The sequence below is a fragment of the Callospermophilus lateralis genome, chromosome 7, assembly GCF_048772815.1.
Source record: "Callospermophilus lateralis isolate mCalLat2 chromosome 7, mCalLat2.hap1, whole genome shotgun sequence".
NCBI lineage: Eukaryota > Metazoa > Chordata > Mammalia > Rodentia > Sciuridae > Callospermophilus > Callospermophilus lateralis.
In genome coordinates, this window is record NC_135311.1 from 84,195,201 (window position 1) to 84,483,558 (window position 288,358).

Here is a 288,358-nt window from a genome sequence, read left to right on the forward strand (position 1 = left end):
GAAAACTTCCCAGACTTAAAGAATGAAAAAGAAATCCAAATACTAGAAGCCTACAGGACACCGAATATACAAAATCATAAGAGATCCACACCAAGACATATAATAATGAAGATGCCCAACATACAGAATAAGGAGAGAATCTTAAAAGCCACAAGAGAGAGGAAGCAGATTACATTTACGGGTAAACCAATCAGGATAACTGCTGATCTTTCAACACAGACTCTGAAAGCTAGAAGATCCTGGAACAACATATTTCAAACGCTGAAAGAAAAAGGGTTCCAACCAAGAATCATGTATCCAGCAAAATTAAGCTTCAGGATTGAAGATGAAATAAAAATCTTCCACGATAAGCAAAAGTTAAAAGAATTTGCAGCTAGAAAGCCAGCTCTTCAAAACATCCTTGGCAAAACATTACAGGAAGAGGAAATGAAAAATAACAATGAAAACCAACAACGGGAGGTAGTACAATAAAGGAAAAACTAAGCATAGAGGAAAAACTAATCATGTTAAGTATCATACATAACCAAATATGGCTGGAAATACAAACCATATCTCAATAGTAACCCTAAATGTTAATGGCTTAAATGCACCAATCAAAAGACATAGGCTAGTAGAATGGATTAAAAAAAAAGATCCAACAATATGCTGCCTACAGGAGACTCATCTGATAGGAAAAGACATACACAGACTGAAGGTGAAAGGTTGGGAAAAATCATATCACTCATACGGACCCCGGAAGCAAGCAGGGGTGTCCATACTTGTATCAAATAAAATAGACTTCAAGCCAAAGTTAATCAAAAGAGATAAACAAGGACAATACATACTGCTCAAGGGAACCATACACCAACAAGACTTGACGATCATTAATATATATGCCCCAAACAATGGTGCAGCTACGTTCATCAAACAAACTCTTCTCAAGTTCAAGAGTCTAATAGACCACAACACAATAATCATGGGAGATTTTAACACACCTCTCTCACCAATGGACAGATCTTCCAAACAAAAATTGAATAAAGAAACCATAGAGCTCAATAATACAATAAATAACTTAGACTTAATTGATATATACAGAATATACCACCCAACATCAAGCGGATACACTTTCTTCTCAGCAGCACATGGATCCTTCTCAAAAATAGACCATATATTATGTCACAGGGCAAAGCTTAGCAATTACAAAGGAGTTGAGATACTACCATGCATTTTATCTGATCATAATGGAATGAAATTGGAAATCAATAATAAAATGAGAAAGGAAAAACCCTACATCACATGGAGATTAAACAATATGCTACTGAATGAACAAAGGGTTACAGAAGACATCAAAGAGGAAATTAAAAAATTCTTAGAGGTAAACGAAAACTCAGAAACAACATATCGAAATCTTTGGGACACTATGAAAGCAGTACTAAGAGGAAAATTCATTTCATGGAGTTCATTCCTTAAAAGAAGGAAAAGCCAACAAATAAATGACCTCATACTACACCTCAAAGCCTTAGAAAAAGAAGAACAAATCAGCAGCAAATACAGTAGAAGGCAAGAAATAATTAAAATTAGAGCAGAAATCAATGAAATCGAAACAAAAGAAACAATCGAAAAAATTGACAAAACTAAAAGTTGGTTCTTTGAAAAAATAAATAAGATTGATAGACCACTAGCCACACTAACAAAGAGAAGAAGAGAGAGAACCCAAATTACTAGCTTACGGGATGAAAAAGGCAACATCACAACAGACAATTCAGAAATACAGACGATAATTAGAAATTATTTTGAAACCCTATACTCTAATAAAATAGAAGATAGTGAAGGCATAGATAAATTCCTTGAGACATATGAACTACCCAGATTGAATCAGGAAGATATAAACAACCTAAACAGATCAATATCAAGGGAGGAAATAGAAGAAGCCATCAAAAGACTACCAACCAAGAAAAGCCCAGGACCGGATGGATATACAGCAGAGTTTTACAAAACATTTAAAGAGGAACTAATACCAATACTCCATAATCTATTTCAGGAGATAGAAAAAGAGGGAGAACTCCCAAATTCATTCTATGAGGCCAATATCACCCTGATTCCCAAACCAGAGAAGGACACCTCAAAGAAAGAAAACTACAGACCAATATCCCTAATGAATTTAGATGCAAAAATCCTCAATAAAATTCTGGCAAATCGTATACAAAAACATATCAAAAAGATTGTACACCATGATCAAGTAGGATTCATCCCTGGGATGCAAGGCTGGTTCAATATATGGAAATCAATAAACGTTATTCACCACATCAATAGACTTAAAGATAAGAACCATGTGATCATCTCGGTGGACGCAGAAAAAGCATTCGACAAAGTACACCATCCCTTTATGTTCAAAACATTAGAAAAACTAGGGATAACAGGAACTTACCTCAAAATTATAAAAGCTATATATGCTAAGCCTCAGGTTAGCATCATTCTAAATGGAAAAAAACTGAAGGCATTCCCTCTAAAATCTGGAACAAGACAGGGATGCCCTCTCTCACCACTTCTATTCAATATAGTTCTCGAAACACTGGCCAGAGCAATTAGACAAACGAAAGAAATTAAAGGCATAAAAATAGGAAAAGAAGAACTTAAATTATCACTATTTGCGGATGATATGATCCTATACCTAGAAGACACAAAAGGGTCTACAAAGAAACTACTAGAGCTAATAAATGAATTCAGCAAAGTGGCTGGATATAAAATCAACACGCATAAATCAAAGGCATTCCTGTATATCAGCGACAAATCTTCTGAACTGGAAATGAGGACATCTACCCCATTCACAATATCCTCAAAAAAAATAAAATACTTGGGAATCAACCTAACAAAAGAGGTGAAAGATTTATACAATGAAAACTACAGAACCCTAAAGAGAGAAATAGAAGAAGATATCAGAAGATGGAAAAATATACCCTGTTCATGGATAGGCAGAACTAACATCATCAAAATGGCAATATTACCAAAAGTTCTCTATAGGTTCAATGCAATGCCAATCAAAATCCCAACGGCATTTCTTGTAGAAATAGATAAAGCAATCATGAAATTCATATGGAAAAATAAAAGACCCAGAATAGCAAAAGCAATTCTAAGCAGGAAGTGTGAATCAGGAGGTGTAGCGATACCAGATTTCAAACTGTACTACAAAGCAATAGTAACAAAAACAGCATGGTACTGGTACCAAAACAGGCGGGTGGACCAGTGGTATAGAATAGAGGACACAGAAACCAATCCACAAAATTACAACTATCTTATATTTGATAAAGGGGCTAAAAGCATGCAATGGAGGAAGGATAGCATCTTCAACAAATGGTGCTGGGAAAACTGGAAATCCATATGCAATAAAATGAAACTGAATCCCCTCCTCTCGCCATGCACAAAAGTTAACTCAAAATGGATCAAGGGCCTTGATATCAAATCAGAGACTATGCGTCTGATAGATGAAAAGGTTGACTCCGATCTACATATTGTGGGGTCGGGCTCCAAATTCCTTAATAGGACACCCATAGCACAAGAGTTAAAAACAAGAATCAACAAATGGGACTTACTTAAACTAAAAAGTTTTTTCTCAGCAAGAGAAACAATAAGAGAGGTAAATAGGGAGCCTACATCATGGGAACAAATTTTTACTCCTCACACTTCAGATAGAGCCCTAATATCCAGAGTATACAAAGAACTCAAAAAATTAAACAATAAGAAAACAAATAACCCAATCAACAAATGGGCCAAAGACTTGAACAGACACTTCGCAGAGGAGGACATACAATCAATCAACAAGTACATGAAAAAATGCTCACCATCTCTAGCAGTCAGAGAAATGCAAATCAAAACCACACTAAGATACCATCTCACTCCAGTAAGATTGGCAGCCATTATGAAGTCGAACAATAACAAGTGCTGGTGAGGATGTGGGGAAAAGGGTACTCTTATACATTGCTGGTGGGACTGCAAAATGGTGAGGCCAATATGGAAAGCAGTATGGAGATTCCTGGGAAAGCTGGGAATGGAACCACCATTTGACCCAGCTATTGCCCTTCTCGGACTCTTCCCTGAAGACCTCAAAAGAGCGTACTACAGGGATACTGCCACATCGATGTTCATAGCAGCACAATTCACAATAGCTAGACTGTGGAACCAACCCCGATGCCCCTCAATAGATGAATGGATAAAAAAAATGTGGCATTTATACACAATGGAGTACTACGCAGCACTAAGAAATGACAAAATCATGGAATTTGCAGGGAAATGGATGGCACTAGAGCAGATTATGCTAAGTGAAGTTAGCCAATCCCTAAAAAACAAATGCCAAATGTCTTCTTTGATATAATGAGAGCAACCAAGGACAGAGCAGGGAGGAAGAGCAGGAAGAAAAGATTAACATTAAGCAGAGTCATGAAGTGGGAGGGAAAGGGAGAGAAAAGGGAAATTGCTTGGAAATGGAAGGAGACCCTCATTGTTATACAAAATTACATATAAGAGTTTGTGAGGGGAATGGGAAAAAAATAAGGAGAGAAATGAATTACAGTAGATGGGGTAGAGAGAAAAGATGGGAGGGGAGGGGAGGGGGGGATAGTAGAGGATAGGAAAGGTAGCAGCAGTTACTATTATGGTATTATGTAAAAATGTGGATGTGTAACCGATGTGATTCTGCAATCTTTGTAATGTTTTGAATAACCAATAAAAAAATAAAATTAAAAAAAATGCCTTCTGCTGAGTGTACTAATGACATTCTCTACTTTCTTTATTGTAGCTCTGGTCAGAATTATATTTTTTTTCCTTATTGTCTAAACTGGAAGAACTCTGAAATACATTTAATTCCTATCAAAGTCTCTGGCACATAATTAATACTTGGTATATGTTTGATCACTTGAAGTTAGAAAGGGTAGTGTATCTGATTTATCTATTTTAAATGATGTCCTTACTTTTGAAGAAATTATGTAGATTTTCTATTTCAATATATACACATTAAACAAACATTTGGACAGCTTATGTTTAATCTGACTTTCTCTATAAAATATTTAAAGTGATTTATCAGCTCTATATGAGGCATTATGCTAGGTTCTGTGTTGTCTACCCTCATCATGTAGTTTATTTGACATGGACTTAAAGGATTGAGAATAGAGACATTTACCTTATTCCCTTTTTTTCTTTCATTATCTTTACATTCCATGATCATAACATCACTGGAAAAATACATCGTTTACTACCACTATCCCCTTCAGTAATATACCACCTCTTCTACTAACAAAAATATACCATCAATAGGAAGAATAAATAGAAAGTCAATAAATAATAGAATTATAGTTGATTTTTCATATAAATGAGGATGAACTAATTTTTATATATTAGCTAAATAAAATTATAAAATTATAATCAGAGACATAAAAGAACTAAAAACAATAAGGCTATGTATACATACGAAAAAACTTGAATTCAGACATATAAGTGGAATATGGGGTAAGTTTTTGTACTAAGGCATTTGCCAAAAGCATATAGGACTTATGTTCTGAGAAATCAGAGGTTGGCCCAGGGCTCTCTCAGGTTTAGAATTCTCAAAGGGGAACTTTCACATATTCAGCTGGAACTCTCTAAAAAATATGCCTTCAGGTAAGGATCAACTAGACATAAACCTGCCATCCATTATTCTGAACTGAGGGGATTATGGATCAGGCCGCCTAAGTGCTGAGCACAGCAGAAGAAAGAAAAAAGAAAGTAAAACCAGGTTCTTGAGAAATTACAGCCATAAGTATGCTCATTTTGGATTTGCTCCTGGGTATGCAGAGTCTGATAAGCCAAATAACCTCAGACTTGAATTTATTCTAAGATTGCTTTCAAATGACAACATCTCCCTGGTTTCCTAATAGAAGCAAATACAGTGATCTTATGTCATGGGGAACATCTAGAAGATGCTTTCTTATGGACAATGACCAATAAACAAATCAATGAAACATACAGAGCATGCAACATGAGCTGAAAAATAAGCATAAGAAATAGTCTCTTAGCCTGTCTTGGTGGATCATGCCTGTAACCCAAGGGGCTCAGGAATCTGAGGCAGGAGGATCTCGGGTTAAAGCCAGCCTCAGCAAAAGCCAGGCACTAAGCAACTCAGTGAGACGCTGTCTCTAAATAAAATACAAAATAGGGCTGGGGATGTGGCTCAGTGGATGCCTGAGTTTAATCCTGAGTACCCCCCCCCCCCCAAAGAAAAGTGGTCCCTTACTGACTTCAGATATTTGGATGTGGAATGTCCACAGAGGCTCATTTGTTGAAAGATTGGGCCCCAGTTCAGTGATGTTCAGAGGTGAGGCTTTTGGGAAGTGACTGGATTCAGAACTCTGACCTCACCAGTGAATTAATGCACTGATAGCTGAGTGGACTATCGAGGTGATGGAAAGTATAGGCAGTGGGGCAAGACTGGAGCAAGTAGGTCACTGAAGGTATGCCCTGGAGGGAACATTCTTATCTCTGGCTTCTTCTGCTCTTGTTCTGTTTTCCAATTACCATGAACTGAGAGCTTTCTTCTCCCCTGCCCTTCCACTATGATTTTTTTCCTTACCTCAGGTCCAGAGCAATGGAGTCAGCCAACCATGGACTTTTAAAGAATCTTTACTTCTTTAAATTGTTTATGTCAGATATTTTTGACATAGTGATGAAAAAAATTAACATAGTAGAATTATCAGATATAGTTTACAAAACCACCATCTTAGGTACCACATTTAAAGGTGTAAAAAAATGAAATAGGTATCAGTATAAATATATATCCAGAGGAGAAACTCTATAAAGCACAAAACAGACACAGAAAAACTATGAATTGAAAAAAAAATTTAAATCAGAAATTATCATTTCATACCTTCCAAAATATGTTGATGAAAATTTTAAATGACTTAGTTATTTATTTTAAATGTGTATATACAATTTTAAACTGATATGAAAATATTAGAGCTTCAAAAATATTGATCAACTTAATAAAAATGGTTAAGACTTTGTTATACATTTGAAATTTTAGAAAACTAAACAAATTATTAAAAAAAAAAAACTATGTCTGCAAATTTAAACTCTTCTTTCCAAAACTGCAGTTTTTGTTGCTGAAATCTCCTTATTTCAGATTTCTGATATTTCATAAACTAATAAAAACAACTATATTGATTTTGCTATAATCCTCAAATATACATAGAATCAAGGTTCAGTGCAAAATACAGTTAGCATTGGACACCTGTTATTCCTTTATTCTTAAATAAACTTATTAGGAGTCTGTGCTATGATGATGGTATATTTTGTGCACTTCTTGGAATAAATAATGTACATAAATCATTCAAATGCATATTCAGTGGGAAGCCATCTGGCTTCATGTGAATTTATGAATATTTTAGCTTGTTCAGCTAGTCAAAAGTAAAATCTGGCACTAGGGATTATCATGTAGATTTGTGAAAGTATTATAAAAATTTTGCTTCCATAAATCAATGATTGACACATCTACTACATTTTCTTTCTTTCATTATAGATTGAGTCCACTTAAAATATGTACAATATTGCATGATTAGTTTGAAAGTCATCATAATTCATCTTGAATTAGAACATGCATATTTCATTAAAATAGTTTTATGTAAAAAGGGAATCTTGGCATTGATTTGGACTTCATAAGTTATAGTGGTGGACACTGTGATGTGGCACCCAGATCCTTTTTCAATGACAGACCGGATGCTTGAGCTACTGGGAATGCTGTTAGTAGAGGGCCTTCAGATGTTAGCCCCATTCACAGAAATGAAAAATATTAGAAGTGCCTCACACTTGCCTCAGTGACAAAGAACTACCTTTTCAAAGGTACCTATGGGTACCTACATGATGTGTCATATAAATCCTGGGCACACACATTAAATTTGGGATGATATTGAAATGTCTTCTACCACCAAAGTTCCTTTTTGGATCAGCCAATTGAGACTGTTGCACACTAGTTTGACTTCTCTCTTTTGTTCAATCTTGATCAATGTTATTTTCAAGGATATTCCTTAAAAAATCTATGCTGTATTCTGAACTCTATCTCAAATTCCACTCTAAAAAATCTGACCTGTAGCAATTATATAATCCTACTTCTTATTTGAAACAAGAACTGCCTAGAAAAACTCTTGGTAATTGTCTTCCAGAACTTTGTATTTGTGTTATTGGATAAAATTCTTATAAAAATATATAGAATCTTTCTTCCTTGTATAAAACCCACTTCCTTATGCTACTGGTTTCCTAATTAACTAAGTAAAAATCTGAAACATGCTCACAACTTATAGAATTATACTTTTACCCTTTGCAAGAATTATAGTTTAATAATGAGGAATGAAGATTTGAGAAATCATGGCACATATGAGCTATGAGAATGGATCTCTGAGAAGTGAATATGTATATAGAAATCCAAACACAAAGACCTGCTTTCTAGTGATAGGAGACATAAGGATCATGATAAGGAAACAGTTTAAAGAGACTTAAAAGAGTGGCCAATGACTTTGGAAAAGAACCAGGAGTTGTGGGGGATCTTGAAGTCAATTAAAGAATATAGGAAGGAGTAGTCAGTTGAGATAATGCTGATGAAAGGGCATGAAGATGTGAATGAGAATGACCATTGCATTCAGCAAATGGGGGTCTTAGAATGTTTAGAACAAGCCCAGGAGAGCTGTGGTGGTGGAAAAGTGGGGCTAAAAGTCTACTTTGGGCTGAAGAATAAATGGCACAATTTATTCCATAGATTTTAGTGTAAAGGGAGCAGAAACTAATCACTGAAGGAAGTAGAATTAAGAAAGAGGTGTTTTTTGCTGTTATTTAACTGGAAAAATACAAGAATATTTGTGTACTGATAAGAATGATTCAGTAGAGAGGGGAAAATGATGATATAAGAGAACAAAGGGAGGCTGAGGCAGGAGGATCTTGAGTTCAAAGCAAGCATCAACATCTTAGTGAAGCACTAAGCAACTCAGTGAGATGCGCTCTCTAAATAAAATACAAAAAAGGGTTGGGGATATGGCTCAGTGGTTAGGTGTCGGGGTTCAACCCCAATCCCCCGCCCCCCGCCCCCCAAAAAAAGAATCACTAGAGTGGTGTCCTCATAAAAATGTTACAAATAAATTATCCCATTTTATTGGATATTATTGTTAAATTACAGTGCTTCAGAACACTCAAAATATATGCTTCACATTTGAGGATATGTAAACTCGGGAATTATCAAGTATATTTCTAGATTTCATTTCAGAAATTGTAGCCTGGGTGAAGTCACTGGTTTACTATAACGAAGACAGAGATAAGATTACACAGCATTATGGAATATTCTTTTATCACAGGAATAGGCAATGAAGTGCCTCACACTTAGATGATATCAGTAAGCTTTTATAGTTTTTATAAACTAAAATTATCCTTACATAACTATTCATAGTATTTGTGAAGTTTATTCTAAGGTCCTTCCATCTCTATAAAAATTGTCATTCAATATTAAGCAGCAGAGGTTAATATCTAGAAAAGGATTGTAATAATATGTGGTCAACCACTAATAACAAGAGCACTTTCTCATTGTTGTAGAATCACTTATACTCAACTTTCAAATTAAAGAAAGCACTGTATAACAAGGGTGCTAAAACCTTCTATGGAAAGTGGATCTTGGTAATGAAAAGTTCTTTTAGTTCTGTTGAGTATCTGATATGTCTGAATATGTGAAGATCAGCCTAGTGTTTGGAAGAGGGTTGTCAGCAAAACTGGGAAACCTATTAGAATGAAAACTTAATATTCAAGTTCCTAGAGATAATGTGGACACAGTTGGTATTCTAATAAGGGATTGGTCAAGGAAAGAGAAAAAAAGTTGTCAAAGAGGTAATTTTGAATTACAATAAAATAGCAAGTGAAGAAATTCTTGGTGATGAGGATGGCAAAGAATTTCTAAGAACAGTTATTTTTTTACATTGTTGTGTTTTCATTGCTCTGATATATCCTTTTTTCTCCTACCACCTTTTTTTCTAGCCACAATTATTTAGAGACATCTACTACACACAATATTGTGAGAAGGGATTTTTTTTTTTCCTGAAGAGGACGTGGATACAGTTGTACAGAAAAGAGGAAAAGTTTAAGGTTCATATAATGAAAAATACGGCTAGATTTTTAGGTTATTAATTATGGTACGTTTATAGTCTAGAGATGTATAGATAAATGATGATATAAGAAACATGAACAACTTCACAAATTGTTATCTTTTCTTATTGAACTCATGGCAAATATTTTTCTATTTAAGTATCATCAATTGTAACAAGTACAAAAGAATTTCACTAAAACTTCACTTTCTCCCTTTCTCACCCAGGCTAGTTTCCATAAACAACTCTTGATTTGACTGGATAATAGTTAATTAGGAATTCTATTAACTTTAATTTCAGTGAGTGATTTTTTTAAAGTTAAATTTCATTAAAAATTGGTGTCAATGATATATAATTAGTGAGTTTTATAAGCTGATATCCTTGTCAGTGTTCCTGTACATTTAATATTTGCACTTAAGAGTAGTTATGATCATAATTATTTTTTGTGTAAATTTTTTCTAGGTTTAGGTTTTACTAAAAATATTTGAAACTTCTCGGAGGAACTGCATATTGGTGAATATAATTTACTTCCTCAAAGCCCAAGGCTAAAAATAATAGGAAAGAAACCAATCATGTAAAACTTCATTGAACAGTGCAACATTTCTCAACCTGCAAATGAAATGAACACTTACTCGATTTCAACAGAGTTGTATTTTAAAAGATTTTTGCCTCAAGTGTAAATGCTTTAATTCTTGCCGGGGTAAATGCAACACTTTTTTACAAGGTAGTGGTAAATTAAAACTAACTTGAACCGTCTGACTCTTTTGCATAGAGAAAAGAGTGAATACAGATGAATAATAATAATAATAATAAAATCACTCACATGTGCAGTTTACTTAGCCACAAAGTGTTGGCTTTTAAGAAGGCTGGAGATTCAACAAGCAGATCTGTAACACATCATAAAATAGTGCCCTCAAAAAACAGAGTTTAGATTGTTTCAGCAATGCATTGAAAAATAATAAGTATGGCACAGATATCTGGGATATGACACTAGTAGATGGACTGCACCAGTCTGCAATAATCACAAATGAATTGCTGTTTGAATGGTTGAAATTTATAAAGTTGGATGGGTAAGAGATCCTTGCAGCCAGAGGCTTCAGAAGGACAGACTACTTGCCTAACTACCCAGAAGGAAACATTAACTTTGTTTCAATTGCTTACTTGCATAGGGAATAAGGCCCTTAGGGTGAATATCTTTAGAAACAAATATCAACAGTCAAATTGCTTTACATGGATAATAAAAGCTATTCCTCACAGATATCTTTCTCTAATTCTATAATGCAGTAGGTAATCATCATTTTTTATTATTCCTTCATACCAAATTTTAGCATAACCAAAAATGGTGGTCTACTAAACTACAGCCAAATTGTTAAGTTTGAATTCTATGGTAAGTTTGGTTTATCATGGCTCATACAGGTAACCCTGACAAGCACAGAACTATTAACTTTCCAAGCTGTAAATTGCCTTTTCTTATATACAAAAAAATCTACTCAGAAATTCCTGTGTAAATAAAGACAAATGGGAATATGAAGAACACAGTAAATGATAGAGTTGAGCACATAGATATCAGAGGGAAGGAGAATATGCAATGTGAAATAATCCCTGATGAAGTTAAACGAGTCAATTATGATAGTATAATTTCATTAAGTATAAACAATAAAAATTGTTCTTTAATCTCAAAGGAACTTGGCTTTGCCTAAAGAAAATTTTTAAAAAACAGAAATTCAAGTTAATTTAAGTAGATAATAGTTGCTCTAATTATTACTTACCCTAAATAAATTCAAGATTTTTCTTTTATAATTCTTGCCAGAATGAAGACTTGGTTATTCAACTGAACAACATCAAGAAGAGAATTTGAAATTATTTAGCATATTAATAATATTTTGTTCTTTTTTTTCCTCCATCTTAATTCTGCTTGACTAAAGTTCCTTTTTTAAATTTTAAAAATTTGTTCTAATTAGTTATACATGACAGTAGAATGCATTTTGACATATCATACATTAACGGAGTATAGCTTCTCATTCTTCTGGTTGTACATGTTGTACAATCACACTGGTCATGTAATCACCTATGTACACAGGATAATTACGTTCAATTTGTTCTACTATTCTTCCTACCCTCATACCCCCTCCCCTCCCTTATTTCTGTATCTACAAGTTATTCAAGTCCAGAGGGCATCATGGTATGTGAATGGTGTCTCTGATTTTGCTGTATAATAACGCACACATTTTGCCATTGGTAAAGTTTGATTTTGATTCTATTGTTGAATTTGGTAGTCCTTATGTAACATTGGAAGATCTCAGTTGATGGTCAGCCAACTCTATCACTCTGGGCTTGAGGTGAGGCAGAACATTGTAGCAGAAGGGTGTGGAGGAGGAAAGCTCCTAAACCCATGGCAGCCAGGAAGCAGAGTGAGGAGCCAGGGACAAAATATAATTCCCAAGGGCATGTCCCCAATGACCTAATTCCTACAGTCATACCCCATCTGCTGTTCACACAATAGTCCATTCAAATTATTAAACCAATGGATTAATCCTTGATGAGGTTACAGCTCTCATAATATAATCATTGCACTTTTGAAACTTGACCTATCTATCTCCAAATCATAAGTCATTATTCAACATTAGCTCGTCAACAAGTTTATAGAATACAATTAGTTACAAGCAATAGCATTCCCTCAGAGTATATGATTTAAGTGCTGTGCTTTTATAAAATTAAAATTATAAATCAAGAGGAAATGTACAATTTACATGCAGGCCTTGCTTTTTTATTGCTGATAAAATTCAGAAACAAAAACTATGAATCTTTTTTGAAAGGATAAATAGAAAGTAAAAAAAAAAAAAAGTGACTGTCATAAAATTGAGCCACTTATCCAAAAAAAGGTCCCTCCTTATCATCACAGGGGTTTAAGAGTAACTTACTTTCTGAAGTCTTTTAGACAAAATACAGACTAAAGTTCCTAATTTCCTAATTCATCTTTTTTTTCTCCACATTTCAACATATAGTGTATATCACAGAATTGGTATGTTTTAGAACAACTATTAGACAGGTAGCAATATTAATGGAGTTACTTGTCATGTGAACTTAGTCATCAGTTGTAGATGTGACTGTTACTTCATTTGAGTTAGGTACAGTGTTGATACATGTGTGATTCTGATACTACACACAAAGCAATACATCCCTAGGCAAGAGACAGGCATAACTTTTGAACAGATAACATTTTAAATAGAATGCATGTGTTGTGCAGGATTACGATAAAATTAAGATTAGGTAAACTATATATTAAGCATTTAATGAATGATAAACATTAATTTCTGAAAGCTCTGAAAGTTAACCAATACATGTTTAACAATAGTTACCACATTTTCTCCATGGGAAGAACTTTAGAAACAAACACACACACACACACACACACACACACACACACACACACACTATACTTTAGATAGACAAGTCATTTATGGTTACCAATTATTTTCATAACTAACATCAATTTGTCAGACACCTCCTGCTGACTTTGAATTGAGGCCACCTATTTTTTAGGGACATGATTAAACTTTAGCAGAAATGAAACTTCATTTGTCAAGCAGTAAAGCATCAGCATCAAAACTTGCAGAACAGGTGCCTGGTATCTGCAACTTGGTGTAAAATCTAGACAAAAGCATACTAGGGCATTGTTAGAATTATGTAGCCTTACTAATCACTTTGATGACACAGAAGATAGTTCTTGGTGGAAATATGGGTATCAACAGTTGTGAATTGAAAGCATTTCAGAAGAGTTTGGCTCTGTCAAACTGCAGAAATATCTTCGTGAAATCTCCATATTTTACTTTTTGTTCTTTTATATTACATTCAAAAGATTAAATTATGAAAGTCTATGCTTAAATGAATAGAAGAGATCTCCAATAAACATAAAAATTATTCAATAAAGCAATATGTCATACTTTATTGGTAGTGTTTTCTCTCAGTAAAACAGTAAAACTCTCAGTAAAACTAATAACAATTCTCATAATTAATAGCATTTTAAATTAGGTAAAATTATAGTCTTGAGCCTTTAATAAACAACACACACATAAAATTCTCTGCAAGCTCTAAATCAATAAATGTTAAAATAACCTCTATACATTTTATTTTCTCCTTGGAAAGAACCTTGAAAAAATAAAAATATGTCCATACATAAATAATTAAGGGTTTTAAGTAAGTCATTTCTAGTTTACCAATTTTTATATTGACATTAATATATAAATAAAACTGGCACAGACTAGTTCTTATTCCAATTTAATTTAGAACACAAAACTCTGACACATCATTCTGTAATTATTTATTAGAATTTGATATGAAGACATTTCACTTATGTGCTTAAAACAAAATAGGAATATATAGACTGGAATTCTAGCCAATTTTAGTTACTTGAAGCTATTTATCATTTGTGTACTATCACAGTTTTTTTTTTTTTTTTTTTTTATACCTTTGCCTTGCTCCTTTTGTCCACCTTTTGGCCAATTATTGCTTCTCAGCATTGCCACTAATATGTGGACAGAAAATAAAAATGGAAAGTAAAATCAGTCCACCTGGTACTTTAACAATTTTGTTAAAGTGAGTGTTAGGAGAAGATGAATGTAATGTCCATGGTAAAACTGTATAATTGTCAGTGAACCTCAATTATTCCTACTACCTTCCCCACAGATAACTGATTTTATTTATGTATGTATACGTGTGTGTGAGCATGCATGTGTTTTCCTGCAGAATATAACGTCAGATAAAAGGTATAAGTTTTAGCAATACATGTTCAAGTATAAAAGGATAAAATAATATTTAGTTTTGTTTCATTTTGATAAGATCAATGAGACACAATTTGTTATTATCAGAAAAATCTGTATCTAGTTATTTATCAATTAAAATAATCTCAAATATTAAGCATTGATTTAATCTGAATTTGTCAGCTATGAATTTGTTTTTAGAAAAGTATTCCTATAGTATTTGGAAGACCCTGTAAGATGTCATTTTTATTAGTTTATAAAAATAAAACTATATTTGGGGAGAGAATTGCCAATAACACTTAGACTTTATTTGAACCAAAGTCCAAAAGAAGATGAATAAGTTCTACAGACTAGTGTTTAAAATTTCCTTTAAAACTAGTATTCATGATGTAAACAAAAGTGCTCCACATATACATCCTTATAAAAAGAAAATTACAATAAAAAACATCTAAAATGTATTTCTTTTCTGAAGTCAGTTTTGAAATATTCAATTAAAAATGGTTTATCTGTATTTTTGTGTTAAAATACTACAGCAAATAATACAATTTTCACTAATTTGCTTTACTAAATCCTCCCCAAAATATCTAGACAATGCCTGTATTTTTAATCATGTTCATAGAAGGGCAAAGTATACAATATTTATGGTATCTCTAAATCAGACTGCTTTTTATTTATACTTATTTCTAGAAAAATTTGTTCCCTATATGCTATCATATCTTCTACATCTTTGTAGGCAAGCATTTCTTCAATTGAAAACAACTTATAGCAATTCAGGCTGAATGGTGAATTGTTCTTTATAGCATCTAACATTTTTATCGATGTTATGACTGATTCACTCAAAGAAGAACAAACTGGGAAAATTCGAGCAGTCCACAAACTCAGATGTGTCTTATTTCCTGAGAACAATTCTTCTGTAATTTTAAGATTCCAAATATCTAAGCATGATAGAAAAGAGACTCCAAAGAACTGAAGTAACTTTACATCTAACAATGTTTTAACATTATTTTTCAAGTTGTCTTGCACTCCAAATGCCATGGTTGAATATGCTAGGTGTCCATTTACTTTCAAGCTTAAGGAACACACAAAAGAGTATGCAGGCACCACAGCTTTTGTTATGATATAAGAATTGCTAATAAAACAGTTTTCCCCAACAAATACATCAGGCCCCAATCTGGAATACTCTACAATTGAGCCAGGTGCCACAGAACATCTTAAATCCAATATACTTTGAATGATACAGGATGCTTTACGTGAGCATTCTGAAATATCTGGAAGGATGCTAAAAGCTATGGACTGGAAGTCAAGCTCTGACTTTAAACTGCTCTCTGAAGTAAAATGAAACAAATATTCTTCAGTCGTTCCAATGTGATAAAATTTGGAGTTATTAAGAACAACAACATTTAGTGATGTTCCTTTAAGAAGATGAAATATTCTCTGCCTCATATCTACCAATTCTGATTCTTCTTTAGTGACATTTGATGTGTTTCTGGTGTATTCTATAGTTGCTCCAGGTCCTAAAGCCTGCAGAAAGTCACCATAGGCATCTATTTCACAGTTCAGTGTGCCTATTTCTTCATAAAAAGCAAGTAACTTTTTTGCTGATTTATGATCCATATAAAATACACTATCTGTATAGACGTACTCACTGTCTAATTGGAGATAGGCAGTGTCACCCCTAGCAAACTCCTGTTGACAAAAATTTCCAGGTCTACACACAGCAGTAAACTGATGCATCTCTTCTATGCTGGGCTTATGAAGAAAACGATGGCAACATCTGTATTCAAGGTCCCTATGTTTTAAAGAATTTAAAGGATCTAAGACGAATACTCCATGTGTTGTACCTACCTTCACACTAGAAGGATGAGCTAAAGCAGTAAAGCCAGGTTTATCAAACTTAATATACTCAAATTCTCCAATACTATAAAGTTCAATATCATCTGCACAGGTAACAAGAATTCCAGGATTCATATGTGGGGGAAAGTCAATGTACATGGCTAGTTTTAATTCCAACATCTGGTAAATGGGATTACCAAGTGGTAAGGCAGTAAAAATTTTCCCCAGAGCACTTGCACTTGGAAGGCGTTGACTGTAGCCACCTATAAAATTTAAAAAGAATAAACGTTTAAAAATGTACTAATATTTATAACATTTTCAAAACCCAGGGACATCCATTATAACTCAAATATCTCTAAATATATTTAATATATTCTATGTGTTACTATAATTCTAGAAAGGATAATGAAATCCAGATTAAAAATGAAACAGCAATTCTCCTGTAGCCATTTGATATAATACAATTTTAAAGATTTTAGTTTAGTACAGAAGTCTAATATATTATAGAGCCTGTAAATTGTTTTGAACAACTGTATAATAAGTAAAAAGAACTGTGGGCTAAAACTTGATTTTATCTGCATTTAAACAATAAATTTCAATCGCTCTTAAATTCACACATTAAAATTTTATTTCATAGAAAAAATTACAAAAATAACAATGTAACAATTCCAAAATATAATTTTCTATTAAACTCTTATTTTCAGGTGCGTCATCTTCCTTCAAATTATATACACTTAAAAAATTTAAAAATTTATACTTATTTTTCATTTAAACAGGCTTTTTCCTTATAAGTTGAGCATCATAACTTCTTAATTCATTGAAAAGTGTTTTTATGCAAATAATTACAGTGAGAGGTAGCTTACCTTAGTAGAAAGTGTGATAAAAATTGAGTTCAAACCTGGTTCACCACTTTTAAGCTTTTTATCTTTGGACTTACTCCAAATCAGCACAAGTGAAATAACACTTGCCTTGTCATGTTTTGTGAGATCAATAATACAGATAAAGCACTTGGCACTTAGTACACTGTTCAACAAATGACAGCTAATTATAACTTTCTATTTTTCCTTTTTCCAAGACTAGACAATAGTAAAATTTAGCACTAATGAATTATCTACAGCTGTCCCTCAGCATTCACAGAGACTGGATCAAGACCCAGGAGGATATCAACATCCAATGACACAGTATTTGCATGCAGTATTCTCTTGTGTACTTTAAATCATCTCTAGTAAATTGTAATATAATGTAATGTTATTAAAATAATGTATTAAATAGTTGCTATATTGTATTGTTTAGAGAATAATGATAAGAAAAATGTGGGCAAATGTTTAGTACAGCCTCAATTATTCTTTCTCAAATATTTTCTATTCATGGTTGGTTGAGTTTACAGATGTGGAACCTATGGATACAGAGGGCTCACTATATTTCTAACTATGTATTATTTTTTGGTGTCTAATTAAAATTTCCACTAAGTTGGTAAGAGTTATAGTTACTTTTATAGACTAAAACTATAAAGTAAATTGTTTTACATTTAATTAGTCTAGAAACCAGAACTTGGTTGTACATTGTTCACATCATCTTTACAAAGAATCATGATCCTATATGTGAATCATAAGAAATGAAAAAAGCCTTAGAGACTATGTAGATGAATGCTTTTAAAATATATATATCCCTGGACCAGTGACAATCCACAACAGTTTTCATTAGTCTTCTAGCATATAATAAAAAATAACAGAGGTTTTCATGCAACCACAATTTTCACACAATAAAGTGTATTCAAACTATTCTTTGTATAAATGCAAAAACAAAACAAAACAAACAAACAAAAACCAAAACCAAAACCCCCCCCAAAACTACCCTTTATTCTGAAATTATGTTCTTTCAATTTTCTGTTTTAAAATTTCCTTATCTCTGTGTGTTTCCCCCTTGGTATACATACTTGAGGACTCCATGTCTTGTCATTTTTTCTTTATGTTTTTAAAACTCTAAGGATTATAGCCTTTACTTAACAATAATCAGACAAAAGTGCTAGGCTGAAAGGTTTATCAGAAGTCTAGCAATAATAGTGCTAAATTGGCCTCTTCCCCACAGCAAGAATCTCCTCCAAAGAACTCTTGAGAAATGATCATACTTCGATGAGTTCCATTTAAGGAAGAATAATTTTCTACATGCACATGAAAGACAAAACAATATCCATGAAAAGATGATGATGTATGAGATGAATAACTTTTACAATAAACTTTGTGAAAATCATTGTACACTTATTACCTAAAATAGCAAGAAAAGTATGATAATTTTTTTTCAAAGTAAAATAATTTCAAAGAATAAATAAGAGTAAAGGGAGAAACAGTCCCCAAGGTAACAAAGGTAGAATAATTCAAAAGAAAATAAAATTAATAAAGTTATAACTTTACCAGAGTGAATTAACAGGATAGTAAAAGAATTCCATTTATCTCCATATAGCTTTTCCAAACATCGAAGAGCACAAAGCGTCGATCCTCCATTTCCTTTAAAATAAATAAAAAAGAAGACTTGCTTAATAGAAACCTACTAAAATCAAGGTTATAATTTTAAGGATATGCTTATTTTAAAGATAAGGATAAGAATATGGCTTTGGCTAAAATTGACAGCAAAGTACTGGTAAAAAATAAAATAAATACATGCCATAGCAAATAAAACAAATGAATATCAGTAAAGAAACCTAGAAAGCAGCCCTCAGTAACAAAAGATTTGCTAATATTCTCCTTAAAAATAGTAATTAAAAAATGCTAAATTACACAATGTTTAACACATGAAGACTGTGACATATAAACACATGGAGTTACAAATCATAAAATTTATTCTATTGATTTGTATTTTAATAATCCTATGTGACATAATAAAATTCACAAAAATCTAAAAAGATTTTTAGGACTAAAAACCATCCCAAACATAACAACCACACTAGTTATAACTACCAACTAGGCAAGATCTGTACCTTAGATTCTTATCTATACAATAGAATAATACAAGTACTGACCTCATTGTTGATGGAATTAGGACAACACTGGCTAATAAGAACAAAGCTAGAATTATATACATACATGCTGGTTTCTAGGGACTTCAGCTTTAAGTATCATATGGAAAACAGCCTTCAGAGAAACAGCATTTAATTTTATTTGCAAAGGAAAGAAGGAAGGTCAAAGAACAAAGCTGACTTAAACTGGAATTTTCAAGGAATTATTCTATGATACTTAAACCACTAGACTTGTGTTCTTTACATTCTGTGGAGTGTTCTAAAGTGACCATCTATATATGATGAATGTATGTTGTGCATTGTATTTTGTGTTCAGCATTGTGTTCCCAAGTGGCCATCTATATATGATGTATGTATGTATCTATTTAATTTTTTTTCTGATTTGCTTTCTTTATGTAAATTTCTGAAGAACAGTAGGTTTGGGAGGCACCGTAAAAAGTCTACTGATAATGTCCAAAGGAATACTTACTAAATTTCATTAAAACTAATAAAATTCTCTTTCAAATACATTCTGGAAATTTTCCACTATAAATCACAATGGATTAAGAACAGTTGCTATGCCTTTTATCTTTCTTTAGAAAGGTCAATTTATATTCAAATTTTAAAGTTTGTAAAGGCTATAGGTGGAGCTTATGAACTATAAACCCAGAAAAGCTTTTCTTCAATTATTATTCTGCCCAGAATCTTGTATTATAAACCTGTTCATAAAATGCGTACCAATTTTGGCTCCAGCAGGATCAACAAAAACATGATATTGAACTCCAAGGGGTAATTCCTTTCTTTTCAGCTTTTTTGACAGCTGTTGCCTATAAGCAAGTTCCTGCTTTTCATCAGCTGCTGTTATTGCAACTATGTCCCAGAATTCTCCAGCTGCCACAGGTTTGCCTATTTGGAAAAAGCAAGAAAATGATAACAAATATTATCAGAATTCTCTAGCTGTTACAAGTTTGCCTCTCTTAAGGGAAAAGAAAAGATAACTTCCATAATTCTCTTCAAAAATGCATCTTCTGCATTTGAAAAAAAGGGAATAATTAGTGTCCTGTTTTTATGATTAAAATAGTTCTAATGAGGACTGCTCAAATTTTTTCCCCTTTCAGGGTTTACAGTTTATTTTTTAAGAAATTCTAAAATATTTAATGTTTCTTGATTAAGTGAGGTTCTTTTTATTTTCCAAAGACTATTATTTCAATTCTTAAATAAGAATAATACACAAAGAACCAAATAATTGAGTATCCTGCTTTAAAAATCAGTTCTCATCTACCAGAGTCACTTAGAGCTTCTTGGCTAAGAAACATTCAATCAAAGGATCTATTCCTTCAATGTTGCTGTTTATTACTTCATTTTTTATTCCGTTAATATGAGTCATGGAAGTTTACATAGGCTATTAGACTATGACACCAGGTACTGCATAACATAAAAGGTCCCAATTTTCTGATGAACTCCTTAAAATACAGACTGCACTTTTGGTAAACAGTTTGAGTCATTTCTTTATCAATAAAAAGGGTTTTTATTAGCTAACAAACAAGACCTGTAAGCTAGGGTTTAACAGCGGATAATATTTACTGTTATCCAAATATTAGTAGTTTTTAGGCAATCATTGGAAATAAAAACACTTTTATTAGAAAATTGTACAAGGAATGATAAGTGGCACAGGTAGTTTTTAAATACCAAACTTCCACTTAAAAACTTAAGCCATAATTCCTCCATGTTCTATTGCTGCCCTTCTCAGTAAGCATTTGCATTAGAGAACAAATAAGTGAGGGGTAGCCGGTAGGGAGTAAGGGCAAAATCAAATTCACTTATAAGGGTCAAAACAGCTTGCTCCAGATCTCTTATAATGAACTAAGCAATGCATAACTTCGATTTAGAGCTTCAGTAGTAAGATTAAATTTTTTCTCCTTCCTCCTCCTTTATTTTGATGTCTACACCACCAGGAATAAAGTTTTAAAAAGGCACTAAGCATTACGTAAAGAGAGGACGGTGACAAACACTCAAAAGAAGTATTTGCCATTCCTGGGTCAGCAACTTAAAGACTGCAGGTGAGAGGCGGAAAGGAAGTGACAGTCCTCGGAAGACACCCTCCCTCTTCATTGCCCAGGAGATCTCGGTTCCTCCTTTGGTACCTCTCAGTTTTGAAAATCTCCGCAATTTTCGTTGGGTGGCTTCTCTCAGAGCTACGTCAAGAGGCACCCTGGAGCTGGCCATGGCCCCACCTTCCCAGAGCCCGCGCAGCACAGCACACATGCGCGGTGGGACGCCACGCATTCCCTGATCCGGTTACCGCTGCCCCGCCCCCTCCGTGCGTCCCCACGTAACTACGCCAGGAGTGCTTTCGTCTCCACCCGGAAGGCGTTGATGGGCTGAGCTGGGTCTTTGCCGGTTTCCTTAGCAACGGTCTCTGTAGCAGATGGCCGGCTAGCAATTTGTTGGACTGTGCAGGATCTGGGCCACTTTTCCCCAGCTCATAAGTTCTTACGGCCCAGTTGACCCGGTGAGTAGTTCAGGTTGGATGACACAGTTGTTGGAACCAACCCGCTAAAGAGAAAACGAAGTGCAGCCCAGATTCCCACACTCTCGCCCGTGTGATTAGTCCTACCTGGAGGTTTGTTTTAGTCTGAAGCAGTTCCCTAACATCTTGTCAGATAAATTCAACCCCCGAGTCATCTGGAGCCATCTGTCCCCTACTCCGGGGCGATACAATAGCTGAGTAAAGTCAGTATTCTTCAGGAACTGTAGGTTTGTGGCTTCTTTGCATTTGCAGCTCCTAAAAGAGTGAGCCACACACACCACCGCTGTTTTTTGAGTTGGCTTCCTGGGTACACATGCCTGTCTCCCAGATGTGGTCTTTGAAGTTGTATAAAATTCAGGCCTCTGATATTTGTTATTTATTTCTTTATTCTGCGCTTCGGTGTTGTTTTGTATGTGTAAATTAATTTAGAACATTTGGTAACATTACTGGGGATAAGTCAGCCTTAGATGTATTTTTGTTGATTATATATTTCTTTTGTGAAACACCAAGTTTATGGTGAGCTCTACAGATTAAGCTCTTCATCTTTATACATAAGAAATCTGAATCAGGGAGTAATGACTTCGTCAAGGTATGAAAATTAGTAAATAACAAGATTTGAGAACTATATTTCAATCCCAAACCCAGAATTTGTGGCACTCCACCATATGTTTTGATTTATTTGAGAAGCCTCTCTACTAAAGTCTTCATTAGGAGCTTAGGCAACCAAGGCCCTTGAAACTTACATAGATTGTAAGGTAACTTAGTTTTTCTTCTAAAGGTGGTGGACCTTGATATATAATTCTGTACTTAATAGTGAAAGCATTTGGGTAAAAGGGCATGTTACTGTTTTGTTGTTTCTGTTTTGTTTTGTGATGCTGGAGATTGAATGCAGAGCCTTGCTTATATTAAGCAAGCGCACTAACACTGAGCTACAATCCCAGTCGCTCTTTCAGTTTTGTCTTTTAAAACTTTTCTTTTTGTTTATAAAAACTACATTCTTTTTGAAGGACATTTAGAAAATACAGATTGACTGAATTGAGAATGAGCAATACAGAAAGTAGCAAGAGATAGGTCAAAAAGAGAAAGGCTATAGAAAGGATTTTGTTTTTTACTCCTGAGTAAAACAAACTATTCCAGAGTTTTTATGTGATTTGCCTTATGTTTAAAATGATCACTCAGAACTGTGAAAATAGATTATAGTGGGGGATCAATAAAGATAGAAGCAGGAAGATTTGTTTGGAGGTAACTGGAATAATGCATAAAAGTGATAGTTAGCCAAGATGGTAAAAGTGACAGTGGTGAGAAATTGGTCAGATTCTGGATAAATTTTGAAGGCAAAACCAATAAAATTTATTGATAGAATGAGTGAGGAGTATTAGAGTGTGAAGTAAAAAATGGCTGCCTGAGATTGGAGTGGTCATCAGTTGAGATGGAAAAGTTAAGGATGGAGAAGCTTGGTTGGGTAGAGAACATAATTTGATTTTGGACATGCGGAATAAACATGTATGCCTATGTAGTAGAAGTTTGTTTATGTCTGTGTGCACCGTAAATGTGAGCATGGAATTGAGGAGAGAGGTTTGCACTGGAGTTACAGTTTATGAGTTGTCAACATATAGATGGAATTAATTTTCAACTATGATACTAGATTGAGCTCCTAAGAAAATTAATAGGTCCTACATATTCAGGTACTGTACATTTTAATAAGGTGAAGTGAACAATAAAAGAGTAACCAAAAAAAAATTCAGAGTGTAAAGAACTATAATGATAATACTTTGTCAGAGTATAAATTGAGCATTTCTTGGATCTATGAAGGGTGCCATAGAAATAGATATTATTTATTCCAAATATGACTACATTGTTCACATAAAATAGAAGTGAATATGCCACATTATCAGCTATGGTTTTTCTGCTCCTGTTTTTTTTTTTTAAATTTTTATCACATTTCATTAAATTTTAAGTAATTTTTTAAAAAATTCAGTATACTGAGTGGGAGTAAATGTCTTTGGCTGTAATTATAGTAAGTAAAAAGTTTTAAGTCTATATTCAATATAATCACACAGTGTGATATAACTGTTTAAGCAGTTAAACTATCAGAGCATTATTATTTTACCTGAGCATTTACCACAAAGAATGAACCAGGTATTTGCCAGAGTGTTATTTTACCAGAGTACATTATACCAATCCAGCTAAATAGTAAGCTTATTAATTATGCCAAATCAAACACTGGAAACAATCTTGGTCTTAGATCCCATATTTTAATAAAGACAATGAGCAAATTAGAGTATAATCAATTGAAAAATAATGTTCTGTGAAGGCATTTGTGCCTCTCTTGGAGGAGGTTATCTGAAGAGTTGCTACAGAGAGTGAGATACATAAAAACAACAACAACACAGCTTTCTTAAGTTATACTTTTTGCCATTAATTTAATCTGATTTAAGTGGAACAATTTAATATTTTTTTATTTATAGCTAATGCTAGTTAGATTTTTTAAAATTACTATGGGCATAAATATGACTGTTGAATGGGAGTTTCAGAGAAGCACATTTTAATCCCCCTTTCCTATTCATATGAAGAAGTTGAAACCAAATGAAGAGGGTCATGGCTCCTGAGCCATGGAGTTCATGGTGCATGACATAGTCAGGCCATGGTACAGCTCTGCTTGCTACCAGTACTTTTACTTATCTAACTATTGCTTCCTTCTACTTTTCATGAAATGCAGCAATAGCAACTCTTTTTATAGTTATTTTTACTTGAATTTGTTTACTCAGCTATCCTTTTTGAACTTTATTTCTTAAATATTTTTCCCCAATGAACCCTCTTGAAGGAACTCTCATTCCCTCTTACCTTGTGAAGAGGAGAAAGAAAAATTCTTTCAGAGAAGAGTTCTCTACCTTCCTCCTGCTTCCAAACTTCTATTTTTACTTTCTTCCTTAGTTTTTTTGTAGACTTCAAATGAAATGTCCAGGTATTATCCAGATATTACAGTGTGAAGATATTAGCATGAGGTTTGGGGTTTCTTTTTTTTTATTGATTGTTCAAAACATTACAGAGCTCATGATATATCATCTTTCATACATTTGACTCGATGTATGAATTTCCATTTTTTCCCCAAATACAAATTGCAGAATCACATTGGTTACATACTCACATTTTTACATAATGGCATATTAGTGACTGTTGTGTTCTGCTACCATTCCTATCCCCTATTATCCCCCCTCCCCTCCCCTCCCCTTCCATCTTCCCTCTCTACCTCCTCTGCTGTTGTTTAATTCTCTCCCTTTTTTCCCTCCTCCTTTCCTGGGGTTTCTTTTTTGATGAGGAGATAGAATTAAACTAGTAAAGAAATAGATTTCAATTAGTTTAGTACAATGTTTATTGCTTTTAATAGAAACATACTAGTGATCCAACTTTAGGAGATAAAAATATGTTTTATGAATGTTAATCAACTACTTTTGTTTTGTAGTCTTGCAAGAGTGGAATAAAAACAAAATCTTCAGAGATAATAAAGTCGTTTTGTTATAAGTCCATAGATTTTGGAGTGATTTGTTACACTGCATAAATAACTGAAAAGTACATGTTTTTAAAAATTTTTGCAAGAGATTGAATATTGTTTGTGAATTCAAAATAAAGAATTCAAGGAATTAACATAGATTTCTACCTAAATGAGAGTTTATTCTTTGTACTTAGTAGTCTCTCACACATTCTCACCTGAAAGTTTTCTTTTTCTCTGAGGGAAAGAAAAGACAGCCAGATATATCTATGTATACTAATAGTATTGAAGTCTGACTTAGAACTTTAGGTCTTATATTAAAAACTTTTACATGTTACCTTAACAGAACAAGTTTGCTGTTCTCAGAGTACATATAATTTAATGGGAAAGAGGACATTTAAATATCTTAAATTGGAGATGTGGGAATGGAACAGAGATTTACATCATATAAAAGTAAATCTTCATCATATAAAAGACAATGATTTTTCACAGAAACATAATAAAAATTGAAATGGCTGCATAATTATAAAAAAGGGCAAAAATTTTATTCTGACCTTAAGAGATCTTACTAACAATAGTAACTTGCCCTATAGACTCTTGGGAGGAACTGAATCCACCATAGGGAGGAACTATTTGCCAGAATCTAACACTGTCTTGCAAAGTTTGAGCAACACCAGCTTGGCCAGTTTACTTTTGACCCGACATTCAGTAGACTTAGAAAATTTAAACATTTCCCTTACTTGCCTCATTTTCCAAACGTTGGACCTGATAAAAGCTGAAGTCCATTTTCCTTCAAAAGCATACTGAGCCTATGATCCCAATTAACAAATTTTTCCATACCAGGCTAAAACTGTCCTCTCTTTTATCTTAATCTTTTTTATGATTTCTCAGTTTGTAAGAGGATTGCATCAAGGCAGAGAGGTGTGACATCCTGTAATGACAAGAGTTCAACTATTTCAATAGCTAAGATTCAGTGTTGTTAAGTGTTTAGAATTTTAACAATTGGAAAAATAGATAAAAACTAATATTTAAATAGTGCTTATTTTTGTTTACCATGTAGATAATTCAGTATTTTCCCCAGTGTATTATTTTAAAACTTTTTTTAAGAATTAAGAAAATTAGTTTTCTTTTCATAAAAAAACCTTTTAAGCTGTGAACCTGAGTCTGCTTAATCATACTAGTATTTAGTTCTTACTTTTTTTGATTATACTAGAAATATTTTTGATTAAAGCTAAAAGTAGACAGTTATACAAAATGGAAAGAAAGGGCACTGAATTAAGGAATATGCTGATTATCTCAAATTTAGATTGAATAGCCCCTTAATCACGCTGGTTTTTAATTCTTACAGATTTTATTTTTACTTACAGTAGACATCTTTTTGATGAAAGGTTAAAAAAAAGTTGTATGAATGAAAATAAAGGAATTGTATTACATAATATAAAAATTACCTGAAATTCAGATTTAACTCAATAATTCTTGTCTTTGTCAGACTATATGTTTTATTGGCAAGAAGTTTTCAAGTGAGTGAAGAATGCCAATCAAATTAGTTCCCTCACCATACATTCATTCTAATGTAGAAAATGTGAACATATTTAACATTTTGGTGGGGAGGGTACAACATTTTGAGGAGTATTATAATTGTATCAGTAAACTTCCCAAAGCTAGTGAGTTTATTCATCTAATAGATACATTTGAATGCTTCACATAATTGCAGGAACCTCTCATTTCATAAAATTATCTAGAATGTCTGAAATCAGTATAGAAAACAGAAAAGAATTCAGCTTTTAAATAATGCTAGTAGTAGATCATTGACATATTCAGATGACATACAGACAGCATTCATTCAGAAAATTTAGTGAAGTGAATCAATGAAAATTGTATTAACATAATTGCTGTAGTATAATATTAATAAAACAAGATACAGATAAACCATTTTTGATAGAAGACAACTTAAAATAAAAAATTTCATTGCTAAGTAATGAGCCTACAGACATTAATAACTATCCTTAGTTGATATCACTGTTTAGAATGTCTGGAAATAAATGTCAGGGTAAATATTATACCTTGTAGAAATAAGCATCAAAATAGAGTATGAGAGATGTAATGATCTGTGTGAGAAATAAACATTAACTATATGATTTTGTGTATGTGTATATATTGTTGGGATGCAGTAATGAAAAGTATAAAATCACTTTCATCCTTATGGGAGGAAATAGGATCTCTAATACTTCATGGTAGATGGGTGTTAATTGTCCAAAAGTTTTTTTAAATGAATTTTGGAGGTGAAATATAAAAGAACAATTAAGAAAATGAAAGGGAAAAATGTAGTCTGGGAAAAAATTTTTGCAAAATACGTGTTTGATAAGGGGCTGGCTTCCTAAATAATGCAAGAAATTTAAACTCAAGTATAAAAAATCAATACAGTCAAAAAATGGACAAAATATATTGATATCTCACAGAAAATGCAGATAGCAAATAAGCATATAGAAAGATGTTCAAGATCATATGTCCATAGTAATTGCAAATTATAACAGTGAGATACCAGTACACCTATTAGAATGAACAGAATAGAAAATACTGACACCAAATATTGGTGAAGATGTGGGGCAATCAATTCCTCTTATTCCTTGCATAGGGAGATGCAAACTAGGGCAATGACTTTGAGAAACAGAGACACTTTCTCATAAAATAAAACGTACTATATGATCTAATATGTAAACTGCTGATATTAACCCAAATGATTTGAAAACTAATGATCACACAAAAAACCTAAACACAAATCCTTATAGAAACTTATTCATCATTATTCAAACTTGGAACCCAACAAAGTATCTTCAGTAGGTGAATGGATTAATAAACCATTATATATTCAGTGCTTTAAGAATGAACATTTAGAAAAAAAGATATTTAGGAAACTTAAATGCACATTACTAAGTGAAAGAGGCCCTACTGTATATCTACAACCATATGACATTCTGGAAGGTCAGAACTATCGAGACATTAAAAAGATCAGTGGTTGTAAGGGGCTTGAGAGGAGACAAGGAGGTGAAGTCCAGGGGACTTCTAGGGTATGAAATAATAACGATTCTATATGATACAATAATGATGGACACATGTTACTATACATTTGTTGATACCCATAGACAGGTAGTAACGAACAGTAAAGTCCAAAATATGGACTTTAGTTAATAATAATGTACTAACATTGGCTCATTCATTTTAAGAAATGTGTCACACTAATGCAATATGTTAATAATAGAGAACTACAGAGGTTTGGGGTTAACGAGAGCATATATAGGAACTCCGTACTTCTTACTTATTTTTTCTGTTGACATAAAATAGGTCCCACCTTCAAAAAAAAAAGTTTTTTTAAGTCACACATGATCATAAAATAAACAACACACTTCTTTGGTATGTGATTCTTACTTTGCAGATTTCTTGGAGAATAGATATTGCTTTCAAAAAGTGGATGCTATAGATGAAATTTTTGAGCACCCCATTGTCTTATTTTGAAACATGCTGATATGTCCCTTATATAGTCTCTCTTAAGCTCTTGTCATAAACTGTTCTGGAGCTAGCATATTTTCACATGACAATAGAAAAGTAGTACTTTGAAAGGAGACTTTGAGGAAGGACTTCCTAACAGTATTTTCTGTTTAGAAAAAGAATGTAAATGATAAAGATGCATTGTATATATTGCCTTACATTTCAGTGCCTCTAGAGCTTGTGTCTATTTGTGCTGTTTTGCTCTTTGATTTTGAAAGAGCTTGTGTCTATGTGTGCTGTTTTGCTCTTTAATTTTGGAAGGCTGGTTAACTTTTCGTTTAGATGGAACTTTCTCAAGATATCCATGAATTGCCTGCTTAAAAGCATTGCTGCACCCTTAACTCAGAGATTCTGATACATAGATATAAAGGTGGGGCTCAGAAATTTCTCATCCTTTTAATTAATTACATAGATGATGCTTGAGAATTGCAGGGTTATAGGTTTAGGCCTTAGGAGATTAAAAAAATAGCCAATGTCTTGTTATAATATGAGTTTATCTGGAATTTCACATTCTCATTTGAATTTTTGTTAACTTGAGTTTACCTGCACAGCATAAAAACTGATTCCTTTAGTAGGGAAGGTGGTTTATTGTGTGAGAAGCCCAGATAGACCACTTGTGCTTATACATTCTCTTCTAAACTATCGCTAATTGACTACCTTTTATGAAAACTAAAATTACTCATACTAAAGGTAAATTCATATGTATGAGATATATCATATAAGATTATACAATAAAGTATTGATTCAAAAGTTTCAGATAGATTTAATTAGTCAAATTTTAAACCTTTTAGAATTCTGAATCCTAATTGTCTAATTGAATTGAACATAAAAATCTATAATGTGATGGTAAGTTTTTTCTTTAAAATATAAATATTGTTGATACCAGTTGAAAATTGTTGTTACACTTTATTTTCTTCTGACTGCATTTTTCAGCCACTGTACAGATTATCATTCTCCTAACTTGTTAACTATTTAGTGATTTTATTTTTATTTAACATTGTTAAACCAAAATAATTATACTAGCTATGTTAAGACACAATTTTGTTTTTTGTTATTTGTCTGGTCTAGAAGTGACATCTTTATTAATTCTACGTTCCCCATTCTATGAAAAAGAATATTTTTCTTCCTTTCACTGACTTGTTTTTGATAAGTACAATTATATATTTTTCAGTAGTAATTAGATATTTAAAATACTTCAGGATCAAATATTCTATGGGAAATAGACACTCCTTTTAAAAATTTTTATCTTTTATACTCATATTAATTCTCATTATATCTTAGCAAATATTCTATTTTGTTTTCAGGTAGATTTTTAAAAGTTGAAAAATTTTCCATCTTTTCTAGATGTTTCATGGAACAATCACAAAAGAGCTAACCAGTCATGAAGAATGGAGTCACTATAATGAAAATATAATCGAAGATCAAAAAGATTTTGTTTTTGTGAAGTTCAGTGGACTTTATTTAAAATCTATGGAATATTTGCAATCTTATATCTCTCTTAAAGTATGCATTTTCTCAAATAATTTTATTACAGATATTCATCCACTTCAAAATTGTATAAAATTAATTAAACTTGACCTTCATGGAAATCAGGTAAGCAATAGTCATTTAAGATGTTTCGATATAAATGAAATTTATATGTAATGAACTTATGTTATCTACCCACAATATTATTTTTAGATAATCTGTTATCTAAAATATATTTATAAAAATTGAAAATAAATTTTAAAAATGTGTATTAATACAAAATTAAAAGTACAATATTTTTAAAAATAAAGCACATAAACAATGCATGATTTGGTATATTTTATTTCTTAAATTTATAGTCCAGATTAAGAATACTTCTTGACTCCAATTCTTTATAGAAGAAAAGTATTTTTGAAAATTTAGAGTCAGCTATTACCAAGTAATTTTCATTAGAATCAAATATATATGCTTATGCATTTAATTATAACAATAACAATAGTTTATTACAAATACTCAGTGTATTATGTTGTTTTCCCAGAAATCATTTAGATAGTTGGACATATTTATCTTATTATTAATTAGAAACTTGCAAGATATTTAATTTTATAAGATGTTTAATATTTTGGTATTTTTTCATGTTATGTTTAGAAAAGTAGTATTTGAGCTAAATTTACTCATGATAATATTTCAGATCAAGAATCTACCAGATACGAAATTTTGGAGTGGATTAAAGTACCTAAAACTCCTCTATCTTCATGACAATGCATTTGCAAAGTTAAAGAATTTATGTGTATTGTCTGCCTGTCCAAGCCTCATTGCTCTCACTCTGTTTGATTGTCCGGTAAGCCTTAAGAAAGGATATAGACATGTTCTTGTTAACAGTATATGGCCTCTCAAAGCACTGGATCATCATGTGATTTCTGATGAAGAAATAATTCAGAATTGGCAACTTCCTGAAAGATTCAAAGCATATAACCAGCGACTTTTCTTCAATTTCTGCGCTGCTTTGAAAAAGGTAATTGGCTTCATTAGGATTTCATTAGAAATGATTTTTTATTTTTTAAAGAAGTAGAATTTTAGCTTCTAAATTCTACACTTGAATTTTATAAACTTTTTAGTAGTTTTATCATTTTTATATAATAAATCAATGAATGTATTAGTAATGGCTTTCTATCTGAGCATTCATAAAGACTCATATGCTTCGTGTATAAAGACATTGATCTTAAAATCATGAAGTTGTAGAAAAATATATTTTTGCTTTTTAATTGAAAATAGAGCTCTGATTCATTTTCGTTTGGTATATAAATGACTCCTTTGAGAAATATTTGGTATTTTTAGAATGCTATAAAGTACAATTTAAATTATTTTTTGGAAAAGCAAAAATATTCATTCTTAAACAGTTAATTTGGTGACATTAGCATAATCAAACCATCATTATATGTTGATTTATAAAATATTGAAGAAATGATTAGAAAAACTTGATTCCTAGAATCTTTATGATTCTGGATATACAAAAAATAAAATGTTCTTCATAGAATATCAATGTTAGAGCAAATAAGTAAAAGTTCAAAAGAAGGGATTAACTCTGTAGCTATTAGAAAAAAATCTGAAATACAGTAAGTAAACAAGTATGTTTCAAAGCAGTGTTTAATTCTTAGTGCCTTACATCAGAATTAATCATATATATAGTCATGCATCATTTAACAATGGGAGTATGTTTTGAGTAATGTTACAATGCCTATATGTTATTAGACAATTTTGTTACTGTCTAAACATCATAGGTGTACTTCTGTGAACTAAGATAGCTATGACATCATTAAGTGATATAATCTTATGATACCATGACTGCATATGTAGTCTGTCATTTATGAAATGTCATTATGTGGTACATGATTGAATATGCACAGACATTTTGAGGAAGGATAGAAAATTATTTTGAACAATGATTAAAAGTAAAAAGGTATGTATAAATATTAAACAGTAATTATGTATAAGTAGATACAATTCTTTAAAAATTATGAATATAATAATGATTTTGTAATATTAGTTTTAAAAACTGGGTTTTTCATAATAATTTTCTTAGTCTTTTTTTTTTTTTTTTTGGTTCTGGGGATTGAACTCAGGGGTACTCAACCACTGAACCACCTCCCTAGCCCTATTTTGTATTTTATTTAGACACAGGGTCTCACTGAGTTGCTTAGTGCCTTACTGTTGCTGAGGCTGGCTTTGAACTCTCAAATCTCCTATCTCAGGTTCTCAAGCTGCTGGGATTACAGGTGTGCAACACCCCGACTGTCATAATAATTTTGTAATAATGATTAAAAATATAAAAAAATGAGGGAATATTTAAGTTTGGTATATTAATCTGGACTCTTAAGGAAGAATTTTATTTAGGTATTTCATTTCTGATATAATCAAAGATAGAACCATACAATCAAAATAAATGAGGACCATGTGACATTTAAGGAAGTGATGAAAAGTTTGGTAAGTTGGATAACATACAGAAGAGTTTATATTTCTTAGTGAATATAATGAAGATCAATTGAAGTTATTTGAGTAAGAAAATAGAGTGGTTCTCTCATAGTATATGCTAATAAACCAATGATATTACCAAAGTTAAAAGGCAATTATTCAATATTTTGGTAGCAGATTAAAGAAGATGAGGGTGAAAAACAAATGACAGCTGAGAGATTAGTTATTCTGACAGGAAGGGATGTTACAGGGTTTATAGAGCAGACTACAATGTCAACAAAAATAATATAAAAGTAAAGGACAGATGCTTTCATAAATGATATCACAATTTGATGAGATATTTTTAATAAATTGATGTGGGAGGAGAAGAAGAAGAAGAAATAAGGAAATATACCTCTAAAATTTTGAAACTTTATAACTGTGACAAAAAATAATTTAGTGGATTGGACAGCATTTTAAAAGTTATAGTAGAAAGATGAGTTTGTTCTAGGGTTTTTTTTTTGTGTGTGTGTGTGTGAAGGTATATATACTAGGTATTAGAAAAAACGAAGAACTAAAATTTAGAAATAGTGTTCTGTGCTTGGTGTAAGTTCAGTAGTCATTTGCTTGAAGGCAAAGTTGAAAACAAGCTCTTTCAGGAAAATATAGGGATCAATGAAGACTGAGAACTAAGGGCAAGCCTTCAGGCTCAATTTGTGTATAGAAAGCAGAGGAACCAATAAAAGGGAGTAAAAGGAGAGATATGGGTATTATTATCACTTAAGCTAAGGGGAAAAAAAGTGGGTAAAAACTGAAGAAAGTTTCTAAAGGGCCAAAGAAATTTAGCACTGAAAGAAATGTATGTTGATGGTGAAGAATTTTTTTTTTAATCATTGGAATTTCAGTAGTTTTCAGATGCAAGTATGAAATTGTAATGAGTAACTGATTGCCAATTATAAAATATTTTCTCTAAAAATTTTGGGCAAAGGAAATATAAAGCCTTAATTGCAGGAAATAGAATAAATAGAAGATGTTTTTTAAAAATGAGGTGATACTAAGTTCAACTTATATTTAATCTGCTGAAAATATTTTAAGAAGATAAAGAGTGAAAATTTTATAATGAGGGGAAAATGAAGAAAACCACTACAAAAAGTATGAATGCAAAACAACACATACACAACAAACCGTAAAGTTCTGTCAGAATTTTTTTGAGTTATAGAGATTTAAAAAACTATTTTAATAACATTTTGTTACTTTATGAATCAGTTTGTTGATTCTGCTGTAAGCAGTGTTCTTTTGGTTATTCTTTGATAACTGAAAAATTTATAGCACTATTCATAAATTTTGAGAGGGAACAAATGTAAATCTATTAGGATAGATATTTATTCAGCAATATTTTAAATATATATCTTATAAGATTTCATTGTACTTATTAATGAACACAGAATATTATGAAAACTGAAAATAATCATCCTATAAGTGTTCACATAATGATTTCCCTAAGAATTACCACTCTTTTTTTTAGTAAAGCATGGATGTAGAAATTCAAGAAGAATGTTTATTTTGAAAGAAACCAATTTAATAATGTAATTATTGCTTATACCTTATAAAACATTAAAAACTATTGAGAAGGGTCTTGTTTATCCCTAATTGTGAGGTAAAATGATTTCTTGTCCTTTTTTTGTGGGTATAGTTGGATAATACTTTTGTTTTAAAGATAAGAATATAGATGATTATATGAAATAAAAGTAATTTTAGAAATTTGAAGTGCTTATTTATCTAAAAACTTATGATAGAGAAATATATATTTATATATTAATCTATATAATATTTTAAAAATATGGAGTGATCTGGGAAATAGCCAATTTTATCAATTGGGATCACATTTTTTCTGCATGTAATAAAAGAACAACTAATCAAGGATTATATTTTGAATCATATAATATGTTCAAGGATTATATTTTTAATCATATAATATGTATTTCAAAGACAGGCAGTCCTCTGTGTAGTTAATTGTTTAAGAAATCATAAAGAAACATAGCTTAGTCTAGCCTCCTCCTCTGCTATCTTAGCTAGTGGACATTTACTCTGATGGGCAAGAGATTCTTCACAACCTGCCTGGCATGTGGCAGAAAGAAGGGGAAGGGTGAGATCAAAAAGCACATATCAGCCAAGTTTGTCACTTTGTATCAGGGAAACAATAACTCCTGTGTTTTTTCTGATAAAATTCCACTACTGAAAGTGACTCTCATGGCTACAACTTGATTGAAAGGAATTTGTTACAATGAGTATTTTTAAATACAAACCTTCACTTTAAAAAAAACTGATATTCTATTAATGAGGAAATAAAGGATAATAGATTCTTGGAAGGCAGCTAACAATTCCCATCATGTAGAGAAATAGAAATTTATAATGATTTTTAGAAATGGTAATTTAAGGTAGAATGATAATTTAAGCAGTTGGTATTCATTTGCTTTTATTTTCAATGAAAATATCAACATAAAGATGCATATGTATGAAGTTACAAAATAAATATTTAAATGCCAATTCATAATTCATTTTTTTACAGTGAGATATTAAATAATATTTTTAAAATTTTAAATGTTTTTAATTTCTAAAAAATTAGTGAAGATCAAAAAATAGTCTGTATGAAAATATGTCAAAAGTAAGACTATTTTTACAAAATTACATCTTTACATATATGGATGGAACCTGAATTACCAAAAAGTAAATGAATTATAAATTTTATAAATCAATGTAAAAGACTTAATCAAGATGATTATTAACAAGATTGAGTTTGAAAACAAAAGTAATATATAAACGATAAATGTAAAATTCTATAAACAAAACAAAGGACTTAACAGTGGTCTCAAACCATGTAGAATTTAACACACAAAATACGAGATTGCAGGGCTGGGGATGTGGCTCAAGCGGTAGCGCGCTCGCCTGGCATGTGTGTGGCCCGGATTAGATCCTTAGCATCACATACAAAAAAAACAGAGATGTTGTGTCCGCCGAAAACTGAAAAATAAATATTGAAATTCTCTCTCTCTTTAAAAAAAAATTAAAAAAATACGAGATTGCCTAAAGAGGATCTCTTTCAACTGACATAAAAAGAGTAACAGCCACAATAAAGCTATTTTCATTCTGAGTAATGTACAAAATGGAATTATGCAAATACATATATATCATAAATGACAATAGAGGGAATACATAATACTTTATCTCAGCATTGCTAATCATAAGGAAATGCAGATAAAACAACTATATCACCTCATATCTCTAATTATAACTACTATTAAATATATAAATGTTTGAGAAATTAGATTTTGTACATTGTTTGTGGAAATATGAAAAAGTAAGAGTTATTATAGAAAACATCATGGAAGTTTCTTAGCAAAGGAAAACTATTGGCACCACATCATCCCTTTTATGAGTATATATCCAAAAATGTTTAAATCAGGATCTCAAAGGAATATTTTTACTTTTATGTTTATACAGTATTATTTTTAAAACTATAATATGGAAACCACCAAAATGTCCATGGAAAGACAATTGCATAAAGAAAGACTTGTCACACAATTATTATTCAGCCTTTAAAAGGAAATGCTTTCGTTTTTCATGACAAGAGTAGATCTGAAAGACATCATATTACATGAAATAATTCAGTCACAGAAGATCAAGTACCGTATAATACTCTTATTTGAAGCATTTGACTTAGTTGTACATATAGAAATAGATAATAGAATATATTAGAAGTAGATAATAAATGTGTACTAGGGATTGACGTGGGCGGGTTTGGGAGCTTTAATTAATGTTATAAATTTTTAATTATATAGCATGAGTAAATTCTTGAGAACTCTTGTATAACATAGTGCCTATAGATTCCAATAATGTGTTGTGTACTTAAGAGGATAAATCTCATGTTAAGGGTTTTTAACACAAGCAAACAAAAGCAAAGAGAACAACAAAACAAAAGCAAAGCATAGTAACACAAAGGGAATTTGGGTGATGGAGAATGGGTTTATTCTTTTTATTGAGATTGTAACACAAATTTATACATATGTGCAAACTCACCAAATTGTAAACCTTATTTATGTTCACTTTTTGGGGTTACCAGTTATGCCTCAAAAACCCACCAAGAGAAAACAGTATGTATATATTAATATAAATGAAATTTTAAAATTGTTTAAGGGGCAGCGAAAATCAGGACTAAGAAAACAAAGAAAAATGTAGAACAATCAAGGGAAAACAAGTCAGGCTTAAGCACTAATTTGTCAGTAACTATGTTGCAGATTAAATTAATGGTCTAAAAAACAGTAATTATAAGATTGGCAGAGTGAAATTAAAAATATGACTCAATTATATGCTGTCTACAAGAAATATAATCACAAAGGCAGGTGGAAAATAAAATGATGGTGAAATACATATTACTAAAAATTAAAGAAAAGTAGAAATGAATGGTATCTTAATATCTAATGATCTAGACTTTAGAGCAAAGAAAATTACCAGAGATATGGAGGAACATTATATAATGATCAGAATTTCAACCCACAAAGACCTCCATTCTAAATATAAATGTATTATTCAACTAGGCTACAAAATATGTGAACAAAAAACTTACAAAATTGAAATGAGAAATTAATTTTTACAGTTGGAGCTATCAACACTCCTTTTTCAAGAATCAGTGAAATTGGTCAGGACAACTAGACATCAGATATATAAAAGCTGGGCGAGCAATCCCATTAGCCAACAGGATCTAATTGATATATTGTGCTACCTCTAACAATGGCAAAATATACATTTTTCTTCAAGTGCTCAAGTTATTCCATGTTTCTATAAAACAGATTTTAACAAGCTTAGAAGAATTTAAATCATACAAAGTGTGTGCACTGGTGACAGAGATGAAAGGAAAATCTTCAAACACTTGGAAACAAAACAACACACTTGTAAATATATTGATTAAAGAAAAAGTCTTAAAGAATTAAAGCATAACTGGAAGAAAATATAAATATTAAATATTATAAAATTTGTGGGACATAGCTAAAGCAATTCTGAGATGAAAATTTATAACACTAAAATAGAAAAGAAGGACTACTTCAAATCTTCAAATCAATGATCTACCCCACTAAAGAACTAGAAAAACAAGGGAGAAATAGATAGCAATAAAACAATCATGGTAGATTTCAATATCTCATGTTCATCAATGGACAGATAAATCAGTCAGAAAATTTGTAGGTAAATAATGATATTGAAAAGTACTTAAGAAAAGAATGGACCCAACAGACATACAGATCTTTACATCTAACAGCAGTAGAATACACATTCTTCTTTTCCTGCACATGGAACATTCCCTGTGATAGAATATATGAGGCCACAAAACTAATCTTAACATAGCTTAGAAGTTCTAAATCATATCACGTATAATTTTTGTCACAGTAAAACTAGAAATCAATAATAGAAGAAATTTTTAGAAATTCACAAATATATAAATTAAACATTTTTGAATAACCAATTGATCAAAAAAGAAGTCAAAATAAAATTTAAAACTGTCTTGAGACAAATGACAATAGAAACACAATATACACAACATAAGATACAGCAAAAGCAGTTCAAAGAGAAAATTTATAGCAGTAAATACCTACATTGGAAAAGAAGACAGATGCTGGGTGTGGTGGTGCACTCCTGTAATCCCAGCAGTCTGGGAGGCTGAGTTCAAAGCCTCAGTAATGACAAGGCGATAAGCAACCCAGTGAGATCTAGTCTCTAAATACAAAGTAGGGCTGGGAATGTGGCTTAGTGTTCGAGTGCCCCCGAATTGAATTCCCAGTACAGAAGGAGAAGGAGAAGGGGAAGAAGAAAGACTACCAATAAGAGAATAGTAATAAATCAGAGAACAAAAAGCCACAGGAAAAAAAAAATCAATGACATTAAGAGTTGCTTTGAAAAATACAAAGAGATCAACAAAACTACCTAGATAAAGAAAAAATTAGAATATTCAAACATAAAAAAGGGAATCAAAATGGAGGCATTACAAAGAAGCTCCAGAAACAAAAAGGATTGTACAGGACTATTATGAATGATTGTTTGCCAACTAACTTGCTAATCCAATGGGTTGTGTGTATATTTTTAGAAAATTGATTGAATCTGGAAGAAATAGCCTGAATAGGCCAATAATGAACAAAGAGATTCAAGAATGTTTTAGTCAGTTTTCTTCACACTGTATACAAAAGATCTGACAAGAACAATTTTAAAGGGAGAAAAGTTTTATTTGGTGCTCACAGTTTCAGAGGTCTCAGTCCACAGATAGCTGACTCCATTCCTCAGGGTTAGAGGTGAGGCAGGACATCATAGTGGAAGAGTGTGGTGGAGGAAACTGGCTCAGAACATCACACCAAATGAGGGAGAGGGAGAGGAAGAAGGGTGGGGAGAAGTATGAGCTCATGCTCTCTCCTTTCCACGGACAAAATATAAATTCCAAAGGCATGCCCCAATGACCCACCTCCTCCATCCACACCCTACCTGCCTACAGTTACCACCCAGTTAATCCCTATCAGGACATCAATGCATTTATTAGGTTAAGGCTATCATACCCTGATTGATTTACTTCTAAACTTTTTTATGTTGTCTTAAACATGAACTTTTGGGAGACATCTAGTATCTAACCATATTAAAGAGGTACTGAAAAACCTCCCAACAAAGAATATAGTTCAGGACCAAATGCTTCAATCCTGAATTCTACCAAGTTTTCAAAGAAGAATTAAAATACCTCTTACACTCTTAAAAAAAAAAAAAAGCAGGAGGATATATCTGATAACAGGCCATCATTACCATGATGCCTAAACCATACAGATACCACATGAAAAGAAAATTATAATATCTGTAACATTTATGGTAAAATCCCAAGTAAAATATTAGCAAACCGAATTCAACAACGCATCAAAAAGATTATACCTAAGGATCAAGTGGGAAGAGAGAGGAAGATGGCAGAATATAAAGTTTGCTTCCCTGGTTGCTATATGGTTTGAAACCAAGAAGAGCAGACAGGCAGCTTTTCAGCAAGCTTGGTGAATGAATAAAAATTAGGGGGGACATTAATGGAATTTAATACTGCACTCTCAGAATAGATTGGGGACTCAGGAGATCAAATATAATAAAGTGAGGAAGAAATCTCCAGTGCTACAACCACAGCAGTAACTGGAGGTACAAGCCAGAATACTTCTTCTGTGAATGCAGTTAGCCAATAAGGGAATTAAAGGAACTCCCTTTCTCAGGAACACTGAGACATGTCAGGATACAGAGAATTTAGAGATCAAAGTCACTGACGTTTTAAAAGAGTAAGGTGTGCTGCACAAAATTCTTGTATGGGAAAGAAACCACCATCTCTCAGCTTTTGGTAGATGTGGAAAGAATTGTTCTGCAGTTGTGTTGCAGGGGCTGGTAGCTAGGGGAGACTATTTCTGGCAGACCCAAGTCTGGCTTGAAAAACAAGCTGGACAAACCCACAGTGCATGAGAGATAGTATGCCTAAGTGACCAGGAGAAAAATCAAGTGTGGAGAAAGGTTTACACAGGGAACTGCTGGTCATGGAAACCCACTTGGTTTCCCTTACCCTCCAGTCTGGCTGTCTGCTGGATTGGCTGGGAGAGAAACACCTGACTAGGAATTCAAAAGGGTTTGTGGGGGAGAAATTGAGTTTGGAGACTGAATCAGAGACCAGAAATCATGGGGTCTTCAGGTGACATAGTGGGTTAACAACAAGCACCTATACCACATGAGTGGAAACCATAGTGGCTTCCTGTGGCATACTCTTCTTGGAGGTGAGCTGATTTAAAATCACCAGACCAATTGGCATTCAGCGAAGAGACTGGAGCATACCTAAGCCTAAAATCCACCTCTAGGAGTTCTGCCTTCAGGATTAACTTCTCACCCTAGCAATCCCATTAACTGCTGAGGGTAGAGAATGCATCATATTACAAACAAACCCACCTAAATACTGAGAAAGGAAGCCAGGTATCTTTTGAACTTCAGTGGAAACAATTGTTTAATTTTTCTCTCTCACATTTCTACTGTTTATGAAACCAATTATTTTTCATGTATAAATTATTGATTTATTGAGGACTAGGATATCTGATTGGTATATTTCAGTATTCTTTTAATTTTACTTCTTCCTTTCTATTTTTAATTTTTTTTTAACTTTTTACTTTATATATATATATATTTTCAATCAATTATCTGTTTTCCTTGATCCTCTTTTCTCCTGCTAACAACCAAGCTCTATTATTCCCTCTTTCATTCTTTATTTTTTTTTACTGCCGCAGTCCGGCTGCAGCAGAATAACCAGGGGGGCGACGAATGACTTGTGTACGTTGATGCAGCAGGAATAGGAGCCGTTTATTGTAGGATCTGAGCGATATTTATACATTTTACACAGCTTATCTAATTAGCATAAAATAGATACAGCAGTCAACCAATAAGGAATCTCCACACTTAATGGCTCGCTTTTGTTACTTCACAAACCACTCCCTCTGGCATTTGGCCAGGCACCATCCAGACTTGTTTACAGACTTTAACATTTCTCAGGCAAAACAACAGGTGCCAATCTGACTTGTTTACAGACTCTAACATTTTACTTCTGTCTTTTCTCTTACTTCTTCATAAATATCACATCCTACACCACTTCTGGTCTCTGTTTGTCCAACATTTGAAATTGTAAACACTTTTGTAAACTAACTGTTTTTATTGTAGACAATAAACTGAACATATCATTTCTACATAAAACTGTAGACACCTTAGTAGGAGCTACTTGATTTAAGTCTGTATATTGTTTGCATTGGTTGCTGTTATTACTTTTTCCCCCATAACACTGAGTTACTGGAAACCTTGGTATCAATGGATTCTATTATTAGAGCATTTTGGTTTGTCTGACGTGATTTGTTACCTTGTTTTTTCATGTTGTTTGTATGTCTACCCATTTAGAAGTGTAGATTACGAGGCAGTACAGTGTATACATTGTAGAGTTACTCTACATTGATACCGCAATGGAAGAGATGTCAGAGAAGGACTTTAGACTGTACATAGTTAAACTGATACATGAGGTAAAGGAAGATATAAGAAGTGAAATCAGAAAATTTAGGAGATGAAAGATCATTTCAATAAAGAGATACAGATTTTGAAAAGAAATCAGTAGAAACCCTTGAAATGAAAGAATCAGTAAACCAAATTAAAAATTCAATGGAAAGCATGACCAACAGACTAGAACATTTGTAGGACAGAGTTTCAGGCAATGAAGACAAAATATATGATTTTTTTGGGGGGGAGGGCTGGGGATCAAACCCAGGGCCTTGTGCATTTGAGGCAAGTACTTTACCAACTGAGCAACCCAGCCCAAAATATGATCTTGAAAAGAAACCATGAACAAAACTTCCAACAAATATGGGATAACATGAAAAGGCCAAATATAAGACTTATTAGGATAGATAAGGCATGGAGATAACAAATCAGAGGAAAGCACAAATTTTTCAATGAAATAATATCAGAAAATTTCCCAAACCTAAAGAATGAAATGGAAAATCATATCAGGAGGCACACTGGACCCTAAATATACAAAATTTCAACAGACCCACATCAAGGCACATTGTTATGAAAATGGCTACCATAAGAATAAGGATAGAATTTTAAAGGCTACAGAGAAAAGTGTCAGATTACATTTAGAGGGAAAACAATCAGAATGTAGCTGATTTCTCAATCCAGACCCTCCAAGCTAGGAGGTCTTAGAGTAACATATATCAAGCTATGAAAAAAAATGGATACCAACCAAGAATACTGTAACCAGAAAAATTAAGCGTCAGATATGAAGGTGAAATTAAAATCTTCCACAAAAAGAAAAAAAAAAAGAATTCACAACAGGAAAACCTGCATTACAGAATATTCTCAGCAAAATAATCCATGAAGATGAAGTGTGAGGAAAAAAAAAAAGTGAAGTCCAGCAAAGGGAGGAAATACACCAAAGAAATAGTCAATAAAATGAGAAAATAATTCAAACTAAGAACTAGAAATAAACCAAAATGACAGGGAATACAAATCATTTCTCAGTAATAACATGGAAGGTAAACAGCCTAAACTCATAAATCAAAATATATGGACTGGCAGATTGGATTAAAAATAAAACCCAACCATGATGTTGCCATTAGACTTACCTCATAGACAAAGACATCCATAGACTGAAGGAGAAAGAATGGGAAAAAACATCATTCAGATGGATCTCCTATACAAGTAGGGTGTTCTATACTCAGATAAAATGGACATCAAACCAAAGTTAATTAGAAGGGACAAAGATGGCCATTTCACACTGCTTAAAGGAATTATACATTTTCAAGACATAACCATTGTAAATGTTTATGCCTCAAGCAATGGAATATTTATATATATCAAACAGACCTTTCTCAATTTCATGAATCAAATAGACCACAACACAATAATGCCGAGTAAATTTAACAACACTGGATAGATACTCCAAAGAAAAACTAAGCAATGAAAGTATAGAACTAAATAATACAATCAATAATTTAAGCTTAACAGACACATATTTTACCCATCAATGACTGAATACACTTTGTTCTCATCAGCACACAGATCCTTCTCTAAAATGGACTTATGCTACAAAGCAATTCTTAGTAAATACAAAAAAAAAAAAAAACAAAAAACAAAAAACAGAGGTAATACCTTGCATTCTATCAGATCATAATGGGAAGAAATTAGAAATCAACAATAAAATAAAAAATAGAAGCTACTCTAACACCTGGAGAATAAATAATACACTATTCAATGACCAATAGATAGCAGAAGAAATCAGGGGTGAAATGAAAAAAAATACTTAGAAGTATATGAGAATAGCAACACAACATATTGAAATCTTTGAGACACTGTTAAGTCAGAGCTAAGAAGAAAGTTTGTTGTATTGAGCTTATTCATTACAAGAATAGAAAATAGTTAAATAAATAGCCTGACATTACATCTCTAAGCTCTAGAGAAAGAAGAACAAATCAACACTGAGAACAATATAAGACAGGAAATAATTAAAGTCAGGGCTTAAATGAAGTTGAAACAAAAGAAACAATTCAAAAAATTGACAAAACAATTTTTTGGTTCTTCGAAAAAATAAATAAACCCTTAGCCATGCTAATGAACAGAATGAGAAAATTCAAATTACTAAAATTCATGATGAAATAGGAAATATGACAGATACTACTGATGAAATTTTGAAAATTTAACTCCAATGAAATAGAAAATCTTAAAGACATTGACAAATTTCTAAAGACATATGACCTACCCAAACCAAATAGGAGGACAGTTGCAATTTAAACAGATCAATTTCAAGCAGTACAATAGAAGATGACATCAAAAACCTAATACAAAGAAAACCCCAGGACCAGATGAATTCTCAGCCAAGTTCTATAAGACCTTCAAAAAAGAATTAACACCAGTACTCCTCAAATTATTCCATGAAATAGAAAAGGAGGGAACCCTTTCAAATGAAGCAAGTATCACCCTGATACCAAAACCAGAAAAAGACACATCAAGGAAAAACTTCCGACCAGTATCCCTGATGAACAAAGATGCAACAATTCTCAATAAAATTCTGGCAAATTGCATATAAAAACATATTAAAAGGATAGTGCACCATGATAAAGTGGGGTTGATTCCAGGGATGTAAGGTTGTTTCAACATATGGAAATCAATATATGTAATTTATTACATCAATAGACTTAAAGATAAGAATCATATGATCATCTCAATAAATGCAGAAAAAGCATTTAACATAATATAGCACCCTGCCATATTCAAAACACTAGAAAAACTAGGAATAGTAGGAATGTACCTTAAAATTTTAAAAGCTATGTATGTTAAGCTCCAGGCCAACATCATTCTAAATGGAGAAAAATTGAAAGCATTCTCTCTAAAAACAAGAGCAAGACAGGGATGCCCCTTTTCACCATTTTTATTCAAAATCATCTTTGAAACTCTAACCAGAGCAATTAGACAGAAGAAAGAAATTAAAGGGATACAAATAAGAAAAGTTGAACTCAAACTATTCCCACTTGCTGATGACATGATTCTATTTTAAGAATACTTAAGACATTTTATCAGAAAACTTTTGGAGATCATAAAGGAATTCAGCAAGGTAGAAGAATATAAAATTAACAACACCTTCATTCCTATACATGATTGATGAATTCACTGAAAAAGACATTAGGAAAACTAACCCATTCACAATAGCCTCAAAAAATAAAATACTTAGGAATCAAAATAACAAAGACAAAGGGGCCTAAAATGTACATTGGAGAAAAGATAACCTCTTCACAAATGGTTCTGGTGAAACTGGAAATCCATATATAGTGGAATGAAATTGAACTCCTATCTCTCTTCCTCCACAAAACTCAACTCACGGTGGATCAAGAATCTAGGCATTAGACCAGAGACCCTGCATCTAATAAAAGAAAAATTAGGCCTAAATTTATATCATGTTGGCTTAGAAACCACCTTCCTTAACAAGACTCTAAATGCACAAGAAATAAAATCAAGAACCAACAAATGGGATGGGTTCAAACTAAAAAGCTTAATCACAGGAAAAAAAAATCAATAATGTGAAGAGAAAGCCTAGAGAATGGGAGAAAATTTTTGCCATGTGAACCTCAGATAGAGCACTAATTTCCAAGATATATAATTAACTCAAAAAACTTAACACACACACACACACACACACACATACACACACACACACACACAAAGAAATAAATGGGCTAAGGATCTGAACAAACACTTCACAGAAGAAGAAATACAAATGGTCAAAAAATTTTCAAGAAAATATTCAACATCTCTAGCAATTAGAGAAATGCAAATTAAAACTACACTGAACTTTCATCTCACTACAGTCAGAATAGCAATTATCAAGAATACAAGCAGCAATAAATGGTGGTGAGGATGTGGGAGGAAAGCTTTCATTCATCCATTGTTGGTGGGACTGCAAATTTCTGCAAACATTATGGATAGCAGTGTGGAGATTCCTCAGAATGTTTGGAATGGAACCACCATTTGAGACAGTTATCCCACTCCTCAGTGTGTACCCAAAAGAATTAAAATCAGAATACTACAGTGACACAGTCACTTCAGTGTTTATCCAACTGAACTATGGAACCAACCTACATGCCCTTCAATAGATGAATGAACAATGAAACCAGTATATACACACAATGGAATACTACTGAGTCATAAAGAAAAATGATATTATAATGTTTGCTAGCAAATTGATGTAACTGGAGAATGACATGCTAAGTGAAATAAGCCAACTAGAATAAGAAAAGGCTGAAAGTTTTCTGTTATGTGTAGATGCTAATTCACAATAAGGGTGTGGGGATAGGGAAGAATAGAAGTACTTTGGATTATACATATGGGAATGAAGTGATGGGAGGGGGAATGGAAATAGGAAAGACAGTAGAATGAATTGAACATTACTATCCTATGCATGTTCATGATTATGTGACTAATGTAATTCTATATCATGTATAACTAGAAGTATGAAAATTATGCTCCATATATGTCAAACTACAGAATTTTATACTCCATATATGTCAAAATACATTCTACTATCTTATACAACTAATTATAGTGATACAGCCACATCAATGTCTATAGCAGCACTATTCACAATAGCTAAATTGTAGAACCAACCTAGATGCCCTTCAGTAGATGAACGGATAAAGAAAATGTATATATACACAATGAAGTATTACTCAGCATTAAAAAAAAATAAAATCATGCCCTTTGCAGGTAAATGGATGGAGTTGGAGAATATTATGTTAAGTGAAGTAAGCCAGTCCCCCCAAAATTCCAAATGTTTTCTCTGATATGAAGATGCTGATCCATAATTGGGATGGGGGTGCAGAGCATGGGAGGAATGGAGGAATTTTAGATAGGGTAAAGGGGAAGGAGGGTGTGGGAGGGAGCAAAGGGGTAGGAAAGCTTGTTGAATGAGATGGACATTACCCTAAGTACATGTTTGAAGACATGAATGGTGTGACTACTTCGTGTAAAACCAGAGACATTAAAAATTGTGTTCTATATGTGTACTATAAATTGACATGCATCCTGCTGTCGTATATAACAAATTAGAATAAATAAATTAATTAAAAAATAAAAATTTCTTAAAAAGGGGGATCAAGTGGGATTTATCCCTGATATTTGAGGTTGGATTATTAAATGCTAATCAATCAATGTGATGCATCACATTGATAAGTATAACATTAAAAAACTAATAAACAAGAACCATATGATCATGTCAGTTGACCCAGAAAAGCATTCAAAATAGTTCAACATCCATACTTAATAAAAATTCAACAATTTCATTATAGAAGGACAGTTTGTGCACATAACAAAGGCCGTTTCTGAAAAAACAAACACAGCTAATATCATAATCAATTGGAAGAAAATGGAAGCTATTCCTCTAACATTTGGTACAAGGTAAGAATTCCCACATTTACTAATTTTATTCAACATAATAATGGAAGTCCTAGGCAGAGCAATAAGGCAAGAGAAAGAAATAATTTATATCTCAATTGTAAAGGAGGAAATCAAATTGTCACTGTTTATAGATGACATGATCTTGCATTAAGAAAAATCCCAAAGATTCTACCAAAAAGCTGTTAGAATTAATAAATAAACTTAAATTTGTATAATACATAGTTAACATGCAAAAATGTATGGCATTTCTATACACATAAAATGAATGAGCTGGATGAAAAATAAATCAATATAACAATCACATTTATATTAGCTACAAAAATTAATCTCCTTAGTAATAAATTTAGCTAAAAAGGCAAGTGATCTGTATATTGAAAAATCTAAAATAATGATGAAAGAAATTGATAATGACACAAATAAATGAAAAGTCATGGTCATGGATCAGAAGAATTAATATTGTTAAAATACACATAACAACTCAAGGCAATAATCCCTGTGCATTCTATCAAAATACCAATGGCATTCACGGAAACAGGAAAAAAAAACAAACCTAAAATTCATACATAACCACAAAAGACCCCAAACAGAGTAATTTTGAGAAAGAAAACAGACTTGGAAGCATCATACATTCTGATTTAAAATTTTATTACAAACCTCTAGCAATCAAAATTGCTTGATACTAGCATAAAAATAGCCATACAGACCAGTGACCAAAATAAAGATTCCAAACATATAGAGTCAAATAATTGATCAAATATAAAGTCAACTAATTTTCAACAAAGAATCCAAGATGACACAATGAGAAAGAATATTCTCTTTGATAAATAGTGTTAGAAAAACTGAATTTCTACATTCAGGAATGAAATTGGACTTCTATCGTATGCCATAAATAAAAGTCAAATGAAAATGGACAAAGGATCACAACTTAAGCCAAAACCATAAATCTCATAGAAGTAAACATAGAAGAAAAGCTCCTTGATATTGGTTTTGGCAGTGAGGATTTTTTTTGTGAGTGTGTGTGTTTGTGTGTGTGTGTGTGTACATGAGTGTGTATCAGGCAACAAAAACAATGAACAAATAAATAAATGAATATATGACATTACATCAAACTAAAAACTTCTGAAAAAGTAATTATGAACGAAGTGAAAAATCTAGAAACAGATTAGAAAAATTATTTGCAAACCATTGGTTAATGCTCCATATTTATGTAGAAATCATACCACCCTGTTTGATTTCCATCCAATTATTTGAGTATAGATATATCATTACTATCACTTATTGTATTGATTATTGATAATTCCTGGCTAAACATATTGTTTTCCAAAATTACAACAGTTTTTTTTTTGTTGAATTGAAAACTTTAGTACTAATTGTTCTTTTTTTTTTTTTTCCAGAAGTAACAGCCTTTAATATTATAGGATTTGGTCCTCTAAAGTAAATTACAAAGTTATTTTTCTACCCTAACCAAGTGTTGTAATCAATACACCCCTCCCAGATACTCACTAGGTACTTGAAGATCCTTCACAGTTTCCCTTCTTAACTAAATTCCCAACCAGAAAACTTAATCATTCTTATAAAGTTAACAGATTCTCAACACCACAAATAGATGGTGGTGTTGAGAATCTGTTGGTTGCCTAACATTTGTATAAGTTCATGTTGACCAAAAAAGACACAGGTTTCTCATTAAAGTTTTGTTTTATTGGGTCTCAAAATTCTGTGACAGATTTTTGGTCAAGTTGTTTCCATTAAAAGTACTGATTTTAAAAACTAATAACTTAAAACTGCCACAGACAAAATAACCCAAAATGGTCCACAAAACATTTTCCTTTCCTTCTGATGCTGCATTGTTATCATTAACCAGTCTTTTACTAATTGTTTTTATAATTAATTTATTGATTTTATAATCTTATGTTAGTTTCTGTAAATTGTTTTCAAGATACCTCCCTTTATGTTAATTTTTGAATATCAAAATGGTAAGTTATATGGAAGTCCTTTGAAAAATCTAAAACACTGTATAGTTTTAAGTAATTCTATGCAACTGCTGATAGATAACATGTTTGGATGCTTGAAATGTTCCAGCTAGTATTGTGAATGCTTTGTAAATATTATTTCATAACAAACAAATGAGATGGTACCTGTTTTATCTGCATTTTGCAGGTGATGAAAATAAGGGATAGATGGGCTATTTATGCTAGATTGCACAACTGACAAGTGGTAGAATTAGAATTTAACCTGGTCATATTTTACATGGTGCCATTACTTCTATAGTGGAGGAAATGCAATACTTTTCCTTGGAAATAGTGTATTTTCACTTGTCTTTAGATATCAAATGGTTTGTGGCATTTGTACAAGTTTACAGTGATATCTTAATTGGCATTTTACAATATAATTGTTTCAGGACATTGGAAAACTGTCTGGAGTTTACTTTTTCCCTAGAAGGCATTAACACTGCCCCTAACTGATGATTATTCTGCATATCTCTTTAAAGAGAAGGGATTATTTATGAGTCATTGGCAAGTAGAGCTCTGCTATAAACAATGTGAGTTCAATAGTTCTTTGCTGATGTGAATTGCATCTGACCAGGACTACTTGAGCTTAGCCATCAAAATCTCCTCCTGTGTTCTTTCCCCTCACTTCTTTCACTTTCTCAGCTATGCACTTTTATATACTTACCTGTCACCACCCCTTTCCCTAAGCTACACGTAAACACCATAAGCTCAAATACAAAGAAACTTGAAGATTTGTGGAAATAACCTCTATACTAGTCAAGGATTATATATATATATATATATATATATATATATATATATATTTTAAAAAGATTAATTCTGAGAGGTATTTTCTAGATATAGTGTAAGATTTTTTGGGAAGACATAATAAAGATGAGACTTGCAATGTTCTGAAATGTTTAGCCCTCCCTCAAAATCAAACTTCCCAGTGTGGTAGCTTTTGGAGATAGGAACTTGAGAGATGATTAGACCATGAAGGTAAGATTAATACTTTTATACAAAAGGTCTTGGAGAGATCACTTCCTTCTTCTACCATATGAAAACACAGTGGGAGGACATCATCTATAAACCAGGAAGTAAGCCTTCATCAGACAGATACTGAATCTGTCAGTGCCTTTGTCTTGGACTTCTCAGCCTCAAGAACTGCAAGGAATATTTTCTGTTGCTTATTAGCTAGGAAGTTTATGATATTTTGTTTAATAGCTGAATGGACTAAAAAGAGGATTAAATTAAAGGAAGAAATTAGGGCAATTCAACTTTAAGCTATTTTTCCTGATAAACATAGTAAAATGCCAGGAACTAGAGGAAACTGCAAATTACACTGGAGGCAAATAATAATGGGCCAAGTGATAAGATCCATTGCTATGGATTATGGAGTGTATTTCATGGATAGGCCCAACTATAGGCACAATTACAATAAATCACAAAAACACTAGTATGTGACAGGACTCATCTGTGACAGAGCAGTTGGGAACCCCAGAAATGAGCATAAACTCAGCCATAAACTGGAGTAGTAGACAAGTTCAGTAAAAAACTTAATATAAGAAGTTCAGAAGACTGAAGCAGGAGGTTAACAAGAACTCAATATAAGAAGGTTAGAAGTTTGAGGTCAACATCATCAAACTGTGAAATTCTGTGAGACCCTTTCTCAAAAAAAATATATATATAAAGGATTGGGGAAGTAGTTTAGTTGAAAAACACCCTTGGTTTAATACCTACTACTGCAAAATAAATGGATGAATGAATAAATTAAAGTTAAATAGAAGTCATAATGGGGAAAATTAAAGCAAGCAAAGGTGAAGAAATATTTAAAAATTATGAAAAAATATTATGGACCTGAGTACTAGCAAAAAAATCTTCAAAGTTTATATCTCTAATCAAAAAGAAAATGAAAAATAAAGCATAAGTATTTATATTTCAGATTAGTTTTTTGAATATAAGAAAATCTCTAAGCAAATTGAAGTATTGGCATGACTGTTGAGCAAGTGAAGCAGCATGGAAAGCATTTGAAAGGGTTGACAAATTCAAGTGACAAAAAGTGGTTTATTGTTCTTGGAGTTCAGAGGACAAACTTGTGCATGTCAAGTAATATTGGAAACAAAAACAGGATTAAAATAGTGTTTTAGTCAGATTTTTTGCTGCTGTGACTAAATGACCAGACCAGCTCAATTGCAGAGAAGGAAAAGTTTGAGAGCACACGGTTTCAGAGGTCTCAGTCCATAGACAGTTGGCTCCATTCCTCAGGGCTCAAGGTAAAGCAGGACATCATGTCAGAAGAGTGTGTTTAGGGAGGCAGCTTTGTGGTGATCATAAAGCAGAGAGAGAGAGAGGTCCCCACTTGCCAGGTACAAATATATAACCCAAAGCCACCTTCTCCACCCACACCCTACCACTTCAGTCACCATTCAGTTACTCTCTATCAGGGGATTAATTCACTCTTTGGGTTAAGGCTCTTATATTCAAATCATTTTTTTCTCTGAAGCTTCTTGCATTGTCTTGCACATGAGCTTTTGGGAACACCTCACATCCAAACCATAGCATGGGGTTTTAGTGAGTAGTCTATTATAACACTTTGGGCCTACATTATAAGGAATGACTTAATAAATTGGTACAGGGTATATGGAGTACAGAAGACGGATTGAAGAGATATTAATCTGATAGAATTAAGTAATTTGTTGGATAGAAAGGTAGAGAAAGAGGAGTGTGGGTTTAACAACAGTTGTAAGATGAATAATTTTAATGACTACATAGTTAATACTATATTGATTTAAATAAGGGAAATAATTATTTCAGTCTTTATAGCCAGGTAGAGTAATGGAAGTAGGAATTTATTTTGTAGGTCTGTAATTTAAGAGATAATTTCTGATAGAAAATTATGATTTGTGGCTAATATGCAAATATGAGGCAGTAAGATGTAGTTTGGAAAGTGATCATTTGAAAAATATTAGCAAATAGAGATAAAAAAATAAAAAAGCATCTAAGTTATAACACTGTTTAAATGGCTTGAGGAAAAGTAAGAAGCAATACAGATGGATAAATAAAAATTTAAAAGGTAGAAGCATTAAAAATGTTATGTAATTGCAACTCAATAAAAGAATTGAGTTATAAGAATTGATTGCCAAATCTAGATTGAAGATCAATAATGCTGATTACTTAGTGATTTAATAATCAACTTATGACCAAATACCAATTATAAAACAAAAACTAACTTAGTCCTAGATACATAGAATAAAAATTTGTTGAACTTGCTGAGGTTATGTGGTAAAGATAAACCAATAATTGATTTATGGCATAAACTTGTCAAGTTAAACAAAGCAGAACTTGGTGAGGAGAAGTAAGGGACAGGGACTTTTGCCAAAGGCAGAGGGAGATTATTGTAGTAGAATTCTGTTACTGCAAGATCTGCAAAGGACTTAAGGGTTAGCCAAAAAAAATTTTTTTTCTTTAAAAGGGAGGAGCAAGCAAGGCTGGAAAGAGTTTGGTGAAAGGAATTGAGATAAAGGGAAATGATTTTATCTGAGAGTAAGATCAGAGAATATTTGATTCTGATTCTAGTCCATAATCAAGATGGGTATAAGCAGATACAGTATATTGGCTTGGGCTGAAGGAGGACCAAAATTCACAGACCTAGGAAGGGGAAGAATCATAACCAATATTTGGCACATAAGTATTTTATTCCAATAGATCAGTGGAGACAAAATAGTTCACCTAATCATTAAAAGGTAGAGAATGAGAGTTTGGAAGATTTGTGTCAGACCTTACATAGGTAGAGAAGGGGAGAATCCATGGGTATTATTCAAATCAGTTATAAGAGGAAGAGTGCCTCTTTGCACTAAACTGAAACAAAGGGATGAGGAAATCTCTTAGCTTTCACTGTTTCCAGGATTATAGGATTCAGTGAAAATTCAACAGTGTCAAGTGTGAGAGATGAGTTATCGCACAGGATAATGTTGTAGAAGGATGTCATTTACAGATCAATACCAATAATAACTTCTTAGAGGAAGAAACTGAGTCTCAAAAAAAAAAAAAACTAAGATATTAAGACAAACTGTTGAGAGAGCAATTCAAGAAAGTGGAATGGAATGTGTAAAAAATCATTGAAGTTTGATCAACAAATGATTTACAGTGGTGTAAGTAGTTAGATATTACAAGAGTAGAAGTTATTATATATAAGACAAAGGGAGATGAGAGGGAAAATATTAGGTCCTGAAGGTCCTTTGCTACAAAATTAAGAAATTTGGAATTGATCTTCCACAGTTGTCAAAGAAATATATTAAGCTTAGATGTCATATGATTAGATTTGCACTTTGGAATATTTACTCTAGCAATAATGCATATTCATATTATTATTGGAGAAAATAGGAAATAGAATTAATTTGGATATTATTTAGGAGGATTTTACTACTGTTGGAAATGGAAGCAAGCCAAGGTCAAGTGAATAACTTGCTAATCAGTAATGAATGTTTGCTAGAATAAATCTGAAGTAACACCAATCTACAATGCTTTGTGATGTTTTTGTCAAGCAGCCCATAGATAATTGGATGTACATGAGGAGAAAATGTATATTTTAAACATTATATGGTCTATAATCTTCATGATAGGTGATTTAAAACAAGAGAAATATTAATGTCATCTTTTAAATGTATTCTTCTATACTGAAAATGCAAAGTGACTTCATTACTAACCAATCAAGTGATCAGTGAGATACAGTGAGCATGTAATCCCAAATCTAAATACTTGTAGGAAATATCTTCCTTAAAAGTGATATAGGACATTGGATCACCCACCATCTGCCAGCATATTGCCTGTCATGAGTGCAGATCACTTGCTGACCACCACCTATCAGCCATCATTTGCCCATTTGCCCAGATTGCCTGTTCATCACCATCCTTTCACATACCCATCACCTGCCACCTGTTGTCTACCTGCTAATTTCTCATTATTAGCTCGCAGACCACCAGCAGATCTCCTGCTGCCCACTACTGCCTGGAAATCCATTGTCAGTGTTCCATCGGGTTTGGTTACATGTGGCCATTGCCATCTTGGGACATCAGACAGGGTCTGGGAGTCCAGGGACAAGGGGCCTGCAGGTTTGCAGCCACCACCATTGGGGCAAATTTGCCTCCATCTGGGGACACCTGCCAGGACCTGGATATATATTATCAGGGTACTTGCAGGTCTGGTTGTACCTGAGGTCTTCCTGCTGAGTGTGCTGGTGGCCATTATCTGGCTACCCCTTTGCAGGGTCTCTCTGTTCTGTGAGCACATCCATGGTGGTATCTCTGCAAGTTGAAATGGCATTGAGAGCCTGGGGCTATAGCAAGGAAGAGCCTGGGGAATATGAAGCCCAGGTCTTTCAGATTGCAGCTGGGTCTGTTTGGGCCAATGTGGGCCTGAAAAGCCTGTGGAAAGCTGGAGACTGAGGGGCGTCTTCCCTGGGGGGAAAACAGGTTGGAGAAACTGGAGAAAACTAGGCTTTCTCCAGCTAAGTGTGTTGTGAATTGCATGGGGATGGAAGGAGCCCGCGGTAATAAGTGGGAAGACTGGAAGAGGGTGTAAGGTCATCTTGCTATTGGCTCACCCAGCCAACTGGTCCAGCACCCATGGGACTGGAGCTACCATCGAATTCCAGACCACCCTACCTATCAGCAGAAAAAGGAAGTTAAGAAAATATTTGAAAGCCAACAGGAGCAATCATTCAGTTTTCCACTGAGACTTTCCTTTTCTCTTTTGCCTCTCTCTCACATCTATACCATCTTTGAATCCAAATATTGTTCATGCATCAATTTGTTGAGGAATGGGATGTCTGAATAGTTTGTTACAGTTTCATTGTATATTCTTATGTTTTTATTTATATATATTTTTTTCTTACCTATTTGTCTATCTGGATTATGTTTTTCACTTCTCTCATGTAAAAGTCAACCTCTATTAATTCCTCCTTTGCTCTTATTATAAATTTTTACCTCTATCTTTTCTCCTCCTCCCTCATAAACATCACATCTTACACTACTTCAGTTTCCTCATTGTCCATCATTTGAAATGGTAAACCCATTTAGCAAACTTACTCATTATATTGTAGATAATAATTGAATACATTATTTCTGTTTATTGTGACAAAACTGCAAACAGGAGCTATTTGGTTTAAGGTTCTGTATTGTTTACATTGGGGGGTGTTAATATTGTTCTCCCCTTAAAGGAGATGTATTGGAACCCTGTAAGGACACTATAAAAGTACAAGGTAGAAACTGTACTGCCTCAGATTTATACTACTAGATGGGAAAATACACAGACAATGTTTAAAAACATGGGAACAAAGCACCTCAAACAAATCTAGATGTTCTGAAAATAGAATCCATAGACAACACAGTAGAATAAATGTCAGATAAGGAGTTTAGAAGGTACATGATTAGAGTAATCTTCAATATAAAGTTGGTATCAGAGAGAAAATACAGGAAGTGAAAGATCACTTCAATAACGAGGCAGATATAATAAAATGAATCAACCAGAAATCCTCAAAATGAAGGAAACTGAACCAAATTAAAAATTCAATGGAAAATATCACCAACAGACTACACCACTTAAAAGACAGAACCTCAGATGATGAAGAGAAAATATATACTCTTGAAAATAAAGTTGACTGTACAGAGAAGATGACAAGAAACCATGCACAGAACTTCCAAAAAATATGGGATAACATGAAAATACCAAATTTAAGATTCATTGGAATAGGTGAAGGTGTGGAGATACAAACCAGAGGAATGCACAGTCTTTGCAATGACATAATATTAGAAAATTCCCCAAAGCTAAAGAATGAAATGGAAAATCAACTACAAGAGATTAAAAGACCCCAAATTACAGCAGATTGCCATCAAGGCACATTATAATGAGAATGACTAACATACAGAATAAGGATAGAATTTTAAAGGCTGTGACGGGGGGGGGGGGGAAGCAAATTACATATGCCAGGAGGTCCTGAATAACATATCAAGCTCTGAAAGCAAATGGATGCAAACTGAGTATTTTTTATCCAGAAAAATTAAGTTTCAGATTTGAATCTTAAATAAAAAGCTTCCATGGTAAACAAAAGTTAAAAGAATTAACAACTAGAAAGCTTGTACTGCAAAATGTTCTCAACAAAATATTTCGTGAGGAGGAAAAGAAAAAAAAAAGAGATAATCAGCAAAGTGAGGAACTACACTAAAGGAAAGGTCTATCAAAGGATAAACTAAGTCAGGTTAAAAAGATAAACCAAAATTACCAGGGAAAAAACCCATATCTCAATAATAACTCTGCATGTTAATGACCTAAACTCATAAATCAAAAGACGTAGACTGGCAGATTGGATTTAAAAATAAGACCCAACAATATACTGCCTCCAAGAGACTCAGGTCATAGGCAAAGATATCCATAGACCGAAGCTGAAAAGATGGGGAAAACCATCATTCACGTGGATCTCATAAACAAGCAGGGGTTTCTACACTCATATCAAACAAAGAGACATCAAGCCAAAGTTAATCAGAAGGGACAAAGAAGACTATTTCATACTGCTTAAAGGAATTATACATTTTCAAGACATAGAAATCATAAATATTTATGCCTCAAACAATGGAACATCTATATACCTCCAACAAACCTTTCTCAATTTTATGAATCAAATAGACCACAACACAATAATACTGGGTGGCTTTAACACACCTCTCTCACTACTGGATAGATTTTCCAAACAAAAACTAAACAAAAAAACTATAGAACTAAATAATAAAATCAATAATTTAGACTTATTCATCAATGACTGAATACACTTTCTTTTGGCAGAAAATGGATTTTTATCTGTAATAGACCATATATTATGCCACAAAGCAACTCTTAGCAAATACAAAAAAAAAAAAAAAAAAGGAAACAAGAAAGAAAAAAAGAAAAAAAAAACCCCTTGCATTCTCTCAGATATTAACGAAATAAAACTAGAAATCAATGTTAAAATAAAAATAGAAGCTACTCTAACACCTAGAGACAAAATAATACACTATTCAATGACAGTGGGTAGCAGAAGAAATCAGGAAGGAAATAAAAAAATACTTAGAGGTAAATGACAACACTAATACAAAATATCAGAATCTCTGGGACACTATGGGGAAGGCAGTGCTAAGAGGAAACTTAATTGCATTGAGCTCATTTATTAAAAGAATAAAAAGTTAACAAATAAGTGACCTAACATTACATCTCAATGCGCTAGAAAAATCACAAATCAACCAAAAGCAGTGGAAGACAGGAAATAATTAAAATCAGAGCTAAAATCAATGAAATAGAAACAATTCAAAAAATTGATAAAATGAAAGTTATTTCTTTGAAAAAATAAATAAAATTGGTAAAACCTTAGCTTCAGTAACAAAGAGAAAGAGATAAAAATTACTAAAATTCACGATGAAAATTAAATGTTATGATGGACACTACTGAAATACAGAAGATAATTAGAAACTATTTAGAAAATTTATACTCAAATAAGATAGAAAATCTCAAAGATATTGACAAATTTCTAGTGACATATTACCTACCTAAACTGAATCAGGAAGACATACATAAATTAAACAGATCAGTTTCAAGCAATAAAATAGAAGACACCGTCAAAAGCCTACTAACTAAGAAAAGCCCAGGCTCAAATGGATTCTCAGCTGAGTTTTACCTGACCTTCAAAGAAGAATTAACACCCAAAGTCTTTAAATTATTCCAGGAAATAGAGAAGAGGGAACCCTTTCAAACTCATTCTATGAAGCTAGTATCACCCTCACCCTCCTACCAAAACCAGAAAAAGATGTAGCAAGGAAAGAAAACTTCAGACTGATATTCCTGATGAACATAGATGCAAAAATTCTTAATAAAATTCTGGCAAATTGCACATGAAAACATAGTAAAAGCATAGTGCATCGTAATCAAGTGGGGTTCATTTCAGGGATGCAAGGATGATTCAACTTATGGAAATAAGTGTAAGACATCACATCTACATACTTAAAGACAAAAATCATATCATCATCTCAATAGATGCAGGAAAAGTATTTGACAAAATACCACCCCTTCATGTTCAAAACACTAGAAAAACTAGAACAGGAATACCAGGAACATATCTCAACATTGTAAAAGCTATCTATGCTAAGCCCCAGGCCAACATCATTCTAAATGGAGACAGGTTGGAAGCATTCCCTCTAAAAATTGGAACAAGATAGGGATGCCCTCTTTCACCACTTCTATTTAACATACTTCTTTAAATAGTAGCCAGAGCAATTATTCAGACAAAAAAAAATTAAAGGGGTATGGATAGAAAAAGAAGAACTCAGATTTGTACTATTTGCTGATGATATGATTCTATACCTAGAAGGCCCAAAAAATTCTACCAGAAAACATCTAGAACTCATAAATGAATTAAGCAAATTAGCAGGATATGAAATCAATACCTTCAAATCAAATGGATTTGTATATATCACTGATGAATCCCCTGAAAGAGAAATTAGGAATATTACCCCATTCACAATAGCCTCAACAAGTGAGGTAATAGACCCCTGCAATGAAAACTATAAAACACTAAAGAAAGAAACTGAAGAAGACCTTACAAGATGGAAAGACCTCCCATGCTCTTGGATAGGAAGAATTAATATTGTCAAAATGGCCATACTACCAAAAGTTTTATGCAGATTTATTGTAATTTCTATTGAAATCCCAATGACATTTTTCACAGAAATAGAAAAAGCAATCATGAAATTCATTTGGAAAAATATGAGACCCAGAATAGTCAAAACAATCCTTAGCAAGAGGAGTGAAGCAGGAGGCAACACAGTACCAGATATTAAACTATACTAGAGAGCAATGGTAACAAAAAAAGGCATGGTATTGGCACCAAATAGACATGTAGACCAATGGTACAAAATACAAGACACAGAGACAACCCACATACATACAGTTATCTCATACTAGACAAAGGCACCAAAAAAATAAATTAGAGAAAAGATAGCATATTCAACCAAATGTAGCAAAATGAATTCTATCTCTTTTCCTGTACAAAACTCAACTCAAAGTGGATCAAGAACCTAGGAATTAGACCAGAGACCTTGTGCTTAATGGAAGAGAAAGTAGGCTTAAATCCTTACCGTGTTGGCTTAGGAATTGACTTCCTTTACAAGACTTCTAATGTGCAAGAGGTAAAAGTAAGAATCAATAAATGTTATGGATTCAAACTAAAAAGTTTACTAAGAACAAAGGAGGTTTTGGAAGATGGCGGCGAAGGGAGTGCATCAACTCCGTGTACCGCGTCACTGTGAGGGAAAATGACGAGTTAGAACAGCTAAAAGCTATCTTGTTAGGAATTTCCAGCAAAATTGGGGTGCTCCAAAACCTAGTGGAAGGATTTTCATCACATGAGGATCAGACTCAGGGGCTGAAACGCGACCGATCTGTCCACACGGAGGGTCACACTGCTTATTCAGCAATCGCCCTGCGGCTAGAGTCTGCGGTGCGCACTGGGAAACGACGAGCTAGCGGCGGAGAGTGCAACGCTGCCGATTCTGTGGGCTCCTGCCAGCAGTGCATTTGCTGTGCTCGGAGCTGAATTCTGGGTTTGAGACGGGGGAAGGAAACGGTTCAGTTCGGTTCTCCACACCAGTCAGACCACAGAGGAAGCCAGTGGCCACCATCTTGGAGAGCTGACGTCACCATCCGTGTTTTCGACTGAACGCAGCTCTTTCAGCTATAGAACAGGTAATTTCAGGCTGACATTTGTCTACATCTTGCAGAGAAATTGCTCAGACTTAGTGCTAAAATAACCCGAGGAAACTGCTTCTTGGAGCCTGCTCCTATTGGAACACGCACCGAGCCCGGAGCGGCCGAGTTCCGGCTCCCGGAGCTGCTCTGGCCCAGGGCTATAGAACCCACGAAAACTGCTTCTTGGAGCCTGCTCCTGTCAGAGCATGCACCAAGCCCGGAGAGGCCGAATTCTGGCTCCCGGAACTGCTCTGGCCCAGGGATAAAGAACCCGTGGAAACTGCTTCTTGGGCCGGGTCCTGCTGAATACTGTGGAGGCCAGAGGGGCGGAGCAGAGCCGCCGCCCGCGCCTGGAACAGGCCCAGCGACCCGCCAGCCTGGTATCACGTCACACCAATTGAGGAGGGGCAGAGCAGAGCCGCCTCCCAAGCCCGGAACAGGCCCAGCGACCCGCTGGCGTGGTAGCCACATCATCCCAATTGGAGTAGGGTCAGAGCAGAGCCGCCACCCGCGCCTGCAAGGTAGGCAGACCTGCGACCGACCGGCGGATCAGGCCCAGCGGCCTGCTGGTGTGGTAGACACGTACCCCAATTGGAGTAGGGGCAGAGCAGAGCCTTCGCCCGCGCTGGAGCAGGCCCAGCGGCCTGACAGCGTGGTAGTCATGTCACCCCAATTGGAGTAGGGACAGAGCAGAGCCGCCGCCCATGCACGGAACAGGTCCAGCGACCTGCTGGCATGGTAGTCACGACACCCCAATTGGGAAAAATCATATCACTCATATGGACTTCGGAAACAAGCAGGAGTGTCCATTCTCATATCAAATAAAATAGATTTCAAGCCAAAGTTAATCAAAAGGGATAAAGACATAACAATCATAAATATATATGCCCCAAACAATGGTGCAGCTATGTTCATCAAGCAAACTCTTCTCAAGTTTAAGAGTCTAATAGACCACCATACAATAATCATGGGAGACTTCAACACACCTCTCTCACCACTGGACAGATCTTTCAAACAAAAGTTGAATAAGGAAACTATAGAACTCAATAACACAATTAATAACCTAGACTTAATTGATATATATAGAATATACCACCCAACATCAAGCAGTTACACTTTTTTCTCAGCAGCACATGGATCCTTCTCAAAAATAGATCATATATTATGTCACAGGGCAACTCTTAGACAATATAAAGGAGTGGAGATAATTCCATGCATCTTATCTGATCATAATGGAAGGAAACTGAAAATCAACGATAAAAGAAGGAAGGAAAAAACATGCATCACTTGGAGAATGAACAATAGGTTACTAAATGATCAATGGGTTATAGAAGACATCAAGGAGGAAATTAAAAAATTCTTAGAGATAAATGAAAGCACAGATACAACATATCGGAATCTATGGGACACATTGAAAGCAGTTCTAAGAGGAACATTCATTGCTTGGAGTTCATGCCTTAAAAAAAGAAAAAACCATCAAATAAATGATCTCATACTTCATCTCAAAATCCTAGAAAAAGAAGAGCAAAACAACAGCAAAAGAAGTAGAAGGCAAGAAATAATTAAAATCAGAGCTGAAATTAATGAAACCGAAACAAAAGAAACAATTGAAAAGATTGACAAAACTAAAAGTTGGTTCTTTGAAAAAAGAAATAAAATCGACAGACCCTTAGCCATGCTAACGAAGAGAAGAAGAGAGAGAAATCAAATTACTAGCATACAGGATGAAAAAGGCAATATCACAACAGACACTTCAGAAATACAGAAGATAATCAGAAACTATTTTGAATCCTTATACTCCAATAAAATAGAAGATAGTGAAGGCATCGATAAATTTCTTAAGTCATATGACCTGCCCAGATTGAGGGAGGAGGATATAGACAACCTAAACAGACCAATATCAATTGAGAAAATAGAAGAAACCATCAAAAGACTACCAACTAAGAAAAGCCCAGGACCGGATGGGTATACAGCAGAGTTTTACAAAACCTTTAAAGAGGAACTAATACCAATACTTTTCAAGCTATTTCAGGAAATAGAAAAAGAGGGAGAACTTCCAAATTCATTCTACGAGGCCAACATCACCCTGATTCCGAAACCAGACAAAGACACTTCAAAGAAAGAAAACTACAGACCAATATCTCTAATGAACCTAGATGCAAAAATCCTCAATAAAATTCTGGTGAATCGGATTAAAAAACATATCAAAAAAATTGTGCACCATGATCAAGTAGGATTCATCCCTGGGATGCAAGGCTGGTTCAATATACGGAAATCAATAAGTGTTATTCACCACATCAATAGACTTAAAAATAAGAACCATATGATCATCTCGATAGCTGCAGAAAAAGCATTTGACAAAGTACAGCATCCCTTTATGTTCAAAACGTTAGAAAAACTAGGGATAACAGGAACTTACCTCAACATTGTAAAGCAATCTATGCTAAGCCTCAGGCTAGCATCATTCTGAATGGAGAAAAATTGAAGGCATTCCCTCTAAAATCTGGAACAAGACAGGGATGCCCTCTCTCATCACTTCTGTTCAACATAGTTCTCAAAACACTGGCCAGAGCAATTAGACAGACAAAAGAAATTAAAGGCATAAAAATAGGAAAAGAAGAACTTAAATTATCACTATTTGCAGATGACATGATTCTATTCCTAGCAGACCCAAAAGGGTCTACAAAGAAACTATTAGAGCTAATAAATGAATTCAACAAAGTGGCAGGATATAAAATCAACACGTATAAATCAAAGGCATTCCTGTATATCAGCGACAAATCCTCTGAAATCAAATGAGGACAACCACTCCATTCACAATATCTCCCCCAAAAATAAAATACTTAGGAATCAACCTAATAAAAGAGGTGAAAGACTTATACAATAAAAACTACAGAACCCTAAAGAGAGAAATAGAAGAAGATCTTAGAAGATGGAAAAATATACCCTGTTCATGGATAGGCAGAACTAAAATCATCAAAATGGCGATATTACCAAAAGTTCTCTATAGGTTTAATGCAATGCCAATCAAAATCCCAATGGCATTTCTTATAGAAATAGAGAAAGCAATCATGAAATTCATATGGAAAAATAAAAGACCCAGAATAGCAAAAACAATGCTAAACAGGAAGGGTGAATCAGGCAGTATATCGATACCAGACTTCAAACTATACTACAGAGCAATAGTAACAAAAACAGCATGGTACTGGTACCAAAACAGGCGGGTGGACCAATGGTACAGAATAGAGGACACAGAAAACAATCCACAAAACTACAACTATCTTATATTTGATAAAGGGGCTAAAAGCATGCAATGGAGGAAGGATAGCATCTTCAACAAATGGTGCTGGGAAAACTGGAAATCCATATGCAACAAAATGAAACTGAATCCCTTTCTCTCGCCATGCACAAAAGTTAACTCAAAATGGATCAAGGAGCTTGATATCAAATCAGAGACACGGCGTCTGATAGAAGAAAAAGTTGGCTACAATCTACATACTGTGGGGTCGGGCTCCAAATTCCTCAATAGGACACCCATAGCACAAGAGTTAATAACTAGAATCAACAAATGGGACATACTCAAACTAAAAAGTTTTTTCTCAGCAAAAGAAACAATAAGAGAGGTAAATAGGGAGCCTACATCCTGGGAACAAATCTTCACTCCTCACACTTCAGATAGAGCCCTAATTTCCAGAGTATACAAAGAACTCAAAAAATTAGACAACAAGATAACAAATAACCCAATCAACAAATGGGCCAAAGACCTGAACAGACACTTCTCAGAGGAGGACATACAATCAATCAACAAGTACATGAAAAAATGCTCACCATCCCTAGCAGTCAGAGAAATGCAAATCAAAACCACCCTATGATACCGTCTCACTCCAGTAAGATTGGCAGCCATTATAAAGTCAAACAACAACAAGTGCTGGCGAGGATGTGGGGAAAAGGGTACACTTGTTCATTGTTGGTGGGACTGCAAATTGGTGCAGCCAATCTGGAAAGCAGTATGGAGATTTCTTGGAAAGCTGGGAATGGAACCACCATTTGACCCAGCTATTCCCCTTCTCGGTCTATTCCCTAAAAACCTAAAAAGAGCATGCTACAGGGACACTGCTACATCGATGTTCATAGCAGCACAATTCACAATAGCAAGACTGTGGAACCAACCTAGATGCCCTGCAATAGACGAATTGATAAAAAAAATGTGGCATTTATACATAATGGAGTATTACTCTGCATTAAAAAATGACAAAATCATAGAATTTGGAGGGAAATGGATGGCATTAGAGCAGATTATGCTACATGAAGCCAGCCAATCCCTAAAAAACAAATGCCAAATGTCTTCTTTGATATAAGGAGAGTAACTAAGAACAGAGTAGAGATGAAGAGCATGAGAAGTAGATTAACATTAAACAGGGATGTGGGGTGGGAGGGAAAGGGAGGGAGAAGGGAAATTGCACGGAAATGGAAGGAGACCCTCAGGGTTATACAAAATTACATACAAGAGGAAGCGAGGGGAAAGGGAAAAATAATACAAGGTGGAGATATGAACTGCAGTAGAGGGGGTAGAGATAGAAGAGGGGAGGGGAGGGGAGGGGAGGGGAGGGGGGATAGGAAAGGCAGCAGAATACAACAGACACTAGTATGACAATGTATAAATCAATGGAAGTGTAACTGATGTGATTCTGCAATCTGTATACGGGGTAAAAATGGGAGTTTATAACCCACTTGAATCAAAGTGTGAAATATGATATATCAAGAACTATGTAATATTTTGAACAACCAACAATTAAAAAAAAAAAGAACAAAGGAAACAATAACATGAAGAGTGTGGGGCTGAAAACTAAGATGGTGCCTGGCTAAATGCCAGTAGGAGGACACTGAAGTTGTTTTGAAACCTCCCTGATTGGCTTACTTCAGTTCCGTGCTCCTGCAGAGCTCGTGCTCTTCATTAGAAACTATGGTATGAGTATACATGTGGATTTCTTCTGCTGATTTGACCTTTATGTTGATTGGTTCCGGCTTTTCCGTGTTTTAAAATGATTGGCTTTTACTCCTTATGTATGTTGTGTGGGTTTCCTCATTAAATGAGATCCTGCATTGACTAGTCTCCCAGTACATCTGATTGTCCTCCAGTGGGGAGGGCTGGGTGGGCGGCTGGCCGACCCTCACCTTTCTTGATCCATCCGGGTTGTGGCATGCTCTCCTAAGCCTCTCTGCAGGGACAGAGTGGATAGAAGAAGCTAAAAACCCCAACAGAAGAGAGAGCCTACAGAATGCGAGAAAAATTTTTGTACCTGCACCTCAGATAGTGCACTAATCTCCAGGATATATAAAAAACTCAAAAACTTAACACCAAGAGAAACAAGTATCTCAATTAATAAATGAACTAAGGAACTGAACAGACACTTCATAGATGAAGAAGTACAATTGATTGTTCAACATTTTCATATCTAGCAATTAGAGAAATGCAAATTAAAACTACTCTAAGATTTCATCTCACTCTAATCAGGGTGGGAAATATCAAGGTTACAAGCAACAATAAGTGTTGGTGAGCATGTGGGTAAAAAGATTCACTTACACATTTCTGGTGAGACTGCAAATTGTGTAAACACCATGGAAAGCAGTATGGAGATTCCTCAGAAGACTTGGAATGGAACCAACATTTGAGCTAGTTATCCCATTCCTTGGCATATATCCAAACGACTTAAAATCAGCATGCTACAGTGGACCAGCCACAACAATGTTTATAGCAGCTCAATTCACAATAGCTCAACTATGGAACCAATCTAGATACCCTTCAAGAGATGAATGGATAAAATGTGGTACATGTACATACTGGATATTACTCAGGTTAAAGAAGGATGAAATTATGACTTTTGCAGGAAAATGGAAGGAACTAGAGGATACCATGCTAAGTGAAATAAGCCAATCCCCCCAAAAAACAAAGGCTGAATGTTTTCTCTATCATTGGATGCTGATCCATATTGGAAGTTGTGGTAGGGAAGAATGAAGGAACTTTGGATTTGCACAGAGGAGTGACGGGAGGGGAGGAGCTCAGGGATGGGAAAAACGGTGGAATGAGAGTAACATTATTACCCTATATACATGTATGATTACACTATTGGTGTGACTCTGAAAAATGTACATCCATAGGAATGAGAAGTTGTGCTTCATTTGTGTTCAGTATGTCAAATTCATTGTACTATCATGTATAAGTAATTAGGACAAAATTTTAAAAGTTATATAGGATATCTTTCTCAAAGGAGTGTGCTATGTTCCAAAAAAAAAAAAGCATCTAACATCCTAGTTAAGTATAACAAAAATTTTAACTACTATAAATTCTTGTATGAATTCAACACATATTAGTTTTCTTTATGGTGATTCACAAACTAAGAGTTTCATTGGACACAGTTTATAACACTATTTTTCAGAAAACAAGGTGACTATAGTCAAACTTTTACCTATGTTAGCACATTGAAAGAAAAATCTTGAATGAAGAAACTTATCAAGAATCTTGCATGCTATACACAGTATTGAAATTATTTGATGCTTCTAATTTTTTATACTTTTTAAATAAAATATGATTTTTAATTATTTTTTGGTGCTTTGTATTTGTACATATTGATGGGATTTATTGTTATGTATTCGTACATGCACACAATATAACAATATAATTTGACCCATATCACACTCCAGCATTTCCCTCCTCTCTCCCTACCTCTTGCCCCTTAATCCCTTTCCTCTACTGATCTCTCTTTCATTTTTAGGAGATCCACTCCCACTGTTATTTTCCCTTTTTCTCTCTAATTTCCACATATGAGAGAAAATACACAGGACCTTAACCTTCTGAGTTTGACTTATTGATGGTCTCTAGTTCCATTTATTTTTCTGCAAATGGCATAATTTTATTTTTCTTTATGGTTGAATAAAACTCCATTGTGTTTAAAAATTACTTTTTAAATATTATGCCTATAAGATACCTATGAATATTTTATGGGTTTATTTATATCACTAGATTACCAAGTATAAAATACCTTGTGGAAAAAGTTTTATGAAAGATAAAATTATTGAATTCTTTTCTTTATACAGGGAACCACCTATGAGGATGAGCTTAATAATATTAAATATGTTATTTCAAGTATTAATAAAATTCTGGCTCATAATTCACCAGTTTTGATTGTTCAAAGATGGATACGTGGCTTTTTAATTAGAAAAAAATTAAGGTATGTTTTATTTTCTTTCCCATTTGAATATTCAAATAATTAGAAAATTTGTGATAAAAATTCTCTAATAATTCACATTTTTGTATTCTCTCTCCTTAAAATGATATTTATATACCATTTGACCTAAGTTAAAGAAAATAACAGACTTTGTAGTGATGTATTAGAATATTTATAATTATCAAGTTTTGATATTTTATTTTTTGTTTAAATAAACTATAAAGTAACTAATCAATACTTTTTAATAAGCATTGTTTGAATAATTCTGATAGTGTTTAAAGTTTATACTTAAAAGTATAAATCAAAACCACATTGAAATTCTGTAATGTAATGAGATATAATAGAAATAGAAGTCACGAACTATATAATGTAATATAATAAAAATATAAACATTAAGATATGTTTGAGGATTTTAAGTTTTGGATAAATCTAAAGATAATTTTGCTGAGATATCTGCTAATACATCAATGTGTTTTATCTTTAATTAGTTGCTCTTTCCTCTCTGGAACTGATCTTTGCAAATAAAGGAAAATCTTTCTTGCTAGAATCTTTTCACATTGTACTTGGAGAAGTAAAGTAGGATACTGTGTCATTAATATATGTGTAATTTCCAAATATCAAACTTGTGAAAAATAAATGAACATTTTCATATAGCTTATTTTTAGTTGTGTAATGATAATATTCAGAAAATAGAAATGCAATTTGTATATAAGTAGAATTAAAATAGGTACAGATTAGAACAGTGAATGTTTTCTGAGAACGAAAGATTAGGAAGTTTCACCAAAATGAGATTCAGCATTCTGTGGTAAGGTAGAATGTCTTCCTTTCTCAGCCTACATGTGTTAAATCATATTTGTTGATAGTCCTGATAAAGAGAGACAGGTATAGGGACAGGTAGCAAAGTTGACAGTAATACAGTGTCTGAAAGTTCTGAGGAATGATTCCATATACTTTTCAAATCAAGGTCAAATTATAAGGAAGAATGTGTTCAGAAAATGGGAATATGTGAAAACATTGGAATAAAGGATATGGAAAAGGATCAGGTGGTTGCTGACAGGTGCATCTTTATTTAAATATTATTTCAGTTTCATATGTTCTATTTAAATTTAGTATATACTTTAAATGAAATAAACATCTAATTCAACGAAATTGGCTTTAGTTTATTCCCCAGGATTGAGTTTTCTCTCTTATAATCAAGGCACCTTCTGATACTCAGTAATGTGAGTGAGATAAAAATCTTTCTTCATGGAAACAATCTCTGAAAACTCTGCATGTATGACTAGTTTGAATGAGTTTTGTGGGGAGAGAAATCAGTAATAATAATACATCACAGTGGTTCAAGACAGACTGGTTGGAAATTCTTTCTTTCTTTAAAGTTTTGTTCTATTAAGAGCACATTACTTAACTACTGTGAGCATAAATTTCCTCATCTGTAAAATTGTAAAGAGCAGGGGCTAATAGTACTTATTTCTTTGTTTGCTTGTGGGAATGGAGATCATGAATATAATGCATATAGCACCTAAAAAAGGTGGATATTACATTCTCATTAGCTGCTGTTTTTTTGTGTTTTTTTTTTTTAAATCATCATTGTTGTTGCTATATTTGGTGTTGTCTGCATTATTTGACTCTGAGGGATAAGTTCCATAGATTTCTTGCTCCCTTTCAATTATATTTTCCACAGCATGCATAAATTGATCTTTCAAAAATAGATGTCCGATCATTTTATTCACCTAATTAAAATCCTACAAGTGGCATCACACGGTTTTGTTATCACAAACACTTACCATACATGCTGCAGTTGTCTATGTAATTATCTATATCACCAGATATAATGTAAGCTCTGTGAGGTGCAGAGACTCCATTTCTACTTGTTTTCTTTATCTGTAGCATATAACAGTACTTGACACATGTTGAGTGCTCAAAAATGTTTGTGGAGTTGATTAATACATCAATAAATGAAAAGAGTATGGGAGCTGTAATCAGAAAAGTATTTCTTAATTCATCTACGGGAAAGTGAAATCCAGAACTGGGGACACAAAATGCTGCCCTGAGAGGCTCCTCTGAGTATAGATTCCAAGTGATTAGTCATCTTATATCTATTTCTAGCTTCAGAAATGCCTTTCCACACTCAAAACATTTTTTAATCTTGCTTGAAAATTTTTGCTTAAACTACTTGAAATATTGTATACAGACTAAACTTAACATTATGATTAATGCTACTACATTTTAGAATGGAAGTATTTTTAATATGGATGATAGGATATACTACGGGGAGTACATTTTCATTCTTAGAATAAAATACTATAATCAAATTGGCAGCCTCCTAAACATAGTTGACAATTATGTTGAGGTCATAGAGAAATTATTGATTGGGTTGATGAGCTGTGAAAGAAGTATAACATGGAAAATAGGGAAAAAAACATTTATTACAGGTACCGTTTATGTAAAGAATTGTTAATCCACTTTATATCATTTAGTCCATTTGTCTTGTATTTTCTGTTGATAAGTAAAACATTAAGGATTTAAACTTGGTGGAGAGTTTAAGATTTATTGATTGTCAGCAACTATTTCGTGTTGGTCATTTGTTGTTAGTTACAAGGAGATGAAATTGTGTAAATTAAGTCTGTAAATATTGGGTTTTATTTCTTGAATTCCAATTCTGGGCTCCTTTTACTTTTTGAAGCCCTGAAATTAACTATTTCCAGAGAGCTCTGGTCTTTTTAGTGGGGACTGATATTTGGAAACTCATCTGGGAGTTCATGTGTTAATTGCTCTTAGGGTGTCATGGTTCCTGGGCCATTTCAGCAAATGGAATCTAAATTGATTATTTTTTACATTATGATTTCATATTGATTCCTTAAATACTAATTCAACACAGAAGGTTCTTAATTGGTTTCCTTCAACATTATACTTTCTTTCTACTATGAGAATTAGGATTATCAACATTATCTGTATTTTCACATGTTAACTCCATAATACAAAATAGATTTAGAATTATTGTATATTTACTACTATCAATACATATTTAATAAAACTTGAGATTTGTTAGGTTATTCTTTTTGTCATTAGAATGGATATATATAATTTAAATTCTCTGTTGAATAGTTATTTGTTTTATTTAGCAAAATGATATTAGTTATTTAATGATTTTGTTTCATTTTAATTTAAATATATTTCATATTTTAATAATCAACTTTTCTAGAGCATTTTATTTCATTTTTATTTGTAATTATGCTTCTTCTAGTTCATTCTTTCTAAAATGGGTTTTTAAAGTATTGATTCTTTTTCTGTCCTATCACTATTTCTATTTTTTTTAATTCTAGCTTATGTTACTTTTATAAGTTTTATATGATTTTCTTGCTTTTACTTCATTTTGAAATAATAAGTCATAGTTTTTTTTTAAGATAGGCTTCACTTTCTGTCTTTCTTTCATGTCTATAGTGATGTTATTATTTTCTTTTTTCTGTCTTATAACAACTATACTTGATTACATAGAAATACTATTATATTGCTCTTGTTATGAGAAATTATTTTTTTCTGAACTTTAAAAAGCTTTTTTACTTTTGGTTCTAACACTGCTTCTTTGTTGTTTTTGAATAATATTAAAAATATCATGATTTGCTTTCTGATTTCTATGGCTCTCTTCCTTACTACCCCCCTTTTTAATGTCGACTCTCTCTCTGTCTCTTTCTCTGCTACTACGCAGCTGTTCCTGCTCAATTTGGATTCTGTCTTCAGGACCATCTCCATAGTTATGAAATTCGACCTAGGGTACAGCTTTGGCTGCTTAGTTTTGGGGGTTCATTGTCCCACTGCTCCAGACCTTTACTGGAGATTCCATTTACATACTGTTGAAATATGTAACTCCCCCCCCACACCAAGATTTGCAATTTACTATTTAGTTTCTGTCCTTAAATTAACTCTACAAGCTTTCCAAGTAGTGTCTAACTTTTTTTGTTTTATTTCTACTCTTCAGATACCTAAATGCTTCCATCAATTCCTCCTGCATAGTTGCTAACACCAGAGTGCCTTATAATATTAATGGATTTCCCCAATTGATTCATATTTCGATTTCCAAAGGATAATTTTCTGTAATGAATTATTCTATAGTCATATTATGAGATGAATGGTTAGGTAAATAGCTATTTAAGAATCAAGAAAGTTAAATAGTATAATTCAAATAATTGACTACTTCTTGTATATTAAACAAAGAAAAAATTAGAGATAGTGTATGTAGGTTAAAAAAAATCAGTGATAGTGGATGTAAATGGCAGGAAGATAGATTTCATCTCATTTTCCAAGAAAAATTGCTAATTATGTTTATCTGAATGATATAGTAGTGAATTTCTTTTAATAAGTAATATTAAATAGGAGTCCTTTGAACATTGGAATTTAATATAGAATACTTTAGCACAGTTCAGAGTTTATTAGTTATAATGCTGAAGATATTTTAGACTGTATTTCCAAGTAAATATGACTAAATATGTTTGTACATGCATCAGAATACAGGAAGAAAACAATATACGATTATATTTAGATTAGGAACAAGGAAACTTAAAATTATCACTATTATAACTTCCTGAAACCTTTGGTGAATGTGATAAAATTTCTTTCTAGAAGAAGAAACAATATGTTTGTTTGTTTTAGTTATTTATTTGATTTGGTTTTATGTAACAGATTCCCCAGCCTGTGGTTTAAGCCAGGCTAAAGTTTTCTTTTTACAACAGAAGAGTCCATACTTCAAGAAGTCTAAGCCTGTGACTGCACAAACATAGGAACCCAAGCTTCCTTTAATTTCCTACTTTATCTTTCTATGCTTTGTGTTCTATCCCAAACACACTTGTGGTCCAAAATGGCCACCCAGTTCAAATCATTTTGCATTTGGAAAACTCAGAAAGAACTTGTCACTTTACTAAAACAGCAACTATAATAAGCCTTAGTAGAAATACCATATTTCTTTTTTCCTACACTTTCTTTGCCAGAATTTAGTCATCTATGTACATTGGCAGCAAGGGTTGCTAGAAATACGGTCTTTTGTCTGGCTATTTTGTCACATGTTGAAATTTGATTTCTATTACTAAAGCTAAAAGGGAGAATGGGAATTGAACAATGTCTAGCATTTCTACCACAAAATATCTGAAAGCAAATGACAAAATAATCATATTTACTGCCCAGCAGCACTAAATGTGTATATGAAAAAAGGTGCATATTATTGATTAAATATCTGTCTTGTGAAGAGAAAAAAACAGAAATAATGCTCAGGTATAATTATAAAAAGCTTATAAGAAAAATTCTATAAGAAATTCATAAAATAAAATACAAATATGCATTGAGCATGAGAAAATGTACATAAAAATAAATAAAACTGGAATTAGTTTTTATCAAAAGGCAAGAAATTGAGAAGTAAAGAGAGAAGAAAAAAATACATATTACCAAAATAAAGAATAAATAATAAAATACATATTACCAAGAAAAAGAAGGGTTGGGCATGGTGGTGCATGCATGTAATGCCAGCGGCTTGGAAGTCTGAGACAAGAGGAACTTGAATTTGAAGGCAGCCTCAGCAACAGTGAGGCTCTAAGAAACTCTGTGAGACTCTGTCACTAAATAAAATATGAAATAGGGTTGGGCTGGAGATGTGGCTCAGTAGTTGAGTGCCCCTGAGTTCAACCCCTAGTATCCCCCCACCAAAAAGAAGAAAAGAAAAAAATGATATTATTGCAAGTTTTACATATAGTAAAGGTAATATAATGAACAACTTTATAGCCAATAATTTAATAATTTTTATGTGAATTGGACAAATTTTTTGAAGGAACACAATTTTCAAGTTAACAAAAGAAGAAAGGAAAATGCTGAATTATACTGGATATATATTAAAGAAATTGAATCTGTCTTTGAAATCAAGTCTACAAGCGGACATAAGTCCTCAATAACTTTAATAGTAAATTATTCTGTATGGATAAGGAAGATATAGCACCATCATATACTCATGCATAAATTTTCCAGAGAACAAAAGAAGTACTTTCAAAGTTGTTTATTTATTTTTTCATTTTGAAAGCTCAGCAGACTGTGGATATCAAAACCTGATAAGAACATTTCAAGAAAGAAACTTCTCATGCACATAGATGTAAAAATCTTGAATAACATTAGAAAATCAGATTCAGTGATATGTAAGAAAGAATAACACCCTATCAACAATGTTTATTCCAAAAACACAAGGTTAATTTAATATTAGAAATCACATCAATAGACTAAAAAGGAAGAAAAAAAGAACTATCACTAGTTTTCTTCCGTTTACTCATTAGGATGTTAACTCAAACTTGTGCAAGCTCTGTGAATTTTTGTGTAATTGATATTTGATCATCTTTCACATGGGCTAGGCAGAATTCCAAGGTGATCCACATGACCTTTACTTCCAGGTGTTTTTCCCATAATTATATTTTGATGAAGGAAAATGAAGTTTTGAAGCTACTTATTAATCAGTTGAGCTTCAAGTGGAATAACTGAATGGTTCTAACCTATGCATGTGAGATCTTAAAACACAGAGTTTTACTGGCATTGATAGAACAGAACATCAGAATTACACTTGAATTACAAAAGGAATTTGGCTTGCTGCTGCTTTTCTGATCATGTAGGAAGAAAGATTTGAGTGTGATCTTTACAAGCTGGGGGTGACTCACTACAAATAGCCAACAAGAAGACAGGAACCTTGGCCCTGCACAAATAACAGGATTCTGCTAACAACCTGAAAAAGGTTGGAAATGAATTTTTTCTTCAATCTCCAGATAAGAGCAAAAAGTAATATACTTGATTTTATTTCTTGCACTTTAGGAGTCTTGTTAAGGAAATTGGGGCCTAATCTGACATGATGAAGATTTGGACCTACTTTTTCCTCTATTAGGCACAGGGTCTCTAGACTTATTCTTAGGTCCTTGATCCACTTTGAGTTGAGTTTTGTCCATAGTGAGAGATAGGGGTTTATTTTCATTTTGCTGCATATGGATTCCCAGTTCTCCCAGCACCATTTGTTGAAAAGTCTATCTTTTCTCCGCTGTATGTTTTTGGCACCTTTTATTAGTATGAGATAACTGTATTTATGTGGGTTCATCTCTGTGTCTTCTATTCTATACCATTGATCTACTTGTCTATTTTGGTGCCAATGCTATGCTATTTTTGTTACTGTAGTTTTGTAGTATAGTTTAAGATTTGGTATTATAATGCATCTTGCTTCACTTTTCTTGCTAAGGATTGCTTTGGCTATTCTGGGTCTGTTATTTTTCCAAATGAATTTTATGATTACTTTTTCTGTTTCTATAAGGAATGACATTGGGATTTTAATTGGAATCACATTGAAACTGTATAGCGCTTTGGGTAGTATGGCCGTTTTGACAATATTAATTTTGCCTATCCAAGAGCATGGGAGATCTTTTCATTTCTAAGGTGTTCTTCAATTTGTTTCTTTAGTGTTCTGTAGTTTTCATTGTAGAGGTCTTTCACCTCTTTTGTTGATTCCAAAGTATTCTTTTTAAGGTTATCGTGCATGGGGTAGTTTTCTTAATTTCTCTTTCAGAGGATTCATCACTGATGTAAAGAAATGTAATACATTTATTCGTATTGATTTTATATCCTGTTACTTTGCTGAGTTCATTAATTAATTCTAGAAGTTTTCTGGTGGAATTTTTTGGATTCTCTAAGTATAGAATCATGGCATCATCAAATAATGATACTTTGAGTTCTTCTTTTCCTACCCATATCTCTTTAATTTCTTTCATCTAATTGCTCTGGCTATAATTTTAAGGACTGTGTTGAATAGAAGTGATGAAAGAGGGTATCCCTGTCTTGTTCCAGTTTTTAGAGGGAAAACAAACAACCCAATCAATAAATGGGCTAAGGATATGAACAGACACTTCTCAGAAGAACAAATATATGAAAAATGTTCAACATCTCTAGTAATTAGAGAAATGCAAATCAAAACTACTCTAAGACTTTATCTCACACCAGTCAGAATGGCAGCTATCAAGAATACATACAACAATAAATGTTTGCAAAGATGAGGTGGAAAAAGCACAGTCAAACATTACTGGTAGGACTACAAATTGATGCAACCAATCTGAAAAGCAGTATGGAGATTCCTTAGAAAACTTGGAATGGAACCATCATTTGACCCAGCTATCCCACTACTTGGTCTAAACCCAAAGGACCTAAAATCAGCATACTATAGTAAAACAGCCATGTCAATGTTCGTAGCAGCTCAGTTCACAACAGCTAAACTGTGGAATCAACCTAGATGCCCTTCAATAGATGAATGGATAAATACTGTGGTATATATACACAATAGAATGTTACACAGCATTAAGAGAGAATAAAATTATGGCATTTGCAGGTAAATGGATGGAGCTGTAGAATATCATGCTAAGTGAAGTAAGCCAATCCCAAGAAACTAAAGGCTGAATGTTCTTTCTGATAAGTGGATGCTGATCCATAACTGGGGAGGATGGGGGGGGGCATGAGAAAAATGGAGGAAATTTGATTGGGCAAAGGGGAGGGAGGGAGGGTGGGGTTTGTGGGGGCAGGAAAGATGATGGAATGAGATGGACATCATTACCCTGGGTACATGTATGACTGCACATATGGTGTGATGCTACATCATGTACAACCATAGAAACGTAAAGTGGTGCTGCAATTGTGTACAATGAATCAAAATGCGTTCTGCTGTTATATATATCTAATTAAAGTAAATAAATAAATAAAAATACTGCCAAACTATGTAAAATGATGAATAGTTTTGGTATATATAAGGACTCTCATGAACATAGTGTCTTCTAAATTGAGATCTATATGTATCTAATTATTTCACTGTTTGTACAACAAATCAATTGATAAGATTTAAGACCTTTTTAAGATTAAGATAAAATTTAGCAAATAGAATTTAAAATAATTTAAAATTAAATATTAGATATCTTCTAGTATGTTTATTAACACTTAAAGATGAAACGTTGAAATTGTTCTCTGTGAGATCAGGAAACAAACACATATGTCAATTATTAATACTCTGTCTTAACATTGTGATGGAGAAGAATATAACTAAGTGAGAAAAATAAAAACATAGCCAAAGGATTAGAAAGGAAGAAATAAAACTTTAATTACTTACCAATGTCATGATTCTGTGTGTAGGGTAGGAAAGTCTTAGTGGAAAAATAAATTCCATTAAAATGCTGTTTAAATAAACATTAAAATGACAATTAGAGAATTAGAAGTTACTTTTGATAATGATATGAAAAACACCATTTGTTGATTTAATCTTTGAGATGCAGGAAACAAGATTAGATGTGCAAATGATATATTGAGGAAATGCCTTTGATGAACCAAAGGGAAAGTACAGGAATAGGCAGGGAGAGTATTTGGTATCATATGAATCTGATATTTATGAAGGCAAAGAGAAAAAAGGATTGGACAGCAAGAGCCTCAGAGAGTGACATAATTAAAAAAAATCTTAATCAAGCCAATTGGGAATTCCTACACAAATTTGTACTTTGGAGAAATTCAGTATCAGGCATAAATGGGCCAGCATGATTACTTTTGATGTGCTCAGTCATTGGTTGGGAAAAGTATTGGTGCAAACATAGTGGTAAGTTTCAAAGTAGCAGTAGCTGGGCAGAAGTCAGTCAGCTATGCACCCCATAGTGGGTTCTAAAAGAATATGTAAGCATCACACTTTTGGACACCATATACCATAAGTTAGGACACATGTTAGGAAAGATATGAATTTCTTTTTTAAAAAAAACTATCAAGCTTTCCTGATATAGCAAAACCACAATGAATATAGGATATATTACTTTTGTAGTAGTACATGAATTAATATAGTAAAATGAATTAATTAAATGACAGTAATGTAGTAAATTATATCAATTTTTCCCAATTGATCTTTAATCAAAACGTATTCCTTATCAAAACTGTAGGAATTTTTCTTCATTTGAAAAATAATATTATGTTGGAAATTCAGGTTGTTCTGTACTCATTCTCAAATTCCCACTAAAGAGATAGCAACACCCCCTGCACAAAAAACAAGCAAAAAATCCCCCAAAATCCAACAACAACAACATAGAAAGATGGAGGACAAGAAAAGGACAAAGATAAAGAGATAAAAAAAAATTTAGAAATAGAAAGCAGATGGATGTTTGTAGGTACTTTGCAGATCTTGGAAACTATAACCTAGGTGTTAAAAGGTTTAGATATGAAATGTCCCCCAAAAGCTGATGTGTGAGACAATGCAAGAATTTTCAGAGGTGTAACCTAATAAGTGGATTAATCAACTGATATATTAATTAACTGGGCCCTAACTCTGGGCAATTAGGGTGTAGCTGGAGGAAGTAGGTATTTGAGGGTGTGCTTTTCGGGGTTTATATTTTGTCCCTGGTAAGTGGAGTGCTCTTTTTGTCTCTCTACTTTCTGATAGCCATGTCCTGAGTTGCTTTCCTCTGCCATGCCCTTTTACCATTATGTTTTGTCTTATCTTGGATCCAGAGTTATTGAGTTAGCTGCCTCTGGACTAAAACTCTGAAAATATGGGCCAAAATAAACATTTCTCTTCTAAGTTGTCCTCTTTCGGTCTTTTAGTCACAGCAAAACAAAGCCAACTAAAATAGTTGATCTATAATCAAAATGTATTCCTTATCAAAACTGTAGGAATTTTTGGAAATTCAGGTTGGTCTGTACTCATTCTCAAATTACCACTAAAGAGATAGTAACCCCCCCACCCACCCCCCAATCTACCCCCCCCCCCCCGCAAAAAACAAGCAAAAAAAAAATAAGAGTGGTCATAGCTGATAGCTGTAACTAATCTGACCATATGGTTCAGAAGGTTTCTGAAATTAAGGGGAAAGATTTTGAAAAAAAAAAATTAGATACGCAAGCTGAAAACATTTTAGATCATTGTAAGCAGAGCTTAATGAGAGATTGGTGAGAGCTCAGGAGACCAGAATGCTGATCGGACAGTAGATAGTAAAAACTGTGCTTATGAGGTTTTTACTCATAAAAAGAGGACTCTATTGGAAATTGGACTAAAGGCCATTTGCATTATGTTCTGCAAAGAAGTTGTCTAAATATTTCCATGTCCTTAGACTTTCTGTGAAACTGAATTTAAAGGTAATGGATTAATTAATCTGGCAGAAGAAATTTAAATGCAGTATAGCCTTCAAAGAGTGACATAGGTGGTGGATTTTAGCCAAGTTTATTATGCTAATGAAAAACAAAACAAAGCAGAAAGATTTGTAAAACTTGCAGGTTGGCCAGAAAACTGCTAATAAAATCATGGCTAAAGAATGTGAGGTTGTTAAATACATTACAGCCTCTAGATAAATGCTAAATAATTTACCCAGAGACAATAAGAAAGAGGCTTGAAGGAATCTCCAGAATTGGGCAAGCTCACACCTATCTCAGACTCAAAGATATAAAAGCAGAAATTCCTTTGAGAAAAGGGGGTGTGGGGGCCACACACACCTGGCTTACACAGCAGGGGATAGGAAGTTGTTTTACAAAATTTAGCCACACAGGCATTCAAAATTGCTGCAGCCATTGTCCCTGGAAACCTGGCTAGTGATTAAGGTGCTGGCAGACAGCAATTTCAAGTTGCTGATTCTGCAGATATACAATGTGCTTAAATTAGGTGGTCATGGAGATTTCCATAAAGATTTCAAAGGGAGACCTGGAAGACCAGGCAAAATGCAGTGGGGTTGGTGTACCTGTAAACTGCCCCTGATATGGTGATCCACGGTGATAGGAGAAAGAAGCCAAAGCTGCATTGGAGACCCTGGAGATTAAGAAATGCCAAAAGTGTCAATGCCTCCCTAGCAAAGTTGCAGGAATCTAGCAGAGACAATCCAAGGAAGCTGCCAAGTGGACTGCAACCAGTAAGGCCATAGGGGCAGAGCTATATAAGCACTCTGGAGAGAACATCACATTGCCATGTGCCCCAAATGCTAGACAAGAAGATACAGAACTTGTTTGCCCAGCTATATTTTGGTCTTTCTTTGGTCTCATGCCTTCCTTCTCTTTCCCTTTATCTTTCTTTTGGAATGGAAATCTTTACTATATACCTTTATAAATTGGTCATATATAACTATCTTTTGATTTTTAGAGGGGCTAGTGCTGATAGTTTGCCTTGAGTCTTAGAGGAAACTTTGAATTTGTTGTGTAGCAGTGCTAAAACTGTTAAGACTATGGGGATTTGTAGAAATGAACTAAATATATTTTACATTGTGAGCTGGGCATGAGGTTTGGAGGACCAAGGGTAAAATGTTTTAGATATGAGGTATTTCCCAAAATCTTGATACTGATTTTAGAAATCAGGAATGGATTCTTGTTCCCCAGTGTTGATGATTAAACACCCAAGAAATGCCCAGGTAAGTATAGAAAGCAAGTTTTATTTACGAAAGTGACAAAGTCAGACTTTTCTGAAGTGAAGGAGCCTTTGGAACCCACTGGAGTGGATACATCTTGCTCTTTTATAGACCCTAGAACTCCCCACTTTAATTATTGTCTTCTCTTTCTTCCCTGTATCTGTGACCAAGGGCAGGGACACAGAGGTTGATTGTTAGCAACCCAGCATGCCCAGGAGCATTATGGTGGAGGTTAACAATCCACTGTACTCTCTTTGATAAACAGTTGTCATTGATTACCTACACAGCCTGCCTGAACTTTGCCCCTGCCTCAGTTTGCTGAGGAATGTGACATAACCTGTTCACTTAGGCCAGGCAGGGCTGCAGGTGGATTGCTTTTTGGCAAAGAAAGCATATTGGGGACAGCAAAGTGGGTCCATTTTTATAGAATTATTCTCTTAACCTTATGTTTCCACCATTCTTATCTACCTGTCCCTTTATACACTCATGTGTGAAGAAATGCAAGAAAGTTTAGAAGTGAAATAATTGGGTTATGACATCCTTAACCTAATTATTGTATTAATTCACTTGAATGGATTAAGGAGGTGGTAACTACAGATAGGTAGTGTGTGACTGGAGGAGGTAGGTCTTTGTGATATAACTTTGTGATATATATTTTGTCCCTGGTGAGCAGAACTCGCTCTGCTTTCTGGTTGCCATATCCTAAGCTGGTTTCTTCCTTCTTTCTCTTCTGTCATGATGTTCTGCCTCACCTTGGGCCAAGACCAATGGAGCTAGCAGTCTATGCACTGACACCTCTGAAACTGTAAACTTTTTCTCCCAAACTTGTTTTTGTTAGGTTTTTTGGTCACAGTAACCCAAAAGATGATTAAGCCACAAGCAATTTTTTTAAATCAATAATGCATGCATTTTTAAAAGATTTTTACCTCATTTTCTAGATAATATGTTAGGTACTTGAAAATTCTTCTGAAGTGATTAGCATTTTTGACAAAATCATTAATCTTTATTATCATTGTCATATTAGCATCACATGTTATTATTAAATCTCAAATTATCTGGATTTGTGTAGTACTTTCAAATGTTTTTATCATCATTGACTATAATCTTTGATGACTGATCAAAGAAATTAATATCTCAATATATTAAAAATTTTTTTCAAATGAATTTTTTAGAATTTTCTTGTTATCTTACAGTGAGAAGCATGGATAACTAGAGTTTGAATGTATAAAATAAAATTTCCTTATTTTTAATTTTTTTATAAGTAACTTTTGTAAAGAACTATTCACCTTCTTTTTCATTTATTAGAAAATAAAATTCTCAAAATTTTGGTATAATCAAGTATCCTTAACTATTGTGAATTTTTTGGTGTTATCCAAAGTTGGCAGTGGATTTAAATCAGAAGATTTATATCAAGTTCTGGCTTTGCATAGGATGCCAGACATTTTATTTTATCCTTCTCATTTAATCTTATAAGTAATCTTACAAATAACTTTTCTGAGGTTAAAAAGCTCATAATTTATAGAACAGAACATAGGGTTACATCTTATGGATTCTAACCAATTAAAACATTCTTCTCATTCTGCTAACATTTATGTTGTCCTGGGAAAATATTGTGCCCTTATGAATTAGTTTTGGTGAAATTATGAAATTATGCAAAAGTGTCCTCCCTCTCTCATAGTCATAATATAATGCAGGATATTCAATTTCTAATTTTCATTGTTACATTCTAGACACAATTATTGAATGCCTACTATAAGGTAGGCACTTTCTAGGTCCTGAACATATAACAATAAATAGAATATTCAAAGCCATTGCCTTCATGAAATTTACATTTAATGGAAGCATTATTTTCACATAATGGTATATAATTGAATACATATAACAGTACACTAACTTTATATATTACTTTATATTATATAAATAACTTACAAGTACTTGATTACTACTAAATTATTCTTACTAAAATTTCTTATGTTTAAACTTATAAATACAGTTATATTTATTATCTCACTCAGTTCTTAGAACAACTCTCTATAAGATAAATAATTACTTCATGTAAAATAGAGAAAAATTGAGGACTCATAAAAAATACATTCTAAAAGTAAGAGAAATAGGGAATTTTGGTAATAGCTTAGTAGTAGAGCAACTCTTTAGTATGTTTAAGGCTCTGGGTTCAATTCCTTATCCTCTGCACCAAAAGGAAAAAAAAAGGAAAAGTACTACACTTAGCTACTTAATATCAATATAATTAAGGAAAATCTAAGTAACTTATTATGTTTTAATAGTGGAATATCTCCAAATTCTTTTCAAATTCATAGTAGGTCTAGAAAAGAGCATCAAACTCAGAGGACTTGTGTTTCTGGTAGTTTTCTAATAGTGTGATGATGAATAGTTTATGAGTTGTTACTTTCATAAAATTATTAAAACATGTATTTTTCTTATCCATCCTACATAAGTTTGGAAAATTAGTACTGCTATGGTTTGAATATATTTTCCATGCGCTGGGAATTTAATCCCTAGTGCACAGTGTTGGTAAGTGGCACAGAGTGGGATATATTTATGTCACAAGGACTCTGCTCTCATGCATGAATTAAACTCTATTTAGAAAAAGGGCTTGAGGCTGCAAGTTGAATCTCTAGTATCATTTTTGGTCATTTGACAACGTCTACCAACCTATGATGCAGTAAGAAGGCCCTCATCAAATGCATCCCTCCAATCTTAGACTTCCCAGACTTCAGAACTAAATATTTGTTTTTCATAAAGTATCCAATTCGTGTTATTCTGTTATAGCAGCATAAAGTAAGAAAATAATAAAATAGAACAATTATAACAATAAAGTGTAATAAAATTTCCCAACATCACTACTTTTGTACTTTAGGACACTATGAAGTAAAATTAGGGGTAGTTGAACACAAACTTTGCCAAACCTTGATAGTTGATATGATCAATAAGATGGCTATAAAGTGACTAAGAGGTAGGCAGCATAAGGTCATCTCTTAGTATCAGTAGATTTGTTTCAGTAGCTACTAAAATCCATGGATGCACAAGTTCCTTATAAGAAGTGGTATGGTATAGTTCTGTCACTAAAACAAATCAACTTACAAAGAGAAAAAGGTTTAGTTTGAATCACAATTTTGGAAGTTTCAGTCTGAGATTGGTTGACCCCACTGCTGATAGATTCCAGTGAGGGAGCAGCATATAATGATAGGAACATGTGACAGAGCAAAACCATTCATGTCATGACTGAGATACAAAAGATAGCACAGAAGGGTGACACAATTTCTTTAAGGGCATTCAGCATGAGTGAATAGTTTGAATGAGTTTTGTGGGGAGAGAAATCAGTAATAATAATACATCACAGCGTTTCAAGACAGACTGATTGGAAATTCTTGCTTTCTTTAAAGTTCTGTTCTATTAAGAGCACATTACTTAACTACTCTGAACATGAATTTCCTCATCTGTAAAATTGTAAAGAGCAGGGGCTAATAGTAGTACTTATTTCTCTATTTGCTTGTGGGAATTGAAATCATGAATATAATGCACATAGCACCTAGCAAAGGTGGATATTACATTCTCATTAGCTGCTATTTAAAAAATATTATCATCATTGTTGCTGTGTTTGGTTTTGTCTGCATTATTTGACTCTGGGGGATAAGTTCCTTGGATTTCTTGCTCCTTTTCAATTATATTTTCTATAGGAAGCGTAGAGTGATCTTTCAAAAATAGATGTCTGGTCATTTTATTCGCTTACTTAAAATCCTGCAAGTGATAACATACAGTTTGGTTATCACAAACACTTACCATAGAATCCTGCAGTTGTCTATGTAATTATCTGTATCACCAGATATAATGTAAGCTCTGTGAGGTGGAGCGACTCTATTTCTACTTGTTTTCCCTTCTGGGCCTCAACTTTTTAAAGTTTTCACCACTACCAAATAGCGATAGTCTGGGGACTAAGTCTTTAGTCTACATGGACCTTTGATGGACATTTAAGATCACACTATAGCAACATGTATTGTTATTTATCTCTGAGTCATGAAAGACACTGGTATTCTTATTTTTATGCAATCAACTGTCAAATCAAGAAATATTTCTGTTTTTTAAAGAAAATGAAAGTAAAAAGGGGACTATTAGAGAAGAAGAGGTTCAGGGGGAGAGTGGGGGTATGATGAAAGCCAGTTATATACATGTATGGAAATGTCACAATGCAATTCATTCATTTTGCAATTAATATTCACTAATAATTATAACACAATGTTAAAAAATGTCCATTCTCATGGATATTGGCAAGCCATTATAAGAGTTTAAGCAAACACAAGATAATCATCAGATGTCACTCTATAAGTTATCTAGAGTGAAAATTGTAACAAAGGAAGACTATAAGCAGCAAGATTAGGTTACTAAAAGAGTTTAGATGAGTCATAAGAGCCTGGATTGCATGCTAATCCACAATAAGGGGGTGGCTAGGGAAGAATAGAGGTACTTTGGATTAGACAGAGGGGACTGAAGGGAGGGAAACGGGAATGTGGAAGTAAGGAGGATAGTAGAATGAATAAGACATTATTACCCTATGTGCATATATGATTAAATGACTGGTGTAATTCTACATCTTGTACAACCAGAAGAATGAGAAGTTATACTCCATTTATATATGATGTGTCAAAATGCATTCTACTGTCATGTATAACTAATTAGAACAAATAAAAAATTATATAAAAAATGAGTAGGTGAATGAATGTATCTGAGAAGCTCGAATGTAAGCCTACATAAGTGGGACTCCATGGTCAGATGTTACATTCTTCCTGTTACCTGCCTATAGTACAGTGGGGCCCTCTATATCCATGGGTTCTGTATCCCCAAATTCAACAACAACCACAGGCCAAAATTTAGAAAAATATGCATCTGTATTGAACATTTACAGACTTTTTCTTGTCATTATTCTTCAAGCAACAGTATAAAATCTATTTACAGAGAAAAAAAATTGAATAAAATGTATTTAGTGTACAAATAGGGAGAAATTGATGAGAAATTCAGTAGCAGTGATTGTGACAGGAATAAAGGACTACTTTGTGGATGACAGTAATGATTTTGATTTTTAAAACTGCATGGAGAGTGGCCACTCTGACTTCTCTTCACCTTTAATTTCTTCCCCTTTGCCTTCCCATTCTTCTTCCTTCCTTCATTTACATATAAAATTTTATAGTCCAAACAAAGTTACTGGTTTTGTATGGTAGCTGCTGTAGTAATTTAGTAAGTAAGCTACTTTGTTCGGTTGATAATTTAACTACAAAAAGTGTCATGAATAGGATGGCAAAGAATACAAAATTTTAAACAAAAGATATTTTTCCTTATAGTTATACTAGATGTATGTTCTATTACATATATGTGATATATTTCCAGATATTTGAAAACAGATATCTCCTATTCTATAGGAGCTGTTGTTTCGAAATAAAAGCAAACATGAATGTAAAACAAACATAAATATTACATTAAAATAATTTTGGGGGGCAATGGGGGCATTCCAAGGATTAAACTCAGGGGTATTCAAGCACTAAGCCACATTCCCAGTTCTATTTTGTATTTTATTTAGAGACAGGGTCTCATTGAGATGCTTAGTGCCTCACTTTTGCTGAGGTTGGCGTTGAACTTTCTATCCTCCTGCTTCAGTCTCCCAAGCTGGATTACAGGCGTGCACCACTGTACCCGGCCTTAATAATTCTTAATATATTTTAATAAGAAGGGAAACAAACTTTATTATTGCTTAAAGAGAAAGTAAATGAGGAATCAGATTGAGAATCAAAAATAAGACTCTAAATATTTCTTATTCCAACAGTTTTTGGTTTGCGTTACAGTATGAAAATGAACAAAGTATTTTCCCCCTTCATCTTTGACATTTTCTGCTGAAGGATTTTAAAGAGAGGAAATAGAAGGAAGGATATTAGAGTTTTGTTTTTACAGTCAGGAAAAATAATGACTAAGAACACTTTTCCCAGTATGCCTTTCAGAAATTGGAATAATAAAAGTAAAATGATATTGTGAGAAATGGGTAGAAGGTATTTATGACTCATTATTGCTCAAAATAAGGAATAATACCAACCACATAACCAGAAATCCTGAGGAATATTTGCTATTTCTAAAATATGTATATATTATTAGATCTATTTATGCTTCACAGATGCCTGTAGGATTATTTTTTCTTGAGATTACTAATAAGAGGCCCACTACAATGCCAGAAAGTTCCTCTGGGAAGGTGCTCACTGCTGTGCTACCAAAAGTGAAGCCAGCATCTAGGAGGGTGGCAAAAAACTTTGGCCTTACAAAATGAATTGGGAAATAGTGTATCCTACATTTATGGAAAGGAATATAAAGAATTTGTATTTTTTCTTCTTTAAATATTTGGTAAATCTCATCAGTGAAGTTATCTTGGTTGCAGCTTTCCTTTATAGTAATTTAAATTATAAATTTATTTCCTCTTTTTATTACAGAAGTAGTTGACTCTCTTCTTATGTTAATTTTGTTTATTTCTGACTTTTGAGTAATTTGTCTTTTCCAATTTATTGGGATAATACTATTTTTTAAAATTTTCTCAGGATACTTTCTCAAGATATTAAAGGTATCCTGAGAAAATAAATGACTAATTAATGATTAATTAAATCATTAATAATGTAGTTTTTTAGTAATTTATGACTTCTCTTTTTTTTCTTGATGAGCCTATCTAGAGATTTGACACTTTTGTTTATATTTTTAAGGAATCAATTATTTCACTATTTTTTGAATTATTTCTTTGGTTTTCTATGTCACTATTTTTCTCTCTTTATTTCTTTCATTTTGCTTGATATTTAATTTACTCTTTTGTTTTTCCTTACAAAAATCTCAAATAGAAGTGTAGACAGTTGACTTGAGATCTTTCTTCTAACATGACCAATTCCAGCTATAAGTTCCATCCAGGCATTTTGGGGGGTACCTCTCACAAATTCTGATGTGTTTTCTTTTCATTCATCTCAAAAATATTCTACCTTTATGATTTCTTCTTTGACTCATGAATTATTGAAAAGTAATTATTTATTTCCACTATTTTTGATTTTCTGAAATTCCCCTCATTTTTAATTTCCAGTATAATTTCATCATGATCATAGAACATATTTTACTGATATAGTTTTTTTCTTAAATTTGTTGATACTTATTTTATAGCATTATTTATGTGATATATCCTAAAGAATGTCTCATGTGTTTGAGAAGAAATTTTATTCTGTGATTGGATGGACTAATTCTATAAATATCAATTACATAAAGTTGATTGATAGTGTTCTCATAATCTTCTATGTTTGTTTATTTACTCTGGAGTTATTCCACCTACTATTGAAAGTGTAACATTTAAGTCTACAACTTTTATTGTTGAATTTTGTCTACTTTTTTCTTCAGTTGTATTAGCTTTTACATCATGTGCTTTGGATCCTTGTTGTTAGGTAGGTGTTTTGATTTGTTAAGTATAACTGAAAAATTGATCGTTTCATCAATATAACACTTTCCTTTTTATTTCCAATAACATTTTTAACTAAATGTCTGTTTTGTCTGATGTTAGTATAGTATACAGTTACTCTTTTTATGGAATATTTTTCTCCATTCTTTTACTTTAAAGTGTCAGGTTAGATATGTAACTCAGTGGAATAGTGCTTGTATGGCATGCAACAAATAAAACAAAAGTTTAAACTTTCTCTTGTATATTTCTCATAGTTAGAACTTATCTTTTATTATTTTTAATTTAGTATGAAAGTGTCTGCATTTTCATTGGAATAAGTGCTTATTGCCTGAAAGGACTAATAAAATAGATAGGCCCAGTCCAGTAAAAATATATAAGGAAACCAATAAGAACTGACCTATATCCACAGTTAAAAATAAGTTTAAAATCATGTAACTCACTAGACATGAAATCATCAACATTTAAAATCTAGAGTAAAACATTTAACCACTTTGGTGTGCCATATTGATAACTTCCATAAATGGTAATGAGTAAGCAGCCAGGGTAGACCTGAGGTAGCCATAATTCCCTGAGCCTTTGCCATATCACTTCCAGATACAACTACCTTTGTTTTCAATAGTAAACAAGAAAATCATTTTCTTTGTTTTCCATAACATTGAAATTTTTGATGGCACCTATTTACCAGAATGACTATAATATCTAAGCAAATACAACTATTAAATTGATCCAAAAAGAATTTAATAGTTCTATAGACCAATGAACAAACAATAGAATTAAAAGCTACCATTGAATAAAAGCATACTTTCTAGATTATTTTATTGCTAAATTCTATCTAGTCTTTAATACACAAATTTATAATAGTGTTTAGACTAGTCTTATCTATTGGAAAAGGTTTTAAAACACCATTTTATAAGGTTTATATAATTTTAATTCTAACATGTTGTAAAGAAAATGAACATTTTTGTCCTGTATCAGGAACAGGTATAGACTCAAAATTGAACATTAATAAATCATAATGCCATGTGCATAAATAGATTTCAAAGTAATCAAGTAGTATTTGAACTTTATATGGAAATTATGGTTTGTTTAATAATTGGTGTTGGCAAAATTGGTTATCTTTATGAACAAAATTTGGGTTTTTTTGCTGCTTGTATATCATGTACCATGAAAGACATTTCAAATAGGTTCAAGCATTAGATATAAAATTTTAGAAAATAATTCTGCTAAATATTTTTGTAACCTTATTGTGAGAGAGACATTTCATAGTTTTTATAAGCTATAAAGGAGATATTTAACTATGTTAGAAAGAATATGACAATAGAAATTAAAGAATGTTAACATATAAAAAGCTTATATAAATTCATCAAGCAAAACAAATTAAATAGAAAAACAAATTATATGAACAGATACCTCAGAGAAGGAGAAATAAAATATACCCACATGCCTATGAAAAGATTTTTAACTAGATCAATAGTCAAGGTATGCAAATTAAAGCACTAATGAGATTCAACTTTTCCTTAAGAAATTGAAAAATATTTTAAAGTGTGATTATAATTCTTAGGAAGATTTAAGGAAAGGGGAATTATACTACCAGTGAAAATTGCTACAGATATTTTAAGAAGCAAAATGGCAGATTTTTTAAAAATTTAAAATAATAAAAATGTTATACTATTTGGGATAATTTATTTTATGTGTCATCTTAGCTAAGTGATGTTGCTAAACTGTTTGGTCAAATCCCAGTCTAGATATTTCTGTGAAGGTATTTTTTAGGTGTGATTAACATTTAAATCCATAGGCTTTGAGTGAAGCAAATTACATTGCATAATGTGAGTGGGCTACATCAAATCAGTAGCAAATACTAAGGTTTTCTGAAGATGTATTTCTGCCAAAATACTGCAACATAGAATCCCTGCTTGAGTTCTAAAACTGCAGATTTTGTACTAAGACTGCAACATCAATTCTTCCCTGCTGGCCTGCTTTGTGGATTTCAGACTTGCTAGCTTCCACAATGGTGTGAGCCAATTCCTTAAAATAAATCTCCCTTTCTATGTATATCTACTTCATTTTGATTTTGTTCCTCTGGAGAATCTTGACTAATATTCTTACACCATCAATAACACTTCTTGAAATTTATACTACAAAGTTAAAGTGTGTGTGTGTGTGTGTGTGTGTGTGTGTGCGCGCGCACGCGCGCGCATAAGTGCATGTGTGTGTGTGGGGGAGTGGGCAAAGGGAGAGAGAAATAAAAATATATATATACTGTTATTTTTAGTTTTGAAAACATTCTGTGTCCATCATTGAAAATTTGTTATGAAAAGACAGTAAGAAATATTTTGCAGTTAAAAATAATGAGTTATTTCTAAAATCTGTTTAATTTAAAACATTTCAGTAATGTAGTAAGTTAAAATAGTTATAAAGAAATGAATGTAACAAAATTCCATGTGTATACCAGCAAAAGCAAAAATTTATATACATTTGAGCAAGATAAAAATATGGAACAAATGTAAGAGTGGGCAATTTGGCAGTATTCATAAAAAGAATGAATAGTAATGATTGATAATTGTGTATAAATACACATTTTTAAATAAGTGCATATATACATGTATATATTTAGTTTTTTACAAAACAAGATTTGTTTTGAATGTCTCCCATCTTTTTGAATAATAATATTGTTTCTGTTTTCTCGAAATTATAAAAAAGATGGAGATACCTCTTCAGTTAATATATTTATGCATAATATTTTTGGAACAATTTCTAGAATTTGAATTGCCATGTCAATTGGTATATAGAATTATGTTTTTTATAATTGTATTACTAGTAAAAGTAATTGACAATTACATTGTATATTAATATTATAAAGATAATGTTTTCTATTATTTCTACTAGTAATAATGCTACTATTAAAATATCTTGTAAAATAAGATTTTATGAAAATTTGCTTACATTTTTTTTTAAAGTTTCTGGAAGAGACAGTTGTCATTAAGTTTTTAGTGGGATGAGACACATGGGTAAATGCATTTGAAGGTAGTATTTAAAGGCAATGTTGAAAACTAATATTTCCAATTGTATTGTATCTGTCTTCACTTTTACTTTCAACTACTGTGAAAGTTACCCTTAAAATTATAATCTTTTAAGCTGGGGATATGGCTCAAGTGGTAGCACGCTTACCTGGCATGCATGCGGCCACGGTTTGGTCCTCAGCACCACATACAAACAAAGGTGTTGTGTCTGCCGAGAACTAAAAAATAAATATTAAAAAATTCTCTCTCTGTCTCTCTCTTTCTCTTTAAAAAAATTATAATCTTTTATGTGTTCCTGGGTTAAACTCTCTTTAAAATCTTTTGAAGTACATATGTACTAAAGATGATAATTTTTATTTTGCTGATTGTAATTTTAATTTTTTCATTATTTTGTTTTTCTTCATTTTACAGTAGAAAAGTACTGAAAGTATGAAAACTAATAATTTTTTACGGACAAATAGAACTACTATCTAAGTCTATAATAGGGCAACTATATTTCCTTAAAATAATAACTATTTGAATTATAGTTCTTTTGTTTTCCATGTATATGAAGTTTATTATTTATTAAGGGAACATTACATATTATCATAAAATCTTAATACTTACACAGTGACTTCAAATTTTCATTACTATCCAAATTTTAACACTCTTTGCAGCTAATATTTTGTAGATATTTTGAAAGTATGCTAAATGTATGTTCTTTCTCACTGAAAACTTATTGTGATCAGTACTTCCTTTGAATTTTTATGCTCATCTCCCAGTAGTTTTCCATTGAACTTAGATAATTAACTATGAACTTGAGATTGCAAGCTTTTAAAAATATTCAATATTATTAATAATATCTGTGTATTCAATTATAAATAATAGTTAAATCAATAATTTATTGTGACATTTAATTGGTCAGAGAAGACTTTTATTTTTCTTTCCTAAATTGCCTAAGTTATTACCTGGCCCTTGTTGACTAGTTCATGTCTTTATTTTAGAGGACTATTTCTGATCCATTATAATCTCATTTATATGTCTTTCTAGTCTCAAATTTCAAGCTATGATAGTATTCTTTAATATATAATATCACTTTTTCAGAGTAATATAGACTGAATGAAACCTTATTTAATTTCAGTGAAGCAAGGGTAAGAGCTCCAGGTAAAGGGCAGTGTTATGTGGGTGGTTTTTTTTTTTTTTTTTTTTTTTTTTTTTGTTATCTCTGTACTTCCAAATTTCTCTAATATTGAGTACCACCTACAGTGAAACAAATTCCTATCTTGGAGAATTCATCTGTTTTATTGTTTCAAGTTATACAGTTTCTTGAGTTTATTATCATTCTTTTTATTTTAATATCTGTTTCAAAGTTTAATTTTTTAAGGTGATCACAGATTCCTTTAAGAATAATAAAATCTATTTTGGTGTCAATCCCATGCTGTTTTTGTTGCTATTGCTCTGTAGTATAATTTAAGATCTGGTATGGTGATGCCACTTACTTCACTCTTCTTGCTAAGGATTGCTTTGGCTATGCTGGGTCTCTTATTTTTCCAGATGAATTTCATGACTGCTTTTTCTATTTCTATAAGGAATGTCATTGGGATTTCAATAGAAATTGCATTAAATCTGCATAGTGCTTTTGTTAGTATGATTATTTTGACGATACTAATTCTGCCTATCCAAGAACAAGAGATGTCTTTCCATAATCAAAGGAAATTTTTTTCTTTAGTATTCTGTGGTTTTTACTGTAGAGGTTTTTTACCTCTTTCCTTGATTCCCAAGGTTTTTTTATTTTTTTGAGGCTATTGTAAATGGGGAAGGTTTTGTTTCCCTTTCAGAAGATTTGTCACTGATATATAGAAATGCTTTTAATTTAGGGGTGTTGATTTTATATTATGCTACTTTGCTTAATTTTTTTACTAGCTCTAGAAGTTTTCTGGTGAATTTTTTTGTGTCTTCTAGGTATAGAATCATGTCATTGGCAAATAGTAATAATCTGCGTTCTTCTTTTCCTGTCCATATCCCATTAATTTCTTTTTTTGTCTGTTTAATTGCTCTGGCTAGTGTTTGAAGAAGTATATTAAATAAAAGTGGTGAAAGAGGACATCCTGTCCTGTTCCAGGTTTTAGAGGGAATGCTTTCAATTTGTCTCCATTTAGAATGATGTTGGCCTGGGGCTTAGCATAGATATTTTTTACAATGTTGAGTTATGTTCCTATTATCCCCTGTTTTTTCTAGTGTTTTGAACATGAAGGGGTGCTGTATTTTGTCAAAATATTTTTCTGCATTTAGTGACATGATCATATGATTCTTTAAGTCTAGATGTGATGAATTACATTTATTGATTTCTGTATGTTGAACCAAGCCTGCATCCCTGGTATGAATCCCACTTGATCGTGGGGTATATATATATCTCAAAAAGTTAGTACACCATAACTAAAAAACAACTTATACATATATAAATTGTTTTTTAGTTATGGTTGAATATAATGCCTTTATTTTATTTATTTATTTTTTTTATGTGGTGGTGATGTTCAAACCCAGGGCCTCTCATGTGCTAGGCAAGCACTCTATTGCTGAGCCAAAACCCTAGCCCTATTTTATTTATTTTTATGTGGTGCTGAGGATTGAACCCAGGGCCTGGCACTTGATAGGTGAGCGCTCTACTTCTGAGCCACTGTATGTTTTTGTATTTGATTTGCCAGATTTTATTAAGTAGTTTTGCACTTATATTCATTAGAGATATTGGTCTGAAGTTTTCTTTTTTTGATGTGTCTTTGCCTTTTTTGGAATAAGAGTGATATTGGCCTAGAGTTTAGAAGTTCTCCCTCTTTTTCTATTTCATGAAATAATTTGAGGAATATTGGTATTACTTTTTCTTTAAAGGTCAGTTGTATATCCTTCCAGTCCTGGGATTTTCGTAGGCTTCTGATGGCATCTTCTATTTCATCACTTGAAATTGATCTCTTTAAATTGTATATATATTATCCTGATACAATTTGGGCAATTCATATGACTATAGAAATTTGTCAATGCCTTTGATATTTTTTATTTTATTGGAGTACAAGTTTTCAAAAATAATTTCTAATTATCTTCTGTATTTCTGTAGTGATTGTTGTGATATTTCCTTTTTTTGTCATGTGTGTTAGTAATTTGAGTATTCTCTCTTCTTCTCTTCATTAGCATGGCTAAGGGTTCGTATATTGCATATAAACAATGGAATACTATTTAGCATTAAAAGAGAACAAAATCATGGCATTTTCGGGAAAATGGATGGAGTTGGAGAATATAATGCTAAGTGAAGTTATCCAATCCCCAAAACCAAATGCTGAATGTTTTCTCTGATTTAAGGATGCTAATTCATAATGGGATTGGGAGGAGCATAGGAAGATTAGAGGAACTCTAGAGTAAAGGAGAGGAGTGAAAGAAAGGGGACATGGGATAGGAAAGATGGTGGAATGCGATGGACATAATTACCCTAAGTACATGTATGAAGACACAAATTGTGTGACTCTTATTTGTGTACAACCAGAGATATTAAAAAGTGTGTTCTGTTTGCATATTATGAATTGTAATGCATTTTGCAGTTACATATAACAAATTAGAATAAAAATAATAAAATCTATAGGTATTATTTTTGTATAACCTATACATGTGCATTCAAATAAAAGTTTACAAATTCATTGAGTTTATTATCCCCAAGTTAATCTCTGATATGTGCCATAGCTTTTAAATTTTTTTCTTTTATAGTCTATATTCTTGGAATATTAGAAGCAATCTAAATAATTCCATGGAAGATCCAAGACTCCCTTTTCTCACTCTCATTTCTTTGGTCTTGTGATCTCTAGGCTGACTTATGTTGTTCAGAAAGAATATTAAAAGATATTTTTCATTTGTTTCTATATTTGTCAAAGACTGAACAAACTTGTACAACTATCCATTTTTTTCAAATTCATGAGCTATGTACAGTTTTATAAATAGAATTGTAATTGTTAAGGCAACCAGAAAACTCGGATTTTTTGGCTAGTAGTATATTAAAAAGCCAATTTATAATATTGCTTGAGCAGCCTCAATAAAATGAGATGAAAATATAAAGAAAATATTTGAGGGCTAGGGTCATGGTTCAGTGGTAGAGCGCATGCCTAGCATGTGTGAGGCCCTGGGTTCGATCCTCAGCACCACGTAAAAAGAAATAAATAAAGGCATGTGTCTAACTACAACTAAAAAATAAATATATTTTAAAAAAGAAAATATTTTGATATAAAATAATTTATTTCTTTAAAACTTTATTTTTAAAAATAATTCATATTAATAAAAGAAAAAAAACTCCCATGAGTAGTTCATCCAATGTTAAGACCACTAACCTTAGATTTTTAATCAACATATCCCCAGAGTCTAATACAATGTTATTTGAATGAAAGAATGTTGGAACAATGAATAGAAAAGCAAGTGAATAAATAATTTCACTAAAAGTAAAATTAAATTTTAACATTTACAGATTGAGGAATGGTTAGGACTTATTTTTATGGTTTGGCTTTACTTTCTATCAGCCATTATAAAAATAAATTATTATGCAAATCATTATCTTTTAAAAAGAAAATTAAAATTAAATAAACAAGTAAAAAATTGACAGAACAAAAAGCTGGTTCTTTGAAAAAAATAAATAAAATTTACAGAGCCTTAGCCATGCTAACAAAGAGACGGAGAGAGAAAACTCAAATCACTAAATACGTGATGAAAAAGTAAATGTCCCAACAGACCTACAGAAATACAGACTTGTACTACATAAAATAGAAAATATCAAAGGCATCATCAAATTTCTAGAGTCATATAATTTACCCAAATTGAATCAGGATGATATACACAATTTAAACAGATCAATTTCAAGTGGCGAAATAGAAGACGCCATCACAAGTCTACCAACCAAGAAAAGCCTTCTATTTCTGTAGTGTCTGTTGTGATATTTCCTTTTTCAGACTTATTTGCATTATTTCTTTGCCCTGTTTTGTACTACTAATATTATAACATTAATATGTTAATGTTATATATTACATTTATATATGTTTTAAACTCAATAGTTCATTATTATGACTATCACTTTATAAAATTTTATGTCCTTTTGAAGAGAGAAAATAAAATATATATACTCATAGAATTTGTTATGTTAATGATCCTATTTATCATTCTAGGGTTTTTTTTTTCATTTATTTCTATAAATTTGAGTTAGCTTTGCCATCACCTGTCTCTCATACTGTTACTGTCAAATATATTTATATGATATTAGAGATACAAGTATATAAATTTTTTAAATTAGTAGAAGAAAGTAAATATGAATTTATAGTATTTTGAAATTATATAATTATGTTTATCAAGTATTTTCACATCAATTCAAATTAATGTCCAATGTGATTTCTTTCAGCTTTTAAAAGAACGTCCTTTAACATTTCTTATAAGGCTTCTCTGATAGAAGTGAATTTCTCAATATTTATTGATTTCGAAAAACTTTTATTTTGTGTTCAGTTTTTAAAGAGTTTTACCAGATTGAAGATTCTGGTTGAAGTTGTTGTTGTTGGTTTTGGCTTTGATTTTTTTCTATGCAGCCCTTTCCCTATGTCATATTATTGTCTCCTGGACTCTTTGTGCCTTATCAAAAGTCAGTAATCTCATGGCAACTCCTATGTATATGACTAGTAATTTTTCCTTTGCTGTTTTCAATGTTTTTTTTGTTTCTTTTCATATTTCAATAGTTTTATTATGATGTGTTGAATGTGACTTTAAAAAAATTCTGAGTTCACTGGTTTCTTGGATATGCACATACATTTTTTTTCATCAAGTTTTTGAAATTTTATCATTATTTCCTCTGATATTTTCTCTACCTTTTTCCATCATTTCTGTCCTCTGTATTCCCATTGCTCTTTGTTGTGAACTTAATAGTGTCCAACAATTGTTTGTGGGTTGGTTCATATGTCTTAATGTTTTTTTTTTGTTCTTTCAAATTTCATAACCTCCATCAGACTTTTCAAGTTTTCCAATACTTTCTTCTTCCAATTTATATCTACTATTGAGCTACTTTAGTTAGGATTTTCATTTGTTTTTGTTTTTGTTTTCAGTTGTAGAATTTCTGTTTGACTCTTATTTTAATATTTGTTTTTAATGAGAGTCTGTATTCGAAAAAGGCTTTGTCACCACAACTTAAAGCTTCATTTTCTTTAAACATAATATCTGCTTTGCAGTCTTTGTTAAGTTTGTCATCTGGATTCTTTCATAGGCAGTTTTGGTTGCCTACTCTTGTCTATATTTACATTTTTTGTTTCTTTGCCTGTCTCATAACTTTTGGTTGAAAACTGAACATTTTAGATTATAAATTAAACAAACCAGTATACTGCACCTCCACCCAGGATTTTTGTTGCTCATTTATTTATTAATTTAATAATTTGGCTCATTTATTTTAGTGAAATCTGTATTTCCCGAATTGTGCAGCTTCTGAGAGTGCTCATTAGAGGGTTCATGTTTGGCCATGTGCATTTACTCCAGGGATTAGCAGGGCCTTCTTTGTCTCTTTTTTTTTTTTCCCCCTGATTTCTCTGTTAAATTCTCTGTACTCCTCTGTTACCATACCCAGAGTAGGCCTCCACTAACTGCCACTCTATTGCACAATTGTTACTGACATTGCTGTGGGACATAAATTGCTCTATAGTTTGGTACATTCTAAATTGGGCCCCATTACTAAGTAACTTTGAAGCCAGTCTTTGCAGTTTGTTCTGACCCTGGAAGTGCTCTTCTTAGCTATCTCTTTCCCTGATTCTTTTTGGTAAACTTCAAACTAGTCAACTGTTTTCTTTCTCTTCTAATAGAGCCACCAGCCTCCTCTTAATTGCACAATTTCATTGTTTTAATAATGCTCTTAGGCTTGAACTTCCCCTGATACTCTGTTCCATAAAGTCAGTTCTCTTTGTAAGGTCAGAGTGGCTCCAGATATGCTGTATTTATTCCTGAGTAGAACCCCTGTGCCACTTGTGTAGAGCAGGGGGAGGGTCAGTGGCATAGTTCTCAGTAACACCTTTCTTTCATAAGCAAAGTGCTGAACTGTGACAATTCCACGTGAGTCTCCACCCCACAAGTGAGTTGTGGTAAGAGCAATCAAAGTTTCTGAATTCTTTTTTTTTCTTTTAAATGTATTTATTTATTTATTTGCATTACAATTATTAATACACCATTATACAATAATTTATCATATCTCTGATTATACATAAGGTATGTTGACACCAAATTCACATCTTCATACATGTATTTTGTATAATGATGAGGGTCTCCTTTCACCATCCATGCTATTCCCCTTTTCTCTCCCTTTCCCTCCCACCCCTATTCCTTATCTAGAGGTAATCTGCCTCCCTTGCTCTCCCTCCCAACTCCATTTTGAGTCACCACCCTTATATCAGAGAAGACATTCAGCATTTGTTTTTTTTTGGGGGGATTGGCTAAGTTCACTTAGCATAATCTTCTCTAATGCCATCCATTTCCCTGCAAATGCCATGATCTTACTCTTTTTTATTGCTGAGTAATATTCCATTGTGTATATCTGCCACATTTTTTTTTTTTTTTTTGTCCATTTATCCACTAACGGACATCTAGGTTGGCTCCACAGTTTAGCTATTGTAAATTGTGCTGCTATAAACATTGATGTGGCTGTGTCCCTGTAATATGCTGTTTTTAAGTCCTTTGGGTATATTCGGAAAAGAGGAATAGCTGGGTCAAATGGTGGTTCCATTCCCAGTTTTCCAAGGAATTTCCATACTGCTTTCAAATTGGCTGCACCAATTTGCAGTCCCACCAGCAGTGTATGAGTGTACCTTTTTCCCCACATCCTCGCCAGCACTTGTTGTTGTTTGTCTTCATAATGGCTGCCACTCTTACTGGAGTGAGATGGTATCTTAGAGTAGTTTTAATTTGCATTTCTCTGATTGCTAGAGATGATGAACATTTTTTTGTATATTTGTTGATTGATTCTATATCCTCTTCTGAGAAGTGTCTGCTCAGGTCCTTGGCCCATTTATTGATTGGATTATTTGTTTTTGTGGTGCTTATCTTGTTGAGCTCTTTATATACCCTAGAGATTAGAGCTCTATCTGATGTGTGAGGGATAAAAATTTATTCCCAGGATGTAGGCTCCCTGTTCACCTCACATATTATTTCTTTTGCTGAGAAAAAACTTTTTAGTTTGAATCCATACCATGTGTTGATTCTTGATTTTAATTCTTGTTCTATAGGTGTCTTATTAAGGAAGTTGGTGCCTAGCCCCATGTGATGGAGATTAGGGCCTACTTTTTCTTTTATTAGACGCAGAGTCTCTGGTTTAATCCCTAGATCCTTGATCCATTTTGAGTTAATTTTTGTGCATGGTGAGAGATAGGGATTCAATTTCATTTTGTTGCATATGGATTTCCAGTTTCTGTGTTCTGTAGATATTGCACCTAGGTTAGAGCTTTTGTCCTGAGTGGGAACTGAAGTGGGAAAGAAAGTTTCAGACATTAGCCATTCTTGCCTGGGATAATACCTCTGAAATATGGAACTAGGGCAAAGATGTGATAAATGTGGTGCCTTTCTCTTTTAGGTGAGATACTTGAGCTTCCTGAGGGAAGAGGGATTCTGTGTTCTAGCATGTACATATTCACAGTAGAACTTCTGTTATGCTGAACTGGGATGAAAAGAAAGGTAGGGAAGAATAAAGAGCAAGTTGTGGTTTAAATTGTACAGATTCTCATTGTTATGAGACTTGATATATTTTTTGAATATATTAAGAAAATGAAAATATTAAGTTAATGGGAATAGATTTTCTTGAATAAATATTTATTCATTTTGCAGCACTTTCTTTGGAGAATTTCCAGACATCTTTAAATTTAAAAAAATAATAATAGTAATTTGCACTGGTTATGGTTGTTTCATCAAGGACAGTTTCCACAGAATTATTTATATCTACATTCCAGAACTCCTTTTCCCAGTGTGATCTTTTTCAAAGCCACTTTTCTATTTAAAGTTCTGCAATGATTTCCCATCTCAGTGACTTTCCTTCTGTTCTTCAAACATGCATGTGCAGTCTTGCCTCACCAAAGATACTCCTTCCAGGACTTTTGCACTAGATGTTTGCTCTAGATAGAATGTTTCCCTGAGATGCTATTGTCTCTTTTTAGCAATATTATCTCAGATTAGCCTATGTAAAAAGTAATTCACTTAATATATATTTAATGTTTTATTTCTTCATGATCTGTCTCTACTTATTAGTTTTCTTTACAAAGTACATTTTGGACATTTGCAGGATACTGGAGCTCCAGTGGCACAATCAGTTAGTACGCAGTACTTATAGGACATTTGCAGGATACTATTTTTTGCTTGAAAATCCATTCTTTTCTTTCTTTTTTTTTTTGTCAGCTGAATGAACTGTAGATATTATCTTAAAAGTTTCTCTAGTGTTACATGTGTTATCTGATTACATTTTTTAAAATATTTATTTATTTTTTTAGTTATTGGCAGACACACCATCTTTGTTGGTATGTGGTGCTGAGGATCCAACCCGGGCGGCACGCATGCCAGAGGAGCGCACTACTGCTTGAGCCACATCCCCAGCCCTATCTGATTACATTTTTGTTACATTTGCAAGTGATCAGGAGTAGAGTACAATTTCTGCTTTACTTGCTTAAATGGTTATTATGTTTCACTTGTTTTTATGTGTTCTCTTTGTATTGCGCTGGAATACCAATGACAGTGTCCTTATATGAGTTTATGAGATTGAGTTTTTGAGACTGGGCTACCCATAAACCTATATAGTTCATGAGAGAAGTAAACTTCTGTTTTGTTTAAATCATTAAAAATTTTATTCTCTTAATACATCTTACCTTATTTTTCTGGGTCACCAATGAAAGTAGTTTGAATTAAGAAATGGTTCCCACTTAAAACATATGAGAAGTAGGACTTGCTTCCCTTAGATAATTTTTGTTGTACTTCTGCTATTAAGGAATAATGGTAAATTAATTTAAAAAAGGAATAATGGTAACAATAAATTTACCTGGTTCATCATTTGAATTTACATAACTTTGCTGTTTTGTCACATTGAGTGAATGTTATTGATATTTGGTAATCTGTTTCTATGGTATGGGTGTGGTTTAATTTGATCCTTTCTTACAAAGACTGTTAAATAAAGATTCCTGAAAAAAATTTTGTCTAATGCTTTTTCTGCATCTATTTATATAACCTTACCTTTTTCTTTTCTCCATCAATCTGTTGATACAATGAGTTCTGCAATGCATGAGCACAGTGTTCTTATACTTTGCTTACTTTCATGGATTCTTTTTTCTAATATTCAAAAATTTTGCACCTGTATTCAAAGATGAGTCATTCTGTGTGTTTCTTTCTGTTGCCTTACTTGACTAGGCACTAGTTCTAGTGAAATATTCATTATGATGAGAGGGAATATCCCTCCTTTGTTTTTGATCTTAGAGGGTAAAACATTCAGTTTTTTACCATTAAGTATGGTGTTAGTTTGTAAATTTTATTCATTGGGTAATATTTTGGACACATTGTGGTAGAGTATAGTATCAAAATTAACCTCACTTATTTATTTTTATCGTTTTTTAGGCTGTACAGCAGTAAATTTAGAATTACATTGTGTTGGCTAGTACTGATCAAGAGTACTAGTATGTATAATGTAGTACAAATATAATTTTTGTGATGTAGTAAGTACTTACAGCACTTCTTTACTGGAGAAGAAAAATCCAACTTCACACTTAGTGTCTTATATTCCTATTGATAGTTTAGTTGTGTTCTTCCTGCCATTATATTTTAAAAATCATAGACATATATAAGTACAAAATCATTTGTACATTCATAGTAGCAGAAATTTCTCATACACATCCATCCCTTGATGAATATTGACAAACACATCCTCAGTCCCTACATAGAATGATATAGTATTAAGGAAAAACAAATATTTCATTGAATTTATCAGCGTACTATCTAAGATGTAGTAAATTTATGAGTAATTTTTACCTTTTTTCTGGCAAAAACCTAATGGATGTTTTTTTCTTCCCTTATAATAAGTCCTTTCTTCTTGTGTAAAAGACACCGAGAAAAAAATTTTAGAGACTATGAGGCAAAATGGGTTTACATAACCAAAGGATCTGAGGACGGGTTTCCAAAGGCTATCATTTTCAAGGATGAAACTAATATAAAAGAAGAATTTACCCATTGGAAACATGTAAGTATAGTTAGTTTATTATTTTGAGATATTTTTCCTTATGATAGTAGAGTCCTAAATTATGAAGCATTAGTAAGAATTTCTTGAATCTTAAATATCTTCCATTATATTGTTAATATTATTATTTATACTATGAGGAAATTCATATAATTAATTACTACATCATAATTTACTACATTAATAACATCATAATTATTTAATAATATGTGCTTTAATATATTAATCTATTTAATTATTGAAATAATAATAGTGACATAAAACTCAGATGAAAGCAAAAAAGAAATGTTTAGGTTATTAAAGTATAGTATATTCATTTAATGTTTTATAATAAATCACAACTTGCTTTGAGGATAAATGGAAATAGAAATTTATTTACATTAGTTGAATGCCTACTATGTACAAGGAACTGTGCTAAAAGGTATTGTGCATGTGGTATGCAGTTTATTATCCACAACAATGTGATATAGCTATTTTTATCTAATCTTATGATTAAAGAAACTAAAGCTCAGCAATGTCAATTGACTTTTAAAAAGTCATAGTTAAGTGATATAGCTTGCTTTTGACTACAAGTCTTGGACACCAAAGTTTGTGCTTGTTTCTCTTTAGGACTTCGTTTTGATTTGGACTTTAGGTAATGGTAGAAATGAAGACTCAACATTATAGTGGAATTAACTAGAGTAAAATTTTTTTATACTTTCTTTTTTTTTTTTTTGGTACTGGGGATTGAACCCAGGGTACTTAACTAATGATCCATATTAACAACCCTTTTTATTTTTTATTTTGAGACAGGATCTTGATAAGTTGCTTAGGCCTCACTAAATTGCTGAGGCTGGCTTAGAACTTGTGATCCTCCTGCATCAGCCTCCTGAACCACGGGTATTATAGGTGTGGGCCACCACACCCAGCTAATTTTTAAATTTCTAGTGTGTTTGTGATAAAGTACTTCATACATGGACTTATTCCTGAATAGAGGGAGATTACAAATATTTCCATTACATTACCATCATAAAAAGTGACTGCAAAATGTCCAGAATACCAATACTTTAATTTCAAATAAATAAGAACTTGTATTTTAGATGTATAGCACAGGAATGTTCATAAATCCTTAAATCTCTTAAAAGTTATTCTTCCATTAATAACACAAGTTCAAAAGGCAAATATATTTCACTAAAACCCTTTTTCACATTGGTACTCAGTGGCAACGGTATTACTTTACTCCAGTTGATAGTGTACTCTGTGAAATTGTAAAGTTCATATTAAGTTTCTTATGCCCCTCCCTGTAAAATAGAAGCTCATTATTTCAGAGCATGCTACTTGATTTTTTTGCATGCTTTATACACAGGAGTGTTCTCTCCTTGAAAATATTATTGATATTTCATAACTGATTTTGAGCTATGTTTCACACAGAACACTTACATATCTGCATTCCTTGATTTCTGGAACTTGTTAGGAAACACTGGCAGAATAGTCCTAGACCTTTGATAAGCATGCAGCTTGAAAGTAATCATTTGTTCTGTGTGTAAAAGCACTGTGTCCATGAACTGTAACAACATTCTTGTCTGAATTCAGCATGGAGAGGGTAGAAATCTACCTGATCCTCTTTAACTTAGTTCCTGTCAGTATTCAATGGTTTTCTCTTTTTTGGTGCAACTAACTGGAAGGGGATGGCTAATTTTATATCAAGTAAACAAATGGCTCACATAAATACATTTTTATTCTTATTTACCTCATTTTCCAGACTTCATACCCTAAACTCACTCTTTCTTATTTAAAGACAGATTTTCTGGCATTCTGATGGTCTTCATTCTATACTTCTGAAACCATATACTTATTACATATTTCCAGATATTTCTCATTTTTATTCTCCTTATGAATCAATAGAAATGAACTAAATTTGTTATAGGCTCTTTTTCTAATAAACCCTTTCCTATTACTATATCATTTCCTTCCACTATTACCCAACAATTAATTGTCCATTTAAAATCTCAGGGGTCATTTTCTTTTCCCTCTTTTTTCACAGTTCAATTTTTAAATAGTTCTAAGATTTAAATAAGTACTTCTAAAACTTAAATATATTTGACTATATACTTCCTTTGGAAATGACTAAACTAACAAACCAAATGATTTTTATCAGGAGCATGAAGATTAAACTCATAGCATACTTAACACTAGTGAAGGTAATTTTTTATATTGTTCATTTTTATTTCTTCCTTTGTGATTAGTCTTTGTTTCTTCATTCATTTATAAACTTTTTCATTGGTCTATTAATGTGGAGTTGCTATGTAGGGTTTTATTCCACTTAATTTGGAAAGGATAATTTCAGCTAAATTTGTTTTCATCATAGGTGTCTTTTGCTATTCAGAAAATTTTAATTTTAATAAGATCAAGTCACTGAGTATGTTGGTTTCTTTATTTTATATAATGATTTTAAAAGTCCTTCTCAGCCTTAGGATTAGTAAAAGATGAAGTCTTTTATTCCAACATTTTTCTGTTTTTATTTTTTAATTTTAAATCCTTATTCTATTTGAAAATTATTTTAATTTTGGATTGTGCTAAGGATAAAACTGTATATTTTGTATACAGTAATTACATTATGCCAACATCATTTGTTCTTCCATGTATTTTAAATAATACCTTTATCACTTAAGATATTCTTATATTTAGTTGAAAACAGCATCATTTTAATATTCTAGTTTTATGATGTTAATTTTTGATAAGGCTAGTCACTTCATTATTATTGGCTACTCTTGTACTCTATATCTTCAAATAAAATTTAAAATCAATTAGTATAATAAATATTTGAATTTTAGTGGCATTATGTTTAAAAATTTCATGTAATAATAATGACAAATTGGGTCATCTAAATAAGAATAATGATATATATTTACTTCCATTCACTGATTTATTCTTTGGATTTCACTATGATGTCTAGTATGATTGACATAGTGTCTGTGTATATAGTATTACTACAAATGATTTTGATCTTTGTTGAAAATTTAAAATATTTTGAATTAAAATTTCAGGCTAGTTTTTTAATGAAAAAGTGTATCAGTTTTTCTAATTGGTAACTTATGAATAAAATTATTTTCAGTTGATTCTGCTCTATTTTCAAAGTATGTATTAGAAAGTGAATATTTTTCTCTTCCTTTTCCAAAATCAGACTTTCTTTTTTAAAAAATTGGGTTTTTTAGAAGTCCATGACAGTAGAGTATATTTTGACATATTTTACATACAACGAATATAACTTACACTAATTAGGATCCCATTCTGGTGGTTGTACATGATGTGAAGTTTCATTGCTTGTGTATCCATACAGAAACAAAGGAAAATTAAGTCTGATTCATTCTACTGTCTTTCCTATTCCCATCCTATCTTCCTTGTCTTCATTCCCCTTTGTCTAATACAGTAAACTTCTATTCTTCCCTCCCCCACCCTTATTATGTGTTAGCATCCACATATCACAGAGAACATGGGGCCTTGGGTTTTTTGAAACGGGCTCATTTCACTTAGCATTTTGGTACCGAATATCTCCGGTACCATCCGTTTACAAATAAATGTCATAGTTTTATTCTTTATGGCTAAGTAATATTTCATTGTGTGTATGTACCACATTTTCTTTATCCATTCGTCTGTTGAAGGGAACTTAGGCTGGTTCCCTAGAGAGCTATTGTGAATGGAGCTACTATAAATATTGATGTGGCTGAGGCACTGTAGTATGCTGATTTTAAGTCCTTTGGGTGGAGTGGGATAACTGGCCAAGGAGTGGGATAACTGGCTCAAATGGTGGTTTCATTCCAAGTTCTCTAAGTAATCTCCATACTGCTTTCCAGAGTGGTTGCAACAATTGGTAGTCCCATCAGCAATGTATGAGTGAATCTTTTCCCCTACATCCTCACTAACATTTATTATTACTTGTATTCTTGATAATTGCCATTCTCATTTTCTCATGAGCATATCATGAAGTTTTTCTAGAGACTACATGATATGTGATATAAGAGATTGAGCACATATACAGATATGAAAATATCTGTCATTTATTAAGCTAGACACTAAATAGATTCTGAAAAATGTAGAATAATCCCACCACTCTTCTCATTGTTTTTGAAATGTTGTTATAAAGATGCAATTTATGTGAATATCGAATGCATTTATTATTGTTATTTAAAATATATTAATAAATATTTAAAGCATTTTATATTTTAAATTTCCAATATGATTCATATTGAAATAATAAAATACATAAACACACAATGTTTTGTAGCCTTTCAACTTTTGAGAGTATAGAGGAGTCTGGTAACCAAAAAATTTGAGAACTTCTACTAAACCTCTACTCCACTAGATACTATCTTTTTAAATGTAACTCTATAATGATAAAGTAACAATTAAATTAGGTATAGTTTGTACAAATATATCAGTTAAAGATAATGACCTAAATGTACTTGTATATTTTTTATTTGCTGTGCCTCATGTAACTCTGGTGTATTTATACATGGCTACATTTTACTGTACAAAAATATTCAATGTTGAATATGCTGTCTACACAAAGAAGAGTCCTTTTTCATTGGCTAGAAGACCTGTGTTTGGTGTCAGTTGCTCATGAGATGTATATGACCATCATGCATTTAACAAGTATCTTCTATTTCTCTTAGTTAAAATACTTCACAACACATACACCTTTAAATAATTGCACCAATGTTATATTTTAAAGACAGAACTCTGTTATACATGTCATGGATATGTATCTAAAAACAACTGAAAATAAAAATGAATAGTTCTATTAGAAATACAAAAGAAATGGGAGTGCATTGATTAGGACTGGGAATTATTACCCTGATTGGTATTGATTTACACAAAACAGATTGTTTTTCTCTCTTTTATAAAAGGAGATAAATAATGCTTACCAGTATAGCAACTATTCATCATAATGTTGTCAGAGTTCTTCACTCTTTCTGCTATTGAATCAAGATGTTGAGAAGGCTGTCCTTCCAGAGGCTCCAGGAGAGAACTCTGTTTTCTTGCCTATTTAGCTTCTGGAAGTTCCCTGCCTTCTGTGTCTTATGATCCCTCTACTTGATATCACTCCACTTCTCATTTCTATTATCCCATTTTCTACTTCTTTTTAAATGACCTCTTTCCCTTTTATAAGGACTTCTGTTATTATATCTGACCCATCCCAATAATTAACCCATCTCAAGGACCACAGGTGTTTTAGTGAGAGATTTTAATTTATATTTTATATATTTCATTTAAAAACTTAGTAGATCATTAATCACAGTCTCAAAGTTATTTGTGCCATACAAGGTGCTAGGGCTTGAATATTTGTATTCCCATGCATTTCATATATTAAGCCCCAACTTCCAGTGTAGATATATTTGGAGATCAGTTATCTAAAGAAGTAATTAAGATACAGTTTAATAATTTTATGTCATCTGATCTTGCAAAATCCTTTTACTAGTATGACCTCTGTGTCTAATAGAGAAACCTTTAATTCTGTTACTTAGGGCTGCATAATCATACTAGCAAAAACAAAGCCTACCTGTATAGGTTAGGAATATCTGTAGGCCTTAAACTAAAATTACCCTGGCAGTTCCTCTTGATAGTTTCTTTTGATAGTTATCAGGCATTCCTGCCTAAGAATCTCTTTTATAGCCTCCAGTCTTACTTATTCTTGTGGGCTAACACAAGGTGTATACCTTAAGTTACATTTAACTATTATTATTATTATTTAAAATGCCCAGAAATAACTGTGTTTTGGTTTTAACTCTCTTTGCTAAGATGAATTAGTCAAACTGACTTTCATTTCTATCTATTGTTAATAATTAGCTGAGTTTCCATAGGAATCCTGGGGGAACTTTGGAGAAGCTTCTCAGTTCGGCTAGTGCCATTTGCGCTAGGATGGGTTCAGGTCTTGCTTGACCGTGTGGCTTCCCTTGGAAGCATCAGGGATGTCTCCCTTCTCCGATGACCCTCCTCTTCATAGCAAATGCACTGATTGGCTTTCTGTTCTCCAGTGGTCTCATTAATCTCCCTTATGGGGAGGTTATGTGGCCCAGAGTTGCAAAGCTCTTTAGAGAAGTCCCCTGTTTCCTGGATTCAGACTGACTCAGAGGGCAAGAGCCAAATATTGGTTTTCTTGGTCCTTTTAATTTAACTTTAATTTTAATTCTTAATCTTAAACATCCAGCACAAATGTATTTCAACAGCCTTATATTAAGAGTACTGGGCTTTAATGTCTATCTCTCTATCCTGTAGGTGATAACTCATTATCTTAAATTAACCCAGGTTGTGTATTCTTAAAGCAGTACTTCTGCAAAACATTAACAGGCAATCTTTAGACCATTTATAAGAAAACTACAAAATAAAATTAATAAGAGTAAAAACATATTTAGTTCGTGTAATAGCTACCTTGAACTTTGGCAGAGTTATACATTATATCCCCTGTTTGAGATCCTAGTAATCTTGACAAAAACCAACTTTTGGACACAACTGTATCCTATGGGAAAGGACATCTGTAACACTAAAAGTTAAATGTTATGTTTACAATCCTGATAACTGGGGATGTTAAATCCTGGTGAGGAAACGTTTATTATACAGTGACATGTTCTAGATGCTGCATCATTTATTTAGTACTTTTGTTTATTTTAAACTTTTGTTTCTCTCAAAGAAGCACCCATCCCCAGATGACTTTTCAACCTGTTCTTCCCCAACCAGACTTCAAACTGAACTGACTTCTAAAAGGGAACTCATGTCCGCCACGTCATCCCCCACATCATCCTCAATGTCATCCCCCATGTTGTCCTTGTCGAGCCCCCTCACATTCAATGCCCCCTCTCAGCTCCGAAGCAGCCAGAATGAGCCATCGCCCCTTTTCCTTACAGCAATAAGGAGTTCCTATAGAGGAGGAATGAAGCCAGAAATAGATAGACAGTGTAGTAGGTAAATCATGTCAGGTTGGATCTTGGAGGCCAATTTTTAGTGAGTCTGGGAAGTTGAAGACTATCCCCTAAGGGTTACTGTTTACTCTACCAAGATGTAGAGCCCAAATAGACCCCCAACTGAGGGAACCATGATTGGTTCCCAAGTTTTCAGACAAAGGGGGGAATGAGAAACCAGTCTCTACCTCAGAGCAAAGCCTGTCCAAAGAAGGGGGCATGACCCTTGTCCTTGGAAAGACACACAGAGCACTCCTAGGCACATACCCACCCTGCTGAGTTGTTTATCTACAAATAACAGGAGAAATCTTTGGCACTAAGCGTCCCTGACTCAGTCAGGGTAGGTGGGGACCCATAGCAACTGCCTAGCAACCCACCAATCAGCATGAGATAGGGAAAATACCTTGGATGCCAAATCACCCTCCCAGTAGTTCATGGTGGTTGATAACATGTTGGGAAACCATGTAGTTCAGCACGTACTCCCCTTGTGGCTTAAACCAATCTGTTCAAAAGAATCCCCCTCTTGTACTAGCCAATCACACTTACCCAACTTGTTCCCACCAGTGAATGTGCTAATCATGTGTTAGAGTTGTTTTATTATTTTTGTGTGGTGTGTGATGATTTGCTAAGAGATGCTATGATGTATGTGAAGTCCCTGCCTTCCCCAAAGAGTGTATGAAATTGCTGCAAACCCTGGGCTTGGGGCCTCTCAGCGTCACCAGTTGCTGTGTGCACGAGGACTGAGCTAGCTCATGATAATCACCTCTTTGCTGCTTAAAAAAAAAAAATAAAAAAGGAGTAATTAAGGTTAAATTAGGTCATAAGATTGGGGTTCTGATATGATGATATTAGCATTCTTACAAAAACTGACACTAGGGAATCCCCACTATCCTGCTCTATGTGTACACAATAATAAGGTTGCCATCTACAAGCCAGTAACAACCTTCACCAAAGTTCTATTAGCCATAATCTTAATGTTAAACCTAACTTCCATATATGTAAGAAAATATTTTGTGTTTCAGTCACTAATTAATGGTACCTTCTGAAACCACCCTGCCCCTCCCCCAAAAATCTTAACATGTGACATTTCACAAGTTTCTAGATTTTATGATATAGACATCACAGTAGCCTTTATTATTGCATACCATATCATGTCATCAACGAACGTATTGTTTTGCAGACTTGGGGAAGTTTTCCTAAAAGACAATTGGTAAAGCCTTTTCTCTCTTCTTTTGCTTTCCTCCATCCTGTTGCTGGCATGCCATGGCCAGAACTTTACACTATAATAGAATGAAAGCCACACTTAGGGTGGTGAACAGCTGGAAATACCCTGATTAAAGATGATTGTGAGATTGTCCTACTAGTCCTAGAATTCTTACAATTGGATGTTTATGTGAAACAGAAATGGACTTCTATCTTGGTGTTTTACTCAGTTGGTTATTTTTTTATTTTTTATTTTTTTACTTTTTTTTTTGTGTGTGTGTGTGTGTGTGTGTGTGTGTGTGTGTGTGTGTGACCAAGAGACTTGACAATAACAATGTACAAGGGGAAAAATTTATTTGAGTCTCATGGTTTCAGAGCTCTCATTTCACATATGGCCAACTCCCTTCTCTGGGCCAGAGGTGAGGCAGAACATCAGGGTGTGTTAGAGGAAAGCAGCTTGAACATGATAAAAATGAAGCAGAAGGAGAACTCTGTTCATCAGCAACAAAATATAAACCTCAAAGGCATATTTCCAGTGCCCTACTTCCTTCAGCCGTAACCTACCTGCCTAATTACACTCCAAGTTAATCCATATCAGTGCATTAATCCACTGATTAGGTTAAAGTTCTCATGAAGTAATCATTTTACCTCTAAACCTTCTTTCATTATCATACACATGAACTTTTGGGGGATACTTCCTGCCTAAACCATAACATTTGAATATGTCACTACATATAGCCAAACTTAAATTTGAATAGGTATACTAATAGATCTTACTCACTAAAGTGAGATGTAATACCTTATGGTCTAGCAATCTACAAGTTAAAGTATCAAGTGTCCACCTTCTATATACCCAGCATATAAGATGACATAGAAACTGGATAACCACAATAAAAACTCCCCTTTGAAAAGGAAGATAGTGGGAATAACTACCACTCTTCCATAGTAGTTACCAAATCTATCTGATAGGAATGATGAACACTTCTTTCTTTTAAATAGAATCATTGTAACATTTGGACCATCTCCTCCTACATCTTCCATTTGAAACATTTTACCTATTATTATTTATCTCCACATTAGAATTAAACATTAGCAAATTTGTTCTTGGGTGTTGCACAGTTTCATAGCCTTAAGAGGTTTTGGGACTTCTGGATTGCTTTAGAAAAATATAGGAAACACCTAATGGCTTGGGAGTCTGAGGCACAAGGACAGTGAATTTGAAGCCAGTCTCAGCTAGAGAGGTGCTAAGCAACTTAGGGAGACCCTGTCTCTAAATAAAATATAAAAAGGACTGGGGATGTGGCTCAGTGGTTAAGCACCCCTGGGGTCAATCCTTAGTACCAAAACAATAACAACAACAACAAACAAAACAAACCAGGAAACATAGCTATTTTTGGAATGGACTTTAGTTTATTTGGTAATACATTTTCTTAAAAAACATGGTAGTCTCCAAATTTATTTGATCTACCTGGGTTCTGTGATTAAATAACTATAAAGATCTTGTCTAGGCATAGTTTATAATCCTGAAAACCTTGATCTTTTACTTCCTGGCTTTTGTTCTCCACCAAAATTCCTATATTTCAATTTAATAGTAGCTCCAAAAGTAAATTCTCTAAATCAATGGACCATAGAGGGAAGGCAAAATTCTTATGTCTATTAATTTCACTAGTTTGGTTCTTGTGTACTCTTCCCTATATTTTAAATATGTGTGGAAATCCTGGACTCTAAAATGAAGATACTTTCCTCCAAATAATATTTTAATTTCCTACTGCTAGGAATTAGGGATCACCCGCCAATATTGAACCACAAAAAATTTTCAAAGCTTGAAGTTTATTGTAGACATTTCATTTTACATTTGATGTTATGGTTGTTTTTACTCTGTGTTACATGTATTGTTAGACTCTTGGAATTTCCAGTTGAATGAGCACAGGGTGCTCTCTGGGTGATTGTGGGCTTTGATTTTTGACTCCTGAGATTTTGAGTCACCAGTGCTATAGTCCAGTTTTTAAAATGTTTCTTTCTGATCTGCAAATTTTTTTAGAACAAAAGCATCTGATTACTTACTTCTCTGGGACTTTGCCTTCTAATAAATTTTAACCTGAAAAATCCTGTCTTGATATTGTTCCCTGATTTTCAACAGATTTTAAAAACATGTTTTACACAGCATTTTATGAGATTTTAGTGCACAATTGCATTTTATCAATCCTAGATGTGGATGCCTCTACTATCCAAATTTTATTTCTCTTATTCAATGATTTTCTTTCTGTTACAAAATATAAAAAGGGCTGGGGATGTCGCTCAGTAGTTAATAATACAAATTTTTTACCTTATAGATTTTCTCTTCTTTTAAGAGTGTATTGGAGACTAAAATTAGATTTATTTTGTGTTGATAATAAGGTCAAATGTTAGTATTACTTCACGATTGTCTCTTATTCTTACTACTACCATTGTGTATATATTGTACATTATTTCTTGAGATCTGAAGAAGTAACCAAACTGATTTTTGAAAAACATGATCCTAATAATTGTATTCTTCTCTTCCAGATAAACCATAAAAGAATTTTAACTTAGTTTTATTTTTTAATGAGTTTGTAGATACTTACTTATATGTAATCTAGCTTGAAACCTGATTTATTATGACTCCGTAGGTGTCACAAAAATTATATTTGTATTCAAAAAGAGCGATGGAACTTACAAAAATACTATTAATAAGTTCAAATGAAAGTTATGGGAGTACTATAATTAATACTGATGTGTTTTTTTCTTTGTTTTAGATAATTTCAGTTTTATCAAATGGTAAAATAATAGAAAAATGAATATCTACTTTTCATTCATTGTTGAATTTTCATGAAAAACACTAAAGAATGTTATAGTTTTAATTACTTGAATTCTGGATTACATAAAAATTTTAATTATTTTTCTCTAATCTCTATTATATTAAGTATTTTTGATATCTTATTTTTGACATTCCATTATAATTCTAACTTACTGAGACAATGTTGTCAACTTCACGTTTTTTAAAAAAAATATCTACAATGAGATACAACATATAGAAATAGACACTAAGTATACATACTGTCTAAGAAGAAAACTGGAGCTAAAAGACTGGATGGATTGATGGCAAGTTGGGAAATGTCAAAGCACAAGAGAACGGGAAATATTGCAAAGGCAGAAAAATATGAAACTCAAATTGAGTCAGAAATCTAAATATCAGCATGATTATTTAGGTTATGAGCAAAGGGAAATTAATAGGGAGTTCTAAGTATTTGGAAGTTTAGTTGTCTCTTGTTGCAGGTTCTATAATTAGAAGAGGAGGCTTTGCTATGTTGAAGATTTAGTAACTCCAAAGGAATAAAAGAATAAAACAGAAAAAGAAAATATTTATATCAGAATCTTTTCCCTCAAAAGAGATCCATACCTGCATATCATGAGAGATTCCAGTATAAGAATTTAAATTTACTAACCTAACCCTAACCCTAACTCCTGTGAATCAGATGGTCATTTATTGAGAGCAAGTTTCTTCATTGTCATATAACCTAATGTAGAAAAGCATCACTTTTTGTTCTCTTACCCTTCACCTCCATTCTGCCACATTGCCTTTATTCTACAGTTATGATTATGAATAAGTTGTCATCTCACAGTAGGCACTAACCTGCTTTCACTTGTTCTTGGCTCCAAGGTCTGGCACCTATTCTTCCTTCCATTTATTTAGGAATCTGAGTATTTCCAGAATGCATCCATTTATCTGTTTTCCTTTTCAGTTTAGCTCACAAAATTATATAAAAGGATGCATTTCCTGATGTAAACTGGAACAAAGGTTTGATTTTTTTTTATAAAGTTCTCTTTTACTACTAGGGGAAATTTGTTTCTCTGACTTACCTGTGATATTGCGATTCATATCTATCTTTGCATGTGACTTTTAAAGTTCATTTATACCCTACTTTCTTCAAAGATGACTATTTTATGTCAATATCTTTAAGAATACAAAGCACTTTATAGCAGATTGTATTTTATTTGTTTTTAATCACCCTTTACCTACCACAGTGATAGGCACATAGGAGGCAATCAACAAATATTTATTTGAAATACTCTCTTTTTATTTAAAAGAAGCATAATCCAAATTCTATGTAAATTATTTTGGGTTATAACTTATAACACAGAGTTTTATGAGAATATTAATTCGATGTGCTATGATGGAAATAGTATTTAACAGCAACTCATCACTGATGTCTTTATGTCAGTAGGAAGAATAAAGTCCATCATTGAAAGAAGATAGTTTAAAATAAGATGAAAGTCAAAACAATGATATAAAGTTATAAATTATGGAAACAAAACCAATTTTCTTGCTGATTCTCTTATACTAGAACTTAGATACCCTTTAAAGACAAAAAAGATAAAGCATTTAATGCATTCTGGAGTCTTTACAGTAAAGCTTATCATTCTAGAAATTCTATAGTCTGATGATATTAACAGACTGAAATTAAATGGTATAGTTACATTAATGAGTAGTAGTAGATCCTTAAAGATTACTAGAGAAAACAAAAATGTTTTGGTAGATAATCTTAACTCATCATATGATGTATCTTTTACTACTAGTAGAGGTAAGAAACTTGGGATTGGAGCAATTGATCTGAATCAGCATTCTGTCATTTTCCTACAATAGGATTCTGGTATATTCTTGAAAATACTGGTGTGAGATATATATATAGGAAAGGTAGCAGAATATATATATTTATATATATATATATATATATATATATATATATATATATATATATATCTCGACTATGCAAGATCCACACCTTTAGTTGAATAGTCATCTTGTGGGAAATAAGTATTTATTTTCAATTACTAAATATTTACAGGAAAGATATACATTTATTTCACATGAAAAATCTTAAGGGACAATGGAGATGGAATAATGTAAAACCATGCTTTCCTTTTGACCTTTAGCTTTTGATCTCATTGAAATGTTAAATTTCAATTTTAGATATTTTGCTATCATTTAGAGAGCCATAATATTTTGAATTAATGAATACCTAAAAACAAAGCTTGAGCTCACTCTCCTAAGACAAAGTATAATGTTTGTGAACTGTTGTTAACTAATGGTTCACCTGAAGAGTTAAACATTTTTTTCTATCTTTAAACTTTATTACTGTATTTTTCTTCAGGATAAAACAAAATTATGGGTCAATTTTCACTGAAGTGGGCTGGATGTGTGTATTCACCTTTCATCAATGTCAAAAGGAATTGTGCACATCATTGCCTGGACAACAGGATGAAAATCTGTCTCTGACTCGATACTAGGGATATCAGCAGTACACACAAGATAAGTGTAAAGTTGAAAAGAGAAATACACGTAGTTATACATCCATTTCAGCATATTTTAAGAAACTAAAACTTACATACAGATGTTCATGAAATCATTTTCTTCCTCAAACACCTGATCACAATTTTTAAATTGAATGAAATATATGATCATACAAATATTGTGTTGCAATGACTGCTAATGCACAACTTTTAAGCTGTCCATTGTATTCTAATAAACAAGATTACAAAATCAATAAAAGAGCCATTCTTTACCATTTACTTAGAATTGATTTTGATTTATTCAAACTAAACTTTTTTACTATTTCACTGTATTTCAATATTGAGCTAAGCTTTGAATGGGATTATTCCTGTTTCATGATAACTCTATACATCAACATCACTACATTTTCATAAAAGGGGCTGGGATTGTGGCTCAGCGGTAGAGAACTGTCCTAGCACATGCAAGGCCCTCCGTTCCATCCTTGGTACCACATAGAAATAAATAAATAAAATAAAGGTATTGTGTCCAACTACAACTAGAAAATAAATATTTAAAAAATCAAAACCACCCTAAGATATCATTTCACTCCAGTAAGATTGGCAGCCATTATGAAGTCAAACAACAACAAGTACTGGCGAAGATGTGGGGAAAAGGGTACTCTTGTACATTGCTGGTGGGACTGCAAATTGGTGTGGCCAATTTGGAAAGCAGTATGGAGATTCCTGGGAAAGCTGGGAATGGAACCACCATTTGACCCAGCTATTGCCCTTCTCGGGCTATTCCTTGAAGACCTTAAAAGAGCGTACTACAGGGATACTGCCACATTGATGTTCATAGCAGCACAATTCACAATAACTAGACTATGGAACCAACCTAGATGCCCTTCAATAGATGAATGGATAAAAAAAAATGTGGCATTTATACACCATCAAGTATTACACAGCACTAAAAAATGACAAAATCATGGAATTTGCAGGGAAATGGATGGCACTAGAGCAGATTAGGCTTAGTGAAGCTAGCCAATCCCTAAAAAACAAATACCAAATGTCTTCTTTGATATAATGAGAGCAACTAAGAACAGAGCAGGGAGGAAGAGCAGGAAGAAAAGATTAACATTAAACAGAGACATGAGTTGGGAGGGAAAGGGAGAGAAAAGGGAAATTGCATGGAAATGGAGGGAGACCCTCATTGTTATACAAAATTACATATAAGAGGTTGTGAGGGGAATGGGAAAATAAACAAGGAGAGAAATGAATTATAGTAGATGGGGTAGAGATAGAAGATGGGAGGGGAGGGGAGAAGGGATAGTAGAGGATAGGAAAGGTAGCAGAATACAACAGTTACTAATAGGGCATTATGTAAAAATGTGGATGTGTAACCGATGTGATTCTGCAATCTGTATTTGGGGTAAAAATGGGAGTTTATAACCACTTGAATCTAATGTATGGAATATGGTATGTCAAGAGCTTTGTAATGGTTTGAACAACCAATAAAAAAAAAAGAACACAGTTTATGCAAAGTTAAAAATTCATAAAATAGACTCAGCCAGCATGATTTAGGAAGAAAATATTAACTATTAAATCACATTGATGCTTCTTTGAAGTTAAAGTAATTTGTAAAATATTCCATCTAAACAGGGGTTTTGATGACAGTATTCACCTAGAAAGCCTGTAGAGACTCATAGTAAACAGTTGGGATTCATTTATATTTAAATATTGATTAATAAAATATACATGACTCTGATAATCCTGATTTCAATAGTTTACAAAACCCTAAGTAGACCTTGTTTGTGTCTTTGGAAATTTTTTCAATTACAGCTTGGTTTTAATTATTTTATTTTATAGTGGTATATAAAAATTGCACATGTTGTTGGGAAACATATGATGCTTCAATACATATATACACTGAGTAATTTTTAAAACATATTAATTATTCCTATCTTCTCAAACAATTTATCATGCCTTTATAGTGAAAAGTTCTTGTTCTTATCTAACTACAACTTAGGACCCATTTATCAATCTTTCCCCTATCCTTTGACCTACCCCACTCTCCCTGCTCTTTGGTAATCCCCATTTTACTCTTAACTTCTGAGACAAACTATTTTAGATGCAACATCTGAGTGAGATCATACAGTATTTGTCTTTCTCTTATTTCATTTAACATAATGATCTCTACTTTCCACTAATGTTATAAAAATGGATGAATAATATTAATGGCTGAATAGTATTTCATTCTTTATATATACCACTTTTCTTTATCCATTTATCATTTGATGGGCACTTATACTGGTTCTGTATCTTGGGAATTGTGAATTGTACTGCAATGAATGTATGTAGATATCTCTGACACATGGACATCATTTCCAGTGAATATGTACCCAAGAGTCTGATTGCTGCCTCATATGGTAGTTCTAATTTTAATTTTTGAGAAATCTCCATACAGTTTTTCATGATAGCTATTTATACTTTTTCATGATACTCATTTATACCAGTGGGGTGGGAAGCTTTCCTTTTCTTTACATCCCCACCAGCACTTGTTATCTTTGGTCTTTTTGAAAATAACTTATTTTACTGGGGTGAGGTGATATCTCATTGTGGTTTTGATTTGCATTTACTTGGTGATTAGTGATGCTCAGCATTCTTTCATATACCGGTGCCCATTTATTTGTTGTCTTTTGAGAAATATTCACTCAGGTTTATTACCCATTTTAAAAACAGATTCTTTTTTATTTTATTTATTCTAATTTGTTGTATATGACAACAGAATGCAATTCGATTCATATTACACAGAGGACAATTTTTCATGTCTCTGGTTGTATACAAAGTAGAGTCACATCATTTGTGTTGTCATACATGTACCCAGGATAGTGATATCTGTCTCATTCCACCATCTTTCCTATCCCTGAACGCCCTCCCTTCCTTTCCCTCCCCTTTGCCCTATCTAAAGTTCTTCTATTCCTCACATGTTCCCCCCACCCCACCCTCCATACTCATTATGGATCAGCATGCTTATATCAGAGAAAACATTCAGCATTTGTTTTTTGAGGATTGGCTAACTTCACTTAACATTATATTCTCCAGCTCCATCCATTTACCTGCAAAAGCCTGATTTTATTCTCTTTTAATGCTGAGTAATATTCCGTTGTGTATATATCCCACATTTTCTTTATCCATTCATCTACTGAAGGGCGTCTAGGTTGGTTCCACAATTTAGCTTTGTGAATTGTGCTGCTATAAACATTGAGGTGGTTGTTGATTGATTGTATATCGTCTTCTGAGAAGTGTCTGTTCAGTTCTTTGGCCCATTTATTGATTGGGTTATTTGTTTTTTGGTGTTAAGGTTTTTGAGTTCTTTATATATCCTAGAGATTAGTGCTCTATCTGATGTTTGTGTGGTAAAAATTTGCTCCCATTCTGTAGGGTCTCTATTCACTTCAATGATTGTTTCATTTGCTGCAAAGAAGCTTTTTAGTTTGAATCCATCCCATTTATTGATTCTTTATTTTAATTCTTGTGCTATAGGAGTCTTATTAAGGAAGTCAGGGCCTAATCCAGTGTGATGAATATTTGGGCCTACTTTTTGTTGTAGTAGGAGCAGGTTCTTTAGTGTAATTTCTAGGTCCTTGATCCACTTTGAGTTGAGTTTTATGCATGATGAGAAATATAAGCTTAATTTCATTTTGTTGTGTATGGATTTCCAGTTTTCACAGCACCATTTGTTGAAGAGGCTATCTTTTCTCCAATGTATGTTTTTGGCGCCCTTGTCTAATATGAGATAACTGTATTTGTGTGAGTTTTTCTCTGTGTCCTCTATTCTGTACCATTGGTTTACAAGTCTATTTTGGTGCCAATTCCATGCCATTTTTGTTACTATTGCAATCGTAATACATCTTCTGAGAAGTGTCAGAAGCAATGTAGTATATAGTTTAATGTCTGGTATAGTGATGCCATGTGCTTCACTCTTCTTGCTAAGAATTGCTTTAGTTTTTCTGGATCTCTTATTTTTTTCAGATGAATTTCATGACTGCTTTCTATTTCTATGAGAAATGTCATTGGAAGTTTGATTGGATGTATTAATTCTGTATAGTGATTTTGGTAGTATGATCATTTTGACAATATTAATTCTGCCTATCCAAGAACAAGGGAGATCTTTCCATCTTCCAAGGTCTTCTCTAATTTCTTTCTTTAGCATTCTGTAGTTTTCATCGTAGAGGTCTTCTACCTCTTTCATTATGTTGATTCCCAAGTGTTTTATTTATTTATTTTTCTGGGGCTATTGTAAATGGGGTAGTTTTCCTCGTTTCTCTTTCAGAGGATTTGTTACTGATATACAGAAATGCTTTTGATTTATGGGTGTTGATTTTATATCCTGCTATTTTGCTTGCTTTGGATAATATGGATATTTTAACTGTATTGATTCTTACAATGTGTGAACATGAGGTAGCTTTCTTTCATTCTCCTTAATTAATTAATATTTTATAATTTTCATTAAAAATAGCTTTAAATTCCTCAGTTAAATTTATTCTTAGGCATTTTATTTGTTTTTGTTATTATTCTAAATTGTTTCTATCTAACTTCAGAGAATTTGATATTGGCCTATAACAGTGCTACTGATTTTTGGATGTTTATTTTGTAATCTGCAAATTTATTTAGTAATTCTAATATTTTTTTGTTGTAGTCTTTATCAACTTATTAGATGAGGTTTTATACAAACAGTGACAGTTTAAACCATTCTTTTCCAATTTAGATACATTTTATTTCTTTTTTCTGCTTGATTACCTGATTGCTCTGGTTAGAACTTTCAGCCCTATATTGAAGGGCTGAAAGTTGGCCTCCTTGACTTGTTCTAGATCTTAGAAATCTTTCAGCTTTTGCCCATTTTATATAATTTTAGCCATTGGCTTTTCATAAATAGCCTTTACTATGTTGAGATACAATTCTTCTATACCACTTTGCTTAGCATTTTTATAAAGGATGCATGTTGAATTTTAAATGCCTTTTCTGCATCTATTGAGATGATTATACGATATTTGTCTGGCCTGTAGATATAGTAAATCTTGTTAATTGATTTTGTATGTTGAACCATCCTTGCATTCTTCAGATGAATTTCACTTGATCAAGGTATATGATCTTTCTAATATGCTATTGGATTTTGCTTGCTCCTGGTTTTTGAGGAATTTTGCATGTACATCAAATTGGCTTATAATTCTCTATTTTGGATTATATCCTTATCAGGGTAATTATTTGGAAAAGTTCCTTCCTATTCTCCTTTTATGAATGTCCCAAGGAGACATGATATTAGTTCTTTAACTGTTCCGTAGAGTTCTGCAGTACATTTATCTGGTCCTGTTCTTTTCTTTGATTGGGATACTTTCTACTATTGATTGAATCCACTAAGTGTTATTGATTGGTTTATTCAGCTTTTCTATTTATTCATAGTTTATTCTTGGCTATTAGTATGTGTCTAGAAATTTGTGAAATTATTCTAGGTTATCCAATCTGTTGGCATGTATTTGTTCATAAAAACCTCTAATGATTTTATTTCTGTTGTGTCATTTGTAATGTCTTCATTTTTATCTCTGATTTTATATAAGACTTCTAGAAGTTTTTTTTTAATTTGTTTAGGTAAAAGTTTTTCTATTTTGCTTAGATTTTCAAGGAACCAGCACTGTTTCATGGATATTTTGCATTGCTTTTTAGGGGTGATGAAGGCAACTCCTTCTCTGCTGATTACTTTGTTATGTCTTTTCTTTTTGTTATACTAAAAGCAGGCACCAGGATCTCTCACCTGGTATCCAAACCTCTTGTGAAAGTAGTTTGGTATGGGTATAGCTGTTCAATTTGGTGTGTCTGTTGAAGATGGTTGCTAGAGGATATTACTCAGCTGACATTTAATTCTGCTACTGACTATAGTTTTGAGTCATTTTATACAGTTACAGGAATATTGGACTGCATGTAACTTACTTACATATTGGCATTTGCTGAAATATTTCTTATGTGAATTGCGTGCCTGAGGCTGTTAAAGAAATTGTGGTGAATAAACTATGATATTGGACAGATTGAGATTTGCACAGAAACTGAAAAACTTGCAAATGTATATCTGGGGTCACTGAACACTTTACTGAGCCTCAGGGATTTAAGACACACACACACACACACACAAATACACACACACATTTGTGTGTCTCTGTTTCACATTTTTATGTAATCTACCTTTAGATCAAAAGAGTTCCTGCAGTTCCTGGGATATATGTGATATTTAGTGGGAAGAATCATAATTATACTACATTTGAAGCAATCTTTTAAAAATAGTCTTTTTAAGCCTTAATATTGTAATAAAAGCAATGTGAAGAAGCATTTGCATATATTTCAAACTTTCAAAATGAGTATATTATTCCAAGTTGCAGGATTATAAAACCTCAATTTTAGAAAATATGAGTCAACTTGGTAGTTTATCAATAATGCAGTTCTAAAGCATATTCAAGGATCTTGTATCATGCTTTACTTTGGAAACATAATTATGAATATGGATACCATGTTAATTCATTGATATGTTTTCCTTATGGATAATATAAACCCCTCCTGAGATTCAAACTCCAGTTTAAAGCCTATAAGCTCTAAAGTACTGGATTTGCTTAAAGTGTTTGGGTTAAAGAAAAACAACCTAAACATCATAAAAATGTTGGCAGCCCCAAACTACTGTTCTTTTCTTCTGTTTTCATAAATAAAAATATTTTTCAAATATACCTTAAGATATAGTCTCTCAAGCTACATATTTTGTTTTTAAAGAATTTTTTTTTCTTCAACTGAAAATTCTGTTTTATTGTTCATCATTAAATTTTACATCACCCTATGAACTGGTCTTATTTGAAGATTCCTTAGCAGTATTAACATATTTTTTCATTTCACTTCAAAATTATTAGACTTACCAATTGAAAAGTATTATTCTAACCAAGTGTGCTAAGATATGAGGTTAATAAAATGCCTGCTTTTATCAGGAGTTTTGTTACTGTTTAGTCCACTTTCTACTGTTTTTCTCAATTTCAATACTCTTTTCATTTCATGCTTTTAACATTTACATTAAGAGAAGAATTGAATTTAAATCTTCCAACTAGCTTCATACCTAGGCCTTAGCATTGTGCCATGTAGATAGTTGGCACTTGATACACCTTTTGTGAATAAATAATCCGATTTTTCATTCTCTTGTTATTTTTGAGTTTATATTATGACAGAAGTTAAAGAATCCAATCAAACTGTTAAAGGGATATTGAGATAATTAAGTCACAGACTGAGTCCTCAAAAAAAAATTCTCCTGTAGATGAAAAATATATATGGTTGACATAAGGCCGGATGCAATAAAAACTTTGAAAGATGCAATAAATACTCTGCAGTAAGTATTTTGAATAAGTCTCAGTTATTTCAGAGGTTTGAGTATCCTTGATCTGAAATACAATTCCAAAATATACCAAAGTTCAAGACTTTTTGAGCATCTGAAGGATGCCACAAGTATAATTACACACCTGAACTCTTGTGATGAATTATAGTCAAAATTCAATTGCATTAAAAATATTGTATAAAATTAACTTTAGGGTAAGTATATGAGGTATTATGAAAAATACTTGTATTCAGACTTAATAAGATAGCTTTTTACATTTACACAAATATTCCAAAATGTGTAACACTTCTAGCCCCCGACATTTCAGACAAGGTTGCATCCTGTACAAAGAATATAAGCTATTAGACAATGTGATGAATGTATCAGAAAAAAGTAAGGCAGGATTGTAAATGGAATTGCATTCCATATAGATAAATATAATTCAATGCCTTTCTGGAGAGATTTTCCAAAAAAAATTGAGTTTTCAATAAAGCTCTAACACTCTGAAATTTCCTCGTATCTTTTTTTAAACTTATTCTATGTGATATCAATTATTGTACATTCACAAACTAGCATTAATTGTTCTGAACTTGAAATTATATTCTAAAATCTCATGGAAATATTAGTGCCTTTTACCGGGTTCTACATCTGCTACCATAAGTATGTACCATAGAAAAGAGTGGCTACAGTGATGTACATATTGGTATCTCTAATATTGGTAATGCTGGACCTTAGATTTTTTGAACTGAGGAGCCATAAGCTTTCTTATTCTTTTTTCCTCCATGTGTTATTAAACCAGACATTTATGGAAAACATATTTGGGAAACCTCATTTCTCTTGATTACTTTTTGTATAGAAATAAACTGTCACATTTTTCTTTATATCTAGGTCTTCCTTTGTGAAGTCTCTTCCTCATACATTGAGAGTGTTATAATTTCTAGTCTACTTTGTTAAGATAAATTTAGTTTAGGGTCACATGCAAGGTAGTAAAAATTTTTCAAGTCAGTTAAACCTTCCAAATTACTTAAAGAGTAATATCTTCAAAAGTAATTATTCTCATAAAACATTATTTTTAAACCATGTCCCTTTCTTTATGTTTTTTCCTGTTAACCAGCATTGACTCTTGAAAGTAGGATCCAAATGCCACCCTACAAATTAACCACTTGGAGGAAAATTCTATCTTCTTGTCATAAGTTTATTACTTACTATACATTAGCCTCCTTTATGTTGAAAGCTTTGCTTTCCAATTTCATTAGAGACTGATGCCAAACAGTAGAGCTAAAAATTCCACTGAGATAAATAAAACAAACAGTTTAATTTGTGTTTTACTCCCAGAGTTATCCCTTTGAGTATTATCTGGAAAACCTAAGATCTGGATTAGCACTTAAAAAAAAAAAAGGATATATTGTCTGAAAATAGGAAAAAGAAATTTTTAAAAAAGCAGGAGATAGGATACCCAATGACTGTGAGTTACTGTGTTTTTTTTAGCTTATTTTTTTTAATGGTTTACTTTGTATTTGTTATTTTTAGATATACATGATAGTAGAGTATATTTTGACATTTTAAATATACATGGAATATAACTTATTCTAATTAGGAAAGACAATTGAATTGCACATAACTTTCCTATGTTCACATATGAATGTATCACCAGTGAAACTCCACATCATGTACAACCAAAAGAATGGGATCCTAATTAGAATTACTGTGATTCTAAAGAGGTTTCTGAGATGATCTCTGAAATACAGCCTATTTGTAATGAGAAATGTATAATGTTTGTTTAGGCATAGAATAGTATAGATAGTACAGGAATAGTATAACAGTGGTTCTTTGTTGAACTGCTTTGATCAAAAAGTGAAAGCGTTGTGATTTGCGTAACACACAATGAAATAAAAAACTACAATGTTAGGGAATACTAATGTTAGGGTCATTTCATACAGTAGATTTCTCATTAGGATAAGTTGGTAAACAAAGCATGAAGAGTTGAAATATAACTTGAGTTTGGGAGATAGAAGAGTTCAGTATAAAATAATACTCTTGGTCTAGAAAGAAGATAGAGGGAATTATTACCACTGTCATCCACTCTCAGATTTTAAATAATAAATCATCATCTTTCTTAGGGGAAAAATATCTAGTACAAGTGTCCATTGGATTTTTTTTTTTTTTTAACAACTGGGTACATATGTAGTTTGTCAGTTAATGGGACATCATTAATCCTCAGTTAATCTATTCCAATTTTCAGCAATGTCTTAAATTTTTTTCTTATTACAATTGGATGAGATATATTAATATATGCATGTCTCTCCCACTTCCAAACCTTTTATAGATGATTTTTTTTTCCTTAGCTTCTCCACTCTAAACCATGAAAGAGCTCTTCATTACTATTTTGGTTCTTTGTCTTATTATGATATAGAATCAACAGAATGGGTAGAGATATGTGTCTGAAAAAGATAAAATTATTCTTACCAGATGCTTGTGTTTATGCTTTTGTGTGCATGTGACAAATTCAGGAATTGGTAAAGTAGAAGAGATCCTAGAAAATTCTGGCGAGTCTAAGTTGATGTACATGATAAAGAGCTTAGGAGAAAAATGTGAGAGTTGTGAAGAATTGCTAAGTGAAAAGCTTTGGAGTAAATGTAAGGTGTGAAATAATTCAGAAATAAAAGAATGCTGAAAGTATCATAGGGATAAAGTCATATAAAAATAAAAGCTATAAATTTATTTTAAAATTATTTCTGGTTATTGGTTTTTCTCCAAAACATGGAGGTACATTTCATATCATATTGAAATAAAGTTCCTAAACTTTCACTTTTCTTGTTTATATTTCTCTTTGGCACTATTCATTCAGAATTTGACAAATAATTTTATTTTTTAAATTTAATTGATTTTATTTTTTAATACACAACAACGGATTGAATTACAATTCTTATTACACATATAGAGCACAATTTTTCATATCTTTGTATATAAAGTATGTTCATGCCAATTCATGTCTTTATACATGTACTTTGGGGTTTTTTTGCATTACAATTTTTATTACACATATATACCACAATTTTTCATATCTCTGTTTGTATATAAAGTAGATTAACACCCAATTCATGTCTTCATACATGTACTTTGGATAATGAGGTTCATCATATTTCACTGCCCTTGCTAATCCCCTGCCCCCTCCCTTTTCTTTCCACCCTTCTTTCCTATCTAGAATTCATCTATTTGATGAATGCCATAGACCATTTTCAATAATGAGTAAACAGTACATCCTTGTGAACTAGATTCTAGGCGGGGAAATGTAACCCAAGCAAACAAGCAAATAAAATTGTGATAAATCTTATAATCAAAACAAATAGGGTGCTGGGCACGGTGGCACATGCCTGCAATCCCAACAGCTCAGGAGTCTGAAACAAGAGGATGGCGAGTTCAAAGCTAGCCTCAGCAAAAAGTGAGGCACTAAAAAACTCAGTGAGACCCTGTCTCAAAATAAAATTTAAAAATAGGACTGGTGATGTGGCTCAGTGGTCTAGTGCCCCTGAGTTCAACCCCTGATACCCTCCCCTGCAAAAAATAAAATAAAGAAAAAACCAAGTAGAGGAGGGAGATTATTTTTCACAAGGTTGTTATAGGATTTTCTGAGGAGATAATATTTTAAGTTCAGACCAGAAGAGTAGGAGCTAATCATGTGAAGTATGGGAAGGAGAGTGTTCCAGGCAGGGGGAAGAGTTTGCATAAAGATTAGAGGCAGGCAATAGCTTCTTTTAAAAAAAAAAATATTATTAGTTGTTCAAAACATTACATAGTTCTTGACATATTTCATACATCTGATTCAAGTGGGTTATGAACTCCCATTTTAACCCCTTATACAGATTGCAGAATCACATCGGTTACACATCCACTTTTTTACATAGTGCCATACTTGTTATACAAAATTACATATAAGAGGAGGTGAGGGGAAAGGAAAAAAAAAACAAGGGGGAGAAATGAATTACAGTAGATGGGGAAGAGAGAGAAGAGGGGAGGGGAGGGAAGGGGAGGGGGGATAGTAGAGGATAGGATAGTCAGCAGAACACAGCAATAGCTTCTTTTGTTTGAGATTCCTTCAGGAAACTGAATGATGTCTAGAGTGACAGAAGTATAATGAACTATGTCAAGAGTAGCATGAGATAGATGAGCTAGCTATATAGTCAGAGGCCTCATTTTACTGAGATTTTGTACCTCATAGTAAAGACTTAGCATTCTTAAATCACATTTAAAGCCAAAAAGAAATATGATCAGTTTTACAACTTGAACCATGTAAATATATCTTATATATACTAAAAGAAGATATTTGTGATTGACCTTGACTGGGAAGAGATAATTATAACTTTAAAGAAATAACAGTAGAAATGCAAAAAGTTGAACAGACCTATTTTGGAGGTTGAATTTGCCATGAATGCTCATGACTTATGTGTACAGTTTCATAAAAGGGTTACAGAACAAAGTTCTTCTGATTTGAACAGGAGAATGGTATTTTCCAAGAAGAGGAAGATGTACGTCATAAGAAAGTGGAGCCCGAATCTCTGTTACGTTTTCTCTACTGAAACATGACTTATACTGTGAACGTCTAGTGCGTTCGGGTCCCTGGGTAAGGGTCACGAAATAACCGGGACACAGGGGATGCAGAGCAAAGGCAGCAATTGCAACTGCATGCTGAGGTTTATTTGCAAGTTCCTTTTATATTCTTCTTCTAACAAAGCAAGCAATTCTTCAATAACACTTTGCCCACATTGCCCAAATATCATGCCTCAGCGGGTACACAGAGCTAAATTCAGATTGTTCCTGTTTATTTGATAAGTACCCTCCTAAAGTTCTTTGTAGACATTATCTACTCCCCTGAGCATGCATTTATCTATTCAGAATGTACTGTTCCCAGGACAAGTATGAAGGAAGCTTCTTCCTCTTGGCCAAACCATGCAGAACTTGTGACTTGTGATAAGGGGAAGAGAACGTTTCCTCCTCCTAACTGAGGTTTGCCTCAGCTGACCTAAATCACAGCCACAGCTCTTGCACACTGTCAGGCCTGAGGGAGCTAAACTCTGCACACTCGAACCCCAACATTATACACTGCTTAATTTCACAGTAATTTAGTGGGTAAACTTCTATCTTTTCATGTTCCTGGTTTTCTATAACTTTTAAACATGTTTTTCTGTCCTGACACAATATACCAACTATTGTTCTGATCAGAAATGATAGGATAAGAGTGCCATTTTTTCCCTTTCTAAAGTAAATATTAATATAAGTTAGGGTCACATTGTACAAAGGGGTTCTAATTAGTTTACTCTTAAATATCTTGGGTCTCATCATTCATCCTTTAAATCATATGATGTATTCAAGTAATTAAGTATTTTTGCCCAAATGTAATATCTCTTCCTATTTAACTTCATCTTTTTAATTTGACCCACTGCTCCAGTCTGTGGATATGCCATGTTTTAGACTGCTGTCTGGTGTTCAAAGATTTTGTTCCTTTACCATTTCCTCTGAAAATGTGATAAACATTTCTTTTATATTTTGAGTCAAATCATACATATACATATTGATCAAGATATGATTGAGAACAGATCTGTTTATAATGAAATTATAGATGTTCTTTCAGAGTGGTATCATTTTATTAATTCTCACTTTTTTCCATGTTATCACTCGAGTGCTTTACCTAATCATATTGTTATTTTATAAGTAAAGAAAGATATATCAAACATACTACTGATTTTAGATTTACCATACACAAATATTTGAACTGAATTACCTTGAGCCTGTTAAAAATTAAATTATATCTAATGAAATTAATTTGTTGTCAACTTATAATGTCAAATGTTATAAAATATTCTTAAAATAGTTTCTAAAATTATTGAAGACCAGTGTGAGGATTAGAGTGCTACAGAGAATAGAATATGCTTTTGCTATTGAAAACAAAATGTTCAGTAGATCATTCTTAGTCTTCTGATAACTTTTCCTTCTCTATGGTCTCAGAGATCAATCAATAAATGGTCACATTGTTTCTTTTTCTTTTTGGAATATATAGAACAGAAAAGTACATTTTCATTATGTTGGTATCTTGTGTGAGCTTTAATTTAGAGACTTTTCTTACTCTGGTAGCTTATATAAATAGGTTTATTTAGAGATCTAGACAGATTATCTTACTACAGATTTATTCCACTATAAAGTATGAAATCTTGGTAATAAATTTTTCTTTTCTAAAAGTAAACAAGGAAAACTATTTTAAATTATGACAAACAATGACGTTTGGATACATGATAAAAGGTAAATGGGGGGAACTAAAGAAATGATATTTTGAAAAGAAATTTGCTAGCTACTTATTTAATTTCTGGCCTTTTAAATTTCATGATTCTATGAATTAACTTATGATAGAGATAATGCATCTCAGATTTGACATAGTGTTTTCTTCTTTATCATTCTGAGGCAACATAAGGAATAAATACTTGTGAAAACCGAATTATTGAGAACATGCATTATTTTCTTATGGGTAGGATAAAAATGTGACATCTAAAAGACTATTTCTATGATTCAAATTGAGTTTGAAGTGATTTTTTCGCATGTGATGAATTGTATTGTCAGCAAGAAAAGATAGGGAAGTTATCAAAATAGAGTAAAATTCTCAGAAGTAGGAAGATACAAGAATCACACTGTAACTTGATAAGGATTTATAGAAAATTTGAGGTGGAAAAGCATTTGATATTTTTTTTTACAGATTTAATTGCAACATAGTGTTCTATGCTATTTTTGTCATATTTAATATAAAAATAGATTTAAATGAAAACAGACTCAACATTACCTAAAAATCACATCACATTTTGATATTATGAACTATAATCATTCTTGGTAACCTTAAGAAAAGTTTGTAAATATATAAAGTACAAAGACCATTATTGAGGTCTAAAGTACCCTGCTTATTTGTATCCTAGCAAAAACTAGTGATATTGTCATGTAAAGACTTAAAAGAAATTATCTTAGAGTTGATGAGTGAAAGCTATTTCATTGAAGAATAAATTCATGAACAGATAATACTTAGTACCTGCAATGAACAATAAAACATCCTAGCAATTTGAGTCATTGCAGAGACTTGTTTTCAATATGATAAATTAGAGAATACCATGTATTAATAATATAGATTTCTAATAATAATAATATAGATTTCATTAAATATATCTATATTGTGTGGTGTAGAGAGAAAACATATCCAAGTGGCTTTTATTAAAAGGTAGAATAAAAGAATAAAGGAGGTTTGAATCAGTGGACAAGTAAAAATACTGATGAAAATATGAGAATGATTTCTCTATTTTGAAATCCTTTTCTATGACTTTAATTCTCTTTAATTCTCATAGACATAAAGATCTTTATGAGAGCTTGCAGGGTGAAAAAGCTCACCTCCTGTTTTTTTTATGTATTAAATGAGCTAATATCTGTAAAGAGCTTAAAATAGTGGCAGGTGATAAACTCTATGTAAATTGTATATATACAAATATGCAAAAGCAAACATCTCAGAAAGATCTAGCTTCAAGTGAATATTTGCTAAGCTTTTAGAATTTAGATCAGTGTTTATTATCAAGGAAAGCACATTATCCTGCAAAAGTTGTAATGTACAAACATATATATCCTTTTATGGTCTTGGTTTTTCTACCTGTAACAGAGATAATTATTTGCCCATTGTTATCTGTCCTTTGTTCCCCCTTCTCCTCTTCTTCTTAGTAAGAGGCCTTCAATTTTATTCCAGTACCCCCTCCTTTTTTTCCTAGTTTAAAGACCATATTCCTTACCCTCTCCTTTGTAACTGTGAGTGGTCAATGAGATCTTAGTAGAAGTTATTAGTAGAATCTCTGAGAAGAGATAAGAAATATGATTGGGCCCTTTTTAAATTTTCTCCTCTTCCATCTTCCAGACTGAAATGTAGACAAGGTGTTTGGAGCTCTAGAATCTCTCTGGAATGATGAGAGAACTCTGAGGATAGAAGCAATGCATGCAATAAAATAGAGATGATTCCCTCATGACCTGATAAAACCTCTGGAATAGTCCTGGCTGGACTCAAAGAGAAAAAGAGAGAACAGTGTTAATAAAACATTACAATACAGACATACAGTTTACATTGACAATGCCCCCATTTTTTGATGAAGCTCCTCTTCAACTTGTTATTCCTCCCAGTCATATTTGATCCACTTGTATTTTTCAGATTTGTAATTATGCTGACCACCCCCACCACATTCTTCTTGTGTCACTGTTCCTCCTTTTCCAGCTTATGTTGCTGTCATCATTGTTCTGTGAAATAAACTTTCTTTCTCTGAATCTTCTTTTAGACTTTCTGGGCAAACACTATAGTGTGTTTCTTTGTTGTCTCCTTATGGCATTCTCCTGACAAGTCTCCTTTATCCTCCATCTCTTTTGTAGCTTTATCTAAGGTATATTATTAACTCTTAATAGAAGGACAGTTTATCAAAATATTACAGAAAGGGAGATTTTTAAATTTTTTTCTTAACTCTGCCTATTTTCCAGATTTCTTTTTAATTGATGTCAATTATAATATTATATATTGCATATGAAAGCTCTTTGGGAACTCTAAAACATATGAGATGCTATCAGTGCTTTTATTTTATTTTCACAGGATATTTATTCTTCTGTTTATCTTAAAAAAGCTAATGAACAGAGAAAAAATGTTTCTCCCATTATATATGGATTAAAAACAAAAGATATTGGCAGGAAATCAAAAAAATCAAGTCATCTCTTTCAAGAAGGTAAGTTATATAAATTTTAATTATATTTTGAGAATATATTTTGATGATTAAATAAAGCACTGCCCATTGGGAATAATGATTTGAACTCTAAATAAATACAAGAGTCAATGAAATATACAAATTTAGAAATTCCATGAATTTCAAGAACCTAATTTTGTGTAGATATTTGGAAGTGGGTAAATTGGATAGCAAGAATTACACTGATTGTTTTGTTATTGTATGGTTTTGTCAGTATTACACCTTCTTTGAGAACTACATGAAATATCAGATTAATCACAAATTTTGAAATTAAAAAGTGATATTAAATTTGCTTCAACTTTGTAATTATTTTTGTTATATAAATGAATATTATTAAATTTTGGTTGTTAATATGCATTCTTTTATTTTTAAAGATTTTTTAAATGAGAAAATGTTATAAGAGACATTCTTTTTTCTATCATCTTTCACAGAAATATTATAAAGCCCTTAATTTGAAAATCAGTTATCTCAAGGGATCCTCTTTAATTCTCAAATGCTTAATTCTTTCTATTTTATAAAATTTCATGTTGGTATCTTTATCTTGATTATTTTCTTTTCTTGCATGTAAAACTGGTCACTTTGCTAGATCCACATTTGTCAGTGACTTGTTGCTTATTTTATCTGTACATCATTATTTTCATGTACTTCATAAAGCTCTATGTCTTTTATTTAAATGTAATTTTATTTTTATATGACATTTTAAACCTTTAGGCTTATAAACCAAACTGGAATTAAAGGAAAAATCGGAGTCCCATGCCACATACCCTTCCACTCATTCCTTTACTACTCCAAGGCCATTTAATTCAATAATTTTATTATATTAAAATTAAAAGTAAATAATTTGAGCTTAATCAGAAAATCTCTTTTTCAAATTTAGATTTAATCTATAGGTTTCTACTATGAAAGATTGAGATTTTATTCTCTTATAATTCTCCTTAACACATACACTTACCTATAACCTTCTCTCTTCTCCTAATAGAATTATAACATCACTATTTGGAGTTAACTAATATTTCATTTGTATTTATTTTGACTAAGTAAATACTGCTCACAGCTGGGCCACATTATTTTAGGAATAAATTTGTTTTTTTATGCAGCTTTTTGTTGAAAATGTGTTTTCAAATCTCTTAGACCGTTCAAACTACTGCCAATTCAAATATACCCACATTTTTAAAAAAGATAATCCTTCTGGATCCCATCTTTTTACTCTTTTAGTTTTATTGCTGTACTTCCTATGACAGCTGTTATCTTGGCACTTCCCTTCCACCATAATCTTGAGAGTTTATCTGTCTCTCTAATCTATTGAAACCCTTGTTTCCAGGATTCTATATCATGTTCTTTCTTGGTTTGTTTTCTTCTTTTAATGAGAGGCCTTCTCTATTTCTGAGAATTTATGCATAGAGGTTAAATTTTTTAAAATTTAAAAGCCTAAGCTTGTCTTTATGCCACACTTAATTTGGTCAATTATGAGATTAAGTGCAATTAAATACAGAATGTTTTTCAATTTTCTTTCTTTTTTTAGAATTACTTCCTTGCTTTCTGGATACCAGTGTTACTTTTGGCATCCATTGCCATTTAGTTCTAGATCTGATGTGTGTGAACTTCTGTTTGTTGTTGATTTTCACCTTTCACTGTAAATAAGCAGTTTTTATGTCAGGTATTCAAGTATTTCATAAGTGATTTGTCTCAGTTTTAGTTTGATTAGCTGGGTTTTCTCTCTATTCAGTTTATTGTGCTTTTTCAATCTGAAAAATTTTGTCCTTCAGGTCTGGATATTTTTCTTATATCATTTTTCTGTTAAACATCCATAACATAATCTTAATTCTACAGTTTTGTAATATTAAGCACTTTTATATTTATTGTACAACAATCATCATCCCCCATCTATCTCCAGAACTTTTCCATTTTCCTCAACTGAAGCTCCATACTCATTATACATTTACTTTGATCATCCTTGGCATTCCACCTCCTGGAACCACCATCTATTTTCTTGTCTGGAATTTGATTACTCTAGTTATCTCATACAAGAGACTTCATACACTATCTGTTCTTGCGTAATTGATTTTTGTCACTTAAGGATTAAGTTTTTAACCTTCATCTGTGCTTTATCATGTATCAGGATTTCTCTCTTTTTTAAGGCTGAATAAAATTCTTATGTATGTATATAGCCTATTCTGCTTATCCACTCATTCACCAATAGACACTTGAGTTTCTTCCATGTTTTAGCTATTGTGAATAATATTGCTGTGAACACAAGTGTGGAATATGTCTTTGAACCCCTGCTTTGGGAGGATCTTGCTTAGTGTCTCTTCTTTCTTTCCTTCCTTCCTTTTTCTTTCTTTTTTTGATATGGGGATCATTATGGTGTCCATGTTCTAAAATTCCTAGGCTCAAATGATCCTCCAACCTCAGCTTCCCAAGTAACTGGGACTGTAGGTGCATGCCACTGCATCCAGCTTTGATGATTCTATTTTTAATTTTTTCAGGAACTATTTTCCGTAGCAGCTTTACCATTTTATGTTCCCACAAACCAGTGTATAATTGTACAAATTGGTCCACATCTTGGTCAAAACTTGTAACTAACTAATTTCTCATTCATTTATTTATTTTTTATTTTGATAAGAGTTCTCACTAAGTTGCAAAACCTGGCCTCCAACTTGCAATTCTCCTGTCTCAATATCCTGAGTTGTCTGTAGTACAGGCATGTGCCAACACAGCAAGTAACAATCTTCTTATTTGATTGTTTATTTTAAATGTGGTTAATAGTAGGATTTCTTATATATTTTGGATACCAATCTGTTATCAAATAAATGATTTGAAAATGATTTCCTTCCACTGTGTGAATTGGCTTTTCATTCTATTAGTAGTGTCTGTAACATACAAAAGCATTCTAAGTCCAAATTATTTACTTTTAATTTTATTGCCTATGCTTTTTGTATCATATCTAAGAAATCACTGAGAACACCAATCTCTTGGAGCTTTTTCTCTATTCTATGAGTTTTATGATCTTTTTTGGTGGTAGGGGAGTCAGGGATTGAACCCAGGGGAACTAAACCACTGAGCAACATTCTCAGACCTTTTTAAATATTTTATTTATTGGTAGGGTCTTGCTGAGTTGCTTAGGGCCTCGCTAAGTTGCTGAGGATGGCTTTAAACTCAAATCCTGCCTCAGCCTCCCCAGCCTCTGAGATTATAGACATGAGTCATTGTACCCAGCGAGTTTTATAATTTTAACTCAATGTTTACGTTCTTCATTCACTTTGGATTGATTTTTTATAAAAACTATGATTTGAAACTCACTTATTTTCATGTGGATATTCAGTTTCCAAAGCCCTAATTGTGAAAAAAGACTTCCTACCCACTGAATGTTCTTGAAACTTTTATTGGAAGTCATTTGACCATATATGAAATAGTTTATATCTAGGCAGTCTATTCTATTCTATTGGTATAAGTGTCTTTTGTTATTCCATATGTTGTTTTAAAAATATATTCATTTTAAATTTATGTATAAACATAAAATTGTACATATAAAAGGGACACCGTGATATATTTTAACAAATATGTATAGTGTAATATTTAAAAAAACATATATATCTTCTCAAACATTAATTATTTCTTTATGGTGAAAACTTTCAATATCCTTTCTTCTAGCTTTTTGAAATGCACAGTACATTATTGTTATCGTTGTACAATAACCCCAGAATTTCTTATTTCTATCTAACTGGGATTTAGTAACCATAGATCAATCCTTCTCCTTCCCTTCTCCTACCACACTCTCCCTGCATCTTGTACCCCCCAGGCTAGATTTTTTTAGATTCCACCTCTGAGTGAGATCATGTAGTACTTGTTTTTCTGCACCTGCTTTATTTTACTTAATATAATGATCTTCATTTCCATCCATGTTATTGTAAATGACAGGACTTAATTCTTTTTATGACTGAATAGTATTCCATCATATAAATGTACCAAGTTGTCCTTATCCATTTATCAGGTGATGGACACATAAATTATTTCTGTTTCCTGGGTATTATGATTAATGATGCAATGAATATGGAAGTATAGATATCTCTTTAGAATACTAATTAATTTCCATTGGATATATATCCATGAGTGGGATTGATAAATCTTTTGTTGTTGTTGTTGTTGGACACCATACCTTTATTTTACTTTTTAAATTTTTTTATGTAGTGCTGAGGATCGAACCCAGGGCATTGCACATGCCAGGCGAGTGCTCTACTGCTGAGCCATAACCCCAGTCCTGAGAGTGCTAAATCTTAATAGTTCTATTTTTAATTACTTGAAGAAACCTTCTTACTGTTTCCCATAATGGCTATACTAACTTACATTCCCAACAACAGTTGTGTAATGATTCCCTTTTTTCCTCATACTTGCCAGATTTTGTTATGTGTAAACTTTTTGAAAAATAGCTATTATTATTGGGGTAGAAATATATCTCATTGTAGTTTTGATTTGCTTTTCTCTGATGATTAATAATGTTGAGCGATTTTTGTATACGTGTATATAGATGCTGTGATAGTGGGTATATACATATTGAAAATTGTTATTTTCTCTTGCTGAATGGACTCCTGTATCATTACATAATAATGTACATCTCTTTTTACTGATTGCTGTTTAAAGTTAATTCTATACAAGTATGGTTACTCTTGTTTTCCTTAGGATTCAATTTGCATGGAATATCTTATTTCATCCATTCATTTTTCATCTATGTGTCATTAGAGGTGCAGTGTTTTTTTTGTTGTTGTTTGTTTGTTTTCTGTTTTGTTTTTTTGTAAGCAACATAAAGTTGTGTCTTATTTTTTAATCTATTCAATTACTCAATTTTTTAAAATTTTAGAACATAATCCATTATTCTCAAGATGATTAAGTATTAATACCACTGCTTTGTAACTTGTTTTCTAGTTTTTGTAGTTTATTTTTCTTTCTCTGTTTTATAGATCTCCTTTGCATTAAAATGATCTGCTCTCCTGGTTTTCTTTAATTATGTACTTATTTTTAGTTTGCCTGTTATAGATTTTTGCTTTTTAGTTATCATGAGGCTTACAAAAAAACATTTTTGATTACAGAAAACTATTTTGAAATGATACCAGCTTAACATTATCTTAAAGATAAGAACAGAAACAAACAAGAATAAGAGAAAATATATGAGAAAACTACACCTTCATTTCATTTCTCTCCATATTTAAAATTTTGGCATCCAATTTTACATCTTTCTTTTAACATGTTAATTGCATTTATTAATATAGTTATTATTTTTAATTATTTTATTTTTAGACTTCATACTAGAGAAATGAATGATTAATGCACCAGTTTTAAAATATTAGAACATTATGAATTTGTGTAATTAATTTGCTAGAGAATTTTATGTCTTCTATTTTTTTTTTTCTTATTTCTTAGTATCTCTTTCTGTTTGAAGCACTGCCTTTTATTTTCTTGTAGAACAGATTTGCCAGAGGTTCTTATTCTTAGCTTTTTTTTTTTTTTTTTTTTTTCATCTGGGAACATCTTTATCTGGTTTTCATTTCTGAAGGATAGCTTTGCTGGGTACATTGTTCTCAGCTGACAGAGTTCTTTTTTCCTTCAGTACTAAGAAAATCTTGCCATACTTTTTCCTGGCCTGCCAGGTTTCTGTGGAGAAGTCAGCTACAGGGTGAATTGGGATACTATTCTGTGTTGTTTCTTTTCTCTTGTAGCCTTGAGAATCTTTTATATCTTTCACCTTTGAGATCAATATTGTAAGATGTCATGGGATAGATTTGGCTGAGTTAAAATGATGACCTTTGACCTTCCAATTCTGTTTATATGTTATCCTTCTCTAGATTTGGGAAGTTTTTTATTACTTCTTTGAATAAACTTTCTACCTTTTTGACATTCGCAAGTCCTTTTTGTACCTCAAGAAGCCAAATATTTGTTCTTTTAGCATGCTTTCTTTATTTCTTATCATTCTTTTTCCATTTTCTCATCCAACTCTGTATTTTCATTAGCCTGTCATCAAGTACACTAATTCTTCTTTTTCATCTACTGTTATTGATAACTTCTATTATATTTTTAATTTTCTTGAGTGTATTTTCCAGCTCAAGAATTTCTGTTTGATTTTTAAAATTGCTTCCATCTCTTTATAAAATTTCCTTACTAGTGTATTGAACTGTTTCTCTGTCTTTCATTCGAGCTCATTGAATTTCTTTTTAAACAACTGTTTTAAATCCTCTGAGCATTTTGTCATACTGATTACTTTCTGGTCATTTTCTTGCACACTGTTTTACTGGGTGAGATCATGGTTTCCTGAATGCTTCTGATGGGAGCTGGGGATATAGCTCAGTTGGTAGAGTGTTTGCCTCACAAGCACAAGGCCTGGGTTCAGTCCCCAGCATCTCAAGAAAAAGAAGATCTGAATGCTTCTGATGCTTGCTGGCATGCAATATCATTTGGATGTTGAAGGATTTTAATCTTCTTATTGTATGTGTTTGTTTGTGTGTGTGTGTGTGCGTGTGTGTGTATGTTCTCCAGAAATTCTAACCATGCCGCTGATTCTCTCTGAACTCCTTATCCTTTCTGCTGCTTCAGCACTGGAAAATATCTATGTGCATGCTCTTGGTGTATTGTCATTATTTCAGTACTCGAGACAAACTTAAGCCTACTTCTATCTCCAATACACTTTTTGGCGTGTTGTCCATAATGCACTAGGAAAGCACATAAAAAGAGTAGTCTGTTCTCACAAGCTTTCTCCCTAGGACTTGGTTAGGCCTCCACTATAACCAGCCTGAGGTCAGACATTGGGGATTCTGACCAACTCTGTCTGGGAAGAGTCATCATAAATGACCAGCTTCAGCTCCTATATAATACCTGTGGTCACCATTGCCAACAAACTGTGCTATACCCTTATCCCATAGCATATGAAGACCAGAACAAAACTGAGCTAGGTTCAAGGCTCACATTGCTATCTATGGGCTGCCTATTTCTCAGACTCATGTATGACTCAAAATTACTGCATTCAGCCTCAGATGATGCTAACTGAAATGCAAATCTCATAGATTGGGGTCATGCATATGTCTTACCCTGGCACTGGATATGTGTCAGGGGAAACTTTAGATGGTCCATTAGGATTCTCCCAGTGTTAAGTTTTACCAAACTACCACTAAGTTCCTTAACTGAATCTTGTGCTTTCTATCATATCCTGTACCCAGTGAATGGGGTCTTTCACCACACTGTTCTGCTCAAGGTTGAGGGATGGGTGGTAGAGACATTCCCTTAGCTACCAAGTCTCATGTTAAACTGGGTTACTTACAAGTCTCACAGCTATAGAAAAATGCAGTCTTGGAAGGAGGGAACATATGCCTAAGGATTAGCAATGATTCAAGCAAAAACTTGATTCTATCCTAGTGGTGCACAAGTCACCGGGTGACCTGTTCTAGCTCTGATTGTAGGCTTTGGCCTACATACAGATCTTCACTTTATAGTGAGTGCTGGTTCTCACCTAGTGCTGGTCTTCACTTTAGAGTGAGTGCTGGTCCTAACCCCACTGAGCTCTAAAACAAAGCCCTGTGTTTCTTTTTGTGCACTTGCTCAAGAGCAGGTGGAGTCTTATTTCCTGTTCTGCCTCCGGAGGTTAGAGGTTGGAGAATGGAAGGAGGAAGCAGTCAGTCCTTGGTCTGTAGTAATTCCAGCTCAGACCATGGGAAATGGCCTGGCAGCAAGGCTAATGAAATTTATCTGGCATGTCTGGCATTGGGATCACCACAGCAAACCTGGCACTGGGTGTCAAATCTAAGGCCTGGACTTAATGCTCTCTCCCTTCCTGAAGCAGAGATGTGCCTCTCTCCATGCTGGGATTATTAGAACTGGGGGAGGGATGACTCTGGCAATTCTCCTGTCTGCCTTCTTCAAGACCTCTCTTCATTTTGTTATACTACAAGTAGGCACTGTGGTCTCTCACCTAATTTTCTTAGCTCTTGTGAAGGTAGTTTAGTGTGTAGTTAACTGTTCATCTTGTTAGCTTGTGTGGAAGCTATCAGAGAATTTTACTTCCATCCTATTTTGCCTGTATCATAATTGTTTTAATTACCATAGTTTTGAAGAAAGTTTTGAAACCAGATTCTGTGAGACCAGTAACTTTAAGTTACTGGTCTCACAGTATGTGTATACACACACACACACACACACACACACACACACACACACATATACATAAAACTCTGTTGTTGCTTGACATTTGGTTTGATTTTATAATGTTTTTTTATTTCTACTAAAAATGCCATTGGGAGTTTGTTAAGGATTGCATTGGGTTTGTTGATCCATTGGGTAGTATTTAATAATTTCAGGTTTTCCAATTCATGGACATGAGATATCTTTTCATTTATTTCTGTCTCTTTAATTCTTTTAATAAAGTATTGTAGGTTTTAGTGTATAACTCTTTCACCTTTTTGGTTAAATTATTGCCAAGCTTTTATTTCTATTTTTGACACTAAATCAAATTTGTTTCTTAATTTTGATTTTTTGAATTGTTTATATAGAACTAGTTGATATTTGTGGTTTGGTCTTATATCCTGCAACTTCATTAATTCAAGCTTATTTATTCAGTGTGTTTTTATGAATGTGTGTGTGTGTGTGTGTGTGTGTGTGTGTGTGTGTCTGTGAATGTGAAAATCATTATGAGTTTTCAATAAAGATCATGTTCTTTGTGGACAGATGATTTTTACTTCTTCACCTTTCCAGTTTGTATGTTTTATTTCTTTTTATATTGCTCTGACTAGGACTTCTATTACTACATTACAAAAAAGTGGTAAAAATGGACATCCTTGACCTAGTCCTACTCTTAAAGAAAAAAGGCAAGTAGATATTTTATTATTGAATATAATGTTAGCTGTGGGTTTTTCTTATTTGGCATTTATTATGTTGAAGTAATTCCCTTCCATTTCTACATTTTTGAGTGATTTTGTCATAAATAGTTATTGAATTTTTATTGATGGCTCTTCTACATATTGTATTTTCATTCCAAGTTACTTTTTAACTAGAGTATTTTTAATAATGCTGATGATACTTATTTGTTCACCCATATTTAAGTATAAGTTCCTGAAATAATTTTTGGAAACTCTGTTTATATATGTATGGTTTCCTTAAAATCTTTTGATCTTTTTTTAAAAAAATATGTTTTAGTTGTTGATAGACCTTTATTTTATTTATTTATATGCATTGCTAAGAATTGAAACCCAGTGCCTCACACTTGCCTGGCAAGTACACTACCACTGAGCAAAAGCCCCAGCCCCTCAACTTTTGACTTTTAATGTATGAGAATGAGGTGGTGTCTAGACTTTCGATTCTGTGAGCAAAAATATCAGTGTTTTTTCCAGAAGAAGAATTCTCTGATATTCTGCCTATGACATAAGAAGAATCACCCAGTTCTTAGAAATTTAGTGTAGGATTTTCATTTTTTCTATTTTTTCAGACACCTTATTCCCTATCCTTACAATTTAACTGTAAGTTTTCTGCTTATTTGATTTTACCTTTAAAAACACTTCAAAGCAAATATAAACCTTTTTAATTCAAGTTTTTAAAATAATTTGCAACATTTCAGAGATTTTTTTTCAACTGTTTTTAATGTGAGGTTGTAGTAGGAAACCTTCTCATTGAACAGTTTTTGTTCTCCCCAAACTATTTTTGTTCATTCTCAAATTTGGACAATTATTTGGCTAAATTTTTGAAGCCTATGGGCAAAGCATTTTCCTTTAATACTTAAAAATATTATTGTACCTTTTTTTTGTTAAAACTCGCAGTAAGTATTGCTATTGAAAAATCTAATACTATTTGATTCATCTTTCTTTAGGATCTTTTAAAGTTATCTTTCAAAATTTCAGTATGCATGCATGTCAGTGTCTGTATGCATATTTGATCTTACTCTCTTTTATTTGTCAAATATTCAATTATTTTCTCACATACTTAATATTTATTTATTTTTATCCTTCTGGGATATGTACTATGTACTCTTACTTCTATCTTCCGTGTCTTTCAACATTTTTCTTATATTTTGAATCTCTATCTTTCCCAGGATTATTCTGGGATAGTTCCTCAATTTGAACTTCAGACTCATGCAAAATTCTGTTACAGAATTCGGTTTCCTGTTTGCATTCTCTGCCTACCTAAGATTGATTTTTTTAAAAAATTGACTATCACTTTTTGTTCTTAGTTCATATTGTTTTCTCTTCCCTTTCCTTTCTCTGTACATTCAATATAATTATTTTAAATTCTTATTCTATCTAATATTGATTCCAATAGATTTTTTGTTATGAAAGTTGTTTGATTTTAGCTTATGAGGTCATATTCTTGGAGTTCTTGGTTTCTGTTTTTGATAATGTGTATTGGGAAATTGCAAGTAACCACTCTAATCTATGCCTGTCCAATAAATTCATAAAGAGGAAAAGAAATATACTTTAAGGCAAAGGACATACTCTACAAATAACTCATTCCCATTTGGTATTATCATACCAAACATTTTTTTGGATCAGGTATATTCCAAAACCTTAGAAAGATATCTACCTGGATTATGGTCTACCATCGATCAATAGATTATATCCTCATCCTAATAATTTTTTCTTGCCTACAGTTACTACCAACTAAGCATCTAATTACCAATAAATTAAATATATATATATATATAAATATAATTATATATATATAATTAAATATATATATGATTGTATTATTTTCTTGCTTTGAAACTTTAAAAAAATAACCAATGTTTACAAAACAATTTTTTTTCCTGTGGCACAGAATATTTCCTCCTAACAGGGACTACCTCAAATGGGCAGTTTTCTTGTCACTTTCGTACCAGAAATTCCCAATGAAGGTGTCACTACTATCCAGAACAGTTCAAAACAATGGTTCATTCATTCACTGTTCCTGACACTTGTAATTACAAGAATATACAACTATTTCTATATGCTTGATGTTCCTCTCTATGTGGAATATGTGGAAGTGCATTCATTGTTGTCTGTTGAAAATTATTTCATACTAGAATTATATTCATATTCTCCATTTTACTTAGTTTCCTCCATAATCCAAATAAATGCCTGTTTTTTATTCATCCCATAAGACCTTATTTGTTCCTTTTGTTATGATTATTTTTTGACAAATTTTCCTGTGCCAAAATGTGAATTTCTGGAAAACAGTCATTGTTTTTTTTTTCTCTTTTGTCATGTAATATTTGAGAGTGCATTGTGTCCTGAGTTTTTGTAAATGATCTTCAATAAATCAATCCTAAATTATATCTTGAAAAGGTACATTGCCTGGCAATAAGTAAGCATGTGGTTTGTAGTAATTTCTTATTCCTTGTTCTGAAACAAAACTTTTGTGGATTTGTTAATTTTTTCAATAAGTAATTTTTGAGTACCTATGTGTACTCAAGACACAGTCATGTCCAAGGCATATACCCATACAGCAAGCCTATATAGCTGTGTGTTCTGAACATTTCTAAAATAAGAACATATGCTAAAAATAATAAAATCTGTATGGCACACTAAGGCAAACTGAACAATTTTGGAGAGTATTTGTATGAGGCGTGGTAAGAAAATTATTTGTTACATTAATTGTGACAAGGAAAGTAAAGTATAGTATATTAGAAAATATGTATGTGGAATAAATATACATCTGAATACATACATATGTGTATATGTATTTTATTTCTTATAGATAAATTTTTCCAATATTTTTAATGAAAAACTGGATTATTTTCTATGAATGCAAGAGCTTCTATATTTTTTTTTTATTGTGTTTGTTTTTATATGACACAGGGGATCAAACCTATGTCCTTGTATATATTATGCATGTATTTTATCACTGAACTCATCCCCTGCCCCTATGTCAAATTTGATGCTAAAAAAATATATACCATTTCTGATAAAGGCTTCTGAATTTTGATTTTTTAATTTCGATCTTGTTTTGAAAAGATTTATTTTTAATTTTGTGATTTATGATACTTATAAGAATACATACATGTAATAATTTAATAAAGTTAAATTAATTAAAAAAGAACATACTATTCACTTCAATTGAAAAAAAACTGAAAAGTCTTAGAATATGACAAAATAGTGTTTTTTGAATTTGAAACATTGAAACCAATGGTGACCTTTATAAGAGGAAATTCAATAGTGATAAGCAGAAACCATGTTGGAGAAGGTTAAGTATGAATTGAAGTAAGTAGTAAAAACATTGTCAATATTTACTTTCTTGGGTTTTAAAATCTATAGCCTTCATCTTCTTAGTAACCTAATGCACTTAAAGAAAAAAAGAAATCCTTTTGAATAAAAGATATGCTTAATTATGATCCAAAGTTATTATGAATATTTTACTATATTTATACTTTGAAAATTTATTGTATATAAAGCACGAAAGAACATTATGATTAGAATATTTTAACAATAAAAAACTTAGTTATCTAAGTTAATTCTGAATATCTTATGAGATATAGATTGGTAAATAAGCCAGGGAGGGAGTGTCTTGTAAAGATGGTTGGTCAGGCAATTACTATTCCCTTCTTCATAGGTTATGGTAATTTGAGTGGATGGTTATGGGTTAATATTTTACAAAATAGTATATTTGTTAATAGGGAGCTTGTTTCAAGTAGAGCAGAAATCTGTATGTTAATCAGAGCATGAGTGTGAGCAATTATTGCCTCACAATATAGGTCATGTCTTATAGGAGCTAGCTATCTTCTAGATACTATTTCTCTTGAGCACTGATTCTTTTTTTTTTTTTTTGCTTCTTTGGTCACATATACATAACTGAAGAAATTGAAGAATTTGATAAAAATTTCAACTTCTTCCCACTGCTAAAAATGCACATATGACCACAAAGTAATTTCATTTATGGTTGTGAGGGGTTCATTGACTCTTCAAAGTCCTATCTGAGGTGCTTAAATCAGTTGACAAAAACAGGAATTACATATAGAAGATTCTGTGCTCCTTTACAAACCTGTAAGATGTATAGTTAATGTTTGTGTATCATCAATTAAACATATTGTTTTTATGTCTTCGTGCTTTGAGCAACTTCTAAACATCAGACATTATATAAAATTCACTTAAGACATTTGAGGTGTTCAGTGTTTCTAATAAGCTATGAATTAGTCTAAATGCTATTCATATCACCTGTTACTGTCATTCCAACTTTAAGATAGTATTATTAAATACTTACATTTCTGCAGATATATGTAATCAATAGCAGTAATATGTTATTTTGTAATATTTAATTAGAAATAAAATACTATATTGTATATTTGTTCTGACCCTTATATTGTTAATATAAGATCATTCATAATAATTCATATATCACTGAATACTGCAGTTCCTGCATGAAGTTATATTTTATCATTCATTTTCTCCCTTGAACATTCAAATTTGGCAGAAATATTTAAACCTTTACCATATAAGTAAATAAACAAATGAGTGAAAGACTCATGGCTATTTGTAGCATGACTACTGTGCCCCAGTTTTGCCCTGGGAAGTCTGTTACTATCTGTTGTCCTGGTGTGTAAAAGTATCTTTCAATCTTGAATACGTCCCATTTTGAATAATGTATGGTAATACAAGTGTGAGACATCTTCATTATCTCTCATTCATAGGTCATTTTAACATGATTGAATTATAAAATTAGATTCAGACAATTGGAAATCTTACTCTAGTGTCAAACTTTACTACTGATTTTAAGGATACAATCAAGAGACTTAAATGAAGCAGATAGAGAACTGGGACATAGTGTCTGGTTCTGTAGGTTTTCTCTTTCCTTGAAGAATGTACACATATGGCCCCCAAAAATACAAAGTTCTAGTGAATTTTATATGTTAATTCACAAAGAGGTAATGTTTATGTTATAAAATTTATTTCTATTACATATTCCAGAAAGTTCAATGTATATAACATTGTCCAGGAAGTGTACCTCACAGACTCTAGTTTTATTTTTATTATTATTGTTATTATTAATATTTAACTGTTTATCTTTTGTTGATTTTATTATTTTTTTAAATACACGAAAGCAGTGGAATGCATTACAATTCTTTTTTTTTAAAGGGAGAGAGAGAGAATTATTTTTAATATTTATTTTTTAGTTTTCAGTGGACACAACATCTTTATTTGTATGTGGAGCTGAGGATCGAGCGCTCCAGGCAAGCATACTAGCACTTGAGCCACATCCCCAACCCTACAATTCTTATTAAACACATAGAGCACAATTTTTCATATCTCTGTATATAAAGTATGTTCACGCCAATTTATGCCTTTATACATGTACTTTGTTTTTTTTGCATTACAATTCTTAATACACGTATACACCACAATTTTTCATATCTGTGTATATAAAGTATGTTGACATCCAATTCAAGTCTTCATATTGTACTTTGTATAATGATGTCCATCACATTCCACCATCCTTGCTAATCCCTTGCCCCCTCACTTACCCTCCCACCCCTCTTCCCTGTCTAGAATTAATCTAATCCTCCCATGCTCTTCCTCCCTACCCCACTGAGTCAACCTCCTTATATCAGTGAAAACATTCGGCATTTGGTTTTTTTGGGGGGGATTGGCTAACTTCACTTAGCATTATCTTCTCCAATGCCATTCATTTACCTGAAAGTGCAATATTTTGTTTAGTTGTTGATAGACCTTTATTTTTTATTTATTTATATACAATGCTGAGAATTTAACTCAGTTCCTCACATGTGCCAGGCAAGTGTGCTACCACTGAGCCACAGCTCCAGCTGCCTGGTTTTATTTAATTATGAGCAATTCTTTAGCCAGGAACATTCTGCTACAAGCGTTCAATAGAAAAATTTGATTTTCCTCATAGGAAATGTAATTTGTCTAATTTTTTTCTGGAGTTCCAGTTGATATGGATATTGGGTAAGATCACTTGCCTTTTTTGCTTTTTCCTAGGTATATTTTATAAATAAAATCAGTACATTACTGTCCAGACAGTTTAACTCTTTCTTTCCACACATCCAATATATTTTTTACATTTGAGAATATTCATTACACTTAGTTTTACCTTTACATTTAAGTTATTATTATATAAATATTTTTTATCAGTGTTAGGCATTTAAAATTCACAGTAAAATTGACCGAAATATCCCTACCTTCATGGTGCTATTATGTTTGAATAAGGATGATATTATACGTTTTAGTAAAAATGCATGAGAATATGAGGTAAAAAAATCTGCATGTACCTATATGTAGTTTGCAAATAAGGGTAGGTATTATAATATTTATATTAAAAAACAAATAGTTGTATTAAATATGACATTTTAGATGCTAATCACTTTTGTTGTAAATAGTATCCAACATTCCTGTTTTATTAATTACCTAGTAATCAATAGGTTCACTTTTATCTTCTTTATCTTAAGCCAAAACTATTATTACTTCTAGTTTTTATTTTATATTACCCAAGAAAATAAATTAGCTTTTTTAGTAAAAATGATATATCACTGTGGGTCAGAGTTTCTAAAGTAATATTGTATTTCATGAAGGCCTATTTTACCTTATAAACAAGAGATCTTTAGTATTAGAAATTAAATGTAAAATTTCTTGATTTATACTGAAAAAAACATGGCATACCAGACTGATACTAGAACCCTGACAGTGTATGCTATGTTAATTTTTTGATCCTTTATTGTAAATATAGATAGAGAATAGGCCAAAATTCTACAGTTATTTCAGAACACCATTTATGTTTCAAATATAGTTATAAATAAGTAAATTCAAATCTTTTACAGAAAGTGCCAGCTGCTGCTACAAAAAAAATACATTTCTGAGAACATTTTCTAGTCTGAATATAAGGTCAAAGGGTTAATTATTTGAGGGTCATTATATCAAAGTGTCTGTGATTAGATTTACACAATCTTCAGTTATTTTCCTCCATTACATACTTTGTCTTGCTCCCAATCCACTTTCAAATCTGAAATGAAGACTCTAAAGGAGATTTTATGGTTTCCAGTGAAACACATTACATTTTCTGCCTCCAACATTTTTCTTCCAAATTCATCCAATTTATCATATCTTGCTGAATTCAACCCACTTGTCTCTATGCGATTTTAACAGAGCTTTTTCTTTTTCTATTCTTCTAAATTGCTTGCTGAAATGACTTGAATTTTAGTTCAGCATAAAAACAGCATCAACTAAGTTACTTCAGATGAATAATTAGAGTATACTTATGCATTGAAAATGACATCTTGGATATAAGATTTAAAATTAAAAACAATACATATGTGTATATATATTGTGTTTATACAATTGTTCAAATTGCTTTAACTTTAATTTTAATATCTTTACTACCAAGAAGAAAAAGAGGAAGGCAAAATTCAAATTTTATATATATATATATATTTATATATATATATATATATATATATATGGATTTATTTGGTAATTTTAAGCACTAATGCCACATATTGCATATGTTTCCCTGTGTTACCCAACTTCTTGTATAGTTAAGTAGGAATTATGTGATCAGTCTCTCCAATTGACTCTGAGCAAAACTGAAACTTATCACTTCAGATTAAAAGCAATTAAGAGACTCACTCTATTTCCCTGCTTTTTAGAACTTGAAGGATATGTGTTCCATTAACATAGCTGCAAGGTCCTCCTAACCAAAATTGGTTTTTAGATGAAAAGTAGATAAATGTTCACTATGCTAAACTAGTTAGATTTCAGGTTTCATCTATGATGGAAGATAAAATAAATTATGCTAATAAATATAGAAATTAATACCATAACAACAACAATAGCAGCAATAAAACCTTTGAATATGGTCACATCTATGTAATCAGTTATACTAGGTGAGAAAAATATACCAGACTGAAAAGATGGCAATTCAGTCCTTTTTAGTAGCAAAGCATTTTTTTCTATGATAACTTGGAAGGTAACCTATGTGTGTAAAAATTTATGGCTCTAAAGGAAGAAGTTGGAAGATGGAGTAGTGATTCTGTATGTTAGTTGGATTTGATTATATTTGGCAAGTTACCTTATGGAATAAAGAATAGATCAGGAAAGTAACTGGTGTGCAAGGTAAACTAAAAGAGAATGAAATGTTCCAAAATCAAGGTCTTGCACATTTGAAAAAGTGGTCTCTTTCTCAATCCTAAATAATAAATAAGTCATTAAATTTAACAAAACTTGAGACAAAAGCCTAACCTCTTAGTTGAAAATAATGACTCAAATTGGAATTTAGATTAGGTATGTGGACTTACCACATATTGTTCTAGATAGCTTTGTGATAATTTTCATTAAGTTGTTAGTAAGTTATGGGAAGAAAAATAAAAGTCCCAGGTGCTAGTATGATTTCAAAAGAATTTGTTTTGTGGCTAATGGAATATGGAATTGACAAGAAAATAGACCAAATATCTATAATTATAAGGGAAGAGCATTAGCAGAGCATCTTAAGTGTAAAATACCTTTGACAATTCAAAACTTGCATATACACTTGAGTTTGTATTCTTCAGCATTAAGAAGTACAGAGAGAGAAAGCTTTTGAAGCTTCCAAAGTAGTCAATTTCCTAGTCTCCCACCTGAGAAAGCAAGAATCTTCAGAAGAAAGAAGAATTACTCAGAATAGTCAGGGATTCAACCATAAGTCATTTCTGTTTAAAGGTAGGTATAGCCTATTCATCTACTGTTCTTTCCATTTGTAGTTAGGTTTTCATTACTCTTCCTTTACATATTTAATATGCATATGGTAGGTAGGGCAGGAGGCAGATGACTTGTCTTTTAATTTATGTCTGTATACTAAAATTTTATTCAGACTATTGAGCAATATTGCAGACATCTAGGGATTCTGGCCTTGGTGGGATTTCAGAGGATTTTTTTTGAGGACCTTTGGTGCTGACTTTGTGTGTAGATAACTCACTTGTTTCTCTACATTTCCCAGCTATCCTCAAGTTTGGTTGGGTTCAAATTTTTATTTTTAATTTTTATTTTTTGGTACTGGGGATTGAACTCAGGGGCATTCAACCACTGAGCCACATCCCAAGCTCTATTTTGTATTTTATTTAGAGACAGAGTCTCAATGAGTTGCTTGGTGCTTCACTTTTGCTGAGACTTGCATTGAACCCATGATCCTCTTTGAACTCATGCCTGCCTCAGCCTCCTGAGCTGCTGGAATTGCAGGCGTGCACCACTGTGTCTGGTCAAATAATTTATTTCTGGTCAATAGATTATGATTCAAAATAAGTGTGTCACTTCTGGGCTAAGGTCATTTACACTCTCATTCTCACAGGCATAAAACAGAGCATTGTAGGTGCTACATAATATGTGATGATGGCATTGCTGTTTATAGCATGTATTAATTATTTTATTCTAATTGACTAATATTTACAAATATTTATAATTTATAATATGGTATATATCATAGATATCTTTACACACAAAAATTGTTCTTTGAGGTTTTTGATAATTGTTAAAGGTTACACAGGGTTCTTACACCCAAGAATTTGAGAATTACTGATCTAGGTGCTTTGAATACATAATCAGACTCCCTGCTTTCATGAGATTTACATTCCTAAACACAGCAAGACCACAAAAAATGAACAAACTAATTTTGAATGGTAGTAAGTGCTATAAAAAACCATAGAAATAAAAAGTATAGGGAAGTATAATGTGGTATTTTAGCTAACATAATCTTTATAACTGGCTTTTTACTTTAAATACGTATATCCATATATGAATAAATAGTATTTATTCTATAATGAAAAGGAATGATTCACATAAAGATGGTAGGGAAGAGTATCCTAGGCAAAGGAAACTACAAAAGTCACAATTTGAGAAAAAGCTTCAGAGACTTGAGAAGAAATATGAAGTCTTTCATAACTAGAACATAGTAAGTTAAGGAGGACAAATTTGAAAAAAAACAGGAAGAAACTTTTAAACAAAAGCAATCCAACATATCAGTGTACACTGTGGTACTCCTTTTTATTCATAAATATTTGTAATTTAAGTATAATGCTTTCATTCATATTCAAATATGAAGAAATGTTATTCATAGCTCCTAAAGTAAAGATAATATTATTAAAATCAGTATGATAAAAATAATTCATCATGTACAACAGAAACTTAATGAGATTAACAACTTCCCCAGAAATAATGGGGGTTTAATATATAGACTATATAGAGACAAAAATTTACTGTTTGGTTTTTAATTTCTAGAATTTTTAAACATAGATATGCATAGACATTACTTAGTATATAGATATTTAAATATACAGACAATATAGACTTTAAAATTTTTCTTTGTTTTAATTAGTTCTACATGGCATTAAAATGCATTTGTACACTTTGATGTATCATACACATATGGGATATAATTTCTCATTTTTCTAAGTACACGTGTTGTACAATAATATCGGTCATGCAATCATATATATACACAAAACAATAATGTCTGTTTCATTCTACTATCTTTCCTATCCCTCCTCTCCCTTTGCATCACTTCCCTCTACCTAATCTAAGGTAACCCTATTCTCTACTGCCCCCCCACCTTATTGTGAATTAGCATCTGCATATTAGAGAAAACATTAGGCCTTTGGTTTGGCATGATAATCTCCAACTTCATCCATTTACTGGCAAATGTCATAATTTCACTCTTCTTTAAAGCTGAGTAATATTCCATTGAGTATATATCCCACATTTTCTTTATCCATTCATCTATTGAAGGACACGTAGGTTGGTTCCATAGTTTAGCTATAGTGAATTGAGCTTCTTTAAACATTGATGTGACTGTATTACTATAGTATGCTGATTTTAAGTCCTTTGGGTTTATATTGAGGAGTGGAATAGCTGGGTCAAATGGTGGTTCCATTTCAAGTTTTCTCAACAATCTCCATATTGCTTTCCATAGTGGTTGCACTAATTTGCAGTCCCACCAGCAATGTATGAGTGTACATTTCCCCCACATCCTCACCAACATTTATAGTTGCCTGTATTCTTCATGATTGCCATTCAGACAGGAGTGAGATGAAATCTTAGAGTAGTTTTGATTTGCATTTCTCTAATTGCTAGAGATGTTGAAAATTTTTTCATATATTTGTTGATTGATTGTATATCACCTTCTGAGAAGTGTCTGTTCAGTTCCTTGGCCCATTTATTGATTGGATTATTATATATTTTTTTGGTGTTAAGATTTTTGAGTTCTTTACATATCCTAGAGATTAATGCTTTATCAGAGCATTAAATTTCAGAGTAAAAATATCAGAGTAAAAATTTTCTCCCAATCTGTAGGCTCTCTCTTCATGTTATCGATTGTTTCCTTTGTTGATAAGAAACTTTTAAATTTATTTGTTAGCTTTTTATTCTTTTAATGAATGTGGTTAAAGCAATAAACTTTCCTCTTAGTACTGCCTTAATAGTGTCCCAGAAATTTTAATATGTTGTATCAGTGTTCTCATTTACTTCTAAGATTTTTTTTTATCTCATTCTTGACTTCTTCTACTGTCCAATCATCCTTCAATAGTGTATTATTTAGGCTCCATTTGTTACAGTAGCTTGTATTTTTTATTTTATTGTTGATATCTAATTTTATTCCATTGTGATCTAATAGAATGCAGGGTATTTGTTTTTACTTAATATGTATATATTTAAATATATAGAAAATATATTATATATTAAACATATAGACAATCTAGACATTTTTTGACACATGATATAAACACTATTGTTTGGCTGTTAGTATGCAAACATTATAATATCTAACTATATACACATTATAAACATACTATTTATTATACATATACAAAATGGGGAATAGCGTACGGTTTTTACATTTCACTAGAATTAATGTTAGTATAAATCTGTAGTTGATTTTGACAAGTTAACATGTATTTATTGCAAGCCCTAGAATAACCACAGAGAAAATATTAAGCATATAATTAAAAGTTATTAAATGGATTAAAATGTCATCAAAGAAAAATATTTAACGGAAAACAAAGGTAATAAAAAATCAAAGGAGAGGGACTAGGCCAAGAGACTTACAAGAAGCAAAAGTAAAATAACAGATTAAATCCAACCATATCAAAATAAAATTAAATATGTATTGATATACAGTCTAATCAAAAAGTAAAAAATGCTAAGTTGGAGTTAAAAACTCAATATCTACCTATATATTTTGTGAAACAAACATATTTTAGATTTTAAGTTTTATATAAATCAAAAATAAAATGATAGAAAAAGATACCATGTAAACAGTAACCATGCAAAACTGAAATGAGTATAATAACATCAGTTAAAAATAAATTTTATAATAAAAATGTTGCTAGAAATAAAAAAATACAATTCTTAATAGTAAACGTCCCAATATTTTAAGAATATAAACATATATTCACCTAAGTGTAGAAAATCCTAAATGGCAGAAAGCAAAATATGACCAAACTGAAAAGAAAAGTAGACAATACAACCATAATAATTGGAAACTTCCATACTCCAATTTCAATAACTGATAGAATAATTAAGCAGAATATCTATATGAAACAAGAAGGATTGAGCAACACTCAGAAACAACAAGAGCTAATAAACCATTGAACAACAGGACAATACATATAATTTTCAAATGAACATAGAACATCTTTTAGAACAGACCATAGGGTTAGAATGAAACAAAATTTAACTATTTTTAAAAGAATTTTATATAAAACCTGTTTTTTATACCACAGTGCATTTATATTAGAAATCAATAACAAAAGGAAATTTATGAAATTCAAAAACATGAGGAAATTAACTAACAACAAATATGTAAAAGAAATAAACTACCAAAACTGACTTAAGAAGAAATAGAAAATCTAAGGAAACATATAAAAAATAAATAAATGGAATTAATTATTTAGAATTTTTTTTCCACAGAGAAAAATCCAGGCACACATGTCTCATTAATTTTCCATAGCTTCTATAATAATTATCACAAATTTGGTGGTGGCTTAAAATAACAGAATATTATTCTCTCACTGACATGGTGAAGCACTAATTTGACATAACTTTCATTAGGATGGTACAAAGTTGTCTTTGTGATCACATTCTTTCTAAAGCATCTGAAGAATCTTTTTGTTGACTTGTTCAGCTTGAAAGCTGCCACCATTCCTGTGCTTGAGAATGCCTCAGTGCTTTCTCTACTTACATCTTCACACTACTTTCTCATTTTTATAAGAACATTTATGGCTGGTCGAGGTGGTGCATACCTGTAATCCCAGTGGCTTGAAAGGCCAAGACAGGAGGATTGTGAATTCAAAGCCAGCTCAGCAAAAACAAAATGCTAAGCAACTCAGTGAGATCTTATCTCTAAATAAAATACAAATAGAGCTGGGGATATGGTTCAGTATTTGAGTACCTGTAAGTTCAATTCCCAGTTGCCCCTTAGCCCCTGAAAAAGAACATTTATGATGGATTTTAGGACCCTTCCGGGTAATTCAGAATTATGTTATGTCAAGGTCATTAATTTAAAGAACGTATTTTCAAATAAGATAATATTAACAGGTCCCAGTAATGAGAACCTGGTGTTTTTAATGGTAAGTCATTACAGAAGTCTTTACTGGTGAATTTACATTTAAAAATTACACCAATTCTTTGAAATTTTTCATAAAAAATGAGAAGGAAAAGATGGAATGCTATCTAATTAATTCTATGATACTGGTATAATTTCAATATGAAAATTATGCAACCAACCTAAAGATTAATATCTATGAATATAGACACAAAAATCATCAAAAACAATACGAGGGGCTGGGATTGTAGCTGGGGTTATAGTAATTGCCTTGCACATGTGAGGTTCTGGGTTTGATCCTCAACACCACATAAATAAATAAAATAAAGCTATTGTGTCCATCTACAACTAAAAATAATTTTAAAAAATACTAGTGAGCTAAATCCAACAATATAATAAAGTATGAAAGGTTAATTTAACATCCAAAATTAATTAATGTAATATGCCATATTTAATGAATAAGGGACAACATTTCATGAATATCTTAATAGATGAAGAAAAGAAACAGGTGAGAAATTTCAAAACCTTTTCTTGATCAGCAAACCCAGAATAGGAGAAGGTGCTTCAATCACATAGAGAGTATCCACAGAAGAACTAACTTTATACTTAATATTGAACAACCAATTGTCTTCTCTCAAAGTTACTTGACAGGAGTATTCATTCATGCCTTTTATTCAATATTACTGGAGAGTGTAACTAGGAAATTTAAGCAAAAAAAAAAAAAAGAAAGAAAACATAACTTAATTTTTAGGAAAGAAATAAAATTCTATTTGCAGATGTCATGATGTTCTATACATAAAATATAAGGAAACTAAAACTAATGATTATTAGAACTAATAAACAAATTTAGAAAACTTTAAGGATCAATATTTAAAAATCAATTGCATTTCTATATATTAGTATCCACCGACTAAAAATAATTTAGGAATATAATTTTATTTATAATAGTACCAAACAGCAAAATACTTAGAAATTAATTTAACAAAGAATTGAAAAATTATACAATATATATTTTTTTAAATTGCTGTACGAATTTAAAGAGGATCTAAGTAAATGGAAAGACATTCATTTTCTTGAGCTGGTTGACTTAAAATTGCTAAGATGTTAATATTACTCAAAACAATCTAGAGAGTCAAAAATCCCTATCAAATTTCTAGTGATTTATTTTCAAAGATGGAAAAGCATATCCTAAAATACATAATATATAGAATGCAATGGTCTCCAAATAATCAAAACAAATAAACAAAAACATTGTATTGAACACTAAAATTGTAGGACTCAAACTTCCTGGTACATAAACTTACTAAAAGTAATAGTCATTGTTAAGGCAATGTGAAATTGGCATAAGGATAGACATTTAGATTAATATAGTAGTATTTATTTTTTTGACAGGAATGTCAAAACAATTCAATGAAGAAAGAAGCGTCTTTAACAAAAAAGGTGCCAGGGTAGTGAATTCTTATAATTTTATAAGAATTCAATTGCTTTGGCATCCATTTTAATACAGTTTTAACTTACTTATACAAAAAATAGAGCTCAATCACCTTGACATATGTTCTGGTTCTATACCACATCCATGTAGCTCAAGTCATTAGCCAAAGATAAGTTGTTAGAGACTTCTTTCCTGCCTAACAAACTGGGCTACCTGATTTCCTGCTACTTCCTTTAAAAGATCATTTCAGCATTTACCTATCAACTTAGAGCAACCTCAAACTATTTTCCTATATACACACTGTTCACTGAATACATTCTCTCTCTCTGACTTGTCATTCCTTCCTTGCTTGAACCAGGAAGACAGGCTTGCTCTCAACTCACTGTATCCTCCCTGCCTGGGATCTGTAGGTTAAAATATTTGAATTTGTTTTATATAGTGGTGGCTTATTGAACTTATACCTTCTATCCAAAGAATCAGGGCTTCTCCAGCCTGGGTTTTCCCTGGGACACAGAAGAGAAAACAAGGATCAGTTTCCAGCATTAGAGTGATGGTCAGGCACAGATAAAGTGGACATGGGCACAGATAAAGGTCCACAATTGCATTTTCTGCTAAAATCAAGTTTCCTATCAAGTGAGAGATTCTCTTGTTCATGAGTTGGACAATGAAGTATTAGGCCGCATTCTGGGTAAAAGAATTATTCCATGAAAGCCTCAGTAAAAACACTGACATCCAGTTCCCCTTAATTTTCTGTTAGGGCAGGATTGATAAACTCTCTGATACTGAAACCACAAGTTATAGCTGGGGATTCTTAAAGCATCCAGAATAATGTAATGTCTACATTCAAAAGAATGATGTTCAATCCCTACTCACAGCACACTGTATGCCAAAATTAATTTTAAAACATCATAATCCTAAACACAGGCATTAAATTGTAAATCCTTTAGAGTAAAACATACAATTAATTCTTTCTAAAATTGACTTAAGCAGCGCTTCTTAGAACACCAAAAGCACATGTCAATAAAAATAAGAAAAGGTAGAGAGAAAAGGAAGAAAAGGAATGCATATATATGTGTATATGTATATACATATATATCTACATATATATGTATATGTGTGTGTGTGTGTATATATATATATATATATATATATATATAATGTATTTATATATGAGAGAGAAGGGAAGGAGGAGAAAATTTGAGAAAGATTAAAGTATATCATGACTTAAAAAAAACTTTTGAACTTCAAAGTATACATTAAGAAAATGAAAAGACAACTCACAGAATGGGAGAAAACATTTTCTTGCAAATCACATATCTGCTAAGGGAATTCTATTCATAATATGTAAAAATTTTCTATATCTCAAGAATACAAAGGAAAATATTCAAGTTACAAGATAGGCAAAGTATTTGAGTATAAGTTTATCCTAAGAATATATAACTATTCAATAAGCACATAGAAAGATGCTCAAATTTTTTGACCACCTAGGGAATGCAAATAAAAACCTCAATGAGATTCCATTTTATACTTCCTATGATGGTTAATTTTAGAGAAATTGAGAAATACCAAGAGAACTGACAAAATATGATAGTAGGTGTGTCTGTGAGGTTGTTTTCAGAGAAGATTAGTTTATGAGTTGGTAGACTGAGTAGGGAAAGATCTATAATCTATTTGGGTGGGCACCATTTAATCTGCTGGGGGTCAGATAGAACAAAAACATCAAAGAAAGCCCTCACCAGATGTGACTTCTCAATGTTATCTTGGAATTTCTAGCCTCCATATAATAAGTAAATTTACACTCATTATTAAATATGCAGTTTGTAGTATTTTGTTTGGGAGAATAAAACATACTAAGACACTTATTCAGATTACTATAATAATCAAAAAGACAGTACAAAGTATTAGTGAGGTTGAGGATAAATTAGAATCTTCATGCATTGCTGATGGATTTTCATACATTGCTGGCTGTAAAATGAAATAACCACTCTAAAATATTTTAGAAGTTCTTCAAAATGTTAAGCATAGAATTTTTATCATGTCAATAATTGCACTCCTACCTGTCTATCTAAGAGAACTGTCAACATGCATGCACATAAAAACTTACATTTGAGCTGGGCACAGTGGTGTGTGCCTGTAATCCTGGCCTCTCCGGAGGCTGAGACAGGAGGATTTTGTGTTCAAAGCCAACCTCAGTAACTCATTGAGACCCTGTCTCTAAATAAAATACAAAAAGAGCTGAGGATATGGCTCAGTGGTTAAGTACCCCTGGATTCAATCCCCGGTACCAAACAAACAACAACAAAAAACCTTGCATTTGAAGAAGCATTTTAATACAGCCCCAAAGAAGAAGCAAATAAAATATCCATCAGTTGATGATGACAAAGTGTTATGTCTACATAATGAATTTAATTTAGTAATGAACAGAAATGAAATATTGATGCTGCTACAACATAGTTGATCCTTGCAAACATAGTTTAAAAAAAGAATATGGAAACAAATGTCATACATTTTATTATTCCACTTATGTGCAATATACAGACCAAGAAAATGCATGGAGAAAAAGAAGGGTTGTTATTGTCAAAGACTGGGAATAAGCAGTAACAATAAGTGACTGCTAATGAGTACCTACTTTCTTTTGAAGGGGGATGATGAAAATGTTCTTAAATTAGTCATGATGACCACATTATTGTGTGATGAAAAGCCACTGAATTTATTGTTTTTATATTTTTGTTTCCTTTTTTGCAATTAATTTATATTTTTGAGCAATTTTTTGTTCATGGCAAAATCGAAGAGAAAGTACAGAGTTCCCTTATACCCCATCCCACTCATATATAACCTCCCTTTCACTGTGTATATCCGACAACAAAGTGCTACATAAGACAGTGGTATATGTGTTACAGTAGGTGAACTTATACTGACAATCATCACTAGAACCTATATTTACATTTGGGTTCACTGTTTTTGTACACTTTATGGGTTTTGACAAATGTGTACTGACCTATATCCATCATTACATCATTATTACAGAATCATTTCAGTATCATTAAAATCCTTTGTGAGCCAAGCATGGTGGCACATGTTGATAGTTCCAGCTACTCTGGAGACTGAAGCCAGGGGATCACTTGAGCCCAAAAGTCTGAGGCCAGCCTGGGCAACCAAGACCACATCTTGGGGAAAAACAAACAAAACAGAAAGCCAACCTCTGTGCTATGCCTATTCATCCATCCTTCCTCCTTAACTCTCAGCAAACATTGATCTAATGTCTCCAGAATTTTACCTTTTCTAAAATGTCTTGTATTTGTCCTTATATCCTAAGTAGCATTTTAAGATTGGCCTCTTTCACTTAGTAATCCGATTTTAAGTTTCCTTCATGCCTTGTCATGATGTGCTAGCTCCTTTCTTCTATATTGAATAATATACCATGCTCTGGACATACACAAGCTTATCTGTTCACCTACTGAAGTAAATATTTTTTCAAGTTTTGGAAATTTTGAATGAAGCTGTTATAGATATCTATATTTGAGTTTTTGTATAGATATTGGTTTTTAATTTATTTGGATAAATACCAAGAAGCACAATTAGTTGGTGGATATTATGATGAGAATAATTTGTAAAAACTACCCAATAACCTTCCAAAGTGGATTTATCTTTTCATGTGCTTACTTGACATCAGTACATCTTTTTTGTAAGGTAACTGTTCAGATCTTTTGCCCATGTAATAAGGTTGCTTATTTTCTTATTGTTGAGTTTTTTGTTTGTTTTATTGGTGAATTATACATAGTAGTAGGCTACACTGTGATACATTCATACCAGCACATAGTATCATTTGATCTAATTCATTTCCCAATAACCCCCTATCCTTTGCTGATCTCCATTCTATTTTCATCAGATCTTCTTTCATCAGATCTTCTTTCTCCCCTTTTACTCTCTAGATCTGTATGTAAAAGAAAACATGTAACCCTTGATCTTCTTAGTCTGGCTTATTTCACTCAGCATCATGTTCTTTCTTTCCTCTATTTTCCTGAAAGTAATATAATTTTGTTTTTTAGAATCGGGTAAAACTCCATCATGTATATATACAGTATTTTTTTATCCATTCATCTATGGAACACCTATATGAATTGTGCTGCCATGAACACAGGTACACATGTATCACTATATTATGCTACTTTAATTCTTTTTGATAAATACCAAATAATGGTAAAGCTGGGTCACCATGAAGGTTCAATTCCTACTCATTTGAGAAACTGATTTCCATAGTGGTTGAATAATTTGTACTCCCATCAACAATAGATAAGCTTTCCTTTTTGCCACATACACACCAGTATTTATTAATACTTGAGTATTTGATGATTGCCATTTTTACTGGAGTGGGATGAAATCTCGGTATAATTTTACTTTCTATTTTCCTGTTGCTAAAGATGTGGAACATTTTTTCTGTACATTAGTTGGACATTTAAACTTCTTTTGAGAGATAAATGATTACTTAATTTGTCCATTTATTAATTATTTATTGTTCTTCTGATGTTAATAGTTGGTTTGTTTTTGCAGTACTGGGGATGAAACCCAGGGCCCCATACATACTAAGTAAATGTTCTATCACTGAGTTACATCCCCAGCCTGTTAAGTTTTTTGCATTCTTTATATATTCTGGATTTTAATCTTCTGTCAGAAGAGTAGCTGGCAAAGATTTTCTTTCAATCTGTAGGCTCTCTCTTCACACTTTAAACTGTTTCCTTTGCTCTGCAGAAACCTTAAAGTTCACTTTCATCTCATTTATTAAATTTTGGTTTCATTTCCCAAAATTCTTCAAGTTGATACCAGTGCCAATATGCTGGAGTGTTGGCCCTGTTTTCTTTTAGAAGTTGCAACATTTCTTGTCTAATTCCTAGTCTTTGATCCACTTTCATTTGACTTTTATGTAAGAGAGAGATATGGATCTTGTCTCATTCTTTTACACATGGATATATAGTTTTCCCAGCAACGTTTCTTTAAAAGACTTTCCTTTCGCCAATGTGTTTTTTACATCTTTGTCAAGGATCAGATGGCTGTATCTGTATGTGTTTGTATCTGGGTGTTCTATTCCATTGGTCTCTGTGTGTTTTTATATTGGTGCCATATTGTCTTTGTTAGCATTTTGTTAATCTGTGGTATAATTTGAAGTTGAATATTGTGATAACTCATGCATTGCTCTTGTTGCTTAGAATTGCTTTGACTATTCTGGATCTCCTATTCTGCCGTATAAATTTTAGACTATTGTTTTTATTTCTGTGAGGAGTGTCATTGGTATTTTGATGAAGATTACATTAAATCTGTAGAATGATTTTGGCAATATGTCTATTTAAAAAATAATTCTGCCTATCCAAGAGCATGGAATGTCTTTCCATCTTCTGATGTCTTCTTCAGTTTATTTCTTCAGTTTTCTGTAATTTTTACTGTAGAGGTCTTTCCCCTCCTTGGTTAGATTTATTACCAGGTATTTATTTAATTCTGTTTTGAGGTATTGTGAATGGAATTATTTTCTTGGTCACTTTTTCAGCATATTCATTATAGGTTTACAGAAAAGCTATTGATTTTTCATGTTGGTTTTGAATCTTTGCTATTTTGCTGAATTTGTTTATCAGTTCTAGAAGTCTTCTGGTGGAATTTTTGGGTCTTATAATTATAGGTTCATATCGGCAAATAGTGATAGTTTGATTTCTCCCTTTCCTATTTGAATTCTTTTTTATTTCCTTCTCTTGCTTAATTGCTTTGGCTAATATTTCAAGTACTATATTTAATAGAAATGGTGAAGGTGGATATCTTGTCTGGTTTCTGATTTTAGAGGAAACTATTAGTTTTTCCCATTCAGTAAGATGTTGGCTTTGAGTTTGTTACATGCATTTATGATGTTGAGATAAGTTCCTTCTATCCCTAATTTCTTCAGTGTTTTAAAAATGAATTGGTACTGTTTTTTTTCAAAGTCTTTTCTGCATCTATTGAAATGATAATGTGATTTTTGTCCTTTATTCTATCTATGCGTTGAATTGTGTTTATTATTTTTCATATGTTTAAGTATCCTTGTGTCACTGGAATGCACCCACCTTGATCATGATTTTAATGTGGTTTTGAATATAAAATGCTAATATTTTAAGGATTTTTGCATCTATATTCATTGGGAATATTGGCCTGAAGTTTTCTTTCCTTGATTTGTCCCTATCTGGTTTTGATGTCAGGGTAGTACTGCCTTCATACTGTGAATTTTGGAGATCCACTCCTTGACCCTTTCTGATTCATGGACCACCTTGAGGAATATTGGAATTATTTCTTCTTTAATTATCTGGTAGGATTCATCCAGGAATCTACTTGGTTCTAGGCTTTTCTGTGTTGGGAGCCTTTTTATTATTGCCTTAAAACTTAATAAGACTCATTGCTTGTTATTGATCTGCTTACATTTGTTATATCATGATGGTTCAATTTTGGTTAGTCATATGCATCTATAAATTTGTCAATTTAGTCTGTATTTTTCACTTTATTGCCATGTAAGTTTTCAAAAATTTTCCTCTGAAATTCAGATATATCTGTAGCAAAATCTCCCTTTTCATCTCTTGATTAATTTTTTTTTTTTTGGTTAGTTTGGCTAAAGTTCTAACAAACTTGCTTGTCTTTTCAAAGAACCCATATTTTGTTTTATTGATTATTTTTACTTTTTTATTGTCCATTTCATTGATTTTGACATTAATCTTAATTAGGTACTTCTTTCTATAAATTTTAGAGTTGTATTGTTCTTGCTTGCCTAAGATCTTTAGATACACATTAACATATTCATTTGGAATAGTTCTAATTTTTTAAGTATATATACTCATAGGTATAAGTTTCCTCAGAAAACCACCTTTATAGTATTCCAGAGACTGTGATATGTTTTATCTATATTCTCAATTAACTATAGGAATTTTAAAATTTCTCTCCATTTTTTTTTCAATTATTGCTCCTTGATCATTCAAAACTGTATTGTTCAGTCACCATGTGTTTATGAATTTTCTGTATGTTTTCTTCTTGTTAATTTCTAGTTGTATTCTATTATGCTCCAATAAGATATAACAGATTATATTGATTTTTTTGTATTTGCTAAGAATTGCTTTGTAACTGGATGTATGATCTGTATACCTAAGACAAAAGTGAATTTGGCTCTTGGATAAGCTATTCTCTAGGTGTCCTTAAGTCCATTTTATTTATCGTAGCTTTTAAATCTGAAGAGTCTTTAACTAATTTATGTCTGAATGACCTATCAGTGAGAGAGGTATGTTGAAATTATCCAGTAATATTATACTGGGGTCTGAGTTTTTATGTTGAATAGTGTTGGAGTTGTCTTTCATCATTAAGGAAATGAGATTAAATAAATTCAAAATGAAATTGACAGCTGATATATTTTAAAATGCTAACATTTAAAAATTATTCTTATGAACCAAATCTTTCTCATTCTGTCTTCATTTTTATAGGACATGTATAACATATGCATTCCCCTATTTTATAGACAAATACATGGTGGCAAGTTAAATAACTTCTTAATGACACTTTTCTGAAATGCTAGAATGTGGTATTTCATAGATCAATGTAAGTTAGCTCCTGGTATTTTGTACCTAATCACTATCCAACAGTCCCTGATTAATTTTCAGAAATAGATTAATGATATTGAGTAGGGGAGATAATTTTTCTGCATTTCTGTAACTTCATATCCTATTTAATCAACATAGCTGTCACATGTAAAGTGTGATTTTTGGTAAACTTTCTTATGATAACTTTGGATCATGCCTTAGATTACCCACTTATACCACAGTATGAATTTATATGCAATGGACTTGAGAGAAGAATTCACTCAAACACTTTTAGATTGTCACTAATAAAATAGGAAGAAAATGGGAACTGTGTCATTATAATGTCAATGACATTTTTGTGTCTAACAAATCAAAGAAAACTCCCTACATGATAGAAGTTGATGGTACTGCTTCTGAGAACATGTACATATGTTACCAATTTTCCATTATGATTATAAATCCCTACTATGGTCTTTCAGCCTACTGTAACTCAAAACTATTTTAAAATCTTATTTTCATACAATGTTAGAACTACTTTAAGTCATTGGCCAAGTATTTATTCTTTATAAGCTTACAATTCAAAAAACTAATTTTATTTATTTTTTGAAAATTGAAAAATGCTATATAGAGGAATGTTAACTATCATTATTTACATCTTTGTCTCACATGACTCAGAAAGTTAGGTAAAGGACTATTACCATAGCAGTGTTGAGAATTTGTTTTGAAAACATGCATTATTGTAGAAAAACATTTTTCTACAGTAATCTTAGGTCAGGGATGCAGAACCAAAATGACCTCACGTCACTTTTTTCCTTTTCTATTTGCCATGACATGACAGTTTGCATTACTTTATGTCACTGCCTTTCTTATACAAAGGTGATACCACTGATAGTATTGCTTTGTATACATAGACAGGTGACCTTTCACCCATTTAACTTGAATTACATTTATTGTCAATTTTTTAATTCAAAATATGGAAAACAGTATGCAGATTCCTTGGAAAACTGGGAATGGAACCACCATTTGACCCAGCTATTCCACTCCTCGATTTATACCCAAAGGACTTAAAAACAGCATACATACTACAGGAACACAGCCACATCAATGTTTATAGCGGCACAATTCACATTAGATAAATTGTAGAGCCAATCCAATTGCCCTTCAGTAGATGAATGCAAAGGGAAACTTTGCTATATATACACAATGGAACATCACTTAGCATTAAAAGAGAGTAAAATCATGGCATTTGCAGGTAAATGGATGGAGTTGGAGAATATAATGCTAAGTGAAGTAAGCCAATCCCCAAAAAACCAAAGTCCCGGTGTTTTCTTTGATGTGAGGATGCTGGCTTATAATGGTGATGGGAGGGGAGCATGAGAGGAATGGAGGAACTTTAGATAGGGCAATGGGGAGGGAGGGGAAGGGAAGGGGAAAGGGAGTAGGAATGATGGTGGAATGAGTTAGACATCATTACTCTAAGTACATATATGAAGACATGAATGGTGTGAAAACATTTTGTGTACAATCAGTGACTTGAAAATTGTGCTCTATATGTGAAATATGAAATGAATTGCATTCTGCTATTGTGTATAACCAATTATACTAATAATTTAATTGAAAAAACATAAATAGACTTTGTGACTTGTTATTGAAAAAAATGTTAGTTATTGAGTTATTGAGCCGTTCTAGACCATAAAAAAGCTGCTTATATATAAGATCAAGGTCTACCTTGAAGATTTGTATTTGTTTATGGGGGCTGTGGTGATGATAATGATCATGATGATGACTGACTTGTATATAATGTAGAAGAAATATGGTAAATATCACCTCACAAAGCTGTTATACCTGTAGACATTGTAATTATTGTATTAGAAGTTCACTTTGCAACCTACTAATATAGTTGCTGTTTTTGCCTTTAATGTTCTGAGCAGGAACAGATTCAGAACATTAAAGAGTTAAGAGACTCTTGATGCCATTGACAGTGAGGCAAAGCAAAAGGCCATGGGAAAAACAGGTGAAAGTTGTCAGATGGGGAAAAATAGAAAGAACAAGTAATAAGATGAGGAAAGAAGTACATAGAAAATATTTTCAATTATTTTCATCAACATTTTACAATTTTAATTGTATATATCTTCTACTTCTGGCTAAATTTATTTCTAGGTGTGTGTTTGGTTGATTGATTGATTTTGTCAAAGTGCTCAACAGTCTTTTACATCTAAATATTGCTGTGGGATTATTTTGACCCCGCTTTTAAAATACATAGTGTCTTTGAGAAAAAAGTAGTTCATGTGCAGCACAACACACATTTTCAAAACTTTTCTGTCATAAAAAAAGAAACAAACCAATGGGACAGAATAGAGTACCCAGAAATAAAGCCCCACACATATATGGTCAACTCATAACAGCACCAAATATATAATAGGGAAGGAATAAATTTAATAAATGGCATTGGGGAAATTGGATAGTCATTTGCAAAAGGAGAGAAGAAGAAAAAAAGAGGAAAGGACAACTACCTTATGCCATGCACAAAAATCAATTCAAAATGAATTAAAGACCTGAAACTACAAAACTCTTAGAAAAGACACGGGAAATCTTGAAATTGATCTTAGCAATCTTTTTCTTTTTTAAACTGACACAAAAAAATCTCAGGCAACAAAAACAAAGATAAACAAATGAGACTACCTCAATGTTAAAGGTGTATGCATAGCAAAAGAAAATATCAGCAAAACAAAAAGGCATCCTACAGCATAATAGAAAACACTTGTAAACCACATACAGAACAAATCCTTAATACCCAAAACATATAATGAACTCATAGTTCTATAACAGAAAATCAAATAACCCAACTAAAAAGTGGAGAAAAGACCTGAATAGTTTTGGGGTTTTTTTTCCAAAAGAAAAAAAAAATGGTCAACAGGTATATGAAAAAATATGTTAAACACCAATAATTGCTAGAAAAGTGAAAATTAAAGCTGGAACAAAACACTATCTCACATCGATTTAAATAACAATTATCAAAAAGAATAGAAGTAGCAAGTCTGAGCCTGTGGAGAAAACAGAATCCTTGGGGCTGGGGCTGGGGCTCAGCGGTAGAGCACTCCTCTAGCATGTGTGAGGCCCTGGGTTGGATCCTCAGCACCACATAAATGAAATAGAAAGGTATTGTGTTTACCTACAACTAAAAATATATTTAAAAAGAAAAGAAAACAGAACTCTATACACTATTGTGGACAATGTAAATTGGTATAGCTACTATGGAAAACAGTGAGGATGTTTCTTAGAAATTAAAAATAGAATTATCATATGACCCATAAATTCCTCATCTAGGTATGTAGCTAAAGGAAGTGAATTAGCATCTTGTGAGATATCTGTCTGAACTCCTATGTTCATTGGATCATTGTTCATTCACAATAGCTAAGATATGGAAACAGCCGAAGTATCTGTCAACATAGGAGGTTATAAAAACATACGAAATACACACAGATATTATTCAGCTTTGATAAAAGGAGATTCTGCCTTTTCTGATGACCTGGATGAATCTGGAGGCTATTATAGTAAGTGAAGTAAGTCAGATATAGAAAGTACTGCATAATCTCACTTGCATGTGGATTAAAAAAAAAAAAAAAACTAAACTAAAACTAAATATGTGGAAACTAAAAATAGAATGGTGTGGTTGCCAGAAAAGAAGACAAGGGTGAAATGGTGCTGTCATGATGTATTAAAATGTACTATTGAGCTTAAGGAAACTGAGCATAAATTGGTTAAGAAAGGAAGTTTGTTTAGGCTGATCAGAATTGCAAATCAGGATACACAATTCCAGGGTCTTATGAATTTAAAACAAGTTCTTTTTTAAAAAAAGTATTTTCAGTTGAAGGTGAACAAAATACCTTTATATTATTTGTTTATTTTATTATGTGGTGCTGAGGATCAAATCAAACTTCTCAAATGTTCTAAGCATGTCTTTACCACTGAACTACAACCCCGTAAAATAAGTTCTAAAAGCAAATGCCACAGATTTGAAGGGAATTACATCAGTAGTTTGTCAAGAATTTGAATTGGTGCAGGCAGGGTGAAAAGGTGTCTTATAAGAAAGGGATTGGTTAATTATATATTAAAATATCATATTGTATAAAATATACACATTAAAATAAATAATATTGTAATTTTGAGTATAAGTATTCACATTTAATAAATAGTTGAAACTTTAAATTAAATACCAAAAAATACAAAACATTGTTCTGATTGTAGAGGATAAAAATATATAAGACATATTTTTTATCTTTCCAAACCTGAAATTTATTCAGGGAGTTAAGATGAGCACCCACAATATAAACAGAGTTCTCTACAAACACTGAGTGTTTTTTTTTTCTCCCTACTATGATATAGTGTTTTCAAACTTACTCATTCATGGCACATATTAATAATATTATTTTCAGAATATCCAGAATGGAAATTTGAGGAAGTTTTTAATTAGTGTATATGTATGTTTTCATATAGATAGATATCTATAAATAGATATAAACACACTAATATTCTAACTATATTATTCACTAATAGTAATAAAAATAGAATATAAATTTTAGATAAAATAGAAAATATGAATTTACATAAAACTCCTAAATAAAGTACAATTATTTTATTGACAAACTTGAACTTGGTTTCCATTAATGTAAATGTTTCATATCAGGTATAGTAATGTAAAATATCTCCATACAACCTTCAACATTTCACTTTAAAAGGTGGAGTCCAATTCTTCTTTCTGAGTATGAGATAGACATACTGACTTACATATAACAGAAAATAATAAAAGAAATGATTTGTAACTCATAAGACTAGGTCATGAAAAGCATTGATTGTGTCCTGCTCAGGGCTTGTCTTGGAGGAAGTGAGCTGCCATCTTATGAGGACACTCAAGAAATCCTTTTGAAAGGGTCATGTGGCAGGGAACTGAAGCCACCTATCAACAGCCAATAAGAAACTTAAAGTTTCTGTAAATAGTCATGTGACTAAACCGTCTTGGTATGGGATCCTTCAGCTCTGGTCTTGCCTTCAGATGACTGTGACTGTGACTGACATCTTGATTGCAAAATCATAGAAAACTACCCAGATAAGCTACTCCTGAATTCTGGCCAAAAAATGAACTATTAAATAATAATTTTTTACTATTTTAAAGCCTTTTTGGTTTAGAGTAATTTATTAATTAGCAATAAAAATATCTGGTGCTTCAGGTTTGAATGCTAATTTTATAAACTCTTCATTGTCTACAATAATAAATTACATACAAAAGAACTTCTCTCTCTTCTGAACTTCTAAGCGATTTTTTGATCATTTAGAAATTTTTAACAGTTGATAATCTTTTTCTATAAGTGTAATATTGATCTTGTATATGTGTGAAAATATGAAGGGACTTCATATCTAATTGAATATTTATATCATTCTATATTTCAAAAGAATGATAATGATAAAATGCAAATGGATCAAAAACAGTTATCCCACAGCTAGATACAATAAAAAATTTTATCAAACAAAAATGGATATAAACATTACACACACACACACACACACACACACACATATATATATATATATATAGTGGATTTTGGAGTACCCACCCAAAATTAGCTATATTTTGGAAAGTATGCCATGCTTTTGAAACACCTTCTTTATGAGTCTCTTGTCTATAGTAGGCAACACCCACTGTAACTTACTGCTTAACTACATTTTCAAGTGATAGAGTCCCCATCCTCTTCTGTTGTCTTGAATGCAAGACAGTGTACTGGACTCCACTTGAGGTTCAAAGATAAAGCTTAAAGCAAATAGGATCTTAGATGCTACAACAATCCTATTTCTTTCTTTTTTTTTCCAAAGAGAATTTTTTTAAAATATTTATTTATTTATTTATTATTTTTCAGTGGATACAACATCTTTATTTTATTTTTATGTGGTGCTGAGGATCGAACCCAGTGTGGTGCATGCCAGGCGAGTGTGCTACTGCTTGAGCCACATCCCCAGCCAAACAATCCTATTTCTTACCAGGGTGTTCAAAGTCTTTGGGCATTCTTCTTCTTTAATATAATACTAGTGTGCCATGGTACACAAGTCTCCAAACTGCTTAGAAGGTTAGAAGAGAGAGAAGTTCTTTTGTATCTGTACTCAAACTGCCATAAGAAAACAACACAGACTGGGTGGTTTAAGCAACAGAAATTTATTTTGTCCCAGTTCTGGAGTCTGGAAGTCTGAGATAAGGATACCAGCATGGTCAGTTTCCCTTGAGTGTTATCTGTTTTATAGAATACCACCATCTATTTACACAGAAACAGAAAATGAATTATGTATTTTCTTCTTATAAGAACACTAATTCTACTGGACCAATGGCATACCCTAAGGTTATATCACTTAACCTTATTTACTTTTTAGCCACTCTGGAGGTTGGAACTTTTAATTCATTCAATCAGCTATAACATAATACTATAAATTAATACTATATATAAACAACAGATTTATTTCTTATAGTACTATAAGCTCAAGATTAAGGAAACACAGATTTGGTGATTGCAGTGAATCCACTTTTATAGTCTGTACCTTCTGGGTTAGGGTCACACAGTGATAGGGGCAAGGGATCTCTCTCGGGCCTCTTTTATAAGAGCATTATTCTCATTTATAAGACCTCAATTTTCATGACATAGTCATCTCTCAAAAGCCCCACCTCCTAATACCATCAGCTTGGAGGTTAAGATGTGAATATATGAATTTGAGAGGGGCACATAGATATTCAGTTTCTAATATCTTAAGTGACAGAAAGATGTTTGTGAAAAGAGAAAATATTAATTTAGGATTATCGAAACAAAAAAGTATAACTAATAGTAAGTTCAAATGAAGTAGGATATGAATTGTAACTTTTCCTTCTATTCCCTGTTAGAATTTGGAAATTTGATTTCTATAAGAATTTAAAGCTGCAAGTACTACTGAGCATCATCCCTCCAATTTCAGTGTTTTTTATTTTTTTATTATTTAATTTTAAATTTCCTTGTGTTTTTTTCTTTCTTTAAATTTCCTTTTGTAACTCATGGATTACTTAGAATTTTTGTTTAATATCCAAATATTTGAAATTTTCTTAGCTATCTTAGATTTCTGATAAAATTCTTTAACTCTTTAAAATCCATTCTGATAATCTTTGCTTTTTAAATTAAGAGTATTTAGGCTACTAACATTTAGTTATTGATTAATTATATTGATTATTGTAGCATAGGTATATCATTGTATTGTTTTCTTCTTTGTTAAATGCCTTGTGTTTTATTTATTTTTCTCTCTATGTTTTAAAGTTCATTCAAATATTTTTTTTAAAAAATGCACCTTGATTTATCTGTTGGATTTTTAACTGAAGCTCTTTGTATCATATATTTTGTTTCTCTAGGATATACAATATAAATCCTTCACTTTCTTCAACCTACTTACTGTTAGTTTTATATATTTCAAATAAAATATGGAAATCAGATAACATGTAGGCCAATTAGCCACCTACACTTACCTTTCTTTATAATGTAATTTCATTAATATTATATTTTTTGGATTATATTTGGACACCATAAATATTATGTTGTGATACTTTGAATTCTGTTATAAGAGTGTAGATATTTTGTTTTAGCAGACCACTAACATGTACTTGTTCTTGTGCATTCTTCACTATCCTCAAATATTTGTTTGGATTTTGTTTAATTTTTTTACCATGTTAGCCAAATATTAGTATTTTATCCCAGTGTGACAGCCCTTTTGACTTAGGTAAACCTATTTTTTTTCTGAAAATGGTCAATAATATCTAATTTTATAAGTTACTAGTATTTAAATAAATGGTAATATTAATGTGAAGGATTTATCTCAGTGCTTACCAAGTGGTAAGGGCTAAGTAAATGACAACATTTATATTTTTTAAGATAAATAATTTTATTTTAGATGGTGATGCAAATGAGACTTTTTTAATGAATGTGAAAAGCCTGAGTCAAGGATAAGAAGTAAAAGTATCTAATTACAATTCAGAACTAGTGACTATTACATTTGAATTTGTCTAGCTGCCTTTATAAAAAAAAGTTACTTAAGTTCATATTTATTGAGAGGCTACCATGTACCACATGTACTTGACATGCAATGGTGAGCAAGCAGACACAATCTCAACTTTCATAAAGACTTTGAGAACCAACCTTAAATTGAAAAAAAATGCACTTATTAAGTAACTACCAAGTCTTGGAAATTCTATTAGGATCTTTAACTTAAAATAATACAAATAACATGATATTACTCTTCTATTTTTATTCTATTTATTCATCTGTGTTCCTGTAGCTAAGGTGACTATATGATTTGTCTTCCAAACTTAGCCCCTTCTAAGACTGATAGCAGTTGCTATTAATAAAGTCACCAGTGTCATAGGTATAAGTTAAGACTTCCCATGGCAAAATGAAGTGTGTACATATATCAATTTCCACTGCAAATAGTAACTTATTTAGAAACTTACACATTAAGGCAATGATTCTACATATTTTTTTCTTTTTCATATTTTATTTATCTAGCATATTACATTGACTATTGATTTACCCCAAATTTTCATCTTTTGCTAACAGAGTCTACTGTCCTAATCCACTGACTGGATTATCTTATCACATTGGCCTGTGTGTATTAAGAGTTTTCTGGGCAGGAATCCTTCTAGACTTAATGATTTCTCTTAGTAATTTGTCATCTATTGATTCCTCTCTGATTAATGGATAAATCATTATTTGTCCTTGTTATATTCAGAGGTAAACCTAATCTCTCTCCCCTTCTGTATGATATCTCTGTACACAGCCCTACCAATAACAGGGATATGCAGTAGGTTTTTTGTTTGTTTGTTGTTGTTAGAATGATTCCACAGAATTCATGCTGAAGACAGTCCAGGGTGATAAGATATAGTTTGGAGGATAAGGAATTTTATGAGAATAAGCTGAATCAGTAGAATTCTTGCTAAAACTAGACTGAACAGACCCAGCTCAGAGCCCAGGATGAGGAATTAGTCAGGAAAACTCAGAGGGGCCTGATTCAGATTTAGTAAAATAATCTTTGTCAACATTCCTGGAATATTTTTGTCCCAAATCACTTATTGTGACTGAAATTGAAATAGTCTTTCTTCTATGCCTCCAAGGTTTCTGTGTTTGTATTTTTAAAAATTTCCACAATACTTTGAAGTTACGAGCTTTTTCTCCTTCATTAGACTGTAATATTCCAGACAAACAGTACCATTTTCATTGTTTGAAGACTTTGAGTGAAATTAGATAAATTTTTTTAAGCTATGTCAAATTTTCACTTTTAAAACTTTAGTCAAAGGAATTGACTTTTTTTTTTGGTTATTTATAGCCCTGAAACTCAGTAATTTTGCCTGGTAATTACCCCCAGAACTAATTCATGTCTTGGGCATAGAATAATAAATGTGATCATAAGTAGTTGGAAGTTTATATTTGCTCGTTAAACCAATGCAAAAGCATATGAACTTTATAGACAATAGCAAGGAGTTTGAATTATAAGAGCATTTAAGGATAATTTAAAGGGATCACTATGGCTTGATCACTGTGTAAACAATAAAATTTTTATGTGTTGGGAAATTGTGATAGATAAAATAAGAACTGGCAAAGACCTGAAGTAGAGTAGGGGATAGGAGATGGGAAAAAATCAATTAATTTGAGTTACATTTGGAGGGAAACATCTACAGGACTTATTGATAAAACTTATGTAGGGAACTAAATTATTAGATATCATTTACTGAGGTAAGGAAGACAGGTTTTAGAGGGAATAGATTTCTGGAAGCAAACAAAAGCTTGTTTTGTAATATAGCATGTTTAAAAGATACCTAAAAGAAATGCAAGTGGAAAAGATGAATTTGAGAGTTTATCAGTAAAGTTATGAGGATTATTCAGATAAGGAAAGAGAGTAGATAGAAATGGGAAGGATGCCTAGTCCTCAAGAAGTCCAACATAAAGAGATTTGGCAGAAAAGAAAGTTTCTGCAAACAAAACTAGGAAGGAACAATCAGAAAAAAAATAGGAGAGATTATTATTATAGAATCTTGAAAAAAGGAAGGAGAAAGCACAAGTGTGTTTTATTGCCATTGAGATTTCATATAATATTAGAACAAAATGATACCCTTTGCAGTTATTTTTATAAAAGCCTTTGATAGGAGACTTTCAAGAATTTGATGGACAGAATAGAGGTGAAATACGTATCTGAATTAAATTGTTAGTACTGGTGAATAAAATGATAATTGTCTCTGTATCTTATCCATATTTTTACTATAATGTTTAATGAAAAAATTGAATGGTAATAAGAACAGAGGGGACATGGTTGTGCTTGCAATGGTGGTCCTGCTGGATATGCAGATTTAAACATGGATATGACTGGTCTGATACAGAAGGGGTGGTAAAGGAGAAAGGCAGGACAGTGGTAGTAATAAAGGGGATGAAGATCAAACATATATAAAGAATTTGGTCTCTGTTGAAAGAGATCATTTTATCAGAGAACACACAGACATGTTTGTTAGTTTGGTATAGTAAGATGAAAGTATTTTCATTGGTGGGTTCACATTTAACAAGAAAGAATAAAAAATATTATCAAGTCTTGGAACAAAATATGGTTAACAAGAATGCTCTTCTGTATATTTTGTTCTTCATTTTCTATTGGAGGTTGAGGAGTATGACAAAAGTGCTTTTCATTATTTTCTCTACTTATTACTAAATTCTGTGACTCTTTTAACACCATGCTATTGATGGAATTAAGAGATAAAATAAGCCCTTTATTTTCCATACAAAATATAAAGGTAAAGATAATAACAATTAACCCATATATCTTTTTCTTTGTCAGAAACTATTCTAATACTTAGGTAGCATACTTTGTTGACATTTTATATTTTATTAACTCATTTAACTCTATAATAACCCTTTAATCAGGTATTGTAATATCTGTCTTACAGTGAGGAAACAGACACAAAGAATAAAATAACTTTCCTAGACCACATAGTGGTAAAAGTAGGATTTGAGCTCAGGTTAAATTGGCTCCAAATTCAAAGCTTTTAACCATTTTGAGTGATATTACTCTTGAGCAACAGATTTACTCTTCTATTTGTTTAATTGTCTATCCAACAAATATACTTATCAGGCATATACTGTTTAATTAACTCATTGTCCCATAAAACAAATCCTGTGCAAAGTAGTAGGTTGGAGGCCTACATTTATAGGATCAAAGAGGATTCCTACTCTTAAGGAGTTTTATATCTAGCTTAGTATTATAGCTAAGGACTGCTACATAGAGCTTTAATATAAGTGGAATTTGATAAAGTATATAAGGAAGTAATTGATATGAAAGTTCTAAAAAAATCAATTTTTATTTCAATAATATAAAAGATAATGTACAAAGGCCTTAAGAGTGAATAGGATTTGAGCATATAATAGGGAAAACAATGTAAGGGACAACATGTAAAATAACACATGTAAAGACCCAAACATTGGAAGATGTGGTGTGTGTATAAGGAAAATTTTTTAAAAAGGGAACAACTGAGGTTTTTTTACCTATATACATGACCCAGTCTAAAACATGACACTATCTTATGTCTTATAGATAGGAACTGAACATTTTGTTTTCCTTTGTGTAGATATAAGTCATGATATAACTTCCCATTTTAGGAAGATGCATATTACAGCAATTAGTGATTTTTTAAAACAGAGATTTTGGAATGTAGAGAAAAAAATAGAATTTCAAAACTGATCGTGGGATTATATTCAAACAACTAATGAGAGACTGGCTTTTGTCCTTTGTTTTCCAGTGTCTTGCTTCAGATCCAAATTTTTAATATCTATTTTTGGACACTTTGCTTTTTGTATTCTGGTAAACTGTCACTTTTACTTTCTAGACTTTATTTCCTGCTTTACTATAGACTGCTTATTTTTCTAATGCAGATTCCCCTTTGGCCTTTATAAAAACTTCAGATATTCACTTCCTTCCTACTACTTGTCTATACCACAGATCCTTCCCTTCTTCATGGCCATCTTCAGTTCCATCTTCACCACTATCAGCTTTGTCATTTTGAAATAGAATGATATTATGTGAATCTTCTATTAGAGAATAAAAAATCCTTATAGAATTGGCAGGTATGTAATTTCAATAGGTAGAGAAAATCAGTCAAATGTGAATCATTTAAGCTTGACTTCTATGCTTCTTTTTGCCATTAGATTCTAAATTCATCAATGCTTATCAAAAAATAGATATGTGAGCAACAATGTGATTAAAGTTGTATTAATTAAATTGGTATAGTAACAAATAGACCCAGACATATATCTTATTTTAAGCATAATTATTAATTATTTCAGGTTCCATAACAGTCCAAATTAGCTAATCTTCTTTTGGAATTATTTTTTAAATACATGATTTAGGACCAATGTTTCTTCAGTCTTGTGGTTCCACCATCTCTCATGTCTGCAGTGGTCAGAAGTAAAAAAGAAAAGAAAGGAAACTTATTTATTTCTTAAAGGACTTGGATAAGAAATGATGCATCACACTTCTGTTCACATTCCACTGGAAGAGACTTAGCTGATAGTCACACAAAATAGCAAAGCAAGATGAGAAATTTAGTTTCTTTGTCTATCCAAAGAGGGGAAAAAAAACAGTTTAAATGGTAGCTATTGGTTTTCCCCAGAGTTAAGAAAAATAAAGTAAAACCAATTACAGTGTGTATCATTGGAAAATATGAGACGATAGTAGTTTGTTAAATGCAATTAAGTTTAACCTTAAACTGCTTCCATACCTTGATCCCTTATATTAAAACAACAACAACAACAAAAAAAAACATGCAAGTTAACTTGATATGTGAAAAAACTAAAAGCCTAACTTTGGAGAATATTTTTGTAACAAATAGCTAAATCACAGAAAATCATAGTAACTGAACTTCAGTTAATCATAGGTAACCAACTCATCAGACTATTTCCAAATAAGGCAAAGCATTGAGCTATAAGCCATCAAATTGTTTCTGTGTATGTCACTTCCACGTTGTGTCTATAATAATCCTTGCGCATGTTTTGGAATGGTGCTGTCAGAACCTCCACTCTTCTAGACCCTTCCCAATTCATAAACTGTTTTTGCTCATTTAAATTCTGTTTAATTTGTCTAAGGTTTGTCTTTCAGCAAACTAAATGAAAAAATACTATTTATAAGTGCTAAGGATAAGATGCTGTCCAAGTTAAATAATTGTGAGAAATAAGAATGAAAACAGGAATCAGATTCAGTTTATTTCTGTGTTAAAATGTTTTAATAGTGATTTTTTCTCTCCAAAAATCACAAAATGGAAAGCAATTTGGGGAAAATGCTTCTTAGTGAAGTAAATAGTATGTTCTCATCAACTTTATTAATATACCCTTCAAAACAAATTGAACAGAAAGTAAGTTTAACTTTTGTTGTAATATATATGTTTGTCTGTTGTATGATGTAGGTCAGAAGGAGTCTGGAGATGAAAATGAGGATGAAGTACTGGATACCAGTTTTAGGATATCAATATCCAAACTACCTTTATATGCTTCAGGTTTATTGAAGTATGATGCAGTATTAAAACAGAAAAAAAAAGATTATTTTCTTGAACATGCCCATCTATTTCCTACCACCCATCCAAAACCAGTAATTAAAAAAGGCACACTACCTGAGACAAATTTAAGACAATTTTTTACAACACAGAGAGCCGGTATAAAACTCCAAACCCTTAAAGATATTGACCAATATTATGCTGAACTAAAGAAGCAGGATCTCCATCAAGAAAAAATAACAGCTGTATCCAGGGCACAAGTTGACAAAAAAAGAGTTGGCTTAACTGTTCATGAAAGCATAAATAAGAAAAAAATTGCTATAAAAAAACTAATTGAAAAAGATCACAACACTATTCAGAAAAGTTTACAGCAACTTTGGCAAGACAAATTAAAATACCTTATGAAAGTTAAAGAGAGAAGAACTCTGTTTCTAGAAGGAAAAAACAAAAAGGCTGAAGAACATTTAATAGTTCAAACCCTAAATAATGAGCGTACTATTCTGACCAAAGGAATGATTAAAATTGACAGACTGAAGAGGAATGATGCTATCCTAAGACAAAAATGGCTGAGTGTTCAGAAAAAAATAGAAGAAGAAAAATACCAAAAGAATTTACTCAACCAAATGAAGGAACATAGGTGGGTACAGTTTAATATGACAGAAGCTTTGAAATCAATTACATGTAAATATTACATACTAAATGCTGAATTCTGATTAGTAGTATTTTGTTTATAGCATTCTCCTTTGGAAAATGGAAACAAAAAGACAATTTTGCATTCCTATATTATCATAGAATAGATAATACAACAACTGTTTTTCCCTATCTCAACCTCAGACAACAAAACCTGATTAATTAATATGTGTAATAAACAGCATTTAACTAGTGCTAAAAACCAGTCTTACAACTTAGTCTCCCTGTCAACATGTAACATGTTTTTTTATTATTTTTATTCTGAAAGAAGTCTCAACTAGATCTTTTCATTCCCAAATCTCATAATCGCCCTAATAATTCATATTATTCTTCTCATTGAGATTGCCATTCCCATTCTCCATCTTTTCTTCAACTTGTGTATTTTTGCTAGCCTTCAAAACTTACTTAATTTATAATTGTCATAGATAGTATTTTCATCAGCTTCTTGACCAGTGCTAGAAACTAGTCTTATAACTCAGTCTACCTCACTGCCGACATAGAATGAGTGTGTGTGTGTGTGTGTGTGTGTGTGTGTGTGTGTGTATTGATTCCAGGGATTGAACTCTACCACTGAGTTACATCCCCAGTCCTATTTTGTATTTTATTTAGAGACAGGGTCTCACAGAGTTGCTTAACACCTTTCCCTTGTTGAGACTGGCTTTGAACTCTTGATCCTCCTCCCTCAGCCTCTAATGTACTTTAAAAATAAAGTTCTGATTATGTCTATTTAAGTTGCCCAATTAATGAAATTTAATCTTTTTAGCACTTAAAAAATATGCTCTGTTTAAATCTAGTCATATCACATTAAATTTTCTCCTAGAGTGCTTACCCTCTATTCTTAATTACATTTTTTTTCTCTAGACAAACTCATTCTCCATTCCCTACACAACTTTGCACTTTCTTATTCCAATGATTTTTCTCATACTATTTCCTTTTCTCTCAAATTTGACCCTACTGGGGCACTAAAAGCCCACAGTGTTACTATTTGTTATTATGCAACAAAAGTCTCTTTGTTATTGTGAAATCAGAATGCTTTTGGTGTTTCAAATTAGTGGTGCGGTGATTTCTATACGGGATGCAAAATATATTCTGTCCTCTAAGGAAATATCACAAGTAGTTGATGCTTAGCTGTATGTGGCTATATTTCACCCTTTTATTTTCCATCATCTAGTATGTGAGCTGCACAACCAATGGCAAAACTCATTCTTTTATTTTCTACCATATAGCAGCCAACTAAAATGGTATTTTTACTTCTCTTCAACTACTTTTCCAGTCTAAATTGGTCTTTTAATATTTTGGTGATTCCATAACACTTTGTTTAAATGTCAGTTCTAGCAATTGTGATAGGCAAGTCTTTATCATAGTGAACTGAGGAAATCCTTTGTAAAATAATTTGGCCCATCTTTCCATTTCTGTGCGTGGTACAGTGCTTAGTTAAAAAATTTATATACTTGTTGAATAAGTATTGAATAGGTATGAATCCCAATTATCAGTGATTGTATATTACTTCATTTAAGTCAGATAATTGTCTCTGAGAACTCTGAGTGTTTTTATATATTTTTACTCAATACTTAAGCCATTGAGATGAGAAATAATGCATACTTTTTCCAAATGTTTATATAATAAAGATATATAATCAGAATTGTTTCCAGTGCTGGGGATAAAACCTAGGGCCTCTGGCATACTAGACAAACACTCTATCACTGAGCTAAATCCAAGTCTAAATTTTTAAATGATATAAAAATATAATTTACCAAGCTGTGAAAATAGCTTTGCTATTAATTAGAATAGGTATCCATCTTAGCACAAGTGCTTATTTCATGGCAATAAATTTATATACTCTTATTTTCATTCCTTCAGTGATCCACCATTGTATTTCTATCAATAGGTTCTTATCTTCCATTCAAATTACTCAAGTAGTGATTCAATTTTAGCTCTCAGAGATTCCTATCACAGACAGTGTGGGGACTGACAAGGCATTTTGCCCCAAAAAACTGAAAATCTAGATAGGCAGTTGGCAAAAAAGGCAACAAGACTACTAGATTTAAATAACAATACAAGTAATAATATAAGTACTACTAAGAGACAGAATGAAAATTTCTGGTAAATAATAAGTAGGTGGTAGTAATATTGAAAACTGGAGGAGAGAATACTTTATACCTTACCTATCAGAGTATTTAGGACTCACACTTGTATAACAGAACAGGTTACCTAGAGAAAAACACAATAACCTTATTAAACTGAAAGTTAAATGACATGGAAACTTCTATAAATGAAGAATCAGAGGCCCAGCAAAACAGTATTTTTATGCCTAGGGTTGATGAAGAGTGCACAGTTGTACAGAGGTGTGGCTGGTCAAAAAGAGGATATGACCTAAATAATAATGAACTGAAGGGAACTCGGCGAGACCTGTGTATTCAGATTATTCTTGTCCTCTTGCTGTAATGTTCCTTCCCTCCAGGTATAGGACAGGACATCTGAAGATGTCCTAAATACTTTTTACACAACCAGAGATATGAAAAAATGTGCTGTATATGTGTAATATAAATTGTAATACATTATGTTCTCATATATAATAAACTAGAGTAAAAAATAATTTTTTAAAAAAAAATAGCATTAGATTCTTTAAAGGAAAGAGGGGGCAAGAGAACTTCACAGAGAGCTTTCTGCTTCTACGATTTTTTTCAATTTCCTTCAGCTTAAAATACTCAGTATGCTAAGCTGCCATATTTTGGGTATCATTTTCCATATCCCATCAAAACTTTCAAAATTAAGTTTTAACTAAATATCGCAGTGTTAGTTCACTTCAATTTTCCTCTGCTCTGCCATACAAAGAGTAATTAAAATATTCTTAATTCTCTTAAGAGTTCATAGTTCAGTGACGAACATAAGCAAATATTTGAATTCTTACAAAAAGCAGAGGAAAATTATGATTATCTATTAGAATTTGGAAAAATCAGAGGAAAAGGGGAGACCACTATTAGCAGAAAAGTTCAGGATAGATAAAATCAGATGAGACAACTGAGATACAGAATACATTTTAAATATGCATTTTACCACAAAACCTTCTTTTCAAGAAATAGATTGGAAGGAGATCCCAGAAGAGATTTTTGACAAACAAATAAAAAAAAAAGTAAATTGTTTTGCCATAAAGACTTTTTTATTTTTATTTAAATTTTTGAGGTGTAGAAGCTCTGAGAATTAATATTGATTCAAAATATTTTAATCTATGTGTAGCAAATTTAAATTTCAGTAGTTGTCAAAGGATATATTTTAAGAGACTAAAAACACAACTCATACATATATAAAATTAGCACATGCAAAAATTTATTTAACAGAATAATGAAGAAGAAACAGTAAAAAGTTACAACCAGTTAAAATGAAAATGCAAGAAGTGTGCATATATATATATACGTGTGTGTGTAAATAAGAATGCTAATATATATATATATATATATATATATATATATATATATATATCCACTGTGAAATATTTATGCCATACAAAATTTATTTATATTTGTATAAACAAAAAACATTTGCCTTACTAATTATAACTTGTAGAGTTCTATTTTATGTTTTTAATCTCTCCAAATTTAAAATCCTTTATCTTAATGTATGGTGTGTGTGTGTGTGTGTGTGTGTGTGTGTTTGTAATTTTTGAAAATAATTTTTTATAATTTTTATTAAAAATGTATCTTGGAAAAGACAATGAAATCTAGTTTGCTATATCAAAATATGTCTAGTGCAAATTGCAAATTAACATTGGATAAATTTAATAAGCTTAGTTTTTAATCATAGTAAATTGCATATCTAACCATACTTAATTCAAAAAAGATGTAGAATCAAATGAGCTTTGTAATGAATCTTAACTGAATTATCTTCTAAGTCTGAAAAGATATCCTTGAAAGTGTTGTTTATGTCAGTAGTATTCTCCCCCCCAACACTCACCAAATTTTGAGTTTTATTGTTTTTCTTAAAAAACAAAAATTGAGTATTAATAAACAGAAAGGAACTGTGACACACAAAAAAATAAAAAATAAAATTTGTCTAGAGACATCAGAAGTTTTTCAATCCTGATACATTTTTTGCTGTTGATTCTTCATTAATATATCAGTATCAATCATTTGACTTAGAAAGTCTAAATGAATCTCAATAATTGGTGAAGTTGTTATTAGGAATGTAGCTCCTTGATCCTGCAATGTGAAATAAAGGAGGAAAAAACATCAGGGAAAAAGAAAATTCTAATTTAGTAAGTTCATAAAATATCCACAGGAGTACCTAAGTGTGAATTAAAGAAGTTTATCCTGAATCATAAAGCTTTTCTCCAACCAGCCACTGCCCAAATCATGGTACACTTTCGAATTACCTAAAATCAACAATTATTTAACATCAAAAATGATCAAACCTAATGTTAACCATTTTGGATTCCAACAACCCTTATCATACTTTACATTAATAAACTTATATCTATAGACACAAAAAGACTCTCTCATCACTTGAAACTGCCCAACTTCTGAAATTTTAGATTTTGATATACTTATTTATCTGTGACTAAAATCTACCTTTTCAATTTTTTCCTTTACTTTCACAACACACATTTTCAAATATATAGTTTTAAATATATATGTGTGAATATATTTCTATACACACACACACACACACAATATATATATATATATATATATATATATATATATATATATATATATATATCATCAACTCCTATGTGGGAACAATCCAATTGTCTATCTTTATTTCTTGAAGTTAGACCAAAATGGGAAGAGGAAGTAACTGACCAGTACATTTATGCCAATGTTAATTTTATTTTATTTTTTAATTTTTTAAATTTTTTATTATTAGTTGTTCAAAACATTACAAAGCTCTTGACATATCATATTCCATACATTTGATTCAAGCAGATTATGAACATTTTTACCCCGTATACATATTGCAGATTCACATGGGTTCCACATCCACTTTTTTACATACTGCCATACTAGTGTCTGTTGTATTCTGCTGCCTTTCCTAATGTTAATTTAATGACCTCAGACTTTAGCTGCTCCCTCAGTAGCTTGTTCTTTAACCACTAGCTACAAGAGCAATTTCAAACCATCACCCTGTCCAACACCACTTATGATCTACTTCTCAGCAAGCCACTTTATCACAAAGAAATTTATTTTCCAAAAAAATTTAGGCCTTCCAGCTTGAATTCATTCAATTTAGTATATCCATATGTATAAAATTCTGTATATTATGGATATATCTACCTTTTTTTCTCTACTATTTCAGGATTTGCTTTCCAATTTCTGTTAGAAGCTAATAATCTTTCTACTTATATTCTTAGTAATCTGTAAAATTATAGAATGAATATCTCTCCATTATCAGAATTATGGCCCCCAAGAAGATGGATGCCCTGCTCTTATCTCCAGGGCTATGAATAAGTTGAGATACCACACCTGTAAATGTGATAGTAAAGGGAACCCTGCACATATAATTAATAATGTTAATTAGCCCATATTAAATAGATTATACTGGATTATCCTGGTTGTCCCAATATAATTACATTAGCCTTTAAATTCAGGGCAAAAAAGAAAGTCAGATGGATTAAATGAGAAGGATTTTACATGACATTGGTAACTTAAAGATGGAGGGAGAAACAAACAAAACAAAAACATGAGAAAAAAATGAGACATGCCATGCCTGGACTTCTGACTCATGAGAACTATGAGATAATATAAGATTGTTATTATAAGTCAACCTATTTATGGATGTAAAACAGAAATTCCAACTTTGTTCTCCTTTCCATAAGATTCTTTGATTGTCTGAGGACCTTTGAATTTCTATAAAATGTTTAACAAATTTAAAAAAATTAAATTTAATCATTAAAAATAAATAAACTAAATCTAATGTATATTCAAAACAAATTTGAATGATAATTCATTTCTACCCCAAATAATCTTTGCATATAAACTGAAATTTTATTGACTCTACGTATTAATTTGGAAGAGAATTGACAGCTTATACCAATTCTTGTACATGGCATAACTCTTCATTCACTTAGGTCTTCTTTGATTTCTCTCAGCAATATTTTATTATTTTCAAGTATAGGTCTTGCCTAACTTTTATCAAACTTATGTTTAAGTACCTTATGTTTTTCTGATCATATTTTAAGTGAAATTTTTTCTTGATTTCATTTTCTAATTGTTTGATTATGGTATATATAAAAATAATTGATTATTTTGTGTTTCTCACTCTTCAATTGTTTTAAATTCTGTTTTTATATTTTCCACATTGTTTTTATCTGCTAAGGTGGCTATTTTAATATTTTTCTTAACTAGTACCCTTAATTTTATGCATAAAATCTTTTTGGCCATTAATTTTACTCTACTATGCATCCACATATGACTACTTGAACTCCAGAGTCAAAATAGTAGCAACTATCTTTTATTGAATAATTATTAAATTACAGGAACTCCTTTAAAGATTTTAATGTGTATTAGTTTACTTGCTTCTTACTAAACATATGAATTGGATTGCCTAACTTCAAAAAGATGAGAAAAGAGGCAGAAAGTTTAAATAACTCATTCAAATCACACAATCTTTAAGTTTCAGTGCTGGATTTTAAACCCCAAAAGAATGATTTTACTGTCTATACTCTTATAACAATCCATTGTTTCTCTATATTTGCTCCTTGGAAGTCATGACATGGATAGCAAAGTTCTTGAAGGTCAATGTTAACAAAACAAAACTAAATTTTCCCATCTTTTTGCTTTTCCTATATTTCTTAGTCTGATGAAAACCACTGTTATTCATCGAGAAAGCATAATTTTTAAATGTCAGGAATTCTTATATAAATTTTTAATGTAAAAACTCATTTAATCCTCTTCTAATCTCTATGAGTTGGATTATCCCTTTGTAAAAGATGAAGAAACGTGGGTAGAGAGAACTTGGAATTTAACCACTGAACTATACATCCCAGCCCTTTTATATTTTTAATTTTCAGATGGGGTCTTCCTAAGTTGCTAAGGCTGGCCTTCAATTTTCAATCCTCCTGCCTCAGCTTCCTGAGCCCCTGGGATTACAGGCATGCACCACTGCACCAAGCTCTAAATGGAGTTCTTTTTCCCATTTGATTATGTCTGTTTTGAAGCCATCTAATTATCATTAGTGACAATCTAATAGTTACTGTTTTAATAACCCAAGTAACAATCTAATTATTACTCTTTTAATAACCTAAAACCATCACATTTTATAATCTTTTCTTTTTTCTTTTAGGGCTCAAGAAATATCCAGAAAACATTGTGCAGAAAAGTTTGTTATGGATATGCTTACTTTTCAAAAAGACGTTGAGAGATATCAAGAAGCTAAATCAAGAGTTGCACTTGTGAAAACAAATTTTGTCTTTAATATTCCCAATGGAATGTCAAAATGAACCAATGGCAGATCACATTCTATGATCATCTTAAGTTTAGTCCATTACTTTTACCTAATGTACTTTGAAATGATACTCTGAAAGAAATGCTCTGTGTCACAAGATGGATTTATATGTAAATCTTTTAAAAATATAAAGAATAGAGTGTTTCTTGTATTGATCATAACTTAAATCAAGTTGACTTAGCAGCACTAAAAGTTTTCTTATATATCCAGCTTCCCAAGGAATAATTAAAACAGATTTCCATTACTACAGGCAATATTGAAAAGATGCTGTATATATTCTCTTTTATATCCTCTCTGAGTGTAGCAATATGTAAGGTATTTTCAGTTTCTCTGGCAAGGTTAGCATAGTAATTTTTGCCCCTACTGCTGACTTTTATTAAGATATTGCTTATTTGACTTCTTTCATTACTTACTTTCATACATTTAATTATATTTCCTGTTTATTTTATTAAAACAATTTCTGGATTTATTTTTTCAAAGTAGGGGTTTCAGTATTGTATCACTGATTCGTACTTTCATAAGTATGTAGAAATGATATAAATTAATTTTAAGTCTGCTTAATATTGACGGTAGAAAACTTGAAAAACAAAGAAAAACATTAAAAATATAAAAATCCTTTTTAAAATTTTTATCAATTTTTAATGTGTTTTCACTTATCTAAGGAAGATACATATACCACTATAATTGTGACATCACTCATTACAATATAAGTAATAACACTCAGAATTTCTGTTTTATATTAATCAGTTAGATACATATATTTTAAGCCTGCATTGCTTTAAAAATTCTCTAATTTTATCAGTTTCCAGAGCTTATTCATTCATGCTTCTATGCTGGACTGCTATCAAATGCTGGTAGTATTTTCTTAATTTTCAGTAAAAAACAACTGTCTATTTATTTATTTTATTGGTTTTATTTTTTAAATACATGACAGCGGAATGCATCACAATTCTTATTACACATATGGAACAATTTTCATAATTCTGTTTGTATATAAAGTATGTTCACATCAATTCATGTCTTCATACATGTACTTTGTATCATATTCTTCCATCCTTGCTAATCCCCTGCCCCCTCCCTTTCCCTTTCACACCCCTCTTCCCTATCTAGAATTTATCTATTCTTCCCATGCTCTCCCTCCCTACCCCACTATGAGTCAGCCTCCTTAAATCAGAGAAAACATTCGGCATTTGTTTTTTGGGGGATTGGCTAACTTCACTTAGCATTATCTTCTCCAGCGCCATCCATTTACCTTCAAATGCCACGATTTTATTCTCTTTTATTGCTGAGTAAAATTCCATTGTATATATATGCCACATATTTTTTTTTATCCATTCATCCACTGAGGAATATCTAGGTTGGCTCCTCAGTTGAGCTATTGTGAATTGTGCTGCTGTAAACATTGATGTGGCTGTGTCTCTGTAGTAAGTTATTTTTAAGCCCTTTGGGTATAGTCCAAGGAGAGGGATAGCTGGATCAAATGGTAGTTCCATTCCCAGATTTCCAAGGAATTTCCATACTGCTTTCTATATTGGCTGCACCAATTTGCAGTCCCACCAGCAATGTATTAGTTTGCGTTTTTGCCCACATCTTCTCCAACACTTATTGTTGTTTGTCTTCATAATATCTGCCATTCTGACTGGAGTGAGATGGTATCTTAGAGTAGTTTTTATTTGCATTTCTCTAATTTCTAGAGATGATGAACATTTTTTCATATATTTGTTGATTGATTTTATATCTTCTGAGAAGTGTCTGTTCATGTTCTTGGCCCATTTATTGATTGGGTTATTTGCTTTTTGGTGTTTAGCTTTTTGAGTTCTTTAAATACCCTAGAGATTAGTGCTCTATTTGATGTGGTGGGGGGGGGGGCGGTTGGGGGTAAAAATTTGCTCCCAAGATGTAGGCTCTCTGTTCAACTCACAGATTGCTTCTTCTACTGTGAAGAAATTTTTAGTTTGAGTCCATCCCATTTATTGATTCTTGGTTTTAATTCTTGCACTATAGGACTCCAATTAAGGAAGTTGGGGCCTAATCCCACATGATGGAGATTAGGGCCTACTTTTTTTTGTATTAGACGCAGGGTCTCTGGTTGTATTCCTAAGTCCTTGACCATTTTGATTGAATCTTGTACATGGCGAGAGATGGGGGTTTAATTTCATTTTGTTGCATATGAATTTTCAGTTTTCCTAGCACCATTTGTTGAGGAGGCTGTCTTTTCTCCAATGCGTGTTTTGATACCTTTGTCTAATATGAGATAATTGTAATTTTGTGGGTTTGTCTCTGTGTCCTCTATTCTGTACCATTGGTTTACCAACCTGTTTTGGTGCCAATACCATGCTGTTTTTGTTACTATTTCTCTGTAGTATAGTTTAAGGTCTGGTATAGTGATGCCACCTGATTCACTCTTCCTGTTAAGGATGCTTTAGCTATTCTGGGTCTCTTATTTTTCCAGATGAATTTTATGATTGCTTTTTCTATTTCTATGAAGAATTCCATTGGGATTTTGATCGGAATAATAGCTATTTAAATCTATGACACCAGGTCTCATTTTCCTGTTAATTAGCATGTAACTATTGAGCAAGTCATATTGGTATTTCTAATTATTCTTTAAAAAGAACAAAGGGAGATATTATGGGGGTGGTGGGGTGGTAGAAAGTATAACAGATATTAACTTTACTAAAGCAAGTTTACCTAATCCAATTTTCTATTCCAGTTTTGAAATAATATGTTTAGGGGCTTTAATGAAAACAATGATCCATTTCAGATAGCATTATTATGAGACTTAATTGAAGATAATCCCATATAAATAAAGCAGCACAGTATTTTCAAAAGTAAGCATTTAATAAAGGTTAAGTGTGCAGAGTGGAAGCAGAAATCATCCTCTCTGTAATTATATGAGGATTCATTAACTATTTATGTGAGACTGAAGGGGAACCACCAAGAAATAGTGAGCTTATTTGTGTGATGTATCTGGAACACATCATTTAATCCATACATTTGTGAGTATTTGTTGCTCCCTTCATCTATGCTTCCATTCCATGCCATGAATCTTTTATAGCTTTTACCACACAACAGGCAATCAACAGTATTTTTGGACTATTGCCAGCCAACTGTGAGCTTCTTGAAAGCAAAGGATATTTTATTCATTTTTTTGTCTCTATTACTTCTCCTGAGTCAAATATATTACTTACTATGTTTTTAATGTTTATAACCCTCTTATTTATGTAATGTCTCAAGTCAACTTCATGAAATTTACTGCCACTTACTGTTTGTTTTGAATAATCCAAACTCTGTACCTCTGGATTGTATCTCAGTTCTGATATGCATCCTGTAGTACCAAAATGCATGCCAAACACCTCTACTTTGAAGCCTGACATTTTTTTAAGTTGCACATTAAAGTGGGATTCATTTATATATTCATACTATTATCTTATTCTCCAAAATCTTGCTTTTCCTTCTGTATTTACCAGCAGTCTTAGATATATAACCATCTACATGGATTCACTTAGAAGATATCTTTGAGTATTTTATTACTGTATCACATCTTATTAAATATTATACCTAATTAAATCTAACTATAAAAGTTCTCTATGGTGGAAAGTGGCTAGCTTTTCAACAACTTTATTTTCACTTTCTTTAAGATGCACCTGATTATATTTCACAGCTTCTCTTGCAATTAATTGAAGCACATGATTGAGGTTTAAACAATAGAAATATTGGTCAAACTAATGTTGCAATAAAATTTTATTTACAAAATAGAATACCAGCCAGATTTGATACATGGGTAATAGTTCTAATTCTGTTTATTGATAGATGAACTTGCATATTTTTAAATTTTACTTCTGAATAGTGATGCGTTCCCTCTTCCAATCTTATGCAAACCTTAAAATATAACAAATTTCTCAAATAAATGACTACTAAAATTTTTCTTATACTAATAAAAGTCCCCTTAAGTGTAGCTGTAGATTAATATAATTTTATTTACACATAATAATAATACTGAAGTATATTAAAATAACTCATCATGAAAGAAATATATAATTACCTGGACAAAATGGTTTTACAAAACAAAGTGCCATCCTGAAGCCAAAGTTAAAAGAAGGAAATAGTGGCAGGTTAGACTAAAAAATAAAGTTATTGAAAAAAATATTAGAACCAGATAGAATACATACTGTGTGTGACCCCTCTTTCTTTTAAGAATGAGATATTGGTACTAGGAAAGTGTTCTTTTACCCCTTCCTAGAGTGTACTTAGGTGAAGCAGTAGCCACTGCAATACTGAACCAGCTTTCAGCGATTACAGGAGCAGCATCTCTGAAAGAAATTAAAACAAGTTAATTATCAACATTATCTTCCTTTTCTGTCCTTTGAACCAAAAGTAAATCTTATTTGGTGTCCAGTGATCAATATATTAGTCCAAATTGTGTAGTTTGTGGTAATAGAAAGCAATGCTTTAAAGTGTAGGCTTTTAAAAAGAAATGGGTTTGAATTCTTTGCCACTTTACTAATTGTAAGACTTTGGGAAAATCAATGAAGATCTTCTTCATGTGTAAATGACATAACTATGAAAAACATATTGGGCATTACTATGTCATGTTAAGAAAGAATTCAGTTATGATAATGATACCTAGGTAGGAAGGCAGTAGATATTTTTCCAGTTATTAAGAAATGACCCTTGGTTTTAAAACTTTCCTGGTGTTTTGATACCTTTGGCTTTGTATTCCACTTTGAAGATAATGTTTTCTAAAATCACTTCTTTATCTGTCAAGGTCTTGCAATTACAGAAAAATACCAACAAAACCTAAAATATCTACTAGGTTGAGGTGGTATTTCATGGTGTTTTTTTTTTGGTTTGCATTTCCTGATGATTAGTGATGCTCAGAATTTTATCATGTAATCTGTTTGCCATTTCTACATCTTTTGAGAATTGTATATTTAGGTTTACTACCCATTTAAAAACAGGATTGGATTGATTTTTCTTTTTATTGTCATTTTTAAAACATGTGCACTATGGTTAATTATACATTCAAGTAGAATTCATTGTGATATGTTCATATGCATACATGACATAGTTTTGTTACTTTCATTTTGCTGTTTCTCCCCTTTCCCATCCTCTCTCCCTCCTCCTCATTTTCCTTTCTATACTCCACTGTTCTTCCTTTTATTTTTATGAGACCCATAACCTTTTCTTAATTCTTTATTTATCTCTAGCTTCTGCATATAATAAAAAAAATTGACTCTTCACTTTCTGAATCTTGCTTACTTTATTCATCATGATATTCTCCACTTCTCTCTGTTTACCATATTCTCCACTTCTGTTTACCAGCACTGGCATCATTTCACTCTTTATGATTTAGTAAAACTCCATTGTATATATATGCCATATTTTTATTTAGTCATATATTGAGTAAAACCCAGCCTGCATGTAGCACTATACTATGATGATTTTAGTTCTTTTGGATAAATACTGTGAAGTGCGGAGATCCAAGATGGCGGGCCAGAGGGAGGCAGCATTCTGTGTTGCTCTGTGACCTGGAACTCAAGTTGTGAGAATAGTGCTTCTCTGTGGGCAGAATTACTGCTCTTGCATGGGAATCATGGCCACTGTCCCCTCCAGTGCTCCAGGCCTCAGCATCAGAGTAGGTCTCACAACTACTCACCCACATAGGACTATCAGGTACCCGAGCGGGACCATCAATACCTGTGCAGAAATTTTGGCCACCCACCCGAGCAGAAATCACCATGCAGGTCACCCAGCAGCTTCCCACACATAGGAACTCGACCACTACTTCCGTGTGGACCCCCATCTACCCACGTGGGGCTCCCCTGTTTGCTGCCATCTTGGGGACTCTGCAACAGCAGAGATAGTCCCCTATGTGCAGTAGCCCGCCTGCACCAGAGAACTTCACACAGGCTCTGAAGTCAATCGAAAGCCCCACACTGCAACCCCAGAGCTAGTGTTTGAACTCATCCTCCAATGCCATCGCTCAACTCCCCCCACCCAACCCGACAACCCACCACTGAAAGCAGGTGTCTCCACCTTGGGCCACCTTTATAACCATCTTCAGTGGGGGCAACTCCCAGTTTTGTAACTCCAACTTGCCAGGTACTTAGTTTCTAACTTCCCCCTCTCCCCAGCAGCCACAACCCTGGCATAGTGACACCCTGGTTACCTTCACCATCCTGAGAGTGGAGATACCAGCTAACAACAGATATCCCCACCTAATGGATGAGAATAGAAACAGGAAAGACATCGACTGCCATCCTGTTCAAGATTTTTTTTCTCTCTCTCCCTCTCTATTCTCCCACTCTCACATCCCCAAACATATGTGAAACCAAGTACTTTGCATGAATTAGTATTTTCATGAGGACAGGGACATCTGAGTAGTATATTACAGCTGTGTTGTATATTGTTTCTATTATCCCACCAATTTCTACTATTTTAACATTTTTTTATTTTTCTTAATATATATGTGTGTTTGTTTTATGTACTCTACTGTCTTCCCACTTGTCTACCAAAAATGACTTCCTCTCCCTTCTCCTGATTCTAATCTTCCTCTTTAGATCTCTCTTTTACACTTCCTAAGATATAACAACTCTGTATCCTCACCTCCGAACTCCTAAGCATATCATCCTACTCCTCACCCCCAGTTCTTTGTCCACCATCAGAAACTGTAGGCCCTTTTACAAACCTACTGAGTATATTGTAGATAATAATTGAATTCACCATTTCTGTACGTTGTGACCAAACTATAAACGTCTTAATATCAAACATTTGTTTTTAGGGTGTATACTGTTTATATGGATATATGATAACATTGTCCTTCACCTCAAAAGAGAGGTATTGGATCCCTACAAAAGCACTATAAGCCTATAGGGTAAAAATGGTAATGCCTCAGATCCATTGTGATAGATGAGAAAACACATGTGACACGAAGAAAGAAGAGAAGAAAGTGCCCCCAAACATATAAAGATACCACTTAATTAAAATCCATGGCAAGCACAGCAAAAGAAATAACAGAGAAGGAGTTCAGGATGTACATGATTAAAGTGTTCTATGAATTAATGGATGATATAAGAGCAAATATAGGCAGCAAAAGATCATTTTGACAAAAGGCTACATAAACAAATACAGAAAGCAAAAGATTAGTTCAATAAGGATATAGAGGTTTAAAAAAAAAGCCAGAAATCCATGAAATGAAAGAAACAATAAACCAAATTAAAAACCCAATTGAAAGCCTCACCAACAGATTAGATCACTTGGGAGACAGGACCTCAGACAATGAAGACAAAATATATAATCTTAAAGATAATGTAGACAACATAGTGAAAATTGTAAGGAATCATGAGCAGAACATTTAAGAAATGTGGGACAACATAAAAAGACTACATTTAAGAGTTATTAGGATAGAGGATTGAATAGAGTTCCAAACCAAAGGAATGAGCAATCCATTCAAAGAAATAGTATCAGAAAATTTTCCAAACATGAATTAATTGGAAAACCAGATTCAGGAAGCTTCTAGGATGCCAAATGTACAAAATTACAACAGATACACATAAAGGCACATTATAATGAAAATGCCTAACATACAGAATGAGGAGAAAATATTAAAAGCCATGAGAGAAAGCATTCAGATTACATATAGGGGGAAATCAATTAGGTTTACATGCAGATTTTTCAACCCAGACCCTGAAAGCTAGAAGATCCTGGAACAACATATATCAAACTCTGAATGAAAATGGATGCCAACCAAGAATCTGATATCTAGCAAAATTTAATATTTATATTTGATGATGAACTAAAAACCTCCATGATAAACAAAAGTTAAAATAATTTACAACTTGAAAGCCTGCACTACAGAACATCCTTGGCAAAATATTCCATGAAGAGGAATTGAAAAACAACAATGAAAATCAGCAAAGGGAAGCATTACACGAAAGAAAAAAATAATCAAAGGAGAAACCAAGTCAAGTTAAATACCAAAAAAAAAAAATAAAAATAAAAATGACTGGGAATACAAATCATGTCTCAATAATAAACCTGAAGGTTAATGGCCTAAACTCACCATCTAAAAACATAGACTGGCAGATAGGATTAAAAAAAAAAAAAACCTCAATGATATGCTCCCTCCAATAGAGTTACCTCATAGGAAAACACATCCACAGACTGAAGATGAAAGGTTGGGGAAATTTATATCACTCTCATGAACTGTGGAAACAAGCAGCGGTCTTCATCCTCATACCAAATAAAGTAGACTTCAAGCCAAAGTTAGTCAAAAGGTATAAAGAAGGAAATTTCTTAGTGCTTAAGGGAACAATTCATCAACAAGACATAACAACAATGAATTTATATGCTCCAAACAATGGAGCATCTATGTTCAGCAAACAAACTCTTCTCAGGTTCAAGAGTCAAATAGCCTACAACACAATAATTCTGGTTACATTAACACACCTCTTTCACCACTGGAAAGATCGTCCAAACCAAAGCTGAACAAAGAAACTATAAGACTCAATAATACAATACATAACTTAGACTTACATAGAATATTCCATCCTTCAAGGAATGAATACACTTTATTCTCAGCAGCACATGGATCCTTCTCTAAAATAGAGCATATATTATGCCACAAAGCAACTATTAACAAATATAAAAAAGTAGAGTACTACTTTGCATTCTATCAGATCATAATGGAATGAAATTAGAAATCAATGAAAAAATTAAAAAATAAGATGTACTCCCAAAACTGAAGACTAAATATTATGCTACTGAATGAACAATGGGTTGCAAAAGACATCAAAGAGGAGATTAAAAATACTGAGAGTGAATGAGAACAAAGATACAGTGTATCAAAATCTCTGGCCAATAAGAGGAAGTTCATTGCATGGAGTTCATTCCTTAAAAGAAGAAAAAGTCAATAAATAAATGACCTAACATTACATTCTCAAAGCCCTAGAAAAATAAGAACAAATTAACAAAAAAGAAGACAGAAAATAATTGAAATCAGAGTTGCAACCAATGAAATGGACACAAAAAGAAACAATTGAAAAAATTGACAAAATAATAAGTTGGTTCTTTGAAAAATAAATAAATAAAATAAATAAATAAAATTGAGAGACCCTTAGTCATTCTAATGAAAAGAAGGAGAGAGAAAAATCATATTACTAACATACGTGATGAAAGAGGAAATATTATCACAACATACACTACAGAAATATAGAAAATAATTAGAAATTATTTTGAAAACTTTTACTCAAATAAAATAGAAAATATCAAAGGCACTGACAAATTTCTAGAGTCATTATTTGCCCAAACTGAATCAGGATGATATACACAACTTAAACATTACAATTTCAAGCCATGAAATAGAAGATGCCATCAGAAGCATACCAACCAAGAAAAGCCAGGGACCAGATGGATACACACCCGAGTTCTATAAGACCTTTACAGAAGAACTAATACTAATACTGTTCAATTTACTTCAGGAAATAGAAAAAAGAGGGAGCACTTCCAAACTCATTCTATGAGGCCACTATCAACCTGATTCCAAAACAAAAGACATATCAAAGAAAGAAAAGTTCAGACTAATATCGCTAATGAACATAGATGCAAAAATTCTTAATAAAATTCTGGGAAATCAAATACAAAAACATATCAAAAAGATAGTACACCATGATCAATTGGTATTCATCCCAGGGATGCAAGGTTGCTCAACATATAGAAACCAAAAATGTAATTCATCACATCAATAGACTTAAAGATAAGAACCACATGATCATCTCAATAGCCAAAGAATGAGATTCAACAAAATGCAGCACGCCTTCACATTCTAAACAATAGAAAAAATGGGGGATAACAGGAACATATCTCAACATTGTAAAACCTACCTATGCTAAGCCCCAGGCCAACATCATTCTAAATGGAGAATGATGGAACAAGATGGGGATGCCCTCTTTCACCCACTTCCATTTAATGTACTTCTTGAAATATTGGCTAGAGCAATTAGACAGAAATTAAAGGGATACAGATGGATAATAAGAACTCAAATTAGCACTATTTGCCAATGATATGATTCTATACTTGAAAGACTCAAAAAATTCCACCAGAAAACTTTTAGAACTAGTAAATGAATTAAGCAAAGTAGCAGGATATAAAATCAACACCCATAAATCAAAAGCATTTCTGTATATCAGTGACAAATCCTCTGAGAGAAAAATGAGGAAAACTACCCCATTTACAATAACATAAAAAAAAACTTGGAAATCAACCTAACAAAAGAGGTGAAAGGCCTCTAACAATAAAAACTGCAGAACACTAAAGAAAGAAATTAAAGAAGTTCTTAGAAGATGGAAAGATCTCCCTTGTTCTTGGAAAGGAAGAACTAATATTTCAAAAAAGACCATATTACCAAAACACTATACAAATGTAATGCAATTCCATCAAAATCCCAATGACATTCCACATAGAAATAGAAAAAGCAGTCATGAAATTCATCTGGAAAAATAAGAGACCCAGAATAGCAAAAGCAATCCTTAGCAAGAAGAGTGAAGCAGGTGGCATTACTATACCAGACCTTAAACTATACTACAGAACAATAGTAACAAAAACAGCATAGTGTTGGCACCAAAGTAAACAGGTTGATCGGTGGTACAGAATAGAGGACACAGAGACTAACCAACATAATTACAGTTATATTATACAAAGGTTCCAAAAACATACATTGGAAAAAGATAGCCTATTCAACAAATGGTGTTAGGAAAACTGGAAATCCATATGCAACAAAATGAAATTAAATCCCTATCTCTCACCGTGCACAAAACTCAACTCAAAGTGGATAAAGGACCTAGGAATTATACCAGAGACTCTACGTCCACTAAAAGAAATCTCCATCATATCAGATTAGGACCCTACTTCCTTAATAAGACTCCTATAGGGAAAGAATTAAAATCAAGAATCAATAAACAGGATGGATTTAAACTAAAAAGCTTCTTCTCAGCAAAAGAAACAATCAGTGAAGTGAATAGAGAACCTATAGATTGTGAACAATTTTTATCACACACACATCAGATAGAGAGCTAATCTCTAGGGTATATAAAGAACACTGAATGCTAAACTCAAAAAAAAATAATCAATAAATGGGCCAAGGACATGAACAGACACTTCTCAGAAAGTGATATACAATCAATCAATCAACAAATATATGAAAAAAATTTCAACATCTCTAGCAATGAGAGAAACAAAAATCAAAACGACTTTAAAATTTCATCTCACGTCAATCAGAATGACAGCTATTAAGAATACAAACAACAGTAAATGTTGGCAAGGGTGTGGGGAAAAAGCACACTCATACACTGCTGGTGGGACTGCAAACTGGTGCAGCCAGTATGGAAAGCAATATAGAGATTTCTTGGAAAATTGGGAATGGAACCACCATTTGATCCAGCTATCCTTCTCCTCAGTCTATACCAAAAGTACTTGGAAAAACAGCATACTATAGGGACACAGCCACATCAATGTTTATAGCAGCACAATTCACAGTAGTGCTGAACTGTGGAACCCACCTAGATGCCCTTCAGTAGACCAATGGATAAGGAAAATATGGTATTTTATTACTCCGTAATAAAAGAGAACAAAATCATGGCCTTTGCAGGTAAATTGATGGAGTTGGAGAATATGATCCTAAGTGAAGTTAGCTAATCCCCAAAAAACAAATCCCCGATGTTTTATCTGTTATAAGGAGGCTGATTCATATCAGGGTTGGAAGGGGGAACATGGAAAGATTAGGCAAACTCTAGACAGGGCAAAGGGGAGGGAGGAAAGGGATGGGGAAATTGGGTAATGAAAAAAAAAGATGGTGGAATGAGATGGACATCACTACACTAAGTACATGTGTGAAGAAGACACAAATGGTGTGAATATACTTTGTGTACAAGCAGAGATATGAAAAATTGTGCTCTATATGTTTAATAAGAATTGTAATGCATTCTGCTGTCATATATAACAAAGTAGAATAAAAATTTTTAAAAATACTGTGGAATGGGGTAAGTAGGTCATATGGTCATTCCATTTCTAGTCTTTATGAAAAACCTCCATACTGATTTCCAAAGTGATTGTACTAATTTTCAGTCCAACCAACAATGCATAAGTGTACATTTGTCTTCACATCCTCATCAGCCTTTGGTCTGATTTATAGTTTTGATGATTACTAATCTAAATGGAGTGAGATGAAATCTCAGTGTAGCTTTTATTTTCATTTATTTGGTTGCTAAAAATATTGAACTTTTAAAATATATTTGTTGGCCATTTACATTTCTTCTTTTGAGAAATGTCTGTTTAGTTCATTTGCCAAATTATTGATTGTGTTATTTATTTATTTATTTATTTATTTATTTATTTTTGGTGTTAAGTTTTTTGACTTCTATGTATTTCTGGATATCAGCTTTCTACTGGAAGAGTAGCTGGCAAAGATTTTTCTCTCATTCTATGGGTTCTCTCTTCACACACTTGTTTTCTTTCCTGTGATGAATAATCTTTTAACATACTCTTGGGTTTTGTTGAATATATTTTGTTATGTTCTTCAAGGATATTGGCCTGTAGGTTTATTTCATGTGTATGAGTATATTTTTTTTTGTGTGTTTTTTTCAGTTTTGGTATAAGAATAATGGTGGTCTCACAGAAAGAGTTTGGGTGAATTCCTTCCTGTCCAAATATTTGGAAGAATTTAAGATGAACTTGTCGTAGGTTTTTAAATCTTTGATAGGCTTGCGCAGTAAAGACATCTGACTCTGAATTTTTCATTGATGAAGACTGTTTCCTGCTAATTTAATCATGTTACCTATCAGTCTGCTCAGGTTTTGTATTTCTTCATGATATAATTTTTGGTAAAGTATATGTATTTAGGTATTTGTCCATTTCCTCTAAGTTATCAAATTTGTTGGCATATATTTATTCACAATAATCTCTATTCATCATTTTGTATTCCTATGTCATTAGTTATTATTTTTTCATCTCTGATTTTATTTATGTCAGTCCTCAATCATTTTTTTTACTTAGTCTAGCAAGAAGTTTGCTTATTTTGTTTATCATTTTAAAGATGCAGGCCTTTGTATCCTTTTAGAGTCATCTTTTGTGGTTAACTGATTTGCTCTCATAGTGTGTTTTATTTAAATCCTTGCTTATTATGTTAAAGCTATCTGTTATAAATTGTGCCAAGTGTTTATAATTAGTTTTATGAAAATATTTTTTGCTTATCAAAAATTATTCTAATATGATACCAACTTATTATTGATTTTAAAGATGGGAAAGAAAAGAAACAAAACAATAAAGAGAAAAACACTCAAAAAATTCAGACTTGTGTTTCAGGCACAGTTGGCATATGCCTCTAGTCCCAGTGACTAGGTAGGTTGAGACAGGAGGATCAGGTGAGCCTGGGAGACGTAGTGAGAACCTTTTCCAAAATAAAAGACAAAAAGGGTTTTAGATGTAGCTCAGTGGTAAATCATCCCTGGGTTCAATAATCAGTACCAAAAAATTTAAAAATTCATATTTGTATCCCATTTCTTGTCATATTTTGATTCCCCCCAAACATCCTGCCTCAGTCTTCTACATTGCTGGAACTCTTGGCCACATTTTGAATTTTTGATATCTCATTGTATATCTGTCTACATTGCCCGTCTCTTAACATTTCAGCATAATATTAATTTTTAATGATTTTTTATTCTATTCTTCATAATAATAATATTGTGCATTGTGTGTGAGTATTCTGAATTTGTCCGTGTATTTACTCTTACCACATGTTTTATACCTTCCAATGTCTTTTTCATACTCACTAGCATTTCTTTATTTCAGTTTCAAGAATCCCCTTTAGCATTTCTTTTCTTGTTTTGTTTTTTTTTTTGGTGGGGGGGGTATCAGGGATTGAACTGAGGGGCACTTGACTACTGACCCTCATCTTCAGCCCTATTTTGTATTTTAGTTAGAGACAGGATTTTACTGCATTGCTTAAAGCCTTGCTTATGCTGAGGCTGGCTTTGAACTCAAGATCCTTCTTCCTCAGCCACCTGAGCCACTAGGATTACAGGCATTTGCCACTGGGCCTGGCATAGGATAGGTCTGATGGAGGCATATTTCCCCAGGTTTTGTCAGGGAGTAGCTTTATCTCTCCATTTCTGAAAGATAGTTTTGCAAGGTACAACATTCTTAGTTTATAGCTCTTCTTTAACTTTTTAAAAAATTCACTACTGAGAAAATCTCATGCCACCCTATTCTGGCTTTTCAGGATTCTGAGAAGTCCATTGTAAAGCAAGTTTGGACACCCTTGTGAATTACTTGTTTCTCTTGCAGCCTTGGGAATTTTACCTTTATCTTACCTATGAGAGCCTGATTATGATTGAGGTAGATTTGGTTGAATTTAATCTGGCTTAAACTCTGACTTTCATATTCCTGAATATTTTTTATCATTCTCTGGGTTTGGGAAGTTTTCTGTTATTATCTCTTTGAATAAGCTTGTACTCCTTGTCACCTATATTTTATCCAAATATATAACCAATGGTTCTCAAAATCAATATAATTATCTGCCTTCCTCTATGACTCTGGTATTTCTCTTTTTTTCAGCTGGTATATTTCAGCAATGTCCCCTGCAAAATTTTGAATGAAATATATTTTGACTAAAGTTTTCAATCAGATATATTCTGTACCCACTTCTGAGCCACTATGATCTTTAAAATTTTGCATTTCAATTATTAAAATAATACATTTAAAAAGTAGAAAAATATTAAAATTTTAAACTGGTAGTAATAGCAATGAAAAATATATGGTTCTTAGATAACCACTGTTAACACTTTGGGTTATTTCTTTTCAGATTTAGTGTGCATGTATGTCTGTTGTCCTGTTCACTAATTTTTCCCCCCTGTTCCTCTATCTAGTCCTGTCTCTGGTCCCTGACACACAACTTTTAACTGGGGTCTTGTCTTTGGCTCCACTCATAACTCTAACTCTCATATATAAAATAAACTAGGCTAATATATTCACCATCTTTGATATCCAAACATACATATTTAGGCCAATTTCTTTATTATAACTAATATAATGGACAAATATGTACAAGGTGACTCAGCATAATTCTAGGTAGTACAAATAGCATCACAAAAATATTGTGAAAGAGAGATCCTATTTTTATGCTGGTATGAATCTTGAGTTTGAACCAGGATGCAACAGTGGAGTAGGAAGGGATTCAACTTTCTTCTCTCCTTATTTTAGGCAAGTGGGATTTCTCTATTTAAAAGGAAAAGTATTGGTAAGCTTTGCAGACTTTTAAGGAAGAAAGACATTCATCTTCCACAATAGAGACAAAAGGGCTGAAATTTTTCCTATTCTGTCAGCTAATGTTAGGACACTTGCCTGAGTATTTATTCTTGCTCAGAACTCTCAATTTTGAAGAAGCATTGCTTAGAGAGGGATAGTTGATGAATTATTTACTGCCAGTGTAACATCAACATTCCAAAAGCAGCAACTACTATTTCTTTATGGCAGCAATACCACAACTTCTTAGGAGATTCTTTCTATGGTGTAATCTCAATTTGCCTCATGTTTCATAAACTCTATATTCCTGCCCATACTTTAATCTGAGAATTTTCAGGCTTTCTTTTCCCAATATATTTCTGACTATCAAGGAAGTAAAATGGTTGAGATGCAATAAGAACACGGAGTAGTAGAGATAGAGGACTCCAGCCATTTCTGAAATATCTTCTCATACTTCCAGGTCTAGGATTTAAGTTAATAGGAAAGTGTGTGTAGCACTGTACAAGAAAGAGCTAGTGTTTTTCAGGAATGATTATTTGAGTAAACATTACAAGGTAAAATTTATGATCCTAGTGAAGTTTTGGCTGATGACAATGAGTAGTGGGTGGTAGAGGAAGAAGTTAAATATTTTAACTAAGGCCTTGTTAATATACATAGAAATAAAGATTACAGCCTCATTTATTTAGCCTTCATGTTGTGTCATAAATATGTTTGTATAATTTTTTATTTGTTCTTTTTATGTATACATGAAAGTAGAATATATTTTGACCTGTTTTATATATATATATATATATATATATATATATATATATAGAGAGAGAGAGAGAGAGAGAGAGAGAGAGAGTATAACTTCCCATTTTTTTGTGGTTGTACATGATGTAGAGTTACACTGGCCATGTATGCATATATGAAAATAGAAAAGTTATTTCTGGTTTATTCTACTGTTTTTTTTTTCTATTCCCATCCCCCTTCACTCCCCCCCCAACTCCACTCTGTCCAATACCATGAACCAGCCCTCTTCCCCTCCCTATTGCCTATTATGAATCATCATACACATATCAGAGAGAACATTTGGCTTTTTTGGGGGGGGGTATCTTACTTGATTTAGCATGATAGTCTCCAGTTCCATCCATTCACCAACAAATGCCATAATTTCATTCATTTTATGACTAATATTCCATTATGTATATGTACCATAGTTCTTTATCCATTTATCTGTTGAAGGGCACCTAGGCTGGTTCCATATCTTATCTATTATGAATTGAGCTGCTATAAACATTGATGTGCCTGTGTCCCTATAGTATGCTGATTTTAAGTCCTTTGGGTATAAACAGAATAGTGGGATAACTGGCTCAAATGGTGGTTCCATTCCAAGTCTTCTGAGGAATCTTCATACTGCTTTCCATAGGGATTGTACCAATTTGCAGGCACACCAGCAATGTATGAGTGTACCTTTTCCCCCACATCCTTACCAACATTCATTGTTACTTGTATTCTTGATAATTGATGTTCTGATTTCAGTGAGATGTAATCTCAGTGTAGTTTTAATTTGCATTTCTCTAATTGCTAGAGATGTTGAACATTTTTTTTTTATATATTTGCTAACTGATCATATTTCTTCTTCTGTGAAGTGTCTGTTCAGCACCTTTGACCAGTTGTTGATTGGGTTATTTTTTGTGTGTAAGTTTTTGGATGTGAGGTGTCCCCCAAAAGCTCACGTGTGAGACAATGCAAGAAGGTTCAGAAGATAAAGAATTGGGTTGTAAAAACCTTAACCCAATTAGTAAATTAATACCTTTATAGGGATTAACAGAGTGGTAACTAAAATGGTAGGGTGTGGCTGGAGGAGGTGGGAATTAGGGCCTGGCTATAGGGTATATATTTGTGTCTTGAGAGTGGAGACTCTCTCTCTCCTCTTTCCAATCTTCATGTGAAATGCTTCCCTCTGCCACACTCTTCCACCATGATGTTCTGCCTCACCTTGAACCCCGAGGAACAGAGCTGGCCTTCTATGGACTAAAACCTGTGAAACCATGAGCCCCCAAATAAACGTTCCCTCTCCTACAGTTGTTCTGATCTTTTAATCACAGCAACAACAACAACAACAACCACAGCAACAAAAAAAGCTGACTAAAATAGAGTTCTTTGTATATCCTAGAGATTAATGTTCTACCTAGGTGCAGGTGGCAAAGATTTTCTTCCATTCTGTAGGCTCTCTCTTTAGGTTCTTGATTGTTTCCCTTGCTCTAAAAAAGCTTTTTAATTTGATACCATACCATTTATTGATTCTTGAGTTTTACTTCTTGTGCTTTAGGTGTCTTATTGAGGAATTTGGTTCCTAAGCCAACATGATGGGGAGTTGGGCCTACTTTTTTTTTCTAGTAGGCACAGGGTCTCTGGTCTAATGCTTAGATCCTTGATTCACTTTGAGTTAAGCTTTGTGTATAGTGAGAGATAGAGGTCTAATTTTATTTCATTTGTTGAAGAGGGTATCTTTTCTGCAATATTTGTTTGTAAAGCCTTTGACTGGTATGAAATGACTATATTTGTGTGGGTTTTTCTCTATGCCTTCTTTCAGTACCATTGATCTACATGTCTGTTTTGGTGCCAATACCATGCAATTTTTGATACTATAACTCTGTAGTATAATTTAAGATGTTGTTTTGTGAAACCTCCTGCTTTAATTTTCTTACTGAGGATTGCTTTGACTTTTCTAAGTCTCTTATATTTCCAAATGAATTTTATGCCTGATTTTTCTATGTCTATGAAGAACATCATTGGAGTTTTAATAGGAATTTTATTAAATATGTATGGTGCTTTTGGTAGTATGGCCATTTTGACAATATTAATTCTGCCTGTTCAAGAAGATGGGAGCTCTTTCCATCTTCTAAGGTCTTCTTTAATTTTTTTTCTTTAATGTTCTGTAATATTCATTGTAGAGATCTTTCATCTCTTTTGTTATATTGGTTCTCAAATATTTTACTTCCTTTTTGAGGCTATTGTGAATGGGATAGTATTCGTAATTTATCTTTTAGTTGATTCATCACTGATGTATAGGAATGAAATTGATTTGTGAGTGTAAATTCTATATCCTGCTACTTTGCTGAATTCTTTTATGAGTTCTGAAATATTTTATTGGAATTTTGGGGTCTTCTAAATATAGAATCATGTCATTAGCAAATAGGGACAGTTTGAGCTCTTCTTTTCCTATCCATATTCCTTTAATTTCTTTCTTCTGTCTAATTGCTCTGGCTAGAGTATCAAGGGTGTTGTTGAATAGAAGTGATGAAAGAGAGCATCCTTGTCTTATTCCAGTTTTTTGAGGGAATGCTTTCATTTTTTTCTCCATTGACAATGATGTTGAGCTTGGGTTTAGTATATATATAGCTTTTACAATGTTGAGGTATGTTTCTATATCCCTAATTTTTCTAGTGTTTTGAACATGAATTGATGCTTTATTTTATCAAATGCTTTTTCTGCATCTATTTAGTTGATTATGATTCTTTTCTTTAAGTCTATTGATGTGATTTGAATTACATTTATTGATTTCTGTATGTTGAACCAAGCATCCCTCTATGAACCCCATTTGATCATGGTGCAGCCTCCAAACTCAGTGTTTCCTTCCCCTGTCCTTTTTAATTCCTGGCCAGGTACATCTCTCTCAACTGGTCCTGTAGGCAGCCAGATTGGAGGGGAAGGGAGACAGACAGGTGGGTTGTCATGAACAATTGCCCCCTGTGTAAACCTCTCCTCATGTTTGATTTTCTCCTGTACATTTAGGCACATTCTATGTTTTGCAGTGTGGGTTTGTCAGACCTTCATTGCAGGCCACACTCGGGTTTGCCAGGACTCAGTTCCCTCAGCTGCTGGTTCACATGCTGCAGCTGAAAAATCGTTCCTTCTTTGGACCTTTGCACTCCACAGTCTCATTCTCACACAAGGCTATTGTGCATTGTGTCTTTCAGTTTACTTGATCAGTGTCATTCATATCTAAACTCTCTGTACCTAGATACACCTCATACCCCATAAAAATGCAGATTCATTTAATTTTCTTATCTCTCCACTGTACTCATGGAGGGACTACTCTGGCTGGTGCCTCCAGCTGCAGCAATGGTTGTGGTGCTGGAGATTTCTTCTTATTGTATTATATCCAACCTCCTGAATCCCTGATCTAACTTGATTGTCCAGCATTAAATTCAAGTAAACCACCCCCCCCCTTTATTTTTTATACACTCACCTTGCTGAGAAGTTGCCTGAATGCTTTCTTGATTTCACACCATGGAGCAGCCAGGAAAGTGACCTGCTCTATTCTGCTATCTTGCAACATCTTCTGTTTGTATAATTGTGCTAATATCTTTTTCCTTCCTTTCCAGTTTCCATTTCTTATCTATATGATATTAGTGTAAATTTGTAACTGAATTAAATACTAATATATATCACTCAGTGATATTAGGTTCCAGTTGGATGTAGTAACTAATGAGACTTTGAATTATTTCCATTAGGAAGATAGATGTATGGTTTGTATGTTCGTGAAAAGAATATTTATGCTAAGATTGAAATGCCTCTTAGGGGTAGTGAGAGGCGTTAGTATCAGAAAAAAAAAATCTAAGTGGAGTTTTTCAGATTCTTTTTCTTTTGCTATATTTTATTTTTCAAATCATCTGAATGTCCTCTTTGGAGATAATATTCTTTGGCCAAGTCATGTTTAGATCAATGATCCATGTCCTAACAACAAAACTTTAGAGGAATCAAATAATTTTCACCCAAATTTCTGGCATACAGAATCAGTTATCTGTTGCTGATAGCACTTTTAATTGTAAAGGAGCAACACCAAGACTAAGAACAATTGAATCATTTACTATGATGTTGAGTTCAATAGTGGCAGTAACAAACTTATGGTGATTACAGTCCAAGAGATGAGCATTCTATGGCATTTTCTTTTCTGAGATTCTGCTGTCTACAATTTTACTTTCTGGGGTTTTAGTCATTCAGGATCAACTGCAGTCCAAAATATTAAATGTAAAATTCCAGTAACAAAAAACTCATATAAGTTTTTTTTTTAATTTTTTAATATTTACTTATTTATTAGTTTTCGGCGGACACAACATATTTGTTTGTATGTGGTGCTGAGGATCGAACCCAGGCTGCACGCATGCCAGGCGAGCGCCCTACCGCTTGAGCCATATCCCCAGCCCTCATATAAGTTTTAAATTGCATGCCATTCTGAGTAGCATAATAAAATCTTATGCCTACCTGCTATATCCTGCCATGTGTGTGAATCACCCCTTTTTCAGGGTGTCTATGATATACTACTCAGCCATTAGTTACCTAGTAGCTATCTCAGTTATCACAGAGATTTACATGGAATTTCAGTACAGCAATGTTTGTGTTCATATAACCCTTGCTTTACTTAGAAGTGGCCTTAGAATATGCAAGTGGTGATGGTATCAATTCATTTATGTCAAAGAAAAGCTGTAAATTGTTGCCTTTAAGCAAGAAGATAAAAGTACAATAAATTATTATTTTGCTGTAATTGTTATTATCATTACAAGTTATTGGGGATTATACCCAGGGCCTCACACATACTAGACAAACACTGAGCTACATCTGTATCCCTATAATAAATTATTTTGAAAGACATACCATTTAAATAAATTTATTATCATATATTCTTATAATTTTACTATTCCATTATTAATTATCATCGTCAAGCTCTTATTCTGCCTAATCTATAAACTAAACTTTATCATAGTATGTATATGTCAGTAGAAACAGTATAAATAGTATTTGGGGCTTTCTTTGGCTTTAGGAAACCACTTTGCTATAAGCTCTCTGTACCTTTAATTTTCTCAGTTGAATGCAAGAATAAGAATTGTAATAAATTTCATTCATCTCAATAAAACTTACATTTCATATGTGAAAGATTTTTCTGAAGCTCATACAGTAGACTTATATCTTTATCATCTGCCAAATGGGTATAACAATATTAATCACAAATTTTTAGAAGTTAGTGAATTATAATGCACTCATAGCAGTGCTAGGGCAATAATGTGTACTAGATATATGTTTGCTATCATTATTAATCATTTTCTTAGCTGTGATTTTTCTCTACTGTAGGGAAGACTGGAAGGAAATGCATCAGAAACTGTTAATCTAAAGGTACATTAAATTTAGGGTCAGTTTTAATGCTGAGTGTACAGCCTGTGGCACTCACCTTACCCTATTTTCATTCTACACATCTATCTGCTTAATCACCACAGTTAGGTTATAAAATCCTTATGTTCAGGAAATGTTTTAAGAATTTTTTTAATGGTCCTTTCAGGCAGTGTCCTATACAGCAAGGTGATCCTCAAAGAAAATGTACTGCTTTCTCTCAGCTGTGATTTAGTTAGTAACTAAATGGGATTTTTTTCCTTAGCACCTATATCACAAAAGAACAGGAACAAAACTATTATTTTTTCCATTTCCACCATAAATGCACATATTGAAATTCTTGAATTATTTCCTCTTTTGTGTAGTTTTCTATCTCATTTGTTATCTTGACTGATTCCTTCTCAGCTAAATGCACATTTTTCAGGTCACTCAAATCTCAGGTATACAAACATTCTATCTTATGTTTTACCTGTAAACCTTGTTAAGTCAGACTGCCATTCAATTTTGTGGCACAGCAGTAAAAACACCTTCAACAACACAACTAATAACCTCCTACTTGCTAAATGAAACTTCTTTTGCCCTTCTTTTTCCAGAATTGTGAGATGTATTTGATCCTATTAATTTTCCTCTCTTAGACACATTTCCCACCTTAATTTCCATGATATCACATGCTGCTCTTTTTATTTTTCCTTACCCTTCTGACATTTTTTGGCCCCTGTTATTTTTTTTCCTTAAATCTTATTGTTATGTATGTTGAATGAATTTTTGTATACCCACAAAATTCATATGTAAAAATCTAATTCAAATGTGATGGTATTTAGAGATGAGATCTTTGGGAGGTGATAAGGTCAGAATGGAGGAGACCTCATGAATGAGATTTCTAGCCTTATAAAGGAAGCCCCAGGTACTTCCATCACGCCTTCTGTCATGTGAGGACACAGCAAGGAGATAGCCATCTGAACAAGGAAGCAGACCCTCACCAGACACCAAATCTGCCAGCACCTTAAGGGGGGCTTTTCAGTCTTCAGAACTGTAGCATTTCTGCTATGGCAGCCTAAAATGACAACTACATCATTCTTCCCCATACAGCCTACTTTTAAATCTGTACATGTTTCCAGATTCATGGTACCCAGAGCTTCAGTTTTTGATATCGCATGTATAGTAAGTAGCCAATCCTAACAGCATCTCTTGAGCTCTGGATACATTTGTTAAAATCCACAACACATGTTCACTTGCATGTCCCACATGACACTCAAATTCAGTATACTACAAAATAAACTCAGGATTTTTCTTTTCAGAACCTGATTTATGTGCATAATCTCTAACCTCTGTGTTTCATTCCTTAGATAATCATATATTGTCCATCCTCTTATTGTATCATTCTCCAAACTCTTCTACTCTGAATATCTAGTTCAGCTATTATTATTTTTCCTCAAATCTCTTCTGCATATCCTTCTAAAATACAAATCTACTCTTTGATAGTATCCCCACTGCCGTAGGTTAAAGTCAATACCCTATTCACTTACCAGAAAAGAACTCTTATGATCTTGCCACTTCCTATCTTTCTAGTTTTTTTTTTTTCCATCAAAACTCTCAAACTCTATATTCTACTATCAGACTCTTCACATTTCTCAGATTCCTTTCTCATGTGCCCTCATTCCCTTTTTGCTTGGAGAACTTCCCACTGATCTCCTGGAGTTCACAGGTTGTGCCCTCTCAGTATTTCCTCATGATGCTTCTGTGCATATTCCTATGAGAGTACTGACTACATACATTACAGCAATTGTATTATATTTTTCTTTACCTATTTGTTTATTCACTGTATTTTGTTGATTTTAGTATCCCCAGTTCTTGACAAGTCAAGGAAAAGGGATATTTAAAATTTTCTGTGTATGGTATTTAGCCCTTGAAGTGGTTTCAAGAACAAAAGATTACTCTTTAAATCTTTAATTGAATTTATTAAAATTTCATGTTTTGTGTAGAGGCAAAAATTGATGAATATCTTTTACAGGTTGATGAAACTGAGACATAAACATTCAGTGCCACTAGAATTTCCAGAAAGAAACTTCCTCCTGCATTATTCTTTGAATAACTCTCTCGACTGTTCCTCAACTGGTAAGGAATCAATCTTTAGATTAAAAGGCCCATTTATAGTAATTTCAAAAACCTCCTACTCTCTTTTTTTTCCCCCTACGTTTAGAAGGGAGAAAAAAAAACTTGAAAGCTGACTTTTTTTTTTATAGAGTTTTACTTCTAAAAGTGTGGTTCTTTAGATAAAAGAAAAGAGTGATTATGAGAGTTAAATAAAGAATGAAGTACTTTATCATTGCTTTAGAAAGAGTTCCAACAGACTACCTGCATGCATAATTTTTAGTCAGACTCTTCCTGGTCTGCTTTCTCCCCTCCTGCTGCCATCCTCCTAGTCCAACAGGGCACTCAAGATCCCTCCCATTCTACAACTCTCATGACACACAGTAAAGTACTTTGGAAAGAGGCATTCCACCTGGTAATCTTACAGATGACATTGGTTTTCTTATATTAAAGAAACAGTTTTAGCTTTAAAAAAAAAATCCATCAGCACAGGCGTAAATAGTTTAGCTTATTTTCCTAAAGTACAATGTACAGCTTTTGAACCATGCCTTGTGAAAATGGATGGCCTGTGTACCAGAATGTGCAGATTTGTAGAAACTAGCCTTCTTTATCTGATACACGGTAAAAGTCTCTATTGCAATGTCATCTTACTATCTGAAAAACCAAAGCTAAAACATAAAATATGCCTCTGTATGTGCTTGTCTCTCTATACGTGTGCACGTGTTTTCATGAATATGCAGGTTTCGTTTGCATATGCAAATGAGAGCTAATAATAATGACTGAAGCTAATAAAAGCAAGGGTTAAAACAAAGGATTCAACTCTTGAACCTAATAATCTAAAGTGGAAAAATATGCATGATCATTTCCCATGCCACAAGGAGAGGCTTTTCATAGTTAATTTTTTTTTTTTTAGTTTGTTTTGTTTTGTTTACTCATAGTAATGGGAATTGAACCCAGGGGTACTTTACCACTAATCTACATTGCCAGTCCATTTTTATTTTTTTATTTTGAGATAAGGTAGCTAAGTTGCTCAGTCGGGCTGCAAGCTTGTGATCCCCCTGACTCAGCCTTTGATCTCACTGGCATTTCATGAGAATGCCACCATGATTGGCTCATAGTTTACTTTTGGAGACTAAGGTACATAACTGAGAGAAATAGAGAAATAAGATACAGTGCCAGATAAAATGCAGTGATATGAAAGAATAATTAGGGCTGGATCAAGTTTTTTGTGGGGCCTGAAGCTTGTTCAGCTGCGAGGATCTTTTAAAAACAATACAAAATTTAAAATATAAAGTTAGGTGGAAGACATGGTGTAGACCCCATAAAATAATGAGTACTGAAGTTGAAACCTCAGCATCTTCACAATAAATAGGCTTGAACAGAATAAAACTGGAAATCTCTTAAAGAGAAAGGAAAGAGTTCATGACAAATGGATTTAAGAGCTGTACAGCCTTCTTTCATCTTATCATTACTAGAGGGAAGCACTAACCAGGCAAGAACTGAATGTTTATATTTGTATAACATGCAATACTTTGACAAGCATTGTTTCTAGAAGTCAGGGAATGTTTAAAGTGATGTAACCTCTATATTTTATATCAACACTTCCTCCATTCTTTCAGGAAAATCCTATTAAGTTTAGCATCCCAAAAAAATCAGGCTAGGATAACAGATACTAAAATCTTAGCCCAACATAGTTCATTTCTCATTGATATTACATATTCAGTGTGACTGAGGAAGGCCCCACTGTTTTATATGTTCAATGTCTGTTCCACATGACCTATAGTGTTGCTATGGCCCTTAAAGAAGGCACCGTAGAAAGGAGGTAGCCTAACAGTCCTGGTATACCTTGGCTATAAAATGGAATATGTCAAATCTGCTTAAAGCTGTTTGCTCAGAACATTTCACTTGGTTCACCTAATACAAAGTCTTTGAAAAATGCAGGGAACAGATAAAACAGCCAACATCACCTCTAATATAGAGAGCATTTGGGTATATTCTTTGACCAATCATAAGAAAATTTCATTTCAAATTTGCTGCATACACACATACACATACACACACACACACACATATATATATATACATACACACACATATGTACACATATATACACACACCCATATATACATACTTTAAAATATATGTTTGAAATATACAGGTATTTCATATATATGTATATTATGTATATAGCAATTTAAGATCTACACCATCTTTAATAATTACTATAGTGATTGGCATATAGTAAGCATTTGAGAATGTCTTTTGAGCAAATAAGTACATGAATTAATACAGACCATCAAAAAAACCAAACAAACAAAAAGCAACAACAACTCCAATTCCTACTCAGGAAAAAAAAAAAAAAAAGAAGGTAAGTGTTTCTAAAGCACCCAGCAAGAAAGAGCTAGGATTAAATCTAACTTTGCTGCCCACCCCCCCCAATATTTCTTTATAGATCTTACCTATTGTGGCTCTTACTAAATAAAAATTATTTGCATTTAAAAAGTCTTATAACCTTTAAGTTAAGCTAAATTCAACAAAAAATTTGAACTCAGAATTCCATTAAATTTGATATTTTTTTAAACAACCAAAAGAAAAGAAAAAACCCAAATGAACTTGGGATGTAAAGAAAAATAAAGTTAGGCCCAGGGAGAATATCAACTGAGCAGGAGAGCTGAAAAACTAGAAGCTAAAACATTATTATTTATATTTCTTAGGTCTAAGATCCTAAAATTTTCTTTAACAAGAGAAATTATCTAGTACTAATGAAAATTACACAATTATTTTATTGATTTTTGTGGGTTACATATAAATTTATTCAGTGCTTTTATTATTTTTAAGATATATTTTCCCATTATATTTTTTATTTTTAATATTATCTATATCATTTCTTTGTCATGAAATTGTATTATTTATCAACATTTAAAATAACTTTATTTCAACTGTAATATATTTTGTAACAGTGAGCTATATGATATAGCTTCTTTTATTAAAACACTGAGGGATTTTAAATCTTTTATATTTCACTCATCGACGTCTGGAACTATCCTAAAATGTTGTACGTAGTTTTCTGTCCTCAGTTCCTTATGTTGCTTTCCAGAGAAGTGAAAGTTTCGGTTTACCTGATTTTGCTTTTCCCTGTCTCCTATAAATTACAGGCAATATTCTTGTTTTCTATAACCAAATTCAACATCATCTCATCCTCTATCCCACCAATAATGTTTTTCAGTGTCCCACCATCCAAGGCAGACACTGAAGCATTATCCTGGATGCCACTGCTCATTTGTACTTCATCTCAATAATCTATCATCCATTTCATTTTAAAATATGTTTCATAAACCAAAGTATTTTTTTTCTTCACAAGTAGAGGTTTTTCTTTTTTCTTTTTTGGTACCAGGGATTGAACTGAGGGACACTTAACCACTGAGTCACATCCCCCACTCTTTTTTATATCTTATTAGAGAGAGATGTTGCTTAGAGCCTCACTAAGTTGCTGAGGCTGGCTTTGAATTCATGATCTTCTTGCCTCAGCCTCCAGTGTCCCTGGGATTACAGGCATGAACCACTGTGCCAGCTTAGGTTTTCCTTTGGAAAGACTAGTTTGAACACTTATATCATGGTGTCTGAGCCCATGATCCAAGAGCATCCTTGGGGAACCATTTTGGCTAATGGACTCTGGACTCACCCTTGCAGTAAGTTTCACCCTTGTCATTAGAAAGTTAATGCCCTTTGTTACCATGGTTTGAACATAGACACTGGGGAGAAGGTAAAACCTCTTGTTTTCCAAAATGGACATCTTAAAAGTCATTAACAATTTTATCTTACAGAAGTTTTTGTTTTTAGTTCTCTCTCCCTTCTTTCTTTTGCCCTTTCCCCTCTTCATTCCTTCCCTCTTTCTTATTTCTTAGTTTCTGTCTTTGTCTCCAGAAACTTTATACTTATACAATATTAAACATTGCTCTTTGGAAAGGTCATTTCAACAGATTTGATTTTCTTACATATTTTTGCCTTTCGAACAACTTGATGAGTTGCTTCATTAATCTCTTGGTCTCCCTGCCTCTCCTCCATCTGGCATCCCTAGTAGATGGAAGCAGAATTGCTCAGAGATAAAGACACAGACTCCAACTACAAATATATCATAAAAATAGCAAACAAAAAATTCTTTGTGATTACTGGACAGCAAAATTACATAAACCCCATCTATTGTTTAATGGAGCTGCTACTAAATATGGACATTTGCAATTTAATTTGGTATATAAACTATAACTTAGTGATTGTGATTCATACAATTATTCAGCATATATATTTGTTAATATCTACTATGTACCATGAAAGTGACTTGTGATAAAATGAGGATAAACTAAGCCATGATATTTGTTCTCAAAATATACATGAAAAACGATTTTTTAAGATGCCAAGTATTTAGGGTATATAGTAGAAATATTTAGGGAAGAGGTTTTTGATAAGTATAAGTCTACTACTGCTTTCTACCCTTTTCAAATAAAACCTTTGTGAATCCTTTTCAGGTGAATATTACTTTGTAGGTTTTAGGGTCAATCATTTGCAATTAATGAATCTGTTTGTCAAGAAGCAAATTCTTACTGAGCATCATCTATAAATCATATATTATTCTTGGCCTGTGTTAATTCAAAGAATCATAATAAAACATCCATTATTATCTCAAGATATTATTAAAGAAAAAATTTGACAGATTAAAATGTACATGAAATGGTAAAAGAGAATATGTGATACATCTCAATAAATCACACAGAACTATCTTATGGGCATCTCCATTTGAAAGCTATGTATAACCAAATTCATCATCAAGGTATACTCAAGGTATAACCAAATTCATCATCATCTCATCCTCTATCCCACCAATAATGTTCTTCAGTGTCCCCCCACCCAAGGCTGACACTGAAGCATTATCCTAGATGCCACTGCTCATTTGTACTTCATCTAAACAATCTATCATCCATTTCGCTTTAAAATATGTTTCATAAACCAAAGTATTTTCTTTCTTCACTAGTTAAGACACTCTTATTTCACTTGAGTATGCCATAAAACAATCTCTTATTTCCTCTACTTTCTACTTTTCTGTCTTCACACCTAGATGCATAGATCTTTCCAAAATACAAATATGTAACTGTCACTATTTATCCCAAAACAATACAAACAAATAGCATGCTTCTGCACATAAAAGAACAATTTAGGTCTCCCTATTGGATTTAGGTTAAAATCTGAGCAATTTGGCATCAAAAAGAAAGTCCTGTAAAACTCAATTCCTCCCTCTGCCTTCAGCCTCATCTATACTAAAATCTATCCCAGGGTTCCCATTACAACAAGCACCTGGAACATAATATTCCCTTGGCCTAAAATGTTAACCTCCACTACCTCTGGTGTTGACTTAATCATGATCATAATTAAAATCCTAGCAAATAAAATTCAAGAGCATATTCAAAAATGTATTTATCATATTCAAGTGGCATTGCATATCAGATATGCAAAGATGGTTCAACATATGCAAAAACAAACAATATAATATACTACATCAGTAGAATGGACAAAAACATGATAATCTCAACAGATATGGAAGAGACATTTAATTAAATTCAGTATTCTTTCATGATAAAATTCGAAACAAATTAGTATAAAAGAAATGTATGTGAATATAACAAGTCCATTGCAAATGTTATACAGATGGAGGGAAAGAAAAAAGTAAGCTCTCTCTGTAAGATCTAGAATAAGACAAGGATATCGACTTCTACCATTTTTATTCAACATGATACTAGAAGTCATAACCAAAGCAATCAGGCAAGAGAAAGAAATGAAGACACCTAAATTGGAAAGGAGGTAGTCAATACATTACTGTTGCACATGATATGAGCTTATACAGAAAATGACAAAAACTCCACCAAAATAATTAATAACTGACAGAATAAATGAACTCAACAAAGTTGCAGGATAAAAACATCAACATACAAAAATGGGTGGTATTGCTATATGTCAATGTGAGTTATCTGATATACCCATCAAAAAGGCAAACCCATATATAATATAACTACAAAACCCCTTAAAGAACCTAGGAACAAACTTAACAAGCTATAAAAGATCTTTACAATGAAAGTAATAAAAATTATGAAACATTGACAAAAGAAAGTAAATACAAAAAAAAAAAAAAAACCAAGGGGAGGAGAAAGGAAAGACACCCTGTGTTCATAGATTAGAAAAATCATTATTGTAAAAAGGTCCATATAAAATGTTCTACAAATAAAAGAACCCTTATCAAATGACCATGATATTCTTCAAAGAAAAATAAAATTTTTATAGAACAATAAAAAGACAAAATAAATCAAATAGTCAAAACCATCTTGAGCAAACAGAACAAAGGAGGAGACAATAATTACCTAACAAAAGGTTGTTGTACCGAATATATAAAGAACTGAAAAAAAATAACAATTAAAAATTTTTGTATTCACTTTCTTTCCTCAATGTTTCATAAGTTTTATTGTTTTTATTTAATTTGATTTAAAATGGATAATAAAGATTCAAGATGGTGGATTAGAGGAGGGCTGCATTCCTAGTTGCTATATGGCTCAGGATTCAAGCAGTGGGAGTACTGCTTCTCAGGAAGTTGACTAAAAGAGGGATTTCACTAATATTCAATATTGGACAGTCAGAATGTCTTAGAGACTCATAAATTTGGGTACATTAAACAAAGAAGAAAGAGTAGATTGGAACAATTCTAGTTGTGAAAGCTGTAACACTAGCAGCATTGATTCATTGCAGGGAGAATGCAGATAGAAACAAAATGGACAAATTTGGTATGGAAAAGTCTGTGATCAATAAAGCAGCCTGAACTTGATAATCCAGAGGCTACTTTGTGAGTTGGTATTTAAAAAGTGCTTTGTTTCTCAATTGGCTGCAAAGAACTGAGGCAGGAGTCATCTTGAGGTGGCCATGCTGAAGCTGCTGCTGCAAGAGCCAGAAGCTCATAGCAAGCAATGTCATATTGTCCTAGCATGTACTTACTATGAGGTCTAGGGTGTACCTTTCAAAATGTGAGTGAAACAGACTCAGAGAAAATTGTACCCAAGGAGATTCAAGTTGTGAAAATAAAGGGGTCCAACTGGCTTTTTCTTTGAGTCTGGCGGCTCATGTGACTAGTATAAGAAGGTTAGTAATCTGAACATATGAGTGTGAACATACCTGGACTAAACCTGGTAAAGGTTGTATTCATAGACAGCACATTGTGTGGAGGATTGGCTTCCCTGACCCACAAGGAGAATTCTCGGGAGTCTTCTCAGATCCAGATTCTCAACAGATTTTGACAACTTCCAGGCCCTAGGGCTGTGTGTAGACACCATATAGCAAAGCCCCTAAAATACTGAAATACCGAATTGGATAAAATATTCCATTCTATGGAAATAATTAATATCAGAACCAAAATCAATCAATTTGAAATTTAAAAAAGAAATCAGAAAATGGAGACCTCCAATGTTAATAGATAGGCAGAATTAATATTGTTAAAGAGGCCAAACTACTAAAAGCTATATACAGATTCAATGCAATCACCTTTAAAATAATGATGACATTCTTCAGAGAATTAGGAAAAAAAGTTATGAAATCATTTGGAAGAATAAAATACCCAGAATAGCCAAAGCAATTCTAAGCCAAAATAGCAATGCCAGAGTCATCACAATACCTGATTTGAAATTATACCACAGAGATATAGTAACAAAAACTCCATGGGATTGGTATACAAACACACACATAGAATAATAGTATCAAATAGAAGACATAGAGACAAATGCACACATCTACAGTCATCTGATTCTTGACAAAGTTGCCAAAAACCTAGTGATAAAAGACAATTATTTTATCAAATGGTGTTGGGAAAACTAATTATCTATATGTAAAAGAATAAAATTAACTCCGTATCTCTCCCAGTATACAAAAATAAACTCAAAATGTATCAAACAGGGCTGGGGATGTGGCTCAAGCGGTAGCACGCTTGTCTGGCATGCGTGCGGCCCGGGTTCGATCCTCAGCACCACATACAAACAAAGATGTTGTATCCGCCAATAACTAAAAAATAATAAATATTAAAAATTCTCTCTCTCTCTCTCTCTCTCTCTCTCTCTCTCTATCTCTCTCTCTCTCTCCTCTCTCACTCTCTCTTTAAAAAAAATGTATCAAACACCTAGAAATCAGACCAAAAACTATGAAAATTTTAGAAGAAAATATGGGGTCAACACTCCAGTATTTAGGCATAGGCAACAAAATTCCCAGTAGGACCTCTAATGCTTAGGAGATAATGCCAAGAGTTAATAAATGGAATGGCATCAAATTAAAAATATTCTAAACAGCAAAGCAAATAATCAACGATGTGATCAATGGCAGAAAATCTTTGCTAGATACTTTTATGACACGGATTAATATCTAGAATATATAAAGAGATCAAAAAACTTTACACCAAAAATATCAAATAATCCAATTAATAAATTCCAATGAATTAAGAAGACACTCCTATTAAAAAAATACAAATGGTCAACAAATATATGAAAAAATATTGGAAATTAGGGAAATGCAAAAACAATTACACTGAGATTTCATCTCTCACGTCATTCAAAATGACAGTTATCAAGAATAAAATAATCAATATTGGAGAGGATGGGGAGAAAAAGGAATATTTTTACATTGTTTGTAGGACTGTAAATTAGTACAACCACTATGTAAATCAGTACAGATATTTCTTAAAGGCTGGGAATGGAAACATCATATGACCTAGCTATACCATTCCTCAATATTTATCCTAAAGAATTATACTAATTATACTATAGTGATACAAGCACACCCATGTTTGTAGTAGTAGCACAATTCACAATAGTCAAACTATGGAATGAGCCTAGGTGTACATAAGTGGATGAAAGCATAAAGAAAATGTGGTATATATACAAATGGAGTTTTATTCAGCCATAACTAAAAATGAAATTATATCACTGGATGGAACTAGAGATATAATACTAAGTGAAATAAACTAAATTCAAAAAGTCATGGATTGTATGTTTTCTTTCATATGTGAAAGCTAGAGAGGAGAAACGAAAAGAAAGTTGTGTATATGTGGTAAAAATCACATGAAAATCAAAGGGAGATGAGTAATGGAAAAGAATAAAGGGATGGGAATATTGGCCAAATGACATTGCTATATTGTGTACATGTACTAATATGTAACAACAAATCCCATCATTAGGTACAACTATAATTCACCAACAAAAAAATGGGAAAAGAAAAAGAAAAATAGAAAAATAAACAAAAGAAGATACACAATGGCAAACGGGTATAAGAAAACTTGCTCAACATCACTAATCATCAGAAAAATGTAAATCAAAACCACAATGAAATTTCACCATTCCCAATAAGAATGGCTGTTTTAAGAAAAACTAAAGATAACAAGTGCTGGTGAGGATGTGGAGAAAGGGAACACTGTTGGTAATAAGATAAGTTAGTAGAGTCATTATGGGAAACAGTATGGAGATTACTCCAAAATTTTTAAATGGATCTACCATATGATTTAGTAATTCTACTCCTGGGCATATATCCCAAAGTAAGAAAAATTTTTTATGTTGAGGAGTTATACTTTTGCACATTTATTGCAACACTATTTACAATAGATAAGAAGGAGAAAAAACTAAAGTGATATTAATATTTTCAACTGATTAATGGATAAAGAAAATATGACACATATACACAATGAAATGCTTTATGGTCATGAAAAAGCATGAGATTCTGTCATTTACAACAACATGGATGGAATTAGAAATCATATGTTAAGTGAAATATGTCAGGCACAGAAAGGCAAGCAGCACATGGTTTCATTCATATATGTAGACTAAAAATGTTGATTTAATAAAAATTGAGAGAAAAGTGGTTTCCAGAGTGTAGGTGAGGTAGGAGAGAAAAAGTTATTGGGAATATTTGATCAGTAGATATTTGTTGGCAGTTAGATAACAGCCAAAAACTTCAGGGTACTTTTGCACATTAGGTTAATCATAGATAACAATAATGAACTGTGCATTTCAGAAAGCCAGAGAAAGAATTTCAATATTTTTATTATAAATAAATGATAAGCATTTCGGGAAATAGAAATGTAAACATTGCACAATGTTTAAAAATTTAAACATTGCACAATGTATACCTGCATCAATATATCATATTACCTTGTTAATAATGTTTATAATTTGATGTATCATTTTAAAAACAGAGAAACTGGTTCCATATACCTACTTTTATTCCCCACTTTCCGCTCACATCTCAGACTGGTATCCCTCCAATAGCTGCATATGACCTTAAGCATATCTGTTGTTATTATGCATGGTGATATATTTGCCCACTGACTTTCTTCCATAGAATACAAGGTCCATATGGTTAGAGAACCACCCTGTTAAAAGTTTCTCATCAGTAACACATGCAATATTAGATGTACATGGAAAATTTGTTGAATTGGTTCAGTAATTACCATAGAGTCTCTGTAGAGTGAGAAACAATCTTAGATATGATGACTTACTTTGAGAAGCTGCCTGAGAAAAGGAGGAAAGTTTGGATTTTGGAGTCAGAATAATTAATTTTCAATCCCCACTCTGGTATTATTAGCCATGTAACTGGAATAAACATTTAGTTTTTCTAAGACTGGCTAACTTCATGTAGAAAATGGAGATAAACCCTATAGGCAGAGTAGTCGTGAAGATTAATTGAAATGCATGTAAAACTCCAGGACTTGACATCTATTAGACATTCTTTAAAATTAACTGCCATGTTATTTATATAGATGCTTGGATATTTCATGACTCTTTTCAAATAGATTTTTTAAAATATTATTAGCAATGGTATTTTAATGAATGTTTTTGTTCAAGAAAGAATTAGAGATCTTTCAGTATGATAATTTGGCATCTGAGATAAAATATTTGTAAGGGTTTCTTTATTCCATTCTATAGTTCCATGATGGTTTTATATGGAATTTCATTAGATTGCATATTCACTGAGGGCAGAACCAAAGTGTTCATCTCCTCATGTCTTTCATGTTACCTAAGGCCACCTGATACCGTGTACTCTGTTATTAACTTATTAGTGTTAAAAGCAGCAGCTGCCTCATATTAGCTATAACTTTCCATGTTGGAAATGAGAATAAATAAATAAATAAATAGCATTTTCTGTGCTTGAATGAATTTACCAACGATGAAAATTAGCTAAAAGAGATAAATAATATGAAGTAAATTGTGTCAATGCAAGTGTGAAAAGGCAGCACTGTCATAACATAAAAATAACTTGCATTGTTCACTTTTAACCTTAGCTAAATGGTATAATAGAAATTATCTCAGGAACATTCTTCAGGTGACCTTGTCCTACTTGAAATTATAAAAGTATCTATGGAAATTTTAATTTTCAGAAGGTCACAGAGGTACTTTTTACATGGTTGTAAAAAACAACAATCTAATTCTAAAAAGTAAATCTGTAAGCTTAGATAATGATCGGTTCTGATCAATTGTTTTGCCCCCATTGTGTGCAAAACTAGAGGTTGTCATTTGTCTTGAGTGTTTGGCATATTTGTCCATATGCCCACAGAGGCATTAGCCCAGAATTCCAAGTGATTTCCAAAGAAAAAGGTAAACATGTGGAAATGTTTAAGAGTATTTTAAATGGAAAAACAATAGCACAATGATTTATATAGGTTTAAGATTTTTATCAATTTTAATGATCTACAAAAATTTTTCTATTAATAAATAATTAAATTGTTTGAATATTGTACAAAAATAAAGTAGGAAAAGATGTGTATAGGAAGTTATCAATCATGGGTGACTAAAATTTAAGATTAGCCAGTACTACAAACTATTACATCATCCATAGAATATCATTTTGTTCCCCCATTAAATGAGTAAATATAGACACATATCAAAGATTCTGTTTAGTTCATTTCTGGTATATTGAGCTTTAGTTGATTTATCTTAACATTAGCATGTCACTATCGAACCAATAGACTAGAGCTCTTACAAATGGAATACAACATGAAAACATCAAAAATTGTGCATTGAATCAGATAAATGGTAAAAGAGGAACATTAAAAGTACTTCATAATTTGACGTTACTATTTAGCCACTTTCAGAATCATCTGTGACATACGATAGAGCAATACATACAGATCATATCTTTCGTTGGATCTACTCAGTTCAGCAGGTGATGGATAGAAATGAACAGTAGGTAAGTTTCTCTGTAGCTGTAAGGGATGTAATTTGGAAAGCCACAAACATACTCCTCCTCATATGACTGCTTTCTTTCTTTCTTTAAAGATATTTTTTAGTTGTTAATGGACTTTTATTTTATTTATTTGTATGTGGTGCCGAGAATAGAACTTAATGCCTCACACATGCTAGGCAAGCACTCTTCCACTGAGCTACAACCCCAGCCCTTCATCACTGAACTTTGTAGCTCAGAGTTTAATTAAGTAAAATTTCATTAATGAATAACCACTATTAATTTCTGAATAATAATAGGTAAGAAATATGATTATGAGTTCAAATCCTAGTCTACCACTTGCTGAGGATACCCTCTAACATTTTCTAACAACCTTTGTGAACTGTATTACTTGTAGTATAGAAATGTGTCTGGTTTAAATATCTGGGGTTTTTTTGTTTGAATGTCAAAAAGTGAATGAACTTCCTCATTTGTAAGCAGACTGTTGAATTTCTCACAGATATATTGAGAGAGTTAAGTGAGATAATGTATATTCAATATTTTACTCAGAATCTGCCCCATAGTTTGCACTTATTATATAGTAGTTACTGCCAAGACAAGGGTGGTGATAATCTATTTAGGAAATCCCTCATATTTTTTCTTACAAGGATGAAACAGAAATCTGTTCACTGAATTTCACTTGAGTAATTATAAATCCCTGATTTATATGAATACCTTTTACCAACTGATTCATTAATTAAAATACTATCCACATATTAATATTACTGGATTTATGGAAATCACATTTCCCTTGATATAAAAATCTTGACAGGTTCAGGTTTCCACTATTTTTCCTAATTAAAGACACAACCTAAAGGATATGAACTTAGCCTATTGAATAAGAAAACATGACGTGGAATATTTGAACCAGTAGAATTTGAACTTTATGTTCCTGAATTAATGTCTGTAAAATCACATATTGCCCATTAGAAAGCCCAGCTCTAAAGAATCTCTGGGAACACTGTTTTCATTTTACTGTTGGGTCCCAAAAAAGATGCATTGTGAGGACTCTCTCTCAGATATCATTGTATACCAGAAGCAAGCAAGTTGTACCTTGTGTCATCACTTTCTGGTGTTGGGAAACCAGTCAGAGGTAAGCTTGTTACCATTGTTATTCTGATAATATGATTGATGTTTATGTGTAATTTTGTTTAATATTATCAAGAAAATGAAAAAAATTAAATTTTAAGAAATCACATTAAAAAAAGAAAAGAAAATGAAGGTAATTGCTTCTCTAAGAATATTCAGTGTATCAGTACTTCTCTTAGGAAGCAATGCTTTCTACTTTCCATGATAGTTGTTTCTAAATAACTGAACATACCTTTATTGTATGACCACATCTTATTATCAAAAGGTGTAGTACTGTACATACAACCAAAAGTATGCATCATATGGTACCATACATATAACATGTTCAATAAGATTTGTTGAGTTGCCTTGAATGACTTTTAAACTCTACTTCCCCAGAGGATGCTTCCCTTTCAGACACTCTCAGTCCCTCAGTTTGTGTTTCCATGGCATAGACTTCACAGTGTTGGCTAATTAATTAATTATAACATTTACTTAATATCTCTTTTCCTAATAGATTCTCAAATGCAATAATTGCACTTGTCTTATCATTGTTCTTGAAGATGTTTTAGTACCAAAAGTACACAGGGGATATTTTATGTATGTCTGGAAATGTTTTATCATTACTGCCTCCTTTCACAGTTAATAGAAACTAAATTTTTATTCCATGGCCCCATAAGATCCATTAATTTATTCTCTGTTTGCATTTCATAATGTATTAGACCTCCATGTGGGTATGACTTACACACAGAAAGGACAAACTTTGGCTTGCATTTTACTCAATATAATAATTCCTCCTCACACTTTCAACCTACACCTACCTCATAAAGAAGTATTTTGAGACTAACACGGTCAATTATTTTCCAGTATCCTTGTTTCTGTTTCTTTTTTTAAAATTAATACTCATATTTTAGTCATTTATCTTGTGGTGACATTTTAACTTGAAGTGAAGTTGCTTTGTGAAATTGATTAGAAGTTTAGACAAGAGAGTGATTTGGAGGTTGAGTTATCTTGGTTATATTCTACTCTCTACTGAGATAACTAAAATTGAGTATATATCTGGGAGAATAATTACAAATAAATCTCATGCATTTTTCTAATGACAAATTCAGATTAATTAAAAGTTAGTAAATGCAACCATAGAAGATATTTGATTCAGTTAGATCAATATTTGTCTGGCTATTGTCAAATCTCTAAAATGAAATGCATTATGTAAGAAACTTTATTTTTTGATGGACATTTCACTTTAGTAGTATATAGAGATATAAGATAATGAATTATTCTGATTCTATTAAAATCTACATACTGTTTAGTCATAGAAAATATTATATTTATTATGTTACCTTAAACGAAATCTTTACCATTTATATCAGGAATGGAAGAACAGGATCTTTTTCTCCCTATTAACTGACAAGAGCCAATAAGAGAAATGTACCTCTTAGAAAGTTGAGTTCCTTCAAAAGGGAGTTTTTTTATCTTTGTTTCCTTTTTACACAAGGCAAACTATTGGAATGTCCTTAAGTAATCATGTTGTAATTAGTCAGGAATGACAGTAAACAAGAATCCCACTTTCCCACCAACAGCTCACTCCTTCAAGGAAGTGATTTTCAGAGTTATTTTAATGGAGTGCTGTCACCATATTAATAACCTCCATTTGAAACTATGTCAACTCCTTGACTAGGCCTGTTTTTGATAGGTGTCCTGGAGAATAGCTATAAGGAGAAATGTATTAGCTCATAATAATGTTTGATTTCTCTGAAGTCTTCAAAATGGGTACGTTTTTGCAGAAATGCACAAAATATACATCTTGGTACTTCTGCATTTTGTAAATATCTTCTGCTAGCTTCTTCTTCTTCTTCTTTTTTTTTTAGTTTTGTTTTATTCCCAAAATGTGGAATAAAGTGTTGTTTTGGAGAGCTATGCAGTTTTATGATCTCAATTTTGAAAGGTAGGGAAATAGGATATTTCACAAAAGTTTTACATTTTTCTATTCAGTAGGGGATATTTGTGTGTTTTTTTGTAAAACAAAAGAACTCTATTTTGTGAACAAAAACCTCCCTTTTACATTTTAATATCTCCAAACACCTGTTGTATGTCACACGTTTTCTTTGAGTGTCACACATTTCTGTGTTCTAAAGAAAAGCATAGAATACTGACTTGTGCTGGGAAAACTTCCCCCTGAGATAAGTCTGTCTGGGGACTTTAGCAACTAACCCTATTTGGATGGAATCAAACATGAGTGCATCCTACCTAAACTGTTACTTCTTTGTATTTGATGACTTTATTGCAATGATACACTCCATTAAAAGGAGTGAAATGTACTCATTCAAAATGAGCTTGGAGACAGTTTTATACAGAAGAAAAATATTCATAGCAACCAAAGAATATCTCTTCCTTTTAATTTTATTAATTATGCATCCAGAAAGACTTTACTAAATACTAACTATGTGAAAGGTACATGGCTAGGCATTAAGAATAGAATAGTGAGCATGATAACACATGATGCTGGCCCTAAAGGAACTTAGAGGATAGTTGGGGAAACACATGTGTGCACACATAATTATAATACAGTGATAAAGCCATAGTAGAAGTTAAGTACCGAATCCTGTGACAGTACTTGAGGGTAGTGGAAAGGGGCACCTAATCTAGCTTTTGGATATCCTGGAAAAGTTTTTGCAAGGATTAAGGGCTCAACTGAGATAATGGATTAGGTAGAAAGAATATTCCAGGCTGAAACAAAAGCAGTAGCAACTTCCTGAAGGAGAGAGAAAGGTGAATTTAAAAAAAAACACAGTGAAATTAATTTAAATAAGGGCTTGAAAGGCATTATCAAAATATGGGACATTATCTGGTGAGTAGTTGTGAGCAAATACAGGGATTTTGAGGAGGGGAATGGGTGATTTAGAAAGATCATTCTAGGTCTAATGTGGAGAATGCATTTGAGGGAGGTAAGATTGGAGGCAGGGAGCCCATTAGGAGATTGTTAAAATAATCCAGGCAGAAGATGGTGAAGCTTGAATTTAGGTAATGGAACTGAGGATGAAGGAGGTCAACAGTTTAAGAGACATTAGCATTCCAATTTCTACATTTCCACCCCCTGTTTGTGTAATGTGCATTAACCCAGAGGTTTTGCCTACATTTACACTGTGACAGAAATGCCTGGACATCTAGACTCCTTGGGATACTTGATTTTAGAAAGTGATGCTTTGTTAGAGATTTTATGAATAATGGTTGAAACAATGCTAGCTGCCATAAGAATGGACAGGTGATTTATTTGTGGCTATGAATGAGGTAATCTCTTTCTGGCCACTAATGGAGCAAAAAGGAGATCCTGGGAAGGAAGCCTTGTGTTAGAAACTCAAAAGTTCAAAGACATTATAGCATTAGAATTATGACAGCAGACTAGTGATATGGATTGTGTTACATCTCCCCAAAAGATGTGCTCCCAGCATCTGTGAAAATGATTTTTTTTTTGGAAATAGGGTCTTCACAGATTATCAATTTAAAATGTCATTATTAGGGTGGGTCCTAATTCAATATAACCAATTATTCTGAATAGGGTGGGTCCTAATTCAATATAACCAATTATTCTGAATAGGAAAATTTGGACACAGAAACTATTTACATAAAGGAAAATGCCATCTGAATATTGGAATTATGCTTCCACAAAATCAGAGACTTCCAGAAACGAGGAGGGAGACCTAAATCAGATCTTTTCCTAGTCCCTTTAGTGGGAGCATGGCTCTGCTGACACCTAATTTTGGATTTCTGACACTTTGACAACTGTGATACAAAACACTTTTTTGCTTAAGTCCCTCAGATTGTGGTGCTTTGTTGTGACAGCTCTAGAAAGATAATATAATCAGAAAAAGAAAAATCGCAAATGGACACAGAAGGAAATATGCTAGATGTTAGAAAACTTCAGGAGAGCAAAGACACACTGATATTCCACAGGCAATTATGTCTGAGTGATGGCATCATTCTAACCCCACAAAGTATGTCCAAAGATTTAGTACTATATTTGTTCATGTTCAGTGTCTTTCTCATAGTATTTCACTGATTCATGGGAATGAAGCTTCATTAAATATGCAGCTATACTCTGATTCTGAAGCAGAGTATTGGCTTGCTGGCCCGCTTTCCTTAGTAGGACTGCTACATTCAACATTACCTCCTCTTTTTAAGTATTCTCCATTTTCTAATCCTACTTTCTCAACCTAAGCACTGATGTCTTTGTTTGACTATATTAACTTCTGTCAAGAAAGTCTGGGTTTTGTTTTGGTTCGTTCCCCATCCCACTCACACCCCAAATACCTTGTTCAGTAGTTCTATTTCTTGAAACCAGTTGAAGGCAAGTTGGTGTGTGAAACTGGAAGGTGAGGGTGTCTTGGAAGCAAATATCTCTCTATATCCTTATGTTTTGACTGTTGGTATTTAAGATTTGGTGTATATGCATGTATCTTAATTGCACGGCTTGATAATTTTTACATGTATTTATATTATATATGAATGATTAATCCTGTGTAATTACAGCTCAAATTATGATCTGTAACCCACAGAAATTCTTCAGACCCTACCTATTCACTACTCCCTTCCAAAGAAAACCAGTGGTTTGACTTTTATCATTATATATTTTTTGCCTTTGTTGAATGTTTATATTAATTGGAATTGTATGAGATTTACTCTTTTGTGTTTGCCTTTGTTCCTTCAGAATTATTTTATAATGTTCAGCATATTGTTACATCTCAGCTTATCCTTTTTCATTGTGAAAATACTCATTTGGACTCTTGATGAACCTTGGATTGTTTTCAGTTTTCGCTATTATCCATAAAACTGCTGTGAGTATTCTTGTAAAGGTCTTCTATTAAATGTTATTATTGGGTGTATACCCAGAAGCAGAATTTTTGAGTATAAGTTATATATACATCTAGCATAAGTACATATTGCAGACATTTTCCAGAAGTTATTGAACCAAATTATACTCCCACTAGAAATATGTGACAGTTCAAGTTGTGCCACAACTTAACACTGAGGTATAATTAGTCTTTTTAGCTTTGCCTCTTCTGATGACTGAGTAGTGATGTGCTATTGTGGTTTTAATTTGCACTTATCTGATAACATGCCCATATGATTTAGGTCTGTCTCTTCTAAATAGAAAATATATGAATTATTTTACCCCAACACAACAAATTTTGTTTAATACTAAACTTCAACCACTCACATTATTGTCATTATTAAAATATTTGGATATTTCTAACATCTGAATTTATGTTTTTAGGGAAAATCCTAGTTAAAAGAATATTAGAGTACCAATATTAGTATTTCTATATGAGTACTGGTGAAGAATTAACTTTTCCCAAAGAGAAGCCTGACCTTCATCTTGGCTCCTGGGAAGTAGCTTCCAAACCTTTAACATTTTCCAAACAATTGGAGTATTTTTGTCATGAGTAGTCATCTGTTAGACTATACCTGATGGTCATGCTAATGTAGTGACTTGGAAAGGGCACTAGATAGTCATATTACTGAATGGACTAAAGTTAAATTTGGCTATTACAGAAAGATAAACCATCTATTTTGATATCAGCCTGACCCTGAAGAAGACAGGAGCAGCTGGAGATTGAATGAGGTACAGAGTGATTTAACCAGTCATGATTATAGGATGAAGTCCCCATGAGAACTCTGAATGATGAAACTTCCCTGGTTGGCAATATTCTGAATATTATCACGCTTTTATGCTAGAAAGATGTTGAAAGCTTTGTGTTGGGAACCCTCCTAGACTTTACCCTGTGCATCTCTTCACCATAGGTACCTCCTTTAATATATTCTTTTATTATGGTAAAACAATAACTGTCAGTATGTTACTTTCTTTCAATGAGTCCCATGAGCTTTTCTGGTGAATTATGGAACCCAAAGGTATTTGACAGATACTTGAGTTGTAACCAACTGGTCAAAAGGACGATGGCCCTGGAAATTCCTTATCCTTAACATGTAAAGTATAGATTACTTTGAGTAGTATTAAATCAATATAGAATTTATCATGAAAACATTTTAGGAATGAAGAGAAAAACAATATAATTATAAAATAATAAATTTTTCAGAAAAATATAAACAGTCTAGTAAAATAACCTTTAAATATAGGAAGCAAAATCACCTGGAAGAAGAAAAAAATTTAATTCATCATTATAGTAGGGAATATTAATGTATTTGTATTAATTGATTGGTCAGGCAGTGAAATAAATAATAATGATATATAGGATTTGGACAACCTATTAATAATTAAAAGTTTGATTGTCTACCTACATAGCACCTAATAACTAAAAAATGCACATTCTCGAACACACAGGAAACATTAAAAAATGGCTGGGTGCCATTTTTTCATAATTGAAAGTCTCAATAATGTTTTTATATGCAATTTATGAAAAATGAACACTGTTCACACTTTTATTTGTGTCTCTTTTTCAAGTTAGAGGCATCTGGTGCACCAAATGACATTGCTTAAGGCAATGGAACCCCCTTCTAATACAGCAATTATGGAATCTATGGAAAGCCAGGGGGCTGTCAAATTTTAACTTCTAGGGACTGACAAGTTGATATTGGGAGATCAGTGTGTGTGTGTGTGTGTGTGTGTGTGTGTGTGCGCGCGCGCGCGCGCGCACACTCATATGATTTACTATCCCAAACTGAATTTACTCTCAATTCCAATGCTGTGGTTTGTATCTTTCCCTTGACTATCCCTTGACTTTCATAAGAGGCTGCTGGTGTAGCTGTCTCAGTCATTAATCTTATAGAAAGTCTCATCAATGATGTCAAATGGAAAAATGAATCCCAATATGCACAAATGTATAATATTAACATATAGCTTGAGGGTATTGTTCTTAATTGTCTTTCTTTAACAGAGATATAATTTGTTTCCTAACTGCTTCAATTTATCTTATAGTGATTCAAAATATCTTAATTGCAGGCCAAAGTCCATTTAAAGATTGAAAAATGAAAAATGATTCTGGGACCATGACAGCAATCTTGGGAATTTCCCTTTCTTTGTATTGTTATTTTTGCTTGCTGTGCAATACTTGTACTAGTGCTTCTCATATAATATAAATATATTTCACCTAAGGATCTTGTTCATGGGTAGATTCTTTTTAAGTAGGTCTGAAAATAAGCCTGAGATTCTACATTTCTCACAAGCTCCCAGATGATACTGTTACCACTGGCCAGCAGACAACAGTTTGTGTGTCAAAGCTCTGTACTATGCTGAACTGTACCATCCTAGTCTACATTATACAAAAATTACATTTGTTCATATAGTTAACCCTAAATCAGTTAATAATATTTTAGCAACTAAAAAATACTTTCTGAAAATATGAGACAAAAGAGTAGTAAATGTAGTGGGGCAATAAATAAATTATGTAGAACATAAACATTTGTTGTTAGGTCTGTTATTTAGAAGACCATCATTTCAACAAATGTGTTTAAATATTGTGTAGAGGAAAGACGTGCAATTTGTTTTGCTTTAAGTTTGCAGTACATGCCAGTAGATGGCACTAAATATTCAATCTTATGGGAAGTTTGTATAATTAAGAGGAGCCCCAACATTTAGAAAGACAGTGTTTCTGAACTGCTCCCCAAATCCCTAGACAGTCATGGAACTATCATTTGCAAACACCTTTATTTGATACCAGTTCTAAATATCTTTCTTTATGCAACTTGAATGTTAATAAATGTTTTCATTTCAGTGAATTGAAAAAACATACCCAATGAGATCAAATGAAAAAAATATATATAAAGTTAGGACTATAGTAGAGAATTTGTTTATATTTGTACATTGTGTGTATGTGAGAGGGGTCAGTTCTCTATTAAAGTAAGTATCAAAACAGAAATATAGAATTAGATAAACACTATTCAAAAGGATTATTTTAAAGAAAGGAAAGGACTATTGTAATGGGTGAAAGGGGGCTACGGCAACAGGCTATGAGATCTGCCAGGTTTAGAGTAAAAAAAAAAAAAAAAAAACAAAACACAGTTTATTCTTTGATAGGAAGAAGTAAACAAGGCTACAGAAAAATCCTGGCTTGGAGAAGTGGGATGAAAGGGCAGATGATGGATTGGACAGTAAATCAGAGTGCTTTTCCTTGAGAGGAGCCTGTTCTCAGGAAGGGCTCTTAAGGGCTGTATTGGCTCACTATGAAGGTGGTTCAAAGATGAGAGGCAGGCCTAGAGGAAAGACAGAAGTTTAATCAAAGTTTGCTTAGTAGCATTTTGTTCTCATTGATCAGTGGGGACAAGCTTCATACGTAAATATTAATGAAACAAAGAAAGAGAATTTGGAGGATTTTTGCCTGACCTTGTCATAGTGAAACAAGTATAATATTCCTGAGTCTTAAGTACATTACATAGGGAGGGTTGTCTCTTGGTACTAGTCTATGTCCAAGGATTGGGGAGATTTATTTAACATCACTATGTCAGGGATCACTTGGTTCTGGTAATGTTCAACATCATCTTAGACCAGGAAAAAAAAAAAAATATATATATATATATATAATATAAAAGGTGAAAATTATTTAATAGTAATTATTGCATTTATTCAATAAACTTTTTTTGGAAATTCACAAAATGTGTAAGTATGGGATCTGGTCTTTAAAAGAGTCCCCATATTATAGCTAAAAAGTGTTCCCCAAGAATCTGTGTTTTCAGCTTAGGAAATTTTACAGTTAGATAGTTAATTTGAGAATATGCTTTGATTTTCCTTAAAATATTTATATGCTTAATAAATACTTGCTCAATGAATGAATGAGTAAATGATGTATATTAAATATACCATTATGTGTTTACATACAGTACTCCCTCCTTGCTTATCTGCCAGGGATGTGTTCCAAATTGCCCTTGTGGATGTCCAAAGCCATCCATATACTGAACCCTATATATTTACTATGATTTTTCCCATGCATATATACCTACAGTAAGCTTTGATTTATAAACTAGGCACAGTAATATATTAGTAATAAAATATGATAATCATAACAATATAATTCAATAAAAATTATATGAATGTGATTTCTATTACAAATGTCAATATTTTTAGTTCATAGTTGATCATGGGTAACCAAAACCTCAGAAAGCAAACCTGCAGATAAGGGAGGATGACTGTACAAGGTTCATACTAAATGAGACCTGTTCTAAGAGTTAAATTTCTTGAAAGATTTCATTATTGTTTATGGCAAATTTTCCCCAGGTGTTTTCTATAAAACTTAACAACTGCTTTTAAAGATACACATATCTTTTTAGTTTACAAGTGGAATTATTCCATCTTTCTTGAAATACCATGATGGCTTGGACCTTTCAAACTGAGAGAGAGAGAAAGAGAGAAAGAGAGAGAGAGAGAGACTTAAACTGAGGAAGTGAAGAACTATTTCAATTCCTGTTCTTAATATTAAAATTTCCAAGAGATGTTTTCCCTCCTTCCCATGATTCTGAAGGGACTGTTGTTTTAGGGAGAGAATGATGGTATGGGTAATGTCATTTCTTTCAAAATATTTAATGTATGTTTTCTCATCTAATGCCCTCAGTAACTGTGCAAGGTCCATGTTATAAGATTCTTACAGACTAAGATACTTTCACAAGTCCACATAATTGTGAAATAAAACAAAAATGTGATAAAGATACAAGTTCATTTAATCAAGATTTTTATGGAAAAGTTGTTCTGTTCTTGGAACAGAGTATGATGTGAGAAATTCAAGACTGAAAACAAAGTGTTCTCTGCCCTTGGATGCTTACTGTCTAAGGAAACCAGCTGATGTAAGTCCCATGGTAACATTTGTCTGAGTGCTGGATAAGTAAAGGACTGGAGTGGTTAATTCTTCAGTGGGGGAAAGGGCTCTCAGAAGTATTAGAGATGGCAAGAGATGTTCCAGACATTTGAGTCTCTGCTTCCGTAGAGTGAAGTGATGTCAGTCTTCCCTTCTAATCTATGATGAACCTGGATCAGAAGCAATGAACGAATTTGTCATTTTAAAGCATTAGAATTTTGAGCTCATTACTGCAGTATAACCTAGCCTATCTTTGCTGAAATAATGGCATTTCTGACATTATCAGTGTGATCTTGAAAAATTCATTAAATTGCTTAGAAGTCAAGCCTACAATTTGGAAATTAAATGTTGCTTGGAAACTAAATTGTATAATGATTATGGACAATACTAGACCAGGAGTCACAAGTTCTGAGTTTGTATATACTTTGCCACTAATCTGTGTAACTTTGGAAATTTATTTATTTTCTCATTTATTTATAAGACAATATACTGAATTCATACTATGATTGATTACTAGAAGATAAAGATGAATGCAATAAAGTTCTTGTCTGCATAGGAGTTCACAAGATACATGGAGAGACAGACAGATGGAAATAAATGTGATGAAGTGTGCTGAGTTATAGATAAGTTAAGTGTAGGTTATTATGAGAAGTTCAGGGCAGGCAACTGGATAACTGCACAGGAGAGTAAAAGAAGGCATCTTTGAGAAGACACTTCAACTTGAATCTTTGCATTAGATAAGTGGCATTTGTAGCAAAAAAAAAAAAAAAAAAAAAAAAAAAAAAAAGATAACACATGTTACTATTTTAAATAAGAAAGAATCTATTTTCTTTCTTTTCTTACTAACACTCATACATCCAAACTATGAGTTTTTAATTTCTGGACTGGAGAAAACTATGGATGTTTCTAATGGTTGTCAGAGTACCTTAATGACCCACTTTTAAAAAATCCAATAATCCTTTGAGCATTATCTGGGACTTAGAAAAGAAGTAAATTAACTCTCTATTAAAATGCTCAGCTCTACATATATCCTAGCCAGGGAAAATAATGCAGGAATTTTATGTACAGAAAAAAAAAATAGTTGCTTTAAGGTGATTTTACATTATTATAGACTATTAACTTCTAATGCCCTTAAAAAGGACTCATGTGTGTTTGTAAGCATGTGCTTCAGTGGTTATTTATCCCAAATATGGGAAGAAGTTGGAGGCATGTGGCATCTCACAATGCCATGAAGATCTTAAAGAAAAACACCTATGAAGTGCTTAGCATTCCTCAGAGTTTTCTGATCATATTCATGGCCTGTATTTAAATGCTGAAGCAATTATAAGTTGCTCTATCTGATGGTTCTTCGGGTAGAACAACTTACAGTCAAAGGTGGGTTCCAGTCTCCTGGAGTGGGGAGGCAGAAGGGTGATAGTACTGAAGAGAGGGAGAAAGAAGTCCTTCAGGATAGAAACTAAGGAATTAAAAATTATTTTTTTATGGATACTAGAAACAATGGTACATATTGTTTAGATTTGTTTTAAATGTATTTTAGTTCTGAATATCAAGACTACAATTAAGGCTATTACTTTATGTAAAAACTGTTTTGGTGGTTCTTGGGGAGACTTAGGGATATATCCCTAAAGGAAGGAATGGCCATGCCTACATCACCTTCCACAGCAGCTAGCACTGCAGCAGTGCCATATGAAAGAGAGTAACTTTCTAGAACATCAGGTCCTGCCCAGCCTCTAAGTAAATGATGACCAGTGTTAGAGCTGAAGATACTAGGGAGGACCACATTTGCCATGGTAGCAGTAACCAAGGAGATGACTCAGGATCAAAATCTATACTTTCCTCCAAGTATGCTAGAGAAAGGGAGGCTGACATCCCACATTTACAGTATGAAAGTGCCTGTTCCATATAGGTAGAAGTCAGTACTTCTGTGTGGCTTCAGCACAGGTCAGTGGGATGATGAGCAAGGGTCCTTAAATGTAAAGAGGTGTCACATGATGGACTTGGTCTTAATCCTGCCTGGTAATACAGAACTACTAGAAATTTAAGCATGATAAGATTTATGTTTTGCAAAACAGTCTCTCAGAACTTATTGAAGATGAATCAAAATAAGGAGTGAAAGGGAACCCAATATGGATACAAACAGAATTATACTCTTATATTTTTCTGCTGCATTTGGTGCAAGTGGTGGCTGGTGGAAGTTGTCCAAAACCATTGGTGGAATAAAACCATGGAGGCAATAATGAGGACCTGAACCACCTCAGTGTCTGTGGGTAAGGGAGAGACGTCTAGGACAAAAAGACAGTAGCCCTGGGATCACTGATTGGATATGGAATGAAAAGAAGAGCAATTTTAAAGTGACTCCGAGTTTAGAATTGAAAAAATTCTGATGGATTTAGCTGAAAAAAAAATGTATCTGAGGAATTAGTTTTATCTAGTTGGAACTTTATTTAGCTTAGTTGGAGCTTAACTTGTTTAAAAAATAGGAAATATCTAACTTTCTGATGATAGCTTCAACAATTTATGATCTGAAAATTCTAAAACCTTTAATAAACTGCTATAAAATTATTTTTGATAGAAACATTGGCTTCCAATTGGTCAGTATTGTATATAATAAGACCCTATGGATGATGTATTATTGGCACATAAAGATAAAAACATATTGCTGGAATGTTATGCCACACTTACAAACTTATTAAAAAATTATAATCTAGAGATAGCAATAGATAAAGTACAATTAAATTTTCCAATTAATTATTTAGGAGTTCTATTATCCTCAACCATGGTCCGTCCACCAAAAATTCAAATACGAGTAGATCAACTCAAGTCACTTAACGACTTTCAAAAGTTATTGGGAGACATAAATTGGATAAGGCCTTATCTAGGCATACCAACAGGAGAGTTGGGACCTTTATTTGATATTCTAAAAGGTCCATCAGATCCAAACTCACCCCGCATGTTAACGCCTGAAGCAAGAAAGGCATTGAAAATTATTGAAACATATATGGAAAATATACATTTGGATAGAATTGATATAAGTTTGCCTTTATTATTTATTGTACTACCAACAAAAAATATTCCTACAGGAGTATTTTGGCAAGAAGGTCCATTATTGTGGATACATTTATCTTATTCTCCTAACACTATTCTTACTAGGTATCCTGAGGCTGTAGGACAATTAATACTCAAAGGAATAAAAGCAGCGAAGGGAGTGTTTGGAATTTCTCCCAATAAAATTATTACTCCATATACTATGGATCAAATTGATGAGTTAGCTAATGAGTTAAATACTTGGGCAATAATCATGTGTAAATCTAATGTTTCATTTGATAATCACTTACCATCTAATCCTTTGTTGTCTTTTTGGTCTAAGCATCCTGTAGTTTTTCCAAAAATGACAAGAAAAACCCCTATCGTGAATGCTCCAAATATATTCACTGATGGGTCAAATAATGGTACAGCAGCAGTAGTTACCCCTGATCAAACTTTTACATTTTTAGTACCCAAACAATCAGCTCAAAAGGTAGAGCTTAATGCAGTATTACAAGCCTTTTTAATGTTTAAAGATTCTGTATTTAATTTATTTTCTGATAGTCAGTATGTAGTTAATGCTATAGTATCTCTTGAAGATGCTGGTAGGATTTCCCCTTCTTCTACTGTTTTCTCTTTGTTTTCCACTATACAAAGTCTAATCTGGGACAGAAAAGATCCATTCTTTATAGGACATATTAGAGCACATACAGGATTGCCTGGAGCCCTTAGTTTGGGCAATGATTTAGCAGATAAAACTACACATGACATACATATTTTCTCTACACTAGAAGAAGCTACAAATTTTCATAAAAAATTCCATGTTAATGCTAATACTTTACAAGAGCGTTTTAAAATAACTAAGGAACAAGCCAGACATATAATAAAACAATGTCAAAATTGTGTGACCTTTTTACCACAAGTTAATCTTGGAGTCAATCCTAGAGGACTGATACCTAACCATATTTGGCAGATGGATGTCACACACTTGCCAGAATTTGGAAAATTAAAATATTTACATGTTACAGTTGATACTTCTTCCGGATTTTTGATGGGCTCCCTTCATGCCGGAGAAAAAACTAAAGATGTTATAGCTCATTGCTTACAAAATTTTGCCACTGTGGGCGTTCCTAAACAGTTAAAAACTGATAACGGTCCTGGCTATACCTCTACCTCTTTTAAACAATTTTGCTCATCATTTGGTATTACTCATATAACAGGAATTCCATACAATCCACAGGGACAAGGCATAGTTGAAAGAGCTCATCAAACTATTAAAACGTACTTATTAAAACAAAAAGAGGGAATTGGAAAGGGGTATATATCCCCCAAAGATAAACTTAAAATAACGCTTTTTACTCTAAACTTTTAAAATTTGGATTCATCAGGACTTAGTGCTGCGGAAAGGCATATGTATCCAAAAAATGTGCATAAGCCTAAAGTTCTTTGGAAAGATATTCTAACAGGACAATGGAAAGGTCCAGACCCAGTGACTGTCTGGAGTCGGGGCTCTGTTTGCGTGTTTCCACAGGGAGAACAGCAGCCGATTTGGATTCCAGAAAGACTAACCAAAACGATTTCTACAGATCGAAAAGAAGATGATTTGACTCAAATCCATAACAGCTGATATCCAGAACTCGAGCTTGGCCATTCTTACATCTGCGACTGTGATTAACCAGGATGCTTTTTTCAATATCTATTTTATTATTGCATTTTTCCACATCATAAGGCTCTATTTTTATTTTTTGAGCTCATACAAACCTAGGTTAATGTTTTTCTGATCAGTTTTATTTTTTGACTGTGGAGTTTTTAAACATTGCAATGGAGATTTCACCTAGGTAAAGCTACAAGGCCTTTATTATTATCTTATGTGTTGTACGTTTGTTTGCACATTTGTGTTTTGTGTTGTATATCTGTGTGTGCGTATGTCCATATTTCATATATGAGGAGCGCTCATGAGAAAATGGATCCAAATTATTATTTTTTTATTCACGTGATTTAAATGGCTTAATTTAAATTAGGTAAACAGCTGTTAAGGATTGTTTTTAAAGGTGGTTAACAGATCTGCTTGTTTACTAATTTAAATCAGGTAAACAGCTGTTAAGGATTGTTTTTTAAGGAGGTTAACAGATCTGTTTGTTTACTTTCACCTTTCCTTTTCATTATATTTAATAATTCTTTTCAGGATAATGTCTTTTTAGCATCATTGCCAGAATTCCTATCTTCATCCCAATGAATATAACTCAACAAGTATGCTCAATCAAGGAGCCAACTTACTTTGGGAGGCAACGGACTTTGGGAGGAGACGGACATATTGATAGATTCCTCCACTTTGAACTGCTTGCAGAACTTGCCTGGACTATGTAACTACGTTTAGTGCAGCTAATTGTGGTAATGCTGGCAAGGAATTTGTCATACCTACTTGGCTGATGGCTCCCAGCAAGTGCTCACGAAAAAAAAAAAGATGATTATTTACAGATCCTTCCCTGACCTTTTCTTTTTTAATACAATATAGAGTCTTGCCAATTGTTTGTTTATTCTTAGCATTATACAGCTTACCCCCTTAGTTTATGAACTACTAGGAATTCATTTTATTTTGTCTTCTTTTTTTTCCTCATACTCTTCTAATATATATATATATATATATATATATATATATATATATATATATATATAAATCATTAGATGCCCATTTGTATTTTGATTCTGATTTGAGTTACATCTAAGTTGTATTAACTTTAAATTCCTTGTTCTTAGATGTTAGTAGTTCTATTTTGTCTTGTCATCATTCAAAAACTGCAGGGTTTTTTTTCTTTTTCCATTACTAGGGATTGAACCTGGAGGTGTTTTTCCACTGAGCTACATGTTCAGCCCTTCTTATTTTTAATTTTGAAACAGGGTTTTTCTAAGTTGTCCAGGCTGGGCTCAAACTTGTGATCCTCCTGCCTCAGCTTTCTGAGTATCTGGGTTTACAGGCATGCACCACCACATCTGGCTCAGTGTTTTCCATCTCAGAAATCATATATATTCATATATGTAATTCATTACTTCTAGAAAACAATGAGCAACCAGAAAATGAAATAATAATTATAAAATCCTTGCATATTAACAATCAATGTAAAACATTGAAGGGACAACTTTGATCAGAAATGCATGTAATATTTCACTGAGGGACATAAAAGAATTCTTGAGTAAATAAAGCAATATATCATATTTCTGAATAAGACTGAGTATGGTTAAATATTAGTTTGTCTAAACTCCTATTGTAGATTGAAAATAATTAAAATCAAATTTCAATTGGATTTTTTAACTTTGATAAAATTATTTTACAATTCTTCAGACCAATACTCAAATATCAGCAAAGATAACTAAAAGAAGAAACTTTTTTTTTCCTATTGTTAACATTTTTTCCCAGGCTTTTTAGGTAAAAATAATGGAAAAATAAAAGGGACTCAGAAACATTGTTTTAGCTACAATTTATATTGGAAAGAGCTCTAGAGTGCAAATTGCACTGAAGCTTATTCAGTCTTTTAGGCGAGGAAGCCTCATCTTATCAATTACTGGATATGGGTCACCACTGGAGGGAGAGAGCATAGTTCTCAGGCACTGCCTAGTAAGAGAACTCCAGTCTCCAAAGAACCATTTTGTGGAGGAGGTGGCCAGTATAAACCATTAGCAGAGGTATTCATTGCAACTGAGGAATAAGCACACTGGATAGTTTCTGCTGTGGAAGGAAGATATTTAGTAGTCATTATAATCACAAAATACAACAATTTGTATGGAAACTTACAGAATTCAACAAATGTTAGATGTTAGAGAAGAGTTCTCAAAGTTACTAAGTTTATGATTAACGTATAGAAATAAGCTTTCCTCCAGATGGGTAAGAAACAACTAGAAAAAGAGATGAAAGGTAAAATACTATTTTTAATGAGCAACAAAATTCTGAAGTACAAAAACTGATTTAACAAATTATATACACAATTTGGGGCAAAACATTATATCATACTAAAGAACTTAAAAGAAGACCCAGATAAAAGATATTCCTGAGTGTTATGGTTACCAACCATTAAAAATCCTGTTGAGGTTGAGAAAGTAATTAACAGAATGTTATTTAAAAGCTGAGCATGGTGGTAAGCATATAGTCCCACAGTCCCAACTTTTAGGGAGGCTGAAGCTATAGGATTACTTGATTGCAGGAGTTTGAGGCTGACTTACAACATAGTGATGGCACGTCTCTTAAAAAAAAAAAGTCAATTATTCCACCAGTTAGTATAGCAAAAAACTGAGAAATACTAAATTTCTGTCAATAAGAACTGAAAAATGAAGGTACAACTATATAATAGAAATGAAAGACAAAGAAATCTATATTATTGCTATTGTAAGAAATCTAATGCATATTAAGTGAAAAAAAAACAACAGGTTTAGAATGCGCTCCTGTATTTATAAAAGTAGCTTTGTAATTAGGTAGAGGCCGGAAGCATTTTGAGTTAACAAGGTAGGGAAAATAAAAACAGCAAAAAAACCCACATTGTTTTTAATAAATTTTTGGCAAAAGTATAGAGGCTGAAGATTTTGTAAGGACTCAGAAAGACATGAGGGACACACAAACAGGTTTGTGTCTTCTCCTCCTTCATATTCTTTCCCTCCATTTTTTTCCCTCCAGACTTCATGTGTTTTGAAGCCTTAGTCAGTTCCTCTTCCTGAGTAGCTGATTAGGTCTACACTCTATCCATTTCCCTGTCAATCTCTTAGGCTCTAGAGTACTCTGCATCAGCCCTAATCACCCCAGGACCAGATATCACACAAGAGGGACAGCCTGTGTACCTCTGAGCCTGAGAAACTTTTCAAATTACCAGATTCACAGCGAGCTCATAAAACCCATCAAACTCTACCCCCACTTGATATATATAAACTTCTTCCTAATGCTCCAGCTTGCTGTTAACCTGTCCTCAGTTGCAAACGCCCTATGTCTCTACCTGCAGCTTTCTGTTGTTTGGAACTGTAAATAACAGAAAATTTTGACTGTCATCTACCTAAGTATCAGTATATTATATATTACAATCAAAAGAAACTTTTTTGTTTCAGTGCTGGGAATTGAACTCAGGGGTACTTCCACTGAAGCTACATCACCAGTACTTTAAATATTTTATTTTAAGATGGGGGTCTCACTAAGTTACAGAGTGTCTTGCTAAGTTCCTGAGACTGGCCTTGAACTTTCATTCTTCCTGCCTAGTAACTGGGATTACAGGCATGTGCCACAGTGCCTGACCTTTCTTTTAAATCTTATAAAACTACATATTATTGGAAATCAGAGAGAAGAAAATTGTCTTTATATATGGCAGAAAACTTACCTGCATTGTATCCTACACTTGTAAGTGATAAATTTGTGTATTTAATTGATATTTCCAGGCAGAGTATTGAAGGTGAGGCTTGATTTATTTTTGTTGCTAATAGTAAAATGTAAGAGAAAGAGATAACTTGAGGGAACAACTGCTAAGTTAAAGGAAATCAGTACTTAATGATTTTGGAAACTGTCAGTTTATTCAGATTGTAAATATTGCCCAAATTAAGAGATCTGCTGTCAGAAAAAAAAAAAAAGTGCTCTTAAGAAAATCAAGGGCTAACTGGATGACATCTGCTAGTTTCTCAGAAGGAGTGAAGGTATTCAGTCACACAGGATTCTTTGAGATTAAGTGTCTGACTCATAGATCCCTCAGCTATCTCAGGAAAAGACAATAGAAGTGAAATCATCTAGAAAAGACCCATGGAGAAGCCTCTTGTCTAATGAAGTGAATTCCTGTGATACACACAGAAGACTCATAAGATTGTTGAGAATTATCAGAAGAAACTGCTAGTATTTCTCTAAAGAAATACAGGAGATAAAATGAAATTAGGTGATTGGACTCCCAAAATTCTTTAGGTAGAAAGCAGGTTGATAAAACCACTTAGGTGCAATCATGTACTACCCTTCATGAAAATTGATGACTCTAAGGGTGGAGCTGCTTGCAGAGAAAAACCTAAACTCACAGAGGGTTATTTACTACTCTTAAAACAATAACAAAGTTGACCTTATTGAATTTCAAAATTACGTAAGATCAGTGTGACTTCTTTCTTTTCTTTTTTCACATTTTGAATGTTATTTGCTATAGCATTTATTTATTTTTATTTTTTGAGTACCAGGAATTGAACTTAGGGGAACTCTACCACTGAGCCAAATCCCCAGCTCTATTTTATATTTTATTTAGAGATAGGATCTCACTGAGTTGCTTAGTGGCTTATCTTTGCTGAGGCTGGCTTTGAACTCATGATCCTCCTGCCTCAGCCTCCCAAACTGCTGGAATTACAGGCATGCACCACCGCGCCTGGCTTGCTATAACTTTTATGCTGTGCCATATTTTGGCAACAGCTAACTTGTTTTTTAAGGATTTATAAGAGGTGAACTTGTAAATTCGACTGAGAAATTTTCCAAAAATAAATTTTGAAGGTACAACTTGGTTTCTTTTTCCTGCTTATAGAAAAATCTGAGAGGAAAAAGCAAAGTGATGATAGAAAGGAGAATACTAAAGATGCTGCATTTTAAAGATAGAGGAAGCCCCCATGAGCCAAGAAATAAGGACAACACCTAAAATCTAGAAGGGACAGAAAAGAGATTCTCCCTTAAAATTTCTTGGCTTTAGCCTACTCAGACTGGTTTTAGACTTCTGACCTCCAGAACTGAAATAAAACAAATTTGTACACTTCAAGACAATAAGCTTATAGTAATTTTATGGTAATAGTATAGATTCACATATGGGAATAATATTTATATAAAAACATACTTGCAAGATGCTTCATATATTTCACCATTAGCCTTAACATTTTGTACAAGTATGCTTATTTGAATCTCATAAAAACCTTTGCATTCCTATATACATATTTAGGTGTGTATGTGTGTATATAAGGTATTTTTCATAAAAAGAAATGTAAAATTTAGGTTAAGTAATTTAAAATAGGATTTAATCCTGGTAACCTCAGGGGATTGTGTTTTTAATCATAACATAAAATGTGATCTGAATTTTTTTTGAAATTATTATGAAAACAATGTACATCTGGAAATAAATACAACAAAATATTAGTAATGTTATTTTAGGGTTTGGAAATAATGACATATGTTTTCTTCTCTTTACCTTTCTGTATATTCTTTTGTGTGTTATATCTATCATGTAAAAATATTTTTAAAATTTAGTTTCATAGAATTATGTCTTATAGAAATTGATAATTTTATTTGATTTTTACATGGTGGCTTTTGCTAGTCCTCTAAATTAATTTTTTACTTAACTAAAAGGTCTGCTAATGAAATTTTTCAGAATGGCAGAGGATTAGAGTCTCGTGTCTAAGATCCTTTGAATCACAGTGTGAAAGATAATGTACCTAGCAGGATATGGGAACATCTGGGTCAACAAGAAGATTTTGATAAATTAAAAAAAAAAAAAAAATATATATATATATATATATATATATATATATATATATATATATACATATATCACTATTTCTTGATTTGAAGAATCAAATTACTTTGCTTCAAAATGATTTAACAGATTATGATAGACAGAATTCTGAGGCTGCCTCAAGATTTCTACGTTTTGATATAGACTACCTGCATAAATCCCTCCACTTGAGGTGTGGGATGAATATAAACTTATGATGAGATAGATATTCCCTTAATTGATGATAAAATTTTAATTTCCCCATCAGGTCATGTTGCAATTTTGTGAGGTAATGTCTTAGTCAGCTCCCCCCGCCCCAACTGGGAGCAAAACACCTGACAAAACAAGTAGAGAAGGAACAGTTTATTTTGATGATCATACTCCATTCCTCAGAGCTTGAGGTGAGGCAGAAAATCATGGCAGAAGAGTATGGCAGAGAAAAATGCCTCGAGGCATCATACCAGGGAGCTGAGAGTGCTAAGACATCACACCAGGAAGGTGAAAGTGCTAATAAGTTCAACTCACAAAATACATACCCCAAAGGCACATCCCCGGGGACCCACCTCCTCCAGCCACATTCAACCTGCTTACAGTTACCACCAAGTTAATTCCAAATTGTGATTAATGCACTGTTTGGGTCAAACCTTTATAAACCAATCATTTTATTTATAAATTTTCTTGCATTGTCTCACACATGAGCCTTTGGAGGATATCACATACTAAACCATAACAGGTAATAAGAAGATGGAAACTTATTCCAGTGGTGGTATTTGGAGGTAAAACCCTGAAAAGGTAATTGAGTTTAAATGGGAAAACAGGTCATAAGGGTGGGACCCTAATTCAATGGAAGTCTGGCTTTATAAGAAGAGGAGGGACTTGAGGTAGATGCTGTGTTCAACCCTGTTATATACTGCGTCTTAGTATTCTGCAGACCCTTTTTCTACCACAAAAAAACAAACAAACAAAAAAAAAAAAACCTTACCAGATTCAGTACTTAACCTTGTACTGCAAGGCCTTCAAAACTGAACTCAAAATCCCTTTTTTATTTATAAATAATTCACTGTGTTATTCAAAAATAGCAACAAAACTGGATTAAGACAATTAGGTTGTTATTTAAAACTGCTTGCTGGGAACAAGGCAGCTTGAATAAGAACTGACAGTGTCCTCTACTAGCTGAGAGTGAGTCCCAGCCAACAGCAAGAAATGGAGGTTTCAGTTTTATAAGTGTGGGAAATATAATTATTCCAATAATAGAGAAGGACCATGTGTTACAGATAAGAATAGAGCCCCAGCTGACATCTTGGTTATACCCTGGCAAGATTCTGAGCAGAGAACTCTTTCTGTGGGCTTCTAACCCACAGAAAGTATGAAATAATGAATTAATTAGTACAATTGTGGCTGTTTGTTATGCAGTAAGGGAAAACGAATATGTGTGATGATAAACTTAGATAAAATTTCTCCTGTAAAAAAGAGAATTAACTAAAGTAGCTGTACCAGGTTTATGAATCCTATTCCACACTCTTAAGTTTCAGAATATTGAGACTATAGTGAACATACATCTAGGCAATATCCCACTCTCTAATTTTTTTTTTCCTTTCTACTCTCTCTGTTATAAAGGCTGAGAGAGTGTGGAGGAAGTCGAAGGAAATCTCAATTGGGTGCCTTACTGTTTCAAGAACTATGATATGTGCTTTATATCTTTTTCTGGTTTTATTCTTAAAAGTCCATGAGGAGGTATACACTTGTATCCCCATATTTTAAACTCAGAAACAGGTTCAAAGATACTAAGTACATTTTGCAAATATAATGGGGTGGCAAAAGGGCCATCACCCAGGCACTGCTGATTTTTATTGTCTCCTCTCTGCTTCTTACTGTTACTTCCACACTTTTTAAGCATCCTCTTACAACTCCTCAGCTACACCTAGAACAAATACCAAATATCTATTTGTAGCAGGTAAACTGCCAACTTAATTTATTCAAAATTATTTTATAATTTTTGAGAATAAAGAGACGAATAGCATCTTTATTATTAGAATAAATTGAATAAATTATACAGCTTAAAATACTTGAGATGTACTTATTTATTTTTTTTTGTTTTTTTGTGTAGGATGAGGATCATACTGTCAGTCATAGTGAGAGTTGGTTCAAAAGTACTTCCAAGCTAGGCATGGTAGTGCATGACTGTAACCTCAGTGCTTGGGAGGCTGAGGTAGAAGGATCCCAAGTTTGAGACCAGCCTGAGCAACTTAGCAAAACCCTGTCTCAAAATTAAAAAATAAGAAGGGCTGAATATGTAGCTCAGTGGTAAAGCATAAGCCCTGGGCTCAGCCCCCTGTGCAGGGATAAAACAAAATCCAATATGAAAGTGAAACATAATATGAAACTACTCACAGCAGGAAGCAAGGTCATTTCTCAGCCATCATTTGTATTCCCAGTTGCCTTGGGATATTGTACTAAGATTACATTTAACGGTTTCCAAGGGTTAATGTTTTTGAAGTACTTTTTTAAAATTTAAAAATATTGCCTAAAATCATAATAGTTAACATTTCCAGGAGGCTCAGAGCCATATGAGCATTTGGAATCAAGACAAAAGTTATCAGCCAGAATGAAAAAGGCTAAGGGGTCACAGACACTGGCAGCATTTGTTCTTTAGAGAGGCTTCATCTGAACAATAGACACACTGTTGCCAAGATTCATGAAATTGTTAAATCTGGAATATGACAAAAAGTGAATGACTTCTAATGAAGAAGATGGAGGAAAATGTAGCTCTTGGCTATTGGGAAATGCTATGTGTTGCTTGATTGGGCATTGTCAGTAGGCTTTATTCTAGGAATGCACATTTTTATGCATTCACTTTTCTCTAAATTTTTTAGTTTATCTTAGGATTAATGTTGTATGTGAAATAGACAAGTATGAATTTTTTTTTGGTAATCTATTAGAACAAAACATTTGATTTTGCTATTGTTGTTATGATACTTTGTAATTTGTGCTTTAATAATCCACCACTTTTCAGGAATTTGTATTAATAATGATACTCATTTTCTACCTTCAAGTTTCATATATAAAAGGACTTGAAGGATTATATAAACCACCACTAAGTCTTTCACTCTTTTTATTACTGACCCTAACTATGCCTTTTCACACTCTACCCAGGTTTGCCATCTGTCTCTAACCTCAGACTCCTACAGAACTTTTAAAGAATAACACACCAGAAACCACAGACCAGAGACTGATAGACTTAAGGGGTAAGATGGATGTGAACATTAGGCCCCAGGGTTCAGAAGTAATCACATGTGTGAATAAGGAAAGACAATATAACCACCTAAATCCCTGAATGATAACTGAGAATCAATAGGTCTGAATTTTAATTTTGATTCTGCAGCAGCATTAGCAATCTAAGCTACTATTTCAGAGAAAGCATAAAATACAGCACAGAAACAAGATAAAATTGTTTTCTTCTTTTAATATGTCACAAGTGAATGGTTCAGGCAGACAGGGTGGCTGTGACATTTTCAACATCTGGCTTCTAAATTGCTCATCATATTACTATATTTGACTTAAAAGAAAGGGCAAAGGAAGAACAGGAAAAAAAACTTTGTGTTTGAGAAATAATCTAACATTGTACACATTATTTCCATTTACTTCCAATTGGCTAAAATCTTGTTATATATTATAGTTCTCTCACACCACAAAATGTTTAATTGTGTTTTCTTGTACATGATGCCCCCAGGTGTTGGGTCAAATGGCATGGCTGCTTCTACTTCAAGAGAGTTATAGTAGACAGAATTTTGCCTCCCAAAAGCCTTTGTTATTTTGATATTTGGCCAATGAATATGTTTCACTACATAACAAAAGGATTGTAATTAAGGTTACTATTTCACTCACTTTAAAATTATCCTAGATTATCTGATTGGGCCTAATAGAACCCAAGAACTCTGAAAGCAAAGCTCTGGTGGTAGCAGACATAGAAGTCAGGAAGCAATTCAAAGCATGAAAAGGAATCCACACCACATGCCATTGTTGACTTATCAAGAAAATAGACTTCAATTTTAACAGCCACAAGGAACTAAATATTGAAATAATCTGAGTAAGACTGGGAGAAGATTCTTCCCCAGATCCAGAGCATCCGCCCAGCTCAGATATCACCTTGATTTTGGCCTTGTAAGATCCTAAATCAATAATCTAGCTGAGTCTACCTGGCCCTCTTTATTTGTAAGACTGTGGAATGATAAACGGGTGTTATTTCAAATTAACATATTTGTAATAACATACTACAGCATCAAAAGAAATCTAACTAAGGAAGTTTTGAAAAGTAATTCCTAGATATGAAGCTAAATGCCAAGCCAAAATTTGGAAGGTTTTATTTCTAAAAAGAAGATGAACAGAATGTGTATTGGGGCCAATCAGGAGAAAAAACAGCAGCCAGTCTGCGTGACTGTGGCTTCAGATTACTCATCTGAAATCTCTATTATTTGACTTAACCGAGGATCTCTGTGATTCCTTTCCTGTGATCTGATTTATGGCTACACTAAAATACAATAAGTTTTATCTTTTTATGCAGACAGTTTTGCATAGAACATGTGAGTAGTCATTCACTCTTCGTTTGTCCCATCAAGAAACCTCCCCCTCTGGTCAGCTCAATTCCTCTTTTTCCTTTCCTTCAGCACTCCATAAATTTGCATCAGAGAAAAGAAAAAAAAATAAGTATAAAAATAGCAACAAAAGTAATGGCAAAAAACAACAAGTTAGCATAATTTCTAGGGATGTAGGTAGGGGAGGGAGGGAGAGAGGCAAAGTCAGAAGAAAGCAGAAGAGAAACAGAGGAAGGAAAGAAGCTGCTTTAGGCTTTGAAAATATTGTTCTTCATACAAATAAAAGTGAAAGGCAAAAATACTATGCATGTGTATAGTAGAGAAAAGTGACAGTACAGTTGGAAGACTGAGTTCATTCCTTTTTCCCACTCTTTCCAAGCGTGGGCTACAGTGTTCATCTCTATCAAAGGCACCCCCATCCTGCTGAAAAATCAAAAACAAAAAACAAACAAAAATAGTTTAAAAAGAGGTTAAATTAAAGACATTGGAGAATAAAAAAATATAAAGTAGATCACATTTCTTGTTATGTATGATTAGATTAATATTTATTCAGGGCATTTAAGTAGTTGATTATTTTCAGACCAGGTACCTCTGCTGTCAAAAGCTGCAACCAGAGGTATAAATGGATCGCCAGCCATCTGGCAACAGATGATTAAGAGACAATGTCTGAGGTTATAACCTTCCCCATCACTAACTTTTGATTTTGTTTGTGTTCCATTTGAAATCTTATGAGATCTTAATTTCCTCCAATAAAAGTTTATTTAAGAAATAAAACTCATTAAACTCTAAATGACTCATAAAAATTAACATCTACCTTCCCTCTGAAATGCTAACTAAATTTCAAGTAATGCAAATAAAATAAAATTAAGCCTTTTTTGTTTTCAAGTATCCTGGTGGTTGACAGGTTTGGAGTTTAGTCAGTGTGTTTGGTTTTTCTACCCAAGAATGGGATGTCAGGTTTTTAAAGAAAACATGGCCATCTACATTTTAAAGCTGAACTCATTATTTCAGATTTGAAAGTAGCCTGAGTCTTAGGAAAATTTAACTTTGTATTATATTTGATGTTTTTTTTTTTTTAAATTACATGGGACTTAGTTTGAAGATGGTAGAATTAGAAAACACACACACACAAACATTCTTTATGTTACTAGATGTGGGACTAAATATTAGTGTAAAAACCACTGAGGAGGCCTGCTGTGGGTTCAACTGTGTGACCAAAAGATATTGCAGTGCCAACCACTACAGAGCCAACCTCCCTGAGAATGTGACCTTTTTTGGAAATAGGATCTTTGCATGTGGTCAAGTGAACATGAGGCAATTAGAGCATGTCTTATTCGACATGACTATGTTCTTATAAACATGGAAACTTTGAACCCAGATGCAGACATGCAGTGAGGGAAGACATAGGAAGAATGCCATCTACAAGCCAAGAAACTCCTGAGGTTACCAGAAGACAGGGGAGAGAAATGGAACAGGTTCACCCTCACAAGAAACCAACTCTACTGCCTCTTGATTTTGGTCTTTTGGCCTCCAGAACTGTGAGACAAAAACTGTCAGTTGCTTCAGTCACCCAGTTTACGGTTACTTTGTTAAGAAAACCCTCTGAAATTAATACATGACCCTAAGCACCTTGCCTATAGTGAGATGTCCTGTCTTCCTTTACATCTGCCTTTTAGCATTGTGGAAATGCCCTTCTTCCCAGGTGCCAAGCTTCTTCTCAATCTGAGAGCACCAGTGGAGTTCCTCCCGCAGCATTTCTTTTGGGGCAAGCTTTGTTTCTGGTTCTCAAAAAGATCCTGATGTGATACAGTTGGATTTCTTGCCTTCCTTGCCTCTACTCTTCTCTACTCGCTCTATTGTTTTTCTTGTTCTCCTCCACTCACACACAGCATTAGCACAGGACTGCACTGGAATAAGATAGCATTTTAAAAATATCTCCTAGTGTGGTGTTGACAACTCCAGAGTCTCCTAGAAAGAAATCTATGCTCCTTACCAGGAATCCAATTGACCTCCATAGAGATTTCCCTGTGTTCAGAAAATGCGAACATTAAAGGTGGAATGAGGCAGGCACCGTGGGGCGCACCTGTTATCCCAGTGGCTTGGGAGGCTGAGGCAGGAGGATCACAAGTTCAAAGTCAGCCTTTGCAAAAGCGAGGTGCTAAGCAACTCAGTGAGACTCTGTCTCTAAAATAAATAGGGCTGAGGATATGGCTCAGCGGTTGAGTGCCCCTTAATTCAATCCCTGGATCCCCCTCCCCCCCAAAAAAAGTGGAATGAATTTATATGATTTTAAATTGGAAATGCCAAAAATAAATAGATAGATAGATAGATAGTTCTCATGTTAGTTTGTTTATTACCATACATTTTATTTTTCTGGAATTATTAGTTCTAAAAATATATTATGAAAAAGAAAAGCTTATCAAGGACAAATACACAGGGAAATTGTAAAAAGAAGAACCAAGTAAAAATTATAAAGAACTTAATGGCTTAACACAACACAGGTCATTTAGTCACAATTCTACTGGGTGGAAGTCTAGGAATGGAGTAATAAGTGTTCTTTGCTCGGGTCAGGTGTCTTAGGTTGATATCAACACAAAAGATGAGTTGTAATATCATCAAGAGCCTCTTCCAGACTTCTTTGAGTTGCTGGCAGAATTCAGTTTCTTGAAGTTGTAGGAAGGAAGTACCCATTTTCTTTCAGGCTGTGAGCTGGCTGTAGCTTTTCACATCTAAAAGATGCCCACATTTCTTGTCATGTATTTTTTTTCATCTTCAAAACTAGCCACAGAAGATCTTCACCTGCTTTAATTTCCTTTCTTCAGGAATAGACCCAATCCTTCTAAGGGCTTCCTTGAGTAAATAAGGCCTACCTAGGATAATCTCTTATTTAAGGTCAACTGGGTCATATAAGTAACTTAATTAGGGAAGTGATATTCCATCAAAACCACAGTTTCCTCCCAGATTCAAAGGGAGTTATATAGATGCATGGGGCATTAGTGGTTATCTTAAACTTCTGCCTACCACAAAGCACAAAATTTAACTGCAGTACATCTTAGGATGATAGAAATATAGCCACCTAATGAAATACTATGTAGCTACCATAAAAATATAAAGGTGCTCTTTATAGATACTGATATAGAAAGACACATTATTAAGTGAGGGGAAAAGGCCAGAAACAGAATAGCATATGGAGTTGCTTTTGTGTAAGACTTGCAGGGAAAAAAATGGCTTAAAGTTATTTACCTATATTTTCATATTTTTGAATAATCAAATACCAAAAGGATATCCAAGGAAGTTGTTAGCTGTTAAACATGTTGTGTGGGGAAAGGGCGGGCAGGCAATGAGTGGATGGAAATTGGGTGTCTGTAAGAGTTCTTAATACATACAGTTTTTATAATGTTGGTTTTGAACAATTCAAATGTGTTATCTATTAAAACTGGAATTTGAGAAAGATTAAGTGAGACAAATATGTATTTATAATAATATGTATGGTTAGTTCTTTGCTGGGTGGGGAGGAGAACAATGATTAGGCTGAAACTCTTGTTCTAAAGATGCGGGCTGTGTGTTGGTGGTCAAAAGTGACCAGGTTGGACTGGGGATGTGGCTCAAGGGGTAGTGCACTTGCCTGGCATGTGTGGGTGCTGGGTTCAATCCTCAGCACCACATAAAAATAAACAAACTGTTTTGCTGGTTCTAAAGGAGAAAGTGATTCCAACAAGTGAAAGCACTGTTGAGAACCACAGCCGAAAGGGGCCCCAGCAAAATTCCAGCTGCCAGCAAACTTCCAGCTGCTATCAAACTTCCAGCTGCCAGCTGATGATTGGCTCACAGCGGCCCCAGCAAACTTCTAGCTGCCAACTGATTGGCTCCTCTGTGGTGATGCTCATTGGGCTGTTTCCCCGCCCTTTCAGACCACGGAGCTGCTCATTGGGGAACTTTTTTTGGCTCTGCCCATGTGACCCAGCCAATCAGCCTCAAGAGCAGGAGGAGTAGGGGAGATTGAGAGGCTTGTGGGAAGCCAGTGGTGGCAGTTGGGCTCTGAAGGTTTTTCCTGAGTAGCTGTGTGGTTTGGTGTGTGTGTTCTAAAAATAAAGTTTGTTTCTTTTGACAAGTGGCTCCTGAATTGTGCCCAGCCAGACTGCGGCATTTGGTGGCTCCAACAGGGAACAACTGAGGGTAAGTGATAAGGTAAACTGCTCGCCCCTGAGGGCAGGGCAGGAGGATGGGTAACCATTTTAAGATTCTTCTTTTGTTTTGCTTCACTTTTGTTTTAAGTTGCCTGTCCCTGGAGATGTGTAAGATGGAGGAAAAACTGCTCACATCTGAGGAACAGATAGGGAGAAAGGACGGATGGACATTTCAGGAGGATAGAAAGGCTATAATGATTTTTTTGTTGTTCCAATTTTGTTTCACTCTGTTTCAGTTTTGTTTGGCATTATCTTCTTGGGTTGCATTATAGTTATAGTAGAAATATTCAAGTAAAAGAGAAGGTCTCTTGAGCTAGTCAGACAGAGGAAAAAATTCAATTAAAAGAGAAGGTCTCTCGAGCTAGTCAGACAGAGGAAAAAATTTAAGTAAAAGAGAAGGCCTCTCAAGCTAGTCAGACAGAGAAAGAAAGTGTAGAGCAGAAAAAGCCATCAGGGGGAAAGTTACAACAGGAGACTGCTACTAATACCTTTCTATCACCAGAGGACGTAAGTGTCCAACCAACAAGGCCACCTCCATATGCTGTGAGGCCCCCAAGGCCCATAGTTGATAGTTGGGATCCTGAGACAGGATCTGAAATATTAACATGCCCTGTATTTGAGGCAGGAGGACAGCAAATTCACAATGCTTTAAATTTCAAAACAGTGAAGCAACTAAAAGACGCTGTAACAACCTATGGTCCTCAAGCACCCTTCACTGTAAGCATGGTCGAATCCATTAACAACTTGAACATGACGCCAGCAGATGGGGCTAATATGTGTAAAACTGTGCTAAATGGAGGACAATACCTGTTATGGAAGGTTGCCAATGAGGAATTTAGCAAGGAGACGGCTAGGCGAATGGCAGCTGCTGGTTATCCTCAGAGAAATCTAGATATGTTGTTAGGAAAGGGACCTTATGAGGATCAGCAGCAACAAATTGTATATGATCCTGGTGTATACACACAAATTGCTGTAGATGCGGTTAGGGCATGGAAGACTTTACAAGGACATGGAGGTTTACAAGGTCAATTATCTAAGATAATACAAGGAGCTAATGAATCTTACGCTGAATTTGTAGATAGGCTTATTCAAACAGCTACTAGAGTTTTTGGGAATACAGAACAAGCAATGCCATTAATAAAACAACTGGCTTATGAGCAAGCGAATCATTGGTGCAGAGAAGTCATTAGACCATGGAAACATGAAGATTTAAACACATATATTAAATTATGTAGAGACATTAATGAATAAGAGCAAGTCGTGGCAGCTGCAGTAAAACAGGCTTTAGATGCCAGAGACATTAATGAACAAGGGCAAGTCGTGGCAGCTGCAGTAAAACAGGCTTTAGATGCCAGGCCAAGAACATGCTACAATTGTGAACAAACAGGACATTTTAAAAGGAATTGCCCCATAGGAGGAGGGTTTAACAAAACTAGGTATCAAAGGAGTAGAATACCGGGTATTTGCCCACGATGCCGTAGAGGGAGACATTGGGCTAATGAATGCCGTTCTCAAACCACCATAGAGGGTACTCCATTATCAAAAAATGAACAAGGACCAGGTGTTTATCCACGATATCGTGGAGAAAGGCATTGGGCTCCATTGCCAAAAAATGGACAGGGGGGCCCAATGCTCCGGGGCCCAAGACCACAAATATATGGAGCACTGGAGGAACCCAGCAACCCTATCAGGGTAGTGCCCAGGACACATTGTTCATTAGATCCCTCATCAGAAAAACCAGAGGGAGTGCAGTGTTGGACATCTGTGTCTCCGCCAGATCAGTACTAACTCCAGAGATGGGAGTCCAAATCATTCCACAGGGGTAAAAGGACCTCTTCCCAAAGGAACAGTAGGCTTATTATTGGGATGCAGCTCTTCTACTCTAAAAGGACTTATGATAAGTCCTAGGGTAATTGATCCCGATTATGAAGGTGAAATAAAAATTATAGCCAGTTCTCCAAAGGGTATATCAGTAATTTCACCAGGAGATAGAATAGCACAGTTACTAATAATATCCAGCCTACATGATAAATTTTCCAGTTTTACTGTAGAAAGAGGTTCCAAGGGATTAGGCTCCATAGGTGTAGATTGGGCTATGCTTTCTTTAAATTTAGATTCTTGCCCCATGCTAACATTAAATATTCAAGGACATGAATTTAATGGGCTACTGGATACAGGTGCAGACCTTAGCATCATCTCTCATCAAGAATGGCCAAAACATTGGCCATTACTACAAGCCGCTCAAACGCTTCGAGGCCTAGGAGTGGTGACTAATCCCCATAGAAGTGCAATGGTATTAGATTGGAAGGATCCTGAAGGATGTGAAGGAACTATATAGCCATATGTATTGGATCATCTTCCCATAAATTTATGGGGACGAGATGTCCTAGATAAATTAGGTTTGACATTAACAAATAACATCAACCAAAATGCACCCACAATTATGACTAGACAAGGTTTTAGGAAAGGAAAAAGATTAGAAAAACAAGAACAAGGTATAGCAGCACCAATACAAATAGATCAAGGAACAGACAGACATGGGTTGGATTTTCAGAAAGGGCCACTGAGACAATAAAAATTACTTGAAAATCAGAAAGACCAGTATGGGTTCCTCAGTGGCCCCTGACTAAATAAAAGATACAAGCAGCCTATGACCTGGTCAAACAACAATTAGCGGAAGGACATATACAACCTTCTGTATCTCCCCATAATACTCCCATTTTTGTCATCAAAAAGAAATCTAGTAAATGGAGATTATTGCAAGATTTAAGAGCCATTAATAATGAGATGGTTATTTTGGGACCTGCTCAATCGGGGATTCCTCAATTGTCTGCTTTGCCAAAAACTTGGTATGTTTTAGTTATAGATATTAAAGATAGTTTTTTTTTTTCAATTCCAATTCATCCTAAGGGTAGTCCACATTTTGCATTTACTATCCCTGCACTGAATCATGAAGGTCCTGATTAGAGATATGAATGGAAAGTACTCCCTCAAGGGATGACTAACAACCCAACTATGTGTCAAATTTATGTTAACAAAGTAATCCAGCCACTTAGAAATCAAAAACATGAACTACAAATATTTCACTATATGGATGATGTATTATTAGCACACAAAGATAAAAACACATTGCTAGAATGTTATGCCACATTTAAAAACTTATTAAAAAATTATAATCTAGAGATAGCAATAGATAAAATACAATTAAATTTTCCAATTAATTATTTAGGAGTTCTATTATCCTCAACCATGGTCTGTCCACCAAAAATTCAAATATGAGTAGATCAACTCAAATCACTTAATGACTTTCAAAAGTTATTAGGAGACATAAATTGGATAAGGACTTATCTAGGTATACCAACAGGAGAGTTGGGACCTTTATTTGATATCCTAAAAGGTCCATCAGATCCAAATTCACCCGGAATGTTAACACCTGAAGCAAGAAAGGCATTAAAAATCATTGAAACATATATGGAAAATATACATTTGGATAGAATTGATATAAGTTTGCCTTTATTATTTATTGTACTACCAACAAAAAATATTCCTACAGGAGTATTTTGACAAGAAAGTCCATTATTATGGATACATTTTTCTTATTCTCCTAACACTATTCTTACTAGGTATCCTGAGGCTGTAGGACAATTAATACTCAAAGAAATAAAAGCAGCAAAGTGAGTGTTTGGAATTTCTCCCAATAAAATTATTACTCCATATACTATGAATCAAATTGATGAGTTAGCTAAAGAGTTAAATACTTGGGCAATAATCATGTGCAAATCTAATGTTTCATTTGATAACCACTTACCATCTAATCCTTTATTGTCTTTTTTGTCATCTCATCCTGTAATTTTTCCAAAAATGACAAGAAAAACCCCTATCATGAATGCTCCATATATATTCACTGATGGTTCAAATAATAGTACAGCAGCAATAGTTACACCTGATCAAACTTTTACATTTTTAGTACCCAAACAATCAGCTCAAAAGGTAGAGCTTAATGCAGTATTACAAGCTTTTGTGATGTTTAAAGATTCTGTATTTAATTTATTTTCCGATTCAGTATATAGCTAATGCTATAGTATTCCTTGAAGATGCTGGTAGGATTTCCCCTTCCTCTACTGTTTTCTCTTTGCTTTCCACTATACAAAGTCTAATCTGGGACAGAAAAGATCCGTTCTTTATAGGACATATCAGGGCACATACAGCATTGCCTGGAGCCCTTAGTTTGAGCAATGATTTAGCAGATAAAACTACACATGACATACATATTTTCTCTACACTAGAAGAAGCTACAGATTTTCATAAAAAGTTCCATGACAATGCTAATACTTTACAAAAGCGTTTTAAAATAACTAAGGAAAAAGCTAGACAAATAATAAAACAATGTCAAAATTGTGTGACCTTTTTACCACAAATAATAAAACAATGTCAAAATTGTGTGACCTTTTTAATCTTGGATTCAATCCTAGAGGACTGATACCTAACCATATTTGGCAGATGGGCATCACACACTTGCCAGAATTTGGAAAATTAAAATATTTGCATGTTACAGTTGATACTTTTTCTGGATTTTTGATGGGCTCCCTTCATGCTGGAGAAAAAACTAAAGATATTATAGCTCATTGCTTACAAAATTTTGCCACTGTGGACATTCCAAAACAGTTAAAAACAGATAATGGTCCTGGTTATACTTCTACCTCTTTTAAACAATTTTGCTCATCATTTGGCATTACTCATATAACAGGAATCCCATACAATCCACAGGGACAAGGCATAGTTGAAAGAGCTCATCAAACTATTAAAATGTACTTATTAAAGAAAAAAGAGGGAATTGGGAAGGGGTATATATTCCCCAAAGATAAACTTAAAATAACCCTTTTTACTCTGAACTTTTAAAATTTGGATTCATCAGGGCTTAGTACTGCGGAAAGGCATATATGTCCAAAAACATACATAAGCCCAAGGTACTTTGGAAGGATATTCTAACAGGACAATGGAAAGGTCCTGACCCAGTAATTGTCTGGAGTCAGGGGTCTATTTGTGTGTTTCCACAGGGAGAACAGCAGCCGATTTAGATTCCAGAGAGATTAACTAAAGTGATTTCTACAGACCAAAAAGAAGACCATTTGGCTCAAATCCATAACAACTGATATCCAAAACTCCAGTTTGGCTATTCTTACATCTGTGACAGAACCAGGATGCTTTTTTCAATATCTATTTTATTATTACCCTTTCCCACATCATGAAGTTCTATTTTGTTTTTTGAGCTCATGCAGACCTAGGTTAATGTTTTGCTGATCAGTTCTATTTTTTGACTATAGAGTTTTTAAACATTGCAATGGAAATTTCACCTGTAAAAAGTTATAAGGCCTTTACTATTATGTTATGTGTTGTGTGCACACCTGTGTTTTATGTTGTATGTTTGTATGTACGTATGTCCATATATCATATATGATGAGCGCTTATGAAAAAATGCATCCAAATATTTTTTTTATTCATGTGATTTAAATGGTTTAATTTAAATTGGGTAAACAGCTGTTGAGGATTGTTTTAATATGTGAACAAAAAAGGAGGTTAACAGATCTGTTTGTTTACTTTCACCTTTCCTTTTCATTATATTTAATAATTCTGTTCAAGATAATGTAAATTGTTCAGAAAATTGTTTTCTTTTGTGCCTTCTGGAATGTTACATGCTTTTTTTCTTTAGCCATTATTGCCAGAATTCCTATCTTCATCCCAGTGCCGGTGAAGACAAAGATAAAACCAATCTACAGCTTCTGCAATAGCCATCACTGAAGACCTTTCAGAACTTGCCTGGACTATGTATCACTTGTATGCATTGTGAACTCACTTGTATGCATTGTGAACTATTTGTTGGTGCAGCTACTTGTGGTAGTGTTGGGGTACTTTTGCTGATGGTGTCATCGGTGGTACAATTTTTCCAAAAGGAGTCCTCAATTGGCTTGGTGTATCCTCCCTTCTGCTTGTGATGGTCGTTCAACTAAAATTTGGGGGCCAACAGAGGTGAGGCAAAGAACCTTACCCCCATGCTGGTACAAAGACCTATCCACATGGACTGGTAGTCAATGACAGGTAAGATCCAATTGCAATAGTACCAACCTAAGACAGGAGGCTGACGCCTTGAGGTCAGCTCATCCGAAGACGGGTAAGAACCATATGTAGTATTGGACAACCTAAGGAGGGCACGGTCCCTAAGCCACATGCTTGTTGTTTAAACAGAGAGGGGGAGATGTTGAGAGCCACAGCCAAAAGGGGCCCCAGCAAACTTCCAGCTGCCAGCAAACTTCCAGCTGCCAGCAAACTTCCAGCTGCCAGCTGATGATTGGCTCACAGCAGCCCCAGCAAACTTCTAACTGCCAACTGATTGGCTCCTCTGTGGTTATGCTCATTGGGCTGTTTCCCCGCCCTTTCAGACCACAGAGCTGCTCATTGGGGAACTTTTTTTGGCTCTGCCCATGCGACCCAGCCAATCAGCCTCAAGAGTAGGAGGAGTGGGGGAGGTTGAGAGGTTTGTTGGAAGCTGGTGGTGGCAGTTGGGCTCTGAAGGTTTTTCCTGAGGAGCTGTGTGGTTTGGTGTGTGTGTTCTAAAAATAAAGTTTGTTTCTTTTGACAAGTGGCTCCTGAATTGTGCCCAGCCAGACTGTGACAAGCACAACTGCATTCTTTGGTTGGAGATATCCTCCTGCCTAGCCAGTCTGTCTGCCAGAAAGGGAATCTGCAACACTGTCTATTGATCCACTTAATCAGAATTTCTCATTTCCAGAACAAGGGGAAAAGCATCATATCCCTCAAATCTCATTAGATATCATTGGATCATTGATTTCATATATTGATTAGAAGATGACATATAGTTTAGATGATTTTAAAAATAACTTCCTGCAAACCATTAGTCTGTGTGAAAGTCAGAAAATTGAATGAGCTTGCTTCATTTTTTGTTTGTATCACTGCACAAACAAGGGTTGTTGGTAAATAGTTAAAAGACATGCTTATCAAATAATTGGACTCTCCAAACTCTACTGTTTTTCTTCTTTTCTACATTTTTTGGCTATCATTACTGTACACTGAATTACTTTTTTAGTTATTTTAAAGTCCTAGTATTCATTCGTATTTTTAGAAATAGCAAGATAGGTACAATGAATTTTCATATAACTTGCTTCCACATTTCACTCAAAATTCTATTCAAATATCAGCTCCACAGTGAGGGCTTCTCTAAAACAGTCCACCTCTAACCCAAAACCTTGCCCCCTTATCCCATCTTTTTTTTTAATAGCACTTAATTTTGAAACCATGACATATATATATTTACTTGTCTATCTCTTCCTTTATAATGCAAACTCCATGAGCCAAACAGTGGCTTTGTTCTGTTTGCAGTTGTGTCCAATGTGACTAGAATAATATTTGTCTTGAAAGACATTCAAAAATTGCATATTGATTGAATAAATAGCATATTTACTGAAGAATAAATTCTATCCACTGTCCTCAAGTGACCTATGTTAATTCTCACTTTCCCTTCCTTTAAGGAAGTATCTTCTAGGGGTTAGAAAGCAAAAGCTCAGTGTGTCTGTCTGTTTGGCCAAAAGCTGCCTCTTTATGGAAGTGGCATGAGGGCAACTCATCATGTCACTGCCTAGCAAATATCTGAAAGAATTAGGGTGGTAGTTCCTCTTTGAGCAGTATGATATAATAAAAAATAAATATTTGGTCTTTGTCTCTAATTCCCAGCATGAAACTCCTAAAACCTTTTCAGTTTATTATCTTTTTAATGCTAATAAAGTGACCTTCTGGAGGTGTTCAAGTGGCTTCAGAAGAAGGACTTGTCCCCAGTAAACCGATCTTTTGATGGAACAGAACTTTCAGTACAGCCTCTTCTCCACCTCTGGGGATGAGGAAGGAGTGGAGATTGTGTCTAATCATGTATGATCAACAATTTAGTTAGTCATGCTTATGTAATGGAACTTCCACTTACTATTAACAGTAGGGTCAAAGAACTTCTTAGGTTGATAAAGACAGAGATGGTTTTGTGTCCAGAGAAAGTATAGAAGCTCTGCACCCCTCCTCCAGGCCTTGCCCTATGCATTCCTTCCATTTGTCTTTTCCTGAATTCTATCATTCATAATAAACTGGTATGCATGACTAAAATGTCTTTCTCAGTTTTCTAAATTTTCCTAATAAATTAATGGACCTGGAGAAGGGATTGCAGGAACCCCTTAATTTGTGGTTGGCTAAGCAGAGATGTGGACAGCCTAAGTACCCCATTCTCAGCTAGCATTTGTAGAAAGGACAATCTTAGGGAACTGAGCCCTGAATCTGTGGGGTCTTTGAGTATTGTCAGAATTGAACTGAGTTGTTGACACTCCGATGTTATTGGAGGACTGGAGAATTGATTGTTTTGTGTTTGAAAAAGCACATCCTAAGCTCTGGCAGTGGGTTCTATAGGAGCTTCTCCTTGTCTGCCCTGGGAAGCATCCTCCATATCACATTCTTTCTTGAAGTGGGTAACTTCTGTTTAGAAAATTCCTCAAAATTGTTCCTATGCTTCTACTTGAATAGGTTAGGCAGGGTAGTGCCTGGGGGCACTTTTAAATTTTATGTTGAGTGAACTTTGGAGGTTTAGCTGCAATTCTAAGGCAACAGAAAAGGTCCCAGTCTTCACTCAGAAATAAATGAATATTTGAACTTCTTTTGGTGCATGTTTGATCAATTGACTTTGAATTTTTTCTCAGGAGAATGTTTATATCCATCCTTGAACCAACTAGATTTCTGACATCTGAAAGAACAGCACTTAGATTATCTTATTTCTGGAATTCTTGTAACTAACCATAATTTTAGTTAAATTTCTATAAAAGACAAATATTATTGTTTTATTACACTTTTGATTTTTTAAAAATAATTACAAAAATAAAAAAAAACATGGCAGGGTAATGGTGCAACCTAAATTTGAGATTATATAGTAATTCTAACTGAAGATTAAATCAAGCTTTTAGCATTTTGGAAGCAAACGTAAAACAGGTAAGCATACCATGCTATTAAATTTTTTTTTTTAATGTTAATAAGAACATGTGTGCTGTTTCATTAGAATTGATAAATAGCTTTATGGAAATTTTAGCCTGATTCTTTTTCTGAAAGAGCCAGATGAAAAGATCATCTAATAGCAGTTTCATGAAAGACACAGAAGATAATAATGAAACATGTTGTGATAATAAAGTGTTTAATATTTACAGGTGCTTTATATATGTGACCAAATTTGATATTCATAATAACTCTGTAAGGTAGTGGTTCTTATTACATGGTTATTATTACTTTTTGCAGAAGTTCACAAAAATTATGCAGGTTTTCCAATATCACATGGACAACTTTCAAGATATGGACTCAGGATTAGGTCTTTTGACTCTATATCCATGATAGATACCAGTGATTGCCATAAGCTTGTCAGTTACACTGTGCTCGCTGGTTCCTAAATAACTTTTCGATATTTAATAAGGAAACAAGAAAATAAGAATAGCATTTAGGGTTTTCCAGAAAATTTAATTTATTCAATTCAATTCAATTCAATTTGTAGGGCTTTCTTTCATTTTAAGGTTGTGTCCGTCTTATTCTTTGTCTTTAATTTATATTTATTTATTTTGGTGCCGAGCATTGAACTCTGCACTCAACTACTGAGTCACATCCCCAGCCCTATTTTGTATTTTATTAGAGATGAGGTCTCACTGAGTTGCTTAGCGCCTTGCTGTTGCTGAGGCTGACTTTAAAATCAAGATCTTCCTGTTTCCAGCAAAACCCCAGTCCTGCTGGGATTACCGATGTGTGCCACTCTGCCCAGCTGTCTTTATTTTGAAGTATAAAATGATGATAATAATAGATGGAAATTTTTATTTTTTAAAGTGTGTTCAATTAGAGAAATGACAGAACCTTTAGACAATCTCAGAAATGAAGAGAAAAGAGCAGGGGAAGGAAGGAAGAAAGGAAGGGAAATAGAGAAGGAAAAAGGAAATGTCTTCTGTAAAACCCAAAAAAGTCTGGGTAGGAACACTGTATATATTGCCTTTTTGTTGGAAATTCTTTGTATTTTATATCGACCTTTCATATGAGTATCTTTATGCTGCTATGTGGTCCTCCCATATTTGTCCAGCAAAACCCCAGTCCTGCTTAAATCATCTGTCTGCTTGGTACCTTTTATAGAAGAACTGAACTTGATAGAAAAAATGGGGAAAAAAGTAGTATTTTACTTTAAATGCATGTTCACAAAATCCAAATAATACCCATATTACAGTATGGCAGCCTCACGGCATCCCTTTTCTTCTCTCCATATGCCTTCCAAATTCTGAGGACCAATCTTACCAGCTTGCCTGGGTCTGCTTCCTCATCTTTCCCTCTCTCCTGTTACAACAAATAAAGTGCTCCTGTTCCAATCATGGGCCATTCCTTCCACATGTGCGCTGGGTCCTGTTGTCTCTCATCTTTTTAAGAATTCCAGTCTTCAATCACTTTCTCCTGTGTTACCAATCGCAGTACTCACTGAAGGACTATAATTGGCATCAAACATTCCTTAATATCACTAATCTTAACCCTTCTTTGAGGTCAGGTCCCACTGACCTATATCCTGATTTTGCTGCTCATCTTTTACAACAAAATTTCTTCAAAGAGTTACCCATTTGGGGGCTTTCTAGTCCTTCACTTTTAGTCCTTACCTCAACTTGCTTTAATCAATTTTTTTATTAGTTGCTCATGACAATACAATGATCTTGACATATCATACATTTGAATCAGTGGGGTATAATTTCTCATTTTCCAAGTGTACAGGTGTATTTTTTTTAATGGCTACTTCTGTACTGTAACAGTTCAGAGCAATGATCTCTAAAAACCAGTACCTGACCAAAATTCATGGTCCACCTTTCTCTCCTCATTTTACAAGATTTTGACAATATTTGATAAGATAGAGGATTCTTTCTTCCTCCAACCATTTTCTTTTGGTTTCCATGACATTAAATTCTTTTTGGCTTTTAAAGTCTCTAACTACTTACTTGTGTTTCCTCATTGTTGTCTTTAGTGCCTTTGCTAAACCTCTCAACATTAGTGTTCTGTGAAACTTATTTATGGGTATCTTTTTCCCATTAAATCTCTACTCTTAAATAACTTTATTCAGTTTTATACCTTTAAATACAAACTCTCCACTGGCAATTCCAAAGTATATTCTTTTTATCTCAATTTCTTCTCTGAATCTGTAGTTGTGGACCCAACTGTATGTAGCTTATCCACTTGGGAAAAATACTTGGATTCTTAAGGTCCCAAATAGAGCTCTTTATCTTCTCTCCTGACTTGTTTTCCTGTCTTTTGTATCTGAGAGAAGGTCATCACCATTCATGTCAACCCGAAATACAAGATCCATCTTTACTCCTTTCTTTTTCTCATCTCCAACAACACATGTAAAATGTCAGTAAGTCCTATAGGCTTTCCTTCAAAATGACTTAAAATTGTCTACTCTTTCACCTCTAGTGCTTATATGTAGTTTCACATTGACATCTCAAATAGCTTCTAATTTCAGTGTTGCCTTTCGGTTCTTCCTGCTCAACCTGTGTTTCTGGTCAATTATTCTCTGTATAGAAGTAGGAACATTTTCAATCACATTCTTTCACCTCCTTAAGAATCTCCAATCACACACAATTAGCCTTAGAATGATTCCAAATTCTTAGCTGACAAAGCCCCACATGTTCACATCCTTGCTCTGACTTCATTTTCTTTTTGCCTCGCCTATACTCAATACCTAGGACTTTGAGCAGTTTGTTTTCTCTACCTTGAATGTTTTCCCTACATTTTTGAATGATGGGATCTTCCTTAATACTCTAACTTGGTTTATATGTGTCTTCCTCAGAAAAAATAATTTTTTGATTATTTAGCTTGAAATAACTTTATTTCATATCACTCTTATTTTCATCATCACATTTGTTATTTCCTAATTTTATGTCTGTTTTTCATGTCTACAGTGGAATGTAAGCTTCATGAGATGATAATCACACCAGTTTATTATTTGCTATATTTATAGTGTTCAGAACAATACTTGGGGAATAGTAGCTTCTCAATAAGAGTTCAATGAATGAATAAGTAAATGACCAGATGAAAAAAAATTATTTATGTATGTTTCAGAAAACAGACAGAACTATTTGAAATAAATGGAAGGTATTTTAGTCAGCTTTTTTGCAGCTGTGACTAAAAGATCTATCAGAACAATTGTAGAAGAGGAAAAGTTTATTTGGGGGCTCACAGTTTCAGAGGTCTCAGTCCATAAAAGGTTGGCTCCACTCCTCAGGGCTCAAGGTGGGGCTGAACATCTGGTGGAAGAGTTTGGTAAAGGGAAGCAGCTCACAAGACAATCAAAAGGCAGAGAGAGACTTCACTGGCCAAATACAAAATGTATACACAAAAGCCACACCCCCAATGCCCAACTCCTCCAGCCACACCCTACAGGCCTTCATTTACCATTCAGTTAATCCCATTAAAGGATTAATTCACTGATTATGTCAAGGGTCTCAGAACCCAATTATTTCTCCTCTAAACCTTCTTGCATTGTCTCACATATGCACTTTTGGGAGACACCTGGCATCCAAACCATAACAGACGGAAAGCTTGAAATAAAAATTAAAGTTCAACCTTTTAAAAACTGAACTTCATTACTTTCAGGTAACCTAATCTAGGTTATCAAAGAATTACATAAAGAGTCAGCTAAGGGACATGTCTTAAGAAATACAAGACAATGAATTACAATTATACTATTTATTACTTTTAAGTAGAAAAATTATTCTGAGTGCTCTAAATATCTGAAATAAGATAAATATGTCCTCTGTGATCATATTTCATACTCTTCTTTGGTGGAAAAAATTTGACTCTTTTATATTTTAAATTCACAAGGTAAAATTTTCCCTAGGCTATGACTGAATAATTACACATTTTTAATTAATAAAGTCTGAAATAGTGTGATCATGTAGTAAAACAAATTTAAAAATACTTACTATATAAAAATTATTCTCAAATTTTAAGCTCATTTTCCATGTTTCCCTTCATTTTAAAATGTATTAATCATGGAATGATGAAAATAGATTTTAAAAAGGTAAACAGTTGATTTTGAAATAGAGCAAGTCTTCAAGGTTTAAAACATGAATATATAGATGGATATATAGTAGTGTTGACACCAACATGGGATTCTTTTAGTTCATAATCTGCTGGTGATGTAATAACTCTTCTAACTCTTAAGAAAGATTCATTAAAAATCTTCTAAGTGTCTTCCTTCCTGAATCTTTCAACAAATACCTATTCATTACCCATAATGAATCATGAACTCAGTTGACTGCCATATGCACAGTGATGGTCTATGCAGTCCCAAAGCTTAAAAAGCACATGCTTGAGCTAAGGCTGGAGAATACATAAACATGCAACAACTGGTTTTATAAAAGCTATAAAAAGCCTAAGTAAAGGCATAATCAAAGGGGCTTCTGACCTGAGGGAAAGGAAAGTCACAGATACCTTCCTGGAAGATACAACATCTGTTTTAAGATTGAAGGTTAGAGAATAAAGGTTTGACAGGTAACATGGAGGGAGAAGAACAATTTTGACAGATTCAAAGTCGAAGACTTAGAAGTCAGATGGGACAATATGGAAAACTTGGGCAACTGAAGGCAAACAGTTTATCATGGCTACAGTTTTAATATGGGTGAGGTTTTGGCAGTAGATGACATTGCAGTTCTGAGCAGAGGACAAATCAACAAGATCCTAAAGTGAATGTCAGAGCTGGATTTACTGTGTATAAATGTGGGAACTAAGGTTCCAGTTCTGACTCTGTTGATGATGATTTTTTTGCAATTTATATAATAAACGGACTCATCATGTCTACAACACTATTAGTATAGTAGAAACACTCTTCAAAAATAAGTTAAAGTGAGCAATCATAGAAAGTTATATACTTATCTTAAGCATTTGATTATAATTTAACTTAAATACATATTCCTTTTCTAATATGCTAATGAAAAAATCAGAAAAAACATAAGCCGTATGCACTATCTTTTTGCATCTTACTTTATTTAAAATTAGTACCTTGACATTTGTGAAGCACTATGTCTATGCAATAATTGCCAGTTTTTATTATGACACTTTATCAGGGCTATACAAACACATAGTTCAAAAGAAATTCATTTTACGTTCCTATGTTAATTGGGTCTCCCCAATATTCTGCTTAATGTTTATAGAAAAAAAAATATTTTCTTTAGGAATTTCTATCTTATTTGCTTATGTTACTTAAATAAATTACATAATTTTAGAACAGTGATACCTGAACTTAAAGGCTTGAGATGTATCTCATCTAATTCTTGATAGTATTAAACTTGGGATAGAGAAATGAACCCTCTTCTGCACTCTGTGGTACTAGAGAGTATTCTAAAGCTTTTAAGTATTTAGTTTGTGATGAGCACTGCCCTTTATGTTCCACAGAGCCAGCAGAGAATGTCAGTTAATCTTCATTGTTCTTTGTGTAAAAGATATTCAAGATGGTTCTTTGTAATAGCATCTATCTTATAAAGTTTATGGAAAGATTTAATGAGATTGCATGAAAGCAGCTAACAGTGTGCTCCATTATAGTAAATTTTGAAGACCTATCAGTTCATAGTTAGTATTATTTACCCTTTAATAGAAGAAATTAAAATTGGTGTTTATTTCTGCTTCACACTATTCCACACTGTGCCTCTGTGGAAGTTAGTTAAAACACTCATTGGAAAATGTGTGGACTTTTAGGCCCATGATTTATAAAAGACTATACTTTTTTTTTTTCTTTTTGGGTATTGGGGATTGAACTCAGGGACACCCAACTACTGTCACATCCCCAGCTCTATTTTGTATTTTATTTAGAGACAGCGTCTCACTGAGTTGCTTAGCATGTCACCATTGCTGGGGCTGGATTTGAACTTGCAATCCTCCTACCTCAGTCTCCCAAGCTGCTGAGATTACAGGTGTGTGCCACTGTGCTCAGCTCTAGGATTATAATTTTGTACAAACTAGAAAAGAAAAATGTTCCTTATTCCAGAAGCATCTGGCTTGTGGGCTGGATGTCAACCCATCTTGTCCTTTTAGCCTTGTGCCTTTGAATGGTAAACAGCAGGCAAAACCATAAATTGCAGGCCTGGTCACAGGCCCAGTTATTCTGAAAGCAAGACATTCATGTTACTGTGCATCTCAGGGTTTGTAAACTGATATGTTTATGATATGGTCTCTCCTAATTACAGAGAGAAAAATCTTTGCTTCCTTCAGATGATCAAATCTATTCTTCTCTTTTCACTCTGTGCATCAAGTTTGTGGTTTTCCATCAACCTATCTCCTGGAGGAGCACAGAGTTGAGGAACTCTCTTTTCTATTTCTACCTTGGATAGAAGGGATGGGGATTAGGAAAGATGCTCTAGTTAACAAAGAGAACATCACTCTGAATGATGCTTCTCTTTCAAACAGTAGAACGTAAGAGAAGAAAAATGTGGATTAAGTATCAGATTCTCCTCTTGTTTTTACTTGGATGGAGAATGGAATAGCTTAATCATTAACTGCCTTCTTCCATGAGTTTACATACATGACCCAGGCAGAATTTGCTTTGGCTTGGAGAAAACTATCAATTCTTTTCATCACTCTCTAATGTCACGTATCTTATAAGGCAAAGACATTTAGTTTCACTTAACAAACTTGGGGATTTAGCCATCCTCTTCCATGGATTTCTTGCTGGTATTCAAGGCAAAATTTTAAAATATCAAATGGAATGTTTTTATTACTTGGAAACAATATACACCTAAAATGACAAATCAGATTAATTTTTGTTTGTGCTAAGATAATTTTTGCCCCTTCTACTTTGATATTTCCTTCAATTGAGGAGAAACATTTCTTCTTCGAACCCCTATATTGAGTGCATTGGATTCACAATGGGATTCTATTTTCTGAGGCTTATTTATGACCAGGATGTATGAAGAACAGATAGTTGTTTACTTTATAGAATTATGAAAGAATTAGAAGGCCTTGGCAACAGGTTGACTAAGTCCTAGTGAAAGGATGAGATATGTGGACTCAGAATGGGCTGCCTTGCCTCACTGATTACAAAGTTTTTAGATTAAGGGAGGCCATGAGCAAAGGGAAAAGTAACATACAGTTTACTGATGAATGCAGAATTGCTGAAATAATTGAATCAATTACACACAAAAATTTGTATTTTAGCTGGATTAAAAAAAAATATTTGTAGCCGGGCGTGGTGATGCATGCCTGTAATCCCAACAGCTTGGGAGACTGAGGCAGGAGGATCGCTAGTTCAAAGCCAGCCTCAGAAAAAAGTGAGGTGCTAATCAACTCAGTGGGACCCTGTCTCTAAATAAAATACAAAATAGGGCTGGGGATGTGGCTCAGTGATTGAGTGCCTCTGAGTTCAATCCCTGGTACTAAAAAAAAAAAAAATGTTATTATAATTTTTAAAAAAAACAAGAAAATATATACATTGCACCTAATTTTCTAGTGTTCACTTTTATCTTGCTTAACACAATTCCAATTTATCCTTATTCAAAATTCCTCCTAATCTGTTTATCCAAGAGGGATAATATCTTGCCCCTTTGAATGCTCTCTCATGAGTATATGCCTTTGTAGCATACATAGGTTAATTTGTCTATGTATCTCAGCTGTCCTACTAAGTTGTAAGGCTCTTGAAGGTAGGGATAGTGCCTCTTAAAAAAAACATTGCCTTCAGAGAATTTTCCACAAAATTTGAAGCATAAATGAATAAATGAATGTATCTGCTATGAAACATGATCACAGCATGCTAGACACCAACTCCTTAGTGCTGTGAAGATAAAATGCTCCAGGGCAAGTGTGTCAGATCTGACAAAAAAGTCTTAGGAAATCTTAAAACTGTCACTGGGAAAAAAAAAAGCAGTGATAAACAGATCAGAAGGTTTATTTTCTAACAACAGTAACAACAACAACAACAAAAAAAAACCATGATGACAACTGAAATTCATTAAGATCAACGTCAATGTGAAATAACAGAAATTGGGACAGTTCTTTAGTTAAAGATTTTGTTATTTTAGCCCCCAGAAGGAAATAGAACCAAGTAGGTGGAGTGTAGGAAAGGACATGAAAATATAGCACAGGTATACAGGCAGCAGTTTCACTGTGGTGCACTGAAATAAAGAGTTAACCTAAGCTTGTTAATACTGTTTTAAAAAGAGCTCATATTTTCATTTAAAGTGGAGAGGAGCCAAAGTGCCTAAGTCAATTCAATCATTTATGGCTAGGAACAATCTTATTCCTTGCATGACCAAAATATTGTATTGCCATAATATCATTCCTGCTGCTCAGATAATTTGCATAGGTCAAAGAAATTCTCTCCTTCTAGACTCAGAGCAGCAGTTCCACTGTTTTGTGTAGGGGACCAACAAATGATGTAAGAGCCTGAATCTTCTCCCAGTGAAATCTTTTTAGTTGCAAAAGCAGAAATAAACTAGCACAAAACAATGGTGTGTGTGTGAGGGGTGTTCTTGTTAATCTGGACACATGTGTGCCCCATGGAACCAAATGCAGAAAGCACACCAGGGACTCCAGAGGGAAGGGAGGAGACAGGAATTAGCAGCTCTAAGGTAGCCACTATCTGGATCCTTTCCTTTTCCTTCCTCCTCTTTAGCATTCATAGTTTCTCATCTTGGTTTTTCCTTTAAACTCTTCTTGATTTTTCTCTTCCTATTTCTCTAGTGACATTATGGAATTTGGCTTCCTTTTAGTTACCAAATATAGATATTCTCAAGTCAGGTTAACCAGCAGATATCAATATTTATCAAATATTTATTTAATTTATTTGTTAACCTGATCTTCTCTATTTATCTCTTGTTAACCTGATCTTCTGGGAGAGAGAATGGTCCAGCTTGGTGCATGTGATGTCTAATCAAATAAAAGTAGAATTTTGGTGTGAGATATTGTATAGATAGAATATTCCCCAGTTTGCAAGATCTACCACTCTTAATGGCCTCTCTTCAAAGACTGTGGTAAAAATTCTTGAAAAGAAACTTGTCACTGATATTGAGATTCAAAATACAAAATAGTGTCCCTTCCAGAGACAAGATAATATAAAGTAGATAATAATATTTTTTTTCTGTGCCCTCTCAATTTCAATCAACTCATAAACTGACCTTAAGATCTTGTCTTTCCTGTTTTCTGAGGTGCTTACTAATCACCTTAGTAAGAGAACCTATTTAGTGTCTCTGAACAACATAGATCTTTTTTACTTTGCATTCTGATAACTTTTTCTCAAAATTTTAGGTAAACTCTATCCAAAATGCACACGTACATATATAGATATACATGTGCACATATATAGTCACAGATGTACCTATACATGTGGATTTACATTAAATTTTTAAAGATAATAGACACTATTTATTAGGCCTTGGCTAAATACCAGGCATTATTATTAGAAGCACATGGATATTATCTTGTGTGATCTTTTTTTTTAATTTTTTTATTAGTTGCTCAAAACATTACAATGATCTTGACATATCATACATTTGATTCAAATGGGGTAATAATCTTAATCTTATTTTTCCACGTGTACAGATTGCAGGATCACATTTGTTATACAGCTATGTTTATACATAGGGCCATATTAGTGTCTATTGTATTGTGCTGCCCTTCCTATTCTCCTCTCCTCTCCCCTCCCCTCTTTCTACCCAATCTACTGTGACACATTTCTCTCTCTCTCTTTTTTCTTCCCCCTCACACCTTCCTATATGTAATTTGCATAACAATGAGGGTCTCCTACCATCTTCCATGCAATTTCCCTTCTCTCTCCCATTCCCATGCACCTCTCATCCCATCCCTATTTAATGGTAATCTTCTTCTCATGCTCTTCCTCCCTGCTCTGTTTTGAGTCGCCCCCCTTATATCAAAGAAGACATTCTGCATTTGTTTTTTAGGGTTTGGCTAGCTTCACTTAGCATAATCTGCTCTAGTGCCATCCATTTCCCTGCAAATGCCACGATTTTGTTGTTTTTTAGTGCTGAGTAATATTCCATTGTGTATAAATGCCACATTTTTTTTATCCATTCATCTATTGAAGGGCATCTGGGTTGGTTCCACAGTCTAGCTATTGTGAATTGTGCTGCTATGAACATTGATGTAGCTGTGTCCCTGTTGTATGCTCTTTTTAGGTCTTTTGGGTATAGTCTGAGAAGGGGAATAGCTGAGTCAAATGGTGGTTCCATTCCCAGCTTTCCAATGAATCTCCATACTGCTTTCCAAATTGGCTGAACCAATTTGCAGTTCCACCAGCAATGTACAAGTGTACCCTTTTCCCCACATCCTCACCAGCACTTGTTATTGTTTGACTTCATAATGGCTGCCATTCTTACTGGAGTGAGATGGTATCTTAGAGTGGGTTTAATTTGCATTTCTCTGACTGCTAGAGATGGTGAGCATTTTTTCATGTATTTGTTGATTGATTGTATGTCCTCCTCTGAGAAGTGTCTGTTCAGATCCTTGGCCCATTTGTTGATTGGGTTATTTGTTTTCTTGTTGTTTAATTTTTTGAGTTCTTTGTATACTCTGGATATTAGGGCTCTATCTGAAGTGTGAGGGATAAATATTTGTTCCCAGGATGTAGGCTCCCTATTTACCTCTCTTATTGTTTCTCTTGCTGAGAAAAAACTTTTTAGTTTGAGTATGTCCCATTTGTTGATTCTTGATTTTAACTCTTGTGCTATAGGCACCTTTGTCTAATATAAGGTAGTTGTAATTTTGTGGGATTGGTCTCTGTGTCCTCTATTCTGTACCATTGGTCTACCTGCCTGTTTTGGTTCCAGTACCATGCTGTTTTTGTTACTATTGCTCTTTAGTATAGTTTAAAATCTGGTATTGCTATACTGCCAGTTTCACTCTTCCTGTTTAGAATTGCTTTTGCTATTCTGGGTCTTTTATTTTTATTTTTCCAGATGAATTTCATGGTTGCTTTTTCTATTTCTGTGAGGAATGCCATAGGGATTTTGATTGGCATTGCATTAAACCTATAGAGTACTTTTGGTAATATGGCCATTTTAATGATATTAGTTCTGCCTATCCATGAACAAGGTGTATCTTTCCACCTTCTAAGGTCTTCTTCTATTTCTCTCTTTAGGGTTCTGTAGTTTTCATTATATAGTTCTTTCACCTCTTTTGTTAGGTTGATTCCCAAGTATTTTATTTTATTTTATTTTTTTTGAGGATATTGTAACTAGTGTGGTTGTTCTCATTACCATTTCATAGGATTTGTCACTGATATACAGGAATGCCTTTGATTTATGCATGTTGATTTTATATCCTGCCACTTTGCTGAATTCATTTACTAGCTCTAGAAGTTTCTTGGTAGAACCTTTTTGGTCTGCTAGGTATTGATTTTCCCCCTATATATTTATATTGCTCTTGTATAGTTCCAAAGTCTCTCTTTTGTGGAGAAAGACAATTTTAACAGTTCCCAATATCAATAGTACATCATCTAAGCACACATTTTCCTTATTACTACATTTATAGCTAGACTCTATGTCTACAAATGTTGGTTTCAATTATCATTTAAAAATATAGTCATTAGTTTCATGAAAGGCATACCTTTTCTGGTAGCATGAAGAAAACTGAATTTCAGGTGTAGGATGTTATGTTTAGGGGGAAAGGAGTGAGGGTATGGGGTTAATCTAACTTAGTAACTTTGGAAAGCTCTAACCAATAGATGGGTAATTTATGGAAGAATGTATAGATTCAAACTCCTATCTGTATTTATAAGATTACCCTACTTATATATAGTAAAATTTAGGGGGTTGCAAGTGGGATGGAGGGAGTAAGAAGGAGAAAAACAAATAACAAGGAAAGAAAGAGAAAAAAGAGAGTGGGAAAAGAAAATAAGAGAAAGAAGAGAAAAAAGAAAAGAAATAAAAGAGGGAGGTGGGGCATATGCAATTCCTCTATATTATATTATTCTGGTGATTCGGTTGTTAAAGACCTTTTTCATGCACAATTCTTGGTTTCACATATGTTGAGGTTGTGAGGATCAGAGGGGGAAGGGTAGAGGAGACTGGATGAATGGATGAAAAGAGAGAGAGAGAAGAGAAAAAAAGAAAGAAAAAAAAAGTCTGTCAGAACTCTGTTTTCTTTTTTTCCAGTAGGTGGCGTTGTCTATTCCTAGCTTGAGTCTCTGGGTTCAGGGTGGTGGTGGTAGTCAGTGTGAGAGGACTTGAGCTTCCACCTGTGGCCTCTCTACTCTTATTCTCTGAGATGTAAACCAGGTGCCTGATCGGCTGCAGAACCGAGCTGGTAGCCATGCCCACAGGTTGGTGGGTTTTAAGGGTTGGTGGGATTTTCCAAGATGAGTTCCATCTGTTTTTCTCGTAAGGTGTTTGATGAGGTGGGGGGTGTTGGGGAGACCTTATGTTTGTCCAGAGCTTGGTCCGGTGACCGCACGGGTGGGCGGCTGGGCCTCTCCTCCAGTTGGGGTAGTCTGCCTGCCACACGGGCGGGCAGCTGGGTCCCCTCTCCTGGTCGCGTGGTCTGCCTACCCTGCAGGTGGGCAGCTGGGCCCCTCCACCAGTTGAGGTGGTCTGTCTACTGCGTAGGCGGGTGGCTGGGCCCCTACTCCAGTTGGGGTGGTCTGCCTACTGTGCAGGCGGGCGGCTGGGCCCCTCCTCCCTCGTGTGATCTTTAAAGCCAGATGTGAAGTGGTACAATGCAAAAAGATTGAATAACCTACCCAGAGTCACACTGTGACTCTGAAGTTGTGGCTATGACTGTAGTAGAGGGCGAAAAGGTATATAAAAACTTACCCGTATATCATGGATTGAAAGTGACTGTCTCTTTGCACTATTACTGGTGCTGCTACTGCAACTACTATATGGGTTGAATTGTGACCTCACTAAACATATACTGAAGTCCTAAACCTCAGTCCCTCAGAGTGGAACTATTTAGAAACAGTGTTGATACAGATGTAATTGTCTGTGATGAAGCCATACCAGAATAGGGTAGGCCCTTCATTCAATACAATTGGTGGTGTTATAAGAAGAGATACAAAGACACAGACACACATGGGGAGAATGCCATGTCACAACACAGGTGGAGATTCAAATGCTTCAGATTCAAGCTGAGGAATGATAAGGATTGCTAGCAATCTATCAGAAGCTGGAAGAAATGCTAGGAAATTTTCTCTCTTTTTAGAGAGAGCATGGCATTACAAACAACGTGATTTTGGTTTCTAGCATTTGTACATGTAAGACAATAAATTTGTGTTGTTCTAAACCACTAACTTGGTGGCACTCTGTTACCACAGCACTAGGAAACTAGTGCTACATGTTTGAGAAAAGACCATAGTCCTAGAGTCAATCCCTTCTCTATGTAATCATATCTTAAAGGGTGATTTTGGACATATTACTTCTTTTAGTAGACTGATAAGAATTTAGATCAGAGTTGACAATCTTGGAAAATGAGGTGAGAAAATAAGATGGGAATTTGAAGGCAGTGAAAAAAATCAGCAAAATGGTAAGGTCATGGGGATAGAATGGGGGGATGCCAGATAGAGTGTCCAATCGGAAATTCTAAGTAAGGAGTGTCTACTACAGGTAATGTCTACTACAGGTAATACTACAGATAAGGGAGGATTGTACATTCATTAATTTATGTACTTGCCAAGATTCATTTGTAACCTTTACATCAATACTGTTGTTGCTTTTTTAGTCATTTGTAGACATGTGCAGAACAGAAAAAGAAAAAAAATGGGTCATTGGATGGCCTGGTCCCAGCTTGAGGTTAATGAACAAATCAGTGTTTTGCTTTCTTATTTCAGCCTTTGTGTTATAAATGGGGGCCTTTCTGCAGTATTTTAATACAACATACACACACACACACACACACACACACACACAGTTTATTTTGCTGTTTAAAATATTCCCCAATCATAAAGCTGAAATAATGTCTAGTATTCCCAAGCACAAAAAGGCTATGATATGCCTTACAGAGAAAATACATGACTTATATAAGTTTAAATAATTTGTTAGTTATAGTGTCTTGGGTGTAAGTTCAATGTCAATGAATCAACTATTAATTATGGTGTCTTTAAACAGAAACACACATAAAACAATGTTCTCTATCAATTGGGTGCTGAAATATGAGCAGTGGCTCACTGAACCTCACCTTCCTTCTGTCCCAGACTTCCGCATTACTAATTCAGTATGCAGATTTTGCAGAGTCCTGTTACTGTGAACAATAAGAAACAACTGTATTTATTTAACTTTATTTTCTTAGTAATACAATGGTGTAATCTCTTCACCATGATTCATAAAATTTTAGTAAAAATTATGCTGCAACTTGTGCCTGCAGTTTATTTTGTGTTGTTGGGCAGGAGAACAGGAGGAGGACAAGGCAAAGAGTTTTAGGTTTTTTCAGATGGGAGAGCTAAGATAATAACAAACGCTAAACAAAGAAAGCAGAAAAATGAGGAGAACAGAAACTCTGAGCTAGCTAGACAAGGCCCCCATTTTGAAGAACATATGGTATTCTACAAGATGTTAAATGGGGACTTGAGCTGTTTGTTATTACATGGTAAGGGCCTGCATCTCAGTAACATCTCAGTAACAGTCCAGATGTGTTTGATTTTCTTTGCTTTGGCTCTTAAATATGAAACTGGTTTAAGTTCTAAGGGATTTAATAGAGTCAGTTATGCCAAGAAAGATTGATTTAGGTTTATAGAGAATGGACGATGAAATAGGAATGATGAACAAACATGAAATAAGAGAAATCCTTAGGAATTTATTTCAGAAAACCAGGAGAAAGATGAGAGTTAATTGGGTTAGGGATATAGCAATGAGAACAGTAGAAGACAACCATGGTATTGTATGCATAATCACTTTAAAGACAAAACTAATGGAAATTTCTAATGAATCAATAATTGAGAGAAATCATGGGTATAATAAAGAGTATGATCATAACAAAGGACATTTTTGTTATGCTGTTGGAGCGAGCATACAAAAATTTAATAGCTCATGGCTTCATGTGTTGGGCCTCCCAGGGAGTCAGTCCAGAATACCTAAGGTCAGGGTGAGGAGCATAATCTGTCACAGTAGAAATCATTTCTCAGATCATTATTTGACTCCAAATAATACTTATTACTTTAAAGTTTACTTTTATCTAATTACTATAAAGAACATGAGCTGTGGTAATGGGCATGATTCTATTTGGCTCTAAGTATCTAGAATAGCTGTGCTATGTTTTGGAATTTCACTGAATGGAGCATGCAACTCTATATTTGGGTAATCCACAAAGTCTGTGTGTTGCTTGTTAGAAATGTTTGACTTTGACTAAAAACCTTCTTTAAGCTATCTGTGTTAGTCCAATACCATGGGTAAATTAACCTCCTTGCTGGATAATGATCACTACAGGGTGGAAGTGCTTTCTTCAGCCTCAATAGTGTTCTGAAACTTCAATAGTGTTAATGAACTTCAGGACTGAGCTCTCCTGGGGTGAAAGAACCCATAATAATGCTGGGAAATAAAAACTGTTTTTTTTTTTTTTAATGGTTCAAATGCTCAATCAACAAAACATATATCCTCACTTGTAAGTTCAAGACGATAAAAGTTTTCCCAAAGGGTTTGCTTTAAACTTTCTGTTTTTGTCTTAACTCCTTCTTTGTCTCCTTTGTCATGCTTTCTTATTTTCTTTCTCTTTTTCTATATCCTCTTCTTTCTTCATTTACTAAGTAATTCTCTTGGTTAATAATGTACTAGATGGACCTCAGCTGTGGCTTCCAACTCTGGAATCCAGTATTAAACCCATCACACATTCCACTCGACTTCCTTTTCACTTTCCCAATAAGCAAATTGTGCATTTCTATTCCACAAAGCAACTGCTGGCGGCACACTCATTCTACCTGTTTCAGGCTTTCGCAAAGGCCATTGGGCCTGTTCAGCTTTACTTATATCCATACCTGGTCAGTTGAGATTTTGCTTTTTTCTGAGTCATGATATGCTAGCAGTAGGTGGAATGACGTTAGTGGTGGTGGTGGTGGGAGAAATTACCTTAAAGTCATTAACCTGAAAATGTGTCTCACTGATCATTTGATACCCAACATCTTCTAGAAATATCCACATCTGTATTCCTAGTCCTCCACAATGATATATCCAAAGCATATAATGTGTTTTTCAGGACATGCTCTATAAGAAAGCATTCCATGCTTAATGTGTTTGGGAAATGCTGGGTTCAATGAGTTTCTTTATTGTGTGAATTACCAAAGGCTAATGTGCTTCTTCAATTTTCAAGTTTCTAAAATTCCCATAAGGAACATGACCACAAAATATTAAGAAATATCTCCTGGGGTAAGTATTCTATTCCCTGCTGTTTCACAATTATGAGCTTCCTGTGTCATGTGGGAAAACTAACTTTGAGAGCATTCAAAAAAGCAGTAGTGAGGTCAATGGAAGCAACTTAACCAACTGATTACTGTCTTCATTGTGGATAAGCACAATGCATTCAAAATGAAGGTGTCTCCCTGGAGTTACATTCTGCTACTTAAGTCAATTTTTGCACAAAGTTTAACAAGAAGGGGTTCCCCTACATGGAAAACTTTGACCTTGAGTGAGGACACAGCTTAGGGGAAGTTGTCAAATGCTCAAGCTTTGAACTCTGAATGTGGTTTCCTTTGTAATTCTCATACTGCAAGGGAAATGTCTTAATTTCTTACAGCTCTTTGCAACCCTAATAGGGAAAATTGTTCTTCTTTTAAGTTGAGAAATATAACATCACAAGAGGTTGTCCAGAAGCAAAAATTGAAGCATTTGAGCATTTATTAAGTTTGTACTGATTGTACACTATAGGCCTTAGCTTATTCTGGTCACTATTTATTGTGTTATGCCACAAAAGTCCTTGTGCCTGAGGGCCAGCTACTGATAAAGTACAGGAACAGAGCCAAATTTATACTACAGCCATGTAAAGAAAGTAAGAAGAACTAATAATCTTATTCGATTTTCAACTAGAATTGTTTGTAGAATAAAGCCCTAGGCAAAGGGAAATATAATAATAAGGGATAAAACTGTCATGCAATTGACTTTACAATGATTGCTTTCTCTACAGATCAGCATCTTAGCCTCTGACTCAGGAGACCTATTGGATCTTGGAAGATACCCCAACTTTCCCTTAGTCAATTCACTTTCTCATCCAGTAACATGTAGCTCCCTGGATATAGTTATGAGCTTTGTTTGTTTTTATGCCAGCCATTATGAGGTTGTCTTGACACAGTTACACTGACCATCTGTAATGTCTGATAAAGAGAGGAGGCAGTGTTCTAGAAATCTCTGGTAATTTGTGAGTTACCAGATAAAATATTTATTTTTAAAAATTTTCAACAATTATTTCTTAGGTTCTCTCTGTGAAGTCCTTTTCTAGGTGTTTGAAATCCAGAGAAACCAGATATCTCTCCGTACCATTGTGCTAGGATGCTTTTACAATAATGTCATTTTCACATTTGTATTTAATCAACAATTGTTAGAAAATGAAGCAGCCATTTCTTGGATTGTTCAGCTAACTCCCATTCTGCTCCTCAATTATACAAACCTGGTTTACTGATCACAGTTTATTGATCCAGGGGAAGATACTTCACCCATGGAGCTGTGTCAAGAAAATATGGTGCTCAAGAAAAATGGCCCACAAATCCTTGTCATCATTTTCTCTGGATTTGTCCGCTTTCTCTTTAGCACTTCAGCACTTCCTTTGATTACATCAGTGACTTCAGTTTTATTAGAACATTTTTTTACATTACATACCAGAAGTATTTTCTTCTTAAAACAAGAATGTGTACTAGATTAGTGAATATTTTAGATAGTCACCAAACTATAATAGTAAACCAGTTTAATGTAGGCCATACCATTAAGCACAATTTTAATGAAGTTTCCATTCCACTCAGCACTATGCAGGATGCTCCTCAAGTGGCTTCTAATGCCTCCTCTTTCTCATTACCTTGGCAACTCACTGCTATCTTAGTGCATTGTTTTTGAGCTTAAAGCTGTCCTTTGGACTTCTGGACCAGTCCTGCCTTGGCCCTTGTACTCTGTGTGATTTTGTTGTAGACTCATTTCTGTGAGATCCCCGTTCTTGACTGTCTCCCACGGGATTGGCTACTCTATCTTTGGTCTGCTTTGATTGGGGCAATGAATGAATCTGTCCTGCCTCTCCATGGGTAGAATCTGAAATACATAGTTTAGATAAAGTATCAATAATAATAATTTAAGAATTAGAATTTTGACATGACTTTTCCAGCTTCTTCCAATATGTTCAGAGCAATGTAAAGTATAAACATGTTCAAATTTAGATGTACATTTTTGAACATATCAAAGCAACTGGACTTGACATGTGGGGCAGTGCAATAACCAAAAAATGTGATCTTGGTATAATTCTACTTTTATAATTATATAAAGCAAACATAAAAAAGGACAAGATGATTAGTAGTTTATCCTATTTCTGCTATTGTTCAAAGTTTTTGAAGAGTGAATATCAGCTCATCTTTTAAAACTCTTTTTAAGTGTCTGTGAGATTTTGTCTGACTGCTCAGGCAAAATTGCTGGTTCTGTGTTCTGTATCTGCTACTCATTCCTTGCTAGGAAATGTATTTCAGAAGCCATGGCCTTATCTTGTGTTTTCTTTATTCTGAGTCTGACATGCACACACACACAAAAAAGGTGCTTAGTAAACTTTTAGAAATTTTTGAGCATTTTGGAATCAAAAAATATTTCAAGATTACATTGATCTTTTACTTTCTACCTATCAAATCCTATTTGACCACCAACTCACCTCATTATTATGGAATTTCTGACTTTATTCCATTTTCCATTCATATTATTTTATAAGTATGTTCATTTTGGTGTGTCGTAGATTACATCTAAATAAATCTCTTAATTATCCTAATCTACTCTGTGGATAAAGTTCATGTCTTAGTTGTATATTTAGTATTTTAAGCAAATATCAGCATCTTGATACTAATCCTGAAAAAGATGGTACTAGAGCTCAGAACTGAGGTTGAAGTGGCTAAAGTATTTGCTTTCATGCTTGGAAGAACTTTAAACTGATTTGTCTTAGAACAATAATTTCTTTTGTAGTAAGTTTTAAGAAATGTACTGCTTATATACAAATTAATACAATTAAGAACATGACTCAAAGATGGAAATATAGTTCACATAAAAATGCCATGTTTAATAGGCTAAAACATAAAACTTTTAGTTTCCAAAAGAACAGACTTTTAAAGGTTCAATTTAGACCTACAGTTTTCACAAGTACAATTTGTGGAAGAAAGTATTTCATATGAGTCTGTTAAAATCTGAAAATTTTCTGGGCACCATGGCCCACGCCTATAATCCCGGTGGCTCAGGAAGCTGAAGCAGAAGGATTGTGAGTTCAAAGCCAGCCTCAGCAACAGTGTTGCAAAAAGCAACTCAATGGGACCTTATCTATATATAAAATACAAGAAAGGGCTGGGGATGTGGTTCAGTAGTTGAGTGCCCCTGAGTTCAATCCCAGATATCCTTCCCCCCAAATCTGAAAATTTTCATTAATAAAATTGGTAGGAAGATTGATAAATATCTGACATAACTCTAAGCTGATCTTACTCCAACTGTGAGATATAGTTTCAATTCAAGGCCAATAATTAATTGTCAAAGAGACATTTCATAATCTCTTTCTGTTTTTACAATGGGGGGTAAATGTGCCAAATGGTGATTATTCTGTTGTCCTGAGTGAAGGTGATTGGGAGCAAAGCTGCTGTAAATTTTGTTATACATGTGATATGAGTGCAAGATTAAAGTTTTGTGGCTTTAGCCACAAAAACTTGAGGGCTAATTGTTATTGCAGCATAGCCTAACCTGGTTGATACAACAGGATTGTGTCAATAGAAAAATTGGGGGTGGAAAATAAAGGTTTGACTTGAATAATTTAGGTCTAAATTATTTTATTATGGAGGCCTCATCAAATTATAGATTTTTAGTAAAAGTGACACCAATGTATGATGAGTTTGTGTAATGGGATTTATCCACATTTTAGTTTTAGAGGTTTGTAGTAAACTTACTAAGAAGGATCTGAAGTTGCTCATCCACTTCAGTGTAAGGTGGGAAGAACTTCAGAAGCTATTTGATACAAAAAATGAGCACTTAAGTTACATAATCTCAGCTGTTTGTCTTGATTCTATAGCATGTACATTAATTCAATCACAAGGGCAAAGAGGTACTTCTTTCTCAGAAAATATTCAAGGAATATTTCCATGACTTAGGCAATAGAATTTCATAAAATGTTTTTAACTCTACTTCTTTAATATTCTCTTCACAATGAATCTTTTGGTTGATGCTTACTTGATTTGTTAAATGACAGAGCATGAAGAAAAACTTAACTGAACTCAATGACAATTTTATCAAAGTAATATCTAAATTAGATACCTTGGCTATGAACATTTTCTAAGAAATGGAGATGTACCAAACTTCCCCAGAGCAGCCACACCCAAACTTTCTCAACTAGTGAGTCTGATCCTAGATATAGTTTTCTGATTCTCTTTCCAGGATTCTTTAAACTGTATCATACAGTCTTAAGCAGCTGTCCATTATTTAATGTGTACTGGGAATACTAGAATATCACTGATCATAAGACTGAAGAATTCTTCAGGAATGGTGGTGCATGCCTATAATTCCAAGGCTCAGGAGGCTGAGGCAGGAGGATTGCAAGTTCAAAGCCAGCCTTAGCACCTTAATAAGGCACTAAGCAACTTAATGAGACCCTGTCTTAAAAAAATAAAAAATAAAAGGGATGGGGATGCTCAGTGATTAAGCTTTCCTGGGTTCAATATCTGGTACAAAAAAAGGGGGGGCTGAGCTTTTAATCATATAAATAGTTTAGGAAAAATCAGTACTGATACTTATGTTTACAAATCCTTGGCAAGCAGGTAGTGCCAATAGATGTTTTACTGAAGGAAAGAGTAAAGTGTTCAATTAACAGAAAAATCAATACATGCTATACAAATGAAAGGAACATCTAATTACTAAGGCAAAGCTACCAGAAAAGTCTTGAAAATAAGAATGAAAAAGAAGGAAATATAGAATTTGGGTATTTGGGTACGTATGAAGGAAGAAGGTGGTTCCTCCAAATAGAATCCAACATGAGCCAAAGCACAGGAACTGGCTTTAGATTAATAAAGTATCTGGTGTGGTAGGTTGGATGTAGTAGGAAGTTTTTATGTAAGAGTGATAGAGGTAGCAATAAGAAGTGGAAATAGAAGAGTGAGAGATAGAAAAGTAATATAGTAATGTGTTGCTGTATTGTAAAGAACTTTTAAATTTATTTGAATGTGGTAGAAAATATAGAATTTTTAAAAAGTATTTTTTTAAAAAAATTTGCTTCATTTTGGTTAAAATCTAACATAGAGTAGGGTTTTGTTTGTTTTTTCTTTTGAATTCTGGGAATTAAAATCAAGGCTTTGCACATGATGGAATGGATTGTATTTTAAGATAAATGCCTTCAGGTTAGGTATAAGAAATATGGATCTATTTTGTAAACTGAATTTATTGAAGTATAATATGTGTTGGATGGAGTGCATCCATTTAAAGTGTAAAATTTGATGACTTTTTATACATTTTAGAATATCATTCCAATAAAGATATAGAACATTTCTATTACAGTGCCATGATCACAAAATAAACCATGAATTTTTGCTTTGACTTTGCTATTGGTTTACAATGGTTCTCTTATCCAAACTTTTATTAAACTATGTACCATGCTTGCTTAATTCAGGGTTAATGTGTGGGAAAATTAGACAATGAGATTATAAATTACTGAAGAGCTTGAGTTGCAATGCAAACTTACACAAGGACTTAATTGTTCTGTTATATACAGTAATAGACTGAGAGGACTTGAAAAATTGGATAGACTCAAAGAAAATCGGAACTAGAAAATAATCAGTGAAAGTATTATATTATTACAGGTATAGTGTGATTTAGGTAGGTGCTAATACTGGGTGCATAGAAATGTGATGTAAGGATCCAGAATTTGTAATGGCTAATCTGAATTGTCAACGTGATTGGATTAAGAGATGACAAGGATTAAGAGGATTATGGGTGTGTTGATGAAGGTGTGTCTTAGAATGATTGGCATGTGAGATAGCCAGCTGAAATGGAAACCCTCCCTAAGTGTGGGCAGCACTAACCAATAAGATGATGACTAGGATGAAATAAAAGTTGAAAGAACAAGGAAGCAGCAGCAGCAGATGCAAGCTCCATTCTTCTTGAATGGGTTCTTGATTGCTGGTGCAATCATCTGAGGATATCTGACTCTCACTTCTTCACTCTTCCAAAGCACATTCTCCAGAAACCTTTGGTCTCAGACTAAGATAGCACCATTGATCCCTCTTGTTCTGGTCCTTCAGCCTCTTGTACTGTGCAGCTACTGGTTCTTACAGTTCTCTAGCCTGCAAATGGCCATTGTGAACTATCTAGCTCCTGGTCAAGTAAGCCAACCTAATAAGTTTCCCTTTTATAATTATACATCCTGTTAATTCTGTTACCCTAGTGAACCCTAACTAATATAGAGTTGGACTACATTTACTGAAGGAATTACAGGTTTTCTTTCAGTTGCTTCTATTCTGGTCTCATGACATGGGATTGGAGTTCATGCTTCAACAAAATCCCAAATTTATTCAGGTAAGGAATAAGACTGCTCAAATTAGGTGACAATAAATTGTGCAATCCATGAATGCAGAGAATCAACACATATTAACTTCAGCACTTTATCCTTCTTCTGTGAGAATTTTCTAAAACCTAGCTTGATCATTTTACCCTCAAATACTTTCAATGGTTCTCTTTTAGATTTAAATTATAACAAACTCCTAAATGTGATGGGCAAGACACTTGCAAATGTGAACTCTGCCTCTTTTTTCACATTACTTTCTTGTCATTGTGCACCTAACAGAGTATGGCTGGTATTATGACTGTTATTCTATCTTTACTGTGCCTGAAAACCTTTGATAATAGAAATGCTACTTCTCATTGAGCCTAAACTCAGCATGGTTCACAGATCAGCATGGTTCACAGATGATTACATAATACCATCAGACTGATGGGAGATAGCCTAGGCTAGATGGCATAAAACAACAAAAATTTACTTTTCACATTTCTGTAGGCTGAAAGCCCAAGATCAGGGACCATATAGCTGGGTTCTGGTGAGGCTGCCCTTCTGAGTGTTAGGATGCTGACTTCTTGTATTCCCATATGATAGGAAGACAACAGTCTAGCTCTCAGGTTTCTATAAAGGCACCATTCATGAGGATTCCAACTTCCAACTGCCAAATCACCTCTGTATGCCCTACCTCCAAATACTGTTACATGGCACATTAGACTTCAACACTTAAATGATGTTTGGCTGCAAACATTTATCTATAACATGGGCTTTGGAAATGTAAAGTTATATCTCTGAATCTTTCTCTGCCTTTTACTCCTGATTTGCCTCTGCTAAGGAATGTCAATATGTCTCATTTTTCTAATTATTAAAATGAAAACAGGGATTAAAAGTATATATGGCCTGGATTTTCTTTTTATTGAATATTAGGTGAGGTAGCTAAATATTTAAGGGTAAGTTCTTTAGACCAAGGCTGCATATGTCTTTTTCTAGCTTTATCCCTAATGACCTGTAGGATTGGGGGAAAACTTACTTAACTTCACTGTGTCTCAGTTTCTTCACATGTAAAAGAGGATTGAACCTGGGTCAAAGGATTGTTCTTAGGACTGAATTAATTAGCAGATTGAATGAATACGACTGAATTAATTAGGACTGAATTAATAATACAGTGGGAAAATGCCCAGAACATAGTGTTCAACAGGTATAATAGCAGAATTACACAACATTGCTTGTGGTCTCATTCTTGGGTAAAGATTAACCAAGTCAGTGACAATTGAAAGTATGTCATCTATTCCAGGCCAAATAATCAAGGAAATCATTTGATCTTCAGAGTCAGCAGATTAATCTTGACTCCATGGCGAGGATTAATTTTAGACAACTAAGTTATTCTTCTTTCATCTCAACAGATGATTGAAATCAGCTCAGTCATTTCCAGGCCAGTCAAGGACAAGTGAGGTCTCTGAGTAGAGGACTGTGCGTAGTTAACGTGACCTTAAGTATCTTTTTTTTTCTCCTTTAGCAGTTCTGGTTTATATGTTTTAAAAAGAGCGTTCTTCTGAATAGGCCCTTTCTTTGACTCTTTTTTTTTTTTTTAATTCAATCTAGGGACTGAATCCAGGAGTGCTCTGTCACACAGTATCAATTTAATTTTTATTTTATTTTATTTTATTTTGAAACAGGGTCTCACAAAGTTGCTCAGGCTGACCTCAAACTTGCCATCCTCCTGCTTCAGCCTCCCGAGTTTCTGGGATTATAGGCATGTGTCTTAACTCCAGTCTCTTTAGGATTATAGAATGTGTCACTACTCCAGAACAATTCTATGATCACCTTATATGAGGGTCAATATCAGTGATGACATTAGTTAGTCTTCACTATGTGACAAAATGATTGACTAAGAGTATATGAGATCTATTGTCCAAGTCTAGTGTTTTTCTGGCTTCTTTATTAGTAAAGAGCCACAGGTGCTGTTCACAAATTTCCTTTTCCTCCAGAACTAACCATCCCCAAGAGTCTTCTGAGCATGACTAGCATCACAGGCTTAATTGATAAAATTTACATCAACGACTGAGAGCATGAGGGCTAAGGCATGAAAGCTACATTGGGAATCATGAACATGGTCTGAGAAATAAGGTAATTGTGTATGAGATTGATATTCTTGGTGTGGCCTCCCATGAGGGAGATGAACTTCTGTAAAGCCAACAAATAAAGTGATTAAGTCTTTTATGGTGTCTGAGTAAAGCTGGAAGTCACTGATATGCCACACGTTTCTCTGTTGCTAAGGGAGAATCCCCTAAATTCCTTGATACTATCAGGGAAGGGCGGCTACTAACTCAACAGTTCAGGAAGGTAGCAGGGGAGAGTAGAAAGTCAAGAATTTTCCTTGTCGTATACTGATATAACTTTAAGGTTTGGATCCCAGCTCTTGAGCATAAGAAAAGAGTAATTGTTTATCCCCAGTTATAAACCTTAAATACCTTATAATCCCAAAGCCAGGTTCCTTTTCCCCAGTCTAATGCCTAAACTGTTGAATACTTGCCCTTCAGAATATATTTGTCATGCATCCAATGTATATGGCTTTTTAAATTTTAGCACAAGAAGACAAAAATTGTCATTCTCCATCTTCCTCTATATTCCAATATACAAAAGAATGATCATAGCCATTTCTGATATCATTTCTTTCCAACTCCTGAAACCATCATACTGTGTACTCTGTAATTCACAGATATCTGTATAGAAATACCCTTGTCCTTATCCTCTTGTTCCACATGAAATTTTCATATTTCTTTAAGACACTGCTTCCTGCAAAGCCACCCGTGTGTGCACCATACTCTTGTACCACTTGGGTAGGAAGAAGCAAAGAGTGTAGATGTCCTCCTTTTTCTCTTAGCTGTTTCTGTCTTATTGTTCCTCACTATTTCCTAAGCCCTATCTTTGAATCTTATGCCAAATAAATATACCAAGCACAATATCTTCTTGTAATTGTCATCCTTTAATCTCATCCTTAGACACATCACCATAGTCTCAGTTACTTACTTTCTTCAATGCAACCATTATCATAATTGGGAGTATATATTACCCATATAGATTGTACTTTCAGTATTTGGGATTTTCAATTCTTTGAATTTTTCTTCTCTAATTATCTTACTTTTCACCCACATCAGCTACTTGCTCTATTAAGTGTGACCTCAATTTTAAGCAATACTCTTTATTTATTATTTTTATTCTTTCTATTCAGATAATTCTTTCTAGTACCCCAATTCCAGCAATCATTTTATATCATCTATACCTAGTATTCATTGATTTTATCATGTTTTTTTCTGACTCCTATTCCCTCAAGAATGGACTACCTTCTGTTTCAAATTTAAATATCATAAACAGTTACTATAATCATTCTCTTGCATATACTCCTAAACTCCCTGACCCTTTCTTGCTTCATCATATTCACTTATCAAAATTATAGGCTTCCTTAATTGCAAATTGCCCCCTATAACTGAATGCTGCTGAAGAGAAACACCACCACACTGAATGGTTTCACTTTAAATGCAGGATCACAATCCTAAAGCAAACCTTTAATACTATCTAACAATTACACTAGAATTTTTTCCTAGTCCATTCACCCTTCAGCTCTCTTAGATCGTTAATCATGTAATTTCCCTTTTCTCAAATCGTTAATGTGCACTCCTTCCTCTTCAATCTCTGCTTAAGATCTTCCTTCCTATTTTACTGTGGAAATTTAATCATCAGTTGAGAACTTCAACAATCTCTGTAGTTGAACTCTCTGTGCTTTGAGAAAAGGCCAACTCCTCTACCTACAGGGCAAGTTACCTTGTGTGTCTTTGATGTAAGTAAGGTGATTGCTCACACCTTTTCCCTCTTCAGGTGTATTAAATTTCTTCTCACTTGTTCTGGCTCCCACCCTTTACTGTATCTTTCTTACACAGATAGTGTCTGTTATTGATCCAATTTTTAAAAACTACTTTCTTTAAATTCCATTTGATCTCTAATTACATCCCTGTTTCTTCCCTTCCCTTCATAGAAGACTGTTCATTAGACCTGTGTACACTCACTGTCCCAGATTATCCCTTGAACTCATTCTTGACTTCTTTCTGTTCCTCCTCTGAAACTGGGTCACCAGTGGCCTCCACATTGCTGAATCCAGCATTCATTCAGTTCCAGTCCTCAACTTACTTGACTCATAGCAGTATCTGGCAAAGTTAATCACTCCCCTCTCCGCAAGGCACATGGGCTTCCTAGATGGAAACACACTATTCATTTTCCTTCTATTTCATTGGTTGCATCTTACTATTCACTTTTCATCTTCTGCCCTTTTTACTTTGGAATGTCCAGTTCTTGAATCTATTTTTCTATTTATACCAACTCTTTGGTGATATCCTGGCCCTAAGTCAGTGCAGTACAGAGCATTGTAAGTTTTTGCCCCAACTCACTATATTCAGAGCAGGCAGAGATGGCTCTATCAAACTGTGGCATTATGTTACCCCTCTATGCACAACTCTTCTGTCAGTCTGTTCTGTGTTGCTGTTAAAAAATAATAACAACACTGCTTGGGTATTTATAATGATCCGAAGTTTCTTGGTTCAGAGTTCAGAGGTTGGAATATCCAAGATCAAGGGACTTCATTGGGTGAATAACAAGAACAACAAGCGAGAGAACAAGAGAGAGGGCGCTCATTGTCAGGAGAGTAAACACATTCGAATACTCCTGGGGATAGACTCTGAAAAGTCCCACCTCTAATACAGTTACTATGGAAAATAAATATTAACATGAGTTTTGGAGGAGACAAACATTCAAACCCCAGCAGCTTCCCATCTCTGAGCAAATGTCCTGACAAAGACCTTTGCACTGTTATTATTTGTCTCATCTTCCTCTTCTTCTTCATCCCTCCTCCCATGCCTCCTTAATTCTTCACCTCTGCATTTATTGTCCCTTGAACTTAGAAAACTCTTCCTCTAGGTACCACCTCCTTCAGCTCTTTACTCATATGTCACCTCTGTAATGAGACAACTCCTTCAGCACTATCTAACATATTGTATATTTGACATATTTATTATAGCCAGTTTCCTATGCTAGAACATAAGGACCACAAGGACAGGGATGTTTGTTTTCTCACAGATGTATTCCCTGGTACCTCTGTAAATGTTTGGTGAAAAAAAAAATGAATAAATGAGATAGATATGAACCAGAGACTGGTGGCTAAATAATATTACTCATGAGGTTCCTTTTAATCGTAAAAATTTTATTCAATGTAGACTGGAGAATTACTCACAGTTCTATTATATTGAGATAAAATTGTTTTAGGCTAGTAGTTTGTGATTCTGCAGAGTGATGGGAATTGTACAATTGTTTATATGTTAACATTACCAAATGTTGTTATTTGAAATACTTAGGGAGTTTGGAATGAAGGGATTTGAAAAGAAATTGGAAATTTCTGTGGAATTTAATAGGACAAAAAACAAATAGTAAAGATCTTTATAACTCAAAGTATAAATGACTATAAGAAAATTTTAAGGGCAGTACCTTAGACTGTTCTCATCATGGATTTTCTCAAACTGTTCTGAGAGACTTTGGTATGTCATTTAATTTTTATTTGTGTGATATGATTTGTTATAAAGCTTGCCTAAAAGTATAAAACACAATTTATATCACAAGGATTTTATTTTTAGTGAAATATTAATGTAATTAAGTTTATATTTACATGTTTTTTTTCCTGGTGCATGTACATTTGGGTGGGTGTGGTAAGGGTGAAATGAAGGGCATGATTTGGCTTTAGAATATATACCTTTTTTTTTTTTGAGGCAAGAGTGATAGTTGAACTCTAAATTTGAATAGTAATTTCTCATAGAAAATGTACTACCTATACTGGATCCAAATGAGCAGAAAGAAAATGATTATACTTTATAAAATGAGAGATGAATTTCTTCAATACTGTCTAAGCTACTATAAAACCTGAACAAAGAATAAACATCTACTAATAAAGTGTCATTGAGGAGAGGAAGAGAA

At 33.2% G+C, this 288,358-nt stretch overlaps 2 protein-coding genes and 1 non-coding gene across 3 annotated transcripts; 2 read left to right on the forward strand and 1 right to left on the reverse strand.

The window, feature by feature from the left end:
- Positions 1-14,108: 14,108 nt before the first annotated feature.
- Fpgt (fucose-1-phosphate guanylyltransferase) lies at positions 14,109-21,968 on the reverse strand. Its single transcript, XM_076862294.2, has 4 exons — positions 21,848-21,968; positions 20,442-20,609; positions 19,123-19,215; positions 14,109-16,974 (listed from the first exon to the last, which is right to left on the reverse strand). The coding sequence occupies exons 1-4, from the start codon at positions 21,966-21,968 to the stop codon at positions 15,518-15,520; spliced, it is 1,839 nt and encodes a 612-aa protein (XP_076718409.2). The 3' UTR covers positions 14,109-15,517.
- A 112-nt stretch (positions 21,969-22,080) lies between these two features.
- Lrriq3 (leucine rich repeats and IQ motif containing 3) lies at positions 22,081-184,681 on the forward strand. The gene is made up of 8 exons (XM_076862816.2): positions 22,081-22,215; positions 30,614-30,862; positions 31,428-31,751; positions 67,558-67,691; positions 101,657-101,813; positions 131,281-131,410; positions 176,439-177,162; positions 184,494-184,681. The coding sequence occupies exons 2-8, from the start codon at positions 30,614-30,616 to the stop codon at positions 184,648-184,650; spliced, it is 1,875 nt and encodes a 624-aa protein (XP_076718931.2). The 5' UTR covers positions 22,081-22,215; the 3' UTR covers positions 184,651-184,681.
- On the forward strand, positions 137,750-137,822 carry Trnav-cac (transfer RNA valine (anticodon CAC)). The gene has a single exon. It is a non-coding gene; the product is annotated as a tRNA-Val (tRNA).
- Positions 184,682-288,358: the final 103,677 nt, after the last annotated feature.

Coding starts and splice junctions, on each gene's coding strand:
- Lrriq3 (XM_076862816.2), top strand. CDS start 30,614: ATGTTTCATGGAACAATCACAAAAGAGCTAACCAGTCATGAAGAATGG. Junction 30,863..31,427: donor TTGACCTTCATGGAAATCAG/GTAAGCAATAGT, acceptor ATAATATTTCAG/ATCAAGAATCTACCAGATAC. Junction 67,692..101,656: donor TTAATTAGAAAAAAATTAAG/GTATGTTTTATT, acceptor CCTTATAATAAG/TCCTTTCTTCTTGTGTAAAA.
- Fpgt (XM_076862294.2), bottom strand. CDS start 21,968: ATGTGTGCTGTGCTGCGCGGGCTCTGGGAAGGTGGGGCCATGGCCAGC. Junction 19,216..20,441: donor TCCTGCTGGAGCCAAAATTG/GTACGCATTTTA, acceptor TTTATTTTAAAG/GAAATGGAGGATCGACGCTT. Junction 16,975..19,122: donor TATCCTGTTAATTCACTCTG/GTAAAGTTATAA, acceptor TAAATTTTATAG/GTGGCTACAGTCAACGCCTT.